This window comes from Alligator mississippiensis, chromosome 3 (genome assembly GCF_030867095.1).
Source record: "Alligator mississippiensis isolate rAllMis1 chromosome 3, rAllMis1, whole genome shotgun sequence".
NCBI lineage: Eukaryota > Metazoa > Chordata > Crocodylia > Alligatoridae > Alligator > Alligator mississippiensis.
In genome coordinates, this window is record NC_081826.1 from 124,971,579 (window position 1) to 125,259,936 (window position 288,358).

Sequence of the window (288,358 nt, forward strand, 5' to 3'; positions counted from 1 at the left end):
GCAAAATGCGGCTCGTGGGGTGGAATGCAGTTCACCAAGCCATTCTATCCAGTCCGTGGGACCCCTAAAAAATTTAGAGAATTAATATTAATCTGCCCTGGGCTGCCTGTCATGTGGCCCTCGATGGCTTGCCAAAATCAGTAAGTGGCCCTCTGCCCAAAATAATTGCCTGCCCCTGGGCAGGAATACTGTCTTTCTTTCTTTTGATGCATGGTTTCAGCATGAATTCATGCACATTAACTTTAGGAGTCATAAATTTTATACACAGAGATATCTGGTGTTTTTAAAAGAAGAGAACATATCAGTCCTTACCAGTATAAATATGAAGTATAAAACTTAATAGTAAGGATTTCATTTATGAGCAAAGTTCCTAGAACTAACCAATGCAAGATAACTATGATAGCTGGAAACCATATGGAGACGTACCTATTGAAAAGTGTTTTTTTAAAACAATGTAAGAAAAGTATTACAACAGATATTAGGCATACCAGTACTTTCATTAATACTGTACCTGCAGGGCTTCAATTATGCAAACAGAATTTTGTGTCTGGTCAACACGGTTCCAGTGTTCATTTGAAAATTGGATAAATGCCTACATTTTTTTTATTTACGTCTGCCATTAAAGGCCATTTTGAAAGATTTGGCCCAAACGCTACTTTTCTTATTCTTTGTGGTGAGTCTCCTTCTGACATACTCCTCATTTCCATAGATTGGAGCCACCGGAGTAAAGGCAGGTGTAACAACTTTCTACAAAATTGGCTTCAAAAGCCGAAGTGCAAGATACAACCTATAGCTTAGTCCCATGTGAATCCATACCAACTGACAACCCAATGAATAAAAAGAGCTTGTGAATTTTCAAGAGACCTTTTATTAAGCATAAATGGGATATAGTCTGAAGAACTGTTGGAGGAGTTAAGAAAGACAACTATTCTATATAACACAAATGATTAAAACCAACACATGATTAGACTTATCCTAGGGAAATGGGCAGCATTTCCCGAGACTGGGTACAAATATTGGTGGAGGTTAGATCTAGTTAAAAATGGCCACTTGATCTAAGGTAAGTTGGGAAGGGGAGAGGTAGAAGGGAGGTTGGGGGATGGGGCGCAAGCAGGCTTCAGGAGGATGGGAGGGTCTACAGGGGATGGAAGGGGCAGGAAGACCCTGCAGAGGGTTTGTTGGGACCAGGAGGGCTTGCAGAGTCCACAGGAGGGCTTGAGGGATGGGGTGCTCTCTCCTCCCTCCCCCCTCCCCCCCCACCAGGGGCTACCTTTAGCCCCCCAACCTCCCCTGGTGAACCTACTGCTCTCCCTCCCACCCCTCCCCACACTGGGATTTACTTCCTCACCTCCTGGCATTGGTGAACACTGATAAAACCAGCATAGGGAGCTGCTTGCAGGATGAGAGGTTTGTTGGAGAGGGGACTGGTCCATGGGGATGGGCATTGTCTGCCTGGGGGTGGGGTGAGGGGCTGGAGGGGCTAAAAATAGCCTGGTGCCAGGGAGGGGGTAGGAAAAGGACAACTCCAAGGCTGGGGCCAGAAGCTGGGCTTTCTCAGCCTTAGGGCTGCACTGGGAACTGTACAGAAGTTTGGGAAAGTTAGAGCGGTCTAAAAATGCCCATCCTGATCCAATTTAGACTACTTTGGAGGTAGGGTTACTTTAGATCAGGTTGGCCATTTTTAAACAGATCTAACCTTCCTGGAACTTCTGTACATTTAGATTAGCCTCACGAGGGACCTAAGTGTAAAGTCTGTACCTATGTGAACTAAGTTAGATCAGGTGGTCATTTTTTACGTGATCTAACCTCCTCAAACAGCTATATGCATCCATAAAAAAATGACTTGCCTGTTTATATTTGAAAGCATAGCCTGTTATGTCAAAGTACTATAGCTGGTGTATGGACCCTGTCTGTGGACTGTTACACCTTTTGTCTCTAAAAGATTCTGGTTGCCTCTGGAAGGCGGCTTCCTCTGGAGGGTGGCCCTTAATAGGCCCTAAATGAGATGTGATGCTCTGATGTTTGTATGTGTCCTGATTTGAAATTAAAAGAAATTCAAAATATTGACATTTTTCATGAATGTATAGGTCCATCCAAGCCTAACAGTCCATAGAAACAAGTAGTATCTGTAAGCCACCAACAGAGAAGCGATGGGGCTAGCAGTCATACCAGGCTGTCTTTGCTGCTTACAGATGTTAACCCCCCCCAAAAAACCCTATGCTTTACAGAGAGAAGCAGCACGTTAGTTTGACCTGGCTCCACAGCGTCTGTACAGATCTGATGCTTAATTGAGGCTTTCTGGTGCTTTTATCTAAAGCTCTTGAATAAAAACACCAAAAAGCCCCACTAAAGCATCTCAACTATACAAATGTTGGGCAAGCTGGGTCCAACTAATGCAATGCCTTTTCTGGTCATGCGCTGGGCTTGGCACAGGAGTGTGCCGAGTTTAAAGGAAAGCACTAGTTATCTTATTTTAATTTCTGTAAGTAGCCCAAGTGTCCATTTACAGTTGAATCAACTGGGAGCAGCTTTTGGCATAAATCCAGTTCAAGTCCTGAACTCATGATTCTAGAACCACAATAAAATACCTTTACCACTTAGGTGTGGATCCTCCCAAAATTATCCATGAAGCATACATTTCAATTACAGCTCTGCTTAACATATAGCACCCATTAAAATCTATTATCCCATGGTTTTATTTAATTAAAATGGGACTCTAGTCTCTGGGGCTGATAACGAAGGTCACCAGCCCACAAAGGAGTGTTGTAGTCTCCCCTTACCTTCTACTGGAGTCAGACTCTTCTCAGAATGTAAGACCACTTAGCACAATGTCTCCACTTATTTGTACCCATTTGATTATAATGAAAAAAAATCTCACTTAATAACTATTGGAACTGAGAGAATCATTTCACTCTGCCGTAGGGATTTATCTTTGATGTGAATATAATGACCCAAGCTGCTTAAACTCTGAGTGCTTATCTTAAGCTTCAGATACATGGCATTTGATCAAGCTCCTGCTAAAATATTTGTATACACTGTTTACTTATAAAATATCATGGTACGCTACACATGACATCAATATTTTGGTTTTAAATAGCCATTTTTTCTCATGCTGTCTCATTTCATACAGGACTGGAAGGACAGCTCGGGAGATGGAAATGTGGATCTCTGAGTTCAGGTGTATATACATTTATTCCAAAATAATAATAACTAAAACCTGTTCTCTTTGAGTGGCTTTCATAGGCTGAAACTACTGTTCATGTTATCTGTACCACTAATAATGTTGTGGTAATTAAGAAAATGAAGAACCCTTACCTTTAATCATTCTTTATGTAAGTCTTAAAGGCCAAAAACTCATTGGATGCAGAAGTGGAAGCGAAGTAGGGTCCTCTGAAATAAAGGCAGTATGAGGAACACTACAATGTTACTGCTTATGGGTTGCTTCTTCCCATCAGGAAAAAAAAGAAGAGAAGTTTCCTGTGTTTTCCATCAAGGATCTTTTCATAAGTTCTAAATTCATTTTTGAGGGCATAGAAAATGAAAGGATTGTTTGCACTATTCAGTTAAGTTTGTGTCGGCATTTCTATTATAAGCACCAACAAGCCATAAAATTTTAAATCTGGACTTAAAGTTGGCATAAAAGTTGCCTATAAACAAGCAGGAAGGCTGCTCTGATGCACTGTAATTATAGCGCATTGGAGCAGACTTGATTAATCATGGTAATTAACATGCTCCAGTAGCTTCCAGTGTCTCATGTATCAGTGTCCCCATCCTTAAAAATGGCGGTGGGGGTGCTTTATCTAAAGTTTGTCAAATGAGCTTTTAGATAAAGTGCCCCCGCCGCCATTTTTAAGCATGGGGATGCTGATGCACAAGATACTCCAGGCATTTTAATTAGAATAGCTCTCAAAGCTGCTCTAAATAAAGTGCCCTCTGCATCCCATTCCCGGAGCATATATATAAACTCCCAAAGGTTCTCAGCCCTGAAGTGTATTTCAAACTGTATTAAAAATATGTTAGGCCACTTATAAGTTAAAATATTCAAGGTTAAATAATAATAAAAACCCTATCATCTATATAAGGAATGTGAACAGGAAACAGTCTGCCAAATATTTTCTGGTACAAAAGCATATTCTTATGTAAGTGCGTCAAATGAGGAAGCTTTGACACGTCCTTCTGAGTAAGTCTGAGGACACTTGAGAGGTTCTTGTTTCTTGAACTGTTGCAAATATGCTATCAGCAGGTCCTAGAGACAGACCAGAGAGAGCTTTAAAAATGTGAATGATAATGTCTTGAAATCACTGCAGAACTATACTGCCATGAAGGAAAAATATGTAGATTTGGCTTACTCCCAATAGGAAGATGAGCCGCTTAGCTGTGTGCAGTTTGAAGACATTAAATTTGCCTAGTGGGAAGACCAGTTAAAGTAGAATTACAGCAGTTTAAGTATGAAAAATAAGAGTATATTTAATATCAGCACTCTCAATTCTCAAGCACATATTTTGAGACTTTACACTTGCTGTACTTTTCAGATGAAAAACATGGGCTTTTTTCGAAACATTATTTCAATTGATTTCAGGAATAAGTAATTATTTTAATTTGAGCAGAATAAAGGCACAGCATTATTGTCTTTTTAGTTGTTTACCTTCTCCTTAAGGACATAATTAGATGAAAGGAGGAGTGGACCTTTTCTCCATAAAATTTATCAGATAAAAAGGTCTGTACCTAGGATTTTAAGGACCTGATCCAAAACATCACTAAAGTCAATTGGAATCTGGCCTGAAATAGTTTTGAATCAGATGCCTCAGGAAATATTAGGCTACTGAGAATCCTGTATATTCTTCATATACTGCAAATTTGTATATTAAGCAAGAAAATAATTCTCATCTGTAGATCTGAGAAGAATAAGAAAAAATGCTAGAAAATGTACTTCAGGAAGTAATACTGTATTTGCGGGAAAATGGACTGGACTATCTAATATATCTTTTCAGCTCTAAATTCAATGCAACTAAATTGCAGATAAAGACAATTCCAGGAATATGGGCTATTGATAAAAGAGTTAATGTTAAATGCAGGAGTTCCATTTACAGTTTCCAAAGATCATAAGATCTTGAGTAACAATTGATATTCCTGAGTAAAAGGTCCAAATTAAATGGTTGTGTTGGATGAAATAATCCTCAGAGGAGGCCCTTGGTAGTAGGCAAAATATAGAAAGGGACTTCATCAGGTTTTGGCTTCTGTCAGCACTTAATTCTTTCAGCAGCCTTCCTTAACACCCTGTCTCCCCCTCCCTGGCTCACTATAGTATGCATTTGTTCATATATTAGTGGAGAATGTCCCAAACTGAAGGGAATTATGCCATTTCATACTAGCCAAGAGTTTGGCCCACAAATGAATATAGTCTCAGAATGGGAAAAAATTATTTCTATATTGCCTTTATTTCTATAAAGAAATATTATTTCCCAATTTCAGGAGGTTATTCTTATTTCCTGAAGCTCACAGAAGTAAATTTATTGCCACATGGGCAACTGGTGCCTCCTGGCACTGGAGGGGCACCAGCGGCAAATCACTTACGGGGGTGTCCCCCAGCACCGGAAGTATCGCCAGAAAAACTCCCCACTCCCCAGCCAGTGAGGGCCAATTTTAGGGGACTCATCGCCTATGTATTGCCATAACATCTAGGAGGCCCAGTCACAGATGAAGACCTGATTGCAGTAAGCACTTCCCTCACAGATCATTAAAAGGTGATTACTGTCTCAGAGCTTAGTTTAGTATAAGTCTTGCAGCAAGAGGTGGATGCTGATGAGAAGCACAAGAAGACAATGACTAGGTACAGTCATTCAGAAAGTTTGAGACAGAATTGATCTAAGTTAGGAAGTTTTCAATAAGTGATATAGTTTAAGAGATAATAAGTAAATACAATAGGAACAGTAGGCAGTGATCTCAGCAGACCAGCAACCTAACCATGGTCAAGTTTAAGATAAACTGCATCCAGGCAAAAGGGAGTCTGAAGGGGGAAAACGAGGCAACTTTGAAAGTGTTTACAGGGAGCTCCTTTTCCCAAGCATGGGAGTCAGCATGCAGAAAGCATAAAAGTATGTGTTTGCTTATTTAACAAGTGGGGCATCACAAGAGGCAAGAGTCAACTTCTCAGTGCTGAGTGAGAGATGTAGGTACAATGATATGCTTCCTTCCCCACATTGGAACATCTATGCTAATATTTTATATAGGCTGTGTCTCCTGCATAGTGGGTTGCAGAAAGACCCCTGGTTATGTCATACCCTTTGGCTGGCATGTAAGTCTCTTGACAAAATGTAAACCTTATGTAGAAATATTTAAGTAACCCTTTTAAATAAGATGCTAAAATTTAACACCCACGACCTTCTTGGTCTGCAGAGACACACATATATATATCACCCCTGGGACTCCTATGTTTTTAATGAGGTGGGGGTAAAGCATAATAATCCACAGTCTTGTTGATTTAAGATAATGAAGAGCACAATAGTGTTAGAGTGTATTTGAGTTTTAGTGCTCCCTGCCATGGAATTCAAAACCCTTAGGATCTCTCCCTGTTCAAGGGCAATCTGACTTTCCAGAAAGCCAGTTCTCTCACTTAGGGCTCAGACAGAAATGACAATGTTTGCCATATGTGGCCACAGAAAGCGGTGTGCATATAGCTGTGACCAAACACAAGTGCTTAGCAGCAGACTGCTTCAAAAATGACTGATCGGGTGAAGATGTTTCAAAATGTACCACCTTCTATGACTTGCATCTGAGCTGCCTGCCAGCCTGTCATTGTTTGCCCAATGGGAGGGCAGAAAGGGAGCAGAAGGAGTTTGGTCTGGGTTCTTTCAGCCCCTGCTGAAGGGTGGGGCAGATGTACTGGAGCCCCCCTGGGGTGGGGATGCTCCAATTCATCCACCCCACCCTCCAGCACTGGCTGGGGAGCCCCTAGAACAAGCTCCATCTGCTCCCTTCTCTCCCTCCCCTTTCTGAAAATAGTCCAGGCTCACAGGAGGAAGAGGCTATTGCCAGGGAAAATCAGCAACAGGCGGCCAGCAGCTGGATTTGCTTTCCTTCTGGAATCAACAGTGAACTTCTGTTTGGTCCAGAGGATTGTTGCAACTCAGAATGCTTCCTGTAAAGCGTTCTGAGTTACAGAGGGGAACTGACCTTCTATCTGCACCCTTAATCTAACTAATGTTAAGGTAGAGATATTCTTAGTATGCAGTGAGATACAAGGCCTGGCTCCTTCCCTATATGCTCCATGGTTTGCAGTCTTCATGTTTGTGAAGATCTTATTGTTCATAAGAATCTGAATTAGTCACTTCTAGCTCAAGTACCCTGGCATGGGCAGCTCATCACTTAATAGTGTGTTCATAGTGGCCTGATTCAGCATGGATGTTGGCCACATCAGTAGGATTTCACCAGCATCCAAAGTAACATTTGCTTTATACAAGACTGGGAAAAAAGAGAGGAGGAGTCCAACAAAGAAACTGGCTATTTCCCTTCAGGTGGGCTAGAGAAAATGTTCCTTTATATTAGGGGTGTCAAACTCACTTTGGGCCCCAGGCAAGATCTGGACTGCAGAAGCTTCACAGGGTGACAGCGATGAGGCAAGTGACTGCAGGCCTGGCAGCTGTTTGCCATGGTACTAGCACCCAAGTGGTGGGCCAAGGGGCTGCAGAGCCCTTGCTCATCCCTCCCTGCCACTGAGGGCCATGCCCACTCACTGCTGCCCACACTCCCAAACTCTGTGGCTCACGGGTTATCCAATGGGCTGGATGGAGTAGCTCCATGGACTAGAGCCACTGGTCATGCTTGACACCCCTGCTTTAAATGAGTGCATGCTTTGGAGCATGGAGTATTTCCATAGTTCACCCTGCTGGGGATTGTGTGGAGGCAGTATGTCCTTCTCTCACTTGAGAGAGGTAGATTTTTGTGTGGCTGCATGATTGCTAGGGTTGACAGTGCTGTGGCAGAGACAGACTAGAGAGGGCATAGTTAAAATGTAGCTGGCCAGATGGTAAGACAAAGACTCCTGGGGATGTTTCCTTTATACTGCCTCTTATCTGTTTTAAGAAACTGAAGGAAGGAATCCTGGCCACAAGAGGATTGTGGGATAGGGAGGAGACAGTTGCCTGCTTCTCCTACAGTGCTTACTAGAAGGCTGCCATTATGGTGGATGCACCAGAGATTAGGCTTGGGAGCCTTCAAATCTTGAACTAAAAAGTAAAGGCACCCTAGCGATGGCTGTAACAGACTTGTGTCCTCTGTGGATTAGGCATGAAGGGAAGAGAAGAACCTTTAAAATTCAGTCGCCACAGGATTTCACTGCAAAGGACTACCCTTCTGTGGGGCTGTGATGTCCAGGGCTAAGCTTCAGACAGAGAGTTTGGCAGGATGCTATGAAGTTCTTGTTTTGATGCATGGCCAGTTAGAACCAGAAACAGAATAAAGCTAATCCCCTTGCAAGCCCTAAACAGTCACTGAGTACCTTACAATACCAGGAATCACAAGAAATTTTAAAATTACCCTGAGTGGGCAGTTAAGTGCCTCAGCACAGCTGGAGTTCTCTGGAAGCATGGAATAAAACTAGAAGAAATTCAAACAGCACTTGACTCCCAGCTCAACCTTTGCAGCCAGAGTAAAAAAGAAGACATTGAGAAGGTAGCCTTATTTTTGACAGTGGCTGGTTTTCAGGCATGACATTTTGTTCTGAAATGTCTGAAAAACTGAAAACAAGAATACCTGAACTGTTAGAAACTAATGTAAAAGTTACCGGGGATTTGCAGAAGTATGAAGAGACAGATAATGCAAAGCAAAAACAAACAAACAAAAACAACAACAACAACAACAAAACAACAAAAAAGAAAAAGAAATCAATATGATTTGGGGTCCCAGAAGCCATCACCATTTCATGAGAGTGACACTGGACATATCAACAGTGATGGCAGATAGCTATGGTATCACAAGAGCTAGGCCTACAAGCCATATGAGAATGTCATCGTAGACAGACATACATTACAGAGGAATAAGCAGCACCTTCTCCAAATCCCAAAGGGAAGGAGGAGTGGGGGGGCAATGAGTCAGCCATTTGACCTGAGAAGGTTTCAGTCCCCAGGACCTAAAACACATGGACGTACTGCCTCCTGAAAGAAGTGGTGCTGACAGTCCAGGCGAACACTGCAGGTTTGAGCAGTAGTTCAGAGTAACTCAAAGACTGAAAGACTGTAACTTTAGCTGTGAGGTTGGTTATGAGTTTTTAACTGTGTGTTATATTAATAGTTTTTTTAATAAAAATATTTTGGCTAGAAAAATATGGTATCAGGGACTGTGCTTTTAAAGGACTAAGCTTCCCAGACAGTGCATGTGTGATATAACTCTTCTTGTTATGCACAGAGCAGGCTGGAGCAGGACACAGAGTACACAGGCTTCTGGGAAGAACCTTATGTACTGAATTGATCACTGAGCCTCACACCTGTTTCAGTGTGGCAAAGCCAGAGCATTCTGTACCTACAGGAGAGGAGAGAGGAAGCAGATGCTGGGACACCAACATGACTGATTTATTTTGATGTACATGCATTTATTTTTAAATAGGCAGTATTCAAAATAGGTGGTTATGGAGGCTATACAGAGATTTCAGACAGCATAAAATCTGCTTTCTGAGACTGAAAAAAATAAAATCAGTACATATGTATCCCATAGACTTTAAGGAGAATAGACATTAATCAAAAATCAAGAGAAGATTAGCTGCCTTGATTGAGACTACATGCAGAATTCACAAGTGGCAAAGACCAAGGAGCACGACTTCAGTTTAGCAAGAGCTAATTCAGAGGGCATGTTATTTAAGACACCGTCTCTCATACACAGATCACACATACTCTGCGAGGTCACCGTTACATCAGCGGATAATACAGGCAAAGATGAGGAATTTACTCTGGGTTCTCTAACTTAATCTGTCAGCAGGTGGAAAAAGAAGTCAAATGTACAGATAGATCTATCTGACTACAATACCAAATTCCAGGTTCAGTGATGGAAAGATCAGGATGAAGACCTATGTATTTGCAAGGTGATAAGAGAAAATTAATAATGGGGAAGTGATGATCCAAGAGTGCAAATTATGTGAAACGAGATGATGAAGAATGTGACCCTTTCACCCATCCAGCTGTGGTGAGATTCAGTCAGGGGAGGAAAAGGAACCTGGGTTTTCTGACATGTGAAATACATGGTTATAAGATGAAGCTCTGGGGGACAACAAATCCTTTCAGAGTTACGTTCTCTAACACATTGCCCTCAGGTACCTGGTTTGCCTGGGGAGCTGTAGTTCTTCTACAATCCTTTTTTTTGCAAAACACAGGGTCAGCTATTCCTCATTTAAGGTGATATAAATCTGAAGTAACCCTGCTGACTTTTGTGATTTAACCTAGAGTCATACCAACGTAACTAATAGCAACATACAGCCCTTTTGTTCCATTTTGTTTTATTTTTGCTTGTAGGAGTTTGTAGGAACAGGAGCAAGTAGAAACAGTTTCTGTACTGAACAATTCCTAATATCTTCAGAAGGCCCCAACTGAAAGCATTAAAGGTGCAGATCCCAATTGTAGTCTATTCTAATTTACTTCTTATACCAGACCCATTACCATGGTATCTGCAACTTTCAGAAGTACATTAGGTGAGGTGACCCACCTCTGTAGCTGCTGACTCTCTCCCTTTCTCTTACCAGACGGAGTATTTTCTTTAATTGTTATGTGCTATTTTTATGTTGTATCTCTTGTGCTATGCTTTTATAACAGCATTACAATTGAAGTAGCATTATCTAGATTTGGGAGGGAAAGTGATGAAGTTAGACCCTGAAAGAGCTTGTCTGTGACCAAAGGCCATTGAAGTTAATGGAAGGACTTGTCTTTGGATCAGCCCTTTGGGCTGCTGGTTCACTTAAAGTACCAATAGAGCTCCTTAAGAGAACTGGAAGATAGGACTCACACAGATCTCCATCTTGGACAAATTTAGGGAGTATGATCTAAAGCAGTGGTTCTCAATTTTTTTTTTCACGGACCACTTGAGAATTCCTGAGGATCTCATCAGACCACTTAATACACTTTTTTTGTTGTTCTATAAATCAAATCACACAACTCATATTTTAATATCAGTAGTCTTACTTTACAAGTACAGATATTCTCAATTGTTCCATAACCTTTCTGCGGACCACCTGAATGCAGCTCGCGGACCAGTGATGGTCCACGGACCACAGTTGGAAAACTCTGATCTAAAGCAAAGCTAAGCATTTGGGTGTGAAATGTCACATGCAACTGACTGCAGAAAAATAAATGGGATCTTGGATGGAAAACTCTGAACACCAAATTGGGTTGTTCTGCTAGGTTCTAAATAAACATGGGTGACATTCTGACAAGCTCAGAGGAAACACTTGTTAAGTGTATAGCATCAGTGAAAAAAACAAGTGTAAAAGTCAATATGGCTGCATTAAGAAAAGGATAGAGAATAAACATGAGAATATAATAATGCCATTGCATAAAGTGATGATATGTCTTCATTTTGAGTATTTGACTGATACTCATTTTGACTATAAGATTCTAGTAACCTCCAGCTCAGAAAGAATTTAATCAAATGTGTCAATTCTTGTGTTCCTAGAAAAGCTATATATTTTATTACACCTTTTAAACTTTATGCCTGAAGTGCAATCAAAGCATTAGTTCACCTCTCCTGATGTATTTTTATGTTGGCTTTGAGTCAGGTGATCCTCCTAGTCAATAGCAAATAGCAGAGGAGATCTTGTCTAAAATGTAAATGGACATTTGTATTTAATTTGTACAATTTCTGTCCCTTGCATTCTGCTTAAAATGTTGTCTTTACTTAGTATGTTGTTTAAACACTTGCTGGTACCCCAGGGAATGCCTAAAAGCATTTTTATTTACTTCTATTTTTGTGCTACATTTTCCATCTTTTTTATTTCCTGCAGTTTGTCTAAAAATCAGCAAAAATTCAATAAATGGTCCTCTAAACACTTTGCTCACTGGAATACATGTACATACCTCAACTTTCAAAAGGCCATCTAAATGACTCAGATTTAGTCAGGGCTCAAATCCTACCTTTTCTTATGCCATGTGCAACCCTGGAAAAGTCGGTGTTGTTTTACAAGGTGGGGTGTAAGATTGCCACAGTTTGACCTGATTATATTTACCCTAATTGAACTTAACTTTAAAAGTTAATTTTGCTCTGATGCTCCTTCTGTTTTAGTTCACACAGCTGTGTGTTTATCTCTTAGCCAATGAGAGTCAGTTAATACTTCTTGGTACTACAAATAACCAATTCAAGTCCCGTATACTTTCCCACTAAAATCAATGGGAGCTCTTATGATTCCAGTGGGACTAGAATTCATCTCCAAAAGGGTTTTAATGCAAAAGTATTCTAGTTCACATTGAACAATCTTAGTCAATTGGATTGTATCTGGGAACTGGAGGGCATAATAAAATAGCATGATAAATGCCTTAGATTTGATTCTTTCCATTGAGAAACAAACTAGGGGATAGAAGCAATTGTGACAACTAAAACTAAAATTGTCATTCTCACCAAGCTCCCTGATCAGGGCCAACCTAATGGGGTTCAGGGCCTGGGGCAAATCAGCCTGTGTGAGGCTCCCTTAATACTGCATGGGGCCCATGGGACCCCCGCAAAGGCAGGGCACTGGCTGGGGTCTCCCCGGGGGCGGGGGGCGGGTTCCACAGCATGGGGCAGAGCCACCAGCACCAGGTGAGCCCTGCAGGAGAGGCCATAGCCACTCTGACTGGGGCAAATTAGCCGGGCTCCTTAACACAGGCTAGGGTCTCCCCTGCACCTCAGGGGAGTTCTTTGCACTTCTTCCGCTGCACGGGGTGGAGCCGCCAGCACCAGGTGGACCTCATGGGAGGGGCTGCAGCTGCTCCACCTGGCTCTGCAGGGCCCCCCAAAGCACGGGGTCAGGGGTGGTTGCCCCAATTTGCTGTACCCTAGGGATGGCCCTGTTCCTAGGTTGCAATCTCTAGATGAAAGAATCTATTCTGAAAGTCAGTGCGGTTTTCACTCAGGATGCCCCACCATTGATATGATATTTTTGGTCAAGCAACTGAAATAGAAGCATAGAGAAAAACGAATACCACTGTACATAGCCTTACCAATCTGACAAAGACCTTTATTACAGTCAACCAACAAGACCTTTTTACTGTTGTAAAGAAACTGGGTTGTCCCCCCAAGTTGTTGAACATCATTTGATCATTACACCAACATATGAAGGCAAGTGTAGTGTATGAAAATAAAGAATCAAATGCCTTTGACATCAACAACAGGGTGAAACAGGGGCATGTCTTAGCCCCCATGCTTGTTAACATCTACTTTTCATTCCTGATTCTACATGCATTCAAAAACAGCATTGATGACATTTATCTTTGAACCAGGCTAGATGGAGGCTTGTTAGACATCTCAAGGTTTAGAGTGAAAACCAGGGAGAAGAACTGTTCTAAAAGAGTTCCTGTTTGTTAATGACATGGTCTTGGTTGTCCACAGTGGATCTTCCCTTGAAAATCTCTTGGGCAGATTTTTTGAATCATGCAACAGCTTTGTGATGGCAATTAGTCTCAAGAAGACTGTGATCCTTAGGGCTGTGCAAAACTTTCACCAGCTGCTTGTATTCGACACTGTTTCAACTCATTTTGAGCTTGAAACAGCAAAATCAAATCAAAATGAAGACCTTCGAAACAGCCTCGAAACAAGATGAGGTGAGTCAAAACGTTTCAGAAGTTTTGAAATGTTTCCAGTTTCAAAGCAACCAGCAGTGAGATAGCAAAACCAAACAGCTGCTTCAAATTGAAATGAAATTTGAAACAATGCTGTTCTGTTGAAACCTCGAAACTCACGTCGAAATGGAATGGTGCCATTTCACACAGCCCTAGTGATCATGTACTAAGGGGTGGAAGAACAAATGCCTGACATCACTCTGGAGGATAAATCTCTTGGTGTCATTGACATTTTTTGCTGCTTGGGTTCTACGATGAGCAGAAATCTTGACCTTCAGACTAAAGTGACTCAACAGAATTGGAAAAGCAGCTAAGAAGAATTTTGAGCCATTACAGAAACATGCATGAAATAACAGCAAACTATCAGCTAAAGTGGAGATGCGAATGTACAAGACTTGTCTGCTGTCATCCCTGCATTATGGTTCAGAAACATGGACTACATATGCTAGGCACATCAAACAGCTTCCACATGAGGTGTTTGCATAAGATCCTGAAAATAAAGTGGGAAGACAGAATACCAAACACAGAGGTACTGGAGTGCATAGGACAGACACACTTAGAAACCACTGTCAAAAAGAGGAAGCTGTGATGGATTGGCTTAGTCAGGAGAATGGGAGAAGACTGTATCCCCAATAATATTTTCTATAGTGAGATTTGAGATGGCTTTAGAAGGCAGAGTTGCCCTCTATGTTGGTAGCACGATGTGTGCAAAAATTATATGAAGTTGTTCTACATCTACGTAGAAAGCTGGGAGGAACACACAGAATCCTGTCTGATCTGGAGGGAACATCTGGCACTAGGTGCAGCTCAGCATGAAGTGGCTTTGGTCCAGGGGCAAAGCAAGAAAGAAGAAAGCAGCATGCTGTAAACTTGGACTCCAACTCAAACAACATATGGATCTCTGAAACTTGTAACAAGTTCTGTCGCTCTTGAATTGGCCTTGTCAGCCACAAATGGATTCATCTAGCATCTGACTAGAGCTCTTCATTGTACACCATGATCCAGAGGCTCAACAGTTTCCTATATATATATGCATCAAGAATTTATCTATGCTTTTGAGGCTAGGTGGCACACTGGGCAAGTGTAAGATACACCAGCTTCCATAGCCAACAATGTGCAATTGTATATATTCTATTCCAGCCCCTGATAATTTTCCCTGTATTTATTTTATAATTTTATACAGTTAATGGATTATTTCATATAAACTTGAGAAAAGTAAGAGCATAAATAGTGTCATACGAGGTCAGAGAACGGTCCTTCTAGCCTAGAATCCTTTCGTTGACAATGGCAAGTATGATAATAAATACTTTAGAGGGAGAGTGCATGAATGGGCCAGGTCTAGTATAATCCATCCCCTGTCATACCCTCCCTGGCATCAGTTATCAACCATCCCTGACTGTGCTGTTTAATAGCTATCAATGAATTAATCTAATTCCTTTTTATCCTGATTTACTATCTGCTTCTACAACCTCCTGTGGCAACGAGTTTCACAAGTTAAAATAAAACCTGATTACATTATTTTGGTAATTTTAGAAAACTTTTTTTTTTTTGTTATGTAAAAATGGAAACGGATTAAGTCCTCACAGAAAAGCCATGGTCATTGAAACATAGCCTCCTCAAATGCCAGGGTCTGTGTCCTGAACCCTTGACCTTCAGCACACATGGGCCTCTAATTGCATTTAATTTCATGTGTTTCTTCTAAATCCTACTACTAGAATTGAGCCATAATAGTTCTGCTTGCAACCAGAACAGTGTTTGAAATTAAGCCAACTATCAATAATCTGCTTTGTTATAGATTTTATCTAAAAGATATTGTCAATATGATGATATATTTGAAGTATTAAGTATACTGATTGTGTATGCTTTCCTTAAAAAGGAAAGAAAGGTCTGATTTGCAAAAGCAAATATATATTGAGGTAATCTGTGACTTCAAATGAAAAAAGGAACCTTTAGAAGGCCCTTGAAGCAATACTGTCCCTAGTGGCCAAACTAGAATAAAATCTTGATATTTTATCTGACTTCTCACTAAGCTTGAATGGCAAAGTAGGATCCCTTCTTTCAGCCCATGCATCCTAGGAAACTCTTACCTTTTCTCCCAGAAATATTTGGCCATACTGATTCAGGCCAAACATTTATCAATTCTATCAGGGAACGCTATCCTTCCCTTTATCTGAAGTGATGCCTTAGGCTCCAGTGGGGACAAAATGCCTCCCAAGTTTGATTACTTCTAGTAAATACGGCAATATCTTCCTCTCTAATAAAGCTTTTCCTTTATACCAAGAACAGCAGCATTGACTAATCCCTTCTTTCTGTTCCCCACTTTTTTTCCAAGAAAGAAATATACAGTATTCCCAAAGAGAAATGTCTAACATTTGGACATGGAAAGGAGTCAGTAGCTCCATAAATTCCTCAGAGACTTATCAGTCTATTTTACCAGATGCCAGTAAGATTACCTTAGCAATGAATGACATTAAAAACACTAAGGTTAGTAGGTAGTATATACATTTTAAAGGTGGGGTAAACTCTTCAGACCACGTACTGTTCCATCTATTAGGCATCTAAGTGGACATGCCTAATTTTATAACACACCACCACATTCGCCTTAAGACCAAGACACAAAAAGCAGCAAGTAGGAGGAGGACCCATCCAACTTTAGTGTAAACTGTCTTTCAGGGACTTGACCACGGTGGAAAAGGCTAAAAATTACCCAAGTTCACTTAGACACCCAATAGCGGAACAGAATCAGGCCTTTTGATAAAAATTTTGAATTTTCTGAATTTGGTGTTATGTATCAGATTTGGATCTAACAGCAGCTCTGGATCAGATTTTACAAAGTGTGCACTCATTTCCTGCAAACTCCGCTTACATATGCACAAGATCTAATGAACATTTTTAACCCTGGACCAGCATATTCATATAGCATACATGCAAGTTTTGCACAGTATGTCAATTAGCCATTTTTGCTTAATAATATCTAAATGTGCTGGTCACAGAATTTATATTCTGTAAAAAACAATATCTTTAAAGATAAATGAAAGATGGGCTTTTTGTTGACGTTGCTTTTATTGCTTTTATGCCAGGAGCACTAAGAACATATTTCATTTATGAACAAGGTACTTCAGCTACCTTAACAATCAAGTCAGAGCTACTTCAGTAGAAGCATATTGCCTTCACAATTTTTTATACATTTCTATATTGTATGTGCTGCCCTGTCATGCTGCTTTTCTTGAAGAGGTTGTCTTTTGAATGACTGAAAGCTTAACAGGCTGTCACAAAAAAAAAACACTTTAGAACTTTCATGAAGATAATTTTATTGTAAATATTCATTGCAGTGAAGTTGTCGCAGTTCAAGGGCTTAAGAGATAATGTAATGAAGGTCCCTAGCTACAGAGCTCTGTAGTTGTGAAGGTTTTATTAGTATAATGTTCAGTTACAGCTGGCAATTTTTAGTCAGGATTAATAACCTTTTAAGTATGTTGATATGCAATATTATTTTATCCTGTTTGCTTCTGCTGTGTGCTCAAAACATCTTTGAAATTCTAAAGCTTTATCAGTGGCTGTTTGTAAAACATACTCAGGAGGCAAAAGTGGCTTTCTCTTACTTTTTGTATGTCAGGATCTCAGCATGCTTGAGACTAAAATAACAATAAATATTTTCCTCTTTTTCTCATCCCCATTTCTAAAGACAGTAATAGTAAGACAGAATAACTATAAAGTTATCACTGTTCATATCATGCCCATGATCTTGAGTACCAATTCCAGGCATGTCAATAAAAGCTGTGCATGCTAAGAACTGACTCTCTGGCAGCAAAGTGGTTCAAGCTATTACCCGTATTTCATTGACCAGCAAAACAGCTCCAGGGACCAAACCAGGAATGGTTAATCAGTTGGTACAACATACAAAGCAGTTGATTAGAGGTGAGTGTGAAAACCGAAGCACGGACGGTAACCATTGGCTTTCTCTATTTTCAGAGTCTTCTGTTCATTGCATTTGAGATTGTGGCTGCAATTTATTAGTCAGAGAAAAAGGATGAAAAATTGAAATGATAAAGCTGTATTGGTAACTTGTTGCTGAGGTAATTGAAGTGTCTTGTTATGTTGTTTTGTGATGGGTTCAAATAAAATATGGCCAGAATTTGTCTAGATCATGCTTTTGAACAATGACATTCTATAAAATAGATTCCTTTATTCTGGTGTTAAGGACATGTTCAATTTTTTCCTGTCAGTGTGGATTGAGAAGGAGTGAAATGAAAATAAAACCTCTTCTCATAGTGTCCTAGCATGCAGTCTGTATATGCAAGGATTCTTTAGGTACTTTGAATGCCCAGAAGGATTTCTCCAGAAAAATCATAACCATCATGTGAACCAACCCATGGGATTCTCAGATTTGTGCCCCCCTCTCCCACTAACCTCCTCACCTCTGCCAGTAGCAGAAGCTTTACCAGCCTGGATTTGGAGCTTTGATCTCAATGCAACTGTTAAGATGATAAATTAAATGAAACATATTCAGGTATTTAACCACACTCTATCCAAAATCGTGGGGAGTGCAAACCTGATCTGGAAGTTCCTGGGAATAAGTATGTTCAGGAGATTCCAAGGTACTGCTGGAATCTGGAAGTCTGAAGATACAGAAAAATTAAAAGGGAAGAAAAAGAACAGCAGAGAAGACCTTTCCAGACCTCAGAAATGTCCCATTTGAGTTTTGGATGTAGTTTTGGATTCAGAGAGAGAAGGTATCCTATTTTTAACAAAAGTGATGCCAATTCCTAAAGCCCTGACTCAAGCCAAACACCTGATGAAAATGTGTGAGAGTGTTGCCTGAGATAGGACAGTAGCAGGATGAATCTGGTTTGCTCATGCCTGAATGATTCCTCACTCACAAATCCTGAAGTCCACTCAAGGAGTTTGTATCTCTGCATGCTGTAGAGCAAGGGTAGGCAACCCCCAGCACAGCTGCCAGAGCAGGCATTTTGCTAGGCACGCACACCTCAGAGTGGACAGTGGGGAATGGACCAGGACTGCACTGCCACAGCAAAGATCAGGCTCCTTGCAGCTCCCCTGCCATCCAACCCTGGCCCGCCAACATCTTACAAGTTGCGGTTGCAGGTGTTTTTGGCACTCCACCCAAAAACATTGCCAACCCCTTCTGTACACTGATCTATTAGTTGTTCCCACTTTCAGAGCTGGGGTGTAGGAGCCATGGGACCTACTGCACATTCAAGGGATGCAACTGCTTGGCAGCTTTGGGGCAAAGGTTTCTTCCAACAGATTCTCCCAACCCATGCTGTGTGTAGACTTATTACTTTGTCTGTGTACCTGGGGAAGGATTTGTTGGCTAAATATTTCCATAATCCACCAGCAGATATGGTTGAAATGAGGAAGTAAGGTGAAGAATTTGAAAATATACTTCTATACATAGAAGTCTAGAAACTTAGGACTGGAAGGGACGTCAAGAGGTCATCCAGCCCAACCCCCTACTTAAAGCAGGACCATCCCCATTTAGATCATCCCAACCAAAGTTTTGCCTAGCTGGGTCTTGAAAACCTCCAAGGATGGAGATTCCACCACCTCTCTGGGTAGACATATGACATGCATAACTATATGGAGCAGACTTTTTGTTCTTGATGACAAGATTATAATTTTCCTTGGTAAGGAGTTAATGGAGGCCGTGAAATGCAATTTATACCACAGCTGTCTTTAAATATAAATAGTATTGCATATATTTTTTATACTTTGTGTCTAAAAGTAGGTGGGAGGGGCTTTATTGCTATTTGTGGATTTTGTGATGAACTTGTGCAATGGGTTTCATTCTTTTACTAGCTCTATACTTTTGCTTTCTCTCTCTCTCTCTCTCTCTCTCTCTCTGATGTCCTTCATTCTTTGCTTTGTGTTAAGGATATATATTGACTCTGTAGAATCACTGCAGCAAGCTGTAAATGATGTTTTCAAAGAAAAAATCACTGCTCAATTCTCAGAGAGAGAACACAAACAGTGTTGGGCAATCATTGCTAAGCTGTGTGGTGTGTTGTAGTATTCAGCTTCAGCAGAATCAGGAAAAGCAGTCCAAACACAAACATTTCTGAGAAGAAAAAAAAAGAACAATAGAAAAGTATCCCTTTCCCCCCTTAATGTTGGCAGTTAGAGGAGTACTTGGTATTTTTCCCTAGCCTATTTTATGCCTTTTTCTTTCACTGCCCCCATTCAAATTACACATGGTTTCAGCCTCTGGAAAAAGAGAATCCTTTCTCACAGTACCTTCCTACAAACAAGGATATAGCTAGCAATTTGAAATGTTTTGTCTTTTAGCCAATCTGGTGCCTGTGTGCTACCTGCAGTATACTCATCATTTCCTGTGGTAAGTATGTCATGGCATATAATATGATCCCTTGCACAGCAGGTGAAGGTAGAGATATCCAGAAGTAGTTTACTAAAAGGTGTGACAAACTGAAAACCTGGCAGTCAGTGTCCCATAAGAAATGTTGTCAGATTGAAATTATGTATGGTATGTATGCAGGTGTCTGCGCATTTAAGAGAAAGTATCCAAACATTTTTAATACAACTGTTTCCCAACAAGATTCTTACAAAGATTTTTATGTAGCATTTTTAAAATACCATTTGTGTTGTTATTTGTTTCTGTTTTTTCCTCAGAGGACTAAATGAGCATCTCTATCATCTCTAGTATGTTACAGTAATAACAGTTAATAACTTAGATGTGGGTGTGAAGTGTAGTCTGGCCAAGATGTGGGTGTGAAGTGTACTCTGTCCAAGTTTGTAGATGATAATAAATTGTGGGGCAAAGTGCACACTCTGGAGGGTAGGGAACGATTGCAGGCAGACCTGGACAGGTTAGAAAAGTGGTCAGTACACAATAGGATTCAGTACAACAAGAACAAGCACAGAGTGCTGCACCTAGGGCGCAAAAATATCCAGCACACCTACCGGCTGGGAAGTGACCCTCTCTGCAGCACAGAAGTGGAAAGGGATCTCAGAGCCATAGTGGACTCCAAGATGAACATGAGTTGTCAGTGTGATGAAATCATCAGCAAAGCTAACCGCACTTTATCATGCATCAGCAGATGTATGACAAATAGAACCAAAGAGGGATACTTTCCCTCTATGCGGCATTGGTCAGACCACAGTTGGAGCACTGAGTCCAGTTTTGGGCACCATACTTCAAGAAGGATGTTGATAGACTCAAGAGGGTCCAGAGGAAGGCCGCTGGTATGGTTAGGGGCTTACAGGACAAGCCCTATGAGGAGAAACTGAGGGACATGGATCTCTTCAGCCTCTGTAAGAGAAGGATGAGAGGTGATCTTGTGGCTGCCTACAAATTAATTAGGGGGATACAGCAAGGGATCGGAGATGTTCTGTTCACCAGGGCGCCTCTTGGGGTAACAAGGAACAATGGTCACAAACTGACAGAGAGCAGATTTAGGTTAGATATCAGGAAAAACTTCTTCATGGTAAGGGTGTCCAAAATTTGGAATGGGCTTCCAAGGGAGGTGGTGCTCTCCCCTACCTTGGGGGTCTTTAAGAGAAAGCTGGATAGGCATCTGGCTGGGGTCATCTGACCCCAGCTCTCTTTCCTGCCTAGGCAGGAGGTCAGACTCAATGATCTGTTGAAGTCCCTTCCAACCCTAGCATCTGTGAATCTATGAACTTATGGTAAATAACAAAGATAAGCAATCAGATCCTTTTTCACCTATTAGGCAGATAAGTGGATTTAGGAACCTAAGTAAGATTGTATCCCACCTTGTTCAAGTCCCTGAAATTCCATATTGCATCTGCTTTTATAATACAGTATTATTTGATCCTTGAAACTGAGTGAGAAGGAGGAGGAGGACCCACCCATCCTTTGCATTAATAATTGTCAGGGATTTGAACAGGGTGAAATAGGATCAGATTAAGGCACCTAAATTCACTTAAATGCCTAATAAGTGCAATAAAATCTGGCCCAAGGTGTGTACATAGCAATTTCAAAATTCAGGAACATCTGTCATAAATATATGCAAAGAGGAAATATGTATGGCCGTCACAGAGGATGAAATACAATCTGCACAGGAAACCAGCGCAAGGCTTATTTGTCACTGAAGTCCTATATCAGCCATATTTTGTGAACTTCTGTAGGACTTTGATGGCACATACATTTTGTGTTTTTGCCCTGCAGAGGCTTAAATTATGCCAACACAGATTGTATAACATAAGTTTGTTTCTAAATAGGTCAGTGTGAATATGTTCTTACAAACTTGAAAATGTACCCTGATTTTTTTTTAAGTTCTCAGCAAGGCCCAGACTTATGTTAGACTTAGTTCTCATTGGCCATGTCTACACATGCATTTGTTCTGGCTTAAATTCACTGTGCAGTAAATTGTCAGGCAGTAAGTGGGAATTGGCCAGTGTCTACATGTGCAGGCGTTAAAGTGCATTAATTCTGTGTGTGGACTACCTTGGGACTAAAGTTAGTCACAAGGCAGTCCACACACACAGTGTTACTGCACAGTAAGGTGTCTACATATTAATTACTGTGCAGTAACTAATTGGGCATAAATTTGATACCTGAATAATGCAGGTATTAAATTTACGCTCAAGTCAGCGTAAGTTGCCATATTTACTATGCAGTACAAGCATACACGTGTAGGTGCGTACCTGTACTGCACAGTAATTTTGGTTACAGTAAATGGGCGCATGTAGATGTGCCCATTCTGGAGTATTCTTAGTGCCGCTGTGCATTTTGGGTTCTTCAGGCTACGGAGTGAAGGAAAGATCATTGCTTCTGTTGGCAGGACAAATGACAGGGTTTAGAGGGTACCATCTCTCAAATGGGGCTAGCAGGTCACTCTCCTAAAGATATTTCTCAACTGTAGGATAAGGACTGCTTTTGTAGGTGCTCCAAAAACAGAAAATGAAGGTAATGTGCAGCCAGCTACCCTACCTTCCTCCAGACATCAAGAAGGGAGGGAGAAATTGCATTTCACTCAATCCCTCCAAAGAAGTCGACATATTTAAAAGTAAAAGTGTCCATCTGTTAGGGAAGAGACTTCTGCTGGAGAATTAGAAGAGACATCCTGGTTTAAGGTTTTTGATGAGATTAAGATATTTCATTGTGTGTTTTCATTTTCAAACCAGGTACAAGTAGGTGTTTTTGACTGTGTTTGCCTGTGAGGAGTGGTTGATTTATTCACACCAGAAATGCACAGTGAAACTCAGTGAGTGACAGCCATATACAACTCAATTAAAAAAAAGTTTTCTGATGCTCATTGCAAGCCAAAACCACTATAGTCAGTCCAGTCCTACTTGTGAAGCAAGGGAAAGCCTTCATAAAGATATGCCCATTTTAATCCACCAAGACTGCTTCCGATTGGTTTAGGCAACTGGCACATCTGTATTAGTGGTAAATTTATTACCCAGATTCAGTTTGAGAATGTCCATAGGTAACCACATTTCTCAAAAGATTGATATCACTTTTTACCCCCATGCATCATCATAGTCCACATAATGTGGAAGCACAACACACAGGTGAAGTATAATCCCATAGGTAAGTGTGGGTTAGCACTTTCTGCAGAAGATATGGGTTGGCAGAGTTAGGGAGAGTCAGATCTTTAACAGTTGCCAGTGTGTCACCCATTACACAGGAAATCTCAGATTAAGTCTTATTATTCTTTGTATTTATTTTGTTTGTATTCAAGGCTGTGTTGTATTAGGCACAGTGTGAAAATGTCTACTATTTCAAAAACTTCCCTTTCTGGACTGGAATGAGTCTGAGACTGTTTAAAGCTTTTTGCCAAAAATATTTGCAAACAGAGAGAGATGCAGAGCACCCACCCAAAATTCTTCTGGGGTGTGGGAGACCAGCTTCAGTTCTCTGTTCTGCTTGACTGATTCATGCTGGGACTTGAGAAGGCATGGTAAACCTACAACTGCATACTATACCAGAAACACTCTAGTCACAGTAGCAGGGAGTGCGTACCCCACAGCTGAACTATTTCCAATACCTAAATCATCTCAGGGATCTCTACCCTGCACAGGAAACTCTTCCATTCCAAGAGTCCTAAAGCTCTAATCGCCAGCCTATAGGGTAAACTGAGGTGAAACTCTTCTACTTTGCATAAATACTTCAGTATTTATTGGAGCAGGGGCTTGAATCTCAGATAAGTGGCCCTGACCGTGGCACGGGCTTGAATCTCAGATAAGTGGCCCTGACCATGAGACTCTGTAGCCAGTGGGTGAAGGAAATATAGTAGATATAGCATACCTGGACTTAGTAAAGCTTTTGACATAGTCCGACAGGACCGTCTCATGAAAAAATTGGAGAAATATGAGCTTTCTATAGCGGGGGCCCAAAAACTCCTTTGAAGTGGATAACTGTCTCAATAGTCACAAGGAAAGGGTAATTGTAAATGGATGCATGATAGAATGGCAGGACATTTTGAGTGGATTGCCACAGGGGCCTGTCTTTGGGCTGGTGCTAATCAGTGTGTTTATTAATTATTTGGAGCTGGAACAGAGAGTTGCTCGAGCACATTTGCTGACAACACAGAACTGGGAAGAACTGAAAACACACTGGAAGACAGGTGTACAATTCAGAAGGGGTCTTGATAGATTGGAATGCTGGCCTATGGCCAACCGGATGAATGACAAACGCAAGGTGCTACACCTCAGGAAGAATACTTAAAAATAAAAATACAAAATGGCTGGATGGCAGCAGTATGGAGAAGGATCTAGGAGTCTTAGTGAATCACTGACTCAATATGAGTCTAGTGTAACACAGCTGCACAAAAGGCGAATGTAGTTTCTGGTGGAATCAGTAGAAGCATTACATGTATGACATGGGAAGTGACAATGTCTTTTTACTTTTTACTGGTTAGGCCTCCTCTTGAGTCCTGTGTGGAGTTTTAGGCTCTACTTTTTGAAAAAAGCTGTGAAAAATGCATAGAGGGTCCAGACAAGGGTGACAAAAATGATAAATAAAAAGCTTGGAAGGCAAGCCATATGAGGAGAGGTTGAAGGAAATAGGTATGTGCAGCTTGCAGAAAAGGTGATTAAGAGGAGATATACCAGTCTTCAAATATCTAAAGGGCTGGCATAAAGAAGAACATTCCTCCATTGTTGCAAAGAACAGTATGTTCACCAATGGCTTTAAGTTGCAGCAATGTAGGTTTAGAAAGGATGTCAGGAAAAATGTGTTCACTACTAGAACAGTGAGGCAACAGTATAGACTGCCTAGGGAAACTGTAAAATCAGTAGAGGTTTTCAAGAACAGGTTGGGGCATTTGTTAGGGATGCCTGGAGTACTTGGTAAAAAGCAACAGGTAGAAGTCCAGGAGCCCCCGTACCCATGAAATGTTGGGAGATAACAAGAACTCCGCAGCTTACAGCAGGTGGGTGTCAGAGACCACTATGCTCACCAGCAAGAGAATGAAGCCCCACAATTGGCTTATTTATGAAAGAAGATTAAAGGAGCTGGGATAAATTTGTGGAAGGGATACAGAAAGAAGAGTTCTGGCTGTCCAGGCAGAGAGTGTGATGTGTGAATTATGCTTGCTGTCCTCAGACTGCAGAGAAGAATGGGGGGTGCTTGGTTTTTCTCAGGCTTCTGGGCTTTGCTGGTTGCCACATGGGGCCAGAAAGGAATGTGTCCTCCTGCTGTTGCTACAGGTTTTATTCACTTTCCTCGGGCACATGGGGTGGGCTGTAGCCAAGGCTCGGCATTTTGACTGGGTGTGCTAATTGTCCTGTTGGGACTAAAACCCAGGTTAGTGGGTCTTGCTTCTCTGCTCAGACTGATTGTTACATTCGAGGTCAGAGAGGAATTTTACCCCATGGTCAGACTGGTATGGTTTGGGGGGTGGGGGGCTGCCTTCTTCTGTAGCAGGGGATGTGGTTGCCTTCCTCAAACTTCTCAAGTGCATTTTTAGAACCACTGCAACAGCAAGAAATTGACTGCTGTTGTCCTCCTGCTTTACCTGTGGCAGGTTAAAGTGCTTCTGGTATTGGAGTAATATACATTGTAGCTGCACAACAGAGTTGATTGCGTAGTTTTAGGAATAGATTAAACAAGGACTTATATGGAATGGTTTGGATAGAGGTGATCCTGCCTTGAGTGGGCAACTAGATGACCCCTGAAAGTCCCTGGCAACCCTACTTTTCTATGATTCTATGAATACCAGATTAGTTATAGAAACTGAAATGGCTACAGCAGAGTAGCCAAAAGCCTTGAAGTTAGAAATGTGACTCTGTCTGTGGGAAACTGAACTTCAAGCCCTTGGTTTAAATCAGGCTGAGTAGAAACTTAAAGCTCTTTCTTCCATATCCCCAATTAGCTTTCTACAGTGGTGCTGTTGGCTATTCTAGGGTAGATCCATGTCTAGCATCGATGAGAAACTCTGTCTTGAAGCTTAGAATCCTTCCCTCACAAAGGTTTAATCAAACTCACACTTTCTCATGAAAAGTTCTGGTTTGGATGATTCAGCATTTTCCAACAAAAAAACTGTTTCATTGGAAAATTCCCAACCAACTCTATTAGACACTGTAGACATATATAACCTAATGATGGCCCCTGCCACAATGAGTTTAACATGTATGTATAAACCAAAATGCAGATACAACAAACTGAGGTAGAAGCACAAGGTAACAACGGAAGAGAGTTGTGATTAAGGCAATAGCAGGTATCATAGAATCCGGGAAGTAGGATTGGAAGGGACCTCAGGAGGTCATCTAGCCCAACCCCCTGCTCAAAGTAGAACTATTCCCAACTAGATCATTGCAGCCAGTGCTGTGTCAAGCTGGTCCTTAAAAACCTCCAAGGATGGAGATTTTACAGCCTCTCCAGGTAACCTGTTCCAGAGTTTCGCCACCCTCCTAGTAGAAAGTTTTTCCTAATATCCAACTTAAACCTCTCTTGCTGCAACTTGAGACCATTGCCCCTTGTTCTGCCATCTGCCACCACTGAGAACAGTTTAGCTCCATCCTCTTTTAACTACCCTTCAGGTAGTTAAAGGCTGCTATCAAATCTCCTCTCAGTCTTCTCTTCTGCAGACTACATAAACCCAGTTCCCTCAGCCTTTCCTCATAAAACATGTTCTCCAGCCCATGAACCATTTTCATTGTTCTCTGCTGGACTTTCTCTGACTTGTCCACATCCTTTCTATAGTGGGGGCCCAAAACTGGACAGAGTACTCCAGATGTGGCCTCACCAGTGCAGAATAGAGTGCAATAATTACTTCCCTCAATCTGTTGTCAATGCTTCTACTAATGCAGCCCAGTATGCCGTTAGCCTTCTTGGCAACAAGGGCATACTGCTGACTCATATACATCTTATACTCCACTCTAACCCCCAGGTCCTTTTCTAAAGAGCTGCTGCTAAGCTGTTCAGTCCCCAGGCTGTAGTGGTACATGGAATTCTTCTATCCTAAGCGTAGGACTTGGCACTTGTCCTTGTTGAACCTCATAAGATTTCTTTTGGGACAATCCTCCAATTTTTCTAGGTCACAGAATCCTAGCCCTACCCTACAGTGTATCTACTACAGCCTCCAGCTTGGTGTCATCCACGAACTTGCTGAGGGTGCAACCCATCCCAAATTCCAGATCGTTATGAAGATATTGAACAAAACCATTCCCAGGACCAACCCTGGGGCACTCCACTTGATACTGGCTGCCAGCTAGACATTGAGCCCTTGATTATCACCCATTGAGCCTGACACTCCAGTCAGCTTTCTATCCAACTTACAGTACATTCATCCAACCCATATTTCCTCAGCTTGCTTGCAAGAGTGCTGTGGGAGATGGTATCAAAAGCCTTACTAAAGTCAACGTATATCACATACACTGCTTTCCCAGCATCCACAGTTATCTTATAATAGAAGGCAGTCAAGTTGGTCGGGCATGACTTGCCCTTGGTGAATCCATGCTGACTGTTCCTAACCACCTTCTTCTTCTCCAAGTGCTTAGAAATGTATTCTTTGAGGACATGCTCCATGATTTTTCTGGGGACTGAGGTGAGGCTGACTGGTCTTTAGTTCCCTGCATTCTCCTTCTTCCCTTTCTTAAAGATGAACACTATATTTGCCCTTTTCCAAGCATCTGGTACCTCCCTCAATCACCATATGAGTTTTCAAAGATAATGACCAGTGGCTCTGCAATCACATCAGCCAATGCCCTCAGCACCCTTGGATGCATTGCATCCACCCCCATGGACTTGTACATGTCCATCTTTTCTAAATAGTCCCCGAACATGTTCTTTCACCACTGAGGGCTGCTCACCTTCTCCTGAAACTGTGCTGCCCAGTGCAATCATCTGGTAGCTGACCTTGCCTGTGAAGACCAAAGTAAAAAAGGCATTGAGTACTTCAGCCTTTTCCTCATCATCTGTCACTAGGTTACCTCCTCCCCATTCAGTAAGGGACCCAAACTTTCTCTGACCTTCCTCTTGGTGCTAACATACTTGTAGAAACCCTTCTTGTTACCCTTTACATCCCTTGCTAGCTGCAACTGCAATTGCGCTTTGGCCTTTTTGACTGTGTCCCTGCATGCCCAAGAATATTCTTATATTCCTCCCAAGTTGTTTGTCCAAGCTTCTGTTTCTTGTAAGCTTCCTTTTTGTGTTTTAGCACATGGAAGAGTTCTCTACTAAGCCAAACTGGTCACTTGACACATTTGCTGTTCTTCCTGCACATTGGGATGGTTTGGTCCTGTGCCCTCAGTAAGGTTTCTTTAAAATACAACAAGCTCTCCTGAACCCCTTTCCTGCTCAGACTAGCCTCACAGGGGACCCGTCCCATTGGTTCCCTGAGGAAATCAAAGTCTGATTTTCTGAAGCCCATGGTCCATACCCTGCTGCTCTCCTTTCTTCCTTTTGTTAGGATCCTGAACTCAATCATTTCATGGTCACTACTGCTCAACTTGTCATCCACTTCTATATCCGTTTTATTCACCAAGGCGCCCCCGGGGGTTACAAGAAACAATGGCCACAAGCTAGCAGAGAGCAGATTTAGATTGGACATTAGGAAGAACTTCTTCACAGTTCGAGTGGCCAAGGTCTGGAACGGGCTCCCAAGGGAGGTGGTGCTCTCCCCTACCTTGGGGGTCTTCAAGAGGAGGTTAGATGAGTATCTAGCTGGGGTCATCTAGACCCAGCACTAGTTTCCTGCTTATGCAGGGGGTTGGACTCGATGATCTATTGAGGTCCCTTCCGACCCTAACATCTATGAATCTATGAATCCCTGACCAATTCTTTCCTGTTTGTGAGCAGTAAGTAGGTAAAAAAGAGCATGGCTCCTAGTTGGTCTCTCCGACACTTGCACCAGGATGTTGTCTCCATTGCTCTCCAAAAACTTCCAGGATTGCCTGTGCACTGCTGTATTGCCCTCCCAGGAAATGTCAGGGTGCTTGAAGTCCCCATGAGAACCAAGACCTGTAATCTCGAAACTACCGCTTGTTGTCTGAAGAAAGCTTTATCAACCTCATCCTCCTGGTCTGGTGGTCTATAAAAGACAGTCACCACAACATCACCCTTGTTATTCTCCCCTCTAACCTTAACCCAGAGACTTTCAGCAGGCTTATCACCATGTTCATAATGGAGCTCTGAGCAATCTTTACATAAAGTGCAACTCCTCCTCCTCTTCTCCCTTGTCTGTCCTTCCTGACCAGTTTGTACCCATCCATGACAATGCTCCAGTCATGCGAGCTATCCGGCCAAGTCTCTGTTATTCCAATCACGCCATAGTTCCTTGGCTGTGCAAGGACTTCCAATTGTTCCTGCTTATTTCCCAGTCTCTGTGCATTCGTGTACAGACACCTGAGGTGACTAGCTGATTGCCCGACTTTCTCAGGAAGAATGAGGCTTCCCCTGCTGCCTCCTCCTGCTTCCTCCAGATCCCCTGCTTCCCCACTTACCTTTGTTCTCCATCCCCCAGGGAACCTCATTTAAAGCCCTCATTAGGTTAGTGAGCCTGTCTGCAAAGAAGATGCTCTTCCCTCTCTTCGTCAGGTGGATCCCATCTCTTCCTATCATATTATTCCTGCGACCTAAGCATGTTCAAGTGCTTTGTAGATGTCATATCATAAAAAAGCTTCAGAGGTTAAAAGAAGGATAATATAGTGTCCTTGTCAATTTTTACAGCTAGATTCTCCCAGGAAGGGGGAAAACATGAAGGTACTGGGAAATCTGACAACTGGATAATCAAGAGATGGAATCATTTGAAGAGCAGAAGTTGTGTACGTGGCTCAGTAACTAAAAGAACATGAAAAAGAGAGAAGGGATTAATCATAAAGGGCCTTAAAAGTGGAGACAAAAGACAAATTCCATTGTTCATAATGCAGGGGAAAAGGAGGAGACGATGGAAGGGCATGCTCAAATTGATAACCCAAGAAGATTGTTTTTTGCAGGAATATTTTGAATGACTTTAAAGAATGGCATTTCTCAAGACAGGAGGATGAGAATGAGCATTTCAGCTGTAGGAAAATGAAAGAAGGCTGATCTTAGAGGTGTTGCTCAGGAAGAAGTGGCAAGATTTAGACATGGCCTCAATGCAAGCCCCTAGCGATGAAGGAAGGAAGAGTGAGAACTTGGTGGTGGGTGGGAAAAATTGACAGTTCAGTTCTGACTGCATAAATGTTGTTCTGGACAAAAGGAGACATATGAAAGGAATACAGAAATTCTGTTTCAAACAACTGGTGTAGACCGGTGTTGCCAACATAAACCCATAGTTTTTTTTAATGAGATTGGCCAGAGATAGTTTAAGAGAAGAAGTGGTGATTGAGGGGGGAAAAAAGCTTTATAGGACCCCCTTCCTTCCCCACTCAAAGCTGCAGAAACTTGGAAGAGTATTTTCCAAGTTAAACGGCAAAGCAATAAGGATTTAAGAGAACTAAGAAAGGAGAACATCACAGCACATAGAGGAAAGATGTTTTAAGAGAGAAGCAAAGCAGGGGGGTGAAAATGGAGTACTTGTTCTGAGCTTTTACCAGGAAGAGGCCATTAGTGACCTTGGGAACAGTGGTTTCTACAGTGTAGCAGGCAGAAGACAGACTGGGGGTGGGTCCTATGCGGGAAATGAAACAAAAGAACTCCAGGCCACCTTGTGTTTAGAGATGAAGCAGTAAATGGAGAGACAAGTGGGGTCAAAAGGAGGAAATGATTTTTTCTTTCAAGATGGGAGGAAGTGAATTATGCTCATATTGTTAAAGGAATAAACTAAGAGAGACAGATGAGCATGTGGAACTGCCAAGGTAATTGAAGGGGTCACATTAAGAGATATATGCCTATCTCAATGGGGTACCCTCTTTCTTTAATAGAATGCCATGCCATTTTATTAAATGTTCTCCTCTTTCATTGAACTTGTTTTGCATATGTCTAGGGATTTTTTTAATAGGGACTTAATAAAATTCACGCACTTTAGTATTCACTGATATATGGAACTCCATGCTTTCTTGGATTCAGGTGATACTGGGATTCTTGCCTGTAGACATGGTACCTTGACAGCTGGTTCTCTATTACTGATTTTAGTGACATCTTGCAAAAGTAAATATTATTTTATGACATTATAAATTCCTTTCATTCTCAGAGCTTGTTATATGCATTACCTTTGTATCCCTTTTTGGAAGCTGTGTGCAAGTTTTGCTTTATAGTTTTAGAAGCTGCTTTCTTTTGAGTTACAGTCTGTTTTTTCTGTTTGGGTGAAGAAATTGTATTCCAATGAATTTAAAAAAAAACAAAAAAAGATATGTCAACTGCTTTTTCTGTGTAAAAAAATGTTGTAGCATTGACTGTGATATGTTCCATAATACAAACTGACCTTCGAAAATGCAATTAGAACTGAATGAAACTTTAGGTGTTTGTCTATGTTTCCAAAGAATGAACACTTCTTATCGGCCACCTCTGAACTAAAACTGTAGTAGTTTATCACCTGTAGAATACATCAACTCCTGCACTGGAGGAATAATGAAGAGAGGTGGCTAAAGTGGGCTAGAGGTAAAAAGATGCAGAATAAGTTAGACAGTCACAAACACCAATGATGTTGCATGACATGAAACAACAACACAAAAGTTTAAGCTAGTTGTTTTTGAGCTTTCTCCTCTATTGTTTCTTTTGCTCTGTCATTTAGATAACCTGTAACTCATTCTTCATTTCAATCCTGGAAGACAGACAAGTGTACAAGCAGATAAGCAATATCCATATATAATGCTGTTTCTCCCAAATTTTATTGTATGAGAATGTATAAATAGCTTGCGGCATATACAGTTCTCTTGTTCAAACAGTGATAGCAAAATAATGTTTCTTTCATCTCCCCTAAAGCCTCTAAATTTTAAAACTATTTTTTTTCCAATTTCTCATGGATTTAGTATTATATATATTTTCTTGGCAGAGGAAGCATCAAGTATTGGAAAGATTATTTCCAGGCCTTTCATATAAAAACATTTAGACATAGTTTTGCCTAATAAAACCCTGGTTTTCAAGTATTGATTTTTATGGTTCATGTTGGTTTTGAGAGTCAAGGTAATTTTTTTAAGTCGTTTTTTAGAGATTGTTTTTGAAGACATATGTGGGACTCCCAAAGATATCCACCTTCACTTATGCTGTACATTATGGGTATCTTATGCATGTGAATGTATTTGCAATTTTATTTTCCTCTTTGTAGATCATTCCTGAAAAGGCATAATGGTTGAAATTTCACTGTTAATTTTAAGGCAGATTAAGTGAGTGGATAACTACCTTCAGTGGACTGCTGTGCGCTCTCAACTCAAGTGAACTACAGTGGGAAAGGAGGGCACTCAGCACCATGAACAACTCGGTTCTTTATTTTAAAGTCTTTTCCAGTGGAAATGTAAGAGCATCTTTTTGTTCCATGGTATATCACACAACAGTTCTTAAGACAGAGTCACAGTCACATTACTCAAATACATTTCTGTGAAAGAGGATGACAAACAAATGTTGAATTGTGCAAATTACAATATGCAAGCAGCATTTGTTTTAATAAAACACAATTTTTGGATACTTATAATGTACTGCAAACCTGAAATTGAGAACCTTGTATACTGTATGCATGTTATTTTTTCTCCAGTACTCAAGACAGTATATTATAGAATTCTCTTGGGTTTTCTGTGTCATATATATGAGGACAGCCTTATGTACTATATATTAATCCTAAATTATAACCTTAAGCCATAGACAGTATCTGCATTTTATTTTCATGATGCCATGGCATACAGCATAATCAAAGTACATTTGCTGCAGCCTCCACTCCATTAAAGCTGTCATATATATTTTATTCTGACTTTTTTTCCTTGCTGCAGTCCAACTTAAAAAAAAATGAGAGAGAGTACATTCAGACCAAGATTCAAACACATTACTGGAATGGTATGCATTTACACTTTAAAAAAAAATCTGATCATCTATATTCTTAATATGTTATCTAAAAATAAATCTATGTGTCCTTTGCAAATATAGCATTATGCAATGCAATGTGTACTATATTGCAAATTTTAAAATGTCAGTAAGAAATATAAACATAATAATTTTTTTAAAAAGCTTGATGAGCCTAGCTATAGATCTTTGGGATTTCTGTTAAAAAGTGCAGCTGTGGATACTGTGCTGGTAACTTTCTGGAAAAGTAGTACTCATACTTAGTAAATGATTCTCCCCAATGGGACTGAGGTGTCTACTTTGTCGTATTAGAATCAGTAAAGGTACTGAGACACTTAATCTTTGACAGACAATAGCAACCACAGAACTAATTCAGCCTCTCGGGAATGTTTCACTAAAAGTCATTGATTAACCTGAGGACTTGCAGAGGTGGCATACAAAAAAGGAAATCTGGAAAAAATAATAGTGTGTATCAACATATCAGTGTTTTATTACATCAGTAATTTAGCAGTTGTATTGAGCATTATGTCCAGAAACTCCAGGCTTCCAAACAGGTAATGTAAGAGCTTTATTTTATTCTATTTTGTTTCAGTTTTTTATCTTGAAACAACTACCTTGTGATGAATATTTTTGGGGAATTCGTGGCCATCCTAGGCAGTGTAACCTTACTTCTGTGAGTACTTATCAATGCAAATCAAAGACTCTTGAAAATATCATCTGATTTCATTCGAAACTAGATGCCACAGGAAACGGAGTAGGAACTTCAGAATCTTCCACCAGGATAGATACTACAGTGGTCTGGTTTTGAAACTAGTGCAGTTTACCCCCATCCATCTGAGAGCTGAACTGGGCGCTGTGCTGGCAGGGACCAGAAGTTACTACCAGAGGAAAGAGCTGTTTGGACCTATCTGAAACGAGTTACCCTCTAGTTCCCACTGGTCTTCCTCTCTCTCCTATACGCATCACCAAAGTTGGGTCTAATTTGTGGCTTTAATCCAGCACCTGCAGAAGGTGAGAATGGGAAGGGAGTAGGAACCTCAAGGTGCCGACTGCTGGTCAGGATTAAAGCAAGTTGGTAGGCAGTGTGGCAGGCTGGCTTGCTGCAGCTGCTGCTTCCTCTCCTGTGGTTGTGCGGCTAAACAGCTCCTTTCCATTGTCAGAGCTGTCAGTCGCAGGGGGAGCATTCATGGGCACTCCAGTCCTCTTCAACTGGCTTGTGATAGAATGATTTTGCTAACATTGCCCTGCCACCTCACCCGCCAGCCAGCATAACCTTTACACTGCTATCCCTGCCTGCAGGCTGAGCCTGCCAGCGATTAGGAGCCTTCTCAGAGAAATCAGCTGGGGTTTTTGATTCTGGTCTTTCCATTAGCTTCCCTCCCCACCCCCCCCTCCCACCAGGTGTATTTTCAGGCTAGCATTTTAGCAGCTCGGCCGTCTGGAGGGGGCATCTCCTGAAGCTCTTGTTGAAAAGGATTTCTAGATTTCTAGTGTGATAGGGATCATCCTATCCCACAGCATTTCACATCACAGGTTTCTAGTATGATAAGGATCCTCAGGAGGTCATGTCATCCCAGCCCCTGCTCTAGGCAGGGCCAGCCCCAGGTAGATGGCCCAACCCGTACCCCCAGCTGCTTCTCCCCTGGCCAGAGCGAGCTGGTGCGGGCAAGCCCCGGCCCGGGGCATGGCTTGGGGGTGCCCTCTGCCACTCAGGGCTTTCCTGGGGTGGCTTTGCAGCCGGCTCCTGAGGAAGAAGGCAAGGAGCGCCCATGCCCGGCACCAATCGGCTAATTCCATTGACTTCCCTCTGTGTCAGAATATTCATGAGCAGGGGAAGGAGGACCAGTGGCACAGGCAGGCGGCAGCCACTTGCACTAGGGAAGGAGCGAGGGAGGAGGAGGAGGACGGTCCCTGCAACAAACTAGAGAGGAGCCGGAGCTGGAGCAGCTCCCACCCGGCGCCGGCGGAGCCTGCCCGAGGGCAGAGGGGCCCGGCGGGGAGGGCGAGGGCGAGGGCGAGGGCTGCGGGCGGGGAAGGGGCGAGGCGCTGCCCCTCTCGGCGGGGCGGGCTCCGGAGGCGGCCCGGAGCGGGCACATCCCAGCGCGGAGGACGGGCAGCCGCCGCCGGGGAGCTCCGGCCACCCTGCAAGGTAAGGGCGGGCACGGCCGGGGCCGCACTTGGGACGGGGCGGCGGCCGGGGAGCTGCCCTGCCCTGCCCTGCCCTGCCCTGTGCCCTGCCCTGGCCGCGGGGCTGCGCCGGGGCCGCGCGCGCGCAAGGAAGTGCCCCGGGCACACGGGCACACAGCTGCGTCCGCCAGCATGGGCACGCACATACACGCACACCCGCGCGTACACACACACACCCGGACACAGGCGTGCGTACACACATACGCGGGTGCACGCGCATATATGCACGTCTGTGCGCACATACAGAGATTTATAGGCACACGGGTGCACACACACACCCGTCCATATGCGTGCCGACACACGTGCGCACATCTATGCACGTCTATGCACATGTACACAGACATATGTAAACACACACATGCACACACCTGCGCACATACATACACACACATCCGTACATATGCATGCATGTGCACGTGTGCACACGTATATGCACGCCTATGCACACATACACAGGCATGTATAAACACACACCTACATACATGCACACACACACATCTGTACATATGCATGCGTCCACACAGCCGCACATACATGTATATAGATGCATGTCCCTGCACACATATGCATGCATATACACATGCACATACACACACGCACATGCATACACATACACATACCCACATACATACACACGCATATACACATATGCATGTACACACACATCCATATGTATGCATACATACACACATACATACACACTTACATGTACACACACATACACACGCACACACATACACACACATATGCATACCCACGCAATACATATACATATGCACATATATACATGTTTATATGCATACATACACTCATACATACACACATGCACATGCACATACCCACATACATACACATACATATATACACACACATACATACATATGCATACATACACATACATATGCACAGACATACACATACATATACACATGCACACATATGCATTGCATACACACGTACATACACATACATATATATACATACACATATTGCCCCCCTCGTTCCTCCCCCATTTGTTTTCACTTTGTCTTGGCTTCTTGTGAAAGAAGTTTTGCCTTCTTTCTTGTGTATCTGATCTGTAGCAGCCTTCCCATCCAGCAGAGTTGCTTGGGGCTTTCATTGGGCTCTGCTTGGTGTTGGTAAAGGAGGTGAGGAGGGAAGGGGGTGGGGGTGGGGGTGGGGGGGCAGGGACTGAGGTAACAGAAAATAAATGTTTAAAAGATACGGAAGGAAGAGACCCAGTGGTTGGAACATAAATCAGCCAGACTATATGGGGAGTTGATGAGAATAGGTCTTTTCACCCTTAAAAAAAATAGCCACTTTGGACGAAAAAAAAAAAGAAAAAAGAAGGCTGATTATTGGCACCCAGTGCTGAAACCAAGGCAGCTGATGCTGAGAGGAGCCAAAGGGTGCAGTTCTTCTTAGTTTAAAAACAGCAAGACAGTCTCTGCCAAAGATTGCTGTAAACACTGAATAAAGATTTCATTGTGGGTTGGTGTGACTGGAATAATTAGGCAGTTAATTGTTCATTCTGATCTTAAAGTGCAGTAATCACTATTGCACAGTCCTCCCCCCCTCCCGCCCCCCGTCTCCCCCCCCCTCAAAAAAAGAGAGAGAAAACAGCAACAGGCAAAATGTATCACTTTTCCCACTTCTCCAGTACTTTCAAGGGAAAGCACATGGGTCCTTAGCTTTCCAAAAGAGAACATCGCTGTAAAATTGCAGTCTGGGTATGCTTTTGTTGTCATTGTCCTTGGTTTTGTGCTGGATGCAATCAAGTGATGAGATTTTTTTTTTTAATTCCCTTTTTATGAAAACAAAATCTGAAAATGCGTGGAGAATGAGCATCTTAACTAGATTGACTAATACCAATTAATGCATTTTTCTTATGTGTACACTTTATTGCCAGCTCAGCAGGGATGAAAGCTAATGGTGCCAGCTTTTGTGCTGCTCTAACACTTTTCAAAAAGGCATGCAAGATTTTTAACAGTAAACTGCTTTGAGTTTCTAGCATTGTAATTATGCCCTGGTTCAAAATAAGTTGCTCACAGTGATGACTTTCATGGAAATCTGATGAAATTAACCTCTTATTATATACTGTGTTAGCTATTTCTTAGGACATAACGGGAAACCCCATGTTTAGCTAATGCTAAAGGTAGTCATGATAACTTACTGGTATTTACTAAAAGATGGCACTGTAGGTGAAAACTGATTATAAATTCTTATCAAAATGTAATGTATAACAAGAAATATAATACTGAGGAACCATAGTAGTGATCTATTTAAGAATTCAGTGTTAAAGAAAGCTCTTGAAGAAGTCCATAATCATTTGAGCAAGGAACAGGATGATTTGAAGTGTGAGGTTGTAAAGGAAAGTAATTAATCCTTGGTATCACTCTGCTATCTTCAAAGAAATTACATCAGGGATAAATTTGGCGCATAGAGTTTGTATGGTATCCATTGTACATTACTAAATTAAAAAAGAAGATTTGGACTTGGACAGTATTTAAACAGAACCACAGTCAGTATAAACTTCATCATAAAGCATATGGGAATCGGAGAGCAGCCAGGAAGGCAAGATGAGAGAGATTTCTTAGCTTTTGAAAGTATACTATTATATTTTCTGAGTTTGCCTAAGTTTTTGAGTTATTCTTTGTGAGATTTTGCAAGTGGGAGAAAACAGGATATTTGCTAGCTCTAGGACTGTATAAAATTTGGCAGTTTTTATTTCTTTGAGGAAGGACTGAATGAGGAGTGCAAAATTTGCCCCAGAGAAATAATTGGATCTGAAAGAACCAGAGTTAAAATGTACTTCATAGATGTTCTAATTAAGTTGTCAAAGATGCATTGCCACACTACAATGATACATACTGTACTACAGAAAAAAAAAATTACTTATTTTTGCTTTAACTGCAGTCCATGTTGAGAGAAAAATCTTCAAGGCAAACTGCTCATCTGGATGGCAACATTGCTAGTTCTGTCTGGATCAGTCCAGTTTGAGAAACCCAAGAGCATTCCACTCAATTAGTCCCTATCATCAGGTCAAAAAGCACAGTGAAAAATATCAAAGGCACTGCTAACCTCACAACTTTTAATATTTCATCAGAGAATGTTTTATAAACACACCTCTCGTCCATCCTTCAGATGAGTGCTGTGTTCAGTTCCAGAATCATTTTTGGAGACAGGAGTGAATATCACTAATAATCTAGCACATTTTGGGAAGAGGTATAATATGTTCTTCCTATGTGTAATAAATACAAAGTCGTAGAGAATGAATGCTTATTTATGTAATAAAAGATGTGGGAGGCATGCCTTCGAGAGTTACGGAACATCATTCTAGTTTAGTTAGTTATATGTATTCCAATACATGTAGAAGTTTAAACAGTTTTGTGTAGGGAAAACATTAGTCATTTAGTTGTAGATAGAGGCTGAATAGTCTTGTACATAAGAGTTGTTTGAAATGCACAGTACATCTTCATAATAAAATTGCATTGTCACAGACATAATTGTTATTCATAACAAGTAGTCTCACAAACAGATTCCATCCCTGTAAGTATTCAGTCTAAGTCAGGCCAATTATGACTAAATTACTGCATGTTCTCTGCTGTATCAACTAATTAAAGGGTAATTAATAAAATGATAATTTCATTCTGTGGCAATGTCTACATCTGGTTGTCATAGCAAAGTTTGTTTGACATATGGTTAAACGGTCAGATACTACATTGTATGATTGCAACATTTGCACAGAACACCTGGCAAGACAGCAGAATTTTAACCCTTAAGGCTTTAATTTGAAGAATCTGTGCCAATGTACTATGGAATTTGTGTTTGCTTGTAATCTTCATCTAGCCTTTTAAAATCAAATACGAGTAACGTAGTCCTTTGGACTAACTCAAATGAGGGAATCTCTGGAGGGACTTGGTCTTAGGTAGTAACTAAAAGATAAAATAAGTATAGATTTATCCACTAAAGGAAATGAATCGGATGGTCTTAATTCATTTCCTAGAGGACAGTCTACGTAAGTATTGTTCACTTGCAATAACTGGGAGCTTTTTCTCAAAGGAAAACAAAGAATTAACATGAAGACTGAAATGTCTTTTTTTTCTTAGACAAAATTGTATGCCAGAATAAGGCTCAGGTTGTGGTCACAATAGCATGGAGAAATCTGCATTGCAGCCTTCCCACAGTGAACCTGGCATTTGTAGATAGAACAAAACTTCAGCTCTCAAATCTCCTACTGTCTCTACAAATAAAAAACACATGATTAAGAAATGTACTTTTATTTTTGCTAGGTTAACAGCATAAAAAATACATATGCGTAAACGCACACACACACACACACACACACACACACACACAATAATGTATACCCATACTCTTTTAAGATAAGCAGTTTAAATTTTCCAAGCAGTCTTTGTAGTTTTGATACAGATCTTTCACTGTTCATAATGGGATATATGTGTCTAAATCCCTTAGACTAGTTTGAAAGACTTAAATGATCTTTCAAAATAGGGAAGTGCTTTTGTTTCTCCCTGTTCAAAGTTTAAACCATAAATAGCAGCACTTTACTGTGGATTGAATTACAGGCACCCATTTGTACTGGCTCAGACTGAATCTATCATCCAATCAGAGAGAATGCAGAAATAAAGCAAAAAATACAAATACATGAAATAGAATGGCTTAGGGTTTTTTTCTTTTTCTTCAAATAAAGCTAAACTGAGAGTATATATTAATTTGAATGATTACACGAATGTCTGTTTTTTCCCATGCAATCCATCCTGAATGAACAGTTCCTCTACTGAATAGTCAGGGTTGCTCATCACCTCATAAGGTCAGGTGCAGAGTTTGGCTGGTGATGTACATAAAGCACTGCTTGTCTATTTCTCTGAGAGTCAGAGTTCTGTTTCTTGAGAATTTCCAGTTCCCCAGATATATCTCATTTCCATTCTAACCATGCAACTCATTAACACCTGGAAAATCTTTTATAGCATTTAACTGCATCAGATGCATTGTCCAGTGCATGTGTTCTTAATAGGCCTTTCACTATGGCATTGTCAAAGAGCCCTTATGTCACAGCTGGGAACACGAATCTGTCATGTCAGCACTGTACCTTGTTATAGACAGTAATAGCGCATGAATGTGTTTTATGAAGAGAAGTTGAACATGCACATACACAGAGCATTAGCAAGCAAGAATGTGATGCTTGTTCTTGTAGACAAAGATTCGAACTGGTGGTAGTAGAATGCTTTGTACCATTTAGACACTACTGCCTCTAAGGCAATGACTGTAGTTAAGGAAAGCCAAATTGGAGGGAAGCAAAACATATCTCTGTATTTTAATGGTGTAAGGCCGCTAGTTAATGATATGTCATCATTTACATTTCTTGAAAAAGAAAATTGCCAGAGGTTTGTAATACTGCTGTGACAACTTATTTGAGGCTAAAAGTTGATATGAAATTCCCTTGGCTGCATATATTTATTTTAAGATAAATGTCATTTAAATATATTTGGCAATTTTAAAAGAAGAGGAATAGAAGCATATATTTTCTAATTGTGTATGCTTTTTGCGCCCACATTGCAGAAGCAGTTTTAAAAATAATATTTTGTAGGTCACTAGTCATCGTGCCTTAGGTATCTTAAGAAAAAGTAACAGAAATGTAAAAATGTCTAGAATACATGCACAACACCTGCTTGTACAAAAGGATTTTAAATACATATACAGTCATTTTCATCTGTGATTAATACATTTTTTAAATTATCCATTTCTTACTGATACAACAGAGCATTTCAGTATGCTGGCAGAGACCCCTAAGGCTGGAACCATAAAGGTAGATACTAAACTCTTATTTAGGCACCTAAATTCCTATTGAAATCTCTCTCTTTCTTCTGTGAGAGTTTAGGTGCCTTCATATCTTTCTGGATCTGGCCCTTAACATAATAAGCCTTGATTACTCTGAAGGAAAAAACACAGGTTTTCATGTTATAGCTTTATGGGTGAGAAGATCATTTCATACACATGCAATAAGATGTATTTTAACTGGGATTTTTTGTTTTTAAAGAACATAAATACAGTTCAGAGACTAAGAAATACATTGAAATACATCAAATGTTAAAGATAAATGTACTTTGTATAATACATGTCTATGGGTTTAACTCTTTTTTTTCCTTCCTTTGTTTTCAATAGTTTCTCATAAACTTAAAAAAAAAATAGGCCCTAGTCTTGCAGCTCTTAGCTGGTCAAAGTTACAGTGGATACCAGTGGCCTAAGGGCTACAAGATTAGATTCTGAATTTCATTCTCCCTTCTGATCTCTCCTTGTGTTATTATTTTAGCGAGTTTCTTGTTTTTCTAATAGTGCTCATCCAGGTATCTTTGGTTGATTTCCTTGTTAACACACAATTAATCCTTGCTGTCACCAGAGGTTTGGAAAGAAGGCTGCTGAATTAATTGCTGCTATGGGGCCAGCAGAGGGCACACATTGTTTTTGAAGAGGGTCTTTGTGTAGATTATGTTTTCCTCTGCTGTCAAGGGCATCATAATTTATATTAAAGATCTTATTTATGTTCATTAGATCCTGTATAGCTAATCCATGGGATTAATATAGTGCGTGCTCAACAACATAAGAAGGTTTGCACACATAAATCTTAAGAATCCTGAGGGTAGCCCAAAAGATTCTAAAAGTTTTAAAGCTGATATAACACTAGGGGATCAAATTGTTGAGTGTGGTTCCTTTAAACTTGCTATAGCAACTTTTCAAAGGTAAAAAATAACATATATAATTAACCTTTCCTGTATACCTAGGTATTTTAGCATTTAATGGTATATACTTTAGATCTTTGTACTATGTAACCTAGATACAGTTGGGCAAGTTAAAGACTTTGAGTGAAAGGCTTAACTATAAATTTCCTTGCCCGGGTGGGTTTAATTCAGAATTGCTATCATAATGTAATATAAATTAAAACAATAGTAGATCACTGCTTGGCAAATTTCAAAAGTAAGTAAAATAAGAGTATAGACATCTCATTAAGTTCTTATTTATTGAGTGTCCTCTGTATGTGTAGTGCTGTTCTATAGGAAAGGTATGTTTTTCATCCCATTTTTAAAGATGCTTTAGGAACCTATAGTCCACTGAAAGAATAAGACCCCTAAGCACGTAAACTCACTTTTCAATGTGGATGGTTCCTATCTCACTTTAATGCCTTTGAAAATGTTACCCATAATATTCACCTGAGAATGTTTACAGTTTAATTAAAATCTTAACACCCTTCACCATTCTTTTAATACTTGTGGTTGACTTGGTGAGCTAATATTTTCATGTTTTATAAAAGGAATCGAATGAATGAATAAATGAGACAAAAATACATGCATGGGAAGGAAATGTGAGTGGGCATGATGATGGGGTGAATACTTTGGACTTAACAAGTCCTAGAAAGGAAGCTTGAGAAAAAGTATAGGCAATGCAAAAGATGAGATAGAAGGAAATAGAAACAGATATATAGGCAATTTAGTGTGATGAAAGGCTTTATCTTGGTAGAGGACAAGAAGAAACCTGTCATCTCAGAGAGAAGAAAGAAAGTGGCAAGAGAAAACCATGATTTTGGCAACCTTATTTTGTATAGATTGGATCAACACAAGGATGCCAGAGAAAGGCCAGGAAATAGGGGCTTGAGAGGCAGGGAGAGAGGATTACAAGTGCTTTAGTAGTAAGGGTGTGGGTAGGAAAAGGACAGATTGCTAAAATGAAAACAATAGAGTTTAGAGAGAACGTGGACATGAGGGGTGAGAGCTGCATTGTGAAACATACTTGAAGGAAGGCTGAGCAATTTAGAGTTGGGGCAGAGTTTAAGGCTAGGGACAGAAGTTACACATAAATCGGTATATCTGATTGGAAACCAGTTCATATCTGTACCACAACAAAAATTCAATGCACATAAACTGCTTTGAAAATGTCTGAAACTGGTTTAAACCTGGATTGATGTAGTATTGGACTGAGGTTAAACTGATTTATTGAACTTCTGTCCCAGATCCCCTCCAGATTCAAGTTAACTCATAGTCCCCCAGCACCCCCTTTGCACCTCTCCTGCAAACCCTCCCCTCATCACAGGGTGGGCGGGCTAGGCTTGGCCCAAGCTGTCTGCTCTAGCCAAGCAGGGAATTATGCTCTAGCACCCCTCATCTTTTGGCCTGAACCACTGCAGGCATGTGGTTGCATTTCTGGAATGAAAATGAATGTCTGTTCACTTGCTTATCAGTTCAATCTACGCATCTTAGGCTAACCTGCGAAGATAGAATCAATTCAGCTTCGGGCTTTTTAACTGTCTGTACTTACAGTAAGTGGTATAAATGGCACAGTATGCAGCTTGTGTGAGTTCTCTGGGACAAGTCAAGTCTTAGAATTTAAAGGAATTTAAAAGAAAGCTAAATTTAATATTTGCATTGTTGAGTTTGAGATAACAGTTCAAGTGTGGAAAAGGCATCTAGAGACATGATACTGTAATATATTATCTAAATTTATCAGGAAAGTCAAATTTGGAGTCAAAACACTAAGATGCTAGTTTGAACCATGGGTACATCTCTCACATACACCCCATTTATAGGCATTACTCTGGACTTAACAGAACTGCACCAGATTTAAACAACTGTAAGTGGACATGTCTACATGAGACGCTTTACTGCACAGCAGGCTGGTTTGCTGCAAGTAAAACATTATTGTCTACACATGCGCAGCAATTAGGGCACAGTAGACTAATTTACTGCACTGCCGGAGAGTCCCATCAGATACAAGCAGTGCAGTAAATTAGTCTACTGTGCACTGGAACATGTGTAGACAGTAACATTGGGATTAGTTTACTCTGGCTTAGATTGAGCCAGAGTATATTCAGTCACATTAATTGCACATGTAGACATGCCCCCTGAGTGCAAAGTTTGACACAAAATAGCCAGCACTAATGAAGAGTAGTTATGTGAACACTTATACAAGCTATAGTATATTATTGAATAAGAAACCAGGCACTAGATTCCAAAAGATCGGAGAGGGTGATGGCATATCAAAATTTCAAAGAAAAACCTCGCTAGATGCTATGCAGTTGATTTGTGAACTCTTGATTCTGCTCTTCCTATCCAGTGAACTTTTGTTGCTTCTTAATCCATTTTCCCCTCATGTGGTTTCCAGCTTTCTGCCATATGTCCCATCCCTATAAACCAGAGGACCTCCTGCTAACAGTTATCTCATGGTAATGCTTACAAAAAGCCTGACAGTAGTTAGGCAATGGATGCACAATGGTTTAAATGAGAGTTGATGATACCAAATATAATTTCTCTCCCTTTTCTACCTCACTCATTTATCCCTCATAAGATGCCAAGATTGTAAACCTTTTGGGAGAAGGACTGTCTGTAACAAATATGTAGGCAGATGTAAGATTTGGAAAAGGGAGGTGAGAGTGATGTGACTGGTGCCACAGTATTGGCAGCAGTTTTCCCTCCCCCCTTGACCTCATGGGCAGATTGTGCTGTGGCACCATCTGCTGGGAACTTTTTGAGTTCTTGTAGCAGGTATGACAACCAAGGCCACCCATTACCACGGAGCCCAGAAACCTGTGCACCTACCCCCAGCAGCCACTAGCTGGAGCTGGGGACAAGTGGTCTGTGGTTTCCCCCATCCCTGGTCAGCTGGGGACAGCTGTTTCTTCACTCACTTCCCATTTGGTACCCTGGATATTCCCTGCCATTCCCAGGTTCCACCCATAGCTTGGACTCTTCAGGGAGCCCAAGCATTTGTGGCTGTGGGGAACTAGAGCCACCAGTACATGAGCTCCACTGTTGAAAGGGTGTGCAACCGTGCCGCTGTACTGTTCCCCACTGGATCTGCCTCTCTTTAGAGCACCTTATAAAATGGAGCCTTGATCCCTGACTGGGGTTTCTGCATCCTATTGCAATATAAATCAAATATAATGATGTATAATAGATGGGTATTTATTTTAACTAAAAATCTATAACCGTATTAAAATCTGTTGGTGTTCTTCCAGCGATTATGTCTTTCAGTTTACTTGAAACATCAGTAATTATAATATCAAAAGCAACTAAAATATAAGTGTTTATTTGTTTCTTCATGTGTCAACTTAATGAATACTACTAAAATTTGTTTTAGATCACCAATTTATTTTTTTTTTCTTGCGGCACTAGTTTCTTTTATAAGATATTAATCCTTCAGTTCTAATATCTTGGCAGTAGCCAACTTTTAAAACTAATATGATTGCCCCAAGGGCACATGGCCGAGATTTTCAGAGCTGTCTATTGGATCTGGACGCTCAGTTCCCATTCATTTTAATGACCACTGGGTATTCAAACCCCTTCTGTAGCCTCAAAAGTCTCTGTTTTAAGTGGTGCGCAGGATTGTCCTCAAAGAGTTGATGGACCAAAACTATTTTTATTCTGAAAGACCTTGTTTTTTTCTGTCTCAAGCAATTTATTTATGTGAACTAAGCATATTTCAAATGTCAAGGACTGTTTGACTTCCATCAACCATTATGCTTCTGTGCACATTAGAAGTTTGTCGTAGCCCAGAATTCTGCATTTAGCATCCTCAGAAATGATAAGGGCTACCACAGGAAGGAAGAACCAAACCATTCATCCTCTAACTTAAAACATCAACTTAGGCAGGGTACTTGCTGGATAATGGCTTTGCTAAAAGACCTCCTGCATTGCAAGGCTCCAGGAAACCTAAGAGAATTGTCCCCTGCCCCTCTCCTCCCCCATCCCACATGTCAAGAATTAGCATCATCCCTGACTAGAGAAAGGGTCTGGGGGCTCTGTGTGTTTACAGCCTGCCTGGACATGTTGGAAATCTTTGATAAACTTGTTACCATAAAAATTTACTTATCAGGGCACCATTTTACACCATCAGATTGTTACTTGAAGAACATCTCAATATTAGCGCTGTAGGAAGAACACTGAAGATTGGGTGAAACAGAATATAGATTAGAGCAATAGTATCTTATTCAAAAGGTTCCCTGCCCCCCTTCTCCCCCCCATTTTGCTTTATTGCATACAAAGACACCATTTGAAAAGAACCTCCTTTTTCATAGCTCCATAGCTTGTATTAACTGTAGTAGTTATAATAATTAAGTTCAGGCCATGTCTTGTAATGCTCCTAGGTTGAGCATCTAAACATCTAATTGAGGCAAAGAAATATAGGCTAATTATCAAGCTGTTTATTTAGAATGTTCAGAATTGGAAAATATCTTCCAAGTTTATCAAATAAAGAAGTAGTTTCTTTTTTTTTCCATGAAGACTCAAATAATCTGAAATAAGCCCTTAGGGCAAAGATGACATCAGAAAATTGGAAAGTTCCAGCCATATTGACCAATAAACAATTTATAGAGGGAACACAAGCAAACTGTTAAAAAAATTAAGACTGTAGTTTGTAACAAGTATACTCTATTTATAACCACACTGTATAATGTTTTCCAGTAACACTTAAAATGTATAAAACCAAGTGGAGGAGTCACACACCAAACCTTTCCAATGTTAGGAAGTCTCATCCTCTAACATGTATAGGGTAGCTTCAAATTTCAAGGGATGGCTTCAGTATTCTTGTCTTACAAAATGATGGGCCTAGGAAAATCATGGAAGTAAAACTGGTATATAAATATATCAAGAGATTCAGGAAAGATTCCTGTTACACTATATTATTCTTTGTGATATACTGGGTATGTCTACACATGCATTTGATCCAAGATCAGTTTACTTTCAAGTACATACTTGCAAGTAAATGCTCCCAGGCAGGAATCTACACATACAGGGACATGGGAGCAGATTTGCTTCCACTTCATGCTTCCAAATCTGTTCTCACTTCCTGTGACCCTGAAATGGGCCCCTGCCACCACCAGGCGGAGCTCAAGGCTCCCCCTGGGTGCTAGCTCAGAAGCTGGCAGAAGGCACTGGGCCTGGAGACAGCTGACCCCTAGCCAGGACTGGGACATTGTTCCCTGCCCCAGGGGGCTTGCCTGCTGCTGAGGCAGGGACAATGTCCCCCTGCCCTAGCAGCAGGGAGCCCCGGCTCCCTGATCGAGGGAGGGGACTTGGCAAGAGCTGTAGGTAAGTGGCAAGTCCCAGCCCCCTACCCCAATCTGCCTGTGGGGCAGCTAGCAGTGAGCCCCCAGCTGGGCAGTGATTCCCCACCTAGCCAGGAGCTCGCTACTAGCTGCCCCACAGGAAGATGGGGCAGGTGGCTGGGACATGCCACACCCTGCAGCTCTTTCCAAGCTCCATACCTCGGTTGCCCAACTGGGGCGTGGGGCTGGGACCATGCTTTTGCATGAAATTGGTCAGAATTTTGATTCAGCTCTCTGTGGTTCAGAAGTTTCCAGGAGGGAGGTCAGAGTTGAAACCTTACTTTTGGAAACTTCCATGGTAATTGATCTGTCTCCCAAAAGCATATTAAATAGCATACTTCATCCCCAACAAGAAAAACCCAGTCCAAAAGGTTGTAAAAGTTTTGATTGGTTCTACTAACTACACAAGATGGACTAAGGTAGGAGAGGAAACAAAGGCACATCATACAGCAAAGCCAAATACAGAATTCAGCTTCTTGATTCCCAGTTCATTGCCATATATGCAAACCTGAATGTATTCCATGGTCTAACCTATATTAGTGTATTTTTAAAGAGCTAAAAAGTACATTTTAAAACTTTAAATATATTTAAAATGATTGAAAAGAGGATCCTGCTTTAATGGAAACATTTGAAAATACGTTAGAAAGCTGACAGTTAACTATGTCAAGCATGCCGCTGATGGTCCCTTATATATGTGCTATATATGAGAATTGGCCTCATGGCTTTTTGATTTTAGGAGTAGAAAAAGATCACACTTCAAATATGGCCCTTGCATCAAGCAAAATGAATGCAGTTTTCAGAAATGTTGCATGAGTATTCAGAAGTTGAGTGTTTACACTAAGAATGGAAAAAAACTAGTCCTGCTAAGCTTGAAAAATGAGAAGTTTGTTTTTTACTATTTAGTGTGCTGTCAAATCTTATTTCAAATAACATTTTTAAGTTTTAAGACATTCTACAAAGCAGGGGATATAATTTCAGGCATGAAGGAATAGTGTAAAATAATCTAGACAAAACTGATTGTATTACGGTACAATTTTATATGACTTTTATAAAATATTGCTTTTTTAATGATGATATCTCAGCAGTAGAAAAGAAATACTGCAGCCAAATTCTCTCTTGGACGCATACATGAAAATCCATTTATTGCAGCACTGCAGTGAAAATTGCAAGATTTAAAGGGGGCCAGATCTGACCTTATAGGCCTTATTCCTTTTTTAATAATACCACTTCTGTTTTCAAGCTTTATGATTTGCTGATTCAGAAGACAACACCGTTATATTCAGTCCAGTGACTTGTTTGTGAAAATAAACAGTTTCTGATGTCTGAAAGGAAGATAGAAAAATCGGTAATGCAGAACAGTTTGTTATACTATTCTGCTTTCTAGGCTAGGGACACAAGTTACACATAAACTAATTTAAGTGATCAGAAACTGGTTAAAACCTGTTCAGTGCACATAAATCAGTTTCAAAATGGCTGAAACTCGTTTAAGATAAACTTGGTTGAATGTAGCATCACACTTAACTGATTTGTGTCAAACTGGTTTATGGAACTTCTGTCCCAGACCCCTTCCTGGTGTAGGTTAAATCAGAGTTGCCCAGCATCCCAGATACTTTGCAGCCCTGGGCTGGGCTGAGCTGTCTGCTCCAGAGAGCAGGGCTGGCCCCACTTCTCTCTTCCCTAGCTAGAGCAGTGAGGGCTGGCTGAGAAATAGATGGAGACTGCAGGCACAGCAGCATATGTCTGGCTTCCCCCTGCCCTCCTCTCCACTCGCTGCTCAAGCAGGGATTCCCTCCCTTCCCTCCCTCCCCTCTCTCACAGCACAGACCCTAGCTGGCATATGGTCATGGTCACACTACCCCCATGCTAACTAATGCTAAGAAATGTCTCTGTGTATGTGTCTCCAATTTCACTGGGAAAAAGGCAGATAGGATAGTGTCTGCTTAGGGCTTTTTGGGGCTAATCAACAGGTCAGCTGGTAATGTCCCTCATTCCTTCCTTGGAAAAAGCTTTTTAAGAAGAGCTTGAACTAACGAGAGAGGCTTTTTTCTTGACAGGCTGATAAACTGTGTTATCAGCCCCCTTACTTGTCAGGGTTGCTGCAGACAGTATGAAGAAGTAGGGAGTGCCTCAGAGTGCTAGCCTGGGGGCTGGTAATACTCCCACCCCTTGGGCAGCGACCTGGGAAAAGCCTGGGACTGTGCACACCCCTCGCTAATCAAAGCATCCTGCCAGGGCCTGGCCATACCCCTCCCCCCCCCGACCTCAGCTCAGTACTGCAGAAGGGAAGCTCTAGCACCCCCCAGCTTCTAGCCTAGCCTGAGAAATGCATGTCCCTGCATTTCTTGATTTTAAAGTGAAAGTCTATCCACCTCCAAATCAGTTCAAGCTCTCCAGGTTAGACTAACCTGCAAAGATTAAATCAATTTAGGCTCAGGCTTTTTGAATGTCTGTCCTTAGCCTAATGCACTAGTGCAGCCTTATTAATTATATGCCAGTGGGTGCATCTACACATTCATTAATGCACCCTAGTTACTGCACATTAAGTTTAGTACTTGGTTAACCAAGGACTAATTCAATGCACAGTAATTTTCACTAATGTGCAGTAGTGCTGGTGAATGTTTTTTTAGTGATGCTTACTGTGCAATAGCCTAGTAACACTGTGTAGTAGTGTATTAGCACATTTTTTGACCGGCACACTACTGTGCAGTGTAATTAGGCTACTGCACAGTAAGTGTCTTGTGTAGACGCATCAGTGTAAATAAATACACAATTTGACTCGAAGGAGGTAAGTACAGTTCTTAAGATGGGGCTGTTTGTGCTACATTGTTTCTAGAGCTATTGTTCTTTTTACATTTTTTTTTCTTTGCAGTAGTGTAACAAAGGTGGGGGGGGGGAGCAACTGCCCCACCAGTGCCAACTGTAGGGGAGTGAGGGAACAAAACAAGCAACTGTTGCGCTGCTGGCATTGCTGCTGCTGTACCAGTAGCAGTACAGCCACTGATGCTGCTCCATGAGTGGCTGTGACCTAGACCACTCAAAGCACCCAGAACCAGGCTTGTTTATTTCTATTGCACTTGCACTGACAGCCCCATTGGAATTGGGGCTCCCCTACAGTAGGTTCTACAGAAATAGCTGTGCTGTTATTTTAATAAGATGAGCATGCATTTTCCAACTGTTTCTTGTTCCCAAAATTAAAAAGATGCATCATTAGAAATCACATTAAAAAAAAGATTACTTCAAAACCTACTTTTTAAATTTCACTGTGAAAAGTTAGCATCAGAAATGGTTTTCTTCAGTATATCTTTGCCCAAAGTTCAGTGAAATTATTGAGGCCTGCTCTGTGGCTGGGGTTCCTTACTCATCCTCCACCTCACTTGTTGTCATTCACGGGGCATCAAAAGCATACTGTAATAAAAGGTTCTGGGGCTGGTCACAGAACATTAAATGAAATATTTTTCTGTTGGAAATTGAAACGTCATACAATTTAAAATGTTTGTGGCAGGTGTTCCATTCAGAAAATTGAAAAGAAATGGGAATTTTGTATATGAGAGAGGATTTTGGACTTCCTGGAGTTAGTGAAACAACTCAGCTACAGAAACAGACCATCGTACAGGATCATAGGAAACCAGGGCATAAAGGAACCTCACAAGGTCATCTAGTCCAGCTCCCTGTTCAAAATAGGATCATCCCTGACTAAACCAACCCAGCCAGCATCTGTCTCACCTGCTCTTGAAAACTTCCAGGGATGGAAATTCCACAATTTCTCTAAGCAGCCAGTTCCAATGCTTGTCTACCCTCATCATACCCTCACAAAGTTCCTCCTAATTTCCAACCTAAATTTACCTTGCTGCAGATTGAGGCCATTGCTCCTAGTCCTGTCCCCTATGGCCACATATATCATGGGACATGTAGTCTGAATAGGAAGTAGGAACCTATGGGGTAAGTATGGCCATGAGGGACCCAGAATTACAACTCCCATGAAAAGCACTATGGCGGCTGAGCAGTCACAGAGATTTAGGTCACTAACTCACAGTGGTCTAATTTAGGACCTTCAAGGTGTTCATTTTACTTTCAAAATATCTAAATGAACATTTTGGCATTTCTAAGTGGACTTTTATAGAAAATCATTTGAAGAATTTCAATTTTCAGTCTGATTGAAAACAAAAACAAATATAAAAATTTCACAGTTACTTGCAAGATGGAAATTCCGTTGTTAAATCTCCACTAAAAATGCATTGTTTAAAAAGACACTGAAAGACTCTAACAATAACATGTACTGTTAAATTGGTCTTAAAATGACCCTGAAGGTATTCAAATGCCATAGCTTGAGATAAGTTATAGACAAAGGTGGTGTGTGTGTGAGAAAGAGGTGGATATTTTTGGGGGGGGGGGGCGGGGGAGGTGGAGAGAGAGAGAGAGAGAGAGAGAAGGGTGGCAGAATAACCAGGCATTTGAAATTATTCCCACAAATCACTTCCTGTGTACCAAATGGGCACTGGCTCAAGGCAATGCATAGATAAACTTGGGGAGGCTGGGTAATTTGTGACATGATGGAAAAGAGGGAGACTAACTCCTAAAAGAAAATAAATGCTAAGTAAGAAATAACTGAATCCCTCTCCTGAATGGGCATTTTTCTCTGAATGAAGTCATCATTCATTGGTAGTATAACTCGTTCCCCTGGAGTTCAGGGATTCTAGAACATTGTAATACCTGGGACAATGGAGCTAGGAACTCCAGATTTTGGGATACATGGCACATCTTTTCTCCACACAGATTCATTTGGATAAGGGTGTTAGTATTTACAATTATACCTTACGGCTGCTTAGCTCTCCTAAGGTTAAGATAGGTCTTTGCACTGCAATTCTTGGGTTTTGCCAAATACTCAGTTTCTTTTCATAGTCCTCCCACCATGATATAAGTAATTGTTTCCTACCGTTTCTTGGTAATGAACCTTAATGGTCCTACTGTTATGGAAGTTTTCAGCCTGGGAAGCTTGTCCAGAATATTAAACTATAAAAGTGCTATTCTGTGCAGACTGCAGGAGGACAAGGGTACGTGTGTTATAAAATGGAATTGCATTGTACTTTATTTACCACTTTTTACTGAGTGCATACAGTGTGGTTTAAATACTGCCCAAGGGATTATGCACCTTGAAATACATATGTCCACGTCTCTGGGCCATTAACAAATGTCTACTTGGTGTCTGGAGAAAATGTCAAGCTAACAAGACATTTTTCAAACAGTGGCCAGGCTAAACTTCTCCCTCCCGGTTTTACTATTTATTGTTCTAATATAACAAATTCAGTAATAATGGGCACTTTAAAACATTCCTAAATTTAATAGATCCCCAAAGTTGTCTTTTGTCTATTGCTGCGTGCTGAATAGATGCTCTGTGTGCACTGAAATTATCTAGTGTACCTTACTATTATACTTGGTAAAGTGATTTTGGGTATCTCAGTCACAGCAGGAGATAGTTTTCTGAAAGGTTAGTATGAGATCCCTCAGGAATTAATGACCTGAACAAACCTTACCACCTTCCACTTCAAGCATAAGGTGCATTTCTTCAATCTGCCTTCTGTAACCTAGACATATGGCAACATGTACATTTAAAACAACAAAAACAAAACCCTGCCAAAACAAAACAGTACACTGAACTCACAGCTCTCCCTTGGGAGGAGGATGAGAAAGAACGAACCACAGATGACAGATGCTAGTTGTTTAATGCTCTACTGGAAAGCACTAAGATACTACAGCAAAGAGGGTGATATAAGAACCGATGAGGGAAAGAGAATAGCTTCTCTGTCACCTCTTTTACCTGCTTCAGGAAAGAGGTCCATGCACAAGAGGAAGCAGCTTCTACCATACTACTTCACAGAATATAGCACATACATCTTGTGCACAGCCAAGCTATCTGGGGAAGACTGGTGCAGGTTTTTGAGACTTTGAGAAATTCATGCTAGAGCCACTGTCTGTGCTCATCCTCGTTTCAGTGTTGAATTTCAACCTGCCTGTGTAACTAATACAATCTAATATGGCAAGTGCAGATTTCAAGGGTTTAAAGCACTTAGATCCTCCTTCCTTGCTTTTTTTAGGGCCAATCTCTGATCTTCGCCCTTCATCACTGGATTTATTTTGAACCATTTCTCCCTTGTTTCTACATAAGACAGGTTGCGTACAAATTCATTCCTCTGGCATGTAATGACCATCCATGCTGCTTTATATATAGTACACATCTTCACAAACCATAATGAAACCGAGATTTGAAGAAATAACTGGATAAGCAGGTCTCTCTCTCCAGCTGTCATGTCTAGTTGTGGTAGCAAACTGGTGTTTCATTGTAAAAGATGTTAATTTCAATCTGAGCTGTGGCTGTGTGGAGAGAAGCATAAAAGGAATTCTTGATTATCTATATCAGTACTGCTGTCCCTGGGGAAAGGATCTGAATCTTCAGATCACATATGGCAAGAGTGCTCTGATAAAATATGCATCAATAAAACTTTGCAATTTATGATAATAACGGAGTGGAAAGTTTTATACACTGAGATAATTATTCCTGACTGGCATTTCTTCCTTTCTTTTGTCCTTCTGTAATCCTTTATTTTTAAACTCTTTCAGCTTGTTATACTAATGATTACATCATCGTGATTATGGGCTACAAACCCATTTCTTCAGGGCAACTGTCAAAGCTCTCCCTGTTTATTGCTCCCCAAGGCCTCACAAAGATTCCCAGTTATTCAGTCTATATCTTGAGACAGTTGGGATTTTCCCTAGTAGGAGGTTTCCATATTATTTAGCAGTATTAACTGTCCCTCCTCTGTGTAGATATAAACTATAGCCAACATGCACTGTGGAGTGCGTTCCCTACAGCACAGAATTTTATCCTCCAATCTGCTCTTGCATGAAGGGTCATAATAATCAAGAGAGATGCATACATGTGTTCAAAGTCAGAATTTATCCCATATTGCACATCACATATCAGTAATGCATTAACCAGCATTATTTCATCTGCACATTGTTTAAATATGAGTGATACTTAATTGTTTTTTAAAGAAGGAATAGAATAACATAACATTTTCCCAGTGCCTGGGAGTATAAAATGGAGCGTTAAGTGTAACAAACTAGTACATATATTGCCAACAACCCAGTTCCACTGCAATCACCACCCCACAAAGTCCTAAATTACTTTCATAGTCTTTGTAATAGAGAGCTCATGTCACTTTTCTTCCATCTCAAGATGCTTGGTAGAATTTAATAATAATGCTTAGTATTTAAGAGCCGAACCTTCAAACTCTTTGACTATGTACAGATATTCAAAAAGCCCAAGGCAGAATCGATCCAAGTTATGCAGTTTTCCGTAAGCGGCATAGTTTAGATTGGTGGCAAACAGAACACATATTCGCCTTTTGGTGGAGGGGGTGCAAATCTTAGACTTTTAAAATCCATCTGTGTGCACCCAACTTCTGTTCTGTTACAGATATAGACCAGTTTCTGATCACTGGTACCAGTAAAAGTGTAAGGTCTGTACCTAGTCTTTGTGTGATAAACTTCAGCTGACCTCAAATGGCTGTCTAAATGAAGTTTTAGAGAAGTGATTTTTCACATAACATTCTCCATTGGTAAGTTTCCATCATGCCTAACACAGGGGGTCATTATTCTTACTGGGATATCTGAGCATAATCAAAATGATTCAAAATGAATCATAATGAGTATTTATATATAATGATTACTACTACATAACTTATGTTCTGCTGTTCCTTTTTTAAATGTTATACTTTGGTAACATAACAGAAATAAATCTATCGTTTTTTGTGGCAGAGAATATTCACACATAATTCAGCAAACAATTTAGCTGATTAAGTTATTCTAATAACTTGTTCTTTATTCATAGGTGTTTGATTAACAGTTTGTTCCAGTGCAATGTTAGCATATCTTTAAATGTGTTCATCTGTCTCTGTAATTGTTTATCTAGTTATTCCTTCAAATCTCAGTTTTATTATGGTTTGTGAAGATATGCACCATGTATAAAACATGGTGGATGGTCATTTAATACCATAAAATCAAATCTGCGTGCAACCTCGACTAATATAGAAATGAGGGGAAATGGTTCAAAATAAATCTGGTGATGAAAAGCAAAGAGACTGAAGCATCTGCTTTAAGTTAAGCACATGCTTAAGGATTTTGCTGAATTAGTGCCCTAAGGGGTGGTACAGCAATCCACCTCCACACAGTCTAGCAAATTAGCACATGCCCAAATTTAAGTATGTACTTAAAACCCTTTGGATTTAGGAAAGCATTAAAATATATTTGTAAGTCAGTGCCTAAGTGAGTAAACAAGGCCTAAATATTTAGTGAAGGGAATGGATTAGCTTTATCTAGAAGACCATTCACAAGTACTTCCTTATTCCTTTTTTTACAGCTCCAGCTGAAAAGACCAAAAATTAATGCTATTAATTTAATTAAAGCATGATGATAGATTTAGGTTACAAAAATAATGATATCCAATTATACCAATGTAAGAAGGAGTGGACTTTAAGATAAGTAGTGAAAATAGTCTCTGGGTTAGTTTCCTACATCTTTGCATTTACCTGAATTAATCAGAATTCACAGACTATTGGAATGTTGATTGAATTTTGTTTCTTAACTCTTCTGTTTTTCATTAGGATGTTCCTAAAGGAAGGTAGCTTTCAATTAGTTTTGCTGACAGCTCTGGCTAATGTTGTAATGATCTTGAGGAGAGAAAGGAAAAAGAAAAAGGGGAGTTACTTTGGTAGAGATAAGCTAGGCCAGGCAGAGAGACAGCGTACATAACCACTAATTAACTTGTGTAGTCGTTAAAAAACAAACAAAAATGCAACTTGAGAAGAGATAGCAAAGTATGTTTGTGCTACAGATCAGGCCATTTTGCTTTTTGTTACACTGTCCATATCATACTAGATGGTAAGTTAATGCCAACAGGATATAAATCATGTTCTCCTACTCTTGCAGGTCCTTGTCACAGAGCATATTTAATTTAACGTTGTAATATTTATTTTCTGAAATTGTAAGGAAGCCAAAATAGATTTAGTAAAATGGACATTTTGTAACAGCAGAGTGCCCGACCTACACTCAAGTAGCAAATTAACCCTAATTCATCTTTACAATGACCCTACGCCAAATAACCATTTTTTAGCTGCTCTCTTCCTGTCCTTCACTGACTTTGTAAAATGTAACCATAGCAATTTTGCTTAATTCAGTTTGGATTTTTAATTACATCTATCCCCTTTATTATTCCTGTTTTAATTCTTCCTGTTGTGCTTGGGTGGCTTATAAACAAGCTTCGCTTGGTCTTAGTATTCTTTAGGGATTGGCTCAAGCCAAAACATGCATATGTTCCTTGAAACCATGTCAGATGGGAGCCAGAATCTGATTCTAACCATCTAGAAGCCTTTGTTTTCTGACACAAAGGACCAATCCCTGTCCTCAGTTATATCCATTATACCCTAGAGGATGATTTTGGCCTTAGATTATGAATTTTTTGTCTGCTACTCATGGTAGGGGGTGGGGGGAGGAACTCTGGGATTCTATTATTGTTCAGGATTCCTTTGAAAAATGAATTCCTTAGAAACCCTCTCATATCCATCTTGACAATTCTAGCATCACATAAGAAATAAACCAATTCTGCTTTCAGGTTTTATATGTAAAACCTGTGACTTTTTAAATCCAATCATTTTTTTTACTTGTGATTTATTCATGATGAAAATTAATTGGAAAAGGGAATGATCTTAGTATATGCTTTTTCTTATTATGTTATTTTTGCCATTAGTAATCTATTTTGCAACATTCTGCACAATGACTTATGTTTCCTTCCTTCCAATGATTTGCATAGACTGTACCTGAAGACTGTAAAGTTTTCTTCTATGGTACTTCTGGGCATATTTATACTTCTGGAGAAAAAGGAGAAAAAGAAAACCAGAAGGCTGACCACAGGGCATTCTAATTGCAATTTGTATGTTCTTCTAACTTCCCATCATCCAGAGATGTGGTTGTTTCAAAACCAATTCAGTCTACCTTGTTTTGTCTTGTCACTGCAAATAATTCCTGAAATGTTGCATTATAAGGGAATAAGAGGATTTATTTTTTTAAATCAGAGCCCTAAATTTCTTTGGGTGATTTAACATCTGGTTTGGAAGAGACAGGTTCAAAAGCAAAAGCTAGTTGCTAGTTTCAAGCCTTGGGACAATCCTGCTTAAGAAAACAATTGAACCATATGGGATAATATGGGAAAAAGAAACAAAATTTTAACACCTGATAAAAAGTTCTTGCTACCATGGGCACTATAATTAACTTCCTATGTCTCTGTTATGCTCTGTAGTGTTGTGTATCTATGTGTACTTTACATATCCTATATTAACATAGTTCTAGTGATTGGCTTGGACAACTTGTGACAGCTAGCAGTTCTGTGACATAAGCTAGGGACAGAAGTTACACATAAACCAGTGTAAGTGATCAGAAACTGGTTCAAAATTGTAACACAACAGAAGTTCAGTGCAAAAACTACTTTTAAAATGGCTGAAACTGATTTAAGATAACCCTGGATAAATGTAGTATCAGATTTAACTGATTTAGTTTAAGTCGGTTTATTGCGCTTCCATCCCAGATCCTCTCTGGATACTTTGCACCTCTCCCGCAAGCCCCCCCTTGCAGGGTGGGTGAGCTAGCCTTGGCCTTAGCTGTCTAAGGGAGCCATGATGTAGCACCCCACAGCTTCTGGCTTGGGCCACTGCAGGCATGTGGCTGCATTTCTGGAATCAAAAGTGAATGTCTGTTCACTTGCTTATCGTTCCAATCTACACAGCTTAAACTAACCTGTGAAGACTGAATTGATTCAGCCTCAGGATTTTTGACTGTCTGTACTTAGCCATAATGAAAATGACCTCCGTTTGTAGGTATAGGCACATGGACAAGATAGCAGCATGCAATGGGACTGCAAGCTTAAACTTCATTAGTTACTTTATGGTAACTCTCCATTTTGACCTGTGGTAAGTATGAAGCAACTTACCCTTCTTTCATTAAGAATCCATGCAGGCAGTTATAGCAGAGTATTGTAAGCTTTGCAATAAGTTGTTTGTGTAGCCCTGCTTTAAAGGCAGTTTTTAAAGGGAAGGTAGGTGCCTCGATCCTATAATTTGCAGTGGGAATCTGATGCCTTCGTAGGCCTTAGTATTGAAAATAACCACTGCTGTGGTCAACTGCTGGACATTATTTACAAGCCCCACTCATAGCTTCACAACTGAGAGGTTGTGGTGATATGTTTTAGGGAGTTCAGTAATAGAGAAGTAAGTAGAGCAACATGAGGAGGAGGTACTCACTCACAAAACTATTTACCAATGCCACAAAGAATTATTTCAGGGGGAAGGACTAGAAAATATAAGTAATCAAATAAATGCATCTTGCTTAATCTGTGCAAGATATACAAGTAAAACCATAGTTCCTTTTAAAAATACTTGAAACTTTCACATAGCTTTAGTAAATACAATTTGCAGAAACAATGCAGTGTTTTAAAACAAATGATGCTTGTAGAGTCACAAGCTATGATTTATCTCCAAGCATTTTCAAGCAGCACGAATTATTAAATTTCAGCCTGGGCTCTTTCTACTGTTCACTTAATGCGGATAATTAATTTGATTATCACTCAGACTATTTTCTGACTGACTGAAACACCCTGTATTGGGGCTACAAATATTTCAATTAGGTTGTACAAGCAAATCCAGCTACCTTTTTTTTTTTTCTTTCTTTTTTTTTATAATGGTTATCTTTCTTTCTGGCAGCAAGTAATACTAAAGTTCATAGTGTGGAATTACTAATGCCTGCACTAATGAAAGGGAATTGAATGCATTTCTTTGGGTATAAAATATGCATTCATTCTTAACTATGGGCACATCTTCTATGGACACTAAGCAATCTATTTGTTCAAATATGAAATATAAGGAACAAAAAAATGCTAGAAATCCTATCTATACTGCAGTTCTAATGGCAATACATTTATTACATCACTTTTAAAAATGCAGCAGGATTCAGTTCAAAAATATTTCTGGCTGCAGTACTTAAGGTTAGAAAAGTATAATATATCAGTGCATTAGTGTTGGTTTCTGTTACTGAATACAAAAACTATATTTCTGAACAAATAAGTAAAAATTACAGCTCAAACGTAAAACAAGGGTCTGATCGCATTTGTTTCTCACATCTGGAAGATGTGGAGTGCCTCCTTCGCACAAGAAGAATCAAAATTTCCAACAACCTGTTGACATCCTGGTATCCATATGGTGTGTTGCTTTGTCTAATGGACCACAAAGTCCATTAGGTCTGAGTGGGCAAAGGCCAAGGGCACTGCAAAGACAGCGTTGTCAACTGATTAGTAAAGATTGCAGGTTGCATCTTTCTTACCGTGCAGTGCACTCTTCTGACCAGTTCATCAAATACCAATGAAATCCCCCAGTGGAAAGCCATTCAGGACCAAGCTTTTATTAGGCTGGAAAGGAAAGAAGAAGGACAAGCATGCAAAAAATAAAATAGGAAAAAAAGAAAGTCCCCTTTTTTCCTTAAACTTGCAGTTGCAGTTTTAACTTGTATCCTATTTATCAAACATAAGTTGCAAATGTTAGATCTTAAGATACTCGTTCTTTTCTAATGTCTTAAAGTACTCTTTCTTTTCCAGTGTCAATGCTGCATCTTACATTTTAGAATAATGGCCTGATGTGGATTGTTGATTTCATTTATGAGAAAGGTCTATAAATTTTTATTCGGTCTTGCTTTAAGCATGCTGGAGTATTTCTTCCCAAGGCATGGAATACATTCCACTGGATGACAGTAAAAATCTTTTATTACTTAAGAGAGCTTGGTATCATATAAGATAAAGGTTTGGCCTTTCCATTTTGTCTAACTGCATGTCCTAAATTAAATGAGATAGTCTGTTTGGATTCTACCGGTATTAGAAAAAAATATTAATATAGCTAGCCCAATTAACAGTATCTGCCAGACAATGACAACTTGAAGTCTGTAAAAAATTCATACTATCATCCTGGATTGAGAGCATATTAGGAAGGTCACTGAAAAGGACTGTTTATAAAGGAATATAGAGAAGTATATTCTGACAGTACATTTCAGTCAATGACATTGCTGGTCACTGAACAGAAATATTTGCTAAAGATGGTATGGGAATTTTAAAAGACCATGCATCTTTTAAATAGTTTGCCTGAATCTGCTTTCACAGAGTCAGGAAGCTTCTGGTTACTGGTATGTGGTAGTAACATTTTACCTAAGCAGGGCCTTTTATGTTTTCTATAATACAAAATTAAAGTGGAGTATCTTGGGCGGGGAGGCAGGGAGCTCAGCATGCTACAAAAACATGGAATGAATTCATTTGGGACAGCACAAATAAAATCAATTCCTAATTCTCAGATGCTGAGGACTATGCTTTTCTGTGATACGAAAGGCTCTTCTGAGATCTATTTCAAATAATTTTCAGGTGAGAGGTGTGGAGAGAAAATAGGAAAAATTATATTCTGTCTTTTTAGGCCATGTCATGCCTGTTGGAGACCTCTATAGCTTTATCAGAAGGGAAGTATCACCTCAGATGGGTGAGAGAACAAAAAGTAATGGGGGAGGAGGGGAATGACAAGGAGCAGAAGAGTGCTGATAGAAGTGCAGATGAACACATGGCTTACATTTTTCTCTTACAAAAATGAATGAAGTTAACAAGTTCTGGATAAATCAGTTAACAAGTACCACTATATATTTTGAACCAGTGCAGCAATACTTCTGCCTTGGTACTTCACTGATGCCCTATCTTGAGACAGCACGTAAATACAAGCTTAACCAAAGACGCTCAGGGCATATCTACATGAGACATTTACTGTGGAGTTGGCTAATTAGCTCTGCAGTGGGCACATCTACATGAGATGCTAACTCCACTTTAGCCTAATAACACTGTGCAGTAGCGTGTCAGGCAAAAACCATGCTAATATGCTACTGTGCAGTAGCATTAGGCTACTACGCAGTAAGCATCACTAATAACCTGTGTGCCAGCGCTACTGCACAGGACAGCGAGTTACTGTGCATTGATGTACTCGGTTAACCAGGTACTAAACTTAATGCAAAGTAAGTAGGGTGCATTAATGAGCATATAGACATACCCAGTAAAGTGTCACCATTTACATGTGCAATGCTATTAGGATGGAGTAAATTAACTCCAGTGTAGGATGGTACTGCCAGACACAAGTACTGTCCTTTGGCAGAGTTTTTTACGCCACCGCAATGCACATATAGATACTGACAGGGCTGGCTGGGGCATGAGGGTACTTCAGTGCGGGGGTTGCCTGCTGGCTAGCCCCACACTGAAGCACCTTCATGCCCTAGCCAGCCCCTCCACAGCACATTGAGCCAGGTCACAGCAGCCCCAGGCTGGAAGGCTAACCCCCGGGGCCCCCTGCCAGCCGAGGCTGCTCTGCCTCAGCTAAACATGGTGCTTGGGAACAATAAACTCTGGGGCAAACTGCACCAGAGTTTATTCAGTCACATTAATTCCATGTATAGATGTGCCCTCAGAGACTTTAATGGGACTTAAGTTCATGTCTGTTCAGGACAGCACTGTAGTATGTTTAGCTTTTAGCATGTTAATCATGCTTTCCTAAGTCATGAACCTCAGTCCTATATCAAGTGCAAATATACATCCTTGCAATTCAACATATGTTGATATTATTTGCAATATTGTAACTTATTTTAATTGTTTTACAGTTATCAGGATATGCCGTAGTACTAAAAAAATATAATGAATGCATACATATAATCATTCCATCCAGGAATAGCACACACCAACTGCTGAAACTTCCTTAGCCTGACGAAGGGTTTTTGAACCCAAAAGCTTGCTTAATAACTATTCTCCAACTATTTGGGTTGGTCTAATAAAAGATATCAGATTCACCCAAGGAACCTTGTCTAGATATAATCAGGGTATCTGATTGTACTATGCAAATCAATACATCACTGCAAGTAGAAAAATTGCTATATTGCCAGACTACAACAATCCAATAGTCCATTATCCTTTTCCAACAATGGGCAAAAGTCTAAACAGGAAAGCAAAAATACCTTATTGGTCTGGGCAGTGATAAAATAATATGGGGAGAAGTATGTAGAACTGGTCAAGTAAGGGAAGTTTTTCACCAGCTCAAGCTGATGTTTTCCACATTTGACCCAGATTATGAAACCCTGGGCATGTCTACATATGCCCCTATGGAAGCACGTTGCTACAATGATGTAGCTGTGGTGTCACGGTTTTTGCCTGGCAATACTACATTACCATAGCAGATTGCTACAGCGATGTAGCATCACCTGTAGATGCACCCCCTGAGTAATAACTCATGGGCATCCCCATGGACCACAAATTGGGAGCAAGCAGTTCAAAATCTAACCCATATCTTGGATTTAACTCCTTGTATAAATAAATGGAGATTGATTTGGTCTCCTGCGTATAAAGCAATCCAAATAGCACCATTCACTTCTGACAGCACCTCCCTTTTTAGTGACTGCCACTGCCCATCATTTTGGAAGTCACTTTAATCCCTCATGCCTCAGATAGAAAACCTTCCTCTACAAAATGCAGTGACTATAGGGCTGAATCATCCTGCTATTATAGTCAGTGATTAAATTCCCACTGATAGACTTCAATGGAATCAGGTTTAGGCTCACAATGAACAGATGCAAATAGCTTCTCCATGTATGTTATGCAAGTCCAGTCATATGCCTCACTCAGTTAATCTACTTAGCTGTTAAAACGTGCCAAATAAAGAAAAGAAAAAAGACTGTGGATCATTTTCTGAGTTCAGGTGTCGTAGTGTAAATCTGGAGTATCTCCATTGTGGTCTGTAAGGTTACTCCTAATTGCTACTTGTGCAGAGTGGTTTAGAATTGATTCTGCGTCCATTTATAGCATGATGCCAAGCCTTAAAATCTGACTGAAATCAGCAACCTGCAATTAACTCTCTGTGTTTGTACCTTTCTCATTAATCATAATGCATCATATTATTATCAGTGGAAGAGAGTTACTGTAAAGCATTATTTCATTAGTTTCATCTGGTTGGCTCTTTGTTTTTCTCTTTCCTCCTGGAAAAAAATAGCCAGAAATAATAAAATTGTAAATGTTTTAAATCAATTGTATTCTAGTCCTTCAGGTGTTCCCTCATCTCCTCTAAATTTTTATCGGAGACTTCCAACTGAACTAAAGCTTTTTGAAGCACAGTAGTGCATGAACGGCACATGTCCCCAGTGGCTGGGGGGACACAGCTGCGCTGGCAGTGGTGGGAGCCCGGCGGTGGCAGCAGGAGCTTGGCAGCAGTAAGTGCGGAGAACCCGCAGACATCACCAGCACTGTCGGCAGCAGGTGGGGAGGGGTGGTGAGCACCAACCAGGGGTCGGCAACCACCCGCAGGCACCACTGGCAGCGTTGGCAGTGGCCAGGGGCAATCGTGGACTGCCTGTAGATACCACCAGCAATGTCGGCGATGGGGTAGCAAGCGGTGACCACCCGCAGGTGCCGCTCACAGTGTCAGCAGTGCCTTTTTGCAGGGGGTGAACTGCCACGCTCAGGGGGTGCACATGTACCTGCATGCACGCCCTATGCACCCCCTACGCTTCGCCCCTGCAATAGTGGGAACTGCCCACTATTTCTGTGAGAATACACTCTGCATTTCAATAGCCGCAATGCAATCCAAAGCCATAAACTTCCATTATAGGTGAGTGAGATGTTTGTGTATGGATTACAGGCACCATTACTGGCCAGCTCCAAACATGATCTGCATCCTGCATCAGTAAAACCAATAGAGCGGTCTATTGCAAGGCCTGTGGAACATTTTTAAGTTTAGAGGGAAGTCTCTTTCCCACTCAAACTGGATCAAATTTGATTATTTTGCCTTGTATTTTTTTTTTAATTTCTATAGATTCCTGTTGCCTGATTTTCCTTATAGTCAAGAATTAGTCCTTTCTCTGCAGGCAAGACATGCAATTCCAAAAGGGCAGCTGTGCCCCATGAGAGACTGCATATTTGTGTGAAAGAAGAGGTCAGATACTTTTAACAAAGAATTTTATTAACAAAATGAAATGATTTAGGACCTCACTGATGAGAAAAGGAGTACATCATGTCCCTGTCACATTGGTAGACGGAGGGGTTATTAATGTTGATGACATATGAGACCAGGAAGCTGTACCTGGAACCTTATTGCAGCCTGTCTATTAAAAAGGAGATACTTAGGAGGTATTGCCAGTGGGCAGAGCTAATAGTGAGTGATAACATTTTCAGTAAAGAAAAATTACTCCCCCGTGATACCCAAATATGACAGTGACTTGGCACTCCTGTGTCTGGTGCAGGGATGGTGCAAAGAGCAGAGAAGCATGTACAGTTTTCACATTGGTAAACTAAACAGTTTACTAGTGATAACGTGGAAGATAAAAAGCATTGTCTTTGGGTGTAGGGACATATACAGCATTAACTCTGTAGTGCCTTTCAGTTGGATTTTTCAATATTAATAAGCCATCTTCCTTTAGCTTCAGCAAGACTTATTAATATTGAAACATCCAACACAGCCCTGACTGTAGACTCTGGAGGAAGACAAGAAAGCTCTCTGATGATAATCCTGCTTCCATATTCATCTAGCTCTCTATCTGTATACAGACCTGCCTTTTCCAACTCTTTATTCCCTTTAGGCCACAAACAGGGTTACATGTAAAGCACTAAATGTCCCCTAGCAGTGCTACAAGAAGTGAGTGTACAGCTGTTAAAGCTGTTTGCAGCACTACAAACATGCTGAAAATGCTGCAAAACATTAGTACTTTCAAAGAAGACCAGAACCTTCCCTGGAGCAGGAGCTGCGGCTGTCAAGTACAGCCCTGGTTGGTCCAGGGAGATTGCTGGGGCAGGGATCATGCACCCTCCCCCAGTGTACCTGGGGACTGATTGTCACTGCTGCTGCCCCAGGATTGGCCCTGGTCTGTAGCAACAACCAGGGCTGTCAAGCACAGCCTGTTTTACCAACAAGGGTGGCAGGGCTAAGAAAACTATACCTTTCACCCCCTGCAGGCAATTGAGAGCTGCCTCTCCCCTGCAGCTGCCTGCAGCTGGAGACAGCTTCAGTGCTACTAGCCTTTGAGGCAACCTCATAGCACTACAAATGAAGGCTTGTCCATGTCCTTAGGCTTGCTCTTCCGTTTGCTTGTAGGCTTAGCCTTCTCCTCCTCCTCTTCTCCTCCTCCTCCTCTTTGACTTAAGGCCTGTTGCTCTTTCTCCCTTTTCGCTTTATGCTTGGTCCTTCTTTAATTTGGCTTCAGGCTTGTCCATTTCCTGATTTATGATCTCCTCAGACTGGAGATCTGTTTTCCAGGAACTCGAGGGAGCTGGCAGGTATTTAGTCTATTTACATTCTCAGATTTCCACCCCCGAAGGACCTGCATTGGAGCTGCTTACCTTTACTGTATTCCTTTTTTACTTCTTCTTTTTTTATCTTTTCTACTGCACTTTATTTCATCAAAATGTGTAGTTGGTTCTCCTGTTTCCCTTTTTTAAGTCTGTGATGGTTGGTCCATTTTTTTCAACAGAATGGCCACCAAACTCTTTACTGTTTCATACACGTTTTTCTTCTTGTAGGCCTGACATCAGTTGTTGCCTGCCCTGTGATATAGGCAAGGGAACTCACTTGCCTGACATGGTTGTTATTTGCCATCCATGATGCAGCATGACACTACTTCAGAACATCCTCTCCACTTTGGCTAAGCTAAATTATTAGCAAAGTTAAAGCATTCTGGAGGGATTACAAGACCCATTAGCTCCACTGCCTATGAAAAATAACTTCTGTTCCTTCTGTACTTTGCTTGATTTTATATCTTTTCCTCCTGCAACATTAGCAGTTTGTTTTAACTCTCTCAGCTCTAACAAAGTCCCCAGTCCCATTGTGTCTCTGTTGACCCTGCACCTCCATGTTGTAGTTGAAGCTTTGTGGGGGTTTTTGGCTTGTAGCCCAGGTTCTCTGTAGAAGACGCTTGTAAAATTGAGTTTAATTTTTACCTTCGTCCTTTTCACTTTTCTTTTTCTCCCCTCTGTCTGTGCTGGGACTATCCTTGCACTTACAGCACTTACTTCTCATAGCATTTTGCTTATTCCTTGTACTTATTCTCACAGCATTTTGCTGCTTGTTCTTTCTTTCACACACATAAGACAGCACAGGTGTTCTGGGACTAGACACTGGCCTGGTTGAGGTGGAGCTGGTGAAAAAAAACATTTAATATTAGAATCTTTTTGAAGAAAAAAAAGGGGTTCTTGTGTTATTTTCCCCCATCTATGTCTTTCTAGAGCAGCTCTAAGTGAAGGAAATTCTTCCCTCATAGCCCCCAAAAGAGGAGATGTGCTTACTCTCTTTCTTCCTTTCCCTTGTTTTGGGTGTGGAATATGGTTAGTTCCAACTCCATGTCCTAATGAGGTGCAGACAAGAACCAGAAGCACAGAGAGGTGGTGTAGTTAGAAAACTCATGCAGACTTAGTAGTGTAACCAGAAGTGTAACTGGGAGAGGGATTGGGCACCTGTTTCAGGCATCAACTTAGAGGGGGTGCCAGAATGGTGCCCACCGCCACAGTCTTTGCTGTAACAGAAACAGTCCCACACTGCCTGGCCACATGAGCTGGGCTGGAGCAGTCCTTTACTGCCCAGTCAGAGGAGCTAGGTATGGGAACACCCAGGGCAGGTAAGACCACCTTCCTTCCCTCCCACCTCTCCCCATCTTCTACTCTCCAGTGCTCAGCACACCTACTCCCCCAGGACATAGAGGAGTTTTGTTGAAGACACAAAACTCATTAGGCATCTGGGGTACAGACAGAAGTGCAACTCCCAGCTGTAACTCAAAACAGTTTTTGCAGAGCGTCCTGAGTTTCAAATTTACTCCAAACCAAACAAAAGTTCACTGTTGGTTCCAAGGAGGAGGGGAATCTAGCTGCCCACTGCCAGTGCTTGCTGTTTTCAATGAATGGAAGGTGGGGAAGGCAGTGGAGAAGGCTCATTCTTGGGGCTCCGTAGCTGGTGCTAAAGGGTGGTATGGGTGAATTGGAGTCCCCCCACTTTGAGGTGGGGCTCCAGTACACCTACCCCATACACTGGGGGGGAGGGGGAGGGGGGGCTGAAAAACCCCAGACTGAACTCCCTCTGCTCCCTTTCCCCCCTCCTATTCTGAAAACAGCAACACACTGGGAGCTCCACAGACACAAGTTACAAAAAATGCTACATTTTGAAACATCTTTACCTGATACCTCATGCAATGAAGGGTCAGTTTTTCACCCAATCGACTATTTTTTAAGCTGCCTACAGTCATGCAGTTGTGTTTGGTCACAGCTATAAACTGGTTTCTGTGGCCAGATCAAGCAAAAATTGTCACTTCTGTCTGCACCCCTGGTTATAACCTGAAAGCAACACCGAAAAGTAGTACTGCCTGTGATGAATAGCTTGTTCCTCCAATGCCCAGCACCTCTCTGTGGCCATTTACCCCATGCAAAAAAAAATCCACCCTTCTCACTTAGTAGCAGTGGTTATACTACCTCTGCACTAGTGTAAATGGCTATGCAAATTGCTGAGCAGTAGAGAATTAAGCCCTCATTCTTTCAGTTCCTGTTAGCACAGGTGTCCTGTGGCAGCTCTTCCCATTCCTTTCACACTTTCAATGTTCCTTCCCCAATGTGGTCCTAAGTACCAAGGTACCTCCATACCCTAGGCCTTCCCTGTCCTTATGGCAGAAAATCTAGGCTAGTCCTGTTGCCAACAAATTTCTGGGACAAATAAACATAAAAATGTCCCATTTTCTTCCATTCTGCACTGAATATCATAGCAAAAACTTAGTCCTTACTTCCCTAGTTCTCCCTCTGATTTATGTAGAATACCAAGACTGTCTTATTTTTGCATTTTTGTAAATTAGGGGTGCTCTTTATTATGAGCCGCAATATAATTCCTCTAGCAAACCCACTTTGCTAATTTCAGGAGTCTGCTGGAGCTCTTTTATTCTTGTCGTGTCAGATGCAGTAATCCAGTTTGCATTCGATATTAGATTAGGGACAACGTGAAATACCTGCATTTGCAAAATTAGTGAGGATATTTACCAGTTGGCAATTTTTTTCTGGTACTTGCTCCACGTCTCACCACTGGAAGCCTTTAATCCACTATGTATACAAGCTGAAGCCATGAATCAAGAAAATGTCTTTCTGTATTGTTAATTTCCATGATATAATGTTACAATTCAACTCATGTTGTCTTCACTCATATGTGGCACAGTACAGTATGATGAGACTGACAATGTGATCTTATAACCAGGGGGTCAGAGAGTTGGCACCAAATCCCAGCAACTCTAATGGGAATAGAATTTAAAAGGCAAAAAGAACATGAAGGTTACAGGTTCTCAAAAAGCCTGAGGCTGAATCGATTCAGTCTTCACAGGTTAGTCTAGGTTGCACAGATTGAACTGATAAGCAAGTCAAAAGACATTCACTTTTGATTCCAGAAATGCAGCCACATGCCTACAGTGGTCTGGGCCAGAAGCCAGGGTATGCTAAAGCACACCTTACTGCTCAGCTGGAGCACACAGCTTGGCCCAAAGCTAGCCCTCCACTCTGCAAGGGAGGGTTTGCAGGAGAGGTGCAAAGCATCCTGGGATGCTGGGGAACTGTGAGTTAATTTGAATCTGGAGGGGATCTGAGATACAAGTTTACTAAACCAATTTAACCTAAATCAGGTAAATGTGATACTACATCCATCCAGGTTTATCTTAAACCAGTTTTGGCCATTTTGAAACACTGAGAAGTGTAAAGTACTGCATCTGAGGAGGAAAAATCTGCAACAAACTTACAGGCTTGATGGTGCTTTGCTAGCTAGCATGAGTGACTGGTGCCTCCTGAATCTGGGAGGGTACCCGCAGAAACCACCAACCCTACCGGCAGCATCAGTGTCAGCCATTGGGGAGGCACCAGCCCTGTCAGGGGGGCATATGCACCCCTGTGTACCCCCTACCAGTTGCCTGTGCTAGCTAGCACCATGTCCAAAAGGTACCTGGGGGTCATAATTGACCATAAAATGAATGTGAGTCACCAGTGTGATGCTACAGTTAGCTGAGCAAACAATACGCTGGCATGCATCAACTGATGCATCTCAAGCAAATCCCGGGACGTCATTCTCCCCCTGTACTCGGCCTTACTGAGGCCGCAGCTGGAGTACTGCGTCCAGTTTTGGGCTCCACAATTCAAAAAGGATGTGGAGAAGCTTGAGAGAGTCCAGAGAAGAGCCACGCGCATGATCAGAGGTCAGGGAAGCAGACCCTACGATGACAGGCTGAGAGCCCTGGGGCTCGTTAGCCTGGAAAAGCGCAGGCTCAGGGGTGATCTGATGGCCACCTACAAGTTTATCAGGGGTGACCACCAGTATCTGGGGGAAAGTTTGTTCACCAGAGCGCCCCAAGGGATGACGAGGTCGAATGGTCACAAACTACTACAAGATCGTTTCAGGCCGGACATAAGGAAGAATTTCTTTACTGTCCGAGCCCCCAAGGTCTGGAACAGCCTGCCACCGGAGGTTGTTCAAGCACCTTCGTTGAACACCTTCAAGATGAAACTGGATGCTTATCTTGCTGGGATCCTATGACCCCAGCTGACGTCCTGCCCTTTGGGCGGGGGGCTGGACTCGATGATCTTCCGAGGTCCCTTCCAGCCCTAATGTCTATGAAATCTATGAAAGCAAAACTAAGGAAGGTATTTTCCCACTCTACTCAGCATTTGTGAGGTCACAGTTGGAGTACTGTGTCCAGTTCTGGGTGCCACACTTCAGGAAGGATGTGGAGAAGCTTGACAGAGTCCAAAGAAGAGCCACTCATATAATTAGAGGCCTGAAGAGTAAACCATATGAGGAAAGGCTGACAGATATGGGACGGTTCAGCCTAGAAAAGAGAAGACTTTGGAGGGATTTCGTGGCAGCTTACAAATATGTCAGGGGTGAGTATCAGGGGTTAGGCAAACAACTATTCACCAAAGCGCCTCTGGGGAAAACCAGGAGCAACAGTCATAAACACCTAAAATAAACTTTTAGACTGGATATAAGGAAAAACTTCTTCAAAGTTCATGTGACCAAACTCTGGAATAGACTCCCAGCAGGGGTGGTGCAGGCATCTACCCTGGAGAGCTTCAAAAGGAGACTGGACACACACCTTGCTGGGGTTATTTGACCCCAGCAGTCTTTCCTGCCCAGAGCAGGGGGGGCTGGACCCGATGATCTCATGAGGCCCCTTCCAGCCCTAAACTTCTGTGAAAAAATCTGTGAAAGCAGTTTATGTGCATTGAACTTCTCTTGGGTTACAGATTTGAACCTGTTTCCAATCACTTATACCAGCTTATGTGTAATTTCTCTCCCTCGCTATAGGGGTCTGGCGCCATTGAAAGTGACACACAACCAGGACCACCTCATTAGAGGCATGATGCCGCATATGGCAGCTCCTTTTCAAAAACCATTTGTTCTTTTGAAAAATCTCCTTCAATTTGTCCTCAGTCAGTGTAGCCCAGTAATGGGGAAAGAACAAAGGGCATTATCTAAGAGTGGCCCACTACTGTAGCTCATCAGTTGTCTTCTTCCTTATCTGTGAATGTTGGTTGAATACTCCAAAACCAGGTTGGAAATTCCTACACTCCTTAAAATCAGAGGGTTGAATGCCACCTGAGTTAAATCAGTTCCTCATCCTTCTAGATCAGCAGAATTCTCTGAAGTATATTGTGTGTGAATCTCTTAGCCAAAACCTGAACAAGTAATATCCTTTCAACATTCTTAAAATATGCCCATCCAGAACTGTGTATGAATGCCTGCAATAGTAATACATATTCAAGTATAGTAACAGCTATTTTAACTGGCATTCTACTATCTGGAATACTCTATTAACCGGAATTTCTGGCCTGCCAGCCGGACACAATGGAGGGGGAAGGAGAAAGCTCACACTTGGCAGCCGCTGCCACCCACCACCCTACGCTGCTGCTGCTCCACATGCAGCGGCCACTACACACCCCCCTCCGCATTCTGCAGGGGTTTTCAAAAAGGTTGAAAACCCCTGCCTCAGATAACCAGAATTTTTAGATACCCGGCACCCCGCCTTATCCCACTCATGCTGGTTAACACAGCTTTTATTGTATATTAAACCACACTTTGGATAATGAGCTGCCCACATCACACACACACAAAAATCCTTTTTCCCAGATTTAAAAATCTTCCCTCACACACTCTCATGATTGGAGCCATGTCCAAAAGCAAGACTAGGAGATATTCTAAAGCTTTCACATTCAAATCCTTCCATCCATGGCAGGAAAAGACATAGTAAAAAGATAGGCTTCGCAGCATGAGCCCCCATTTTGTGTCTTCAAGACCAGCCAGAGGCATGCAACGCTCCGTTGGCAAAGTGGGGAGATGTCAGTATGAGGACCTGGTATGACTGCAGTTGTATTGTCTCAGGGTCATCAACATGTAAAGGGTTTTACCAAGAACAATGTTCGAAGTCAAATGGAGGGCCAGTGAACTGTGGTGAATGCTACATTATTTACTTCTTACTACATTATTTTCTTCTTAGAACAAGGTGGGGCTCGGGAGGGGGCAAGAGAGAAAAAAAATAAGCCCAGATTCACTGGAAATCGCACAAAATCCTAGAGCAGGTCCCTGACTTAGATAAGTCATTATGGTGTGGAGGAGTGGAAGGTGGGTGGGCTTTACCTTGTTCTGTATCCCCCTCCTTGACTGTTCCCCTTCCTTCCACAGTGCTGCCCCTTTCTCACATGCCCAAACATTCCTGCTGTTTTGTGTCGCTCTGCTTCAACCATGATAGCCTCACTCCCACCAGCCTGCTCTCACCTTAGCTTTTGTCCACATGCAGAGTGCTGTTTTCTTAGATGCTGAAGTTACCTCTTTCTTAACTACTGGGCTGGCTTCTAGATCTTTACCCCCTTGCATCTGCTTCTATTCCTGTATTGAGCTCATCCTGGGGGCAGAACTCAGAGCTGCCTGCCTGCAGATGTAGATGAGAAGAAGCAGCCAAAATGAGTAGGCAGCCTGCCACATTATTTCAATTCATTGGTAAGGACAGCAGCATTTCCCTGCAGCAAATTTTCTAAACCTGGATTAATGTGGCAAAGCCAGGACTATGGACAGGTAATTCTTTGTGGGCAGAAAATGAGGGTGCCAATACACGAGCTGGAAGGCTGCTCTGATGCACTGTAATTGCAGTGCATCAAAGCAGACTCAATTGATCAAATCTTCTGGATTGTGGTAATTTCCGTGCTCCAGCCAGCTTCCGTATCTCATGACAGCATCTCTGCACTTCAGAATGGTGGAGGGGGTGCTTTAACTAAAGCTTGTTCGAAAAGTTTCAGATAAAGCCCCCCAGCTGCTATTTTGAAGTGCGGGGCCACTGATACACAAGGCGCTCTGGGCACTTTAATTAGAGCGGCTCTTGGAGCTCTTGGAGCCACTCTAATTAAAGTGCTCTCCCCCATAATCCTGTCCCCACACAGAGCACATGTAAAAACGTCCTTAGTGCCTTCAGGTGCTAGGAGCTAAAACATAACAACGTGTCTATGATGCTGTCCTTGCAATATCTGTTGTGTAGGTAGACAAGGATCTGCTCACAGTCTCAGCCCACCTATCTATGGCAGAAGTACAAAAGGAAATTTGGGTGGGTCCCCAGTTATAGTGAATCAAAAATGACTAAAAGTCTTGCATCACTGTAATTCATTATATTACCATGATTTAAAATAGGCTCAGACTTGGGTGCGCTTGTGTGTTGATTTAGTGGGACATGCATTACCCAGGTCCTGTATCCCTTGGCTATACCCCTGCCACACAAGCAGTTCCCTTCTGTAGAATTCCTGTGTAATCAGAGAGAAAAAGGCTGACTTCTATTAGGAGACTGCATGCAAAAGTGAATTCTCCCCTTATCTATCAATGGACATAATTTCTCTTAGAATTTTTAAAAGCATCAGGAGTTCCTTCACAATCAAACACATTGTACAAATATATAGTCCTGCTGCTTTCCAAGCAAGTAATTTGGCATAGGCTGCTCTGGAGGTCAGTGGCTGGAACATGACATTTCTTTCCTAAATTAGTAGAGTTATTGATGATGGTATTGTCATAACAAAAATAAAAGCCTCACAATTTAACCATGTCCTTTGTTGACATAGTTAAAGTTTGGCAACCGTTTTTTTTAAGTGACTTTTTCTTATCTTTTGAATTGCAAAAGACTCGGTCCTTTGATGTTTATAAACAGATCATATTAGCTATTCTTAAGAATTTTGTAATATTTAGCTTCAAAAATGAAGTGGTAAAGCCATTTCCTTATGTTGAATATTGGGCTGTAAGTAAAATAAAAATCAGGCAAATATTGTATTTTGGTAACTTAATTCTAATTAATTATATTATTTTGACAACTATGATGCTAACAATTGTAATATATACAACCATGATAAATACAGTTCAGTAAGTATTGCCTACATTGCCTTCTCTCCCCATGGTACCATCTTCTCTTGCCCATGGTACCGCACAGCAAAACCATGCAGCCTGTTGACTAGAAGGTGTTTTAAGATTTAAACACAGAGCAAGGTGGAAGTATCGTGTCAAACTGAAAGCTAAATTTGTGTGTGGTAGATTTAGTCATGTTCCCTCTCTGCAAGCTGAAACTGCAGGTGTTAAAAACAAGATGTTTAAAGCTCATCGGGATGATTTCTCAGAAGATGCTGTATAAATGTGATAACCATCACCAGTGTGGATAGAGCAAACAACAGGAAAGAAGTAAGTAGCCTGGTCTTTGGTGAATTCACTTAGAGTCTTATGTGTCAGGAACCATTGTACTTATCATTTGAAATCAGACTCCCAGCTTTATCTGTACTCTCTATCAGCCGTTAGGCCTTGGCAATGAGCAAACTGCTTCTGAAGGATTGTCAGTTTGTAGCCTGTGCAGGCAAAGCGTCCCTGTCAGGAACAGTAATGCATGTCGACAAGTGCACATTAATTTTAGATTATTCATTCTGACAAGGCTGTTGATTTGGAGGTTTGCTGCAACTGTTGGTTTAGGCAAGCACAGAAGGAGGCTGGAGGCATGAGCAAAACCCAAAAGGGGACTTTTGAGGAGGGTAGTTAATATCCTGATGAAAAGTCTTCCTAAATTTGTCTACTGTTCAGCTTTGAGCTTGGAAAGCTTAAGTGAAATAGAGATGTGTTTTAAGGTCTAGAGGCATAGAGGAGGTAACCATGGCAATTTAACCAATTCAAGCTGAGGCAGCAAGACTCAGGATAGAGCTCCTTTTTATACAGAAGATACTTTTTTTGTAGGATGAACAAGAGGAAAGAATTGTCAGAAAATTAATGAAGTAAATAAAATAAAGTCTAGGGGATGGGAGGATTTACTGGATTCTGTGATGTGCATAGAGGCTTCCAAGTCACTGGATCCTAGCAGTTAGGAATAGAAAACACTCCTGGTGAAATTCTGGCTTCACTGCAATCAGTGATAAAGTTCATATTGGTTTTAATAGAGATGAAATCATGCATCTTGTTGCAAGGGCAAGACTAAGCATAGTATAGTAAGCAAGTGATGCAACCCCTTAAGAGGGCTTATGGTGTAAAAATGGCCATCTAGTCAGACCTCATCAATAGACCAACCAGTCCATCTTGGAAAAAGTATATATTAATATAAGATCAATTTCAGTTTAAAAAAGCAATGGCTATCCAAAACAAGTGCAGCTTCATTTACCACCCATGCCATTTAGCCCTTTTAAATATTTAGTATCACTTTCACTAAGGCAGTGGCTTCCAAACTGTATTCCACAGGCTCCGGGGGTTTCATGACAGGTTATCATAGGTTTCACAAACAGATCAGGGGTAATGGCGGAGCGGGCTGGGAAGTAATGCCCTGTCATTGCCAGGCTGGGTTGCCTGGCTCCATGTCAGCTCACATGGCCAATGGAGGCACGGGTAGGGGTTTTGGAGCAGAAGAAGTCATATGAAAGCTTTCCATGACTTTAGGAAGTTTGAAAACCATTGAACTAAGGCATCCATGAGACTGGGGACTACTTTATGATAATCAGCAGTGGTGATGCGTAGGGGGTCACGGGCACCCCCTGAGAGTGCTGGTGCACCCCCTGTCAGCCAGTGTTCCTGGGTGGGGGGCAGACAAGAATGCTAGTGCTCCCCCTGAGAGCACCGGCCAGGGAGTGTGCCAGGAGATGCAGCCCTCCCACAACCTCTCCCACTGACCCGGACGTGCCAGTAGCACCCCATTGCCAGTTGCGGGTCGGCAGGATCGGCCGCCACGGGGGGACCCTCCCCACCAGTCGGCAGGATCGACCATGGGGGGACCTCCCCCAGTCACTGGCTGTCCAGTCAGGGGGGCAAGTGACCCCCATGACTCAAGGGGCACCAGTTGCCCATGATAAGAAGTTTTATTTTACTTAGAAATTATTCTTTAAAAAAATTATTGACCACCCATTGAAGTCAGAACATTATTATTGGTCCAACTCTTGAGCTGTCATTTGCACTCCTAAGCACTTGCTCTCACAAGTTGTCCACTGAAATGAGTGGGGCTATTTGTGTAAGCTGTCACCAGTAGGAGCAAGGGGTGGGCTTTTTGGCTTAGAATACATTTCCCCACCATCTTTATGGGACAAAAGAAGTACTCAGAAAATGTCATTGTCAGAACCACATTATTGTAGAGATCATCAAGACCGATAACTGGAGCATAGAAGGACAAGTTGGAGTGTACATGCACATACTTTTTCACCCTGGTGATGACTTTCTCTAATGTTCTGGAAAATAAAAAAACTGCATCAAAATAGGAGAATGAGATTGTGATGAGTCAAGGGCTTTATTCTGCTTCCACTAACATCGGGCTTCAGAGGCATCACTGATCCAGTGGCATTTGATTTCTTCTGAAGGCAACATTTTTTTTAATGAATCTTGTATTACAGTAAGCAACATTAAATAATAATCTCATCTTGCTTGTCTTCAGATTCACATAGTGAGAGAATATATATATCTCGCCATGCATAAGCTTCCATTCTTAAAATAACATTTCAAGTTAAAATGCCATTTTGAGATTCGTACTGTGAGAGGACAAAGCTAAAACTTGTCATCGTTTTTGAAAGTTTAACAGCAAAAACATTTGGCTTTAGAGAGCTGAAACTGGTTGACATTCTCTTTTAATAATACTTTAACCAGAGAAACAAAGAGAGACAGTTGTTGATAGTTAAAGAACATTTTGGGCAAAGATGGACCTGAACCAAAAACTCTAGGTATTCTCAGGGATGCGTATGCAGGGCCAGAACTCCACACCCAGTTTCTGTAGGCTCTCCCAAGGTTCCTACCATTTTAGTAGAAGAATTTAAAGTTGGAGCTGGATTACTGCTGAAGATCAGATATAAATGGGAACTCTGAAGATTGACTTTGGTGGCATCTAGATCCAGATTCCTGCAGATTGTTCTTTCTATAACGTTGGATGCAAATTTCTCTGCTCACAACAATTGCAATATAATACTATTGGCTAATGACTTCTATGTTACAGTATCAGTCATATTTTCCCATGTTCTATTTTGTAGCTTACCATAGCCCTTAATTGCAGCCCCCTACTTCTCCAGTCCTAACTCTCTCTCTCTCTATGGCAGTCATAGCCAGTAACATTAAATAGTGTAGTGGAACACAGGGGCATTTTCTCAGGTTTTAAATGGCTAGGTAATAAAACTCTCCCTCTGATTATCAAATCAGTACCAACCCAGGATGGAAACTTGTTTATGAATTTTGAAAGTTGGCCAGCATATTGCCAGTGTCACAACTGAGATCTGATATTTCAGGAGATCATCTACTGCCATGGGAAGAACCTATCACTTAGGGCCAATTTGGTGTCCCTTATTGGGCATCAAAGTGGACTTAGGCACTTAACTGTGATTTTCTTCCATCATGTTCAAGTTCCTGGAAACCTATTAATGGATCTTTCTGAGGAGAGGAAATGTGCCACCCTTCTTTCCTTATCACTTAATTTTTTTTGGAGTAGAGCAGTGGTTCTCAACTTTAGCCTCGAGAGACCCCTTGTTGGACTCAAGGCACCCCTCGGATGATGTCAGCTCTTAATTTTCACTAATTTTTTACTACAGAAAAATATAAGAGCAATTCTTTTGTTGCTAAGAACTCAGAAAGACCACAATAGTCTCTTTAATACTACAGATTCTTATTTTAAATCTCTGGATTTATCTTGTGAATCAGGTTTTCACATGTAACAATGTTAATATTGTGTGGCACTGCATGGTACCTTGACAAAATTTCATGGCATCCTGGTTGAGAATCATTGAGATAGAAGAGTAGGACTCTTCTTTCCTTTATTCTTTTTTGACAAGAAAGCAGTGTCAAAGCAACTCTCTGTGCCTTCCTGGGAAGGAAATAGGAAAAAATCACCAGCATCCCTCTTCCCTAGTCCAGCTTGGGAGAGGCAATAAAGACCGTCTGTAGCATCTTTCTTCCCAGCCTCAGCCAAAAAAGGCATCTGAAGACTTCACACATCCTGTTATTCTCTCCTTGAAGGGATATGGGAAGAGATTACCCCCACTTTTCCTGATCTCCATTAAGAGCAGAGGAATGAGATTCCTATCACTGGAAAGTCTGGAACCCCCAAGGATTCCAAGCAAGAGGCAGCACCATACCAAGATTTATCCTCCTCTCTTATGGCTGTTTTGTGGAAGACACCTGGTTTTCTACTCCTTCCTCTGTTCCCACCACTTGCATCCACACATGACATCAGGGGGTATCCAGCTGTCTTGCTGCACCCCAGAGTCTTACTCTTTTTTAGTAAAGGACAGCTGGTAGACTTGCTCCACTATCAAATTGCAGTATCTTCTGGGGAGGATAAGCAACTCCCCTGCAAACACCTAGAAAAACCCCATAGCTCAGATCCAGTTCCACCAATTAGGCTCAAAAACAGTTAATGCAAAAAATAGATGTATCCTCTTCCTGCTCACTATTTTTTTACTTGATTTCAAAGCTAAAATGATGACATATTACAATAGTAGATACCTTAACATTTTTTCAGAGACTCAAACAGGATGGATTAGGATCATACTTAAGTACATAAGTCCACTTCAGCACTTAACAGGTGGAATAAGCAGGACACCATGAGCCAGATTTTTTGCCCCTTCAGTTATCCATTTAATTCTTTGAACAGGAGTGTACTTGGAAGGCATTTAGCCATTAGACATGGTTAACTCTTTTTATGAAATTGATGGATTTTGGGTGGGATAGAGGACATACATGTGCTGGAAGAAACAATTGACTTCTCCTATGTTTCCACAAAAAAAAAGAGAAAGATAAAAGTCAGAAGCCCTGGGGCTCCTAGGAAAAGAGGCTCCTATAAGCTAGTCTTTGGAAGTAGATGATGATCAGAGTGATGAACCATACCTGAACAAAAGATAATATACCCATCACCATGCTGTGCTATCAAGCACTTTATTCTCCTTTATACATAATGATGTTTACAGGGCTTTTATTTTCTTTTAGTGGTGGCTGGCTCACTAAGATTAAATAACAAACTGTGGGATTTTCTAGCATTTGCATGTGTTGTAATTTTGGTGGTCATCGTTAATCTTTTTCCTAGCACAGCTCTTTCTTCATCAGCTTAATATTTAAAATAGATTCATTTTTAATGCCTTAATATGCAAACACATTTATGTCAAAATTGATTCAATATTTAAACTTGTTCAGTTTCAAACACATTTTATGCTTCAGCTGTTTCAACTTGTAGATTATTTCAAACGTGGAATTGATTCCAAAATTAAACAGGTTTAAATGTTCAGTCAATTTATTTTAAACAGTGTGTGTATCTTAGAGGCTTGTATTGAGAAATGATAACTTTCTTTGTGGATGGTTTTAGACATGGTATGTCAGCATTTTTAAAAGAAAATCACATTGCTGCTGCTCATAACTTGGGTACAGAAATTAAAGCAATTTAAGAGAATTGGACTTGTAAATGGAACCCAGACCCACAGTTATAGATAGGACCTAGAGCCACCCAAAGGTCCCATGCCCCCGCCTGACATTTCCATTACTTTGCCTTTAGTTAAAGAAGTCTGAAATGTAATTGAGATATTTTGTGTGGGCCAAATGAAAGTCTTTGGAAAAAAAATCATGAGAAAAGACATAACATTAAAAAATAATTTCAATTTGGATCAAACCTCGTTAATCAACCCTCACCATGTGCACCCAGCTCCTCTCTCCCTGGCTGTGTGCAGAGCACAACAGCACAAACCCCTTCCCCCCCCTGCCCCCCCCCCCCGCTAGAAGCAGGGCAGGAAGCAGAAGCTGGAAGAGGAATGGGAGGCTGGAGTCCCCCAGCAGGAGCAATGGAAGGATCAGTAGCCAGAAGCAAGTCCATGGACTGCATATTCATGTGCTCCATGGGCATCCAGTTGGACAGCCCTGAAATAGGAAGAGGACCGAATGGTCATGTAGACCTCTGCAACTTGAGGCCAAAATTTATTTGCAAGGCAGAGTGGAGAACTTAGTCCCCTTGTTGTTCATGTCATACTTTTTGTGTGATCCTTTGTTTCCAGCTCTAGTACTTTTCACAAGATCCAAACTCCCTTTAAAAAAGAAAATTGTTTCAGAAATTAAGAAGTTCCAGGTTATTTTTCATTAGTTCAGGAACTTAAAAATACTTTGTTCTGTACAATTAGATGTTGCATGTTATTAGTTAATGAGGCGGATGAGCTGTTTTTTTAATTTTCAGCAAAAATGACTGGGTTGTTAATGTCTGAATGTTGGCCAGCATGCACGTGTTAGCTGCTTTTATTTTAGAACCATTTAACACACTTAACTCTATTATCACTGTAATGACTTCACATTATGAATTGTTAGGCTAGATATACCTGCCAACAACCTCTTTAAAAATAAGCAATAGGTTGAAAAATTGCCCAATTTTCATATATTTACATAAAACCAGACCTAATGCATCAGACACATTTTTCTTCTTGTTTTAAAGTTATACTCTAAGAAAACTCCACATTATGCAAAATAATTGCATACATTTAGGGAAAACTTAGCCTGCTTTATATGGGTTCTGTATATTGAATGTTTAAATTTACATACCATGTTTACAGCCTTGTACCTATTTCTTTCATGGTGAGGTATCCTAAAACAGTGGTATTCTGTGAGGGGGAAGCTGATAACAGTCTTCAAATACCTGAATGGCAATTATAGAGAAGATGGAGATGGGCTTTTCTCTGTGGCCATAGGGGACAGAACTAGAAGCAATGATTGTAAGCTGAAGCAGAGGAAATTTGGCTGGAGATTAAGATGAACTTTCTGACTATGAGGATGGGAAAGCATTGAAACACTGCTTAGGAAACAGCGGAATCTGTATCCTTGAAAATTTTCAAGATCAACCTTGACAGACACTTGGCTAGGATGGTTTAGTCAGGAACAATCCTGCCTTGAACTGGGGCTGGATAAGATGACCTTTCAACCCTACTTTCCTATGATCCTGTGATCATAAATAGTAATTAGGGCTACTCCTAATTTATGGATTGATTGTGCCACTGTTGATTAATACTTTATTATGAGAGGTAATAGGAGTACTCACAAAAAGAATACTCCTCCATGTGTGCAAGAGTCGCAGAAGCAGGAGGAAGGGTAGATAGTCTGTACAAATTGGATGTGGATTATCTAAAGTTTATGGATATGAGCATGATAGAAGGGTCCCCAGGCAACCAAAGATATCATTAAATGTGGATCTTCCTGTCTCTCTGTTAAAGAACAAAGGGCAGTCATCTCTGCAGCAGTGGAGGAAGACCATAAAGAACCACATGAGGAAGGGGACAAGCAGAGGCTGGACTATGGAAAGAGTGAATGAGCAGGACTGGACTGAAGGGAAATATACCCCCTGCAGCGGGAAGCTCCATTTCTAAGGGTACATCTACCCTGATATTTTAGAGTCAACCTCCACTAGCCGAGCCATGTACATTAACCTCCTTGAGGCCTGTACTAACTGTCCTTAGCATACTTCTTATTTCTGAAGGCAAGCCCTTGCTGCTGGTACATTTCTCGTGCTTGAGGTCTCTGATGCAAGGTAAATGCACAATACACTGCAGAAAGGTGCAAGGAGGAGGCAAATCGTTGTGGTTCCGCTGCTGTATCTGTGGCAGGTTAGGGTGTTATGCCTTGTGTTGTGTGAGGATTGACAGTAGTTTTATGAAGAGTTTAGATTATGGATTGGGTAGGGATGATCCTGCCTCAGGCAGGGGGTTGGACTAAATGATCTGTGGAGGACCCTTCCAACCCTCCTTCTCTATGATTCTGTGACTTTATACCCCCAAATTCAGCAGAGGGTAGCCTTAAGGTCAGCCCTAACTATCAAAGTACACATGGTTTAGGGGAAGATAAGACAGAGGAAGCTCAGAGGCAGCCCCATGCTTGGAATCCACCTGGTTTTGGTTCCAGACCTTAAGTGCCTTCTATAAGAGAGAAGCATAGCAGAACCAGTTACCCAGTGGGAGAAAAAAGGAAATGGAATCAAGCAAAGTTTCCTATGTCTGTGCAGAAACTGCTTTCAGAGTTGCAATAAAGTCCTGAGAGAAGTTAGAGAAACACCAAATTGCTCCAAGACCACACAAACCACTCTCTTGATTACATCAGATTTCCTCTGTGCTGAGCTGAGGTCCTGCCATGAAAAAAGTGTGTGTGTGTGTGTGTGTGTGTGTGTGTGTGTGTGTAGTGTAATGTTAATTTTCAGTCCATTTTGATGGACCAAATAGGCCCAGAGAGTCAAAGGTTTTAATGTTATCCTGCATCTCTACACCACTTTTAAGCAAAGAACATTTAAGCAAAATTCAGGGTTCTAAGCACAGAAAACTCAGCCTGCTTAAACCCATGGCAAACAAATGCATTTAAATATCTTTAATCTTTTATTAAAGATAAAGAAAGAGACTGGGGGAAAAGTTGAACCATTTGAAGTGTAAAGTGTTAAGTAAAACTTTCATTTTAACAATAACCCTTATTTCCTTGCCCTTTAGCTAGAGAGAATTCTTATAGGGAAAAATCAATTTGACAGGTTTTTTATTATGTTAAAGGTGGCAATAACTATTGTTTTTGGGGGGAAAGTGAAAAAGTTACGTCTTGTCTATATTTCAGAGGCTCTATCTAGAATGATAGCTATGCTGAAATACCTATGACAGCAGATCCCCTATAGCACTAATATGCCACATTCTGCCAGAAAGATTTTTTCAAAAAGTGGCTATAACACTTTCTATGCATTGAGAAGATAGTAGTACTCTCCAGTTAACAGAGCTGTATCCATACCCATGTTGGCTCAGGGATGTGATCTTTTCACAATCCTTAGCCCACATTGCTGTATAAGCAATTTTTTTTTTGTATAGCTCTGGCCTTACCTAAGAGAGTTGGAGTTGCTGTTGTCTGATCCTAATTCCAAGACAAACCCATAAGAAGGAGAAAGGACAACTAAGGTAGAAAAATGCATCTTTTGTTTTGAGGGCTGTTACATGCAGCTCTCACAGGAAAATCATGTAGAAGCACTTAGTTTTATCAACCTCTCCAACCCCTGACAAACTTGTACAAGCCCGGGGCTGATTTAGATATTGTTTTCTGCAACTTTTTGGTCACAACTTCAGAACAATATTGCAAAAAATGCAGCTTTGGTTTATTGTACAAGATGCAGTTTGGCTATCACTATGCCAGATTTCTATTCAGCAGAAAGCCTAAGGAAAGGTTGGGAAGAGATGAGGGAGGAAAGGAAAAGACACACAGTGGAGGAGTGAGAGCAGGAAGCGACTAAAATCTCACATTCTAGGCATCAGTCAAAGCTTAGCCCAAGCCATTACAGGCCTTAATATAGTCTGGATGTGTGCCTCTAGCTTGTTCTGGTCAGGCCACCCTTCAGGGCATAGTTGACATGCAGGAGTACCCTAGTGGGGTCCAAGACCCCAGGGGATGGGAGGTGGAGGCCATAATGGTTTTGTCTCTCTTCCTGGCCTCAGCATGAAATTTCAAGGACCCTTAAAAGGGTGATGATGAAATAGTCCATCCTCTCATCATTTTGTTCACCAGTTAGGTGTAATTTCCAGATCACTAATTGTGGTCCATTGATTTTTGCTATTATGCTTCTCTTGTTTACTGGTCATGTTCTCAATACAGTCTTTGTGTGGTATCTGAAGGTATTTATGTTCTAGTTGCTTCAGTTTTACTAACATTAACTTCTGCTGACTTTTATGAATAATTTTATGTAATAGGCTGAGTTAAACTTTTGTTACCTTTGACAAATAATAGGGCTTAACAGAACAGTAAGCCTGTAGAGAAGGCAACCACAGCATATTCTGCTACAAGAAGACATAAAGTTTTCGGGCCTGGTTAAGTTACAAGGTATGCTGCTGAATATTCACATAGGTCACAGTAAACCGCTACAGTATATGCTTCAAACATTGATTTTTTACTTGTTAATTAAACATGTACTTCACTGTATCAGAGCTATAGTGATTTTGAATGATTGGTCATATACAATCTATTCTAAAACTGTAGTTTATTGGTATGTATTTCAGGTAAATAAAACATACCTGAAACTCAAAAGGTTTGGAGATTTTTATTACATGGCCTCTTCTGAAATGGTACTCACATTAACTGATACATGAGGTCCAAACACAAATCAGCTGAAAAATCAGGTTTGTATCTCTCACAGAAAAAAAAGTTGCAACAGAAGAGCTATTAAAGGTAGGGGGAAAATGCAGGTGTTAAAAATTGTCCAGAACTGAAATACAGATTTGTGAAGAACAAGATATAGGGGGATTGCTATTTCAATGCCTGTTCACTCCGATAATACATTTTCTTTAAGTAGTACTTCAAAAATAAGGATTATAATTATACCAGATATTCATACAGCACACAGGATATGACATTAACTTACAAATGCAAGGGCATACATAGATAAGATTGGAATTCTGCCCTTCACTATACTAGTGTGTATATCTATGTGATGTAATCCCTGCCCAAAGGAGCTGAAAGCAGAAAAAAAATGTCTGTACAGTTGCTTATTTTTCACAATTGGTAACCCTGTCAAAGTATTTTGAAATTCTTTTAAAAATGTCATGATTTGTTATACCATAAAATAGTGTTCCCATGCCCCTTGTAGACACAACTTTGCTTTGGGGAACATATCGGGCCACTTTGACTTAGAGAGAGCAATGAAACATGTTCTGCATGCAAGGTCTGTAAAGACCTTCCTGACTTCCTGGGTATACAAATCCATACTTCCACTCAGAGCCAGCCTTAGGGGTGGATGACCACTCAGGGCACCATGGTTAGAGGGACACCACACATGAGCACACACATACACACATAGCAGTGCTCTACTCCCACCCCATCCTGCCCTGGATGATCTCCACCCCTCCACTTCCAGCCACTGCTCAGGAGAAGCTGTACCAGGCAGTGCAGGTAGCTGCAAGAGCATATTCCCTGCCCCCCACGATGCAGGCAGGAAGATGCCCACGACACTGGGGACCAAGCTGGGGATGAGGCTACCTGCCTGGGCAGCTGCGCTCCCCCCGCCCCTTCCCCCACTCCACCGCACCTGGCCATGAGCTGGGGTGTCGCAATCATTCCTGGCGTCAGTAGCAACTGCACATGGGTGCTCAGACAGCAGCAAGCTGGGTTGACAGCTGCTATGTGGCTGCAGTGCAGGGGCCAGGGATGGGGACAAGCCAGAGATGGGGCCACCTGCCTGGACATCTTTTCCCCACACCCCTTCTCCCCCTCTGAGTTCCTTGCCTGCCTTTCCCTGCAGCAGTGCCACTGACTTGTGCATGTGGGGAGGGGCACTGGGGTGGGGAGGTGCCAAAATATATATTTACCCAGGGCGTCATTTTCCGTAAGGCCAACTCTGCTCTTACTCTTACATCTCTTTATGGGATATAGCTTCCCATTCTATTACATTAGCAACCATTTGTACTGGACAGTATTTAGGAAGAGGTGATGAGTTTCAAGCCATGGGCAAGTCTTTTCCTGTTCTGGCCATATCAGGCACCCAAAAGCAAGTAGGTATCAGAATTGTTTCTGACCTTTGAATAGGCTAAGCAAGTGAAAAATTTTACCACCATTGACTTTATGCATAGTGGTTATGCAGAAACTTCCCTAAAATGGTTTGATTTTGCTTGGAGGGGGAGAAGGGGTGCAGAGCAAAGATGTCCAAGCAGCTGGCTGCATCTCTGGCTTGTCCCCATCCCTGGCCCCTGCACTGCAGCCACACAACAGCTGTCAGTCCAGCCCACTGCTGTCTGAGCACCCATGTGGAGTTTCCACAGAGGCCAGGAATGATCGTGACACCCCAACACGTGAAATCATACGTGCTGAACATATTGGGGGTCTATACATGTGCTCCAGGGTTTGGGGTATGTTTTAATTAGAGTGGCTTTCGGGAGCTGAAAGGTATCTCCAGTCACAACTGTAGTTTGTCTATGGCAGCAATACATTTCAATAGCTGTGAGAGCTCTCCCTTTTGCAACTAAAATTCCCTAAGGGAAATAGAATTAAAAGTCTGCAAACATTTATATTTACTTTTGTGAATGCAGTCAGAAAGAAGAGGTTTGCATATGCTGTTTTTTTCAGCAGACAGGATCCAGGAACAGGTTATGAAAATAATTACAGGCATGAAAAGGCTTTCATATGAAGCGAGATTGAAAATATTCAAGCTGTTTAGAATCCTAGAAAATTGTGTTGGAAGGGACTTCAGGAGGTCATCTAGTCCAACCCCCTGCTCAAAGCAGGACCACCCCCAACTATGTCATCCCAGGCAAGGCTTTGTCTAGCTGGGTCTTAAAAACCTCCAAATATGGAGATTCTACAACCTCTCTGGGTAACCTGCTCCAGTGTTTTACTACCCTCCTCATGAGAGTTTTTCCTAATATCTAACCTAACCTTCCCTTGCTGCAACTTGAGACCACTGCTCCTTGTTCTGTCATTTGCCACCACTGAGAACAGTCTAGGTCCATCCTCTTTGGAACCACCATTCAGGTAGTTGAAGGTTGCCAATAAATCCCCCCTCAGTCTTTTCTTCTCCAGACTAAATAGGCCCAGTTTTCTCAGCCTCTCCTTAGGTCCTAAAATCATGTGCCCCAGCCCCCTAACCATTTTCAGTGCCCTCTGCTGGACTTTCTCCAATTTGTCTACAGACTTTCTGTAGTGGGGGACCCAGAACTGGACACAGTACTCCAGATGTGGCTTCACCAGTACCAAACAGACGGGAAGAATCATTTCCTCTCGTTCTTCTGGCAGTGCTTGTACTAACTCAGCCCAGTATGCTGTTAGCCTTCTTAGTAACAAGAGTGTGCACATGATTTTAGGACCTAAGGAGAGGCTGAGGAAACTGGGCTTATTTAGTCTGGAGAAGAAAAGATGGAGGGGGAATTTAATGGCAACCTTCAACTACCTGGGAGGTGGTTCCAAAGAGGATGGAGATTGACTGTTCTCAGTGGTGGCAGATGAAAGAACAAGAAGCAATGGTCTCAAGTTGCAGCAAGGGAAGGTTAGGTTAAATATTAGGAAAAATCACCTCCAAGCACCCATTGGCAAAAAAAAAAGTCAGTGCCTAAGTTTCCTCATGTTCACGTTGTTATATAATTGTCCCTCATAGAATTTCTAATTCAGTCTTCTGTTGCAGCTGATCTGGGCAAAGCCAAGATACTGCACTATATGGACCATTGTTCTTATCTGGCTTGGTAATGCTTACATGCCTAAACAGATGAAAAGCTTATTAACTTATGTGAAAACGTGGGAGATCCACTGCAATTATGGAGATAGCAATTCAGTCCTGGATGAGTAGGGTTAAGTACAGGCAAGGTGGAATTGATCTAAGTTACGTGGTTTTCTGTAGGTGGCTTAGTTTAGATTGGTGGCAAACAGAATACACATTCACCCTTTGGTTGAGGGGGTGGTGGGGAGTGGCAAATCTTAGACCAGGTGACACCATTTTTTAAACCAGTCTGTGTGTCCTGAACTTCTGTTTGCGTATAGACTAGTTTTAAGTGCCAAACTTCTGTTCTGCTATGGGTATAGACCAGTTTACAATCACTTATACCAATAAAAGTGTAATGTCTGTACCTGGCCTAAGTGGTATGTGGTGGAGTCTTAATAATAGGCAGCTTTACAACAACATTGCCTTCCTCCTATATCTTTGTTTAGATGTGAAGAGAAACGCTCTTTTTGTGAGTGACATTAGATGTTTATAGGTTTTCAAAGTATACATGTATAAAAGATTCTACTTTTACAATTTTCACAGAAATCAGAAGAAGAAATCACCCCGAAGGTCACTGGTGAGATGAGATTTATGGCTGAGATTTGCAGAGCAAGTTAGGCAGATACACATAGTCTACACTTAAACTTGGGCCATGGTTAAACTTTAACTGAAATAACATAATTACCTGAATCCAAAATTGTTATAATTTTCCATAAATTGAATTATTGGAGGGATGTCTTAAATTTAGTACCCTACCACCATTGCAGTGGAGAAAGCAGTGCAGGGAGGGCCAATGGTAGCGGGGGCAGGCAAAGGATAGGTGGCAGAAGGGCAGGCAATGGGGATGCAATGGAGAGGCCTCAGGAGGGCTGGCAGTGTGAGAGGCCAATGGTGGTGGGGTCAAGTAGCTTGACCCCTGCTCTTTGCCCCCCCCCGCCCCCACATACCTTGCTCCTGCTGCTTGTCCTTCCCACCACTTTTCCTGCCTATGGAAACATGACTCAGGGATCCTGGGGGCACATCTCTATAAGAGGGAGAAGCCAGGCAGGCACTTCAAGGCCTTGGGGGGCCCAATCTTGTGTGGGAATTCCCAGGCTGCACACGATTGGGTCCCTCGAGCCTCTGGAGCACCCGTCTGAGGTGACTGTAGAGCATGGGCAGCTCCAGGCTGGTGGTACTCATGTGCCATAAAGTAAACAGATGCCCACCACTAATTAGCAGCCCAAATTGATACCACCTTGGTTGCAGCAACAAATTTTGGGCATTTGTAGTGTGACAAGGGGATAGGCATCAATTTGTTTGGCCTTTGTGCCACCAGAAAAATGTTTATGATGGCACAAAGGCCACTAAAGGTGACATCTGTTTCCTCCCTCAGAGTCACAATAGGTTCTCTCAGCAGCTCCTTTGGCATCATAACTTTCTCTCAGTTCTAAGCAGACTGCTTAGTTATAATCGAGGCTAATGTTCAGGGAAACTCAATCCCAGGTCCTAATTTTGAGCCCACTTTTAGCATGTCCTGATGATGCCAGTATTGGCTCTGGTACTGGAGGAGTTTTGGTAAAAATAGGCAAAAGTGTTCTTTCTTTCCCTCTTATACATGGGATTTCAATTGAGTGGGATTGAACTCTGACTTTTAAAAAACTCAGTTGTTTATCTCACTCATTGACACATGCATACTATTAGTGCAAACGCAACATTTCTTTATTTCACGTGAAAAAAGTTCAGTGTCAATATGCCCAAACACAAATGAAGGCTAGTAACATATTACAACTCTGATCATAATCAAGCTCTTGTAACTTGATTTTATTTAATAGGTCCTCTTGTGAGCACAGGAAAGTAATATTTTATATGCAAGGTAAATCTAGCCTTTTGCTTCAGACATAAAGGGGCTCTCATTTTTTTGCAGTTTACTCTGTTTATAAGAAAGAAAAATCAAAAGGAGAACAAAAACCTCACATTCTTCTGCATTTAAAGCAATACAGTCTACACCACAACCAAAAAATGCTATATTTAAAATTTTTTAAACATTAGGTCTCTGTTCAGCAGAAAATACCTGTGACCTTTTGAACTGTGCAAGCCCTTAGCAGCAGTGGAAAGATTGCCCCCTTCCAATCACTAATTAGGAACAGAGACCAAACAGCATTGCAGCTGAACAATGAGAGCAACTAAATGGTGAGGACTTAATATTCATGATATTTTTTCCTCTTATGGTGCAAACAGTCTTGTTCTTTTTACTTGGCAAATTCCCATCTATTCTGTTTGGTGCAACTACAAATATAGAGCAACAGTCTATGACCCCATCACCATAATATCTATCCCCCTCACATTTTTTAATATAGTGATCCTGACAACAACCCTGTGGGTATTATCACCCATGGGGAAACTAAGGCCAGGAAGGCTAAGTGATTCATTCAAAGTCACAAATTAGGAAATCCAAGTTGCCTGAATCTTGCATCTGTGCTCTGATCACTGGAACTTCCTACCCCTGGCTGCTGGGACTTTTGAGACAATTGGGTCAAAAGGTCTGTTATTTTTCTATGGGATCAGGTCACTGTCTCATATTTTCATCTTCAGGCTGTATGTGATCCACATGCTGGGGGGTGAAAATGAAGTTTGAAATTAGATGTTCACAAATCACTCTCCTTAGCTATTCTGAGAAACAGACCCATTGGTCAAGAGAAGAACTAAGTAATAAGTATCAATCTATAGCCTCTCTGAAATTCTTCCCTTTGTTATGGCATCCAATCAGCTGAGAAAAAGTTTCTGTTAGGACACTTGAGGAATAGGTCCCTCAGTGTGGCAAAGGGAGGCTGCTGATGATAATCCTAAAAGGCTGATGATTTTCTATCAAGAATTTCACTCTAAAGAGGGAGAAAAAATGCTTAATGAGATATTCAGCAGCCCCCACAAAAAAAAATCCCATTCATACATGATTCACCTCTGCAAAATTATAATTAAACAGATCCTTAGGTGTGTTCAGAGACACTTTTGCCAAGTGAGACAAAATAAAACTGATGCTTTCCTTTCCTGTTCACCCTGCAGAGTCAATACATAAAGAGCATGCCAAGGTTTCATTCCAGCTTGTGGAACATCAACAGGATTGTTTATTCATAGCTAATCAGTTACGCCCTATGTAATCCAAGTGAAGACATTGGAGTTGTGCAGGTTTCATCAACAATATAATTTGGCCTCACTTAGTATAAAACAGATTGCTATCCAGAGCCTGAGCAGAGTTTGCAAAGCTGGCAGTCAGGAACCAAATGTATATTTTACTTGGGTGCTGAACACAGTTTAAACTTTATACAGAAATTAGTCTGAAACAATCAACATGCACCCTTGCAACGTGATTTTTGTTCCTTCTAGAGGTACTTTTCAGAAACCACATTTTAAAAGTCATGATTAGGTTGCTGGACAAAAAGTCCTAGCATAACCTCTCTGGGTCAGCAGCTGAAGATGTTTTGGGTGCTTTTTCTTTCTCTCTTTTTTTTGGGGGGGGGAGGGAGTAGGAGAAAGAAGTGCTTGATTTAATCCATAGAATTCTGTCTAGTTCAGTGTTTTATATAATTAATTAAGGAAGCCTAGATATTCTTCACAGAACCCAGGAGAAGGAGGCAGGCTATCAACACATCCATCCAGACCCCACTTCATAGCTTTAATTAAGGGAGAATAATACTGATCTGACTTCTTTACGCTGTCAGCTGGTGAAGTCACTGCTGAGCAGGCCTGAGCTTCCCTTTTTAGCTAATCAGCATAATATCAGACTTCCCAATCACCGCCAATTACAGATAGTCACATGAGATAACTCCCTAGAACAGAAGATTTGGATGTGATAGTAACACTCCAGAGTAATTCTGTACAAGTGTAGCCCAGGTAACTCGGGTATATACTCCCCTTCTCCAATTGAAGGGAACTGTTAGCTGGCCGGTGTGCTGTGGGGGAACTGCAGACTGCTCAGTTTCCCTCCATCCCTATAGAATGAGGCCAGGACAGTCAGGGGAATTATATATATATATATATATATATATATATATATTTTTTTATTATTATTTATTTATTTATAAGATAGCTAAACAAATAACATAACCAATACCCTCTGGGTAAATGCTATAAAACCTTACACCAGTGCTCCAGACACAGGTAAGTATCTGATCTAAAACAGATAAACCCCAAAGATAAACTTAATCCCAAGGGAAAAACCCCAATATCCTTGGGATTTTCCCAAGCCCTACAAGGAAGCTGGTAACTTGAGGGGGGCCCCTCTCAGTGGGACCTCCACTTTCAGGAGCTCTTAACTAACCAGGGGGGACTCCCCCTCGCCTATGGGAATCCTCTTTTCCCTGCAACTCACGGCTCCCAGGCCTGCAGGGTGGCCCTCATCCTCTGTGCCAAGCTGCTTTCTCGCCTGCAGTGTGTGGGGGGCGGGGGGGTCACTGTTTCCCGGAACAGGATCCTCTATGCAGGGCTTCTGGGGCCTTTGGCTCGGCCCTATTTGCTGGCTCAGTAGCCCAATCACCATCTGGATTCCTGGACTCAACCTTTTGCTATGCGTCAGAGGCCTGGGCTGCGTTGTGCAGCACCAGGCTCAGTCCGCTCCTGAACCCTCCATGCAGCGCCTCCTGCACCGAGCTCCCAGCCTCATTCTGGGGGTTGAGGACCTGAGCCGCCCAAGCGCTCCAAAGTTCCTACTCCATGCACTGGCCTGTGCACTGTGTCTCTGGCCTTATGCCAGAGGTTGCAGACCCGAGCCGCCTCATGCAGCTCCCAGGGTCTTGACGCCGTGTGCCATGCTGCACACCGAGAGCCTAGTTGCTGGAGCCATCTGCTGTTCCCCGCTGATGGAAGTCTTCAGAGGCACTTCTGGGCTACTGCTTCGCCCTGCTTCGCAGCCCTCCTCAGTTCTTCTAAACCCTGCACTTCTCTCTTCTCTGTCCCGGATGTGCCCCCCTCATGCTGGGCACGCAGCTCCTTTTATATGCTCCAGGGCTCCGCCCCTGCAGTCTTCTGGATCTGAGTGTTGCAGTCTTCAACCAGGTCCGGGAGGCAGAGGAGCTCCTCTCCCCCTCCCCTCAGGAAAGGAGCATGAGTTAACTGCTCTTGCTGCTTTCTGATTGGTGGATGGGCTCCACCAATCAAAGCATCAAAATTTCAAGCCTGAGACTTAACCCAAGCTCCAAAAGGCAAGCCTGCTATGCAAGAAAATTTGACTTTAGTGTCAGCTAGTAGTTCATGCATGGTGTGGGGGAGAACATCAAATGCATTCTGACCATGTAGAGTCAGACCCAGCTGAAGAGCACAGGTAGCACTTGGGGCCCTGTCCAACTAGGATAGTTGAAGGTGGGGATCTGGGAGGTACCAGCCATTCCCTGGTCTTGCTTTTGAGTGGTACACCAAGTATGCAGATGTTGGAGCCAACATAAAATGATAGCACCAACATGCCCATCACAAACAAAACAATGGTCTGAATCTGCTGTTAATGTAAAGAGAAAACTGTTTAAAAAATAGTTGTGAAGAAAGAGAAGGCATGTGCAGATGAAACAGGCCCTAAATTGAAGCGGTGGGTTTTAAAAAACACTGCTTCAATTTAGGGCTGTTTAAACCCCCATGTCGTGCACACACCCTGCTGACTTACCTGCCTCTCTGGCGGGGATGGGAAGAGCAAGCTGCCCGTGGGTGGAACAGTCCCTGGGCTGTGAGGGAGGGCTGGTGCTTCCCTCCATGGCAGTGGCAGCCCTCCTGGGCAGCACCCGCCTGCAGGCACCTGGCTCGGGCGGTCCCAGTGGGTACCGCAGCCACAGAGGAAAGCACCGGGCCCCTGCACAGCTCAGGCAAGAAGGCAGGCCCCAGTGTGGGGGATATCAGGCTCGCCACTTTTCTTGGGCAGAGCCTACTTTCCTGGCCTGCTGCCAGCTTGCCTGGAGGCTTCCTGCATAGCCCCTGAGCTGCACAGAGCCTGGTGCTTCACTCCACAGCTGTAGGGGTTGGAGGAGGAGCTTTAGTTTGCTGTGACCCAAGTCATTTAAGGTACATTACACCACTGAATTTCCTACAGTGGCTGGAATTAATGCACAATACACCACCACGGTGTGCAAACACTGACACCATTAAAGCAGTGCAAAAACATTTAGCCCACTTTAAAGTGTTGTGCACACATGCCCCTCATTTCGTCTACACACAGCCAGAGTTTTTAGTGGAACTGGTCCTAAGTAGAGACCCTAAATCTTTTCTCAATTTGTCAAACCCCTCCCACATACATTTTTTTTTTTTGCTACTGCCTCTCCCCATGCATCATTTTATTAAAATCTTCCTACACAAATAGACTCTGGCTAATACTCTGATTCCGATGTCCCAGACACAGTACAGAACTGGGGGAAGAAAGAGGGCTGTAGTGCATAAAATAAAAACCAACAAAAAACATCAGTCCTGTGACAGTCATTTCCAAGCTATTTCCTTCTGGGTTTTTTCCTCACCCCTTTCCTTTTATCCTTGATCTGTATAAAACAATATACAGCATTTTTTCTGTTTTATATCATTGTTGGCTAAGAGCCCATAAAAAGGAAATGTAGCTGACACATATTGTTCATCCATTGCCAAGAGTAAGGCTTATTTTACTGAGGCAGACTAATCTAGCATGTAGTGTGTAATCCAAAAAATGTAAAAACTGAAACTGATCATTCCTAGGCTGAGATCACACGATATAATTTCTTAAAAAACACTTGGCTTTCTTTCCAGTCACTCAAGAGAAGGCATCTCTGATCTCATTCATCACCTTTTTCAGTCAAGAACACCACAGTTAAACAAGCTGGTATTTTGGACTGGAAAAAGATTGCTTTCATTACTCAGGATCAATTTATGATCATCTTAAATTAACTTATTTTAACTGATGCCATTGACACAAATGCATGCCTCAGTTTACAATGTAAGGAATATAATTAAACCAAGGCAAAACTGGTTGAATCATGTATAATGAAATGAAAAAAGTATCATCATTAAATGCCAAATAAAGCTATTGTTCTGTGTTTTATGCTGTCAGGCTTAATTGAATTGCATTTTTCCCCTTTCAGTTCTTAATTATGCAGCGCAGGCTGAATCTTTATTTTCATGCACAGAATGGGATAATGTTTTACCTCTTTACCTTACCATCTAAAATACAAGCCTACTGAGTCAGATATGTCTTTGTTTGACTTAATTAAAGCAAAATGCATTCAAGGCCCCAGGGTGAAAGCATGGATTTTTACACTCATACAAAAATACTGAGCAATGAGACAATGGCCCTGCTTCTTGCACAGTCTTTATTTCTCTTCACCCATTCCTGCCTGAATGGACCAAGTGTGTCTTCCACTAGTTTGCAAAAATAAGCAAAGCTGTAAACAAGCATCCTATGGGAAGAGAAGTGAAAGAGGGGAGGAATGAAAAGTGCCTGTAACAGACACTTAAAATAAATTTTAAAAAAATCTGTTTGCCATTTTGATATAACTGTTAGCTAAACAATGGGACAAGAGATAAATTGGGGGAAAAGTATGAGCCCTTCTTATCAATAAGTGGTAAGAAGTATATGGAAAATTATAAATGGGGACTTCATGCCCTCCTGCATATTGTATGTTGTGCCTGAGATGTGCTGATAGTTTGGGTCAGCACACTGTGTCCTCTCTGAATGACAAAGCTGTTCAAATGGCAGGGAAAATAGGGTTTAGATAAATTACTCAAAAGAAAGAACACTTATAGAACTCAGTTGAATAACAGTTTTAATGGATATTGTTCAGCCAGCTCCTTTCTCCCCTCAATGCCAGTTTCTAATACAGAGTCACGAGAAGCACTACTTTATTCTTGGAGTTGTCCCACTGTAATCCATGGAACAGTCCATGAAAAATAGTACTGTTTAATAGGAGGAAATTTGACACAATTTGGTCCCTGCTGAATAGATACTTTAAGCTATGGCCTTTTCTATTTTTCTGATTTTTCTAGCAAATATGCCCCATCACTAATGACAAGATTTTGATCCCATTGCTCGTGTTAAGTAGCCCTATACTCCAAGAGTAGTTCTGCTGACTTTCAGCTATTGCCTCATTGGCTTCAGTGGAATCTGTGGTAGACAAAGCCACTGTTTGGTACAAGTAAGGGTGTCAGAATCTAGCTCTTGATGATTTGTATTGATTGCTTGCAAGGGGCATGCATAAGTGATGCTCATGTTTTTCACCACATTGGATATCATAGGGGCATCCAACAGGGTTATGAAGGAGAATCAAGAAAGTCACCTTCAAGAGAATTTATTAAATAGTTTTCTCCTTTCCTTGAGACATCATAAAAGAGCATGAGTATAACAAATCCTTTGGCATAGATTCAAGCAAAGTGTACCTGCCAACATCTTAATTAAAGAGGAAAAGGTGGCATATCAAATATGATTGGGGAAATATTGACTTCAGGTGAAAACATCAAAAAGGAATAGTATGCTTAGGAATAGTAGGTTTCAGACTCAGAATTTCTAATATTCTTTGTAACTGTTATTTTTATCGTGGAAGAGTCCTAACCAACCTCCTTCTACCCCAATTCATTTGCTTTTTTCCAAGAATGCTTTGACATTAAATTTATGACCCAGATACCTTGTTCCAGGTGAACCCAAACTCTCAGACCAACCACAACCTCTCCATTTGATGATAGGCAAATGTTATTGATACACAGTGATAGCAGATAAGAACAATGCAAACAATTCTATATCTACCAGTCCCAGGATTCACAGTCAAGGTACATCTGGCCAGTATGCGAGCATTTAGATTCTCTCCTAAATGTCAGATATCAGCAGCCTGGAGGTTGGAGGCCAAGCATTTCCCCCTCCCCCCACCAAACGGGGTGGGTGCGATGGGCCAGTGATGTGCCCTCTGTCCATGGCAGCCTTGGGTTCCTCTCTTGGGAACCCTTTGCTGCTCTTAAATCCCTCCTTTCTCCCCATCTGATGACTCTCCATTCCTGGGCACCATTGATTGGTTTCCCTGTGGTTGACATACATGCCACGTTCAGTCCTGTCATCATATTCCTTTGTTTTACAAACCAATCACATGCACACATCCTAATTTGTGCTTTTACCGGTTTCTCCTAATTTGGTCCATCTACCAAAACCAGAAATCACAAGACCTCTGCAGCTGGTCACTATGACCTGGCCAACACAGCAGAGTCCCTTATCTCTGTTATGGAACAGCATGGTACATGTCTTCAATTTCCCAGCCTGTGTGTCTGCTTGCTGCTTGCCTGTGTCAGACATAGTGGGCCTTGAGGGAAACTTTGTCACAAACAGGCTTTTATAAATCAATTAACCCTTGCCATTACCTTGGACCATTGTTCTAATACAATATCTACTTTACCTACAAGCCAATTCCCAGAAGCAAACCTTTAAGTACCATTTTCTAGCCATCAAAAATATTAAAAGAAAACTGCTGTTTGAGTTCTGTTCAGCTGGGTGTCCTTAACAACCTGTGTGAATGAGTCAACTCTCAGAAAAGTTATGTTGACTGATATTTAGTTTAATTTAAATGGTATCTTCCACCATTGCACCTAAATGCACTGAAGTCAGTGGAGTTGCCCAGATTCAACAGAGTGCAAAATTTAGCTAATAAGGTAAAGTCAGGAGCAAATTACACAGAAAATTTAAGGTTGATCGAATCTCCTTCAATCTCCGGAAAATGATAAATTTGAATTTCATGGAATTTGGTTTTAGAGTCAGTTTTACAGTGATGTGGGGTTACTTTTACCTGAAAAGATGAATATTGATATCTGTTATCAATTGCAGCCATCATTGCTGTATTAGTTTCACTGACAGACTAAAAAAAATGCTAAGTACCAAAAAGCTTCTAAATTCCATTTTATATCATGTTCAGGTCTGTGTGGGCATTGTGAAGTGTGTTTCTTTTCTCTAACCACTTTTTTATTCTGTCTATCATGCTGAAAATATGGAAGTACAGGAAAGGAATATTGATTTAGTGTCTGTCTTCTGAATGAATGGGGTTTGGTTCCACCTAGGCTTGACCTTAATCTAGGATGGTAATATTGCAGACGAATTTCATGAAATTAATATAAGTGGTCCAGCACCCTGTACAAAAGCCTACAGATACACTTAAGCCTATATTTTATTTCTGTTTGGAAAGAATATTTTTTATCCCATAGAATACAGCCGTGTGCATCTGTGAAGGCAGAAAATGGTAATCAGCAGGAAAAATAACCCTATATTTTAAACTGATTTATAGCTTGAAGGTTTCTCCTTTTCTCTGTCATTCTGCCTCCTTTTCCCCGGTTTCTGTTCCTTCTATTTTTGCTTCTGGGGTCACAGTTTGGTGTCCGTTGAATTAAATTCAGTGTTTTGTAGTCACTAGAGAGCTGTTATTGCAAATGACAGAATAACAGAATTTAATAAGGGTTCTGGTAACAGTTGAATTTTCAGTCCATGCATCAGGCACTTCAGATAGCCATTCTACCATCTCTGTGAGAGGGGTTGCAATACAGTAGACAGGTCTCATGAGAAGTGGAGAACCCCCAATCGCAAATCATTCAATGACAGCCACTATCTTCAGTGGAAGCTCAGAATCACACGAAGTGGAGCTCTGGAGTACCTGCATCGAAAGTAGCAAAATGTTATTTTTTTTCGTTCTGATTCTCCAACTATTGTTAATATGGCTTAGAATGAAGAGACTACAAAAGAGCAGCTCACTCTGGGATGTCAGTAAAAAATATAACAGGATCTTTTTTTTTCCATGGGTAATTATTCAAACTGCTTCACATAGCTGTCATCATTAAAAGGTCACCAGCAGTTATCACACAGGGATATCCAGGATATTGTGGTTAGTCCTTATTCTAAAGAAAGGGAAAATACTTGTAACATTTCCTATACCCCTCTGTGATAACTCTTGTTTATTGTTCATTATTTATGGGTATTATGGTAGCACATAAAAGTTCCAGTCAGTATCATGGTCCTGTTGGCTCTATACAAGCACATAGTAAGTAACAATCCCTGTCCTGAAGAACTTACAGTTGGACTGTAGCAGACAAACAACATATGGTACTCTGTTGCCTTTTAAACAAGCTAAAGTGCTCTTACTATATTATATTACAGACCTTTGACCAACAGTATCCTCTGTCCTATTCACTAAGCAAGCAGCTTACAGCTTCTGTGCATCCCTATGCTCTCACATTGGCTATGGACTAGAGGTTGCTAAACACAAGCCGCTTTTGAGTACCCGGGAGCATCTTGTGCCACCCCACATATCCAGGCAGCCCGGTAAGTGAAGTAAACCCAGATAACTGTGAGAATAGAAGGGGGATACAGGAGGAAGAGGGGTAAGTAAACCCAAAGAATAGAAGAAGAGGCAAAGGAAGGCAACATTTACCTGTCTGAGAAAGGGTGACTGTAGTTCAGGGAGACCCAGAAACAACTGCTGGATCCTGACTTTGAGAGAGAGTTCCAGGTGTGAAGGCCTAGCACCTGCCTGGGGAGAGTGTTCAGAGTTAAGCCTCCTAGATGTGCATTGGTGAGGAGATGGTGAGGGAGGCAAAAGAGTCTCTCTGGAGTTGGAGGACCAAGTAACAAGGATGGAGCTTGTCTTGGGCAGAGAAGTCTCTGAATGGCTACCTATTCAGAACAACATCCATGCTATTTTCTGCATAATAGGGTGTGTCTACATGTGCATCTATGCCGGCTTAAATTTACTACGCAATAAGTGGGAATAGGTAGGTGTCTACACGTGCAGGCATTAAGGCACATTTACGCTATGTGTGGACTGATTTGGGACTAAAGTTAGTCTGAAGTTAGTCCACACACAATATGTTACTGCACAATAACTAATTGGGCATAAATTTAAGCCCAAGTCACCATATTTACTGCACAGTATGGGTGTGCACATGTAGATGTGCACCTTAACTGTGCAGTAATTTCAGTAACTGTGCAGTAAATGTGTAGATGCACTTATAGAGTAGGCCATCTGCAATGGTGGAGAGAGACCTCCAAAATCAGCAGCACTATAAAAACAAAGCCATATAGTGTTTGGGTTTCAGTTCTGTTGGGAAGTCACCTGAAAGTATTTGCCTCTGAATGTGTCATGATGAAAATTAATCCTCAAATTAATATTTCTGGCTGGGGGAAGACATGTGTTTCCCAATCACTTCAGCTTAAAGCAGTTAAAATGCCCTCTCTACATGGCTGCAAATGCGTTATCCTTATTTGGCTGTGTTATGTCCAGAGTTTATCATTGGCCGCACTATGGTTAGCTAATATGTCTTCAGATGTACTTAATCACCTCTTAACATAGCTTTTCAATTGTACTGAGCTGCCTTGACTGAGCTAAAACAATTGAAAAATATGCCCTTTCTTCCCCTCAAAACAGAATAGAAATGTCCAAAAAAATGCTGAGCTCCACTGTCTTTCTGACAGGGGTTTCACTTTATCCCAGTGAATAACAAACCACTCTTTCTACCAGCAATGTGCCATGGATATGGTCAACTCATCCTGTAGTGTAGCGAATTGGCACCCTCTAACTGGGTGTGTCCAGTATATACAATATTGGTTTTACTCATGGCAAGAATCCATTTGCCTTCATTCAGATCCTGTAATATATTTTAAAATAGTGAGCTAAAACTGCCTGATTTGGTTTTAAAGGTCTGCCTAAATAGTTTAAACTTGGGCATCTTAAAGTAAAATATATTCACATTTATTTTAAAATAGGCACATTTTTTCGGAGGTTCTGAAAAGCTCTGAAGCTCAGGTTACTTATTTAAATACATAAACATGAATTTAAATATTTAACCTAAGGCACTTATACTTGGAGGGTTTGATTTCTGTATTTGGCACTATCTGTTCTGCTACCTAAATTATCCTTAGTGTTTGCAGTAACACTGGAGATTCTTTTGTAGCAGTATAGCTTTGTAGTAACATAGTTTTGACTGGATAATTTAGAAATTAGCATGGTGTCTATGACTATATTTTCATCCTGAAGAAAAATTCAGTGCTGTGTTTGGTTGTCTGAATGGACTTCTCTGCTGTACCACTGATACCTGAATAATATACTAATGATATAATAATATGCACCAATATGCATATATATATAAGGGGTGTGCAAAATGGGCCATATTCGATTCGGATTCGGGTTAAGCCCAAATTGGGGGCAGTGATTTGATTCATTGATTCAGATCACTGACCCTGATTCGATTTGGCTGAATCCAAATCTGAAGATTCAATGCTGATTCGGAGAATCAGCAATTAGGCCATAGACACAGCTCTAAATGTTTTTTCTACATACCTCAGAGTACCAGGCGCAGCTCATAAATGCTACGATGCTGGGGTGGATGAAGCAGGGCCCTGCATGCTCGGTGACAAACCCGGAAGTTGACTGGAAGTACTTCCAGTACACTTCTGGGTCTGCCGGGGAGCATGCGGGGGCACCCCCTGCACCTCCCCAGCTCAGCAATCAGCTGCAGGATGACCCCAGGTGCCCCCCCAGACCCAGGAGGTACCAGTTGCCAAGCCATGGGGGCACAGGGGGGCCCGCCCTGAGTGCTCCCCTGTGGACCTGGAAGTGGACCGGAAGTGTCTCTGGTCTGCTTCTGGGTCTGCTAAGTGTGCTGGGGATCTGGGCCCCTCCCCCCCTGCACTCCTGTGGGATGCTTCATCCACCCTATCTTAGCATTCATGAGCCCCCTGGTACCTTGAGGTATGTAGAAAAAAAATTTAAACTATGTCTAAATCATCGAATCTTTCCAAATCAATTCAGAGGGTTCTGATTCAATTTGGAGATATTAAAGGGTCTCCTGATTCAATTTGGATTTGGAGATTTGGCCACCAAATCAGGCAAAATCTCCACTGAATTGAATCAGTGACTGAAGCTTCGCACAACCCTTATATATATATATATATATATATATATATATATATATATATATATATACATAGACACACATATATATATATATATATTTATAGAATATATATATGTGCTTGACACCAGGCCTAAGACACATCTTAGTGTCATTAGCAAATTTGAACAGGGTGCTTTTTACCCCCTCGTCCAAGTCACTGGTGAAGATGTCTAACAGTACGGGTCTGAGGACCGAGCCCTGCGGGACCCCACTGCCCACATCCCTCCAGGTCAAAAATGACCCATCCACCACCACTTTCTGGGTGCAACTCTCCGGCCAGTTAGCGACCCATTTGACGGTGTAGGTGTTGATGCCACAGTCCCCAAGTATTTTAATGAGAATGGGGTGAGAGACAATGTCTAAGGCCTTCCTGAAGTCCAGAAAGACTACGTCCACTACTAGCCCTGCATCTAAGGATTTTGTGACCTGGTCATAGAAGGCCACCAGGTTGGTCTGACAGGTCCTGCCTCCAATGAACCCATGTTGATTGCCCCTAAGCATAATCTCCCCTGCTGGCCCCTCGTGGACATACGCCAAGATAATTCTTTCAAGAAGCTTACCCAGGTTTGAGGTAAAACTAACTGGCTTATAGTTTCCTGGGTCCTCCTTCCTCCCTTTTTTGAAAATGGGGACCACATTGGCCCTTTTCCAGTCATCTGGCACCACACCAGGGCACCATGAGTGCTTGTAAAGCCAGAATATTTGAGATCCTTTGCTCTAGAAAGGTTACAGGTCAAATTGTACCCTCAGATCCTCTTGCTGACTTTAGAGGGGACTTGTATTTGCAAATGTGCATATGAGGACAGAATTTGGCCTGAATGTTCTAAAAGAGATCTCCTATCATTCCCTGTAGAATATATACTTCCCTGTTTCCCTCTTTACACTCTTCTTGCTCAGGAATAAGAATTTATTTTATGTATTTCTTTTATTTCATGAGCTGTTTAAGCAGTACCTATTCAAAGTTTGTGTATTCCAAAAATACTTATAAATATCCATTTGATAATAAAATTGCAAACTTGCATAGAGCAAACTTTCTTACCACACTAGCTCACTACCCTGTTTCAACCTAGGACTTGGTCAAAAACCAGATAAAATGAATTTAGCAAAGTTAAGAGGCCTTCTTCACCAAAAAACTGCTATTAGCTATCTCATATCTAAATCTGGGAGCTTTTAGCTGTTTTATTTATTGTGGTTGCCATTTTCATAAAATTCATTTTGGAAACTTAACCTTCTTTCCTATTAATAGCATCTGATAGCATTTACCAAAAAAACCTTATCCGTAACATTATAAGTGGGATTCTTATGCTTTTCTTCTATAGAATGATTGCCATTTGTATGAATTTACCTGAGATGTACAGCCAATTTCTAAGTTGCTTTGTGATTTTTTGAGTGCTTTTCCCTCAACAGCTTTATTGGTTAATGTTTTTCCCCTATAATTATACCATGATGACTCCTAAGTGTATAGTTACATTTAACAGAACCATTAAGCAAAGCATTATGCAGTTGTGCAAATATCTTTGTATTTAGAACCAACAAAGCCTTGTAAAGCTAAAACCACTTCACTGCAAGAACATGTCCAGCACTCCTTTTACTAGTATTAGTAATTAACCAAACTTGAAAGCCTATGGGTTGTGAGCACTTGAGCTTTCAAATTCCTTATTCTCCCAATTGTATTGTGACTTATCACTCAGTTGGGTTTGAATTCTGCTGCATCCCATGTGAGGACTTCCAGTGCACTGCCATGCATACTTTGCACTCTTTGTTCAGATCATCTCTAAGACTATCTCCAGGTGAGAAAGGCATTTTACATTCACAGACTCTGAGTCTACTCTATCTCTTTGGTGAAAGTTACTTACTGCTGTGGCAAATGTAAATGAAAAACAGCAGTTCTTTAATGTGCTTGCAGCTAAGTGAGCTGTGTTTTATAGTTGGAGAAAAACATTACTAGGTGCAATAATACTGATGATGAATAATTAACTTGTCTTTATATTTATCCATAAATTTATAACTTGCCTTTCATGTTCATAGATTATATATATATTTTCATACACAAGAGTCAATTCACTCATCACTGAAATCCAGTCACATCTGAACTAGACCACAGCAGCTATTGAAACATACACGCTCGCTTTCTAAAACAGTTTAAGACAGGAAGTGAAGAGGAATGCCATATACAACTGAACCTGCAGAATTTAGCTTGGCAGATACCATTATTAAATATCATGCCTCTAGTAGTGTAATTTTACTTAGAGCATTACAGATATAATTACCTGAGTTGGAATTTGGCAAGGATGCTAAGAACAATACTTTGCACTTTGAAAAGGGACCAACAAATCTTTTAATAAGCACATGTAATCAGAAACTCAATTAAACGTCTTATTCAAAAAGAAGAGCCTACCACCTATCAAACTAGCAAGATAGCACCTAGGGGGTAACATTTGGTTCTCCTCTGGTCATCAACAGACATTTTTAGCACTTATGCACCCAAAGGAATTGTATTTCTATGCAAGTTGGCTGATGGTTCAGGCACTCCTGAACTGTGAATTGACTGTAATGGATGCCACCATCAAGTCCATTCTCCAACACCCTAAAAGGGAATCCACCAACCCTCCTATTCTATAAGATGTCTCTTGTGCCTTCAAGGAAACAAAGAACAAGGCTATTGGACCAGACATCATATCTGCTGAAATCTCCGAGGCTGGCATGGAGGAACTGGTACTGAGACTCCATTAATTTATTATTTTAATTTGGAAAAATGAGGAGATCCCTGGGGACCTAAGGAACATCAACATCATGACTATTTTCAAGAAAGGCAAGAAGTCTGTGTGCTGGAATTATTGATGTGTCACTCTCCTTTCCATAGCAGGGAAAACCCTCACCATATCCTCCTGAACCATCTTCTACTTCTTGCTGAGGAAGTCCTGTGGGAATCTCAATGTGGTTTCAGAACTTCCTGTGGGGGAATTGACATGATCTTTATTGCCTGCCAGGTCCAAGAAAAGTATCAGGAACAACATCAGGATTTGTATATGACCTTCATTGACTTCACTGAGGCCTTTGACTACAACAATCACAAAGCCTTGTGGAAAATACTGGCTGGATCTGGATGCCCTGAAAAATATATCAAGGTTCTAAGGCTTCTCCACAACCATGTGACTGTGACCCATCTTTCTGAAGGATTGGAGACTGCTGCATTTGTCATCCGAACAGGAGTCAGGCAAAGAGGTCTCATCACCCCGATTCTGTTCTTCATTTTTTGACCATCATCCTGGTTCTCATTAAGGACAAGCTCCATTTTGGAATTGACATTGAAAACTGAAAGGGTAGCGGGCTTTTCAATCTAGGTTTTTGTTCAAAGACCAAAGTATTCAAAACAGCCATCTTTGACCTTCAAAACACTGACAACTGTGGCATCCTTGCACACACTGAGGAAAACCTCCAGACTATACTGGATTTCTTTATAGAAGCCTACTGAACTTTGGGCCTCTCACTCAACATCAAGAAGACTAAAGTGCTCTATCAGCCTGCTCTGGTCCATGAATGTGACTCCCCACCCTGAAATTACTATTGAGGGAAAGACCTTGCACATAGTCAAGCATTTTCTGAACCTTGGTAGCCACCTCACTCTGAAGGCAAACATTAATTAGAAGATCCAGCCAGAGATGACCCGAGCAGGGTGTGGGGCCCGGGGCAAACCATCCTATGCAGCGCCCTGCCCCCAGATGCGAGGAAGCTGGTGGAAGATTCAGTGGTGGAGGGGGTGGTGAGCGGCTGGACCCGTTGGATTGGGGGGGGGGGTGCCGAGCAGCCAGACGTAAAGCCAGCAGCAGCACCGAATCACCACACCATTCTGCCCAGCTCCGCAGAGCCCCCCAAAGCATGGGGCCCGGGGTAGTCACCCTGATTCTCCCCCTTACCCCTTGGGACAGCCCTGGATCCAGCACAGGATCTAGTACGCAAGCATGTTCTTCAGAAAATTGCTTCAGCATATTTTTATTAATCATGATTTCCAGAAAGACACCAAGATCCAGGTCTACAATGCAGTCATCATCCCCACTCTTCTCTATGGATATGAAATGTCAGTGACCTACCATATCATCTCAAGAGCTTCAAGAGGTATCACCAATGATGACTCTGGAAAATCCTTCACATCAAATGGGAAGATCACCACACAAACCCCAGCATCCTTGGTGAAGCTAGTGTTATCAGAATTGAGTCAGTGATCCTCAAACACCAATTTGCTGGACCAGACAAGTGCCCTACTCCTAGCTTAGCTCTTGCATCAGGTCTTGTGGCAGCCAATAGAAAATACTATAAGGACGTACTGAAGGCATACTACCTCAAGAAAACAGATGCTGACATCAAGAGCTGGGAGGAGCTGCCTGCTAATAAACTCTAGTGGAGCCCAACCTCAACCAAACACTAGCCCACTTTGAACTAAAGCATCTTTCCCTGAAGGCAGAGAAGAAAAAGTGGAGTAAAGAAAAGAAGAGAAATCCTAGCCTATGGCCTACTCTTCCTTTTGAAAAGACCTGCAACTTCTGAAGATGGATCTGTGGCTGAAGGATGGGACTCTTAAGTCACCTCAAGACCCTTCTCAAGCCATGGTAGGGATCATCTTCAAATTGAGGGATTACCAACAATGATGGTTTCTATTCTTGGGTGCTTAAATGTCTTCCCCAACCCCCAAGTCCATACACATTCACCTGGGAAGCCAAAGGACCCTTGCTTCTAGTCCCCCCTCCCCGAGTTTTGAATGTGGATTACTGTATTCCCAGTACAGCAATCAAACTATTACTCTAAATTTTAACTGTGGGTGAGGAGATTGATGACCAGTGAAACCATTCCAGTCACAACTCAAAAGCTTTATAGGTTATAAATGCAAAGACTTATTTATGTCAATAAAGACAATGCTTACATAGCCTTTGATTCTGGGAACAAACAGGTCTGCTTGCCAGGCTTCTCTGTTCCCCTGGGGACTTCAGTTGGTGTGCTGAGCTTCAGAGAAGTCCAATTTTTTTAACCTATTCCCAGTATTTATAATTGTCTGGTTTTCATATTCTAATAAATGGCCTCTGATTGGTTTTATTTAAATTTATTTGTTTCCTTGAAACTTTTAGAACTGGATTGAAACAGATCTTTTGTGGGCTCAGAAGGTTTCGGAAAGTAAGAGGGAGGATGTCTTACCTCCTTTTCTTCCCCCACTGCGAAATGCTGCTTAACGTTGGCCTGTTACTTCTTTACTTTATTTAATAGTCTTTTCTAACAAGGCTGCTTGGTTTCTACAAATCAGCTAAGCATTTTAACAAAAAATGCATCTACTGTAGCAATATAACATTTAATACATTTGGTCACACGCTACTTCTAATGTTTTAAGATAACACCATAATATAACATTTGGTTTCTTTTTATAATGTTTTCTTTCAGGCTTTGTTCTTTGTTTAATTGTTTTGTTAAAAATGTTGATGGCATTTGCTGGTTAAACTACCTGTTACATCTGAAAAGATTTACACTATGGTCACTCACACACAGGATTTGAGGTCTTCTCCTTACAGATTTAATAGATTTCATAGACATTAGGAGTTGGAATGGACCTCGTGTGATCATCAAGTCCAGCCCCCTGCCATAGGCAGGAAGTCTTCTGGGGTTAAATGATCCCACCAAGATAAGCATTTGGCCACACTGCTGCAGTTTACCATTGCTACATAGATTAAGCTTAGGTATGGCCTACAAAACCACCATGCCACAGATCAGCTATTACTCAAGCATTTCTCTGGAGCTCCGTTTGAAGCTGGCCTAAAGGAAGGACTGTGGGATCTACATAAGGCCAGGAAGAAGTAAGCAATCTGGAGGTGCATGGCTCAGTGAATTGGGAGCAGGACTGGAAGGGAAGAGTCCCTTGGTTTTAGCCTGGGCCCTTGTCCCCATTGAGGCAGAATCTTTCTTCCACACATACATGCTGCCCTCCACACCCCTTTTTTCCAATGACTATATTAGTGGCATAATTTCAAAACGAATGCTAGAGAAGGTCATGGTGTTGGACCTGTGGTGTGGTGGTTAGAGAGCTGTGCTGGCAAGTCAGAGAGACCCTAGGTAGGACCTCAGCTTCTCCAGTTCTAGTAACTGAGCTATGGGGGCAAAAGAGACCTCTGTGCACATCTACCCCTTTTCTGCTTCTCAGTCTGTACCTGATAGTCTTAGGTTTGGGCCAGTTCTGTTTTGAGGTATCTAAGGTCACTATGCATCCACAAGGGATGTGCATAGGTGCTATGGCCACTACCATGCATCCTGAGTCTGCACAACTACAGTTATGCAGTCATCCACCTATCCAGGAATAGAATTCCACTGGGCTTTTGGGTATTGAGCTTATTATCCAATCATATGAAAGTGGCAAAAGCACCTTGTGGATGCCCAAAAATAGCCACCTAAATTACCAGTATAAAACAGTGTCACCTTAAATGTTTTATTCCAAGTAGTGACCCAGCCTGACCTTTCCTATTTTTCAGAAGCTGATGGGAATCATTAGATAATATAGTACAAGATGACAATATATGCAAAAATATTTACCTGACTACTCTGGTTTGTTTAACCAGGAGGATAAATGTTAATCCCATAAAAAGGAAATGTTTAATACCTAAAGCATGATTTCAAGCTAGCAGAAACTTCAGCTAGCAGAAGTTTCCCAATCACAGGCCCTAGTTCTCATGGGAGACTTCAGTCACTCTGACATCTGCTGGGAGGGCAATACAGCAGTACACAGGCAATCCAGGAAGTTTTTGGAGAGTATTGGGGACAACTTCTTGGTGCAAGTGCTGGAGCAGCCAGCTAGGGACTATGCTCTTCATAGTTTCAGTTTCATAGTTGGTAGGGTCGGAAGGGACCTGAGCAAATCATCAAGTCCGACCCCCTGCAGGAAAAAGTACTGGGTTCAAACGACCCCAGCAAGGTGTTCGTCTAACCTCCTCTTAAAGACCCCCAGGGTAGGAGCCAGCACCACTTCACTTGGAAGTTGGGTCCAGGTCCTAGCCACCCTGACTGTGAAGTAGCTCCTCTTCTTGTCCTGCTGCTCACAAACAGGGAAGAATTGATGGGGAATGTAGTAGTGGATGAGAACTTGAGCAGCAGTGACCACAAGATGATTGAGTTCAGGATCCTGAGGAAGAACAGCAAAGTAAGGATCCTGGACTTCAGAAAAACAGACTTCAACTCACTCAGGATCCCCTGGGAAGCCAGTCTGAAGAGGAGAGGAGTCCAGGAGAGTTGGCTATACTTTAAAGAAGCCTTACTGAAAGTGCAGGAACAAAGCATCCCAATGTGCAGGAAGACAAGCAAGTATGGCAGAATACCAGCTTGGCTTAGCAAGGAACTCTACAGTAAAGTAAATCACAAAAAGGAATCTAATAAGCAACATTCCCTCTAAGCTGTGTGGTGTGCACGGCCACGCAGGCATGCCTGGCAGCACGGCATGAGCGTGCCTGCATGGCTACTCAAGCCACACAGCTTAGAGGGAATGCTGCTTATAAGAGGTAGAAACTTGGACAAATAACTAGGGAAGAATATAAGAGCATTGCTCGGGCATGCAGGGATGAAGTCAGGAAGGCCAAAGCACAACTGCAGTTGCAGCTAGCAAGGGATGTGAAGGGTACCAAGAAGGGTTTCTACAAGTATGTCAGTAGCAAGAGGAGGATCAGGGAAAGTGTGGGTCCCTTACTGAACGGGGGAGGCAATCTTGTTACAGAGGATGCAGAAAAGGCTGAAGTACTCAATGCCTTTTTTGCCTCTGTCTTCACAGGCAAAGTCAGTTCCCAGATAACTGTACCAGGCAGCACAGTTTGGGGAGGAGGTGAGCAGCCAACACTGGTGAAATTAGGGACTACTTAGAAAATCTGGATGTGAGCAAGTCCATGGGGAAGGATGGGATGCACCCAAGGGTGCTGAGGGAATTGGCTGATGTCACTGAAGAGCCAATGGCCATCATCTTTGAAAACTCACGGTGATCAGGAGAGGTCCCGGATGGTTGGAAAAGAGCAAACATACTTCCCATATTTAAGAAAGGGAAAAAGGTGGATCCAGGGAACTACAGACCAGTCAGTCTCACCTCAGTCCCTGGAAAAGTCATGGAGAAGATCCTCGAGGAATCCATTTCTAAGCACTTGGAGGAGAAAAAGGTGGTTAGGAACAGTTAGCATGGATTCAACATGAGAAAGTCATGCCTGATCAACCTGATTGCCTTTTATGATGAGATGACTGGTTCTGTGGATGCAGGGAGACTGGTGGATGTGGTGTACCTTGATTTTAGCAATGCTTTTGATACGGTTTCCCATGACATTCTCACAGGCAAGCTAAGGAAGTATGGGCTGGATGAATGAACTGTAAGGTGGATAGAAAACTGGGTGGAGCATTGGACTCAGAGGGTAGTAATAATGGCTCTATGTGTACTTGGCAGCCAGTATCAAGTGGAGTGCCTCAGGGGTCAGTCATGGGGCCAGTTTTGTTCAATGTCTTCATCAACAACCTGTAAGGTGGCATAGAGTAAAGGCTCAGCCGGTTTGCAGATGACACCAAGCTCAGGGGAATAGTAGATATGCTGGAGAGTAGGGCTAGGATTCAGACTGGCCTAGACCAGGGGTGGGCAAAACATGACCCGCAGGGCACCTACAAAGTTTAGGAAATTATTTATCTGCTCTGGGCTTCCTGTCAAAGATGACAGGAGACAAGGGCAGTAGGACCCAGGGGAATTCAGCAGAAGTTAGGAGGAAGCTCGCCTTCCCCCCCAGCCTCCACCTGCTCCCCAGCGCCCTCCACCTGGAAGTCTCTCCCTGTGGTAGCTTTCCTGCACATGGTGGCTCCAGTGCCACATTGCCCTAGCTGCATTACCCAAGCACAGGAACAGGGGCGTGCTGGTACTCCGGGGTCAGGAAAGGGGTGTGTGTGTGCAATGAAGGAGGGGGAGAGAGAGAGTAATGAGGCAAGCACACAGTGTATGTGTGTGTGTGTAGTGAGGCAAGCACACAGGGGTGTGTGTGTGTGTGTGTGTGTGTGTGTGTGTGTGTGTGTGTGTGTGGATTGGGCCAGAAGGAATCTCATGAGGTTCAACAAGTACAAGTGCAAAGTCCTGCACTTAAGACAGAACAGTTTCATACACCAGTACAGGCTGGGGGCTGACTGGCTGGACAACAGCTCTGCAGAAAAGGACCTGGGAATTACAGTGGACAATAAGCTGAATATGAGCCAGCAATGTGCCCTTGTCAAGAAGGCTAATGGCATCCTGTGCTGCATTGGTATGTGTGTTGCCAGTAGATCAAGAAAAGTGATTATTCCCCTCTGTTCAGCACTGGTGAGGCCACGTCAGGTCTAGCGTGTTTAGTTTTGGGTCTCAAGTTGCAGCAGGGGAAGTTTAGGTTAGGTATCTGGAAGAATTTTCTCACTAGGAAGGTAGTTAAACACTGGAACAGGTTACCCAGAGAGGTGATGCAGTCTCCATCTTTGGAGGTTTTCAAGACTGCGCTAGACAAAGCTTTGAGGTGGATGATCTAGGTAGAGATGGTCCTACTTTGAGCAGGAGGTTGGATTAGATGACTTCCTGGGTCCCTTCCAACCCTAACTTCCTATGATTCTATGATGTGGAACATGCTGCCACTCTTCTGTACCTTCAGCACATACAAAAATAAGCAGCTTTAAAGACCCTAGAGACCAGTATTTCCAGAAGTGTGTTTTCTGCCTACATATCAATGAACATGAAAATAAGAGGCCCTTGATAGCTTGAAGGATGAATTCAGAGGTTTGACCTACAGAAAGCCAAACCTATTTGGCATGTTGTTTAAAAGAAAAAGATGGGGCAGAGGCAAATTGGACCCAAATAAAACTAGTTATTTTGGATATTCTGAAGACTATTAGAAATATTTGTGCCTGCACTAATTAAGATCAACGCCCCCACGGTGAGGGAGCTGGCAGGGACAAGCACTGCCCAGGTGGGGTGGGAGGGGCTCATGGGGAGGGTGGCTCCCGCCACTGCTTGCACACCGGGAGGGAACAGTGGGGCATGTGTCCCCCGTATTGCACAGGGAGGGGCGGGCTGCAACTGGGGCTGCACGGGGCTCTTCTTGGAAAGGGCTAGGCTCAAAGCAGGTGCCAGCAGTGCTGGGATGATGCTGCATCCACCCTAAATTTTGCTGCTGCTCCGCTCTCGGCACCACCACCACCAGCCTCCTGGCACAGCCCTGGTTCAATGGCCCATCTCCACCCACATGTTGGGATCTGCCAGGGCTGTGCTGGGCAGCTAGCGGTGGCAGCAATGCTAGAAGCGGATCAGCAGCAAAATTTGGGGTGGATGCAGCATCCCTCCAGTACCTCCAGCACCCGCTCTGAGCCCAGCCCCCACCAAGAAGAGCCCAGTGCAGCCCTGGCTGCAGCCCACCCTCTGCAGATCCAGGAGGCACATGCCTCCCACCCCTCCGTGCCCTCCTGAGGTGCAAGCAACAGTGGGAGCCCCCACCATGAGCTGTGGCTCTGGGCCCCCCTCCCACTCCAGCTGGGCAACATCTGCCCCTGCTCCCTCCCTAACCATGGGGGGCATTGATCTGCCCCCCAACACACCCCTTCCCTATCCCCTCCCCTTCCTCCACACAGGACTTACCAGCTGGAGGCAGCTTTCCACACTGCCAGCTGTGCTTCTCACTGTCTAAGTGCTGCACTGCAGCTGTACACAGTACGGGCATTTATCATCCAAATTATCAGCCCCATTGGGCCAATATCTGATACAGCCAGTTTTCTTTATATTGGTACCAATCCGATATCAGTGCACCTCTAATTAGTACCGAAATGCAGTGGCCTAGCCAGACCCTGGATTACTCCACTAAGACCAGTCCTCTGTGGTCCTTAAGAGGTTTCTCCGTATGAGAAATAAGGTGTGCCAATTCTTCACATGGTCAGAGAGAGTCAGGACAGACAGGAATGCTGCAGGTTCTTCACTAAGAAAGATTCAAATTGTTTGCAGTCTCTTTAAGTTTCAACCTTAACTTCAAGTTCATGTAACAGAAATGCAACAATATTTTTGTAAAAGCCTATTTTTTCATCTGGGGTGTAAATATATATTGTCTCATATGTATACATAAAAGGCTTTGGGGTTGGGGTGGGGGGGGAGAATCATAGTAGAATTGTCACTAGAGCCCCAATCCTTTTTTTTTTATCTGCTACCCTGGAGATCTTCAAAAGGAGAGTGGATGCATACCTTGCTGAGGTTATTTGACCCCAGCAGTCTTTCCTGTCCAAAGCAGGGAGGTTGGACCCAATGATCGCATGAGGTCCCTTCGAGCCTAAACTTCTGTGAATCTGTGAGTGCAATTGTTATTGATGTTAGTGACATTTCTATATGGAAACTTGGAAACTGAGTCCTACTAGAATCTACAAAGGCCTGTCTTTAATGTAAGCATTTGCCCATTAGACTGTGACTAAGTCATAGGTTTCAATAGATGAGGTTGTAGATAAAATTAATAAAATAAACAGTGGCAAATCACCTAATGACATTCATCCTATGGTCCTGAAGGAGCTCACATCAGAAATTTCCAAATTCCTAACTGGACACAGATTATTGTGGGGGTCATCTTAAATTCAGTGTTGTCTTAGATTCAGGTAAGGTAACTTTGGTGCATCTAGACTTCTAAAAAGCCTGTGACAAGGTCCCACAGCAGAGGCTCTTAATGAGATTAGGTAAATCATAGGATTGTAAGGAAGGTCCACTCATGGGTTAGAAAACAAAGAGTGAGTATAAATTACCTGTTTTTCAGATGAAAATAAGTAAACTGTGTCCGTCCATCCATTTCCCTCCCCCCACAGGGAGCTGTGTTGGGTGCTATTTAACATAATTATAAATGATCTGGGAAAGGGAGGCAGTGGTGAGGTAGCCAAATTTTTGAATGACACAAAATTATTCAAAGTGGTAAAGTCTAAGGCAGACTGAGAAACCACAGAAGGATCTTGCATGATTGAGTGAATGGGCAACTAAATGGCAGATGAAATTCAATGTAGATAAGAGTGAAGTGATGCAAATGGGAAAAAATAACCCAAATTATACCTATGCTATGATGAGCTTTATATTAGCTGTTACCATACAGGAAAGAGATATGGGAGTCGTTGTTGACAGTTCATCAGAAACATCAGCGCAGTGCTCAGCAGCTGTCAAAAAAGCAAACAAAATGTGAAGGATTATTAAGAACAGAATTATAAGCAAAACAGAAAGTATCATTATGCCTCTCTATACATCCATAGTTTTCCACTCCTTGAATACTGTGCCCAGTTCTGATCCCCACACCTCAAAAAGGATATAGAAGAACTAGAAAAGGTGCAAAGCGAGACAACAAGGATGATTAGTAGTATGGAGTGGATTTCATGAGGGAAAGGCCTATTCAGTTTAGAAGAGACACTTGACAGAGGATATGATAAATACCAAATACGAAATGGTGAAGAAATAGTAAGTAGGGATTTATTATTTACTATCAATACAAGAACTAGAGGGTCACAGAATGAAACTAGTAGGTAGTAATTTTGAAACTAACAAAAGGAAAGTATTTTTCACTCTACATGTAATTAAAATGTGGAACTCATTGCCACCAGATGTGTAGAAGATGACAGTTTAACCAGATTAAAAAAGGGATTGGACAGATTATTGGAGTAAAGCTATGTAAATTATTGAACATGCGATTTAGAAATACAGCCTCAGAATCAGAACTTTCTGGACCTTAAATGCTGGAAGCTGCAAGTGGGAGAGAAACAGGGAAAAAACCCTGGATGTACCCTGTTCACTCTTCCTTTCAGAATCCGCCCTCAAAGGGTGGGGGGCACCAGCAAGGAGTGGGGGGAGGGTACTGCTGTTTGGGAGTATAGGGCACAGGCACTGCCAGGGCTGGGGTCAGCTGCCCCAGCCCAACTGCATGGTCAGGGAGGGGCAGGATACACCACCATGGAATGATGCCTGGGCCAGGTGGGACAGAGGGACCCGCCATGGGCTAGACAAAGCCCTTCCATGGGCCGGATCTGGCCAGTGGGCTGTATTTTGCCCACCCCTGCACTATAGCATATTCCCATCCAGAATATGGAATGGAACCTGAGAATTCTGAGCCATTTGCTTCATTCATTTGCTATCAGCAAATAGTTGTGCCTTCTTCTAGCAAAACATCACAATCCCCTCTGGTGCTGGTCCACACAGAGGATAGCAAGCAACCTGCAGACAACCTTCGACAGACATGGGTGTGTGTAGTTGACCTCAAAGTTACCATGCTGCCCACAAACAATGCATGTCAGGACAATGCCGTCTGTTCATTTTTTTCTGTTTTTGTTCATTTTTTCTTCTCTTTTTAAAGATCAAAACCTTTTTAAAGAATGCATACAAAACTATGTTATTGAGGTTGCACAGTCAATGGGTTTCAAAATAAGCCTGTGCAACCTTAATTACCCTACTCCCTTGAGTGTCTGCATGATGACCCAGGCTCGAATTATAGGAACACAAGTTATTATTTTCCACAAGTCCCTGCCTTATTCAGAGACCTGGACTTGCTACAGCTGCTGTGGTGAAGAATATAGGTTACTTAGTGAAGGAGGCCATTGCCAGTAGAAACTTGACTTCATTTATAACTTAATTTAGACTATGTGTAGTAAATGAGGCAGACAATACAGTAGTACGAATAGTAAACACAACTGTATGGTTAAATGAAGTGACCAGGCTTTGGGGCAATGGATTCTACCCCTGCTTCCGCAACAGAGCTCCTCTATGATAGAAGTGAGGTCACATAAACCAACTTTTCACAGCTGGTCAGTAATGACATGTTTATTCTTTTTGGGTGCCTGACTTCACACAGCGAGGTTTGAAGCACACAGCGTTCAGAGCTAGTAGGAGGTGACCTTTGAACATACACGTTACTATATGCTAAAACGTCAGGTACTAAGGGTTGAAATAGAGTGTGGAAATAGAGAGTACTAAGGGTGGAAACAGAGGTAGAGAGAATAGACCCATAAAATGCTTATGCTGGCTCAAAGCCCAAGAAAACTGACATCCTTACCTTTTGTCACATCATAACTGCCCAACATTTGTGGCTGCAACAAAGGTGACAATAGTTTCTGCTGCTGTATTATAGGATATATCTTTTTTGCTTTATGGAGTAAGAATATGGGCAGCCAGGAGCTGCTTGTGCTTTCCAGCTGCCCTGGGCATGCACGTTTGAGACTTGAGGGGCCCAATCCTGTGCAACCTGGAAATTTCTCTGCTAGGATCAAGCCTCTCAAGCCCTGGAGTTACTGCCCAGCTTCCTCCTCTTACAGAGGAGCACCCTAGGGCACTTCTCAGCACCTCAAGCCTTTGTCTACAATTAAAACTCCTTGTCAAAGCATTGTGAGAGTACATTCCTATATATCAGAGGTTGGTAATGTTTTGGGGCAGAGTGCCAAAAACACCTGCACCCTCGACTTGTAAAATCTTCGCATGCAGACAGCAGGGAAGAGCTCAGGGGAGTTGCAAGGGGCCTAATCCTTGTTGTGGCAGTGCATTCCTGGCCCCTTCCCTGCCATCCACCCCGAGTCATGCGTGCCAAGCAAAATTCCTTTGCATGCTATGTTCCGGCATGCATGTCAGGGGTCACCTACCCCTGCTACATATCTATTTGTAATGAAAAAATCTGGCACTAAGAATCACTAGTCATTTTGGAAAACTTAGGGGGAAATATGACTGTTTTGTTGTAACAGTGGCAAGTAGAGTTGGACTTGAAAAAAAAATGATGATGTGCTTTAATCCAAAAACTGAATGATATTTAGGAAAAAGAAAAAGAACCAAACAGTTCAGTTCTTTTAAGTGCTATTAAGTGGCTGGCATTTTGCCCCTATTTTATTTTGGCTCATTGGGCTCTGGGCAAAAACCATTTGTAACTGCAAATTACTACAGCACATAGAGAGTCATAGCACTGGCTTAAAGCCAAGTTAATAACAGCAAGATTCTTCAACTGTCTCTGCAGGACTGGATTTGATGTGGAACCCAGGGAATGGTTGCTTTGATGATCTCAAGCATTGGAACTTTTGCTTCTATTTTCATATAACCCTGCTCCCTCAAACATCACAAACAAAAAGCAGGTGTTTTATATAAAAACACACAAAAAATCAGCTGGATATATTTTGAAAATAAATAACAGTAAATGTGAAGCCACGCCTTAAACTTGTAATAGTAGCTCTTGAGAGAGGCCTTATGATCTCAAAAAGTATGTTGGAACTTGTGAATCTTAAATAAGGAATTGGGTTTCCTAAACTGTCTGTAACTAAACTAATTACCTAAAAAGAGGCCTATGGTTTTAGATCATTTTAAATGCCTCTGGAGGAAACTAAGCACAATTCACAATAGGTTCATTTTCCACAAGGTACATGAGAGATGAATTATGAAAAAAATTAAGTGTAAGCTTGATTCCAGGTTCTTAAAACCTTAGGAGTCAGCAAAACCACAAATGCAAATCCATGCTGAAAAGACTTTGTCAAAATTACAAATCTGCTCTCCCAAATTTTCTTACAGTCCACACTTCAGAGACTTAGGGAAGGGCTGTACAGCTGCCCTTGTAGTCGCCTCTCCCCCTGCTATGTAGATGGGAGAGGTCTGTGGGATGGGGGATGCTGTGCAACACTGGCACTGCCCACACAGTGGTGGGCAGTCGGGAGGGCAGACGGCAGCACATGCCATTGGCACACCCTGTACAGCAGGGGGACATGGGCACAGCCCATGTGGCACGACAGTGGATCCAGGCAGACCTGCTCCCACAGTGTGGCCCCATGGCCATGCTGAAGTTGGATTGCCATGATTAAGGGTATGTGTACATAGTGCAAAGCAGGATCTCTTGAGGAAGCTAGCACAGGTCTTGAAATCAATTTAGCTCCATTATTCAGTTGTGTTAATTAGTTCTGCTGAGAAGCAAGGTATATTAGTTCAGACAAAATACTATACTATGCAGCCACACTGCTTCCACTACTGGAGCTAGCTTGTGCAGAGCTACTTTGGGTGCCACTAGTTTGTGCTGTGTAAACATGTCCTTAGTAATATCATCTCTCCTTGCTCTCTGTTCCAAGTCATTCTCTTTGACTATCTTTGGTACAGATAGGAACATAAGAATAGCCATTTACTGGGTTAGATAGTAGGGCTGTGCAAAATTTCACCGGCTGTTTCATTTCGACAGTTTTGACTCCTTTCGCAGTCAAAACAGCAAAATCAAAATGAAATAAGGAACTGTGAAACAGCTTCAAAACAAAATGAGGCTAGTTGAAACATTTTGAAAGTAGAAATGTTTCGACCATAGCACTGGGGAAATGAACTCAGCCCAGCTGGGCTGGCTTCCCGTCCCTGGTGTGATCTAGTGCTGGGGATGGGAAGTCAGCGCAGCTGGGCTGACTTCCCATCCCCAGCAAAACGTCGAAACAGCATTGAAACAGCCTTTCTGTTTCCACATAATGGAATGGAATAGCTGTTTCGAATCAAAATGAAATTCAAAACTGAACGCTGTTCCGTTGAACCGTCAAAACTCAAGGCAAAATGAAACGGTGCCATTTTGCCTTGATATTTTAGATAGGGTTACCATATTTCCAGATCCAAAAAAGACGACACCTATTGTGGGTGTGGAGGGCAGGGGGAATATAATGGGGGGGCCAGTGGTGCCCTGCTCCTACCCCTGCCCATTCTGTTGCCCCTCACTGACAAGCCACATGCCCCCCACCCCGCACCCAGCTCTGCTGCTGCCCCTCACTCTGGACCCACTGGCTGCCCTGTCTGCCCCCGATGCCCCACAGAGCAGCCAGGAGGTGGCGGTGACAGCGCAAGGCACCTCAGTGAGGGAGCCATGCAGTTGCTGCAGGAAGCTCTGGGCAGTGCTGAGGATGGTTTGCTTTTTCCCCGCACCAAGCACACTTCTGCCCCACCAGCACTGCTGCTGCTGCAGCTGTTCAGCATGAGCAGGCAAGTCTGCAGCAGGCACGGAGTGGGGCGGGGCTTTGTGCGGGTCCCCACCAGTACTGTGGGGCTGGGGCCACCAGCTGCCAATGCCTGGACTGCCTAGGAAGACAGTCCAGTGCAGAGCTGCCCAACTGTGTGCTCAGGGAGTGGCAGCATGCACCACGGGCAAGCAGTGCAGAACAGATGTAGGGGCCAGGCCAGGGCTGTGCATGCATCTGGCTGACCCACTCCTGGTGGGGTCAGTCCGGAGCGGGTGCAGGATGCACTGGGGCTGTGCACTGCTGGCAGTGGCAAGGAGGCACCGTAGGGCATGCAGGCTCTGAGCTGTTGTGGGGTGGGAGTGGGTGCTGACCAGCTCAGGGGGGCACATATAGGGGGGCTCCCATGCACACCCCACTATACCCACAAACTCTCCCCCACAAACCCCACAACCACACCCTCCCTCACAGACCATTGCAACCTCCACAAACACCACACCCCTCCACACACACACTGCCCCACACACAACCATGGGTCTCTAGAGGGAGCCTAGCTCTCTACTACTCACACACCTCACCACATACATGCATCCATACCTCCCGCACACATCCAGCCACCCTGCCCCTCCACACACCTCATAAAACCCATACCCACCCACACATCCTCACAAAAATACCCCCACAAGCTGCCTATACACACCCACATCCACACATACCCCCACAGACCACATACATCCACAGCCCTCCACGATCCCATACCCATCCACCCATACCCCCCCCCCACACCCTTCCACACCCTCTGGAATATATACAAGGGTAATACTTCATTTTGAGTTATTATGCAACACCTCTATTTACACCACATGAACACACACAAACAGGACAAAAATCTTTTAAAAATAAAACTAAAATATGCTATTGTGGATGTTAGATTTTTAGTATATAATTTGGTTTTTTCCTGGTTCTAAGATGGCAAACCCCCTTCCCAAAAGAAGTACTTCCAGGGCAAGGGCAGGAACTAATGGTACCAAGATGGTGACAAGGGGGTTGGTTTACCTGTCAAGGGGTGGGGCTACCCTTGTGGCCCTTGACAGCTCACCAAAACTCATGAAGCAGCCCTCCAGCTGAAATAATTATCCACCCCTGCTATAGGGGTAATTTGCCCTTTCTACCCAAGTTGAATACATTCTGCTTCCCCCTCTGCACAAAGTCTCAGTCTTGTTTCTTCCCCAAGTCCCAATTTCCACACCTTTAGTTTCTCATCCCATAACCATCCTGTTTCCCCAGCAAATCTTAGTCCTTTCTGGACTCCCAAGCTAGGGACAGAAGATACACATAAACCAGTTTAAGTGATCAGAAACTGGTTTAAACCTGTAACAGAACATAAGTCCAGTGTACATAAACCCTTTTCAAAATGGCAAAAACCAGTTTAAGATAAACCTAGTTGACTAGGTATCAGACTTAACTGATTGAGCTCAAACTGGTTTATGAAACTTGTGTCCCAGACCCCTTCCTGGTTTAAGTTAAACCAGAGTCTCCCAGCATCCTCTGCAGCCATGGCCTGGGCTGCCTCTGCTCCAGTGGAGCAGGGCTGGTCTCACCCCTTTGCTCCCTAGGCAGAGCAGGAGCGGGCACGGGCAGAGGTGTGGCCAAACACCAGCTCCTCTAAGGCTAGCAGGGCAGGGAAGAGGTTTATTACCCCCCTCCCTCCCATGTCCCACCAGCACAGACCTCAGCCATCTGCCAGGCAAGGGCACAGCTGTCCCTGGCCAGGCATTTCTGCACTAGCTGCTCCAGTGGTGGGGGCGTGGCCAGCCCTGGCAGTAGCCTCAAGTGAACTGGCCAGGGTGGGAGTTTAATTGCCCAGGGAGGGCAAGTCCCGGAGGACTGGAAAAGGGCTAACGTGGTCCCCATTTTCAAAAAGGGGAGGAAGGAGGACCCGGGCAACTATAGGCCAGTCAGTCTCACCTCCATCCTTGGTAAAGTCTTTGAAAAAATTATCAAGGCTCACATTTGTGAGAGCCCGGCAGGGCAAATTATGCTGAGGGGAAACCAGCATGGGTTTGTGGCGGGCAGATCGTGCCTGACCAATCTAGTCTCTTTCTATGACCAGGTTACGAAATGCCTGGACACAGGAGGAGGGGTGGATGTCGTATACTTAGACTTCAGAAAGGCCTTCGATACGGTATCCCACCCCATACTGGTGAACAAGTTAAGAGGCTGTGATGTGGATGACTACACAGTCCGGTGGGTGGTGAATTGGCTAGAGGGTTGCACCCAAAGAGTCGTGGTGAATGGGTAGGTCTCGACCTGGAAGGGTGTGGGCAGTGGGGTCCCGCAGGGCTCGGTCCTTGGACCGATACTCTTTAATGTCTTCATCAGTGACTTGGACGAGGGAGTCAAATGTACTCTGTCCAAGTTTGCAGATGACACAAAGCTATGGAGAGAAGTGGACACGCCAGAGGGCAGGGAACAGCTGCAGGCAGACCTGGATAGGTTGGACAAGTGGGCAGAAAACAACAGGATGCAGTTCAACAAGGAGAAATGCAAAGTGCTGCACCTAGGGAGGAAAAATGTCCAGCACACGTACAGCTTAGGGAATGAACTGCTGGGTGGCACAGAGGTGGAAAGGGATCTTGGAGTCCTAGTGGACTCCAAGATGAACATGAGCTGGCAGTGTGACGAAGCCATCAGAAAAGCCAATGGCACTTTATTGTGCATCAGCAGATGCATGACGAATAGGTCCAAGGAGGTGATACTTCCCCTCTATAGGGTGCTGGTCAGACCGCAGTTGGAGTACTGCGTGCAATTCTGGGTGCCACACTTCAAGAAGGATGCGGATAACCTGGAGAGGGTCCAGAGAAGAGCAACTCGTATGGTTAAGGGCCTGCAGACCAAGCCCTACAAGGAGAGACTAGAGAAACTGGACCTTTTCAGCCTCCGCAAGAGAAGGTTGAGAGGCGACCTTGTGGCTGCCTATAAGTTCATCACGGGGGCACAGAAGGGAATTGGTGAGGTTTTATTCACCAAGGCGCCCCCGGGGGTTACAAGAAACAATGGCCACAAGCTAGCAGAGAGCAGATTTAGATTGGACATTAGGAAGAACTTCTTCACAGTTCGAGTGGCCAAGGTCTGGAACGGGCTCCCAAGGGAGGTGGTGCTCTCCCCTACCTACCCTGGGGGTCTTCAAGAGGAGGTTAGATGAGTATCTAGCTGGGGTCATCTAGACCCAGCACTCTTTCCTGCTTATGCAGGGGGTCGGACTCGATGATCTATTGAGGTCCCTTCCGACCCTAACATCTATGAATCTATGGAGGGGGTTTAAATGGACCCAGGCCAGGGTCTGCCTGATGCTCCCCCCTCACTGCTGCAGTGGCAGGTGTGGGGGCATGGCCAGACACCAGCTGACATGGCCTCCTGAGACAAAGGGGGCAGGGAGGGGGTTTATTCCCCCCTCCATCCCCTCTGCCCCCAGGGAATGCAGCCAGGGTCTGCCATCCCTGATCATTGCCTCTGCCACTGACTCCCTCTGTGGGGCAAGCAGCGGAATAAGCTCCCTCCCTGCCCCCTCAGCTAGACACTGGAGGGAGGGGGAATAAACCCTCCTCCTTGCCCCCTTGCCTCAGGGGGCCATGCCAGCCAGCCTCTGACCACATCCTCGCCCCTACCACTCAAGCAGCAATGGATGAGTGACCCTGACTGGGCAGCAGTCCCTCCCATGGCTTCCCAGGGAGTGCAAGCCTCTTCCCAGTGAGGGAGCTGCACTGTTGGTGGGAGTGGGAATGGGGCAGGCAGAGCTGCCATAGACTGCAGGAGGCGAGCAGTGGCATTGGGACTCAGAGGTGTGGCCATATGCCCCCCCCCCCCAAGCCCCAGTCCCTCCACTCACCCCACGCAGTTTGCAGCAGCTCTGCCTGCCCTGCTCCCACTCCCAGCTGCATTGTAGCCCCCCTGCCAGTAACAAGCTTGTGCTCCCTGAGAGGGCTGCTACCCTCATCAGGGTCTCTCCCCTGTCAATGATCCAGCACCAGGGGTGGGGGTGCAGCCAGAGGCCAACAGGCATGGCCCCCTGAGGCAAGGAGGCAGGGAGAGAGGTTTATTTCCCAATCCCTCTGGTGTCTGGTGGAGGGGTCAGGGACGGAGCTTATTCCATCACTTGCCCTAACTATGAAGTGAGCGATGGACACAGTGATTCAGGCTGGCAGACCCCAGCTGCGGTCCCCCAGGGACAGAGGGGAATAAACCCCCTCCCTGCCCCCTTTGCCTCAGGGGGCCATGCCAGGCTGTGTCTGGCCACAGCCCCACCCCTGCAGCAGTGAGTAGGGAGCACCAGGTGGACCCCAGCTCAGGTCCATTCCTGTGGGACAGGGAGGGGGAAGTTAAATCCTCTCCCTGGCCAATTCACTTGAGACTGCTGCCGAGGTTGGCCATGCATTTCCCCACCTCAGCTTCCCTGCAGCTGAGGGCACGCTCTAGCACCCCCCGGCTTCTGGCCTGAGCTGCTGCAGGCTTGTGCCTACATTTCCTGAGTTAAAAGTGAATGTCTATTCAATTGCAAATTGGTTCAATCTAGGCAGATTAGACTAACCTGCAAGGATTGAATCAACTCAAGCTCCGGCTTTTTTAATGTCGATCCCTAGCCCCATTCTTGGACTATTTGTTCAGACAATCTCAGCTTTCCTGGTCATGGGTTCTCATCCAGTCTGTATCCCCAACCCTGGCCTCAGAGTCATTCCTCTCTGACCAATGTTCCCTTTCTTCACTAACTATCAATCCCTATCATCCCCCTTTCCCTTCTTGCTCCCCCTCCCCTCCACACCCATCTCTTCATCTTCAACCTATGTATATTCTTTCTAGGGCAAAGGGGTTCCCTATCTAGAGGGTTCAGTCAAGACCCCCAGTAGAGTGAGGCTGTGGGACTATGGGTAGAGACCTGTGTTTTAAAGTGAAGCTGTATGGTAGTTCCCAGTAAGGTTTTAACCTAAGTAACTATGTGTGTGTTACAGTCTTTTGTGCAGGAGGTTGATCACAAGTAACTGTGGTCCCCTGAGACCTGTAATTCAGTCAGCGGCAGAGATTGATTCTTGGGTTTTTTGCACTACTGACTGAGAGGATGGTTGTTTGACCAGGTCAAGAAAACTACAGGGGTACAGGTATATTAGTGTACAGGAGAAGCAACTTTGAGGTAGACAGGTTCTCAACCTTATCTAGACTGCTTGAGGTCCATGATTTGGCAAAGGTATGGGCTGAAGTCTACTTACTTGGGTTAAGGAAGGAAAATCCCTATCATGGGTATTATGGGAAGCCAGGACCAGGGAAAATTGATCTCTCTGTGGAGAACTTTGTGAATGAGCAGGGAAAGGGTCCCTGGGACTCTGAAGCAATTGTAAGCAAGGGTGGATATGAAAAGCTGATGCAGCAGATGGTCACAGAGTGTCAGGATCAGTGTTGTGCGTGTGCTCCGAAGACTGTAAATTGGAAGGTACAGGTGCAGGCTATGGCAAGCCACAATGTTAACCAGGCAATGAAGCTTGAGTGAGCTCAGACACAGTTAAAGGAAGATATAGATGGACTGCCCACTGAGGAGCTTCTTTGCCAGCTTGCTCAGAGACAGATAAAGGAAGAACAGGAAGGATCCAGCCCCACCCCAATATCAGGGGTAGGGGACGTGAAACAGGGATGCCTTGTGACACCATTTACCCCTGTGAATAGATAGAACCATTAAAAGTTGTTTTTTTGGGGGTGGCTAATCATCCCTGTGTGTTAGGAGGACCAGGAGGGGACACAGAAGAAATAAATAATGTTATTAGACACCAGTGCATTCTTTTTGTTGTTTAGCAATGAAAAGTTAAGTTTGGAAAGATGTTGTTAGCTGGCTGTTGTGGCATTTTTGAGGTCATAGACCAAGGAAAAGTTAGAAGTTTGGGTTCATTGTGCTAATATGTGTTTGTGAATTGGAATGTGTCAGCAAGGCAAAGAGGCTGTTGTAATTGTAAATGTAACCATTCTCAGGTTTTTTTTGTAATGTTGGCAGAGCATATGTAGTTGTTGCATTAGTAATAGAGGTGAGGGAAGTCCTTGACCTTCTTTTTCCTCCTCCTCCTCCTCTCCCGCCCCCCAATCATATGGATATCCTAGAAAGTAAAGGAAAGCTTAGTAATGGCCATTAACAGATTGTTGGAGCAGGAAAGTGTTTACAGAAACTCAGTACAGCTGTGTAAACACAGGGTGATTTTTTCTTAGAAGTTATTTTAAGTGGAAGGAGAAGTCCCAACCAGGAAAAAAATGGGTCTTATCAGTAAGTTGCCTGCTCTTGCAGACACTGGGCATGTCTACACATGCACTTTAATGTGCACTAGCCTATTTTACCGTGCATTAAAGTGTCATGTCAAAAAACATGCTAATATGCTAATACACAGTAAAAATAGGCTACTGCGCATTAAACATCACTAAAAAAGAGTGTGCTTTCACTACTATGCAATAGGGCATTCTAAAGCATATTTATTTAGTACTTCACATTAGAGGGTGCCTGTCCCTGCACTTCAAAATGGTGGTGTGGTGCTTGAACTAAAGCTCGTTGAACAAGCTTTAGTTCAAGCACCCCCATCAGCATTTTTAGGCACAGGGATGCTGATACACAAGATGCTGCAGTGCTTTAATTAGAGCGGCTCTTGGAGCCACTCAAATTAAAGCACTGCCCCCGATCCCCGGGAACACATGTAAAAGTGCCCAAAAGGTACTAAATTTATTAGGAAAAACACATTAATGAATGTGTAGACGCACCACTGTGACTTTGTTCTTTTTAGGACTGACAGGGTTCCCAAAAGATTGTATGTGGTTTGTTAATGGATCTAGTTGTTATGAAACGGAAACCCCAAGAACAGGGTTCACTATGGTGAATGTAAAAACGGGCTGAAGAGACAGTACCTTTGCCATCAGAGAAAAGTCAGAGCTTTGCTGGATTGGTTGCTCATATGGAAAGGCAGACAAATGCAAACTGCTTACAGAAGTTAAAGTATGTGTGGGTAATAGTTAAGGTTCATATATACCTTGTTCTCCTTTATGAGTCAAGGCTCATAAAGAAGGGCCAAATGAAAGAGCCAAAAAAGTCAAATAAAAGCCAAAAGAGCACTGCTGGAGATGAGCATGGATTGGGAAGCCTGCAGCCCAGGAAGGACATGGTTAAGGCAGTGCCATCGAAGTTATAAAGCATCTGTTAAAGGGAAAGAAAGGCTGGAAGTTGAGAGAGACCCATAGGGTAAATGTTGAGGCCCAGAGAGGGGCCAGGAGAGAGTGGGACCAGATAGGTCCAGAGGCTCAGAGTGGAGCTGAGAGAGAAACCCAATGAGAAGATTTCAGACCAGCAGAGACTCCCTATGCCTGAAGAAGGGTGACTGCACCCAAAAGCTTGCTGAGAACTTTTTCCCAACTACTCAGTTGTTCTAATAAAAGATATCACATCTACTCTAAGACTCTTGCCTGCCCATGTCACATTGCAACGTGTATGACACATTACTGATAGCACTGATGCTCGTGATGAATAGAAGTCTCAGAAATTTCTCATTGGCATTCACCAGCTCTGAGAGGCCAGTTGGATAGTCCACATTTTTTTCTGTCAAGCCCCGTTAAGGAATTGATTACCATGCATCGAGGTGTCTCTAATTCTGTCTTTGCCTGGAGAAAGCACTTTGAATTGAGTTTATCTTTTCTTCAAAATAAGATGACAGCTCATCACAATGGAAAAAACTTAGCTGATAACCATATTATCTCTTAGAATGCAACCATATTATTTCTTAGAAAGCTGGAATTTTTCAGACCCAGACAACTGGATAGAGGATATACAGTGCGTACTGCTGCAGCCTATAGAGAGTTAAGTCTGTTTTTCATAACATTTATTGCTATTATGAGACACTACTCATTGTAAGCAACAGTACCAACACTTCATGACCTTCATTTCTTTTGCTTTACCAGAACAATTTGGTATGCCTACCCTGTGTTTCCTATGCAATCTGGTCTGGTCTGGTTTTCTGACATTACGTCAAATTCGGAATTATCCTATATTTCTAACTGTCTTTCCCAATTTTCAGTGCGCGCATTGTTCTTAACCGTCCCAGCATTTTTTTATTGAGTTCAAGTAGTGCAATACAACATCACCCATGAAAATAACATGTCCTGCCACTGTGGTCCACAACATGACTCCACCACTGGCTGTATCCAATCTATTTCTACGCTGTATTGTCACCAGTTAAAATTAGTCTTGTTCCTCAGTTCCCTCCATTTTCTAACAGAAAAGGGAAAAGAACAGATAAGCCCCAGTTTAATTTGTTCTGGCAATTATTGGAAAGCTCCTACTGAGAGGGAAGCCATTGCCTATCGGTGCGGAATGACATACAGCCATACAGGTCCCAAACAAAAGGAGACCCCGCTTTTCTACAAGTGTATTCAGGCATGTATAGACATATTGGCTGAGGTACCAGTCCATTCGAGTCTTAATGGGAAAAAAAGAGAGACAGGAACCTAAAAAAGAACAGAATAAAAACTATTAAGTGAGAACCAAGATTCAAGGAATGCACACAAATTGTGAATGGTGAGGACAGGAGAAAAACTACTTTGACTATCTAGTCCAGTAGATTACTATAGTGCTGTTATGTGTGTTTTAGAACTATCTGAATTATTCTGTTATTACAGATAAAGGTTACTATAAGATTGATTTGGCAATGTGAATGAAAGATAAGTCAGTTTTGGAGCTGGGGTACAAGTTAAGCTTCTTTCTTTCCTTTCTCTCTCTCCCTCTCTTTCAGCAAATCAGAGCTCCACATTAATTCAACCCAAATAAAATTGTGCAGATAGAATACCTCTGTGAAACATTTTTAAATATAATTCTTGCAAAATGAGTATGTAACTTTATTAAAAAACCAAAGTACGACTCAAATGGGGAAAGAAATATATTACATGATTATGAGGGAAGAAACAGGTTATTTAAGAAATAGCTGAAATGGCAGTTCTTTTTAAATTGTCATGCGGATGCTTCTTTTAAAATGCAATGCAGTGTAGCCCGTCTTTAATGTTATTCCCTTATAGTCTGCTCCTGAGCAGAGGGAAAAAATGTTTGTAGAGCAAGTCACTTTAAATTCTAGCCCAGATAGAGTTCCTTTTCTCTGCTGAATTTCCTTAACTTACCCTTTTAAAAATACTTAATGGCAATTGTTCTAGCTAAATGACTTTCTATCTTCTCTAAAAACAGTTGGCAGGAATAAATGTCAAAGTTAGGTTCACGATATACCAGAAATATTTTCCTATTACAACATATATTTCAAATCTAAAGCAAGAAGCTACACTTTAAAAAAAAAGCGCTTAGGCTTTATTTTTAGCCTGATGTAAAGTCCATTGAATTCAGTGGAAAGACTCCCATTGGCTTCACTGGCTTTGGATCAGAGGCATTGTTCATAAAGATTGTAACCTTTGTTGCTGTTCTTAGCAAACAAAACTTAATAACATACAAAGCTAAAAATACTGTTTTATTTGTGCTTTGAGGGACATCTATGGTAAATAATTAGGGAATAGTTCCTCTGCCCCCCGCTAGTGCTCTAGATATACAAGTGAAAAAAGGTAAGTTTAAACACATAAAACATGCTGTTGACTGTTTGAAAACAGATGCAGTAATCTCAGCAAAATTAGTTCTTAGTGCAGTTTGTGTCCAGTTTGTTCCAGCATTAATAGCCTAAGGCGAACTTAATAAACCAGTTCCAAAATGCTGGAAATGACAGATTTCTCAGGGACTATTACTTAATTAACAATAATTTGAAAGGGCAGTTCAGCAGAGAAGATGCATTTATTTATGTGATATCTAAACAATATCAAATTAAGGGGACTTGTATCCTGTTAATATGTTTGTTGGTCTTTTCATTTCAGTTATTATACGTGTGTGTGTGTCTAGACAGAAAATTTCTTTTATGCTTGAAGTATTTTGTGCTTTCTGGAATGTGAGTCCATATAATGGTAATTGGTTTCTATTAGGAACTTTGCATATTGCTTTATCATCATAATATGCCTCCTGGGCTCATATGTATTATGATTTTAATTGGAAATGCTAACTTGATCCAAAAAAATGCTCACCCTTTTCATCCTCTCCATACCAGAATGGGGTAACTGTTTTCCCAACACATGCATTATTCATTTCAAACCACCTCAACATAAAATGTTGTTCCCGCTGTCCACCCATACTATTGTTCCTACTGTCCACCCATGTAGCTTATGTTCTGTTGGCATCTCCCTTATGAATGGCATCTCTATACCTCACCTCTTGGATTATTGGATTCATTCAGATCCTAGTGCTTTAGTAGAGAGGGAGGGGGAAATTTTAGACTAAAGCTACTCTGATTGGTTTGTGATGATGTCTTCTGCCTGAAAGTTGCTGAACTCTAAAATACAAATGGAACTTTTTCTTTAGAGCCGGGTTATGCTAAAAAGAGGAAACAGCTGCTGTGTCTATGATACACATGGTGCAGAAGTGCACAAAAAGGACAGTGTCTAAACTGAGCTGCAGTAGCGAGTGACAAAAGCACTGAGAACAGGCAAATACAAGAAAAAGAAAGGTATGTGGTAATATTGTTTTTCATGTAGTACAGCTAGTGTCTTGTGTGTCTCTTCACACTAAAAGAAATGGATCATTTGATTTAAAAGAAAAAACAGGGGGAAATATTTTTTCTGCTGGTGAGAAACAAATCCATCAGCTGAGTTTGCTAAAATCAGGGTAAACTGCCTGATTTTGTCATGTTAAAATATATTAGTCATTTGTATATTTTAGTCACTGGAATCTGTAGAAGGCAAGTCAGAATAATTTTGCTATTTCTTATTGAAAGTTTATATGACCCCACTCTTAATTTTAAAATCTTGCATTACTTAAGCATGGCAGATACAGAAAAATGTTACTCTTAAATCATTTGTAAAATACTTGAAATTGAAAAGATGATTTGTAAAACCGGTTTTAAGTACCACAATATTCTATTTGTGCTTTCAAGAAATTCTTGTTCAAAAATTAATCTGCATGTCTCGACTGTCTAGCTAATGCTTATGTTGGGAAGTAGATTAGAATAGCATTGGTACAGGACACACTGATTTCTACAATGGATTAAAACTGATTGCAATGACATAGAATTTCTCTTATATTTCTTGAGAATTTTAAGATTTCCCTAGTTCACATAACATCAAAGGCATCCTTTTAAATAAATATCTGTGTAGTATTTTATCTGAAAGCATGCCTTATTATGTAGAATATAATCAGATTGATACAGTATTGCATCAGAAACAGCACATGTTGTTTTGAAATGTGCCTTGTAGCAAAACGAGTGTAGGATCTATAACAATATATGTATTTATTTGAAGAAAAAGAAGTGTTACAGTGAATGAAGCTCTCTTATGTTAATTAATAGTGTTGGACAGACACTACATCTATTCTTAAAATAGTGATAGAATGTTAAAACAGAAATCAAATGTTTTATTGTCCGTGGTATATATTTTTTCCAATACACAGCACTTTCTTTTTCCTGTTAAATTCAGTTCTTCTACTCTGTATCAAAATGTTTATAGACATTACATTGTCCACCCGCCAAAATTAATGATGTGTGTGGATTTTCAATACAGTAAACTTCTACTGTTTTGAAACAAAGATTGTAGGCATAGGTAAAAATGCATGAAAAATACTCTGAAATATTACGTGCCGGCTGTGAAATCACCAGTGGAAGTTCTAACTTTTCTCTGGCTGGAGGTGGCTCTGATGTTATACCCAGGGTACCTGCCATCTTGCAAGACAAAGAACAAGGAGGACTATGCCTTATTTACTGCTAGATTTGTACCTACCATGCTTTGGCCACACTTCCATCTTCCCAGTTTTTTCACTGTACACATTTCACAGTGGCTTCCAGAGAGGGGTTTTGATGGCTTGCCAAGCTTATAGCTGTAAACTGCCGGATTATGAGAACTTAGAACTGTCAAGGTGATTCCTGGAGTGGAAGGTGATTTTTACTGGAGTATTAGGATATGGACACACAGACATTTGCACCTATTTCAAAAGGAGAGTGTTTCAGAAGCGCAGCAAACTTATCTTCTAATTGTTATCCATAAACTAAGTGAGAACCGTACAAATGTAGCAAAAACACTCCAACTTTAACCCTGAATGAAGCAGTAACAATTTAGAGTAGGAAAAGACATTGCATGTATCCCTGAACAAGTTGTGCCTCTGTTTGTCTCAGAACTGAAATATCCCAGGATTGGTGCATACACATACTACCCATCTAATCAGGGTTTAGTCAGTAGCTGACTGTACCACTGCTTTTCTGCTATTAAATCAATGATGCTGTCCTGGAATAAACATTCAGATGTACTCAGCAATGTCGCAGGATAAATTATTAGTACTTCTGATTTCATGAAACTTTCTTAGGATTTATCACGGAACAATGGACATGGACATCTGAACAACTGCACTTCATCCTAGGACAAAATGGTTCATCCTGGGACAAATGTGATGTCTGTCAGTAGCCTTACTGCATAACATCTGCTCACATTTTGAAATGTTCTCTTTTACTGCAGTTCCACCCCACCTCCGTAACCCTCATATTTCATAATACTCCTCTGCCTTTGTCCTAGGACAGTCATGGAATCCTTGTCCTATGAGGGATATCAGATCCTAAATATTTTGCTGGTGCTGGAGCCTGGCTTTGCATTGATGGCTCAGCGACTGCTTCAAGCTCCTTCTCTACCAGCAGCGCATCCACCAAAAAGCAGGGACAACTCAATAGTGGGAAAGCAGGCTGGTACTGAGGGCTAAATCCAGGTTACAAGCGAGGGACTAATGTATTGTAGTCCCAGCTCTCACAAAACTGGCCTTCACCCCTTTTTACTTGGCTTTTTCCTTGTGTGGAACAGGATGCAAAGTGGAGCAGGCGTTCTACGCCCTACCCTAGCTTTGGAATACTCTCTCTGCTCTAATCTAGTAAGACACTACTTCCTTGATGTAAATCCTTCCTACACATCACCTTCTCTGTGATTATCTGAATCAGATGTATTCACTATCTTACTACTTTTTCTTCAGCCTTTCAATTGCAGCAAGCTTCTTTATGAAAAATATAATTTCCCAGGTTCATCCCTTAATCAATACAATCTGTACAATGCTGCTGCCTTGCACTTTCCCTGCAACAGGGCTATGAAAATATTTATGAATGTGTGAGCTGTCTGTCTTAATTCTGTCTTCCCAGTTGTCCTCTGGTAATGTATATACATGCCCATCATATTCAATAGGTAAAATGGACACCAGCTTTACCACATAATGCATACTGATTTTTTTTCTTAAACTTAACTGTAATGTTAGTTAAGGAAAGGAGCCCAGTACCCTTATATTTTAACAAGCTGAGATCATTTGGACATTTCAGAAAATAAATGGAGTTTTCCTTTCAATTGTATTTTGCTTGAAGTCCCAGATTGGCAGGGAAAGAAAAACTTTCTTTCAAATATTGCTAGAAAGGGCGTTGTTACACCTTTTACTGGGAGCATCACAAGTGTTGGTGGGTGTTAGCGCTAGCTCAAGTTTGGAGCAGTCACAAGTTCAGGCCAGCAGAAGCCTGGAGGACTGAAAGGAGATAATCCCCACCCCCTCCCCCCAATTCTGGGCTTTCCCCTTCTTCCTAATGACCCCCAAGGTTCCCCCTGTTTCCCCTGCCCATCAGCACCCCCCCCCCGCCCCTTACTTGTTGCTGCCATGTTGTCTATCCCAAGGAAGGAGGCAGAGAAGGGCTAACCTGCATGCCCAGCCACCATTGCTGGGCTGCTGCTCTCCTCCAGGCTGAGCCCACCCAGGCAGAAGTGGCAGCAGCAGCAACCATGAAGGCAGTTTAACGCTTCCTTTCCTGCTGCCCTGGGATTGACAGCACAGACAGCCACAAGTAAGCAGGAGAGGGGGGTAGGAGGGGCAGTAAGTAGGGATCTGGGAGAGGGGCAGGGGGGGATAATGGGCCCAATCCAAGCCAACATGGGAAGGGGTACAAATGGAGTGTTTACCCTACTTAGGTGTAGCCTAGAGTAGCTACACCTTAACATTACACAAGCTGGTTAATATGCATCAGAGATAATCCTGCCCTGGAGTGGCGTATCTTTAAGTCACCCAACAAGTGCTTCAAACTATCTTAAAATATAAATGTGCAGATAATCCAGGGGTTAAGAACTCCAGGAGCTACCCAAAATTTCCCAAAGAAAGAAGAGATTGCAGAGGTCTAAGTGAAGTAGGTAATTGACTTTTGATAGATGATACTGGCCACATCTACATGAGATGCTGATTGCACAGTCGTTACAAAGTTATGAACAAGTACTAAATAACTACACAGTAATCAGTGTTATTGTGCAGTCGCACTGAGGACGGCGCTTTCATGTCGCTGACTCTGCATTAGCTCATGACTACTGCACAGTAGCATCGCATTATGCTTCCTGCTACACGATGCTACTGAGCAGTAGTCACGGGCTATTGCGTAGTCAATGTCTCCTGTAGATGTGATCACTGTGCACTTATATTGTATCTTGCATTCCAAAGGACCTCAAATCACTTTAAGTAGTATACAGACTAAATTGTAGTGCTTGCAGGCCTATTTTGTGCCTGCTGTCATTTATTGGCACAATTTGCCAGTATTGTTAATTATGGGATCAAACAATGGAACTTTACTAGTTCACTTTTAAGTTTCAAGGTGCACACAACCCTTCTTCCTGAAAAACAAAGAGTACAATGTTTAATTTCTATCATTTGCTACCAGAAAGTTGCATTAACTGCTTGCCAGTAAAATCTTGATCATTTTCTTCATCTAAATATTCAAGTCAAAGTCATATGGACTAGATGAGTGAGTAAGGAAAGCAAGATTTTTGTCCCATGGGTACAAAATTAGAAGTCAGGATGAAGTTCTTATAGAAAAATTATTCTTATACATATACAATCATTTCAACATCACTAAAAAAAAGGTGTCTCTAGGGTTATTTTAAAGAGAAGAGTAATATCCATGGGCAGATCCAGAATTTCATAAAGAGGGGTCCAGGAGCAGTGGTGGCTGCACACCTGCCCCCACCCATCCCCCCATATGGTGGCAGGCAGACTAGCAGCAGGGGGCTTTTTTTAAGTCCCTCAAGCTCAGTGACAGGGCCCCTCTCCTCCCCTCCCATTCTCCCCCACCCCAGTCCAGGAATAACCAAAGACAGTGGCATCAGTGGGCAGCAGAGGGGAGGGGAAGGGATGTGTTTTTGAGCAAGAAAGGGAAGGAAAGGAGGATTCTTACTTGGTTCAGGGACTTAGAGAAAACATCCTTAGCTGCTGATGTCCTGGCATAGTGGACTGAAATGGGGGTGTATCCATGCCACTGAATTAATCTCTGGATCCACCCCTTATAACATTATATTCATGTATAGGCCTGGTACTACCATATCATAATCATTTGAACTAGCAGGTTAACAGACTGTAATTAACCAAAGTAGTGTATATTTCATAGGGGGTATCACTTGCATAAAGTTCCAGTGGATCTTCTATAAACCCAACTAACTAGGATGGCATTTTTACACTAGATCTGAATAATGCAAAGAAAAATTCCTCATTAAGTCCTATGATATTATAAAACAATTCAGTTGAGCCACCTGGGATCAAACTTGGTTTGTTTAATTGAAATAGGCTATATTTAAATGAAAGGGTCAGTGAATTCATCAACATGAACCTGTAGTCTGAGAGTCATTTTCAGGCAGCTGTGGGGAGTACTGCATGGCTAGTGACATTTTAATTCAGACATTAATAAGGTATCAGTTAGCCCATGCACAAATAGGAACCTTGTCAAAAGAAAATTCTACATCCTTGTGGTAAAGATTGCCATGTGTAGACAGTAGATTAATGTGGGGTGGATGAGCAGGACATGTGCCCTCGGTACCACCTAAGGGGAGGGGTTTCAGGACAGGAAGAGGGTGGATTACCTTCCCATCCCATGCTCTGTCTGCACTTTCTGGCCACACATTGCAGCAACGCAGGCCGTTTGTGTGTTATGGAGTTAAAGGTGTTATGGAAATCAGAGTTCTGTAGGGACACAGTGGTGTTCACTGTTGTTAGCAGGAAAAATTACCTCCATTTTTTTACTCTGAAATCAGCAATATTTTTCCTCCTCCCAACATGAGCTTAAGTGACAAAAATGGGGTAAAAGTTCCCTCTCACCACTAGGGAACTCCACTGCCATTCTAGAGAACATCAGTTCCCAAAATGTCTTGTGCTCCATGGCTAGGGACAGACATTACACATAAATTTCTTTAAGTGATCAGAAACTGGTTTAAACCTGTAACAAAAGAGATATTCAGTGCACATAAACCAGTTTCAAAATGACTGAAACCAGTTTGAGATAAATTTGGCTGAATGTTAGTATCAGGCAAATTTTCATACACACAGGTAACTAGTTAGGTAAACTATGTATTAAAACAACATCAACACATTTAGTAATCATAAAACATTGTTTTATCAGTTATGGTAGCCATATAAAACAATTGTAAATGGGGGGAAAAAAACAGTGTAAACCAGAGGTAGGCAACATTTTTGGCCGGAGTACCAAAAAAATCACAATGCGTACCCCGTAAGGTGCCGGAGTGCGAGCACACCAGAAAAACAAAACTCGAGCGGAGGGTACGCGACAGGACGCACTACGTATTAAGTTAATAATCATAAATGTTGCTTCTTGTTTTTTTTACAGTAAATACCAGGTTTTCTAAAAATTCTAAACCTGGTAACAATACACCTTCACATCCTACCTTTGTTCTTGTGTATTCTTTTTTGTTAAGCATGTTGTAATAAATGGCAGGGAAGAGAGAGGAGAAAGAAGAGAGACAGAAGAGAGGAGAGAGAGAAATAAGAGAGAGAGACAGAAAGCAAAGTTTATGATTATTAACTATATTAATATGCATTGCATCCTGCCATGTACCCTCTGTCCGAGTTTTGCTTTTCCAGTGTGCCCACACACCAGCACCTTGTGGGGTACACATTGCGGTTTTTTAATAGAGAAACAAGTATACCTCTTCAAGTGTGTGGGGGGATTCACCATTTGTGAATGCCACACATCACCTGATCATTGCAATTGTTTCATCTGTCTCATTTCTATCCTGTAAGGGAAAATAAACCACAATGACTTACCCCTGAATTAAACAGGCCATAAATTACTGCTGTTTAGCTTTCACTTACTGAGAGAGAGAACAAACAGGCAAAACAGTTACAACAGATTCAGTTGAACTGTTGTAAGTACCCCCTCTTACAAGCAATATCAGTATCTCATCTCATATTCATTCTTTATGTTAATACTGATTGGCCTATCCAAGTATTTGTACAGTTCAGGCATTTGAAAACATATACAGATCCAACATGCAAAATAACTGAAGAATTCTACACAAAATGAGCAATAAAGCAGGAAGGAATAATGAAGGAGAATGAAGATGGTAAAAATGAATAAAGTATAATGAGCGAATAAGGAATTTTCCATAGACTTTTTACATCCCAGAATCATGGAGCAGAAGGTGTCTTCAAGATGACATCTAGTCCACCTCCCTGCTTTTAGGCTAGCAAGCATACCCTAGACAGGCTTTAATAAAATGTTGTCTACCTCTTCTTAAAAACCTTACATAATGGTCATTCTCTAGGTAAGCTTGATCTAGTGCTTAACTACCTCTACAGTTACAGTGTTTCCTACTATCTAACTTAAATTTCCTTTCCCACAAATTAAGCAAATTAATTCTTGTCCTACCCTTGGTAGACTTGGAGAACAAGCGATCGTTGTCCTCTTTGTAGTCTCACCAGCTTTGAATAGTGTTAAATAATTACGTCCCTTACCTTACATACAACACTTTTGTTTCAATAAGATATCTGCCTTCTCTGTAATAGCATCATATAGTTGGCTCAGATTTAGTTTGTTGTCCATTATAATCCCTATCTCCTTTTTCGCAATGTAGCTGCCTAGCCAGTTATTCCCCATTTTGTATTAGCACATTATATTTTGTCCTTCTAATTATAGTACTTTAGGCTTGTCTTACTGATTTCATTTTAATTTTATTAGACCATTTCTCCAAATTATCAAGTTCATTTTGAATTATAACTGTCTTCCAAAATGCTTGCTGTTCCTCCCAGCTTCCTGTCATCCATATAGTTCATAATTTTACTTTTTACTGCATCACCCAGGTTATTAATGAAAATATTGACTAATACTGGGACTAAGGCAGACTTTTGCAGGCCCTGCTTGATGTGTCCTCCTGGTTCAACAGTGCACTGTTGTATTAGCAAGTACCAAATAAATGTGCAGTAACCAGAGTTACTGTGCAGTAGTGCCAGTGAACATCTTTTAGGTGATGCTACTATGCAGTAGTCTAATAATACTGCGTAGTGGTGTATTAGCACTGTCCGTGGTATGACGCACTACTGTGCAGTATTTTTTGGCTACTGCACAGTCAGCATCTCATGCCTTCTGAGGACAATTTTTCAACCATTTGTGCACATACCATACGAGAATTCCATCTAAACCATTTTCTTCTGGTTTGCTAATGGAAATATCTTGTGGATTTATGTCAAAATATTTACTAAAGTCAAGCTGTATCATATCTGCTGCTTGCCCCAACTCCATTAAGCCCGTTACCCTCCCTAAGAAAAGAAATTAGATGGGTTAATAATGATTTGTTCCTGGCATATCTTGTTTGGCTATCACGAATCACCTTTTTCTTCTCTAGGTACTTACAAACTGATTATTTAATAAGTTCTTCCAGTATCTTTCTTGGTATTGAAATTCAGCTGATTGGTCTATAATTCTTTGGCTCCTCCTTTTCTAGAGATAGGTATTTTGTTTACCTTTTTCCTTTTTTCTGTAGGACCTCTCTCATCTTCCATGAGTTCTCAAGGATAATCACTAATGGTTCAGAGATTGCTTTGGATACTTCCTTAAGTCCTCCAAGGCAGTGGTTTTCAACTTTTTTTCATTTGTGAACCCCTAAAAAATTTGAATGGAGTTGCAGACCCCTTTGAATTGTAAGTGCGGATATTCACATACTCTTGATTGATCATAGTCATCTTTCATGGACCCCTTAGAAAGAGTCTGTGGGCCCCCAAGGATCCATGGACCGCAGGTTGAAAACCACTGCTCTAGGGTAAATGCCATCAAGCTTCACTAACTTGATAAAAGATCTCAAAACACAGAGCTAGTCAGCTAGCAAATAAAAATGAAGTCATGAGCCCTAAAATACTTCCATTAATTTTCACTTAGGCACTGGATCTGGCTCTTAGCAGAGATCCAATTGAGGGGGGACAAAATTACAAATTATATAATACAATTGATATCAATCCTTTTTTTTACCTCCCTCAGCATATAAAGAAAGAAAAGACAGAACTAATGGCTAGTAATTTTGGAACAAATTTCAGGAAGCATTTCTATATAGCATCTTGTGAACCTGTTAATTAATTGCCCCAAGATTTCAGTGAGTCCATAAATGAGTTAGATTTTTAAAAGGGCCCAATCATTTTCAAGCAAAGGAGAAGGAATCTTAACTCATGCTTCAGTGTGCAAATTGATCACAGGGGTCAGCAATTAATTTTTGTTGCCCCTTAAAGCATTTTACAGCTGGATTGGCATGCTGGATGTTTTAAAATTATTATTTCTAAATTAGCTGATGTATTAAACAACATAATGAAAATAACCTCAAAGTCCATGACTAGTACTTAAAAGCACTATTACTTGTAATCCAAATTCCCCCTCTCCCAAAGAAACTTCCATTAAAATGTAGTTTTATTTCCTCTGAAAATAAAATATTTAGGTAACAAGCATACAGTCAGATCTAACTTTGCAAATACTAGTCTTTTAACTCTTATGTTAAACAGTATGCATGACGAATAGGTCCAAGGAGGTGATATGCATGACGAATAGGTCCAAGGAGGTGATACTTCCCCTCTATAGGGCGCTGGTCAGACCGCAGTTGGAGTACTGCATGCAATTCTGAGTGCCACACTTCAAGAAGGATGCGGATAACCTGGAGAGAGTCCAGAGAAGGGCCACGCGTATGGTTAAGGGCTTGCAGGCCAAGCCCTACGAGGAGAGACTAGAGAAACTGGACCTTTTCAGCCTCTGCAAGAGAAGGTTGAGAGGCGACCTTGTGGCTGCCTATAAGTTCATCACGGGGGCACAGAAGGGAACTGGTGAGTATTTGTTACAAGAAACAATGGCCACAAGCTAGCAGAGAGCAGATTTAGACTGGACATTAGGAAGAACTTCTTCACAGTTAGAGTGGCCAAGGTCTGGAACGGGCTCCCAAGGGAGGTGGTGCTCTCCCCTACCCTGGGGGTCTTCAAGAGGAGGTTAGATGAGTATCTAGCTGGGGTCATCTAGACCCAGCACTCTTTCCTGCTTATGCAGGGGGTCAGACTCGATGATCTATTGAGGTCCCTTCCAACCCTAACATCTATGAATCTATGAGTAGCAAATTGCTGATCAAGAATGACGGGGGAGGGGGGCAGGGACAGAGCCCTGCATCCAGCTCCGTGCCCCTACGCCGCTCCACATCAGGCCCCGCTACACCCCCTCTACAGCTCCGTGTCCAGCCCTGCACCACCCATCCCACCTCCCCCACCGCTCCACATCAGGCCCCACTCCCCCGCTGCTGCCACCACCCCGTGTCCAGTCCTGCTCCCCCCCAATTGCTTCCACTGCACATCACTCTGCACCACCCACCCACCCCTGCTTTGCATCCACCTGGCCTGCTCTGCCTGGCCCACATCCACCTGCCTCCCTTCCTGCCCACCACCTCCCCCTCCCTGCCAACTGTTCTGGTAGGCATCAGGACTGGGCAGCAGGGGTGTGCTGCTGTGATCCCCCCCTTCATCTTCAAGCAGGGAAATGGAGGGGGGAAGCCCCAGTGCTCGGGTGGCCGGGGCATGTTTGCTGCCACCACAAACTTCCCTGGCAGCAGTGCAAAGTTGGGGCCACAAGGCCTGGACATATGCAGCCAATCATCGCCCACCCTCTCAGCGGCACATGCACTGTTGGCCAAAAGCATTACGGACAGACAGACAAACAGACAGATACACAAACAAACAAACAGACTAAGCTCTTTATATATCTATAATTTTCCCCACAATCTCTAACCTTATGTCTATAAAGTAAGACCCCCCCTCTTTCCCTTTATACTATATAGCATCTTTTGGTAAGATGCCATCTGGAGTGAACTAGAAATCCATTCTACATTCACTTGGAGAGCACTCTTTCCAATTTTCTGGCATAAGCTTCTTTGATGCTATTAGTCTTCTTTTATCTGTAGCCAAGTTGCTTTTGTCAACATTTTGTTCACTTCTGAACTACCATTTACAATCAGCTAAGAGTGAGAGGGGACTTATTTAAATAGAAGAATCAGTCATTGACAGCTTTCAAAAGCAGGATACCAGACTTAATAAGTCAGTGATCACTCTGTTAGTATAACCCTTAAGTTCCTTAAAAGGTATAGATAGCACTTGTAGGTAGAAAATAAGGCAAAATTACAGGAAAGAAATTCTCAGGAGTTGGGGTAAGTCCAGTAACTATAAAAGAAGCATAATTTTAGTGCGGTGCACATGGAGAGGGGCTAACTAGGAAGATGGGTCCTTATTTACTACATACCTCTACAGTTAATTTTAGTTGTGTGCATCTTTAAGTCTTGGTTAATTTTGGACTATGGCTAATTTTGGCCAAGAATACTACAAACCTCAAAAAGTGCCCATTGCATCTTCAGCCACTTTTCAGATTAAGCAGGGTCTCTTGTTTTAAGTATTCATATATAAGAAACTGCCTGGTCATCCTCTTATCAAAATAGATGGGAACCTATGTCACCCTTTATCCCTTTATATAACAATAAATACAGAAGACCGTTTTGCCTTGAAGAAATCCAAATGAATGTAGTCGTCAGCTACAAGGATATATACCTTCCTGGGGGATTTTTGAAGGTGGGAAGGGAGTCCCAACACTAGATTATGAAAGAAAATGAAGATGAATAATGTAATTCTCCTTTTGAAGTGTTTTAATAGCATATGTCACATTCAGGGAGGCCAATTAGGTAAGATCTCTCACATGCTTCCTGTGGGGCGCACAATAATTGAGTTTGAGGACCAAAACCTAGAGGTTGACATGCAAAAAATACAAATTATTTTTACTGGATTAGAACAGTTTTGGGACAAATGACGTCAGCATGTCTTTATTCCTTATTGCTTTATTCTTTAAGCCTGAAAGCTGGCTGTGAAGGCCATGCACTCATATTTTGTATTCCCAGGAGCACTTTGAAGTTCACCAATAAGAATAAAGTAGATAGCACTATGGACCTTCAGAAAGATACATATACTGTAAAACTCTATTTTATGCGCTGGTTTGATTCCTTAGACAGCAACCTGAGGCTGGCTGAAAAGGTTCTTCATCCCATTGCTTAATGGTGGGCATATCTACACATGCCCCTATGGCGCCTTTTGGCAGTACTAAATGACGGTGTAGTAACAGCCCATACCGCATCGTGCCAGCGCCACATGGTTATTTTTAGCCCCTACGTCATTATAGCAATGCACTATAATGAGCACCACATTGCTACAGCAAAGTAGTGTCGCGTGTAGATGTGCCCGGTATTCCTTCAGGCATAGTGTTGGAGATGAGGCAATCAGTGAGGTCAGGGCCAGATACAGATGTCAGTATTGGCTCACAGCGCAAATGTCAGACCTGAGAGAGAAAACGTGGGATGAAGGTTTTAAAATCTTGCAAAAGACAGACATAACAGCAGCTACCTGCAGCTTGATATTTATACCTGCTCTACATATAAATGGCCATGTTTTAAACAAAAAATAAATGAAGGCATATGACTATATTTTAAATAAATATTTCTTGATAGATGGCTAAATATTTCTTCTGGACAGGGGGACAACTTATGGTAATCATCATCATCATCCTTACCCTGCATCTGCTGGAAGATGATTGCTTTGAGACACTTTTTATGGTGTTAAGTTCTTAGGCTGTGTTTTAGAAATGTTGGGTGCATCTACATGTGCACTTTAATGTTCATTAGCCTACTTTAATGTTCATTAAAGCATCACTTTAAAAATCATGTGCTTTTGCTAATGCAAATTAAAATAAGATAATACGCCTTAAGTAGCACTTAAAAACTGTGCTTTTTAGTTAATGAGCATTAAGGTAGGCTCATGTGCATTTTTGTTGTACCTGACAATGGAGGGCACTTTTACATGTGCTCCAGGGGCGTGGGGTGGCACTTTAATTAAAGCGGCTCCAAGAGCCACTCTAATTAAAGTGCAGCTGCATCTCGTGTATCAGTATCTCCATGCTTCAAAATAGCAATGGGGGTGCTTGAACTAAAGCTTGTTCAACAAGCTTTAGTTCAAATACCCCTGCTGCCATTTTGAAGTTCAGGGATACTGATACACAAGATGCAGGAGGCTGCTGGAGCAGGGCAATTGCCACTCTCCAGCAGACTCAATCGAGCCTGCTCCACAGTGCTGCAATTCTAGCACATTGGAGCAGCCTCCATGCTCATTTATAGGTGCCCAAAGGTACTAGATGTAACGCGCATTAACTAAAGTGTGTTGATGTATGTGTAAACGCACCTGTTAGGCAACTTCCTCCATCTTTTCAAATACATTTTAACAATCTTTGCAGTAGCAGGGTACTGATCACCATTGTCACCTTGCTTTGCCTGTAGTAGGTTAGGATCCTAGGGAATCCTAGACCGTGGAGCTGCACAACAGGGTTGTTTTTGTAGTTTTAAAAATAGGTTAGACAAGGACTTGTATGGGATGGTTTAGATAGGGATGATTGTGCCTGAGGCAGAGGGTTAGACTAGATCACCTGCAAAGGTCTCTACTAGGCCTACTTCTCTATCATTCTGTGATTCTCAGATTCTCCTAATATTTGGGGGGGCAGCCAGGCAGCTATTCTCCATATCTGCCCTAGTTAGATGACATGCATACCCCATAACCTGTCTACCCAATCTCTTTTGCGTAACAGCCAACCTGCTTATCCTTCCATTTAGCAGCACTGGGACAGGAAAAACTCTATTTCTCACCGCTGAATGGAGATTTACTTCACTCTGGAGCCTGAAGCACCCAGAATGCAGTTCATAATAACTAGCAAAAATTCTTTTGTTACCATAGTTACCATGCAATGTAGTCTAGGATGTCCCAAGCTCAAAATGAAATCTAATGGTGAAACAGGAGGGGCTGGATTTTATTCCACCTGCTGGCCATGTGAGTAAATGTAAGTGCCCAAGTGTGATTGTGTTCCTGTGTTCAAGTGCCTGAAAAATCTATTAATGCTTTTTATCCTATTTTAATTTGCATTTTGCAAATTTGATTTTAAGATCATTAGCAGGGATCTTAGTTTTTCATGGGGAAAAAACCAAAAAATCTCTGTTTAAAAAACACAAAAATCCACGTTTTTCCATGACCTACCAAAAGAGCTGTGGTGTCCTGCAGTGATTGGTGTCATTTCCGCTCTCTTTTATTTTCGCCACCATTTTTACCTATTAGCGAATCAGCAGTGGCCCCTCCCCCCCTCTCTGGCCGAGAGGGAAAAAATAAAATAAAATAAAAAAACCCTTAAAATAAACAGGAACAGAAATGGTGCCACTCATCACTCTGTTCTTTGGGTAGGTCGCAGAAAAATGTGGATACCGCCCTTTTCCACAGCCAACGGAAAACTTGGATCCCTGCTGATTACCAGCTGAAACCTGGTACTGGATTCCCTTTTCCTTTCCCCTTCCCTTTGCACAGCCTAGGCTCATGACAATAGAGATCTCTCTTACTGTATCAACTACTTCACTGCACTATGAATCCCCTGATCAAGCTCATCAAGTTGTACTCAGATATGTTGTTGAGGACATCTAGACTTAATTTCTTGGATGGCTTCAACATGCATGCCAAGGCTGGCTCTTCAGGGTTACAAAGGGACTTCAAGGCCTCCAAGCCTACCATGGGACAATTGGGCTGACATGTAAAGCAAGACACATATTGGACTTAATGTTTTTCATCTACTTGGAAACAGGGGTTCTGATCACTGGGGGTATCATTACGATGCCTCTGACTACCTTCTTAAAGGCATGAATCCCTATTCCCGGATGCCTCCATCAGGGTGGTGGACCAGTAAGGATGGTCTGGTCCCAGAGACTCTTGGAGCCAGTGGGATTCCTTTACTTTCTAGGGGACATTCCCACTGATCTTGGTGGCTACTCAGTTGGTAACAGTGGGATAGCATGCTGATCTCAACCATAGACATAGTAGCACCCAGGTATCCACTCCCACTGCTGTAGCAGCATAGGTTCCCCTATATGAGGCAGCTGAAGTGGGAGGATAGATGGTTAGAGCGTAAGGGGTTCTCAAACCATGCTGAAGCTGACTGATTGTGGCATAAACCCCTTTCTAATTAATATGCAATGGCAGTGATGGCAGCAATGAGGATTTTCTGCTCCAGTGTCAATGCATTTGCAGTGCCATCGAGCAGAACTGTTCACGGTGGCCATTTACCAGAATGGTCTGGTAAATCCAGGTTGTCTCCACAAGGAAACGGAATCATCCATAGTCTATTATGATGAGTTTGCCGCCTACATTGCAAACAAAGTTCCTCATATCCATCATAACTTGGGAACAGCAAATTTACCTGCAGTCTGAGTTTAGGGCTGGGGAAGCTTGGTCTTGTCTAGTTTATAAGGATAAATTTCAGTTTTTTTGATGATGTGTTTGGGGAGATGCAGAAGACACCCTGGCTTATAAAAGCTAGCCAAGGGAGATTAGGGCCATTGCTGGCAGGGCTTGCCATTGCCTTCCTTCAGGAGGACAAAGTGCCAGGCATTCTTAAGTCTATGATTGTCTTGGCCCAATTAAAAAATAACATCTTCATGCTGACTCCCAAGACAACTACTGCCCCATTTCTAACCTCCCTTTTTGGGGGAATATCATTAAATGGGTGGTTGCCCAACAACTCCAGGCACATCTGAACACTACTGGATTTCTTAACCTCTGTCAGTTTAGCTTTCATCCTGGGTATAGTATGGATCCTGTGGCCTTTGCTGATGGTTTCACTTGGAGATCAACAGGGGAATCTTGACTTTGTTGACCCTATTAGATGTTTCAGCGATCATTGATGCAGTTGACCATGAAACATTGATGCTGCATTTACATGACCTGAAAGGTATTTGCAGAACCACATTTAATTAGCTGCACTCTTTCCTAATAGGGAAGTCCCAGGGGTGGGGATGGGGAAGCGCTTGTCATCCCCTTGGACCTTTTCTGTGGGATTTCCCAGGCTTCCATCTTGTTGTCCCTACTTCCAGTATGTTTGAGGCCATTGGATAAGATTCTGCAGAGATCTGGAGTGAAGTCCTGTCAGCATGCTGATGACCTCCAGCTCTACCTCGCCTTTCCATCTGACCCAGGCCCTGCAGTTTCAATCCTTTCCTAGTGCCTGGTAAAAGTCGGGGATCAGATAGAGAAACTGGACCTTTTCAGCCTCCGCAAGAGAAGGTTGAGAGGCGACCTTGTGGCTGCCTTTAAGTTCATCACGGGGGCACAGAAGGGAATTGGTGAGTACTTATTCACCAAGGCGCCCCCGGGGGTTACAAGAAACAATGGCCACAAGCTAGCAGAGAGCAGATTTAGATTGGACATTAGGAAGACCTTCTTCACAGTTCGAGTGGCCAAGGTCTGGAACGGGCTCCCAAGGGAGGTGGTGCTCTCCCCTACCCTGAGGGTCTTCAAGAGGAGGTTGGATATCCATCTAGCTGGGGTCATCTAGACCCAGCACTCTTTCCTGCTTATGCAGGGGGTTGGACTTGATGATCTATTGAGGTCCCTTCCGACCCTAACATCTATGAATCTATGAATCTATGAACTAGCTAAACCTGAAGCCAGACAAAACAGAGCTGATGATACTGTTTGGCAGATCTTATGACCTGGGAGGGATGGGGATACCTATCATTCATGGGGTTCAGCCTCCACTTGTCACTCAGGTTTGCAGCCTTGGAGCAGTCCTGGATCCCTTGCTGCACATGGAATTTCAGATTGTGCCAGTAGCTAGCAGTGCCTTTTACCAGCTCTATCTGCTGAGAAAGTTATAGCCTTTTCTTCAGACTCAAATATGGCCACTGATCTCCATGCTTTTTTAACCACAAGGCTACACTGACTGGAAGGCTACGCTATTGCAATGACCTCTACATGGGGCTCCCCTTGAGCACCATCTGGAGACTGCTGCTGGTGCACAACATAGCAGTCTGCTTTCTGATGGAGTGGGACGCCAGAAACTCATTATTCTAGTGCCCAAGGTCTGCACTGGCTTCCAATTCCTGGCTCAAGTCAAGGTGCTGATTTTGATCTATAAAGCCCTAAATGGCCTGGGCCCTACCTAAGGAGCCACTTCCTCCCTTATGTTCCATCAGGATTCCTAAGGTCAGCTGAGAGCAACTCCCTGCCAGTTCAATCTGTGCAGCAAGTTCATACCATTAAAATATGTGGCAGGCTGTTCTTGGTAGTTACTCCTCAGCTTTGGAACTCTCTCCCCCTTGAGGCCCATCAGAGCTGGAGCCTAGACATCTTTTGTAAGCACTGTGGGCATTTATACACTTGCGCCGGGGGGGTGCAGGCACTTCAATTAAAGTGGCTCCAAGAGCCACTCTAATTAAAGCACCTGAGCATCTGGAGCATCTTGTGTATCAGCATCCCTGCACTTAAAAATGGTGGCTGACAGCCAGAGCATGGCTTTGGCTGGGCAGGCTCCAGTTTCAAGTGCTGTATGCTGCAACCACATGCACCCACCCCACTTTTTTTTCTGGCATGGTTTTTTTAGATACTGGGATTTCCCAGTACAGTATTTAATTTGGCTTCCATGCTGCAAATATGCACCATGGTGAACAGAATCATGAGTGCCGCATACATTCCATGGTGCCTCAAATGGCTTTGAAGCACCACAAACTGCACATTCCTGCTCATCTGGATGCACCCTATTGTTGCATTTTCATTACCCATCTTTTGCTAAAAATTTGGTAGCAGCTTCTCAGTTTATGGGCCTATAAGCATTCCACTGGGATTTATGTGATAGGACTCCCTCTGTCATTCTCTAGGATTTTTTAACTCTGCAGGCATTTCATGACTTTGAAAGACTTCAAATCTTGAGGAAAATGAGCTCGCTGATGTGTCCCAGGAGAGATTGTTGACTGGTCTATGGATATAATTTTGTGACATTGGACCATATTCTGAGTTAATGTTTATGCACCATATGGTGCATTGTCAACTTTCATTGTACTTATCCAAGATCTTAATAAAAAAGAAGTAAAAATAAAAATACATGTTCAGGGCATGTCTGTTTCTAGAGTAATACCAAATGCCTCCAGATTTATTTATTTTTTTGTAATGTAAACTTACTCAATGAGTAGCAATAACTTCCAATAATAGCATTAGAATAAACCAGGAATAAAACCCATATAGCTGTAATAACACACCAGCTTCTGTTTAGTAACAACAATCAAAAGATACAGTCATTTAGACCTGTGTTCATAAGGTGCTCCTGTAAGGCTATCATATTTTATGAAGGTGCTGTGAACAGCTAAGCATACAGAAATCCTGGGTAGTAATCTGGGAAAGCATAAAAGAATAATCCCTTTAATGGAAAAAGGGAGTTATCCCACCCTGTGTTTTAAATATCACAAGAAATGTAAAGAACAAAATAAATTGCTCACTTGGAGCATGCTTTGCACTGAAGTTTAATTTCTTCCTGCTGTGTTCATTACCAAGCTGTTCAGTTTCTTGAGGCAGGACAGATGAGGAAAAAAACTTTAAAAAGTCATTACACGTGGAAGTCAATTTCCACTAAGATTAGTCTTAGTACAGGAAAAATGATGATGAAAACCATTTATGTATGTATCTTAAAAAAGTGTGTGTGTGTGTGTGTGTGTGTGTGTGTGTGTGTGTGTGTGTGTGTGTAAAGACATACAGAGAGAGCAAATTAATGGGACAGAGTATATTCTATCCTTCTACCCTACCTTTTCTGAGTCAGTTGCCCTCTAAGGCCTCAGTTCTACAACTAAATTACTTGGGCATCCATGGAACCCCACAAAATCAGCACGGGGTAGAAATCTACTCTGCCAGATCTGCTGAAGCACCAGGCCTGCAAAGTTATTAACAGAGGATCAGTTTTCTGCATGTGAGTAATCTTGTTGTAGTCAATGAGATTACTCATCTGCATAAAGTTAAGCACATGTGTACAGCTGTTCTAGATTGGGGCCTTGGATGGTAAGATCTTTGCTGCAGAGACTAAATCATCAAGGGTTCATGTTTATACAGCATTGGCACAATGAATCCCCATCTCTGAGTGAATACTCTGGGTGCTGTATCATGTATATTCTCATAAAATCCCAAATCTTTAATTTTATTCTTTCTTTGGAGCTGTCATTCTCTGAAGAACTAACACAAGCAATGGGTCATTTGTGAGCACTGTGAAGAATTTGTTCCTGCCAATATGTCTTTTCCTTGTCTTCTTTTCCTGGAAATTTAATTTAATTGAAGTAATTTAATTAAAGCAAAAATGCTGCTTTTTGAAAGGATGGAAGCTTTTCATCAGCTCACTCTCAGAACATGTGTCAATTTTACATTAGGATGTCAATGTTAAGTGATAATGTTGTTTACACACAAGGAGGTGTTTGGACCCCGGGTTGCAAGGTACAATGAAGGCTTTACAGGTCCTTCTGACCAAAACTCACATTCTGTAACTGTGCCTTGAAAATAATATAAGCACTTTCCAGTAAGGTGGGCATGGGGAAAGAGGGTAGCCTAGAAAATTAATCAGGCAGTTGGATACCTACCACAAGGCACTGGCAAGAAAAAATAGTTCAGGCTGAGCACTTGGGCTAGGGACAGAAATTACAATAAACCAGTATAAGAGATTGGAAACTGGTTCAAATCTGTAACACAACAGAAGTTCAGCGCACATAAACTGCTTTCAAATTGGCCCAAACCGACTTAAAATAACCTTGGATGGATGTAGTATCAGACTTAACTGATATAGGTTAAATTGGTTTATTGAACTTCTGTCCCAGATTGCCTCCAGATTCAAGTTAACTCACAGGCCCCCAGCATCCCAAGATGCTTTGCACCTCCCCTAGGAACCCCCCCCCCCGCCCCCAACAGAGTAGGCAAGCTAGCCTTGGCCCAGTCTGTCTGCTCCAGCCAGTTTCTGGCCTGGGCCACTGCAGGCATGTGGCTGCATTTCTAGAGTCAAAAGTGAATGTCTTTTCACTTGTTTATTGGTTCAGTCTACACAGCTTAGATTAACCTGCAAAGATTGAACTGATTCAGCTTCGGGCTTTTTGACGGCTGCACTAATGCAGCCAAGCCAAAGACCATGGGGCAATCCGCAGTGAGTAACAAATCTGGTAGTTTTCCTAGGAGGTTGGACAATGGATTTGTATGGAATGGTTTGGATAGGGATGATCCTGCCTCAGGCAGGACATTAGACTAGATGACCTGCAAAGGTCCCTTCCAGCTGTGCTTCATTATGAGTCTATGACTTGTCTCCACTGACTCCATGGAAAGCCCAGCCACAAAGCTGAGAAGTATGCCCCACCCACTTTAGGGCCTACCAGAGATTAGTGATTGTAGGCAGGGTAGTGCAAACACATGCCCAGGGCTGCTTTCACACTCTTGGGCATGAGCAGGCATCTAGGCATACACTCAAGGCCACTCTAATCCAGCTGCATGGTCTGATTTCTGGACCTTGGTGCACATGGAGCAGGAGCATGCAGACAGGGCATGCTTCTCAATGGTGCTGTGATGTGGGCCACAGAAGTAGCATCAATACTTTTAAACTGTGCCCTTTATTATCTACTTGGAACATACCATACTGTCATGCCAGCAGTCTCATTGGCTTTAAAGGGGCTACTCGCATGTGCAAAGGGAGCAGGATTTCACCTCCTGTGGAACTTAAATCTTTGGAGCTTACCTTTGCTGAGCTCTGATAAGCTGCTTTCTTGTCCACGCTCCATGCAGCAAGCAGAGTAGCCATCACTTCCCTCCTTTCTGATGTTTAAGTCTCCTAAAAACCTGTACAGGATTTCATGAGAACATAAGTAAGGGCCTGATGTTACTATTCAGGTGGAGGTACAGCCTTCCTGTGTGAGGTGTTTCACTGATTTTTCCAGCTTGGGGCAGGCGGGCAGAATCTATTCCTAAAACGGTGGTGTTGAACACATTTAAAAGCACCTTGAGTGTGCTTCTGTAGGGCTCTGTGCTGTTCTGTACTATCCTGTTGATTCAAATAATCGGCCATGTAGGAGGGTAGCCAGGCACTCTGGGGCAAAGCAGAAGCAGCAACTTGCAGTTGCTTCTACAAATGAGTGGCTGTTGGTATCAGCTGCTTTATTATGTGTGCCCCGCCCCAAGTAGGCACCTAGGGCAGCTACCTCTTATTACCCTTATTACCTATTAGCAGTGGTAATTATGCCACTGCTAATCATGCTACCTGCAGCTCCATAGATCAGAAGTATCTGCACAAGCAGAATGAGATAGCCTGTGCAGCACCAGGTACGCCAGCAGCAGCAGCTAGCAATAGAGCGGAAGTCAATGTAGCTGTGCCATTTTACCTCCTGTGAGGATCTGTCCCAGTGCGTTCTGTCCATCTTCTTAGGCTCATAAGTAGCAACGTTGTTTTTATTCAGATAATAATATTAAAGAGACCTGACCTTCAGACAAGTCTACATTTTGAAAATTTCAGCCCAAATCTTGAAAGTTTTGGAAAGGTGTGGGCCAAGGCAACATCACAGAACCCGATTCCTTTCCACCTGTTAGGTGTCTAAGTAGACTTATGTGCCTCAGTGCCCTTCTATTCCACACTGTTTAAATCCCTGAAAGTCCATGAATGCATCTACTTTTGAACACATACAGTCATCTTATCCTTAAGACTGAGTCACAGAAAAGCCTCAAAGAGGGAGAGGACCCACCTACCTTTTGCATTAACTGCTTTTCAAGATCTGAGCAGGGTGGCGTATAATCATACTTGGACATATTCCATTTATCATGTGATGAGTAGGTGGAATAGACTCTGGCACCTGCTTTTTGTAAGAATGGCCAAGCTCCGTTAACCTTAACACTAGGGTTGCCAACCCTCCAGGATTGCCCTGGAGTCTCCAGGAATTAGATATATATCTACAGGAGACTGCGGAGAGTCACCTGGGACATAAATGACAGGGCATTCATTAAAATAAATATTAAATGTTGAATCTGATTTATACAGTAATCCAGTAGGTTTTTAAAATGTAATAGTAACGTGCATTTGCCTTCCTGACGCAAAGTCTATGCATCATAATCTGTAACTTATATATGCAAGCACACAGGCACATTCACATTGTGTGTCAAAAGCACTTTGGAGCTCCGAAAACCTCTCGGAATAAATTCAAACAGAGTTGGCCACCCTACTTAACAATGAAGTTTTCTTCTGTCCCCCAACAGTAGTTTATGCTGCCCACTGCACATGGGATATTTAGCAATGTGTCGCAGTTACTCTTAGCATTAGCTTCCATGCATCCTGAAGAGTTGGGAGGAGATTTCAGATGACAGTACTGTCTGTTATTGTTCTGAAAGAGGAATTCACTGAGTGCAGTACATGTTTTCTGCGCTATTGCCCTTGGGGTCATAGAAAATGCATGTTTTCAAGAGGGCTTAGTAATGGAAACTTGGGGGCAAAGCACAGTGACATTCAAACCAACAGCACCCCATAAGCACAGAGGGTTTGGCAGCATGCGATTCACTATGCCTGACCTCTGTTGCACTGCTTCCAGTTTCATTGCCCTTTAGAGTGTTGCTTTCTACTGGTACAGTGACACACACAGGCAAAAGCAGAGGAATCATTGTTCAGATAGACTCCCTTTATTAAATCCCTCATTGCTAATATTCTTTTAGCCATATGAGATTATCTGACTGTGCCTTGGTACTACCTTGGCTGACTGTAATCAACCCCTGCCAGGTGAAGTTAGAGCCAGAAAGAAACTGGCAGGGTTAGAAGAGAATTCATGGGTTTTGAATTCACCTGCACACAACATTCTTATTGCAATGGAAAGTGGCTCATTCCACCAGGGCAATGATATATTATTTATTCTCTTTGTGGCTATAAACATCACTGCCTTGTGCTCATGTGCAGCAAATGGGATTGTGTGCAGTAAAACTGCAGGCACAACTTCTATGGTTGCATACTTCTGCATATCTTGCTCATTTCTTACAGACCTGGATGAGCAATGTGCAACACAGACAAAGTAAGACTGGGAAAAAGGCAGGTGCCTGTTGTAAAGAATCATTCCCCTTCGATCTCAAAAGCATGCAAAGCAGTGGTGCTCAGCCTCTGGCCAGAGCACCATATCTGGCCCACAAGGCAATGTCATCCAGGCTGTGGGGAGAGCTTCACAGACAAAATGATATGGGCCCCCACACTGGATGAGTGATTCAGGGTCTCCCTGTGGCTGGATCCACCATGCAGGGTTGGGTCGGTGTCTAGGATCAGACTAGTGCACAGGGTTGGGCTGGCAAATGAAGAAATTCAAGAGACCAGCCCTGCGTGCTGAACCTATTTTAGATCTGGCCCATGGATGAAACCCACCTGTGGGATCAGACCTGTGGACTGACCCTGAATCACTCATCCAGCCCATGGGGCTGGAAGGCTGAACACCACTATTCCAAAGGATGTGCTCTATTTCAGGAGTCCTGATCAATCACAAAACCTGGATTATGAATAATATTTCCCTAATTTTGCCTAATTAAAGTCCCACTGATTACTTGCTAGCAGTCAACCAGGTATATCTAGCATGAAAGAAACTATAGTGTCCTGCCAGCCAGACCATAACTGAGCATTGCATGTTGTGATTTGAGGTTGTCATTAGCCACAGTGTGTTATTAAAGGTAAACAAAACTGAAGATAAAATATTGAATTTTCAAAACAACATCCTGACATCAGCCTGTACTTGGAGCTTCTCACATGATGTTCCCAGATTCATTATAAAGTACCAAGTATATTCTGACTAGTTTCGACCCTTTCACTGCATAGATGGCGCTCCATTCTGGTCTGAGTTACACAGGTGCCACTTCCATTAACTTCTCAGGAGGCAATGGAGCTCAGGAGCTTTTGGACACCAGCACCCTTCTATTAACAATTTACAATGACTTATCTCTTCTATAGATCATTCTGGCTATAATAGTGCACTATTCCATTAATAATTATAATGATTGGGAACACACTTATTTCAGAGTGAATTCAGCATAATCAACCTTGGAATTCAGTTTGGAATCACTATGTCGGTCAATTTCCAAGTCCAGAAAAGCCTTAGCTGTACAACCTTAAAGCATGTATATTCAAAGACTCCATTCTTCCAGATTTTTTATATTGGAAAAAAATACTACATTTTATCATTTGGCACTTCTAAAAAATCCATGCAGCTATGAATGATATTTTTAACTCTTTGAAAGGTTTCAATTATGATGATTTGATAGGCATCTCCTGCTAGTTTTTATTTCCCTAGGATAAAAACAATTAATTAAGCCTCAAGATCTTGATATAATAATAGTAGTAAAGTTAAGCATGTGGTAGCTGCTTAAGCTTCAGAGCCCAATAAACACTTGCTAATGAGTCCATTTGTCCTGAAAGGGAGCCAAGACAGAGTTCTCAAAAAAGAACAGCAAAATATTAAGCCCAGAGAGGATGTGCTGAGTGTTTTGACAGAGTAACTAGAGTGCAGTGCCACCTCATTAAGCCTAACAAAAACAGGGAAAGAAAAGATTGCTACAATCTATGGCCTGGAGTGAGGTCACCAGCTAATCTGACTTCATGACAAGAAAAAAAACCTAGACTGATGAGAAAGTGTCCTCTGATGGAGGTCGGCATTCCTCTGCCTAAACAAGTTTTTCAGGCTTAAGAAGGAAAAATTTGTTAGCTTGACTTGCTTAGACATAGACCACAATAGCATGTGACCATCAGCTTTCTGAAACCTTTTGTGGATTAAACAATGATTAACTGACCATTCAGATTCTAGAAATGTCACATTAGCAGCAGCAATCCGCTCCTCAGAGAGGAAGCAATGGAGTGTGAAACCTGAATTCAAGCAATGAAGGGTTGAAAGAATACTTAAAATCAGAAATATTTTGCAGCTTCTAGAAATGAAATTCAGGGTCTGTAATGTGTCAATAATACCCTTGTATATGTATGCACATGCCCAGGTGAGGTGGCAAAATGGTTTCTAAACAAGAAGAAAATAAAGTGCCATAGAAACATTAATTGTGTTTATAAATTTCTAAAATGGATTATCCACAAAATATTTTCAAAAGGCTTCTGGTCATAAATATTTCTAAAGAGTTGTCTGTTAACTCATGGAAATCAATAATATAGTAGAATCCTGAAGCTAAGTGAGCAAAGTCAAGAACTCTTACTTCCTAAATATATCTCACCGGTCCCTGTATCTGAGCATACAGTGCTCCAGCTAATGAAGTAACAGTCTGCTTTCTTCAGAACATGCATGTCCTATTTTCACATTTCTTATGCAGAACAGAACAGCTCTCTCTGGCACAAATAAAATATATGCTTGTTACAGAAGTTTTTCCTTAACTTTGCAGGTAACTCTTATCCTCAGAACCACAGTTTCTCTCGCAAGCTTCAGAAGCCTACATATTGGACATTTTTCCCTTCCTGAAGGAGCCAACCTGTGGTGTTTTCATTTTAACAACATCCCTCATAAATAGATGTGGACTTCAGGTAGAATGAGCAATGCAAAGAATTTTCTTGGACTTGGTGTGTCCTTGTACTTTTGGGGACTGATGGACCTTACTACAACTGTGCTATCTGGGAGTGCTAAGCCACTTACTAAAAGCCAAGAAGATAACCTATCTGACAAGCTGCTACTGCATCAGCGAATGAAGAGGAGCTGGGTGTGGAACCAGTTCTTTGTTTTGGAAGAGTACACAGGAACTGACCCTTTATACGTTGGCAAGGTAAGAACCACAAAATGGGAAGCGTAAGTGAAGAATGGAAGCATACATATATATACATATATATGTGTGTATGTATATATGTGTATATAAATATTAATATATTTATATTAATATATTGGCAGAGTTTCCCAGTGCCTGAAGAAAGGTGTTTGTGCCTGAAAGCTTGCAAAGAACTTTTTTCCAACTATTTAGTTGATCTAATCTACCAAAGAACCTTGCCTGAATACACACACACACACACACACACACACCTATACCCCCATATACCATATTTTCTTGCATGTAACACACATCTTTCTCCCAAAGCCAGCTGCTGGGAAGTGAAGTGTGCATTATATTTGAGAAATACGGTACAAGTGGGTTCTTCCTTTTATGGGTGAAACAAACCATAAAATCTGCAATGAACAGAACAATGAGCTCAATTCCCTAGCTGCTGTTGTTACTCAGTTACTTACTACAAGGAATGATCTTTTTTTTCATTCTGCCTTTCAAAATTAGGTGTGTATCATATTCCAGGGCATGTTGTATGTGAGAAAATATGGTATTACATGGCAAGAAAAAAAAGCCAGATTTCCCCAAAGTACCTTTTCTTATAGTCCTTCTGGCAGTGAATCTGTCCACATCCAATTTACTTTAGTTCTCCAGAGCTTTTTACTGGTCTGACCTTGAGTTGGGAAGAATTTCTGTTTCAAAAAGCTATCAATGTATTTGCCTGATTCAGAAAGATCTGTTGTAACAATTATCGGCTGTAATTGGGGTAGTTTTAGAAAATTTGTAAGAGTCTTTCCAGGGACCAATACAATGTCAAAGCAAAGCAAGGTTATATTGACACGTGAGGATTAAGGAAGAATGAAAGGGCTTGTAATAATGCTTCTGTCTGTGATCAAATCTGACGTTAAATCTGAAATTTACAGTCCAGTAAGACTAACCAGTGGCTTTTGAATAGTGTGGTTTCATATTAGGGTTTGCATTTCCTCCCACTTACACTGGTATGACTTCAGTGTTATTCTATTGACATCAGCAGACTACACAGCAGAGTAAGAATAAGTGTTTATATTAAAAACAGATTTCTAGGGTTGGAAGGGACCTATTAGATTAGATCATCGAGTTCGACCCCCTGCTCTGGGCAAGAAATAGTGCTGGGGTGAAGTAACCCCAACCAGGTGCTTGTCTAATCTCCTGACATGGGTCCCCACTATTTATCCCTTTGCACTGGGTGTAATCTGTGACATTAGTACAGAGGAAATGCAAAATTAGTGTAAAATGCTACCACATTCCTGTGGTAGAATTTCCTTTCCAGTAGTGTAAGTTATTACACAGAGTGCAAGGTAATGGAATTGCAGGCTCATGGGGCATGTCTACATGTGACACTATGTCGTGGTAGCAATGCGCTCCGCCAGTATAGCATACTGCTACAGCAAAGTAGGTGCTAAAAATAACCATGCACCACATGTATGGTGTAGTACAGGCTGTTACTGCACCGTAATTTAATACTTCCAAAAGGAAGTACTAAATCCCGGTGCTGAAAGTACTAAATCATGGCACAGTAACAACATTGCCATAGCAACATGTGTAGATGCACCCCATGATGTTTTAAACCTTGTTTTACTGATGGTCGCTCACTATTTTCCACCTTCTTTCTTTCCTTTTTCCACTGCATTTTAGTACTCTGGGATCATTGAAGTTATTTTGATCCTGCCACTTCAAAGCTCACAGGCAGGTCCATGTTTACCTCCAATTTACTCTGATTATAGGGATAATTAAAAGCAAGTGACAAACATTGAGCTGATGCACTGGGGGAAACGCTAATGTGTTTAATTGTTTGAAGAGTATGCTTATGGTTTAACATGTTGAGGTGATCAGATGCTATGGTGATGAGTATAGCATACATATATAGATGTATAGATTCAGAGATGCTAGGATATATCAAGAGGATTAGATGAGACTGGATAAAGGCTGGTGAAAATCACATATTTGGGGTTCCTTCTTTTCTTCTAAACTTCATATCTTAGAAAAATGGTCACAAATCCAAGGATCTGTTTAGCAGTTGTTTTTATCACAGATATAATTCTGAAGGGCTACAAAGGGCTCTCAGTTACAGTGGGGTAAGTCAAAAAATGACTTTGGCTTCAATCAAGTTAATTCAGGGTGAATGCAGGATTTGGCAAAATGGGGGGTGGGAATAATCACCTACACTGCAGGGAGGGCTGCACCCCTGTTCCCAGCCTCCTTCCCTCAGCCCACTGGTGTGAGCAGACGCCACTGTGGGAGCCATAGGGGACTTTTTCAGTTGTCAAAGGAGGTAAGAATCCCTGCCTTCCCCTCCATCCTCAGAGGCATGTCCCTTCCCCTCTCCTTCTGTCCCCTCCTCTTCCAGACACTGCTTTCATTGCTGTGCCAGAGGTGGGGAAGTTTCAAAGCTGCTTCTGCCCACTCCACCCAGGCTGCATAGAGGCTGGGCTCACCTGGGACAGTCATGACAGCAGCAGCAATGGACAGTGGCTGGGTTCCCCCACACTGCCTGGTCCCTCCAGGAGTAGTCACAGGGTGTCGCTGCTGCTGCCCTAAGTGAGCTATCAGACCAGTCCCAAAGAATGTCCCTCCATCTGGTGAAAGGCACTTTGATATAATATATCAATTATAGCCCCTGTGCAGCCCAGCTGGAGTGGGCAGGAGCAGCTATAAAGATACCCCACCCATGGAACAGCAGGGAAAGCAACAGCAGCAGGTGAGGGATGGAGGGGAAAAGGGAGGATGTGCCAAGCATGGAGGGGAATGGGGGGTTCTCTTCTATTTTGGGAAAAAATTTTAAGTCCCCAGAGGCTTCATCAGCATGGTCCTGTCCAAAAGAGGGGTGAATTAATGCCAATGTACCCCCTCTGGATCCTCCTCTGGCATTATTCTTGATTTACCCCTGCAGAACTAACAGCAATGTGTTTTCTGCTGACTTGAGTGGAGTTACTACTGACAGACCCTGTTTTAAGTGAGATGTCAAGCATCTCACCATCCTTGATTCATCACCAGGCCCAACTTCTCCCGGTTTCCTTTGTGCTTTAAGGAATTAATATTTATTTCCCCCAAAGGCCTTTGCTTAAAAACTAGGGCCAGATTTATCAGCTCAATTACACGAGGATAAATCTGAAATTATTTTCAGGCACTGAGAGCACAACCAAGGTATAGATAAATGTATAAAATGGTTCATCATTAGCGGGGCCTGGATGTGTAATCAAGCATGCAAATACATGGGCATAAAACACTGCAAGCACAGTCCTTAGGTGGTCTGAGTGTACAGTCAGCATAACTGAGGAAAGAGAAGCCAAGATGACTCCTAGGGCAAGCCTCAATGCAAGTTAGAGCATGGGCCCCCATGGAATGTTTCTGGTGGCCAGAAATTACTCTAGCCATATCTGCTGTCAGGCTCCAGTGCCCCTTGCAGGGTAGAAGAGGGTAAAGTGAATAGCATACAGGCAGTTTATTTGCTTTTCAGCACAAAGGATTCCCCTCTGAGAGGGAAGTTTCACCCTGCTTCAGAGAAGCTTTCAATTAACTTTATACCACTGGGGCAACACCAAGGAGTCTTTAACCTCATCCACAAATTAAGCCTTGCTGCTGCAGTTTTAATGGCCTCTATGAAAAATACCCTATGGTTAATGGAGAGACATAAAGGAAAAGTATTTTTGGACAGGGAGAAGGAAAGATCCTCCTGACACACAGCACAATGTTTTCCTTTCTCCAGTGCCTGAAGATGTCATTTAGAGGTTAGTTTCAAAGCACTGCATGGTGTTTTAGCTACATGACTCCCATTAAAGTTAAATACTAGGCTTCAACCTTTTCAGTGGTAGAGGTGATTGGACAATGTGATAAGTTAGGGAAACAAAAAATGCTCACGGTCGGTCTCAGGCATTTCCTGAGTTCATCCAGCAGCTTAGAATATGCCAGCACCAGAGCTCTGGTACCAAAGGAAGGAGGGCTTATCCCTTTGCCACCTCCTCACCCCATCTCTGTCTTGAAGGCCAACCAGTATTGTGAGTTTGGCAGTTGAACAGGTGTGCAAGGAGATGGGACAGGCGTAAGTTGCTCTCCGGTTTGTATTCCTTGGGCTGCAACTGAACTCTTCACACTACTCTTGTATTGCAGGTGCCACCCTCCCTGAAGGATTGGGACAAATAGGGTGTGGGGAGGGGGGGGTCATTTCCTTTTTAGTGAAGTTTACCAAATGCAAAACGTAGTGTACGCTACAGTTTCCCCTCTGAGCTACTGGGGCTTGCGGTGTGCAGACAACTCTATTATGTACAGGATCTTATAGAAAGAACTGGAGAAGTGACAGTTGTACTACTACACTGGAGAAGTCATAGTTGTACTACTGCACTTGCAAGGTCTGGTGGTTAGCTTCTTTTTGTTCTGCCACAACAGGAAGTTCCTGCTGGCCCCATCCAGACTCTCTCTTGGGGTACTACAGTTCCTAGACACGCTAGGCGTGTCCCCATGAGCTTGCACATGCAGGGGTGCACGTTTCCCGTGGGACAAATAGCAGTGGCACATATTTGTGCCGCTGCTATTTGTTCTTGGGCACACCCCTGCACTCACAATCTAATGCATGGCTCATGGCAAAGGGACCTAGGTGGGGCAGGGGAGGCTCCAGCAGCCTTACCTGGGATTGTGGTGGCCTCCCGGGGCAGCGGCAGTGCCTATCCAGCCGGCAGCCAAAGTGTGGCTCTGGCCGGCCAGTCTCCAGCTCATGTACTGTCACCATGTGCACTGGACTGCTTTTTTTACCAGTAGTTTTTTTTTTGTTTTTGTTTTTTGCAGGGGGGGGGGGGGGGGGGAGAGTTGATAGTGAGATCTCCTGGTGTCAAAAAAACCACTGTGCTACAAATTAGCAGCCTGGTTCATGGGTGTACATGCACCACATGTGGTTTGTAGTACCTCAAACAGCTTTGAGGTGCCACAAACTGCATGTGCACACTCATGGGGACACGCCTGCATTTCCAGGGGGAAGTACTCTGTGACACTGCTTTTTGGACACTGCAGGAAGAGGCATAACTAGGAATTTTAGTTATGTCTGCAGGAAGAGGCATTAACTAGGACAAAGGTGCCCAAAAGCCTGCAGATAAATACAATAATTTGTTTGCAAATATCTAGTTGGTCTAATAAAAGATATCATCTCTTCCATGAATTTTGATTCCTTTTGCCTCTAGACCAATACAGCTAAAACCTGGATACCTGACAAATAAATGCACAGTAACTCGAGTTACTGCAGAGTAGTGCCAGCAAATGCCTTTTTTGTGATGCTACTGTGTAGTAGCCTAATACTACTGTGCAGTAGTATTGCATCACAGTTTTTGCCACACAACCTACTGTGCAGTAATATCAAGCTATTGAGAAGTCAGCGTCTCACATAGACATAACCACTGACATAATCGGTGGTTTCTCAAGGGCTATATGCATCACTGCTCACCTAGCTCCTCATTTACTATGGAAGGGGAAAATCTGAGTGGATTCTTTCCAGCTCCAAGCTTGCCACATGGAAGCGCAATGCACCACAGCTGCCCAAGCATTGACCCAACTTGCAAGTGGATTTCCTTTCCAGTCCAGTGACTGCTACACAACACATCCCTTACTTAAAGAGCTTTGGTGTCGGACATTCTGATTTGTCACTACAGCGACAGGAGCTTCATTCTGTGTTAAGATTTATTATAGCCTGGAATGATAAAACCTTTGCATACAAGGTGCAAAACAAATTGCAAAAGAAATCCTATTATTAATCTGGCATACATTCTCCTTCTCTCCTTCTCTCTCTCTCTCTTACACACACACACACACACACACACACACACACACACAGATGCACACATTTATGCTCTAGACATGTTTTCTGTACAAATAATAGGGTAGGTTCTTTTTCAAGCATTACTTTCTAGAACTTGTATTAGTTTTAATTACCAGCCAGCCTGCTTGAGACACAGTGGATGAAAACAGACATCACCTGACATCATTTGTCAAGTCATAATCTTTTTATGGCAGCACAAATGCTGAGCAAATAGACATCAATACCCTTTGTTACACCGCATGAAAGGAAAATCTGTGGCGCGACAAAAGGTGGTAATAGATTCTGCCGCTTTATTGCAGCGGATGTCTAGTACCTCTGAGGCACTTTCTCTCCTCAGCCAGAACCATGCCCTGGAACAAGGGGCAACATGCGTTTTGCCCAGTGAAGCAGATCAGCTGTGCCGCAACACATCACAGCACGGCTGATCCGCGTCATTCAGTGATGTCCATTTCTAGCCAGTGTTCCTAACACACTATTATACAGTAAAGAGATCTTTATTCATTGTAAGAGTGTTATTAATAGCCAAAATACTCTCCTCATTTACACCCTGAGTGATTGCATTGATTTCAAATACAGCTGTAGACAGAGAATGTAGTTTAGCAATGAATTGGGCTCAGTATCTTTCTCTCAAGTCCCTTGAACAGTTCAGTTTCGCTGCTCATTTTAAAATATGCCTTTATTTCTATTTCACCACTTTACCAGCTAAGAAGGGCTTTTTTATTAACATACCACAAGCATTTCTCCTTCTTTCTTCCTTCCTTCCTTTCCTTCTTTCCCCAGTTCGGTGTATCAGCTGGACCTACTCAAGTGGCCATACTCACGGAACCAAATGTCCCTCAAGACACAGTGTATAGGTTTTGGATCAATCCACCCTGCTAAAATGCTCTCTTTCTGGAAAAGTCCTGGTTACTAGCTCCTACAATGCTGTTCTCTCAGAGCAAATAGTGTTTCCTGAAGATACACCAGTTTGTAGTCGAGTGCTTGCGTATGACTTGATATATATAGCAGTCATTTTGGTTTAACTGCTTTCCTGCTGCCAAATATTACTGGTCTCCTACTTACTTTAAACTGATGCATCTGTGAAGAAATACCAGCCTTCCACTGAAAGGTCAAGACTCCAAAGAATACTGCCTAAGTTCACAGTAGCCAAAGCAGAGACCTGCAGCAAAGTGATTAAGTGAAATATCAATTACCTGACAAGTTAATTGTCACAATCTGTACCTTTGCTTCTTACAGCCATTTTGGAGTCTCATAAAAAGAGGTCTCAGCTGTAACTTTTAAATACAGAGTAAGATATAAAGTCTAAATGGGAGTGAACCTAAAATGTGCTTTTAACACTTTTTAAAAGTAACAGAAAGTACATGATTTTAATATATGTTTTTCACAGTGTGATGCAAGGTTGATTATAGAATAAAGCTAGTGGCTCAGTAGTGTAATTTCAACATCCTTTAAGGAAATGCTTGTGCTTGCTTAGAACAATGTAAGTTAGCTGAATACAGATGTCACTGTTGTGTAAAGTATTCCACTTCAGTTGCTGGTAGAAGCAGTGCTAATTCAGAGCCCCATTGTGGTTCTTATCCAGATTAATGTGAAACTTCCATTGGAGTCAATTAGGCTCGACTCAAAGCTGGTGTAGGTCATATATTGTGCTTTGTTGGGATTGTGAACAAAAAAAGAATCAGAAGGCCAGATTTGCAGCAGTGTTTCATAGTTGAAGGTGAAGGATCTCACTGACTTTCACCTAAGGATGTGGCCCAAAGGAGTTAGATCAGATAAGGTAATTAGATAATTAATCTTTCTTCCTAAAATTACTGTTTGGACTGTCATGAAAGCCAAGGTTGTTCCATATGGTATGTCTCTATTGTATTGTCTAGACTACTCTTAAATGCCTGCAGATGGGGATTCCACCATTCTTGTAGTGAGAATTCTCCATGAGCGAACAGATGACACCATCAGGATTGTGTTGTGCTTTTCCACCTATGCCTGCCTGCCTTCCTTTTTAATTTAATCTCTTCGACTATAAAAAGCATAGCATTTCCCTCAGGAGAAAGCCTTCTGTCCTGGGATCCTACAGTCTATTATCCTGCTTTATCCCGGGAGCTATGCAATGCCGTGTTGTGCCTCCAGCTGCTGGACGAGCACAGGATGAGTGGTCAGCATGTGGCTCCCAAGGCAAAGACAGCAGGGCACAGAGCCCCAGCCCACAGCAGGCAGCCCACCTCTGTCCCTTGCACAAATCCAGGGGACCACATGCCCGCCATAAGGGTGTGTGCCCGTGGATGAGCCTCCTGCAGCTCTGTCCCATGACCCTCCCTGGCCCCAGCCCCAGGGTCCCATTCACCCCTGCCCCTACCCCAGTCTCTCCCTCACCATGGGGGTCTTGATCTGCCCCACAACCCCTTCCCTCTCCCCCAACTTATCTGCTGGGTGTTGCTCTACATGCCACTGAGCTACATTGCTGTAGGGTTGTTACCATATTTCCAGTTTCTAAAAAGAGGACACCTGTGGGGGGGGGGGCGGGGGGGGAGCAGAAATATGATTGGGGGAGGCAGTGACATGCCTGTGCCCTGCTCTTCACTCCCAAGCCACAGCTCTCCCAGCCTTGATGCTGTCCCTCATTTCTGACCCACAGTACTCCACATCCTGCTAAGGCATGTAGGGGTCCTCCCTCCTTGGTCTCCAGACCCCCTGCGGCAACCCCCCACTCCCCAGGCTCCAAACCTCCCTCCCACATACACACACACATCCCTCCACACCTTCACAAATTCCCCCCCCCCAAAACACACACACACACCACACTGACCCCCCCAAAACATACAAAGTACTTGCATAATTTTGCATACAGTAATTTTGAGTTTTTCTGCACATAATTTTGAGTTTTTAGCTATGTGAGTAAAATTGTGATTAATTGTGACTAATTTTTTTATCTTGCAACTAATCACGATCAAATTTTTTAATCATTTGACAACCCTATTATAAACCCATTCTGATGATTACTGTATATAACTTTTTTTTTACTTTTAAGCGTTTGAGGTTTGATCTTGTGCCACCTCAGTGGGCAGTAAGGCCCCATTCCAGACAAGCATTTAAACATGAGCTTAGCTTTAAATGTATCTGAAGTCCCATTAAAATGATGTGATTTGTTTGATTCTTAACATTCATTCCAGTATTGCTCATGCTTAGCACATGCTTAGTTACCAGAATAATTCTCCTTCCTGTTGTAAAAAAAAAAAAAAAGATTTAGTACTACATCTATTTTTCTTCTTTATTCTGTTACATCCCCAGTTACCCTCGGCTTCCTAAAATTAATTATCTATTAGTCATACAATAAGTTCATTTGTTAATTCCCTTTAAAATGTGGGGTGCATATCTTTTGTGCATGGTGGTTTGTGTATGTATTCCGCTGTTTAGCTTACATACTATTTTCAAAATAGCAATTTCATACCACCTTCTTTATTTTTAATTGTCCAACAGCTTTTCTTCTATTTCCTTATCAGAAATTATTTTTAAGGGAGTTTTGCAACACAGCAGTTATTGAGTTCTGTTGTTTCTTTGCTCCCTAGTGTCCTTATTTTATTTTCTCTTTAGTCCGTTTTCTTTGGTCTATGATATACATAGACATATTTTATGAGCAGCAGCCTTACCCATCTTGAGTCACTTCGGCAAGTATAAAGTCATTATGCAGTCAATAGAAAGACTCCCGTAGACTTCAAGGAGCTTTGAATCAGGCCAAGTAAGTGTTCTTTGGTTGTCTGAATCTGCTCCTTTTAGCAGAGTGCAGTTTTGGGGGATGATTGATGGAGCGTTTAACTTCAACATTGCATCTTGGTTACATGAACTTTTACTGAATATTTGCATAAGTTTCTAGAACCAGATAACTTTTACTGAGTATTTGTATCTGTCAATGAAAAAGAAATGCTTTTACAGCCAGCTATTGAATCTTAATAGTGGGACCAAAGTGTTCTGAAAAGTAATTGGCAATATGTTTTTCACTGCAGGCACTCCATGCTCATCATCTAATTGGTTCCCATTAATTTTTGCAGCTTCATTCTGATATGGACAGAGGGGATGGATCAATCAAATACATCCTTTCGGGAGAAGGAGCTGGCATTGTATTTACAATTGATGATACGACTGGGGACATTCATGCCATTCAGAGACTGGACCGAGAAGAAAGATCCCAGTATACACTGAGGGCCCAGGCCCTGGACAGACGGACAGGCAGGCCAATGGAACCAGAGTCAGAGTTCATTATCAAAATCCAAGATATCAATGACAATGAACCTAAATTTCTGGATGGACCTTATGTAGCTTCTGTTCCAGAAATGTCACCAGTGGGTAAGGTGGATTTAAGAACATAATCTTCCAAATGATCTAATTATACCAAAACCAGCCCAGTGCCTCACAGGCTCTACCTTGGCCTTTCAGTGTTGCAGGAGAGCAATGCAACAATGTTGGAGAGCTTCCCTAAAACAGCCTTGGCTACTATAAAGCAAGTGTATTGGCCCCGCTCAGGCAAGAGGTCATGTTATTATGAAGGGGGGGGGGGGAGGCACAGGGAAAAGAGCGCACAGGAAGTAAGAAAGGGCTTGAATGCCCTGTGGTCTGACAACATGCAGCTGTGTAATGGCCTCTTTGGTATCCCTTACTATCAAGCAAAAATTATAGCTGCTCTGAGTGCCTGAAAAACAGCATCTAGCTGCCCCTAGATTTTTTGGGGGGGAGGAAGCTTTAAGCCACCTTTGATACTGCGCCCCAGCTCTAACCCTATCTGGGTTTCTGCTGAACATAGTTCAGGTAGATCTGTAAGTATTTTGTGATATATACATAAGTTGAAAATTAGAAGATACTGAGGCTTTTTTGCAGTGCAGCAGAATGCAAATAACTGCCTTCCTAGGATCTGAGGGATTCAGAAAACTACTCTCCCTAGAAATTGTCTACTAAATGAACAATACTATCTTTTTTTCTTGTTCTGGTTTTCTACTATTGCATTTCCATTTCTTTGGAGATAATAATTGCTTTCTGGTGACATATTGATAAAGATATAGTGCTACTTAAATCATATAGAATGAATATACAGCCAAGTTTCCACTTTACATTAGTAACTTCGACATAAAGCTAGAGGTGAACTTGAACCATAAAAGTTAAGGTCTAAAGTTTTCTGGATTTCATGTGTGGTTAGGTCTAGGATTAGTTTTCCAACCTTTATAAAATAACATGAGAGAAGTTGTTTTTCATCATGGGATATTAGATAGAAGGATAGATGGATTCATAAGGTACTATCTCTAAATAAAAGGGGAGACACCGGAAAAAATATATTGGAAGTAATTATATTCCACCATATCAAAGTTCTTAGAAGATTATATAGCCTACAGAGCTACAGTTAACTTGAGAGATAAGGTCCCTTGAAAATCAATGAATAGAAAAGACATCTCTATTTATTTAGGCACCAACAAATGCTTCAGAAGGACAATCTCTAGGCATTGACAATTCTCTAAATGCATGAACAAAACCATATTGAAATCCTTTTTTTACTGAGTAGGTCATTCCTTAGCCATGCAGGCGTAGTGTAGTTTTAATTTCATGTGAGTTTATATTTTATTTAGCAGGCCAGAGTTATCAGATATCTTCATAGTCTAAGCCCTAGTTTACCAGAGAGATCACCTCATAGACACCCGGGGGCAGATCTAGCAGTGTGCAGCAATGAGGCCACAGTCAGCTTTGGTTGTGTGGCATATACGCAGTGAGCTCTCTGAGCAAAACAATGTGTCAGCACAGCTCCTACCAGAGCTGTACAAGTGCCCCGAGATCTCAGATCACCAGCTGACTGGCACGTGCTCATGGATCTCCAGCTTTCACATAGCTCCAGAGTCCAGGAGACGAGTGCGACTGCCACTCGTCCCCCTCTTTTGCCCTGCTGCTGAATTCAGCTCAACTCAGTGCACATCCGACACAGTTGAAGGGGATCTGGCTGCATTCCTCCTTGCCGCAATCTGGATTTGCCCATGTAAACACAGTAGCATGACTGAAGGAAGGGGAGGAGGGGAGACCAACAAAGGCAACAGCCCCAGGTGCCACCTTTGTGGGAAGGGATGCAAAAATAGCTGCTACTGCAGCTGGTGCCTAGCTCTGCCACTGCTGTGCTGTGCCATCAACAGCACAGAAGCTGGCATTGCCTCACTGCCCAGGGCACAGAGCTGCCCTGTTGTGCCTCTCCATAGATACATTTCACTCACAGGTTATGAGCACTATTTTTTTTTTTATATAGAGAAGTCATAATAGTATACTACAGAGTGCTTTTTTTGCTTGTTTTAATATTACTTAGTAGCCAGAAATAAGGAAGAGAAGTGAGCACCCTAAACCAGCCAGTTCTCTGCAAACCACCAGCTCCAAAGGTCACAGTTACAGAATTGCTAATTTAAGGGTTTTCTATCTTTTCAGTGATAAATGGTGGATTTATATGTATTAACTCTCATCAGTACTGATGAGGTATGCATACTAGTCTCATGCACATGAAAAAATATTCCTAGATGAAGTCCAGTATGATAGAACGTTTCTTAAGCATTAAACCTGGATAGAACCATAGCTTTTTCCCCCCTACCTATACATTTAACTGGGTTCTCCCTTTTTTTCCTCAGGTACCTCTGTTATTCAGGTGACAGCAACAGATGCTGATGATCCAACATATGGGAATAGTGCCAGAGTAGTCTACAGTATTCTCCAGGGACAACCATATTTCTCTGTGGACTCCAGGACAGGTATTTGATTTCAATAGGAAATCAGCCAGAAAATTTGATTTATCTCGCCTACTTTCATTCACTGTTCACTATTGGCCACATTCTTCCTTAAAAGCACATGCAGGGTGGCATAAAGCAACACTTCGGGCCCTGCTACATGTTTAAATTAAAGCTGGATAGAAATGAGCTATGGAGTTGTCACACATTTTTAAGCATAAACTGGTTGGCTCTTTTTATGGCTGGATAGTCATTTGTATCATGTGATAATTTCTTTGCATGCGTAGCTGGTCTAAATTTATTACATGATTAACCAGTTAATTGTGTAATATATGTAATATCTAGCAGGGACCTTAGCCATATAAGAGCAAAACTGCTGAGGCCCAAGAAGTTTAAAAGAATAAAAGTGACAATAGGGTTCTCAAGTCTTGTTTTTGTATAAAAAAGCCATGCTACAATAGCTTTAGGAGAGATTTCAGGCCATGTTACAGTCGGGCCCTACAGAGCAAAAATAAATTCTTAACAGTAACATGCATCTGAATTCATCTGGAGCTGAGTGTTTTCGGTACCATTAATATTTCTTTTAGCCTGTCTCATTTCAATGAAGTCTTCCACAGGTCTAGTTGCTCATGTCTGAGTAAGAAAAACCTATAAGCCAAGTGGGGTAGAAGACTACAAGCAAAAATACAAAGCCTAGTCTTTTGAAAAGCATATTTATTAGTAGTCCTACGTTTTCCACAAGACTCTCTCTCTCTGAATGCATGCATATTTATATTTATATAATTTTTCTCTCTCTCATCTCTATTCATACACACATAAGACATTCTGGGTGGATGCATTTTCCATCCCTCCTGTGGTAGCTGTACCTCTGTGAAGAGAGGAATTAGACATTCATTATATCAGTATGCATCTGGTAACTAGTGATTAGGGCCCTGAGAAGGTAATCTTGGGTCCTGAGCCCCACTTACTAGACATTTTCTGGTAGTGTTGAGGTGATGTTATGGCTGTGATGGTCCAGGAGATATGCAAGAGGCAAGAATTCTTGTGGGTGATATCTTTTATTGAACCAACTGTATAGTTGGTATAGACATAGGCAAGCTTTGGGGTATCACAGTATCCTTCCTCAGGCCTTGCTGTATTTTAAGCAATGATTATATCATGTAAAATGCAAGAAGTCCAGTGAGCAGGGGCCAACCTCAAAGCCTACTGTCTCTCTCTGCTCACTGTCCTAACCCATAACCTACAGAGTTCTGCTCCCTAATTTGTTCCTTCTGGCCTAATTAATCTCTCATTCCTTTCTGCACAGTGGCATGACTTCCAAGGTGAGATTGAGAGTGCCTCCCCCATCAGAATAGTCTGTTGCCTAGGCATGAGAGCACTCTTGTGGGAGATGAATGATGTAGGCTTGAATCTCCTTAGGCAGAAAAAGGACTTGAGTTCCTGGATAAGTGGGTTAACCATTAAGCTAATGTATAAAGGAGGAAAAGGGTTTCATAGTTTCATAGTGCTTAGGGTTAGAAGGGACCTAAACAGATCATCAGGTCCGACCTCCTGCCCTGGGCAGGAACTGGTGCCGGGGTCATAACACCCCACGCAAATATCTGTCCAGCCACCTCTTGAAGACCCACCAAGGTAGGAGAGAGTACCATCTCGCTTGGGAGTCCATTCCAGAGCCTGGCAGCCCTAACCATGAAGTAATGTCTCCTGATGTCTGGTTTAAGCCTTCTCTCTAACAATTTGTGGCCGTTATTCCTGGTAACCCTGGGTGGTGCCCAGGCGAACAGAGCCTCCCCCAATTCCCGCTGGTCCTCCCTGGTGAGTTTGTAAATGGCCACCAGATCCCTTCTCAGCCTTCTCTTGTGGAGGCTGAATAGGTTCAAGCCCTTTAGCCTCTCTTCATAGGGCCTGCCCCGCTGCCCTTTGACCATGTGAGTGGCCCTCCTCTGGACCCTCTCAGTGCTAGCCACATCCCTCTTGAAGTGCGGTGCTCAGAACTGGCCGCAGTACTCCAACTGTGGCCTGACCAACGCTGCATGGAGGGGAAGGATCACCTCCCTGGACCTGCTTGTGATGCATCTGTAGATGCACAACAAGGTGCCGTTAGCCTTCCTGACAGCTTCCTCACCTTGGCAGCTCATGTTCATCCTGGAGTCAACAGTGACTCCAAGATCCTTTTCTGCTGCTATGTTGACAAGAAGGGAGTTCCCCAGCCTATAGGTGTGTTTCTGGTTCCTTATCCCTAGATGCAGCACCTTGCACTTGTCTGGGGTGACACATCTTCTCTTGGCTCTGTTTTAAAATAAAACAAAAAACTATGCTCAAGTCCTTTGAAAGAAAGGGTATAGGCATGTACCTCAGGGGAGAGTGCAATCCTGTTGATCCTGAGCAGAAGGAGATGCCTTTCTACAGACCTGAGAGAAATTTCTGGTAGATGGGATTCAAAACTTCTGTCCTCAGCCTTTCCTTGTTTACTAGCCTTAGATAGCTCCAGTATCAGCCTGCTGACTTCTGTCACATCTCCTCACAAAATGTTGGGTGTTTTGGATCCCCCTCTAAGGTTCACAACCATCTCCATGCAGTGCATCAGGAGCCTAGGTGCCTAACACAGGGCCGTGGATACCAGCAAGGAAGCCAAGGACCTACAAGTTAGATATTTCATTACTTAATTTAATTCTTTATTGGATGTTGCCTTTAGTTTATTAAGGACAGATAAAGAAGAGAGGCAACCTATAAACCATTCACACACAGTGGGCCCCATCTTGCAAAGATGCTAAGCACTTTCACATCCCATTTAAATTTATGGGAGCTGTGGATCCAAAGCACTTAACTGGAGATGCTCAACATCTTGCATATCTTGCTCAACATCTTGCACATCTTGAATCAGCCTCATAACAACTACAAGTGGCAAGATTAAAATAGTGTGTGTGCCATGAGTTGCTCTGCATTGGTCACTATTTCTTTCTTGTTCTATACGGTGATAATTGCCACTGCAATATCATTTTATTGCTGTTTTATTAAACTCATATATCATGTGACTGCTGAAAATAAGCTCTAAGTGTATGTATGCCTTTTGTTTCTCTGCCCTTGTGAACACATCATGTAGAATGGCAGAATTCTGCAAAGGCAGCCAAGTGTATTAAAATAAAAGACAAGAAAAAAGATTTCCTGATAAACCCTCAAACCAAATAAAAAGAGAAAAAAATGGAAGAAAGTTAGGAGGAGTGTATGAGTATATGTGTGTGCGTGTGGGCATGTACTGACTTGCATGAGAAGAGCTTAAATAAAGAAGAGGTCAGTTATGCTACCAGGATCCTTGAGGCAGGAGACTGAAAGAGAGATAAGGAAGTATTTTCTAAACATCCATAGAGCCTGCTCTTATAACCAAAAGTAGCAATCTCCTTTAATCAGTCAGCAGTGGCAGTAATTGCTTTGGATGGCTCTTTCTAGGCTCTATAAGAGAAGTGTTGCTGCCACCTCATGTTCTTTTCCAGTAATGTTACCAGAGAAGAAAATGGCTTGCTGTGGACGTTAGCAGTATTGCTAGTAGTACTCACCGCCCCTCTTGCCGAGTTGCAAATAATAAACCACCTTTTTTCCATTTAAAGAAAATGGAGATGAGAGGGCCTACAAATTCTGTTCTCATGCTGAACAATTTGTCTACGTGAGAACCCTCAGAAAGTTGAATATGAATTAAATTTTAAATTGGATTAGTTAAGCTGCATTAAACCCCTGTGCAGATAGTCTTATTCAGACTTAAAATAGCTATAATTCACTTTTCCTTGCTTCATCTCCAAAGTAGTTTTCTACTTTGGAAGTGAAATAAGCTAACTAGAAAAAGTGACCACAAAAGGCATAATGCAGTTAAAATAATCCACTTTGACTTGAAAACTTTGGTAACCTAAGATAAATTTTCCAGAATGATTTTGGCCTTGTTTACACAGAGAGAATATGAAATAATTCCACTGACTTTGGTTGAGTCATTGTAGCTTCTGTGATTATAATTTAAATGGAATTTTTTTTTGCTTCCTAAGACTTCCTTTCCTCTCAATCTCACAGGCCTAATTAGGACAGCTCTAATGAACATGGACAGAGAAGCAAAAGAATATTATGAAGTGATTATCCAGGCCAAAGACATGGGTGGACAGCTGGGAGGATTGGCTGGGACAACCACAGTCAACATCACCCTCTCTGATGTCAATGACAATCCGCCCAGATTCCTACAGAGTAAGTATCTGCTGCATTAGGATGCTACAGTTGGAGGAAAGAGAGATGATGTATATTTACTCTATTATCTTTCCAAATTGAATTTATCCATAACTAGTGGTAAGCAGAAAGTAAAAAGAATTCCATAGTCAATGAGACTTTAACATTTTTTCCTATCTCAAACAGTGGAAGAAAAGCCAAAATTCCAGCAGTTTGTTGGGATCCCATCACACTGGAAAATAAATTCAGATCTGGTTAATCAAAATGTTCATTTTAATTGTGATCTTTATACACACACACACACGTATACATACATACATACATACATACATACATACATACATATATTTTTTTTTAATATAAATAAACTAAAATATGAAATGGAAAGTCATTTTGAATTGAAAAAAATTAAAGTTGTATCCAGAAAATATGAAAATGTGACATGTCAATCAGTTTGAAACTTTTCTTTAAATTTTTTTTCACATAAGATTTACCCAAATCAGCCCTTTACAACAAACAATGTGGTTTTGACAAGTCAGTATTTTCCTATAAAAAATACTGTCAGGAAATTCTTAACCAGGTATATCCATAATTGGGAGGACATTTATCCCACCAGGCAGGAGGGAAAATAAAAGGTGTTGAGGTTGGCAAACTCTTTGTGCTCCATTTTATCTTTTTTGATGAAGAAAGTCTGTTATTTGTGTTGAGTAGTGCAGGATGGATTTGTATGCAGAATGTGCTCCAGCAGAAGTTTAACAGAAATCACCTAAATATATTTAAATTCTAACACAAATTCTTCTCACAGTTACTGCAAGGTACACCCAGAATAGCACTGTTGGTTTCAGAAAAGTTACTTTGCTTTTACACCAGTGTAACTGAAAGCAAGATTTGGCCCACCTTGTCTACCTCTCCCTTTGTTTTTCCTAATGACCTGACTAAAGACTTAAACTGACCAAAATTAATAGAAAAATTCCCATTGACTTCAGTGGTTTTTAAATAATCCCCATGGTTCCTCAGATCAGGGCTGTCCAACTTCTGAGTAATCAAGGGCTGCAAGCCAGGGGTTGTACACCTCCAGGCTACACACTGTATGGGCCACATGCCCTGCACACTAATTGCCGTGGCGTTCCACAGGCACCACCCCGAATTGTACCATAGGTTGCCCCACTCACCATGCTAGCATCCCTGTGTCCTGCGTGTCATGCCACCTGTCCCACCTCCTGCTGCACTGCATGGCAGTTGCCCCCTTGCTGTCCCATGCTAGTGCACTGCACTACATCACATGGGTTTCCTGGGTCTCACCAAGCCTCCTGGCCATGGATTCCTTTAGCCAGTGCCCTGCCCAACCTCCAGGGCCAGAGGCAGACAGGAAAAGTAGGAGGAAGGAGATGAAGCCCAGCACCTGAACCAGTAGCTCCAGAGACACAGGATGCATCCTGTGGGCCACCAGTTGAACAGCTGTTGCCTTAGGCAAATGGACTGAAAACCCAGTTATTTTTAGTGCTGTTAAAAGAATTGGGTGAAAATTATCAGGTGTTTTCATACAGTTCAGTCACCAAGAATTGTAGAGGTCCAAATTCATGCCAAATTCTGCAAGTAGTTTTATCTGAAAGAAAAATGAAAAACAAAGATGTTGACTGGTTTGTTTTATTGAGAAAACTGCAGATATTTGGTTTGAGTCAATCTGAAACAAAATATTTTGCAATATAATGGTTCATCCAACAAACTGAAAAAGGAATTATACCCACACCGCTTGTTAACCTCTTTATGTGTTCATTTTTTTTCACTTCCTAACTCCTCTCCCTTTGCCAGCCAAACCCTTCTGTAAAACCACCACTGCACGTAGTTTCCATGTTCCTTCTTCTCTTTTCCCTTTTAATCATGTCTGACTTAATGCATGGTTTTGATGCTGTTCCTACATTTAAAGCAACATCAGCTGCAGAGGCCCGTCCCGTAGATTAGAAAAAATGGTACTGGAGAAAACCAGGCCTCAGCAGAGATTCAGAATGAAACTAAATGTTTTAGTTAGCTGGGATTGTTCAACTGTAAAACTGTTCTTTAATATAGTTGTTCTTTCTTTCTTCAAGCCCACTGTTAGAGCAAATAAGTTTTCCACTAATTATATTTTCATTTTATTCTGAGTGACCAGTATCCTACTTATTGACAAACCCTAATGCTCTTTGGGTGCCTAAATGGAGATGCCCTTTGGTTTTCCAGCCAGAAAAAAAAAAGGACTTTTAACTGGAGCCCCCAGAAGACCATTTGATTTGACAGCTGTGGTCTGCCCTTTGAATTAATGCAGGTTTTGGTTTACTCATGATTCTTTTCCCTCCTTCCCCCTCCACTTGTCATGCCAGAACATTATCAGATGAATGTGCTGGAGTCTGCTCCGGTCAGCTCCACTGTGGGCCGTGTCATTGCTAAGGACCTGGATGAAGGCATTAATGCTGAAATGAAATACAGCCTAGTGGATGGAGATGGACTAGATGTCTTTGACATTAACACTGATCCTAATTACCAAGTTGGCATCATAACTGTGAGAAAGGTAGTAAAATTTTCTTTTTATAGTAATTTATACAACTAACAGTTCTGGTTATATTTTATGTGCAGAATGTCCTGTTATAGCTAATGTAACTCGGATCCCATTACATGACAATACCTTCTTTCCTGCTATAAAACACCATTTCTTTTAACACTCATTGCTAAAATATGAAAAAGGCTGTTTTCTAAAAAACAACATTAAAAAGGGTCATGATATCACCTAGACATGTCTGTTCCCACCAAAGAAATGTTCCAATTCACTATTTATTCATTTAAATAACCTTTGTAGCTTAATTACCCTACAACGCAAGTGATTAGATCAATATTTGAATTTGAACTGTATGCATTTTTCAGTGTGATGTCCTACAAACAATAATAAAGCAAGCCTTAGAATTATTTATAAACCAATAAAAACCAGGCAGTTTTTTTAACTGCTGCTTGAAGATCCATAAATGCTAATTAGGCTAGAAGAAGCTGTCTTTAAAATGGCAGCTGTGAAACTGCTTCTATTTTTTTTACTGCAGGCTACATAGAAAAGAATGGAGTATTTGCTCAGACTATCTGCTATAGAATTATTCTTAAATATTACATAAATGATGGAAAGTTAAACTTTCTTTCTATGCTATGAAACTGTTATCTCACCTTTTTCTAGGCATATCTACTGTCAAAGATGAAGTCAATGGCTTTCCTGACCCTAGCAGGCCATTGGGCTAGTGTGGTTAAAGCACACTTGTTTCTGTAACCAAAAGAGTGCAAGAGATCATCATATCCAGCTGTCTTTAACTCCCCAGCTAGATAGAGCAGGGTTTCATTTTAGGTCCTGTGTAATTTAGCATGGACCAGAGAAGCTTCCAGACCTATGTTTCTTTGTAAGTTTATTCATCTCTGTCCAGCCAAGTGCTTGCAAATGTGCATACATTTCCTATAGATTAAGCATGTGCCAAAATGCTTTGCTGAAAAGGATATTCAGTTAAGACTTCATTGCATGTCTCTTGCTCTTTCTTTAAATAAAAGGGAAAGTTTTCATTGGATTTAATATTTGGGAGGCTTGCCTCTGGATATTTGAAATATGTTTTTATTAGATTATAGCATATGTGAGTTTGCAGTACTTAAAAATGATTAAAGTGGAGCATACCAGCAGAGTATGTTACAGCAAATTTTCGGTCACCATGAGTTTATGTTTGTATAATTCTGTGTATGCCTATGGCACTTTCTAAGATGATTTTTATTATTCTTTTCCTTCTACCACCTGGGATCTTAGAAGGAACACAGTCATTAAGGGCCAGCAAGTTTAGAATGTTTTCACCTGCACAGATATTTTAGAAGTGCCCCTCAATCGTTGCTTTCTGAAAGACCCATATCCTTACCAGATTCCAATAAAGGTAGTAGAATATAATACTTGCATAATACCCACAGTTGGTATTAAACTTATGCTTCCAGTGTCCCAGATTTTCTTCAGTTCTTGCCCTGATAGTATTTGCCATCCTTTTATTGCATTTTCAAATTAAGAGTATCCTAAAGTAACAAAGATGAATACACAATGAAGCACTGTTTACTCTTTTCCCACCTCCAAATCTGGCCTTCTATCGTATACTAGGGGTGTGCAAATTGGGCCATATTCAATTCAGATTCAGATTTGGCCTGAATTGGGGACAGTGATTTGATTCGTTGATTCAGATCACTGTCCCAGTTCGATTTGGCCAAATCTGAATCTGAAGATTCGATGCTGATTTGGAGAATCAGCAATTTGGCCATAGACACAGCTTTAAGTGTTTTTTCTATATGCCTCGAGGTACCAGGCATGACTCATGAAAGCTGTAATGGTGGGCTGGATGGAGGATCCCACAGGAGCATGGGGGGGGGGGCCCCATGTGCTTGGCGGCAAACCCAGAAGTGGACCAGAAGTAGCTCCCCCCCAGTTTGGCAATTGGCCATGGGGAGACCCTGGGTGCCCCCTCAGACCCAGGAGGCACCAGTTGCCAAGCCAAGGGGGTGCAGGGGGGGGCCCCACGCACTCCCTGGCAGACCCAGAAGTGGACTGGAAGTACTTCTGGTCCACTTCTGGGTCTGCTACTGAGTAAGCTGGGGACCCCCCCCCCCCACCGCAGTCCTGTGGGACGCTCCATCCGCCCCACCATTTCAGCATTCATGAGCACCTGGTATCTTTGTTGCCCTGTGGGGTCAGGTCAACTCTCAGGATCTCAATATTGTGCTGTTAGACAGGAGGGTGTGACACAATTGCACATATACAAACACACAAATCAGTTAGGTGCATACACATGCACATCCAAACCAGCCTAGGCACATGGATACCTATTACCAATTCAAGCACATACACTATATACCCAAAAAGTTAAACACAGATCACTAATTTATATATCATGCACACAATGCCATATATATATACACATACACACACATACATACACACACACACACTCACACTAGCAACTCAGATACACACACGTTCAAAATAACTAGTCTAGGTTCATGTACACCTATCACCAGTTTAAGCCCATACACGCTACACACACCAAATTTAGACAGAATCAGTTACCAGTTACCAACACCTGCACATTCAATACACATACATGGATTACTAATTTTTATACCACAGACACACACAATGATATCTATATATGTATATATATATGTGTATTCACTTATTTACACACATACCACCCACCTACACATACACACAAGTGAGTTCCTAAGTTGGGTGTTGTGATGTGTATGTATGTATGTGCTTGGTGTACTTGGGATGCCTGGGGAAAGGTTAAGGTAAGAAAGTAGAAGTGTAAGGGGTGAAAGTTACCAGGACCGGGATTAGAACCGGTAGACTACAGGGGCCTGGGCTGAAGAACTGAGGCTCAGGGGTAACTTTAGGTTAACTGATCTTAATTGATTAAAAGACAATGCCCAAAGCCTACAGAACAGGGGAGCGATGCTGGCACAGAGGGTGGGACTGAAGCCAGAGCTACAGGGGAGTTGAAAAGGTAGGTGGGGAGAGGGAAAATGGGACTAAGGGGTAGTGTGGGTGTTAAAGAGGGGCTCTGGATGTGGGGACCCAGAGGATGGCTCTGGGGCACCTAGAGAAGTTGCAGGGAGTGGCAGTAGGTGCTGGGAGCTGGAGAAAGGCTCCAGCTGCTGGAGAAAACTACAAGACATCCACGAGGAGCTGGGAAGCTGCAGGGGGGCGGGAAATGACTACAGAAGGTGTGGAGGAAGCCTGCAAACAGAGAGACGGACAGCAGAAAATCACAGGAAAAGCAGCAGGAGAGACTAAAAGGCGGCAGGGCAGTGGGAAAGCAAAGAAAGGCAGCAGAAAGTCACAGGGAAAAGGCAGTAGGAATTGAGATACCGGGAAACTAGTGGAGAGGGGTGGGGGCTGGAGCTGGAGCTGAGAGAGAATGAGGCTGGAATTTAAGATAAGGAAGGGACTGGGATTCAGTAAAACATGACCCAAGTCGGAGTTGCAAATGACAGTGGTTTTATTGAACAGGGTGACACAATGTCTTATTGGTTCCCTTGCACCCACACACACACACACACACCCCCACCCACACCCACACAATGTCAGCAGGGGTTAGAGAGGCTTGGTGCAGGGGCTGAAGTCCACTGAAGTCCAGTAGGAGAGAGATAGAGAGAGAGAGTCCAAATTGTAGGAGGAGGTGTGCAGGTAATATCTACCTATCCAGGCTAGAAAGGGGTCCTTGTCCAATAGGTGTTGTCCAGAGGGGGGTCACCGGCAGGGCCTCTGGGTGGATAGGTGGTGTGGCATAGTGCTCGTCCAGATGGAAGAGAGAGTCCCACTGGGTCTGTTTTCACTGCCTCTTTTTATAGGGGCAGACCTTGTGTGACCCTAGTGACAGAAGGCATGCCCAGGCAAGGGTCAACCCCTGGAGTACTGAGCATGTGTGCTCCAAGCAGGGATGTGCAGTTTCGGGTGTCTGTAATGGTGAGAGTTGCTGGTTCTGCAGGGTCTTTTGTCTTTCAAATGCTGGTCTTGTCTCTGTTCCTGGGTAAGGTCTGTGGTTCCTGGATGAATCAATGCGAGGTGATAGCCCAGTCATTACAGGCCATTTAGTAGAGGCCTGTTACCATTGTATTTCAGTCATTCCCAATCATTCGCATTCATTGGGGAACCAATTTACATGGGCGGGGTACAATGAATCATATTGTTGCAACATGAGATGCCCAGGCAGAGGACACAAGATGGAGGCTTGACATATAAAATGGAAACTTGACGTGACTTTGGTTCACTTACAAACACAGGCCTAAACCATACAATATCTATATGAAACAATAAAAATCAATACGACAATGATAATAATACAATATACAACAGTAAGAATCAATACAAACCTAATAATAATACAATATACAACAGTGGATATCCAAAACTAAAAACTTGCTACCAAAATAAAAATGTTTAAAGCTTATCCTTAGCTCATTTATACTTATCTATAGGGAATAGAGAGGGAGAGAAAAAGTCAGAAATGGTTGGGGAAGGAGAGGGAATGCATTTTAAAATAAATAAATAAAAGAAAAACTGGGGGTTTTGCTACACCTTAAGGTATGTAAAAAAAAACATTTAAAGCTGTGTCTATGTCCAAATCATCAAGCCTTTCCGAATCTCTCCAAATCGATTCAGAGGGTTCCAATTCAATTCAGAGAGATTAAAGGGTCTCCTGATTAGATTCGGATTTGGCCACTGAATTGAGCCGAATCTCCGCTGAATCGAATCAGCAACTGAAGCTTCACACAGCCCTATCATATACTTCAGAAACAGCACTTGAGGGAAAAACAACGTATTTTATTCTGTTATTTTCCACACATATTAACACATACTATATGATAATTTTTATAGCCTGTGGTTTCAGCCCCTTTTTCCTACCTGAAGCCCACACTTTTTTGCAGATAATCCAGGGCACAATACTGGACTTTAAATTATGCCATATCTTATAACAAAAGAACCGAGCAGTCAAGGTTGACAACTGACCATAAATTTATGGACAGTTTTTATAAAAGAGGGCTTAAAATGCTTGTCAACAAAGTCTATTAAAATGGAGTTGACTGTAAAAAGCTAAGAAATAGTGAGCTTGATTGAGGCTACATTGACAGAATGATGCTTGATGCAACTGTTAGAGCAGAGAAGTAACACCTTTTATTTGAGCAGGAATACAGCCTAGCACACTACAGAGAGCTCTCTACTAGGGCTTTGCAGTTCATAGGAGCCTCCTTAGCTCTGCTTCCCCTGCTGCCACTGTGTCTCATCACCTGCCTGCAATGGACAGAGCTATGGGGCTGGGACTGGGGAGAGGGGATGGGTGGGTGTCCATGCCTGAAAAAAGGGAGCAGGGCCATCAGAGGTAACGTTGGGGGGTGGACTGAGATGGGGGCAGCACCATGTGGGGTGCTGTCACAGGTATCAAGATTTGGGGGTGAGTAAGGGACCCCTGGGATGGAGGTAGCATGGTGTAAAGCCATCACTGAAGTCAAGTGGCACTGTGTTAAATGTCGGTGATAAACTCCTAAATTTGAATCTAACCATTACTGACCTCCAAGGTTACATTTATGTCATGTGAAACATGTCAGTAAAAAAGCTTAGTTTTCAGTAAAAAGTTTGCAGATTGTCAGTTAAAAAAAAAATCTTAGGTTGGCAACCCCGCTAGCAGCCTGTAAGACCAGTATGGTTAAAACACCACAGATTCATCTGCCAATGGCACATAAGAGTGATGTGGCTACCAGCATATCTAGCTGCCTGAATAACTAGATATTCATTTATAGCTGAGCTGAGTGGTAGCACTGCCTGCCACAAATCTGAAGTAGAGTTCAAACTAATCCCTTTGGAGATATAGTGAGATGCCTTAACTGTTTATCTACTGCACTTCTGGCCGGATTGGCATATCTGCTTATAATATGACTGACTGATATTCACTGAAGCCTGGACATCCTGCATTTTGGACTTTCATCTTCCTTGTCATCTGTATTGGCTTTAACACAGATTGTGTAAGAAGCTTTTCCCTTGGTGACCATTGTTGTGCTCCCAGTTTTTCTTTTTAATCCTCCTTTTGAGAAGCCATTTATAATTTGACACTTTCGTTTCATGTGGTTTCTTATAAGACTCCCCATGGAGACCCCGGCGCAGCCGCACTGTGATAGTGCAAGGCTGGGGTTGCCATGGAGACCAGCCTCAGCTGTGCTGCCAGGGCACTGATAGGGCAGTACAGCGGGCTGCTCCGGGTACCTCTGGGATCTTGCAGTGGGAGCAGCTTGGTTGGGGCCAGGACAGAGCTGTGATCTGCAGCCTGCACACCCTAGGCAAGGGAGCAGATCGTGGCTCTGCCCTGGCTCAGGACCATGCTGTCACCGCTGCAAAGAGTCAGAGAAGAGCTGTGATCTGGTCCCAGATGTGGGCAGGGGCTGCTGGAAAATGGAGTCCACTGCTGGCCGGATCCAGCCCATGGGCCAGACTTTGCCTGCCCCTGCTCTAGTGGCAAGTCACAGCTGTGCAGGTCAGGGCCAGTCAGAGAAGTTTTCTTAGCTTTACGTGTGACTGTTCCACTAAACTGAACAACACTAAGCTGATTATCATTTGTTCTGCTTACAATGTCAGGTCTGACAAGGCCCTAAGCCACTTAAAAGATGTTAATGTGCAACCTGTCCTGAGGTTAAGAGCTCCAGAAGCCACCTAAACTTACCATGTAATAAGGCTATATGTCTGTACAATATTGGGATAAAGTGCTATGACAGTTCATAGCATCTGTTTGCCCAGTGTACTATTGTAGCAGAATACCATATCATATGTATTGTTTTTGTTTACAATCTTTAGTCTCTCCGCTCCAGATAGTGAAACTGTTCTCATAGAGATCAGAATTCCAGAAGTGTTAAACCCTTTGGGTTTTGCTTCTGCCCAGGGTAAAGCTAGGAAATTTGCATCCAGAATGAAATGTGCACTTTTGTTTTAGATCCACCCTACAAAAAAGGATGTATACAATCTCTACTAAGAAAGAAATGCTTAGGTGTGAAAATGAAACCCCCCCATTCTGAAAACACGACCAAGTCTTTTTTAAATTTTAAACTTCTGCCTTTTTCTGTTTTCTCCAGAAGATAGATTTCTGAAAGAAAATCTTGATTGATAATGCTGCTCAGATAGCTGAAAGCAAAACCAAGCCTAGAAAATTGGAGTTATCAATTATAGCTGAAGCTAAAACCAGCATTTTTAGAGTTTGCTTATCTCCAGATCCAACCCTGCAAGAATTATGATCACCTTCTTCAGGGTGCCTTTCAAAACCCAGTGTCAGTCGCTGTAAGTAGAGCCCCACTCTTGCCCCTGCTTTTGCTTTGCTACTTATACAGAGGGCTACAATTTCTCCATTCAGAAAGTAGGGACTGTTCTTGCATTTGCTGAAGAGGTAGTGAAGTGTTCCTGGTTCTCTCTTCATCACAGCAGCTCCTGATGATTCATCCCCACTATACCTCTCTGTGGTGCACAGTAGGCAGCTGGAAGGAGGATGAAGGCTACAGTCATAATTTGCTGCCTCAGAAATTTCTCACTAGCATATTTCACATCAAAGAGAAGACCGAGGGCACATCAAAGAGGCAATGCATTTTATAGCTAGAAGAGCATATCCTGATTGAGTGTTGAGAAGAGGTTTAAATTGAGTGGATGGGAAATGTGAGGAAAGGGGGAGGTGCCGCAGATTTGTAGAAGAAAGGAGTGAGAAGGAGTGAAGTCACAGGAAATATTAAGGGAATCCAGCCATAAGCTCAGAGCAAAATCCAGATATATGACTTCATGAGACAAAACTGTTGAGTTTGCACAATTCTGGTATTTATGGAGAAAGAAGATAAATTAATTCAAATTGACTTATTTTGTTTTTGCTTTTGTTTTTTTTTTTGTTTGTTTTTTGTTTTTTACCTTGAGCACTTTAAATGTTTGGCCTTTCTGGATATATTTGTTTTTATAGCTATTAAGTATTTCCATGTGTTTTACTGTTCTTTTTTGTTATAACTTGGCTTTTTAGGATAAGTGCAGTGTGTTTAACTCAAGATTATTTACATAAGTTTCTAAGAGATGTAACGGTGTCTTTCCTCCCTATGTATTTAGATGGCTTCAGGTTAAGCACTCTTTACCAGATGTATAATAATTGTTGTTTGCTCATGTGAATACATTTACCTGCTTTTTTTACAATGAATGGCAAGTAACTGCTAGAGAGATAGTTAGTCATGTTTGTCTGAAATCAGGCAGAAGGCAGGGTAATTTTGCACCTTATAGATTAACTAAATAAGGGTGTATCTACACAAGACATTTACTGTTCAGTTGGCTAATTAACTGTGCAGTAAACATCTTAGTGTCTACACATGTGCCCCTATTAGGGGACACAAAACTAATAAATTCCACAGCAGGGTAACATTTGTCAATACAAGAAGTATCCAGCTGCAGAGTTTTTTCTTGCACACCAGTGCATGTGTAGATGCTGATCAAGGGTACTTCACTGTGGGGCTTCCTGCCAGATACCCCACACTGAAAAACGCTTATGCCCCAGCCAGCCCTTCCGCAGCACATCAACCCTGGTTGAAGCAGCCATGGGCTGACCCCCCCTGAGTCCCCTGCCAGCCAGGGCTGCTCCAGTCTGGCTCAATGTGCTGCAGTCTGGGTGCACATGTAACCAGCACACCCAGGAGCTTCCCAGGACCACATTAGTAAGGGAGAAAACCAAATGGGTTACGATTGACTAAGGTGGACTGCATTTCAGTAGGAAGGAAATGAAGCATGGTAGCAGTAATAGAGACAGTAGGCTAGAGCTGGCTTAGGTGTGTTTAAAAATAGTATTTGTTAGCGCAAGCACAATAGGTTTTCAACACTTCTGGAGCCAAGTCCACAACCTTTTAATCCAAAAGTCATCTAGAGAAAAACTTTGCCCCAAGAACACTCAACCTACACTTTTGATCAATTATTGCCCTGTACTCCCTCTGACTACCTTGCTAGTACATAGCTGGAAGCAGCAAATGTATAGCACTTCATATCTCTTCCACCTGAAGTCCTCCAAGCACTTAAAAACTTCACCATGTCTAAATTTAAAGCTCTTACTCCTCCTTACCTGGAAGGTGGAGCCCTACCTCCAACTTCACTTGTTGGCCAAGCAGCTACCCCATGCTGGCTCAGGGTGTCCTGCCATCCAAACCCAATAAGCATCTAATATCATCTTTTTATTATTACTCCTCCAAACAGAAAAGAATAACAAAGATTGAGGGGAAATAGCACACAAAGAACAGGAAAATTACTATGACACTGTACAAGGTTGAGGCTATGATCTTACACTGTACTCTGTATTCCATGATGACTGCCCCATGTGTGTTCCTACCCCACAATGTGGGGTAACTTACCCTACATTCATTAGGGAGTTGTAGGACTCTGCAGAGCTTCGGTTTCTGATTCGATTTGGCGGAGATTCAGCCCGATTCGGTGGCTGAATCTCCAAATCTGAATCAAATCACCGAACCCTTTAATCTCTCTGAATCAAATTGGAACCCTCCAAATCGATTCAGAGAGATTTGGAAAGATGCGGCGATTCGGACATAGAGACAGCGTTAAATGTTTTTTCTACATATCTCTAGGTAGCAGGCGGCTCGTGAATGCTGAGATGCTGGGACTCATGGAGTGTCCACAGGAGTGTGGGGGGCTCTCCAGCAAGCTTGGCAGCAGACCCAGAAGTGAACCAGAAGCATTTCTGGTCCACTTCCGGGTCTGCTAGGGAGCATGCTGGGGGCACCATCCCCCCCCCACACTCCCCTGGAATGGTGACTCGTGCCTCTTGGGTCGGGGGGGGCACCCAGAGTCCCCCCATGGCCAATTGCCAAGCCAGGATGGGTGCAGGGGAGGCCCCCAGCACACTCCCTGGAGGACCCAGAAATGGACCAGAAGTACTTCCAGTCCACTTCTGGGTTTGCAGCCAAGCATGTAGGGGCCCCCTGTGCTCCTGTGGGATGCTCCATCTACCCCAGCACTGCAGCGTTCACAAGTCATACCTGTTATCTCAAGGTATCTCAAGGTATGTAGAAAAAACATTTCAAACTGCATCTATGTCCAAATCACTGATTCTTCAGATTTGGCCGAACAGTGATCCAAATCGTATAGGCCCCATTTTGTGCACCCCTAGGAGTTAGGTATCTCACATTTCCCACAGAGTAAGAACATGTACTTAGGCATTTTACCATAAAGTAGCTGATATGTTATAACTGTCGCTGCCAAGAGCCGCAGCACAGGGTTCGGGGCTTTAGGAGCCCTAGTCGGCGGGCGGGTACTTGTGACGCTTGGAGTGGAATCAGGTATTCAAGTGTATTGATTTAACAAATAGATTGCTTTACTTACACTGTTCGTACAGTGCAGGTCAGGAGCTTGCTTCGGTTACAGTTGCAAAACAGTACAGGGGTCGGGCAGAAATTACAGAATTCGTTTGGTCAGTCTGCAAATGTGTCGGGTTGTTTGGGGTGTTCGAGCCGGCAGCCGTCTTATGTCTCAGGTGGGGGTGTGCTAGGCACCCTTGGGTCGGTGACGGGGAGTCCTTAGTGGTTGATCAGGCCGCTAAGTTTGCTCTAAGACACACGCGTGGAGTTTGTTAGGCTCCACAGTGTACTCAGAGTTCTCCACGAGGTGTGTGTGGAGCTCTCCAACTTGGGCGGAAACTGCTTCAACCTCTTATACGGCTAGCAAGCCAATCGCTGGCCGCCACGTGTGAATAATTTAGAACTGGCCAATAGTGGGGTACAAATTATAATACGAATGGCGGGAACTCTTTGCAACGAGCACCTCTCCTCTGCAGCAGAGAAATGCACCCTGCAAAGAAAGCTACAAATTTGGCGGGAATTCTCCTTTGCACCGGGGTTCTCCTCTGCAGCAGAAAACTCCACCGTGCAAAGAAGCTGCAATTTGGCGGGAACTTTTTCTAGGTACAGACTATGCCTTCTGTATTAAAGTATAGAATTCTCCGCTGTACTATAGGCATATGAACAATGGGTTCTGACATGCCCCCTTGCCTATAGTGCAGTTGGAACTATTCTGATTACGACATTTGCAGATCATTTACATTTTCAAAACTAGAATCAATATACAAAAGTTGATAACGAAACAAGTTTGTTTTAACAACTAACACATACATATGTAAATATAAACAAGAAATATTAACAGGATAACAACACAATATATTAAGAACTTGGGTTATAGACTATCTTCGTCCAGGTGGTCGTCGTTATCAGGCAGCAAGTGAGTATATACATAAGCAGATAGCTTAGTAAATCGCTCCTTAATAAACTGTAAGACACAATAACCCAAACATAGAACAATGAGTATTGGTAAACACAAGGTAATCAAAGACGTCGACAACCGAATCAACCCAAACGCAGCAAATTGTTACCCTTAATTTTATGTTCTTTTCTCTAATTTGATTTTTTAAGGTAACTGAGAGTGGGGTATTAGATTAATGCCCCCTATACGGAGGGTTCCTATAATTGTGGAGTAACCTCATTATGCTCTTATTATACTTGAAACTGTAGCTCTTAGAACACTGAGTTTCTGTGCCGTCATTAGCGGCCTTTCTTCATTCCCTTCAAACACCCTTCTATTTCTTCTACTGTCACCTCTCTTTTCAGATCGTTCCTTTTCCTCTTCTTTTAATGTACAGGTTCCTATAAGACCTCACCTTTTGTTCCTTTACTACTTGCCCCCTTCCGTCATCATGTCCCTCATCTCTTTCCTCACGTTCCTTAAATCAATGCTTCTGTCTATACCCGACCTTTTTGCGACATCCCCCAAACCTTCAGATTACCAATGCTGTTCTCTTCTAGTAATTCAGAGTTGGCATAAGCTGGTTACAGTCAGCATGTCAAACAACTTGGACCGCTCAAAACATTATAGCTTGGCTTCACTATGTAAAGTTTTGAACAGGCTTTTAAACAAAACAAAACAAGTATGTACAAGATCATTAACAGGAAAAGAGGAACCATAAAATGAGCCGATATTATGGCTTTGGCCTAAAATGACAGAAGGTTCAGGACCAAGTTAGAGGTTTTGAAGTCAGCTCCGTTCACCAAGGAACCTGTTGGTAACAGCAGGAATAGAGCGACAACCCTGCTTGCGACATATGAGTAGGCGGCCATTGTGGCGTCGACCCGGATGTGCTGCAGGTTGGTGCTCAGTAATTCTCGCGATCGGGCAGTCACAGATTGCTGCTTCGTCACTGCTGGGCCTGTAAGGGGACAAAACAAATGAACAGACAAACAAACAAAGAAAAGGGTGGCCATAATCGGTGAACAGCAGGGTGGCGAGTTAGCCAGTTGTGATGAGTTATGGTGAGCAACTGGGTTTGATCGTCTTCTAGGAGCAGATGACTTCCTTGTGCACTCGTGGATGTGGTTGACGATGGTGTGGAATGGTGACTCAGACTAATTTGTCTAGGGGTGAGCTTCGGCTTCCATGGTTGGGGCTTTTGAAGGGCTGGTTCATTCCGGGGGGCTTGTCTTTATATGAGGCGTTGTGTTGGTAACAGCGTTGACTTGGGTATGCCGTAGGTCGTGGTTCCATCCCACTGGAGGCTTTTACCGTGGGATCCATCAGGGCCTGTGGCCGTGGCATCTGGCTTAGCAAGTTTTCAGCCGGCTGACTGGCCAGTGTCCCGAGGAGAAGCCTGAAAGTCACGGCCTCTCTTCCCCCGTAAACCTCTATACATGCTTCACCAGGTTTCACTTTTGATCCTCTGCACCACTCCTGCATTTCTTCCTGGGTGCAGGTGCAGTATGTGGTGGTGGCATGAGTTGTGCCCTGTGCATCAGTAACTTGCTTGGTTATCGCTACAGGATGAGCAGCTGCTGAAATAGTTACTGTATCTGGTGGGAGGGTTGGATACAATTCTCTGCTCGTTGCCCCCTCCCCGTGGTGCAGAGGTGGGGCCGTTGGGAGTGACGTCACCTCCTGGGGCAGGGTTGTTGGGTGGAGTCCCGCCTGTTCTTCTGTGGCTCCGCCCTTCTATTCCGGGTCCCCCGGGCAGCTCATTTTTTTCTCGGCGCCATTTTCTGGCAGCGCCATGCGGCCGGCGCCATTTTTGAGAGTTGGCTCGGAGCTCCCCGCTGCCTGCTCCAGTGACTCCACACTCGCAGTTTGTAATTGCATTTCTTCTGGGTTGGAGTTTTCTCTCAATAACCCTACTACCATTTGAAATAACACGCTTATTGTGGTGTGGCCCTCCGCTTCTAAGCTTTCATAAAGCTGAGCGAGCAGTTCTTGGCTGCGCGACTGGGGTGTCATGGTTGGGCAGTTGAACTTGTCGGGAGGTGTTCCTTCCCCGCCCTCTCGTACGTGGTGGATGCAGTGGGCAAACTCCTGGGCAGGGGTCGGGTCCGCTACACTCGCCGCTTTTACCCGATGTAGGGACAGGGTTCCCGCTTCATCCCAGGGTCTATACACGACCCCTTTTCTGCCTACAACACAGCCCAGGGCCCTCACATCAAGCTTAGCGCTCCACTCTTTTTCCTCTCTCGCTTCACCCTTCAGAGAGAAATGACCGGTAACTGCGTTCGGTCCTGTTCCCCTGGCATGATGGTAGGCAATGTGTGCCCCTAGATCATCCGAATCGGACGTCAGGCGCTTCCCACTGTGCCATGGGCAGTTCTTAACTAATTCCATCTCCCTTGCGTCTTCCCCGGATCCCATCCTCGTCACCACGTCACTGCCGAGAGCCGTGGCACGGGGTTCGGGGCTTTAGGAGCCCTAGTCGGCGGGCAGGTACTTGTGACGCTTGGAGTGGAATCAGGTACTCAAGCGTATTGATTTAACAAATAGATTGCTTTACTTACACTGTTCGTACAGTGCAGGTCAGAAGCTTGCTTCGGTTACAGTTGCAAAACGGTACAGGGGTCGGGCAGAAATTACAGAATTCATTTGGTCGGTCTGCAAATGTGTCGGGGTGTTCGAGGTGTTTGAGCCGGCAGTCATCTTACGTCTCGGGTGGGGGTGTGCTAGGCACCCTTGGGTCGGTGACGGGGAGTCCTTAGTGGTTGATCAGGCCGCTAAGTTTGCTCTAAGACACACGCGTGGAGTTTGTTAGGCTCCACAGTGTACTCAGAGTTCTCCACGAGGTGTGTGTGGAGCTCTCCAACTTGGGCGGAAACTGCTTCAACCTCTTATACGGCTAGCAAGCCAATCGCTGGCCGCCACGTGTGAATAATTTAGAACTGGCCAATAGTGGGGTACGAATTATAATACGAATGGCAGGAACTCTTTGCAATGAGCACCTCTCCTCTGCAGCAGAGAAATGCACCCTGCAAAGAAAGCTACAAATTTGGCGGGAATTCTCCTTTGCACCGGGGTTCTCCTCTGCAGCAGAAAACTCCACCGTGCAAAGAAGCTGCAATTTGGCGGGAACTTTTTCTAGGTACAGACTATGCCTTCTGTATCAAAGTATAGAATTCTCCACTGTACTATAGGCATATGAACAATAGGTTCTGACAATAACATTCCAAAGGCAAGGTAGATATGCACTTTTATAAACAAGCTAAATAATATAAATATATAGAGAGAAAAAGATCACAAGCTTTTATAGGCTGAAGCTTATTTCATCAGATACTGTAAAAGGACCTGCAGAAAGCAGAGTATAAGAAGGACAGAGAAATTAGAATACAAAGACATGGTGGGGAGGAGAGAGGTATAGGGGAGAAAGGGGTGGGGGCATTACTAAGAGACAAGCAAACAAGCATTAAAACCATAGGAACAAAAGAGTCACAAAAACAAACCCAGGTAATGAAGAATCCGTAGTCCATGTTTAAACCATACTTTAACCATATTTAACACAATGCAGTTTGTGGATGATTTTTTTGTTCCGCAATTTCCCATTCAAGCTGGTTTAAAATTATTTTGCCTAAGAACAGTAGTCCCAACATCACACAGTAGCTTTTCTTGAAGCACAAGTGACTGGTGCCTCCTGAATCTGTGGGGGGGTACCCCCAGAAGCTGCCAATGGCGGCAGCCCTGCCAGGGGAGGCACCAGCCCTACCGACAGCATCAGTGTTGGCCGTCGGGGGGGGGGGGCACCCCCGTGCACCCCCTCCCAGTAGCCTATGTCTTGAAGCAATTTGATCATGTGCTTGTATCCTGAATAAATTCAACACCTACACAAGATAGCTTCCTAGATCTAAGGCATACGAAAAACATAAGCACAGGAAAATCCATAAGTTTTTTTAAAGCATTTCTTATAACAAAAGGGAATATGCCTAGCGTGTTATACGGGTCTGAGAATGGAGCACTTTCTGATTTCACATAAAAGCTGTTTGGTTCAGGATCTGTGCCGCTTAAGGGGATTCTACTGTACTGATTTTCACCATGGAAACTCCCCAGATTTTAAAAGTAAAGAGCTTGTGAATGTTTAGGTATTGCAACTGTAAGACATAAAATGTTCAGAAGGATATCCATCCTCATATAACCTTGCAATCACCACTGCATCCACTGTATTTGTGAATAGAACCTGATTTAGTGAAATATTTTTAACTGCTTCATTGGAACATATGACTGGAAATCTGTCAAGTCCAGTTCCCTAAATTCGCAATCAATAATTTTCCAAGGAATCTCAATAATTGCTATGTCAAACCCTCTCATGCAATTACTATGCACGATACCAAAAACACTAAGAACTCGCTATACCATGCAGTAGGTGAAGCAGGGGAGATAAGGGCACTGCCATTGCCTTGCCAGTGTGATGCCATGACAGTTCTCTCCTGTTGTCATTTAAGTTGCTGGGGAGAGGGGGGTTAGCTATCTTTTATGTTTTATTTGTAAAATGCAGTTCCAGCCACCTCCAATCTGTTTGTGGGTTGATCCATATTCATTAAATATTTTCATCTGAAAAAAACCCAACAAGAAAACAGCTGTGGGACTCAGTTCACAAAAACTTCTGGAGAAAGACGAGATGCTCTCCTCTTTGCCTGGTCACCTATATGTGGAATACCAATGTTCAATTCTTGTTTCTGAATTGAGCCCAGATCTTCTCACCGGCCAAGAGAGTGCTCTATCCACAGGGGTTGGCAATGTTTTTTGGCCAGAGTGCCGAAAAAAACCACAATGTCTACCTTAAAGGTGCCGGAGTGCCAACATGCTGGAGCCCAGAGCAGCTGCTTGCAGCCTCCCAGCTGCAGCCGGCCCATGGAGCCCAGTCTGCTTGCAACAGGGTTTGCAGCCTCCCAGCCGCCTGCTGGGAACAGCCTGGGCTCTGTGGCTGGCAGCAGCTGCTTACAGCCTGGGCTGGTGGTGGTGTGCTGAGCAAAATGGCCTTGTGTGCCATGCTTGGCATGCGTGCCGGGGGTTGCTGACCCTTGCACTAGGCTATATGGTGTTCTGGGCTAGGTTGTTTCAATCTCTCTTGCTGATGCCATTTTACTTGGATAAATAAACATTTATTGGGGCAGGGCCTAGGACCCAAGCAAGTACCCTAAACATCAGGCTGGAGAGGCCTTTCTCTCTCTCTCTCTCTGTCTCAATGAATATTTCAGTAATGTATACAAAATGGAATAGCTTTAACACATTGGACTGAAAGAGATTCACCTCAGAATGCCCTGGAGTTGAGCCATGATCCTGATAGGTGAGAGACCCAAGTTCACAGCCACTTCTGGCCTAGAAGAAGGATTTTAATCAATAGTTTGGTGGGGCAGCTGGGTTCCAGTCCTTGCTCCAGTGAATGTTTAGTTCTTTATACAACGTGAAACAACATCAACAGGATAGGCTGACATTGGCACAGGAGCCACTCAGGGAGAGAAGGAGATAGAATCTCATTCTCCTATATCCCAGGTAAGAAACCTCAGCCACTCTGGCACCTCATTTCATTTGCTTTTTCTCACAAGTACATAACAAAATTTTGCATTTGGGGTCAAACTAAATATTTTGTGTTTAATGATTTCACTGTAATCCAAAAATGAATTCTCAACCCATTTTTCCATTTAGCTGCCTAACCAGAAAATCCATTATTCAAAGAACCTTCCTCCTAATACAGCTGCTATTTTAGTTCTTGTCTCCATCTAAAAATAATTGTCCCCGATATCTGACATAAAACCTCAGAATGTGATGGAGCACTGAAAAAAGGAGATTGCATAATGATTTATTTTATAGGGAGAAATACTTTATTTCAGAGAAGCAGAGGGAGGTGTTCTAATGAAGTGTGTTCAACCTGTCTTACTTTCTTCCTTTAGCCCTTAAGTTTTGAGAGCAAGAAAAGCTATACTTTAAAAGTTGAAGGTGCCAACCCCCACCTGGAAATGCGTTTCCTGAATCTGGGTCCTTTCCGGGACACTACAACTGTGCACATCAGTGTGGAGGATGTGGATGAGCCGCCTGTGTTTGAACCCAGCTTTTATTTTGTGGAAGTGCCTGAGGATGTAGAGATTGGAACCACCATACAAATCATTTCTGCCAAGGACCCTGATGTGACCAACAACTCAATCAGGTTTTTCCATAAGTTTTTGTCCTTTTCGTGTAATTCAGAGGTCTTTCCACTGTGCTTAGTAGGGGAAATCCTCAGCTAAAGGAAACTGAAGACCCTGGTAATTCCACTGAGAATCTGCTGCAGTATTGTGCTGTGGATAATTACCTCTCTCCTCTTTTCTTTCTTCTGTTCTGTTTCAATGCACATCCTAAGCTGCTGCAGGTTACCTTGAAACCATTCTAAATCTGTGGAATGCTAGGCAGTGTTAAAGTCAGAGTAGTTTCAGAGCAGTCATTGGGTAAGGCTTAATGCCATTGCTGACCTGCACAACTGTGACTTGCCACTAGAGCACCTGCAAGCAGGGGTGTGGGGCCAGAAGACAGAACTTTACTCCTCCTTTGGGAGTGGAGTCTTGGGGGTTAAGTGCAAAGCGAGCATGGACCCCAGGGAAGCATCCCTCCCTGGTCTCCATGCTCTTACCATGTGCAGGCAGCCGTTTCCCTGCCCCCCACCTCCCACAATCCCATGAAGTGGGAGGCTGGGGAGGGAAGCCACATACTCCCCCTAAAATTCTCCTGGCTAGCAGTGCAGATATGGAGCAAAGGCATAGCCCTCTAAGGGGAGGGCCACATGTCTGGCCCCTGGTGCCCAAAGGGCCCAGGTCAGGTCTCCTAGGGTCCTTAGAGTTGCCAGGATGGTGCCATGTGGGCTGGGATAGTACCCATTGGTGGAGGTGTTGGCTTGGGGCCAGTTCCACCCCCTTGGCAGTAGATCTTGGGAGGGTGGAAAGTTTGTCAGGAGTAGAGGAACTAGAAGCTATAAATCCTGGGGTGCTGAATGACTACAAATTGATTGTTTTATCTCTGTGGAGCAAACTAACCATACCCTAGCTCTAGCTCAGTACAATGGCTCATAGATAACCCTTACCCAATGGGGCATAACTTTAATATGCTTAGTGGGTACTTAGTACTATTTAACACTCTTTAATGCATAAATGCTCCCATTTTAAGTGCCTTTAGAATTGTTTTAAGGTAATCTATAACACCACCCTTACTTGCAACCCCCTCTTTGTCAATGACTCATATACACAAATAAGCTTGGAACAGCTAGAATGGAAACTAATAACATATGCATGAACCACTAAATTATATATTGTGACATTCCTGTTCATGAGCTGAATATTGCCATGAGAAAAGTAAATTACATTTGATGCATGGGCGTCTCATGTCTAGAACACAGCAAGGAGCCCCAGGATTCTCCATTGTGGTGCCTAAGTCTGACTTATCAGAAAAGGCTGGAGTGGTGCTGTAGCCATAGTGAAAGGGCCATTTTTCTTTGAGGCTATTTTGTGTGTGCATTTTTGAGAATACTGTAAGTTCACTGCATGTTAATATGACAGCATTTAACACATTAAAAAAAATTCTCTACCCTAGGAAACACTGTTTATTCCTGTGCTCCTTACCTCTTGGGAAAGCTCAGCTGTTTGGATCGAGGATCTGTGCTAAGAAATACAGTTGTCATTCAAGAAACTTAGTTACTATAATTTTAAATCCTGTAGGTGTATTTCTACAGGCTTCAAGCAGGGAACCTGAATAGACAGAAAACCCATTCTTCTTAGTATACTATTCTCCCATATAAGTGCTCTCTCTAAAATGTATTCTTTCTTTCTTATGTTATTATATTTCTAACTCCTGCCTATGTTACTAGATTTATCTTGCTGCTCTGAACTTCTCATAGCACAGCCTAACATCAGTTGTTCAGTATCTATAAAGACATTAGACTCAATCTGCCTCACTCTGGCAATCCTAAACTCAGAAAGTCTTGCCATTCTCATCTACTTCTGGGGTAGTCCAGAACCTGCAGTTGCAAAAATGTATGTATATATTTTCTTAAAATTATATGTGCAGACACTCAGAAAGTAGACATATTTGTTCATATATACACTATGGTCTTGAGTTTTCCCCAGGGACTTTCAGATAACTCCCATGAGGAAAAAACATTTTAAAAGAGAAATACAAAAACATCGCCAAAGGCAAAACCAAATATATTTCCATTTGGAAGCTCTTAAAATACATATTATATTCTTTCTTTTTCTTTCTCTTACACACACATTTCTTTCTTTCTTTCTTTCTTTCTTCTCATCCTGGACCACATTGTAAATACAAATAGGAATGGTTAGGGCAAAGAAATCCAGAAAAGAGAGTAAATGAAAATTTGCTGTAATAAATGAAATGCAACAATTACGTCTTGTTTCTCTATTGCTGGATATGCTGTGAGGTCATTTTCATCCAGGCAAAGTGAGTGCAGGAGCATCATCATAACAGACTGCACAGGTATAAGTGACTTTGCAATGTACAGGACAAGGGAGGAGGAAAAAAAGTATTTAGTGACACTGTTCAGTAACTGCCTCACCACTTCTTGAGATAAGTGTTAAGAATCAGGGCACATTTAAGAAGTCCTCGCTAAAGACATGGGAAGTCACAAATCCACTTATATTCCCAGCTACTAGCACCTGGACTCCCACAGTTTACGGTTCTGATTGCTGGAAATATAGCATGCTGCAGAGTGACTAAGGAAGATGATCTAAACAGTACAATAGGAGTCAGTATGGAGGGAGGACCAGTTATTATTAATGGAGAAAGTGTGCATGGTACTCCACACAAAGCCTCCACCTGTGCCTCATGACATCAGTGATTAATGTGGCACCACTAATCACAGGGCCATAGTACATTTCAGATACTAGTTGGCCTTAAACTGTCATAGAAATATTCTTTTTATAGCCCTCATACTAGAATGATTATTATAGCAAAATGTAGCGACACTCCAGCATATGTCCTTAATAAATCTAATAACTCAGAAATATCTCTATTCAAGAAGGAGAGAGGAAAAAAAGTCTGTTTTTCTTTCTTCTGTTCTCATTTTTCTTGGGAAAAAAAGTGTGTTTCAAAGGCACATACTTGTACAATGTTTTCTATCCCCTGCACTGTACATCATATTGCTGTCTCAGTATCAGGCTTACAGCAAGTGTACTGTGTTGATTGTCTTAATCTCACAAAGAAGAACATTTAGAATAATGGACCTGATTCAGCATTTTTTGCTGTTAGTGGCTGAAATCCATATTGAATCCAAAGAGAGCATTATGGATTACAGCAGTAATAGTGTGAAAGAATCTGAATTATAATATGCAATACTGCTCCATTTTCTGTTTCAATAACTTTAGATATAGTTCTTATCTTTACAGTAGAGTACAGCTAGCTATAGTAGTTAGCTATAGCTACTATAATTTACATTACAGACGAGCTGGCTGCTACATCATTTTAGCCATGTGTATTTCTATCTCCATCCTGGAACACAAGAAAATCCTTCTATAGTTGACATGAGGTGACATTTTTGTCAGAAATTTCACAGGAACTTACACTACTGCATTGGACAAGACCAGAGGCCCAACATTTTCAATCTGCAAAAAATTAGGTCAGCAACCTGAACAAGAAAGAAAGAAAGAAATCAAAAAACAAATGTGGTTTCATCTACTGTTTATTTCAGTGTGAAAAGTAAAGCTTCATTGCACTACAGAGAAAGCTCTTGATTTCACATGGCAAAAAAGTTCTCCTTTTTATACAATGTATAATGTATCTGGGGAAATGCAGGTTATTATGGGTGTAAACAGGAGTAAGAAAAGGATATGTTCTGAGCTCAGTTGATGGTCACAGCACTGGGAATGAATTGAGAGGAAACTACGTTGTTGGGGTTGGCTAGATTCATGAAATGAGTGAAGGGCCAGGAGTCTTTTGCTGTAGCTTGAAACAGCCTAAGCACAAGTCTCCTCATACTTTGCTTGTGCACTATGTTCAAACAGCAATGGCCTGCTACCAGTTTAAGTACAGGCAGTCAAAAAGCCCAAGACTGAATTGATTCAGTCTTCACAGGTTAGTCTAAGTTGCATAGACTGAACCGACAAGCAAGTGAACAGACATTCACTTTGCTTCTGGAAATGCAGCCACATGCCTGCAGTGGCCCAGGCCAGAAGCTGGGGGATGCTAGAGCGTGCCTCCCTGCTTGGCTACAGCTTGGGCCAAACCTAGCCTGCCCACCCTGCAAGGCGGGGAGGGTGTAAGGGGGTTCAAAGCATCCTGGAATGCTGGAGGACTGCGAGTTAACTTGAAATTAGAGTGGATCTGGGACAGAAGTTCAATAAACTGATTTAACCTAAATCAGTTAAGTGATACTACATCCATCCAGGTTTATCTTAAACTGCTTTTGGCCACTTTGAAAGTAGCTTATATGCACTGAACTTCTGATGTGTTACAGATTTGAACCAGTTTCTGATCACTTATACCGGTTTATATGTAACTTCTGTCTCTAGCCCGGGAGTGTTTAGCACTGTAGCCAACTTAGGTCTGCAGCCCCATATTTGCATGAAGCAGTGTTTGTAGTAGTCTGCCTGCCTCCTGCAGAGGTCCTCTGAGGAGGAGGAGGATCTTACTTTACTAGAAATATAAGATTAGTTTTGCATATCACAGCAAAAAATTGGAACCAGTAATGAATTCCTTCCTTACCCAAAATTCTCACAAAATTGTACAATTTTGGGATGTACATGGAAGGTGGAATCAGACCCTTTTTAGCATTATATCAAAAAAAGATACTGATCCTTGTACATCAGTCTGAGCATCCAGTGTCAGGAATAAATGGCTCCCTATGGTACTCTTACCATAGGTAGCTTAATCTAGCTTCACAATGAGGGGAGTAGGGTAGCTTATAAAATATTTGAAGTAGGGCACTCCTGAAAGGAGGATGCTGGACCACTGGTCTTTTCCAATACCATAGTCTAAGTGCCTATGAAATATCTCTGCTAAAAAAGGAAACCTATCACCCTATAATAGTTGCAGAAGAATTTTCTTGTTTTCCAGCATGGAGATAGTAACACTTGTGGATCAAATGTACAAATAGCTGGGTTTAAAAAAAAAACCAACCTAAAATATGTAGTATCATGCACATCTGCTAAGGCTAACTTCAAGATTGCCTTGATTACCTTTTTTAGTAGTTGAGCTTTGTCTCCACAAGCAAGTTGTAATGCAGCATAAAGGGATTTTATACACTTAATTAGGTAATGCTGTTACAAGTGATTCTTGGTCATGTGATTTATAATGTGCTGATGGTCCTGGGAATTAAATTGAATTCATTATGTATGTGATAATAAATTATACAGTCAAAATGCTTAAGTTGTTTTGGAGAATGTAGTTAAAATATATTGTTTTTTAAGTAAAATAATTCCCCAGTCTCATGCAATAGGGGATATCAAACATCCAATTACATAATTTTTCTGTAAAGTAAAATTATTTCCTATTCTAGTGAATGAAGGAAGCAGGAAGTAGAAGGTTACATGAGCATCTGTGAAAGAATAGACAAGAGATGACTAGGTTGGAAATGGCTGCTCAAAAGGGGAAAGGGGGAAATGTTAACTGGTGGCTGGAAAGAGGTTATGTAAAAAGTGATGTGCAATACATACATAGGGTAAAACAGAGCACCATTGGAGCAACATGGGGCCTATGAAGAAGCAGGGCCTGGATAACAAGTACTGGCCTAATATTTTTTTTCCAAATAAAACCTGCTTTGTCCATTAAATGTAGCCCACATCCTTCACTCAACAGCCTCTTCCTCCTGTCTGACCTGCTCCCACCCCCCTGCTCCCGCTACTTACCCTTGCTTTACAATGGCTCCATCAGGCTCCATCCCTGCTGCATAAAGGAGAAGCACACAGCATGTGTTTATTCCAGCCCCATAGCAGCAATGGCTTTGGGCCTGGCCCAAGCTTCTGCTGTCACGACTACTACAAGACTGGGTGGGAGAAAAACAAAACACACGCTCCATGTCCCAGGCTGTGGTGAGGATGAAGCCTGAAGGAGCCATTGTGAACCAAGGGTGAACAGTGACAGGCTGGGAAGGGGCAGACAGGAGGCAGAGGCTGCAGGGTAGGGGGAGACAGGGGGCCCAAAGCTGCGGGGGGCAGAAATGGGAGTAGAGGCTGCAGTCAGGGGAGACTGGGAGAATGGGGACCCAAGGCTACAGAGAGAGGCATGTATGGGGGGAGGGGGGGCAGATAGGCAGCAGAGGGCAAGGTGTGGAGGACAATTATCATGGGTCCAGCTCCACTGCCTGCCCCCTACCACCTGCCCTCTCCACTGCCTGCCCCCCTACTGCCTGCCCCACTTTCTGCTTCCCTACTGCCCCTCTTCCATCTGCCCCCCTGCCACTGCTTTCTCCACTGTAGCAGGGACAGGGAACAAATTTAAGACAATGCTCCAATAATTAGATTCTATAGATTCTGAAAATTATAACAAATGTATACTCTAACTATGGGGGGGCTCGTCTTATATTCAGAGACATCTTGGATTTGGGTAAATGCTGTAAGTAGGTTGCGAACTCCCCAAATATGAATGATCCAGGTTCTACTGCTACTATAGAAGTCAGTGGGAGCATGAATGGGTTCTAGATGAATACAAATATACTCTATATGACAGTCTGCCTGCTATAGTTGGCAAGTTACTTTGTTGACTATAACATAGTGTTTCTACAAAGTCTGAATAATATTTTTAATATGTACTTTTGCAGATACTCAATTGATAGAAGCAGTGATCCTGGAAGGTTTTTTTATGTCGACATTACAACAGGAGCACTGATGACTGCAAGACCTCTTGACCGAGAAGACATTTCTTGGCACAATATCACTGTGATGGCTGTGGAGCTGAGTAAGGAAATGGAGAGCTTAAACGGATTTAGAGAGATCTGATAGGCAAAGTGGACAGTTTGATTTCAGTTCAGTGTTTTTTATGCGCTGCTTTGGAAGCCACTTTAACTGCCTGAAGAAGAACTTCTGATGTTAGAGAGTGAATATCACATTTCATTTTCTATATTTGTTTCACAGAGTGACATGTGCAGGGTTTGGCCATTGAATGCTCAGTGGTTTTCTCTCAGATCACTAGTATTCAAGACATTTGTGTGAAGTTTTTTTGAAATACCAGTCTATGAAAAAACTCACATTTTCCAGGAGAACCAGTTCACAAAAGCAGATGCTGCGAAGGCAGCAGTTTTCTAAGCATTTCCATAATTTGTTTCTTGGTTTCAATCCAGTCTGGGTCAGTACTGAGTAGATGTCATTATCATTTGCCTGCTATTCAGTCAGCCTTGATTATAATGTTTTGTGAACCTCTGGTAACCAAATGCCAAAGGAGCTGAAACTTGTCAGGCTTTCAGGTTTTGATGGGTACCAAAACTCAGCTCAGATTCCCCTTTACCTAAGCCATGAATTTAGCAAAGCTCTGGAAGCAAAGAATCTGATAATTTTAAGGAGGACCTAAGCTAAATTTTGAGTAAAAGGTCATATGAACATCAATGCTCAGGGCATGAAATAAATAAAGTAAAAGGCTCACTAAGCCACAAAGTGAAAGCTGTGCATCTTGCACAACTTTTGTTGGTCTTTTCATTCATTTCCCAGTGGCTATAATAAAAACTGCCACTGCTCAACATTCACTAGGACCTTTGTTGGCAGTCTTTCAGCTGGCCAAGCACTGACTGGTTTCTTAGCTTCAGGAGGTGATCCTTGTAGAGGGAAATAGTTAACCATGTTTAGTCTGGAGTCAGGAAGAAGGCGAAGTACAGATGCACCATATAGCCTAACTAAATCAGAGATGCATAAGCTTTCATGAGCCCAAACTCACTTCATCAGATACTGTGAAAGGACATGCACAGAGCAGTCTATCAAATAGACTGCTGTTCTTAAACATCAAAACTTTAAAAACCAACTTAAAAGTGAAATTGTAGAACAGGACACTTGGAAGATATTACACTTCAAAAGCAACTTGTCTGTTAATCAAATCTTAAATAGAAGCCAGTCACATGTTCAGGTTCACAGATTCATAGATTGCTAGGGGCTGGAAGGGACCGTGTAGATCATCAGCTCCAGTCCCCCTGTACTAGTATGGAAAAGACAACTGCACTAGTCAGGAAAAGCAAGGTGATTGTCCCATCTCCTTTTGAAGACTTCCAGAGTAGGTGACTGCACCACCACTGGAGGGAGTTTATTCCACAGTCTGGACACCCTGACTGTGAAGGAGTTTTTCCTGGAATTGAGTCTGAAATGGCCTTCCAGGAGTTTTTATCCATTGCTCCTGGTCTTCCCCAGGGGTGCCCTGGTGAACAGCCGTTCCCTGAGTTCTTGATGTATTCCCCTGATGTAGCGGTAAGCTGCTACTGAATCCCCTCTAAGTCTCCTCATCTGTACGCTGAAGAGGCCCAAGTCCCTCAGCCTCTCCTCATATGGCTTGTCTTGCAAGTCCCTGATCATATGGGCTTCTCTGGGCCCTCTCAAGTTTTTCCACATCCTTGTTGAAATATGGCACCCAGAACGGGATGCAGTACTCCAGCTGCAGTCTCACCAGGGCAGAGTACAGTGGGAGTATCACTTCATTAGTTTTACATGAGATGCAACGGTTAATGCATGCCAACATGTTGTTTGCCCTGCTGGCCGCTGCATTGCACCGCTGGCTCATGTTCATGCGATGATCGATTGCTACACCTGGGTCCCTTTCATCCATGGTGCAAGTCAAATTGTCACCACCAAGCCTGTAGGTATGTTGGGGATTGTTTGCCCCCAAATGGAGCACCTTACACTTCTGAGTGTTGAACTTCATCTGGTTCTGGTCTACCCAACTCTCCAGCCTGTCCAGGTCCACCTGTATCTGCAACCTATCTTCTGACATGAGCACGCCCCCTCATAACTTGGTGTTGTCCACAAACTTGGCAAGCAACCTTTTCACCCCCACATCCAAATCATTGATAAAGATGTTGAAAAGCACCAGTCCAAGAATGAAGCCCTGAGGGACACCACTGGCCACTTCTTGCCAGAATGACACAGATCCATTCATGAGAACTCTCTGGGTCCTAATATGCAGCCAATTTTCCACCCACTAAACTGTTGAGCAGTTAAGCCCACAATCTTCCAATTTTTCCACAAGCATATCATGGGATACTAGACCAAAAGCCTTTTGAAAATCTAGGAATATAATGTCAACCTTCTCTCCCGTGTCCAGGTGGTGAAAGACCTGTTCGTAGAAGGAGATGAGATTGGTAAGACAAGACCTACCCATGACGAAGCCATGCTGGCTGTCGTTCAGAATCTTACCCTCAACGAGCATATTGCACATAGATTCTTTAATGAGTTTTTCCAGGATTGTCCCTAGGATGGAGGTTAAGCTGATTGGCCTATAGTTGCCTGGGTCCTTCCTCTTCCCCTTCTTGAAGATGGGCACAATGTTGGCTCTCTTCCAATCCTTAGAGATGTCCCCTGTGTGCCACGATTTCTGAAAGAGTTTTGCCAGGGGGGTTGTGGTAATTAACTGAGCCACAAAAAGGGAAACTATCCCTAAAAAGATTGTTAAAAAATGTGCAGTATTTTTGGGACTGGTTTCCATCATGCTCTAAATTGAACATGTGGCAGGGTGTGTCCTGGAGCCAGCAAATAATCAGCTAATTGTCAGGCACCTGGCTTTCAACTTACCAATGCAGAGGGAGCCTGGGATCATGAACTGGCAAGTAAGGTGTGATTGAACGTTGTTCCCCAATCCCAAAATTACATGTCCTGCCATGTACATGCAGCATGGCAGGAGGCACAATTGTTGGGATCAGATCGCATCATGCCTTTAAATGAACATCTGTCAACAACCCAAGAAATCATCAACAAACTAAATTGTGTTAAGTATGGTCTAAGAAAGGACTACATATTCTTATTCCATTGCCTGGATTAGCTTTTAAGGGCCCCTGGGCTTCTGCCAGGGGGGCTGCTCTGCCCCAGCTCAACATGCTGTGCATGAATAAACTGTGGAGGTTATTGCTCCCAGGTGCATATTCAAACAACACACCCAGGAGCAATAAACTGTGGAGCAGTAAGCTCCCCAGTTTATTCATGCACCATAGCTGCACATGTAGAAACGCCCTCTATTTGATAGACTGCTCTGTGTATATCTTCTCATAGCATTGGTGAAGTGAAGTCATGGAAGCTTATGCATATGAATGTAAGAAATGCCATACTGAGTCAGAACGCTGATCTATCTAGCCCAGTATCCTGTGTCCAACAGAGGCAGAAATGGATGGTATACAAGGAGAGCATAGAACCAGATATCTCTAGAATGCTCTTCAATACACTCCCTGGCACCTAGCATTTATTGGGTTAGAGATGCCAGAGGAAACATCTCCAGTTATTCTGTTCAGTAGCCATTAATAGATCTGTCATCCCTGAATGTATCTAGTCCCTTTTTAAACCTGGTTATACTGCATGCCTTCACCATCTCCTTTAGTAATGAATTCCACAAGTTAACTGCACGTTGTATAAAAAAGTACTTTCTCTTATTTTAACTTTGTTAGCTACTAATTTCAGTGGGTGGCCCACCCCTAGTTCTAATATTCTGGAACTTGGTGCACAACAGTTCTCTGTTCACTTGGTCCAGAACCTTCATGGTTTGATAGAACTCCACTTCACCCAGCCCATCCTCCAGCGCTGGCTGGGGAACCCCTAGAATGAGCTCCCTTTCCCCCTCCCATGCTGAAAACAGTGCAGGCTGGGAGGGAGGAGGGACCATTGCTAGGGGAAACCAGTTGCAGGCTCATAGCCAGCAGCTAGATTCCCCTTCCCCTAGAACAAGCAGTGAACTTCTGTTTGATCCAGGGGCTCATTGTAACTCAGGACGCTTCCTGCAAAGCGGCTTCAGTTACAGCGGGGAGCTGCACTTCTGTCTGCACCCTTTTGTTTCCCTTCTTTCTATTTTTTCTAACTCTGCTGCACCTTTTTTTGAGATGTGGGGACCAGAACTGCACACAGTATGCATCTCTGATCTTTGCAGATGTCAGGATTGAAGGAGAGTGGCTGGGCAGTTTGAGGAAGCTTAAAGTACTGCTGCTTACATTGTGCCTGGGGTATTTATATCTGGGGGACTGTTTAATCTTTTACCTTTTGCAGTCAGCAAATTGACCTGACATCCCATGCTGCTACTCTTACATTGAGTAAACTCCAGGATGACAATGCAGGGGGACCATTTGCAGAATAAAGTTATATCTATACAGTAGAGGAACTGAGGACCCTAATGTGCATACAAAATAAAGATAAATGCATAAAGTTGGAGACTACATTCCCATTCATTTCTGGCAGCTTTTAAAATCTCAGATCAAATGCATTATCAAACAAATATTATTTCTGGTGACTGTAGGAATGAATATTGACAGTTAAGTTTACAATATTTCTTGCATTTTAACATCTTCTTGTCACTCGGTTATACAGTTCTCAGTCTTATTTCTCTAGCGCTGAAACTTTGTGTGCACACTTAGGAGGCAGGTCAATATTTAATAAAAGTTTGTGCCAAACTCATCCAGCCTGAGTTAGTAGGTGAAAGCAAAGCAGAGGTTTTCAGCTTTCAAATAAATGTTGACTACTTTTATTTTTGTGAATGGACCACCCATACAGAACTTTGCACCAACAGCTGCAAAGTTCTGCCTGTGTTTAGTCCCCAATGGGTACATCTACACGAGAAACTAAACGTGCAGTACTAATTCTACTGCATATTAGCACATCACACCAAAAGTCATGCTAGTGCACTAATGTGCAGTAGAATTAGTCTGCTATGCATTAACATCACAAAAAAACCCATGCACTGGTGCTACTGCATAGTAGCACCACTTATGGCACATTAAGTTAGTACCTGTTATTACAGCCCATAATTACAGCATGTTAATGAACGTGTAGATACCCCCAATGAGGAGGAATGGCTTGTTTTGCTCCCAGGGGTTTGCTTAAGAGAGATATAGGGGCCTGATCATCTTGTGCATCTGCTTTGCTCTGAAACTGGCACTTTACTCAGGCCAGAGGTATAGGTGGGCATTTCTGAGCCCTGGGTGGCAGCAGACAGAAGCATGGGAGCTGCTCTCCCTGGACATTTTTATCATGTGTATACATTTTCATCATGTATATGCATGATGAAAATGTCATTTGTGTAGCTTAATGGCATCACACATTACACATATGCCAGTTTTGGGGTTTTTAGATGAGTTTGCATCGTTGCAAATCAAACTACATCCAGATGTAGTTTGGTTTGCAATGATGCATAGCAGCTGTCAGCTCGACCCATGAGCACAGGAGAGGTTTGCAGGCTACACAGAAAAAAAGGATCAGGCCCCTCACCGCTTCAGCCTTCAGCAGGTGCCTGCTGAAAGCAGAAGTGGCGAGGGACCTGATCTTTTCTTTTTTTTTTGGCAGAGCCTGCCTGCTTCTACCACAGCCAAGGGGTGAGCCGCCAGTGGGCCGAGCAGCCCCTGATCTGTGGGGGTCCTGGTCCTTCTCTCCATGGTGGTGGTGTCCCCTAGGGCTGCACAAGCAAGCTGCTAGTGGAGGTGCTGCCCCAGCTTGGAGGCAGCACCCAGCCCAATCCAACAGTTCCCTTCCCTCCGTTGAAGGATGGACCATGGACCCTGGAGCTCAGGGACCGTTCGGCTCTCTGGCAGCTCAGCCCCCAGTTGTGGGCAGGCTCTGACTCCAACAACAAAAAAAATGGATCGGACCCCTTGCCATAACATGAAACTGTGGGTTTCAATCAAAAACCCACCATTTCAGTTTAGGGGACATAAAATTGAAACCCTGAGGACTAAACCCCCATCACATGTACAAGTGCTTCCAGTACCCTTGCTACGTCAGCAGCCAGGGCTGGTGCCCTGGTTGCATTCCTTATAGTTACATACTGACTCAGTCCAGGAGGATCACTCAAAAATAAGGATGACCCACTCCACTTGTGTACAACCAATGTAAGGGCTCTTATATTGCACACACACCCTTCACGCACATATCTGAAGTGACCTTACACCAACACTACCAGTCCTTAGTTTTATTTTCAAATCCCTGCAGGCCTGTGAACCCACAGGTTCAATTGCAGCTATGCAGAGAGCAGTGCTAAGATCAGAACAATGCAATGGTCAATATCCTTTTCACAACATCCCCTGGCTCATTCCCTGAGGAGTTTGTCTTCAGACAAAAATTAGGTTCCATAATGTTTGTGAGACAATGGAATTTTCCTTTTCCACATAAAGCAGAACAGTATTTTCTTTAAACATCTAGTTTTTAAATTGCCAGTGTCAGTATGCACCCATGAATAAGGCTTCTAGTTGCAAATTAATTGAGTATAAGCAATTCTATAAATGAGACATTCATATGTCAGTGACAGATGCAGCAAAGGAACATATATGGATAGATGGCAAGTCAGAGGGTTCATCTACACATGTAATTAGCACATAGCAATAAACTCCGGTGCAAACCGCAAACTGCACCGGAGTTTATTGCCCTCGGGCACAGTGTTTATACATGTGCCTGGGACCACAGTACATAGAGCCAGGGCAGAGCAAGCCCAGACGCCAGGGAGTTCAGAGGTCAGCCTGTCATCCCAGGGCTGTTCCATCCCAGCTCAGCATGCTGGCAGGCAGCTCCCACACTGTATACCCTCATGCCCCAGCCAGCCCTGGTCACCATCTACATGTACATTTCAACACATTACTCTGCTGTAGGATAGTACTTATCCGAGAAAGTAGGGGTGTGTGAAACAGGCTGTATTCAATTTGGATTCAGATTCAGACCGAATTGGGGACATTGATTCAATTACTTGATTCGATCACTGCTCCCGATTCAATTCGGCCGAATCCAAATCTGAAGATTCGATGCTGATTTGGAGAATCAGTGATTCGGTCACAGACACAGATTTACATTTTTTTTTACATACCTCGAGGTACCAGGCACGGCTCATGAGTGCTGTGATGCTGGGGTGGATGAAGTGTGGCACAGGAACACAGGGGAGCCCCTACATGCTCAGCGGTGAACCTGAAAGTGGACTGGAAGTACTCCAGCTCAGCGATCAGCCATGAGAGGACCCCAAGCACCTCCGCAGACTCAGGAGGCACCAGTTGCCGAGCCGGGGGGGCAGAGGGGGGCCCCCCACGTGCTCCCCGGTGGACCCGGAAGTGGACCAGAAGTGCTTCTGGTCCACTTCCGGGACGGCTGCTGAGTGCACTGGGGAGCCCCCATGCTCCTGTGGGACGCTCCATCTGCCCTGCCATCTCAGCATTCATGAGCCACCTGGTACCTTGAGGTACGTAGAAAAAACGTTTAAAGCTGTGTCTATGTCCAAATCACTGAATCTTTCCAAATCGCTCCGAACTGATTTGGAGGGTTCTGATTCAATTTGGAGAGACTAAAGGGTCTCCTGATTTGATTCTGATTCAGAGATTCAGCCACTGAATCAGGTCAAATCGAAACAGGGACCACAATTTCACACAGCCCTACCAGACAGTACTATCCTACAGCAGTGTTAATTAATTCACTGTGCTGTAATACGGGTGCATGTGTACACAGTAACGCTTTACTGCAGAGCTAATTAGTCAGCTCTGCAGTTGAGCGAATGAGTAAATGCACCCAGAGATTTAAATTATAACCTAGTGAAAAGTAAAATCATTTAACAATATTAGCTCTGTAATGTATCATGTCACCTGCAATAGAGCTACTGTAGATAAAGCATTAAAAAAATTCCAGACTGTATATGAACCTATTTACTGGACTGATAAATGCTGATAACATTTGGCTTTATGCTTCTGAACTCAGCTCTTCTGAAGTTTTCAAGCCATGGAACTAATTAATAAATGCACCACAATTTTCACAAATGATACAATCAGAATTTGAACCTTTTTATTGAAAATTGACATTTCAGTGAAAAAACTTTGGTTAATTTTTTTTCAACTTTATATTTCTTCTTTATCCCAATTTACATTGGTTCTCAAATATGAACAAAAATATTCGTTGGACACAATTGTCAAAAATATCAAAAGTTTTTATAGCAGAAATTCTTAATTGTAAGGGACAAAAATTATCAGCATTATAAAATTGCAACAACAAAAAAAAGGAATGCTCTGTGGAACAAAAATGCTTTTAAATAAAGGCTTCTTGATCCCAGTGCTTTCAGAACCAAGACTAGACCAGGTAATCCAAAGGAAGGACCTTGAAGGTTATCTTGTCCAAACCCCTGCAGAAATTCAGGATTCTCTGATCCTAAACAAAATGAAACCAATCGTTGCACCCCTATCTTAACTCTTGAGGAACTTCTCAAATGTTCTAAACATTTTACTTGGGACTGAGACCAGGATGAAGATTTTTCACCCCAAAAGAGTTTTGTTTCAAAAAGCCGTGATCCATGGAGTTTAGAATTCAGTCTGGGACTTGGTATTACTACTGATCTAACCTAAGCTGCTTACAGAAAACCACATAACTTAAATTGATTCTTCCTCAGGTTTTTGCATGCCTGTTCCTAGTCTCGGTGTCCACAACCTACACACATTATAATTAAAATAATTTCACTTATTGCAATTAAGCTAATCTAAGTCTCCTTTTCTTTTGGTAGTGCAAGGCGCTGCTTTTGTCCAGTGACTACAAATTCCCTGTATTTATTTTTTTCCTTCCTTCTTTTAGACAACCCCTCACAAGTTGGCAGTGTATCAGTCACAGTCAAGGTCCTGGATGTGAATGACAATGCTCCTGAATTTGCCAGGTTCTATGAAGCTTTTGTGTGTGAAAATGCAAAAGCTGGCCAGGTGAGGAGTCCTGACAATGTCTGTGTATGAGAGATGAGCATTATTTTACATGAGCTACTGCATTCAAAAGGACATATTAGCAGCTAAGAAAGGAAGGAGAAGACGTGAGGAGACTTGTAATACAAAATATTAGTGTTTTACCGGAGCTCTGTTCAGCAGCAGACAGTACTGTTCTTCAATGTATATCCTCTACTGGTTTCATTGTTTTCCAAAAGTACATCATATTAACAATAATAACACAGGTAGCACCTTTTATCCCCATCATTAGATCAAAGGTATTTTGCAAACTATGGGCATGATTCACTGCATTGCTAAAATGAGCCATCTTTGGGGATGGTGCCAGGAAACTGCATGTAGCACAACAGCAACAAGGAGAGGAAAGTGTCATGGAATCACTAGTGTTCTCATGGAATTGTTAGTGTTCAGACATGGCAGATAGAGTTTGTTTCCTAAAAAGTGGTGTACAGGAGACTCCCCCACACAGGGAGATGCTTAGTATATCCACCTCCAAAGAATGAAGTTATAAGGCAAATCTACAAGAATTCAAGCCTGAGTTTCTAACATGGGACACCAGATTCCATTCATTTACTTGTTTGTAAATTAAGGATCACCCCTCTGAAGTAAGCCACAATAACTCCACAATCCGATTTCTTTCTTTCTCCACCATGTCCTTGGAACATGAGCTGCTCCAGCAGGATACCCATATTCCACACCAAACTTCCATTAAGGTCATGTCTACATTTAGGAGTGTGCAAAATGGACTGTATTTGATTCAGATTCAGCCCAAATCGGGGACAGTGATTCGATTCGTTGATTCAGATCCCTGTCCCAATTCGATTCGGCCAAATCCAAATCTGAAGATTCAATGCTGATTCAGAGAATCAGCAATTCAGCTATAGACACAGCTTTAAATGTTTTTTCTACATACCTCGAGGTACTAGGCATGGCTTATGAATGCTGCAATGGTGGGGCAGATAGAGCGTCCCACAGGAGCATGGGGGGGGGGGAGGGCAGCATGCTTAGTAGCAAACCCAAAAGTGGACCGGAAGTAATTCCAGTCCACTTCTGGGTCTGCTGCCAAGTGCACTGGGGGCCCCCCCTAGCCCTGTCCCCGGCTCAGCAATCAGCCATGGGGGGACCCCAGGTGCCCACCTAGACCCAGGAGGCAACAGTCATTGAGCCAGGCGGGGGGCCCAGCATGCTCCCTGGCAGACCCAGAAGTGGACCAGAAGTGCTTCTGGTCCATTTCTAGGTCTGCTGCCGAGTGCACTGGGGACCCCCTCCCCGCCCCAGTCCTGTTGGATGCTCCATCCGCCCCACCATCTCAGCATTCAAGAGCCACCTGGTACCTTGAGGTAGGTAGAAAAAACATTTAAAGCTGTGTCTATTAGCGCTGTGCAAAACTTTGGTCGCTGATTCGATTCAGCTGCGATTCGGCCCAATTCAGCAGCCAAATCGCCAAATCTGAATCAAATCAGGAGACCCTTTAATCTCTCTGAATTGAATCAGAACCCTCTGAATCAATTCAGGAGATTCAGAAAGATTCAATGATTCAGACATAGTTTCATAGTAGCTAGGGTCAGGAGGGACCTGAACAGATCATCTAGCCTGACCCCCTGCCACAGGCAGGAATGAATGCTGGGTTCACAAGACCCCAGACAGATGATCATCCAACCTCCTCTTGAATTTGCCTAAGGTAGGGGCGAGGACCACTTCCCTGGGAAGCTGGTTCCAGATTTTGGCCAACCTAACTGAAAAATATTGCCTTCTGATCTCCAACCTAAACCTATTCTCTATCAGCTTATTACCATTGTTCCTTGTCACCCCAGGTGGTGCTGGGGAGAAAAGGGCTCTACCTAGTTGCTGTTCATCTCCCCTGATGAGTTTGTAGACAGCCACCACATCCCCCCTCAGCCTCCTCTTGCTGAGGCTGAACAGGTTCAGGTCCCTCAGTCTTTCCTCGTAGGCCCTGTCCTGCTGCCCTCTCACCAAGCACGTGGCCCTCCTCTGAACCCTCTCCAGGCTGGCCACATCCCTTTTGAAGTGCGGCGCCCAGTACTGGACGCAGTACTCCAACTGTGGCCTGACCAAAGTCACATAGAGGGGGAGTATCACCTCTCTGGACACTTGAGATTCACCTTTGGATGCATGACAAGGTATGGCTGGCCTTGATGGCTGTGGTCTGGCGTTGGCAGCTCATGTTCATCTTGGAGTCAATAATGACTTCAAGATCCCTTTCCGCCTCTGTGCTTTCAAGAGGGGAACTCCCCAGCCTGTATGTATGCTGTGGATTCCTTCTCCCAAGGTGCAGCACCCTGCATTTGTCTATGTTGAACCCCATCCTAGTCTCATCTGCCCACTTTTGTAGTCTGTCTAAATCTATTTGCAGCCTCTCTCTCCCTTCAAGTGTGTTCACCTCGCCCCACATCTTAGTGTCATCAGCAAAATCTTCCCTAAGTAAATCTTTTGCTTTATTAGTGAAGTTTTCAGGTTCTTTTTACCTGGAGAAAAATAGATACTGTGGAACAGTCATAGCTTTTCACTCTGTCACAGCTTTAAATCTTTTTTCTACATACCTCTAGGTACCAGGCAGCTCATGAATGCTGAGATGCTGGGGTGGATGGAGCATCCCACAGGATGCAGAAGGCTCCCCAGTGCGCTCAGCAGTAGACCCAGAAGTGGACCAGGAGCACTTCCGGTCCACTTTTGGGTCCACCGGGGAGTGTGCTGCACCCCTCCCACCCCAGCTCAGCAACTGATGCCTCCTGGATCTGGGGGTCCCCCCACAGCTGATTGCCAAACTGGGGGTGCTGCAGGGGGGCACGGTGGTGGACCTGAAAGTGGACCAGAAGTACTTCCAGTCCACTTCCGAGTTCACCACCGGCCATTCAGGGTCCTCACCCACGCTCCTGTGGGATGCTCCATCTGCCCCACCATCTCATCATTCACAAGCCACGCCTGGTGCCTCAAGGTATGTACAAAAAACATTTAAAACTGTGTCTATGGCCGAATTGCTGATTCTCCATATCAGCATTGAATCGGCCAAATCAAATTGGGACAGTGATCTGAATCAACGAATTGGGACAGTGATCCGAATCAGCCCGTTTCACACACCCCAGTGTCTATGTCGAATCTTTCTGAATCAAATCGTCGAATCATTCTGAATCTCTCCAAATCGATTCAGGGTGGTCTGATTTGATTCAAAGAGATTAAAGGGTCTCCTGATTCAATTTGGATTCGGATATTCAGCCACCAAATTGGGCTGAATCTCCTCCAAATCAGATTAGTGACCAAAGCTTCACACAGCCCTAGTCTACATCATCTCCAGGTCATACATGAGAGTGCTGCTATGAAGTACACCCTGACTGTTCACTCTTCAATGAGGCAATGCTACCCATGAGAATAACCCTAAATGTTACCCTCATGAATTCTTTATCAAGCATGCTCACTGATGCCCACATACGGCCTCCTTTAAGGGGCCTATAATTGTCTCCTTTCTGGGATTGGGTTCACAAAGAACAGGAGTCAGTGAGCGGGGTTTGCAAGCCTGTGGTGCAGCACAGCGTCAGCATAGAGGTGACCTTTCACTTACTGCAGTCAGTGGGAGTTCAGCCAGTGATCTCAGGAGCAGCTGAACTTGAAACTGGGACATCACCCCAAGGCAAAGTAGATTACCTAGTTTTAAAAGTGGGATGACCAACTTTCAGTTCTGAAAGAAAAAAATTATCCATACAACATTTATGACCCACTCTTGGCTTCATTAAAATTTCTTAAGCTTACTCACCACTGTAGACTGTACTGAAATGACTGTGCCATACTCATAGCTGTGGTGACTTCCCTGAAGTGAGTCCCTTTGTATCAAGAGTAACTTTGGCCCCTATGTTTAAAAAGTCCTCTAATTAGGCAGCAAAGAAAAATTGCTACTTAGTTTTTGGAGAAGAAAGTTTCACTAAAGGGCAGACTTTCCAAATAGCGTGTGAGAAGTTAAACATGCAATTCTAGTAGAGATTAACTGAAATCATGTAGTTAAATCCCTTTGTGCCATTTTGAAAAGTTAGAAGCATCAGATTTGATGTGTTATTTAAGGCTGCCCAAGATCATCATTTATTTTTCATCAGGAAATAAAATACAATAGTATAAAATGAAGCAGAGAAGTATTCCTTGCCTAAAAGCTAAACAAAATAGATTTTGCTACAGTTGTTCATGCTGCGAAGTAGCTTACTCTGCTCTTATCCCCAGTAAACTCATCAGTCTACTTGACAGAGTCGGTATGAATAAGGATAGTAGAACTTGGCTGTGAATCAGCTTCTGTTTTAGTTTCTTTCCAAACTTTATTATTATATTTCTAGCTTAAGGGAATTTTTGTTTGCTTTTGTTTCACTGTTGACTCTATATGAATAACCTAATGAATTAAAAATTAAGGATTATCTCTTTGCTCCACTGAAGTTAATCGAAATAGTTTCATTGATTTTGGTGAGCCAGGATTTCATCCAAGGTATTTTAAACAGTAGATCACCTAGAGCATCACCATCACTAATTCTTCTGAACCCTGAATGTTGTTTCATTGAAGGTAGAATATAAAGGCAGAGGAGGAAGGTTTATACTCTATTCAAAAACAGATTAAGGTCATGGTAGTAAAAGTTACACAGTTAAATATTGTTTCAACATATGGAACAATCATCATTTAGAAATAGAGTTGCACCAATACATCAGTCCATATTGTATCAGCACCAATAAAAGGAAAATTGACATTATCAGCAATCGGCTTTTTTTGGCTGATGTGGCCGATAACATTGCTGATAAATGCCACATATATGTGTGCAGCCACAGCATGCACACTGCCAGGAGTGCAGCCTAGAAATTTGGAGATTTGCATCTGGCCAGTAAGTCTGTGGGAGGGAAGGGGCATGGGGGGACAGATCAAGAACCTCACAGTGAGGGAGGGAGTAGGGTTGGGGCAGGGGCAGGCCGTGCCCAGCTGGGGGTGTGCGGAGGGCTGTGGGGGGGCATGTGCCCCCCAGATCTGTGCATGGTGTGGAGGCAGGCTGCTAAAGCGCACTTGGGGCTGGGGCTTTGCCTGCCTCTTCCCAGAAGCTGCACTTGAGCTGGGTGGAGTGGTGCAGGGAGGATGGCACTAGGAGGGGGGCTACACCAAATTTTGAGGTGGCTGTAGCCCCACCCCATACCAGCCCTCCTAGCACCACTGCTGCCCACCTCTCACTACCCTACCCAGCCCAACCACAGCCGCTAGGAAGAGGTAGGCACAGCCCCAGCCCCAAACACATAGCGGCAGCCTGCCTCTACCCCACACACAGATCTGGAGGGGTACATGTCCCTTTGCCTCCTCTGGGGATGTGCACAGTGGCAGGAGCCGCCCCACCCCTCCCCCCACCCCAGCCCGCCAGATGAGCCACTGGCTCCATCCTGCACTCTGCCTCACCCCAGCTGGGCATTGCCTGCTCCTACCCCATTCCTCCCTCACCGCAGGGACCTCAATCTGCCCCCCACACTCACCTTCCCTCCTCCACATCCCTTCTCCTCCCAGTAGACTTACTGGCTGAATGCTGTTATCCAAGCTGCTGGGCTACATATCAGCAATCAGATCAGTATCGACCAGTATGGCTGGTCAATAATTGGCCATTGGTATTGGCCCAAAAAATCTTATCTCTGTACCCCTACTTAGAAATGAGATGCAATGAATCTCTATATATAAAATATATATAAAACACTGCAGATTATCTTTTTTGTTTCTTTGAAAGCCAAGTAAAACATTTTCGCTGTGAAACATACCTTAAAGGCTGGGGACTGAAGTTACACATAAACCAGTATAAGTGATCGGAAACCAGTTCTAATCTGTAATGCAACAGAAGTTCAGTGCACATAAACTGCTTTCAAAGTGGCTAAAACCAGTTTAAGATAAACCTGGATGGATGTAATATCTGACTTAACTAATTTAAGTTAAATTGGTTTATTGAACTTCTGTCCCAGATCCCCTCTAGATTCAAGTTAACCCACAGTCCCTCAGCATCCCAGGATGCTTTGCACTTCCCCCACAAATGCCCTCTCACAGGGTGGGTAGGCTAGCCTTGGTCAAAACTGTCTGCTCCAGTGGAGCAGGGAGACATGCTCAAGCATACTCTGGCTTTTGGCCTGGGCCACTACAGGCATGTGGCTGCATTTCCAGAATCAAAAGTCTGTTCACTGGCTTATCAGTTCAATCTAGACATCTTAGAATAACCTACAAAGACTGAATCAATTCATTCTTGGGCTTTTTGACTATTTGTACTTAGCCAAAATGTTTTCAGTTGTGGTCAAAATATTCATTAGCAGTCTGGTAAGGTTAAACGTCTGAAAGCTTTCATTTTAAATCTTAGCACTAGAAAATGAGCCTGGACATCTCATGACAATAGGCTCTTCTTTTCTGAGCATCTCTGAACTTCAATAAAAAACAAGTTATATTTGAGATGGGGAGTGGGAGGCTGTCCACTATTTTAGGCAAATCGAATCATCCTTTGTTTTCATATGACTTGTCCAATTGCAGTGCAATAAAATGGAGTCCACCAAGCTATGGCTGTTCCTTTTGTTTCTCTCTGAGCCCTCAGCAAGATGGTCTTATCCAAATACTGCAATCATTTGTTTTGAAATTGTAATTTTGAAGCAGCGTCTCCCTGTCAGAACTGTTACCAATCTGTTTCTGTTTTGTTCTTGCACCATACAGCTCATTCAGACAGTGAGTGCAGTAGACCAGGATGACCCGCAGGAGGGTCAGCACTTCTACTACAGCTTGGCTCCTGAGGCAGCTAACAACCCCAACTTTACTCTAAGGGACAATCAAGGTAATCAGAGTGGACACAGTCAGTTAGTTACAGTAATCTCTCCTGCACAAGTTGGACTTGAGAGGTTTTGACTTGCATTGCTTGGTGAGACTGCCACTGCATATAATGCCAGCCGACACCTGCTCCTTAAAGGCAGTGATAAAATGACAGATTAATTCATACAGTTGAGGGTTACACAGTATTTACCACTATACGAATATTTCCCACCTATAGGCTTTTGTCTTTGAGGAAATTAGTTGGTGTAAGCAAATTCCTATCTTGCAGTAACACTGTGGGCATCTACAGTTACAAGAGTGGGACTTGGTTTTCATTCAGAAAGAGATTCTTAGAGGTAAAATAGAAATTTGGAATTAGGAGGCAAATCCAAATAGAATTATATCACTGTTTTTATACCTTCACATTTTCTTCTAGACAATGAAAGTGAGCAGAGGTATTGTTCCAAACATCTCCTCTCTTTTCTCAAAGCTCATCCCATTTCTCCTTTATACTTGTCTATTTATTGCTTATGAAAAAAAGAACAGGCTTTGAGAGCTTTTGGGAGAAACTTGGCAGGAAGGTAAGATGCTGTCTAAGATTAACTGAGCAGAAATAGAAAAGCCACAAAGGAATACCCAGAAAAGGAAACAGTAGTAAGTGAAAAAACACATGGCCAGAGATAATCAATCCTTTATTCAAATAAAAGCTGCTCAGTGCAAAGGGGTGAATCAAAGTGGAAAACCATTTTGACTGGGACTGATCTTGTTCACAACTAGGGATATAAATAAGGCTCACAGAAAAATGGGGATTTTTTTTAAATCAGAGACAACCAGGATCCCTGGTTATCAGGTGGTGTAAATGACCGTTAACTCCAGTGCAGTCAATGGGACTTGTGCAAGCTCATACCAGCTGTGGCTCCATCCTCAGTTGTACACAGGTCTGTCCCGGGGGGTGGAGGGGCGCAAATCGGGGCAACTACCCCAGGCCCTGCACATTGGAGGGCCCCACTGGGCAGAGTGGCTGTGGCAACTCCACACCACTGCCACTTGCTTTGCGTCCAGCCACTCGCTACCCCTCCCATCCCACTGCCGATCACAGCAGTAGCTACTTTGGGTCCAGGGCACATGGGATCGGAGCAGTGACGTGGCCCCTCATGGGCTGATTTGCCCCAGGCCCTACACCCTGCTCGGGTCAGCTCTGGTTTACACTCTCACTATTTGTACCAAGAGCCATTTACAATGTTGGTTACAGTCTTCAAGATCCTCAAACATCTGGATTGACCAAGCTGGTAATGAGAGCCAGCCCCATTGCAGCAGTTAGATGCTGCAGTTTTTGGAAAAGAACTTCCCAGGACTTGTGGCAGAACACTGGTATTTAGAACACCCTAATCTGTGGAATTTGCTTTCTGTTAGGGTACACCACTGTTTGCTTTAGGATTGGTGGTCAAAACATGGAAGACACCACAGTTGTAGACTACAATGAGGATCTCTCAGCAGACAAATAATGGAGTGAAGTCAGACCCTATCAGGTTTCAATGGGAAACAGAGAAGGCCTTTAAAGAGCTACCATGCTCATATGCAACTGCTCTACAAATGGGAATTTAGCCTATGTTGCCCTGGATTTGTATGGGATTTTTTTTTTTTGTATAATATGTAAGGTGCCACAAATGAGCAAGGGTAAATTCGAGACTGTTAAAATAAGTAAGGGTAAAGACACCTGCAATATTTTTAACCAATGTCCAGCTATGTGACATGTATGCATAAGGGAGCTTCTGTCATCTTTAACAAATGGGCAATATGTGAAGATTGCAAGGTAGCCTTTCCTGGCAGAAAGCCATTGCTCTCTCCACCCCTAATGTTTATTTGCACATGGCCCCTAAAGTTAATCTATTCAATATTCTTTGACCTTGTCTTTCTTTCTTTGAGGGCATAATTTGCCAATAAAATTGACAGCAACCATCACTGTAACGTTTGGTAAACTAGGCTCATTTCATCCTCACAGCATTGTTCTAAAAAAAAGGAAACGTATGAAAATTCTCAACATCAGATGTACTGTTTCTGTCTAAGGCCATTCTTTGTATAATGTATAGTGACAGCAGCGATGGGATAGCTCTGCCTTCTGTGCTCTGTCATGTACCAGGTTTTCAGATCCATGCATGTAAGTAAACTTAGTGATATTACTTGTTACAAATTCATAGTGTACATATTAAATACCAAACCACAAAAATTTGCTTTTACCACAATATGGAGTTCAGTGGCAACTTTAAATGAAAGAGTTCATATTTTTGTCTGGGGACCTCAAAGGCATTTACAGATTATGAGGATGAAAAATAGCATACATCTCTCCAAAGTCACAATGTGGCAAAACTAGGATCAGAACCCAGAACTCCTGAGTGACATTGATGTGTTCTAGCCAATAGACTAATACCGCACAATTTGGAGGAAGAGAATAACCTAGTCAAATTAGCTGTGGGTCTGATTACATTGGTAGCCAATGCAAGGATTAAGAGTAATTAGAGCTGCAGAACTCTAGCAACAATTACAACTGGTTTATTACATAGCTCTTCAGACTGCAGACCCCAGGCATCTATACATATGCTCTGGGGTGGGGAAAGTGGGGAACTTTAATTAGAGAGGCTCTGAGAACCACTCAATTAAAGTGCTTGCTGCATCACATGTATTCAGCATCCTGCACTGCAAAATGGCGGTGGGGGCACTTTAACTAAAGCTTATCAAATGAGCTTTAGTTAAAGCACCCCCACCATCATTTTGAAATGTGGGGACACTGAATACACGAGGTGGAGGCTGCTGGAGTGTGTTAATTAGCATACTCCAGCAGACTCACAGCAGACTCTATTAATTGAATCTGCTCCAGGACATGCTAATTAGCACATGTTGGAACACAGCTCCATCACGTGTATAGGACCCCTCCCCTTTCTGTCTAGCATGCTGAAATGGACCCATCACTACTTCTACAGGAGAGAAAAGACATTAATTATTTTTTTTGCCATCAGGACAGGAGGAACTGCAGCCTAATAGATAGTTTCCTGAATCAACAAGGCAGTTTTGAATATGGTCTTCTCCTGACTCTATGCTGTTTGAATTCCAGCTTTTAGTTATTAAAACTAAGAAACAAACATAAATAGGTACAAGTACCAATTTCATACCAGTATGTGGATTTTCATCACCAGTTATAAAAAAAGATCCCTCTATATTTTAAGGTGCCTCCATGACTGGCAGGTTGTTAAAGATCCCTTTTCTTAAATCAGAGCTTATCTCTGTTTGATGTGACAGAGATTAAAGCTGAAAAAAATGTCTTCCCCAAAATTGACTGTCTCTTTCTTTCTCAACTCTGGCCACCTCCTTGTGCTTTCTCTCCCCATTTCTGGTAAGTTTAGTTTTTGTATTACTTAGAATAATTGTAGTTGTAAAAAAGCCAACACAAATTCTGCGATAAAGTATCCCTTGTCATGAGTAAGAAGCACAGTGGGGCAAAAGTAGCTTTTGCCACCCCAGGAGCTACTGGTGCTTCTGTTCTGTGACTGTGGGAGTACAGCATGACTGTTCTGTCCCACTGCCCTCACGGGAGTAAATCTCTTTTCATTGTACACAAAGGAGCAGGAAGAAACCAACACATGTAGCTCTTTCTCTCACATGCACTTGCACAAAGACACAAACGCATGCAGTTTGATCCTTCGTGCCACGTCGAGTGAGATGCGTCTCAAAGGATGATACATCTTCTGTGCTCCTTCTGATCATTCACAGACTGGCAATAAATGTACAATCTCATACCCTGCATTGCAACAGACTTGTTTCCACTTGGTGCTGTATATAAATACTGCAGGCTAGACCTCTGTGATGTAAAGAAACTGCATTTGATTCTTGCAAGGTTGTGATGTAAATCCTAGCTGTGTTTTCTTACCATCCATTTTTATGGGACCTTGGTAGACTCAACAGCTCAATACTTTTAGGGACTAGGGTTTAACAGGTGTCAACTCAGGAAAAATGAGGTATTCACATTTCTGACAAACCCTCTTGCAAGCTACCATGTGCTTGTGACAGGGCATAGCATCAAAATCTCATTGGTATTTGGTAAGGCACATCACAACAGCATTTGGCACAAACACACTGCACTTACAATGCAACTAATCCAGCAGCTTTTAAGGAAGAACTGGATTCCTGCCCAATGTAAAACAAAACCAAACCAAAGGGGCAGCTGAAGCATGATGCCAAGAAGAACCCAATAGAACTACATCTCCATGGATGGTTAAGAGAGGTCTAAGTGAAAAAGCTCCAGTCAACAAAAAAAATCTCCTTTAATGTATCATTATAGAAATCTTGATTTTCAGACTGGAAAGGAACCCAGGTTACCTATGCTTGCAGTTGGTCACTTACTAATATTAGCAAATTTTGTACAAAAACACTCATTTTATTCTTCTTTTACAAATAGGGTACAATTCCGCCCCCCCCCCCCCCCCTTCAACTAACTGAGTCTTATTCTCTGTACAGAACAACTTTGCATGAGGTTAAGGTCCAACTGAATTGCAGTTGGGATTCCTGCTCCCTTTCACTTAGACAGAAGTGTGTCTGTGTTCTCAGGAACAGCCTGTAGCACTTGTATGCAGCCAAACCACGGCACAATTTACCCTTTTAAGCCAAGATGCTTCAGAAATATCTGTTGGTATAGCATAAATCCAGACAGAAGGCTGGTCCTTGCCATTCCTCCAGTTTCTCCACCTGCTATCATAGGACCACTGCACAAAGGCATTGTGTCAGTAGCTGGGGAAGAGATAAGACAGGGCTGGTAGGCAGCCTGAGTGTATACACAGGGAGAGACTTGGAGCAGAAACACCCTGCAGCCTCTAACCTTCTTTCAAGATCCAGAGCTCCTAAGAAATACAGGGCTGGAATTCTACAATAGGTGTGCATATGAGTGCTAGCTGACAGCCACCTACTTCTGCTGACTGCATCTGTCCCCCATGATAAAAGCTGTGCTTTATCAAATAGAAGCAAGTGTAGTCAGTAAGCAGTGCAACGTCGTAAGTGTTGCCACCTCTCAGGATTTTATGGTGGTACACGGTGTTCTCTCCTCAAAGCCCCAGTTCCTAGACATCCATATGATTAAACAAGAATCTCAGTTTTCAGGGGGGAAAAGTGAGCTTCTAGCCTTCGTACATACAAAGGAAAAGCCTGAAAGTGTAACTGTTCAGGCTCAAAAGCTAGAAAGCTAATTAAAAAAAACCAACACATTTCCTTTTCTTTACAAACTCATGATTTCTAAACCAGTTTAATGATTTGTGGGAACCCAATATTAACAGCTCCTTGGTATTAAAGGGCTTAGTTTTGGCCATCCAGCATAATGCTACAAATTTTGCTGCACGAAGGATGGTGCTTATCACATAATTGTAGCTGAATCTGTGGCAAGCTACAGGTAGACTTGACTTTGTTTCTAAACTCTGTTTTGATTGTGTTGAGACACTGAAGAACAGTTCACTCCTATAGGCACCAGTTACTGTGCATTGATTTAGTACTTGGTTATGCCTAATGCTACTGCACAGTAGCGTATTAGCACAGGTTTTGCCCAGCATGCTACTGCACAGTGTTATTAGGCTACTGCGCAGTTAGCATCTTGTGTAGACACACCCACTGGTACTGACAGGAAAATGTGAGTAATAGAGCAGTTCCTTCCCCTGCTTCTCTCCCAGCCCCTATACCACCACCCTCTTTGTCAGACTTTTTCTGAATCAAAGTTGTATTACCAGATCTAACTGACAATGCTCACTGTACTTAGCAAAAATGCACAGCAACCTTTCATTTTAAGGATATCTGGGCATGTCTACATGTGCATTAAGTTGCTTTTTGTAAGGTGCATTAAAGTTAGTACCTCCCATGTGATGTACTAAGGAAATGCACATTATACTTCCTTAATGCACAGTAAAGAATGCACATGGTTTTTTAGTGACAGTTAATGCACAGTAGCCTATTTTACTGTGCTTTAGCATAATAGCACAGTTTTCTATGTGATGCTTTAATGCACAGTAAAATAGCCCACTGTGCATTAAAGTGCATGTGTAAATGCGCCCTCTGTGACACAGACCAAAAGCATGGATAATCAGTTTATTACTTCCTTTAAGTTAATTATGGATGGAGGGAGCAAAATTAGGTAGAAAATTGCATGAGCTGCAACCCACTGCATCATTCTATCAGAAGGATCCTGTCATGAAATTTGGAGGTCCAAAGAGAAAAGGAGCTATGGTTTTGTCCATACATTGGTATCTCAATGTTTGTATAGAGGGCCAAGCCTCCTGTCATACCACATCAGGTTCTTTTTCACTTCTAGTAACACAGGCTGTTTAGGAATAATGCTGCCCTGACTTACTATTCAGTGATGGGCCTTCAGAAAAATTTACATGCCACAGATTTTGTCTCAATAGCACCTAGTGCTGTTTTCAACAGGAGTTTCCTTTGCCTGAAACTAGAACTAAGAATTGCCACATGCATCTCACTTCTTCTGACCAACTCCTCTTCCTCTCTAAGTAGGAAACCCTGATTGTGAGGAGTTTACAAGGGTTGGTGGGGTGAGACAGAGAGGGCTTCATGTTCTGAGTGGAGCTAGTTAGGGACTAGAATCTCCATTCTGCAGGAAATTCTGATATTTAAAAAAATTATGACAAATTGTTATAAAATGGAACAAAAAAGCCAAGTAGAAGTTTTCTGTTGGGGAAAAAAAAAAGTCCTAAAATATTTCCATTTGGCCCTGCCAAAGCATTTGGTTTCACCTTTACTATTTTATTTATTTTGTTACACTTGTATAATGTGTTCAAATACAATATAATAACACATAGTCTCACCTAAAGGGATAGAAACAGAAAAAAAATCAGAACACTGTTTTTTTGAAGTTCTTCTTGTGAAACATGTTAAATTTTTCCTAGCAAAAATTCTATCAGAACGGACACAGCCTGAATAACCTGAACTTCTTGACAGAGAAGTGTTCAGTGATTTTTTTTTGACCAACAATAGTTTTGAACCATCAAAGCAGGGAATCTTGTTTCTTTCATCTTATGTGAATTCTATGCCTTAGAATTTTCTGGCCAGGTTATCTGAGAAGCCTTGAAGAAGAAGAGAAAAAAAAGCAAGCTCTACATTAAAAATAAGAGTATGCTGCATGTCCACAAGGGTTAAACAGAAGTCTCCACAGCATTTATACTGGAGGCACAAAGCAGTGAAGCCTAGAAAAGCTGCTAAGCAGGAACAAACAGAGACAACAAGTTGCTCTCAATTGTTCATTTCTGTCTTGCTTTCTGAAAGGTATTGTAGCAAGATCTGAAGGCTGAGTATTTGCTCTGGGCTCTTTTTGTCACAGAGGGTGAGAGAGGTCCATGAGGTGTGCCTTGCAGGCCTATATGCTCTCGCGTGAAAAGTTGGTGGAATCAGGATGGGAGGCTGAGACAAAATACTGATTAGTGACAAAATGATGAAAGACAAAGGAGAAGAGAGGGCAGCAGAGATGCTGCTACTTTTTTTTCTAATCTGCATCTCCAGTTGAAAATGTTAACACCATATGCAAGTATTTAACTATGTTAATTTCTTGCCCTAGACAATACTGCCTGGATTTTAACCAGACGATCTGGCTTCAGACAACATGAGCAGAGCACCTTTTACCTCCCTATCCTCATCACTGACAATGGGCGCCCCAGGCTGAGCAGCACCAGTACATTGACTGTCCATGTGTGCAGCTGTGATGATGATGGTGTGGTGATCTCCTGCAATGCAGAGGCCTACATTCTCCCCGTCAGCCTAAGTAGAGGCGCGCTTATTGCAATCCTGGCCTGCATCTTTGTCTTGTTAGGTAAAGCCTTCATTCCCTTTCAACACTCACCTTGACTATTTGAGATACAAGGGTAACACTTAGCCCCATGGGGGGGCAAAGGAATAAAAAAAGAATGCTGGTAAAAATGGCACATAGTAATGTAAAGGAAAAATCTCCTGCCTTCTTTTTATGGAAGCTTCTTCTCTATCAAACTTAGCCTTTCCCCTGACAGTATGTCAGGGAAGAGGGATTGTAGGAGCAGAGAGGTCCAGCCATCACACAGTAAAATAGTCAAAGTTTGACACATATCCACAATTAAGTGGGAGGAAATAAAAATGAACTTAGGGAATTACAAAATGTGGTTACTTTGGACCTGAATCTGCAGGTTTCCAAGGTTCTTTTGCAAGATGTTGAATACCTGCCTCCTTTAAAAAAAAAAAAATCTGTGCTATATACTTAGTGGATGCATCTACATGTGTACCTGATTATGCAGTAACCGCTGGTACTGCACAGTCCCAGCACCACATGGGTTGTTTCTGACCCTGCTGCGCACTACCAATGAGCTACTGCATAGTAGCACATTGCTACTGCACACTAGCGGTCGCATCATGGTTCATGCCTGCCGATGCTACGTCACTGTAGTGATGAGCTATGTCACTATAGCTCATCACTACAGCAATACAGCATCTCATGTAAATGTGCCCACTCACACAGTCCCCTCACTCTTGTTTCTAAGTTCAACAGTGGAGCTAATGTGCTGAGGATCTCTCAGGGCATGGCTAGTAGGCAACACTGCATCAGAAAGCACCATATAGCATTGCCAGCAAAACACACCCTGACAATTCATTCCTGGCACCATGCAAGCTATATACTGGAAAAATGTCATGTAGCCACTTTTCAGTGCATGCTCAGTGCTGCTGTTTGTCTTAGGCATGCTCACAGATGTGGTGACTACATGATATTTGTGTGGGGGGGACAAGCAGGAGGTTATGTGTTACAGCAGCAGTTCCTAATGCTGTCCAAAGCAATGCAAACATACACCGAGCCTTCTCTCCACGTATCCCATCCTTCCCCCTGCCCATACAGTACCTGGTGCAGAATGGAGGAGGTAACCAACAGGAGTCAAGGTCCAATTGTTCCTCCATTTGCTACATGTGCTTTTGGATAATAGCCACCTTCTCAGGCATTTCAGAGAGGTAGAGTTTGAGCAGCTATAGACTAAAGGGTAAAACATTTCAAAAGTATCAAAGAGACGCATGTGCAAAGAGGCTGCAGCACCTAAGTCCAACTTCTAGACCCTCCAAACCCCCACTCAGTTGCCACCAGCACTGTAGGTGCTTAAAGCCTATAGATCCCTAAATTTCCAACACTGAAGTTTCCCACGTGTCAAAAATCCTGCTTTTCGCCATGCTGTGATGCTCAAAGATACCCACAATAGCTCTGAATGAACAAGCTCTAGTACAGGAAGCAATGTAGCCACATCTGCATGGCTTTCTGTTCAAGCTAATAATACACCATACTTCTAAGTGAGTCTAATTAAATAGTTCCTAATCCTAGTCAGAATATATCAATTATGCTTTTCTCCATTTAATTTCACCTGTAAATGCCAATCCAGTTAGCATTGTTGGAGCAGGCTGCAAAACCCATCTAAGAAGCAAAGTCAGTTGCCTGTGCTGTGCCATATACTGCCACAGCTAGATTTCTACAAGTATCTGAGTTAATTTAAACTGAACACAGGAATCACTACATTATACTGCTGTGGCTATCATATAGATGTACCCATAAGCAGTAGCATAACTAGGGAGGTGTCAGTGGGGCACCAACCCCAGGCGCTGACTTAGAGGGACCACCAGTGTGGTCCTCTTCACTCCAGAAAGCTCTACCATGGCAGGCACAGCCCTGCGAGGGGATGGGGAGTGAATGGGGAACCAGGAACAGCACCCCAGGGGGCCATGCTACTGCCTGTGCTTCAGCTCCAACAGCTTGAACCCATGCTGCTACAGCAGCAGCCATAGCAGAAGTAACTGCTGCCCAAATGAGGAGAGCCCCAACAGGTAAGACTCCACTCCTACTTCATTCTCCCTCCCCCTTCTACTCTCCAATGGCCAGCATAATCCTCCCCAGCTCCACTCCCCCTGCCACCTCTCTGCCACAGGTGCTGAAAGAGCTTACCTCTGCCCAAAGTATCACTGAAAACCAAGGAGACTTAATGTCAGAAAGGAATTAGATTAGGGAGACCCAAACTACCACATTTACTTATGGGTCTAGCTGTCAGCAACCCTCCCCTTCGGAAGTCTGCACAGTTTAAATCTAGGACCTCAATTTGCCTTGTTATTCATACTTAGGGTCCAAATTTCTTTCCTTGGCTCCCATCTATAGCCACTTCCGCAAAGCTCAGAAGTTTCTGCCTTCTGGGCTCTCACATCTCTACCATAAATAAGAAGATGAGCATTTGAGTGACAGCCATTACAAAATTGACGTATTGACCATGTCAGCGTTTTAACCACCCATTTCATTGGCAGGGCAGCATGGCAGGGTCTTTGCACTCGCACTGCCTTCTTTCTGCATCCCTTTCATCAGAAATGTACATTTGTTTCTTTTCTCAGTGAAACTGCTCTAACATGGATATGTTTTGGTTGATCCTTGCAGTGCTAGTGCTGCTCATCTTATCTATGAGGCGGCACAGGAAACAGCCGTACATCATCAATGAAGAAGAGAACATCCATGAAAATATTGTCAGGTACGATGACGAAGGAGGCGGTGAGGAAGACACAGAGGCCTTTGATATTGCTGCTATGTGGAACCCTAGGGAGGCCCAGGTGGTGGTGAAAAGCAGGCAGGACATGATGCCTGAAATAGAGAGCCTCTCCAGATATGTGCCTCAGACATGTGTGATGGATAGCAACGTCCACAATTATGTGCTGGCCAAGCTGTATGAAGCTGACATGGACCTTTGGGCTCCTCCCTTCGACTCCCTTCAGACGTACATGTTTGAAGGGAATGGCTCAGTAGCAGAGTCACTTAGCTCATTACAGTCCGTCACAACAGACTCAGACCAGAGCTACGACTACCTGACAGACTGGGGACCTCGCTTTAAAAAGCTGGCCGAGATGTACGGTGTCACAGATGGCAGTGGGGCTCTGTGGTAACAAAAGAGAATCTCAGAGCATTTTCTACACAACACAAACATCCGAATCTAGGTCCATTCTCATCAGATGCTTCCATGGACATGGGTGAGGCCTCCTAAAATAGCAATACGGTGCTTGAATGAGAATGGGGGAGAGGGCTGTAAACAAATCTCTCTCTGGATCAGCTTTACTCAGTTAAATTAAGTTAAATTTTTACACAATGAAGAGCAGAAGGAAGAAAATGTTTTTCTTGGTTTTAGGGCTATGTTTGAAAGCTTCACTCCTGGACTATAAAGACGCTTTTCTCTCTCCTAATTTTTTAAATGGCAGCTTACTGAGTTCTCTGCATCTGGGTACAAAGATCCTTAGACTCTAATAGTAATCTTCCCCTCACAGGGACTTTGCCAGCAAAATATATATATACACATCTCCCAATGGTTAATTTTTTTTTTCTTTCCCATTTAAAAATAACATTTGCTATTAAAAAATACAGAAAACACAAAGCAGAAAATTGAAATTTGAATCCTATCCTGACATGTTCTTCATAATAAATAAACCTCCTTACTCTGTGGCTGACAGAGTCCTTTTAATCTTTCAGAAACAAGGCTGACTTTTTCTGTTTTCCATCTTGCCCTTGAATTTGAGCTCCCATTTAATGGCTGTTCTGTAAGTCATTGACATTGATACTAATCCATCTCCTATCAAATTAGTGTAAATTTACTCTCCTCCCAGCTGTTTAAAATTGTGGCACTGCTAAACTGCTCAGAATGAAACCAGAAAAATCTGCCTCTTTTGCACTGTAGATGTCTCTTCCACGTGCCAAATGTGAAGATTAGATGCTACCAATGAAAGCCAAATAAAAAAGAAAATATATTTGGTAAATACATGGGTTAGATGGGCTTTCCTAATCTGTGTGAGGTCAATCCAAGGGATGTTTACATACTGTAGATAACCTACTTGAACAAATGCAGTATTATAGACAAATAAATGGATGTAAGAAAATCACATGTATAAGTTTTGTATATTTGTTAATTTTGGTAATAAATATGATGTACTGAATACAGTACAGTACCTTAGCACCTCTTTTAATAAAAGTTAAATGGAAGGGAAAGTCTGATGTCAATTTATTGATTGCTAAATTTACAACAGTTTGGTAGTGTTGGAGTGATGTTATAGCTTTAATGATCCAGGAAATCTGCAAGGGGCAAGCATTTTTGTGAGTGATGTCTTTTCTTGGAGCAACTGCATGGTTGGGATAGATTTTGACCAGCCTTCAAATGGAATGCATTGCATTCAAAAGCTTGTTTTAGTTTATCTCTGTCCTGCAGTTGGGCCAAGAAAACATGTCACCCACAAAAATCCTTGTCTCTGTACAACAGATAGTGGTTTATCTTCACTTGCCATGGGTAGCAGGCAGAAAGTGATTAATCGGAGCTGCATTCTGGAAGCAAACTGTCAATCTGCATCGAATCATTTGGCCACCCCACAAACCTGTTAACGTTAATTAGAGTATTTCCTCTCTTTACAAAATACTTAAGGGCAGTTTCAATACTCTCTAAAATGCACATCTTTATGCTTGGGCAAACATGGCCACAACCCTTGTGTACTACCATTACTTCAGATGGATGATGGAACCTACAAACACAAAACCCATTTCTGTGCAATGTGTCATTCAGACAAAATTTGGGCACAGGGAGTCTCATGGTAACATGAACAAGAAGTGTGCACACAAGAAATTGCACGAACAATGGAGGTTGGCTTCTGAAAGTTGTATCTAAAGTTGCACATCTGCCCATCTTTAACATCTAAAGAGGTGCTCACAAGGGTGTGTGGAAAACATAGGGCATTTCTTAATCACATGTCTTTATATCCCTGTCTTCATTCTTCTCTGTCATGCACAGACACATCACCTTTGTCTTTATTTATCTTAATGTTACACTGTAAGCTCTTGAGAGCAAAGCATGTATTCTCTCATACACCCCAACTGTTTACATGATCTCATGGGAAGCTAAGGAAGTGCTTCAGTGGATTTTTGACTCTTTGCTCATATCCCGTGACCAATAGGTAGAAGTTGCAACAAAGTAGGTTTAGATGTGATATGCAGAAAAGTTTCTTCACTGTTAGAACTGTGAGACTGTAAACCAGACTGCCTAGGCAAGTTGCAGGCTCTCCATCAGTGGAAATGTTCGAGAGATGGTTGTACAGCTACTGGTTAGCAATGAAGTAAGTGTAGTTATGCCTATTATTTTATTATAGGTTTTTTGCATTGAGAGGATTGAGAGTGATGTGTTTTTCCCTTTCTGCTGCCAGATGTGTCAGGGCTTCTTTAAAGCCTTCCTTAGAGGCATCGGGTGTTGGCTGAAGCCAAAGCTGGGGGTTTTGACTGAGGTGTGCCAATGCTCCTTCTGGGACATTAACCTGGAGACTCCTGGTTAAGGGTCTCACCTCTCTGCTCAGGCTCAGATTACCATATTGAGGGTCAGGAAATAATTTTACCCCATGGTCAGATTGTTATGGACCGGGAAGGGGGAGTGGGGGGGGGGGGGGCTTGCCTTCCTCTGTAGCTGGTGGACATGAGATTTCTCGAGCTTATTTTAACAACCCTTTCAACAGCCAGATGTTGGCCACTGTGGTCCCTCTGCTTTATGTTTGGCAGGTTAGGGTATTATGTCTTGTGTTGTGTCAGGTTAGACTGTATAGTTTTTTCCTAAGAGGTTTACAATGAGTTTATATAAGATGGTTTGAATAGGGATGATCCTGCCTCAGGCACAGGGTTGGAATAGATGGCCTCTGGCAGTCCTTTCCAGCTTTGCTTCTCTGTGACTCTGTAACATGCAAGACTCTTGGTCATAATGAATGGACACCTATTCTGCTCCCTAATATTCAACCTGAATAAATTTATTGCAATCCTAACAATATGTCAAGGTCAAAAGTCATCCTGAGTTTAGCAGCCCATTGTGCTGGAACAGTTAAGACTTACAGATTTCCTGCAGCATCACCAGGGAACAATTCTGCTAGCAACACGAATGATGAGGGACTGATTTAAAGCTGACTTACAGAGAACCTTAGGACTGAAAGGAGTTTCCTAGGCCATCATGCGCAGTCCTCTATATTTGCAGTAAGCCACTCACCCCAAATCCCTAAAAATCAGCTTCTCTAAACACCACAAATAAAAGGCACAGTACTAGCAATAGCAAGACCACCCTACCACAGAGGGAATTAACCTCCACCCCGTGGGGCTCCCCACAGATCAGGAAATTTGACAGCAGGGGAGTAGTGGCAATATGGCCACCCTCCCCTTCTGTCAAATTCCTAAACTCCAAGCCCTGTGCAGCAGGTTGGGGGACCAGGTCATATCCCCTCCCCCCACCACCATGGTTGGATGAAGTCAGGCCATATCTCTCCACCCAGGCTGGATTGGGCTGAGCCACTTTCCCTTTCCCCATGGGGCCAGCTCAAGCTCCCTGTCCTCCCCCATAGGGCCAGGCCATGCCTGCTTCTGCCCCGCAGGGCCAGGGTGGGGCTGGGCCATGCCTCCTCCCCACCCTCGTAGGGCCAGGTTGGAGCCAGGATGCTCCCTGTCCCCCTCCACATAGTAGGATGGGGCCCTGCTGCAACCACCCCATGCTGGATCAGAATCATCATTTGGATCCAGCCTGCGGACAGCATTGCTCATCTGGCCTGGTGACCAAAAATGTTGAGCACCACTGCCCTACCACATGCCACAGGTACAGAGTAGGCAGAACAAGGGCACTGCCAAAGCTGGGGGCATCTTTTAGCATAAGTCTAGATTGCAACTTCAAACATGTGCCTTCTGGAGCCAACACTGGAGACCTAAGCTACTCTGTTATCTGTGTGCTTCCCTCTGGTATTTCTCCTGCTTCTTGAGATGAATTGCTCTTCTGTTGCACTTCAGCCTCTTCCTGTTACATGAGATCTTTCTTCCCATTAAATACTGGATAGAGGGCTGGCTAATGGTCCATGTTTACAAGTGCACCAAATTATGTGTAAATACCGAAGATGCTGATTGAGGAGAAGTGTTGAACTGAGATTGCAGAACTGGTCCCAATCCTAACAAGAATCATTTGGCCAGATTTGAATTGAATAAACCTTTGAAAGTAATCTTTCTGGGCGGCCTACACTTAGTATCATCAATTCTATCTCATTCTATAAAGACAAAAAAATCCCTTTAATGCTCAAAAAGGGTTCGATTTCTAAAACAGGTAAATTATAAAATGGCCTAATATCTGAATTCTTTTCTTCCCCAATTAAGATGTTCCAATCCTGATTCTCTTTGCTGTTAAATGAGTTTTAGGCAAGTGCACCTCCACTCACTGCAAGGAAGTTAGGGCACAGACAGAAGTGCAGATGCCAACTGTAACTGAGAAGGCTTTGCAGGAAATGTTCTGAGTTACAACAATTCCCTTGAACAAACAGAAGTTCACTGTTGGCTACAGGGCAGATGGGAATCTAGCTTCTGGCTCTAGCCTGCAGCCAGTTTCCCCTACAAATGGCCCCTCCTCCCTGTGACCCTGTGCTGTTATCAGAATGGGAGTAGGGAAAGGAAGTAGAGGGAGCTCTTCTAGGGGTTCCCCAAACTTCACTAGAGGGTGGGGTGGGTTAACTGGATGGGTTAACCTTGCAGGGGCTCCTGTGCACCCACCCCACCCTTCAGTGGGGGCTGAAAACCTCCCAGACTGAACTCCCTCCGCTCCCTCTCTCCTTTCCTGTTCTGAAAACAGCTACAGACTGGCAAGAAGCATAGACACAAGTTACAGAAGACACTATGTTTTGAAACATCTTCATTTGAACCCTCATGCAATGGCCCACGGATGCAACCCAACAGCCCTACTCTAGACAATTAGGCTTGTACCTAAAGGCTGGGTACAGACAGTCAAAAAGCCTGAGGCTGAATCAATTCAGTCTTTCCAGGTTAGTCTATACTGCACAGATTAAACCGAAACAGAAGTGAACAGACATTTACCTTTGATTCAGGAAGTGCAGCCACATGCCTGTGGTGGCTCAGGCAAGAAGCCAGGAGGTACTAGACCACAGCTCTCTGACTGTGCTCACTTTCTCTTCCTGCTGCCTCTGAGGTCCCTGTGATTTGCAGTTCAGAATTACAATAGCAGGACTCTGCAGGGTTTCTCATCACTTCCTTTTCCTGTTTCCAGGTGCCTCTGGGATTTTTAGTCCACAGTGACAGCCAGTAGTAAGTTTGAGCAGGGGAACAGGTACAGTCATGTAGAGTGACCATCACAGAGGACAGTCTGGTTTTCTTCTGTCTTCTATTGATACAAAACCCAACGCCTTTATGTCTCCTAAAAGAGAAAAATAGAGGACATAAGGAGTCGGGTTTCGTATCAATAGAGAACAGAGTAGCAGAAAACTGGAATGTCCTCTATGATGGCCACCCTAAGTCCATGGGCTGCAAGCATCTCACAGGGGTTAAGTTGTGTGTGTTCCCCCCCGCCCTTTTTTTTTTTTTTGCCTGCTGCTATTTTAGCCTCTGGGCTCCTCTCTCTCCTCTGGCATTCACTTTCTGCAGTGGCTCCTGGGGGCAGGGTATTGCAATGTAGCATGGCACAAGTTGAGGATGAGCCTGAGGCTGCACAGGTACATGGTGCAGCCGTTCAGCAAGAGCTAGTCATAGGCATGCGGTGCTGCCATTTGGGAGTGTCCACTCGAGTGCATGGTGCAACAGGGTCCATGTGGCATGCAGCCCAAGGCCCCATATCCTTCTCTGCTATGGCCCACATAGTATGTGGCTCTCACTGATGTGACTCGGGGGTGGGGGGGGAGGGGCATGCAGTACCTGGACACTTAGAAGTGGGACAGCCCTGGTTGAAAGAGTAACACTTAATTTATTCATTGCCATATTGCTTTATCCTGGCCATACTACTGTATAAAAGTACAAAAATATCAAATTCCATAATTCATACATATAAAAAAGTGATAAGATTAAGCAGAGCTTCATATTAGTTAGCAATAGAGGCTCAACACTATACAGCAAACCCAACCAGCTTAACATAGCTACAAAAAGAGATCATACCTATATCAGTAAACCACTTCAAGAAACCATCTATGCTTGATATTCCATGAATGTCCCAAAATATTGCTACTTTGGGGGTAAGTTCATGACAATCTAATGAGTTTAGAAAAGGAGCTCTTATTGTAGGCTTGATGGTTGCAAAAATTATGTTTGAAAATATGCCAAGAGTATATTCAACTATTCGGTGATGGCTGCTTGAGCCTTCAGATAGCCTGAAAAAATAGCTCTGAGCAGGTGTGCACAGGTGTGCTCATCTCAATAGGAAGTTACCATCAGGACTCAATTCTTTGGGGGATCTTGCCATCACTATCCTGTATATGTGCATGTATCCATACCCAAGTAAGCAAACCCAGGTTGCATGTAGCAGCTAGAAAGCCTTCCTGCTGCCAGCCTTGCCTCTCAAATGAAATGGAGAGAAGAAACCAATAGCAGAAGAAAATCTGCTGCCATGCTTGTTGCTCGAAGAGGAGCCTACTGCACCTCTTGAGGCATTTCAGACCCAGGCCATTGCTCTGACCTCTTCAGGGTGGAAAGTAGATTCATCAGTCATGACTAATATGAGTAGAGAGGAGGCTCAAAAGTTGCCCCCAAGTCTATGATGTCAGATTTATTTATTTCTATTCTGGGTGATTTTGGAAGGAAGGCAAATTCTCTTGCAATTTGTATTGGCATCTGTACCTGTGTAACACTGGTGTAAATCAGAGTAGTGGACTTCATATACCCTTTTTGCACTGGTATAAATGGATCTTCCAGTAACACGGAAGGGGAAAGCAGGCTCTTGATGTATGCTTCCTCCTCCCATGAACAGCCATTCACCTACAGAAAAGGCAGCTCCTAGAATCATGAAGTTGAAAGAGACTCAAGGGGCATCACCAGGTCCTGTCATGAATGCAGGATGTGCTTTTCCTGAAACATCCCAGATAGGTGCCTATCCAGCCTCTTCTTGAAAACTGCTGATGAAAGATTTTACAGCTTCCCTGGACACTGTCCTTCTTGCACATTAGGGCAGAGTCCAAAGAAGACAAGCTGCTCCTCTCCATGGGTCAGTAAGTTGCCATATAAGGGGTACCTTCCCTATGGACACTTCTGACACCCCACAGGAAGGATGTAGCTGCAATGAGAACGTGCCTGCATTCCAGGACTACCCCTTTTCTGAGGATCTCACACACACTATTCTGTAAGTAACTATTATGCATCTCTTATAATAAGGGAAATGGAGGGAGGCACAACATGAGCAGACAACTTGCTTAAAATCAGTGGCAACAAGTAGGAGATCAGGTAGAGCCAAATTACAAGTACCCTGTTTTAACCCCTGGATCTCGTTCCACCTGAGAAAATATGTGCATCATTTTTGACATGCTAAGATTCTCAAATGATATTTAGGGACCCACCTTCCATTTGTGTGGGTATCAAAACTCCTTGGAGAATCTGGACCCTGCATCTACTAAAAACGGAGAGAAGCTCTAGATGGGTTTTGCTAAGATCTCCCAGTCCAATGGAAGAAAAGCAATTAGGTAAAAACAATCAAGTTGTTTGTACTGGACCATATAAAATATGCAGAGATATCAACAAGGAATGGGTAAGGAAATACTTCGTATTTTGTATTTATTTTATACTTGTTATCCTGGAATCCCAAAGTATTTTATAGACATTCATTAAGTAAGCCCCCAATATCCCTGAGGTAAATATTACTCATCCATTTTTAGAGGATGAAACAGGCACCACACAATTGCAGTCAGTTGCCTAAAGTCTCAAAGCAAGTCAGTACAGAACTGGCCACAGACCCTGAGAGCAATGGACTGGAAGTCAAGACTCAGAGTACTTAGAGCATAGTTAATTTTCTTATTTAGCAGCTTCTACTTACAGTGTAAATAAAAGACAATAGAAGTTTGATCTACAGTTGAAATGCATAAGTATTTATCTTCTGAGAAAATAAATGTGTCTAGGAGTAAGATGATTTCATTCTCATTGGAAAAAATAACTGTGCTATTGATCCATAGAACCTTCACTCCAGGGACTCCTGTGTATTTGAAAAACCCTTAACTAATATTCAGCTGGCTCTCAAATCACTGATGAAATCAAAACTCAATACTGCATTTCAAAACTCAAACAGATGGGCGGGCTAAAAATGTGTGGCAGTTCTTATTAAATCTTGTCATTCAGAGTGAATATAAAAATGTTTTCCTAAATCAAAAGTGGTACTGAACAACCCCAACAGAAATTATTTGTAATTCTGAAAAACTAGTGTTGGTATAAGCCTTCTAGATAGTCATTCACAGTTAAGTCTTTGCACTCATTTAAACTACGTGTTCATTTGAGACTGAGTTTCACTCAAAATCCCACCTCCCCTTAAACATTTCAGGTATTTTATGGATTTATTTTATAAACAACTAGCACACTCATCATTGTGATAAATAAGCCACGTGTCCTACATAATGAAAAAGCAGAATCCTTCAAAGCTTTCTGATAAGGACTACAGATTACATTCAGTGCTCCATCAGCTTTGGCTTTATCTGAAATTTGGAATTAAAAGTGACAAAAACTTGGCCCGACTACACTGAGTTTAAGACATTCTGGGTCTAGCAGTTAATCCCTCTAAATAGTTCTGCTGGTTGGTACTTTGATAAAAGGAGGAAAATATTTTAACTTCTGCACTAACCTCAATACAAAAATATATTAATTTATTCTACTGCTATTACGTTATCCAGGGTGTTTTTTTCTATCAGGATCCTGCCCACCACCTACAGCCCCTGTTTGAGCTGCTCCCATGCTGATCTACAAGAAGTCATGCTGGTCCAGATGGTCAGGGCCTAAGGTGACCTTTGCAAATTCACTTAGCTTCTCTGTGCCTTGGTTTCCCCACCTGTGTTATGTAATGATAATAATGTTTGCTGCCCACTATAAAGCTGTATCACAAATGTGAAGTGTTGTATTATTTGCAACTGGGCAAAACATTTTAGGACAGTAGCAGCTTGAAAGTTATTAACTAGAGCTGTAAGAATGATGTTGTAGCCATGAATGTCCAGAAATTATGTGAGGAGCAAACATTTCTTAGGGTGATATCTTTTATTGGACTAAATGGACGCATCTACATAAGACGCTAAAAGCACAGTAGATTAATTATACTGTGCATTATCGTGTCATGGCAAAAGCTGTGCTAATGCACTAAAGTGCAGTAGAATTAGCCTACTACACATTAGCATCACCTAAAACACATGCGCCAGCACTACTGCGCAGCAGTGCCAATTATGGCGCATTAAGTCAATACCTGTTGTTATTACAGGAACTAAACAATGCACGGTAATAATGGTGCACTAATGCATGTGTAGATGTGCCCTCTATATAGGTGAAATAAAGTTAGATACGCTTTTTAATGCAAGATATTCTTCCTCAGATCTGATCATAAGGAGCCAGGCACACCATAGTAAAAAAACAGCAGTGGGGAGAGAGTGAGAGAAATTCCCTGGAGTAGCAGACAAATAATGAGCAGAAGAAAAGAAGCTGAATACTGGGAGATCAAGGCCTATCAAAAGGAAGGAGGATCATTCTCATCTTTCCTTTGAAGAAAGAATTCAGGAGTTAGATAAAATGTAATGTGCCATAACACTAGTATCAATGTTTAGTCCTTGGTGCTTAGGGTGCCTGTACATTTGCAGGGAGATGGCTCCAATGCACTGTAATTACAGTGCGTTGGAGCAGACTTGCTTAATTTAGCCTGCTGGAGCATGCTCCAGTCTGCCTCTGCATCTTGTGTATCAGCATCCCCACAATTCAAAATGGTGGTGGGGGCACTTTAGCTAAAGCTCATTGAACGAGCTTTAGTTAAAGCACCCCTACCACCGTTTTGAAGGGTGGAGATTCTGATACATGAGACCCTGTGGGTGCTTTAAATAAAGCAGCTCTCAGAACTGCTCTAATTAAAGCACCAGACCTCAGGTAAAGGGGAAAAAGGGCCAACCCCCCCTCCAGGGAGGGATCCGAGGGCCAGGGGAATCCCCCAGCTGCTCAGGAAGCCAGGGGATCTCCCTGCAGGCAGCTACTCCAACCTGCCTGCCAAGCTGCAGCACCACCAGCAGCAGAGCAGCTGGTAAGGACCACATGGGGGTCCCACTTGGTCTCCTACTTAGACAAGCACCTAGGGAGCCATGTGACCGGGTTTCACCCTACATTATGGTAATAGGTATGCACCACATCCCTAGGCTTCTGGATCTGGATGGATCTCCCCTCCTTGGTACCTTGGAGCCTCTACCCAGACAAAGGCTATGGTCCCAGCCTCCATGCAGACACAGCCCTTGACTCCAGGCTGCAGGGGCTGCCTGGCATGTCTGCTTGATACTGGGACCAGGGGCACAAGCACTGCCCCTTGTGGAATGTGCTTACTGGTGGAGACTTTGGCCAGGTGAGGGAGCTCCAGAAGGAGGTGGACAGGCTGCAAATCATCAGGGAACATGAGGCAGAGATTGATGCTTACTGCCAGGCCCTGCATCTGAAAAGGGATGCCATGGAGACTGGGCAGGTGAGTGGGCTCGAACAAGATGCCCCAACCGATAGTGGGTGGAAATTGGTCATGTCAGGCCTGAAGCCATGATGTACTTCAGTTGCTCCACCAATAATGAAGCCCTCACACCATCAACAGAAGACGCATCTGAGCCCGCTGCACTGAAGACAGGATGGGATCAAACGACCCCAGCAAGGAAACAATGAAGGGTGATAGTCATGGGAGACTCCCTGATGTGGGGCTTGGAAGGAGCCATCTGCCATTCAGACCCCTTTGCTCAAAAGGGCTGCTGCCTTCTAGGAGCCAGGATTAAAGATGTTATGATGAGGATCCCTAAACTGGTCTACTCTACTGACCACTACCACATGCTCCTTGTCCACATGGGCACCAATGACATGGTGAGAAGTTGCCTCAGGAGAATCATTAGAGACTACAAGACCATGGGGGTGAAGCTCAAGGAACCAGGAGTACAAGTGGTCTTCTCCTCAATCCTCCCAGCCAGAAGCCATGGCCACTAAAGAGAGGAATGCATCAAGGAAGTCAACCACAGGCTTAGGAGATGGTGTCACCAGGTGGGATTTTGATACCTCGACCTTGGTATACAGTTTAAATTCAGTGGTCTACATGCCAGGGATGGTATTCATCTCACAACCAGAGGAAAGAAGCTCTTCTCTATAAGAATTGCCAACTTACTGAGGAGGGCTTTAAACTAGGCACCTCTGGGGGCAGAGGAGAAGGTCCCTTTAACAGGGGGCCTTCTCGGGGCCGATTTCCCTATGGCCCACCCACCTGTTTTTGAGTTAACTGCCCACCTTCTTGCCCACCACATCTTGTTGTTAATTAATTAATTGATGTTAATTAAGAGGGAGGCTGCCCATTTCTTGCCCCAATGCCAGGGGGCACTATCTGCAGCTCTGTTCCTCCCCTACACTGCAGTCCAAGCCTCCCAGATGGCATCCAGCTGTTATCAATATCACCAGCCCTGCACTGGGCCCCAGAATCCTACTAGTTGAACCCCACTTAGATCCCTCTATTCAGGCAGCCTATTCTGCCTTCATTCCCAGCTGCATAGCTCCCTGAGCTGCTACCCCTTATGGGTGTGGTTTCCCTCCCACCCCGGGACCTTTGGCTCCACTTGCCCTGGCCCACCTCCAGGCCAGTCGGAACCCCAGGCCCTCAGCTTTTGGGCGTTCCTTGCGGTGGGCCCCTGGCCCTTTGACCCTTCCAGTCCTGGCCCCAGCTTGGACCAGTCAGGGGATGTCAAGATAGGTTGAGTCTATGGCCCAACTCTCTCTCTCTGGGGTCTACCTTCCAGGCCCTGCAAAAGGGGTAACCCACTCAGTTGTGGGGGCTAGGGATTAAGGCAGCCTGACCTGCCTTTCACCAGGGTGGTCACTGGCCTGGCATTTCTTGAGGGCTCCCGCATCACTGACAGCCCCACCAGGCCACCCACTCATAGAAAGCTGACTGCCAGCAGGGTGCAGTTTTAGGCCAGGACCAGGACCAAGACCAGGAGCCATCCCCTACATCTCCTCCCTTACCTCCAGAGGATACCAGCAGCCCTCCAACCAGGCGATGTTGTTGCCTGGCCTTCCAGCAGCAAAATGCCCTGTTTATATGGGCAGCCCTGAATCCAAAATGGCTGCCCTCATCAGGCACCTGCCAGCTGCTGTCTTCAGGCCCTTAAAGTGGCAGGCACCAACAGTGCCCTGCCACAGTCCCACTGCTGTACACAAATCCTCTAGCCACAATGACACACAAGAGGGTACTCAAGCAATGGGTAGCCAGATAAGTACTGGCACCTTAAGACACTGGCAGCATGACACAAAACCTGAGGCAATGGGGGAGAACTCAGGTGTCTTTACGGGAATGCCAGAAGCATGGGAAATAGATAGGAGGAACTGGCACTCCTTCTGGGAGGTAAAGCAAATCTGGATTTAATGCTGAAAGGGGAGGACAAAATAGGCAACCTGAGGATTGGTGGTACTCTGGACAACAGCAATCACAATCCAGTTAGGTTCACCATCCACCATAAGACTAGGAAATCAATCAGCAGTCCTAGATTTTAGAAAGGCAGACTTTGGCAAACTCAGGAGGCTAGTTGGAGAGGCCCTCTGAGACCAGCAACTGGACAATTTGGGAGTTCAGGAATGGTGCTTCCTTAAGGAGACAATTCTCACTGCCCCAAAACAGGCCATTCCCACATAGACAAAAAGCAGAAAAGGAGCTAAGAGACCTGCTTGGCTCAACAGGGATGTTACGGAACTGTGGAAAAAGAAAGAAGAAGAATACAAGCAATGGAAAAATGGTTCAGCAACCAGAGAGGAATACACCCATATCACCAGGCCCTACAGATGCGAGACATGAAAAGCCAAGGCAGGCATAGTGATAAAGCTGACAACTGGAATAAAGGACAACAAAAAGTCGTTCTATAGATATATATGGAGCAAGAAAAAAAATCAGACTCCACTATGGGACCCCTACTGAATATGCAGAGGCAGCCCACAGTCAATCCTTGTGAAAAGACAGAACTAAATACCTACTTCACATAAGTATTCCTTAAATCACATGGGCCTGACCATCGCCTGGTCACCTGACCAGAGAATATGAGGAAGACATCAGAATACATTTAATCAGTCCTGAACAGGTGAAGGATCTCCTACACCACTTGGATGTTTTCACGTCTGCTGGGCCAGATAACCTGCATCTGAGAGTCCTGAAAGAACTGGCTGAGTTTATAGCAGCACCACTGGCAAAATTGTGTGAAGAGTCGTGGAACTCAGGAGTGGTCCCTGACGATTGAAGGAGGGCCAATGTGATGCCCATCTTCAAAGAAGGGAAGAGGGATGACCCTGCAAACTACAGACCGGTCAGTCTGATTTCAGTCCTGGATAACATTTTGAAAAATGTGTTAAGGAGACCATCAATTACAAGCTGGTGTTAAGAAACAACCAGCCTGACTTTGTCAAGGGTAGCTCAGGCCTGACAAACCTGGTGTCCTTCTACGACCAGGTAACTAAACATCTCAACGAGGGACACAAGGTTGATGTCATTTACTTAGACTTCAGTAAAGCCTTTGATTCTGTTTCCCATGGGATTCTCTCAACCAAACTGGGGGGTACTGGGCTGAACCAATCTACAGTGAAGTGGGTGGACAACTGGCTTAGAGGCAGATCTCAGAGATTTGTAATGGATGGACTGGCCACATCCTGGAGGGCCATCTCCAGTGGTGTCCCCCAAGGATCAGTGTTTGGACCTGTGCTCTTTAAGATATTTATTAATGACTTTGATGATGGGGTGGAAAGCTCAGTGATTAAGCTTGCAGATGATACCATGCTGTGGGAAAACATGGGCACATCAGAGGATAGGGCAAAGATCCAGGATGACCTTGACAGACTGGATTTATGGGCTGAACAGAATCAGATGAGATTTAACAGGGACAAATTCAGGGTTCTTCAGCTGGGTAGGAAGAACCATCACCACCACTACAAAATGGGGATGGGGGAGGGTCCACTGGCTGGCACAGCATCTGAATGGGACCTGGGGGTCACGATAGACCAGAAGATGAACATGAGCCAGCAGTGCAATGTGGTTGCCAGCAAGACAAATAGAACTCTGGTATCCATCAGCTGATGTGTTTCCAGTAGATCCAGGGAGATGCTCCTCCCTCTCTATTCAATGTTGGTGAGGCCACAGCTGGGATACTGTGTCCAGTTCCGGGTACTGCACGTCAAAAAGGATGTGGATAAGCTTGAGAGGGTACAAAGAAGGGCCACCCATATGATTAGAGGCATGGAGGATAGGCCTGATGAGGAAAGACTCCAGGAACTAGGCCTATTCAGTCTGAGTAAGAGAAGGCTGAGAGGTGACTTGACAGTCACCTACAAGTACGCCGGGGTGACCATCAAGATCTAGGGGAGCAACTCTTCAGGAAGGCACCTCAAGGGAGGATGAGGACCAATGGGCATAAGATAATATAAGGTAAATTCAGGCTGGACATAAGAAAAATCTTTTTCTCTGAAGGGGTTACCAGAATCTGGAATACACTCTGAGCAGAAGTGGTGCAGTCAACATCTTTGGAGGTGTTCAAGATGAGACTGGAACAAGCACCTTCTTGAAGTGGGTGGACAACTGGCTTAGAGGCAGATCTCAGAGATTTGTAATCGATGGACTGGCCACATCCTGGAGGGCCATCTCCAGTGGTGTCCCCAAAGGATCAGTGTTTGGACCTGTGCTCTTTAAGATATTTATTAATGACTTTGATGATGGGGTGGAAAGCTCAATGATTAAGCTTGTCTGAGTCCAATAACTTCCTGCCCATGGCAGGGGACTGGACTTGATCTTGCAAGTCCTTCCTGGTGTTATGATTCTATGATTCACCCACTTCTCCCCCATCCCCAGAGCATGTGTAAAAATGCCTTTAGTGTCCAGCCAGTTTATGCATTTTTGTTCCCAAGGCATTAGGTAGATCTCTCTTGAGCAAGAGGATAATGAGGTCAGAGAGATAGTGATTGTTGTGTGAGAAATGTGCTCCTAATGGTATGTGTCTCCATTCTCTATATTTTTGTCTGAGAGTTCATTCTGGCACATAGTTGCTATTTAATTTCACCCATATAGCTTCTGTGAAAGCACTTGGTACATTGGATCAGATATATGATACTTGGGGAAGGGCATGGATAGGAACCGTAGGTTCTGCATTTTTTTTCTTTTATGAGGAGCATTAACAGCAGTAGCAGTGGAGGTGTGCTGACAGGTGAAGCATTTCTTGCCAAAGCAAAGCCATGTCCTACTTGATGTCTGTTGAGCAGTGGAGAGGTTGCTTTTGACAATGAGGTGGGCAAGCTTGGGGGACTGTTTGAAAACCAGGAGTGGAGGGGCTGGGACTATTTCTCTCAAGGTCTGATCTTTGTCAAATATTGGTTGTAGCTGTTTATCCAAAGCTGTACATTTAAAAAGAAACATGGAAGAAAAAGAGACCTACATGTGACATGTTGGTTATATTAATGCATTACCTGAAGGGACACACAGATTGCAGAAATGGGAATAGCATAGGGACCCTAGGGTAGACTAACTAGGAGAACAGAATAGAAAGCATTCTAAATCACTTCTATTCTTCTTCTTCATTGCAACATTTTGCTCTTCTGTAGTACCTCCCACCTACATATCTCAAAGCACACAGTAAATATGAATTAGTAAAGCAGCACAAAATCGCTGTAATATGTACAGGAATGCTTATCGGTAACCTGCATAGTACCTTCATGTGAACTAGGGCTGTCCAGCTGGTGGCCCACAGGGAATGTGAGGGGTTAACTCACAACCCCCAGGCTCCCAGTCTTGGCACTGCTCCCCTCATCACTCTCCTGCTGCTGCCAACAGGCTCCCCCTCCTCCTCCAGTTTCTGCTACCTTCCCCCACAGGGAAGCTGTGGCTGACTCAGGTAGCTCAGAGGGAACTGGAGAGCACAGCAGGGTGGGGACAAAGGCAGGGATGGCCTGCTGCATGAGGGTGAAGCCTGCTATGTGCAACCTGGGGTGTGAGCAGTCCCCTGTTGCTCAGAAGTTGGACAGCCTTGATGTAAACCAACAGGCTTTAATACTCACCAGACATCAGTTTGATTTAGTGTCATATTGGCAGTGAAGTCTCAAGAGGATGTTAAGAAATCTGGGACTTTCCATTGTCCAGCTCTTGCAAGAATGAAGAAAATCCTTCAGCGACAGACTATCTGGGAAGGACAAAGAAGCAGCATATACATTGGTTTGAGAAAAAGACATTGGTCCTTAGAAGACAATGGGTCCTGTTTGCAGCCCTGTCAAGGACAATCTGTGGACTCTGAACCTTACACTCTTTTTGTACATTTGGCCTTATGATCATGAATTCACATGTATGTCTCTCTCGCTGTGTATGGAGAAACAATGCCCAGTAAAACACAGTCCTAGCCACAGTTGAGGCACCTATATCAGAAAATCTCATGCAATTTAGCATTTATTTTTGTAACACTTCCACTGACAGACTCACTGCCTACCCTGAGACAATTTACCCTGCTTATCCAAGTAAATTCTGTAATGGTGTCTAAAGCTGTAGTAAAATGCATGATCAATTTAAATCCATTAAACCACAGAATGATTCATTGTTTAAAGATATCATTATTGGACCTATACAGTCTTTCTGCCTTTTATGCTTCAGTGATTGCATTATTCTCTTGAACCTGACCTAGTTTGGGATGGAAAGCTTAGCTGAGTGATAACAGGGATAGAATTGCCACATACATATTTTCTGGGCTAATCAATACACTATTGAAGGCAGAAACACATTCCACTGCCAAAACAGCTAATGGATCATGACACTGAAGCATCAACATGACTAGGTTCTGATTCATCCACTTCTAGCATGAAGAAACCCCACGGACTTCACTTGGGCTGTATGTAGGCAAAGGACTCAACCATAGGGTCTGTGACCATAGGTTCTGTGACCATGAAATGATGGCTGAAGTGACATCACCCTGAAAATGGAAGTGCACTTTTCCTTATGGTAAATAATTAGAATTGACATGCTGGGTCAACATTTGTGGAGTTCATCAGTATTTATAAGGTATTTTGACAGGCAAAATCTTCAACTGAAGTATTTCATGGCTATAGGCAAATGTCCTTTTCCAAGGCTTGGCTTGTTTGTTTGAACCGAGATCAGGGTTTTCTTCAGCGCTGACCTCTTTATAGTACTGCTCATATAAGGGGTCACGTTGGCAGGGGTCCTCAAGCTACACAGGGTTCCTTGTGAATAACAATCAGTTAATTTCCATAATAGCTCTAGCAAGGCCTAATTAATTTCCTGGGATTTCACCAGACTCGGGCTATCATTAGAAACACTGATGTAGCAGGAGTTCAAAAGGTGAGAGAGTGCTAATCGAAATGCTGCTGTGGCTGTGCACAGAGAGTTGTCAGGGAGCACACATACATCTGCTATATGAATGAAAGTCCTGTCCCCCTAGGCAGAACTGGCTAAACTACAATCTTGGCAAATAAGCTCCATTATAACAAAAAGGGAGGAGGATGGGAGGAAAAGATATCTTTGGCCAGAATGATGTTTCTCAGTTGCAAGACTAAAATATAATTTTAAAATTCAATACTCAGCTGAGCACAGCTCAATGTGCAATTAATGTGACTGAACAAACTCCACCACAATTTGAGCCAGAGTAAACTAATTCTGATGTCATTGTCTACACGTGTCTGAAAGGACTATCTGATGGTACTGTAAATAAGTCTATACCAGCCCCCAGCCCAATTGCTGTACATGTGTAGATGGTGACACTTTACTGAACAATAAATTAGTCTACTGCTCAGTAAAGCACATGTGTAGACGTGCACAGCTTATGGGGAAGGAGCATCAATAATAGAAAAGCAGCTCTCTCAACCCACACCGGTTTCCTGGAAGGATGGAAAGCAATGTACTATGTGGGAAATGATCCTAGTCTAGATCCAGCTAAACTCACAGTAAAGCATTAATTACCTTAATGAATTGTGACCAAAGCCTATTTATAAAACCAAATTGTTTGATTAAAGAAACATGTATCAAATGAATGTACTCCAATAATCTAAGAGGATGGTTAGTAACAGATTCACCTTTTTTCTCATTTGGTGATCATTTTGAATTTTTCCCCTCAGTCATTTAAACAGTTCTCTTCCATTTAGTTGCCACTGGTCCCAATTACCACCAACCTGCATGTTGTGTGATATATGTCCCACATTCAGATAACTGTTGCTGTGTTTAACTGTAGTGTGTTCAGATACTTGATGCCCTCTCATATTCAAAGCTGATGAATTAACCTTCTCTACCACACAATCACATGACAAGAAAAACATAGGATTGGCCTCTTTTGTTGCCTCCAGAGGGTAAAACATTTGAGCTTCAGATTTTCAGGCTTTTTCTGCAGTTCAGAAATAATAAAAAGTGATTGCTATAAACAACTGAAAAACTGAGATTCCAGTTTCGCTAGTCAGGGCTTTCATAGGAGGATCAGCTATCTCAAGAATTGCCAAAAAATCCCTAGAGCAGGCAACGTGGCTTTTCCCAGCACTCCTGCATGTCAGACAGGAAAGTTTCATGGATGTTTACAGCTGGAGAATGGATTATTTAGGGAAAGGGCAATTTTACTAGTTCCTCTCCCCTGGATACCACAGGAGGGGCAAGAAAAAAACAAAAAAACCACAAAAATCCACCCACCCAATGCATAACCCTGCAGTCCTCCTGCATGTTTACAGCTCACTGATTTCAATGGTGTGTTTTGCCTGAAAAAGGATTTCAGGAAGAGGCCTGAAACAAATCAACATCTAATTACAACAATTAAGGGCATAGGTGCCCTTAGCACTTTACAAGCAGTAACTTCCTACCAGGAAGCAGTGTTGCTGCATCAGTGCAGTGAAGTTATAAAGGCAGCATGCACTGAACCAATATTCTGACCTTAAGCCTCAGTGACATCAGTGCCAAGGCGTAATGTTGTATATGTCCCCATTTTATGATGACATGCTTTTTCAGCTGAGACTTAATTGTTCTGCAGGCACATGGGACTCAAGACAGACCTGTGGATAACCTCCTGAGTGACACTTCAGTTACCACCCTATCCAGAACTATAAGTCTCCTACTCTGTCCCAATTGCCTCCTCTCTTGTTTTTATGCAGCTTAATAGGTTGCATAAAAACATTTATGGGCTGCTCATAGCCCATTAGCTGAGCATCCCCAAGCTGTGCTATATTATAGTGGAGGAAATGATGGGACTCACTCAATTCTGACCTGCTTAAGATGTAACTCTTCTTTCCTTCCCATTTCCAAAATCTATGCAATTCTTCTATCTTATGTGCTTATATGCAACTCTTTCCCCCCCCCGCCCCAACCCCATATACCAGGGGCAGGCAAAATATGGCCCGCGGGCCAGATCCAGCATGCCAAGCACTCTGATCCAGCCCATGGGGGCCCCCAACAGATTGTGACCCACCTAGCCCTTCCACCCATGAGGATTGGAGCAAGGTGCCCACATGCACATGCAGCCCCAAAAACATACCCTATTGCCTTGCTCCCACCCTCATGGGCAGAAGCACCTGGCCAGCCAGTGTGCCACTTCTGTGTAGGGATGCTGCTGCCACAGCCCCTGAAACCTGCTCACTTCTCTGATGTCCTGTTGGCTCCAGGCAGCAGGTAGGGAAGCAGCGAGGGCAAGGCAGCACCTGGGAGGGAGCCCAGAAGGCTGGGGCTGGTGTCAGCACAGAGCCCGCACCCAGGGGGGTAGGGGAAAATGGCAGTGCAGAGCTGGGATGGGCAGCATGTGGGTGTGAGGGAGAGTGGGGGGTGTGGGGACCCTCCACATGCCCCCCATTGCACTCAGCCCCAGCAGGTGGTGGCAGCAGCAGCAGGTGGGGCACTCAGGGTGCAGGTGCCCAGCAGGACGCAGCTCTGGCCAGCACTGCACATTGCAGCTAGGGGGGCAGCTTCCACGCAGCAGCCTGTATCTCCGGCGCTCCCTGCCACTCACACCCTGCCCCTGCACTCGCACAGCAGGGGGGGAAGCCCCACACTCTGGAGCCAGGTGCCTTCCCTGCCGGGACTGTACAGCATCGGAGAGAAGCTTCAGGCTCTGGAGCTAGCTGCCTTCCCTGCCTTGCAGGGGAAGGTGCCTGGGGCTTCCTTCCCTTGCAGCACAGCCCCAGTGGGGAAAGCAATGGGCTCCAGCACCTGAAACTTCTCTCTGGGGCTGTACAGCCCCAGCAGGGAAGGCGCCTGGCTCCAGCATGTGTGGCTTCCCTCCCTGCTGTGCTAGTGCAGGGGCTGTGCATGAGGGGCAGGGAGTGCCGGCAATACAGGCAGATGTGCAGAGGCTACGACCCTCGCTGTGATGTATAGTGCTGCCTGGAGCCGTGCCCTACCGGGTGCCTGTTCCCTGAGTACCCCATCTGCTGCTGTGCCATGGGGGAAGTGCAGGAGTCCCCACACCTCCCCAACCTCCTTCACACCCACACCCTGCTCCCACAACCCCCCCACATATATACAACCTCCAACATACACTATGTCCCCCACACACAGCCACACCCCCTCACAAACTCTCCACATCCACATCCACATCCTACCACACCCCCATTTCCCACCACACACCCCCTATATATCCCCATACACACATGTACACACCCCATACACACATACACCACATGCACATACCACATGCACCCACCCTACCGTACACACCCTCCCCCCACAATATACAAAACTAAGAATTTATCTTTGAGTTATTATGCAATTACCTCTCTATACACCACACAGACATAAATCATGACAAAATATTTTTGTAATAAAATTAAAATATGTTCTAGAAGGTGTTTGACTTTTAGTGTATGATTTGTTTTTTTTCTGGTACTAAGATGGCAACTCCCCCTCCCAAAAGGAGCATTTCCAGGGGGCAAGGGGAAGGACTTCTGGTGGCAAAGATAAGGATTAGGGGTAGGACTTCTAATCTCAACATGGCAACAAGGGGGTGGGGCAACTGTCAAGGGGCGGGGCTACCCATGCAGCCCTCAACAGCTCACAAAAACTCATTAAGCGGCCCTCCACCCAAAATAATTGCCAATCCCTGCCATATACACACCCCAAAACAGTTCTTTGAATGAACAACAAACTGTCTAAAACCTAAATGTGCAAGAAATAGAGTGGATACAATCAGAGAAAGAAACAATTTGGTTTCAGGTTTCCAAATGTTAGTATATGGGAAAAGGGAAATAGTTTAAAATTTCATAAAAGAAAAAGGAAAAGGATCATAATGCTGTAATTTCAACAGCAATGATCAGGCTAGGTGGCACGTCAGTAGCTGGATCAGACAAATCCTTGAGCAAGTTTGAATTGTTACCATCTACTCAAAACTGTGAAACTACCTGCACTCGCAGCTAAACTGCCTTTTTCAGGATATTTTTGAAATGCCAGGTAAGTGTGTTATTAATTCCAATTTTGTTGAACCGCAGTGGCACCTAGTGGCCAGAGAGTTTGTTTTCTCAATGCATGTTCCCAAGCTCAGGATAGGGGGAGCTAGCGCAACAGAACTCCTCAACAGAGGCTCACAAAAATGCTTCTGGTTGCGTTGTAAATAAAAAGGAACTGAGACAAGTACTCCCAGCACTGTTCTTTCAAATGCCCAAGTCATTTCTCATGCTTATGCCACTGTGGTTTATTTTTGATGGCACTGATAAAGTGCTGAATAATTGATACATGGCTAGTGGAATTTTTTGGTATAAATAAAATCTTTCCATTTTTAAATATGAGTGGTGCAACATCTAAGAGTTTAACAGCATGCAGTGTGTAGGCACATGGGCTAAGGGTGCTGGTCTCCTCAGCTGTTCTTTTGCAGAGACACGAAATTATAAAAGGCTGCACTCTTCTAGCTTGAATTTCTAAGCGTGGATGCAGAGCTAATCTTGGCTATGATCAGGAAGAGATGACTAGTTAGTAAGGCAGCTGCTGACATTGACCAAATCATTCTTCTATGCTCCAGATAAGCATTAGTTAAGGCAATTTGGAGTGGCTGAAATCTTTAATCTTCATCATTGTTCAAGATGTGACTTCTCTTTTACAGGTCAAATTTCAGCTAATTAAGTACTAATTCACATGCACAGTATCTAGTTCTGCAGACTGCAGTTAAAGATCATGACCAGACAAAGAGCCTACATCAGATTCTTTGCCCACCAATGGCTCCCCAAGTCATGCAAAGGGTCTATAATGCAATATTTTCAGCCTCAGGACCTGATCGAGCCAATGGAACTTTTAGATCTAATCCAGAGCCAGGGACCTTCAGTGGCATTTGACAGTGGGGAGCTCCACTCCCATTGCAGCTAAGCAGTGAGGAGCTTAGCCCATGCCACGGCCAGACGCTTTCTTTGTGCTGGCTCATGAATGCCAGCCTGCTGGCTCTGGCTTCACTGGTGTCAGTCCACCTCAGACCCGAGCTGGGTCATTCTGCAAAAATGTTGCAGACCACAGCTGCAGAGTGCTGTTGTTCCTCATGTTCTAGCTTGGTCCAGTGTTCTCCATGTATGAGCGCTCTGTCCTGGTGCTGTCTGCGCTGCTGCTGTAACGAGCGTGTGATCTTTTGCAGATCTCAGATACTACACACACAAGAAAAATGATCACAGAGGCTGGTTCATTGGAAAAGCCTGACCTGGTTTACTGCCTATAAATCACCCAATCACTAACATGCTTCTCAAGAGGTCTACAAGATGTTAGTTCTGAGTGCTTCTGGGCATAACTCACAGTTCCCTAAACCTAAAGCAGATTCCAAAGATTTCCAGTCCTTCTCTTATACATGGATCAAGCAATTCTCTTTACATTTGGCATTTACATAACAAACATCAACACCTCTAGCAACTTCCCCTAAGCCACAGGCCATTATCAGGTGTGCTTTTCTTTATCATCAACTTTAACACTTTGCTTTCACAGGCATCTTGGAGGTGTCAAGTGAGCCTTTGGTGAGGCCTGCTTATAGTAAGTGCTCTTAGCAAAGCCTACATATGCATTGATCAGTGCCTATATTAATCAATACTTCAGGAGGCCTACAAAGAGTTTCCCAGTAGCAAGGGAACTTCCTGGCTGGCGTAAATCTAATGTACAGTACTGCTGCTTTTAGCCAACTTTCTAGGACAGGAAAGCATACATTATGCCAGCCTCCCTCACTAACTTCCTAACTCTGCAATAAAATACTAGAACAGTGGTTTTCAAACTTTTTTTTTTCACAGACCACTTGAAAATTGCTGAGGGTCTCGGTGGACCACTTAAACTTTTTTTTGTTCTACAAATAAAAGTACACAACGCATATTTTAATATCGGTAGTCTTACAAGTATAGATATTCTCGATTGTTCCGTAACCTTTCTGTGGACCACCTGAATGGAGCTCGTGGACCAGTGGTGGTCCACGGACCACAGTTTGAGAACCTCTGTATTAGAAGATTAGATTTATCACTTTAGTTTATCAAAGATAAAGCCAATATTAAACAAGGTGAAGAAATTCAAAACCAGAGCACACAACCAGTCCTTTAAGGCCTTCTTTCAACAAAAGTTTAAACCAGAAGCAAGCATCTTCAGTAACTCTCAGTAAAAAAGTTTTTCCTGCTTTAATCTGTGCTAACACATGGATGCTGGCTTTCAGTTCTATATTCTCCACAATTTTGCTTTCCACTGAAATTAAAGCAACACCCACAAACCAAGACTAAGCCATTATAGAATCCACATATCTCTTTATAAGCTTTTGAAGAACTGCATTTTCTTGTGACAGATACAGGCAAGGGTGATGGAATCCTGAATGAAAAAGATATATTTAGAAAGAAGGTTGACAAAAGCTTATTCTTGCACAGGAATTTCATTGTAGTTTTTGGGCACGTTTTCCAGGCCTCAGCCATCTGCCAAGAGCTTGAAATTTTGTTACAAAAATCTAGGACCTGTATGCAGAGGATGTCTTGTTGCTGGGCTGTCCATCTTGTAGTGCTTTGCTTAAAACACTGAATAACTGTTGCAATTCTCTGTGGGGCATGCTTGATATTTTAGATAAACCATACAAAATGTTGGTGGTCCTCACATTTTAAAAAGGTTTCAAGTGACAGCATGGCATTGCCCAAACCATAACAGGAAAGACTGACTTGACGTATCTTTTCTGGATTAGCTCATAAATCATCTCTGGCCTTGAAATCAAACTTTCTCATCTGGGCTTGTACTTTAAAGATGCTTTTCAATTTTCAGCTCAGCATCAATCAGGACACTTGCAAATCTCTTGTCAGCATGTGAGTTAACAAAGAAATCCTTTAAGGCTTTTAGCTGATGCATGCTTTGCTTGACATGTAATTCAATTTCTTCCAGCATTTTATTTGCAATGCTGACATTATAAAGTATATCATGCCAAATACCACACTACTCATGAATTTATAGTTGCAGGTTTTGTGAGCCAGCAATCTGACACTGCTTTGAGTTTTCATTCTGGCAGGTCCCTTCATATTTGAATTATTAGTAACTAAAATCAAAGTACTGCAGATTTCTGGGACTTGGTAACCAAAACACACAGATTGCACCAAAACAATTCAGCTCCCCCACCATAAGATTTTACTTGAAGGTTTTGGTTACATATTTGCACATCACATTTCAAAGCTATCGCAAGTCTGGTGTGGTGAGTAGAACTACAGTACTTAAAGATTAAAAATACCATGGCTTCAGCGCAACAATACATGACATCACCTAGTTACAAAATTCAAAGTATGTTGCATGAGACAAAAATATGGTTTTGTTAAAAGGTCCCAAACTCTTGTCTGAACTTTACTGTTCCTGTCTTTCACATTTGCTCCACTGTCATAGCCATGACCTCACACATCAAGGGAGATTCTCATTTTGCTTCTTCAAAGAGACCCTCTGTCATCCAGCATTAGTGAAAATACATCGAGTGCAAAAAATCTAGAAAAATGTTCTTAAATGGCAACACTGCCTTTCCTGGCATTCATTCCTTCTTCTTGAGAAACAAATCTTGATCGTTGTCATCTACTCTTGCTAACTAATGCCTTACGTGTAGACAAGCATACTAAAATAACACTTAGCAACTTTCAGGGCAGAAATAAAATTTCCATCCTGAATGTGTTCCCAAGAATTTGAATTTCCCGCCCCCCGCCCCCCCCCCCCCCCCAGGTAATGTTGATAAAATGGTAGCAATTTGGAGTTGTTCTTTCATTAGGTTTTTCCAATAAATTCTATAAATTGCAAATATTATTTCCTGCTGTGAGATCCACTGAACTTAGTAAGGAAATGCTTTCCATCCTATGTAGCCTGATTGAGTCAAGAAGCTTTTCCAAAGCTGCCTGCTTTCAGATAATTAATGTTTCACTCTTTCTCCCTTTTTTTTAATCAGTCCTATGATCTTGCTTCAGTTTGATTTCTAAGTCTCTCCACATGACTGTTTTTACAATCTACTGATTTCTCATGTTTTGTTAAGATACTTGATATATTTTTCCAGGCTTGAACACATTTTCTGGCTAAAATAAAATGTCTGGAGTTAAACAACTTAACAGGAAAAGCAACAAACAAATCAGCTGAAGTGGAATAGACAAGTCAATGTTGCTTTACATATTCTCCATTTGAAAAATGGAAGACTGAAAATTTACCCTATTATCAAAAGGTAAATCTTGACCATTTATTTGCATGGGTTCAGTTTTGCAAACAAAAAGGAAATTCTGTCATTGATTTGGCAGGATAGTTCATCCATGCTCAGTGGTTTCTTCCCTGTAGATTCCTCCATACCCTTTAAATATTATGATTGCAGTGAATAGTTATTGATCAAAGGCATCTATCTCCACATCCACAGATGGTGCTGCCTCCTTGGTGACAGCATTTTCTTCTTCTTTTATTCCTTCATACCCCCTAGAAGTGGCAAAACCTTCTTAATGGAGAAAGTTACCTACATGAGTAGGAATAGAGATAATTCAGTTGGAAGAACTTTCTCCACTAGAAGATTCTGATGCAGGAGTTGGAAACAAAACATGGTTTATCTCAGAAATATTAGGAAGCATGGCTTTGCTGTGCATTGCTAGCTTTTCTTTTAGCTTTTGCTAAGTAATAGTCTTCTCCAAAACAGAAGGAAGACCACTAGCTATCTACACATGTACTTAAATACCAACTAATCTTGGAACTTCTGAATCACTAAGTATGAACCTACTCATTCAAACAGAAAGCACCATCTCTCATCTGCTGCTGGCCAACATCAAGGTCTACAGTGCCAATTCTAACAGGAAACAATTACTGCTGCTAATTTATAAACATTTCGCATTTGCTTTCTCCCTTGGGTGAGTGACCACCAACTTGGCTCCCTCTTAAAGCTTCCAGCCTCCCAACTTCAACCAGATTATTATTGTTGTTGTTGTTGCTTGTTCCTGCAAGAACGATAGTCAGAGCACCTTTCCACTTCATTGACTCCACCTGAAATGGCCATTTGAAGCCATTTTCACCTAGGCACAACTATGAACAACTACGAACAACCTGTTCTTATTTAACACAAGGTTAAAATCAATCTCCAGCCATAATGAAGAGAGGTTACACCGAGCTACCTTTTTGCCAAAAAATTATTAGGACAAAATTAACTTAGTACATGCATTTCAAATTACACTGCAGCAAAAAAGCAGCCCATGAATATGATCTAATCAGTTGCAATGGATACAATATATTTAACTGGAAAAGATACCATGTAGTATCATAAAGAAACAGTGGATGTCACAAGATAAGACAACAAAGAAAGAACAAAGAAAAGAAAAGAAAAAATACAGAAAGCTATAGAAAGAAAGAAATATAGAAAGCCATTTCTATTTAATTTTACTGCTGTTTTTAGAATACTCTGACGTACTATGGTATAGGTAAAATGTTGCTTTTAATATATATGATATAATGGCTTTATATCAAAGTCCACATTTATAGCTTGCAAAAGGTTAAAAAATGATGGCCATCAAAAAAGAACAATTTATCAGAGTGTTTTATTAGCCGTGTACTAAAAATATCTGTCAGTAATTTATATCCTACAACTCTATTCCTAAATGTACATTTACTATAGCTTGAGTCCCTTATACAAATAACAAAATCTTGCTAGCTCATGCAGCCCACTAAAACTATCAATCTCCAAACTCTCAACCCACTTAAACCATACTTTCCTCAAGTGCCAAGGTTAATAGATAAACCTGGCAGCATACTGCTGAAGGTCAACAGACTCATGTTCTTTTGGGCCAACAGGGAACTTAAGTCTCCTGTCTCATTATCTGGATTGGTGTGTGTGCATGAACTTTCCTGACATGGCTTTCTATCATGTGCAGTGTGGCTCTAGGGAGATGTATTGCCCCTGTTTGCTCTTTTAATGTTACAGCTTATCTCTATGTAAGACTATCTGGATGCATTTACCATAGGCTTTAAAACCAATGAGGTAACGCTCCTTTTTTCTCACATTTAGTGATGGTATCTGTACTGTATTCCCTGTATAGTTTAAACAAAGTCCCTAGCCTCATTCTTAAAGATATGCAGCAGATAGAACACCAGTACCAGAGTACACTAGCAAACAGAACTCACATTTGCCTTTTGGGGGCAGGGGGGGTGCAAATCTTAGATCAGGTTCTGCCATTTTTAAATCAATCTGTGTGTGCCGAACTTCTGTCCTGTTACAAGTACAGACCAGTTTTGTGTGCCAAACTTCTGTTCTCTTCCAGGTATAGACTGGTTTCTGATCACTGATACCAGTAAAAGTGCAATGTCTATGCCTGGCCATTGAGAATACTCTCCCTAAAGAGAACAGCCTGAGCTCTAGCCCAGTCCTCAGCAGTGATATTTCTAAATCCACATTATGTGCAAGGGAAGACACTGGATACAAATGTGTATTCCATTTGCTTTGCTTATCGAAAACACTCAACCCTATTCACAACTGTATGAAACATCTGCAATAAAGGCCAAATTCTGCAACACACTTGGTTTATCATTGCTTGAAGCCTCCTAGATGCTTATTTCAGACTCAAAGCAGGTTTGAGAAAAAAGTGCAAATGAACCTTGGTCCAGTTTTCAGCAGAAATAAGACAAAACTGGAATCTGGAATAGGGTTGGTGAGCAGGGAGAATATTTAGAATTGTTACACCTCAGCTCTGTATTCTTGGGCAACCCTGGCACAGGATGCAGTCTGTCTGACTCACAAAGGACTCCCCCCCACCCCCTCCCTCCCCTCCTCTACATAAACAAAACTGATTAAGATGCAGTGAGAGACGCACCTAAAACTCTCCAGATAAGGGTGATAAGAGTGAAACAACTGCCCTAGGTCTCATTTACATCCGAGATGGAACCAGATGTCCATTCATTTACATGAGAGATGGAAAACAGAAAGCCTGAAGCAGAGACTGCAGTGAATTCTGGGACCAGAGAAGCAGGAGAGCGCTGCATGATGGGGAATCTGTGCTTCCAATGTTAATTAACCCATGTTCACACACACCCAGCTCAGCATTTATCAGACCAGTTCTAATCTGGATTTGCTAAGGACTTCCCCCCCAGACACACACACACAGATCTAAGTTTAATAGGCATCTCGGGCCGTACATTCCCCGGTCCCAGTATGGGAGGCCTATTTAAACTTGATTGACTAAAACTCGGTTGCCGGGTTAGGGAATGCTGAGGCAAGAGACCGAGTCAGAGGGGGTATGGGCAACATTTCAACAATGGTTAAGGGTTCATCACAGCATCCAGCCTGCTGGAGCCCTAATCCCAGGTGTTGTCGTATCTTTCCCGAGACGACTGGTGGGAGTCCTCTCCACAAAAGGTTATGAGCACCCCAATAATTGCTTTAAGTCTGTTAAAAGACTATAGTAAAATCTGGAAAAGTCATGCTAAGCTGAGGCTTGTTCACAACAAGTAAAAATCCAAAATCCTGATACTGCAAGCTATCTATTGTTCCTGAAGAAACCATGAGATATCCCATCAGGATATCTGCCATCCATAGGAATCTCAAGCTGGCTCCCAAGTATTTGGGTTACTCCCTAATCTTAAGTGTTTCCTGATTATCAATCAGTTTCCTGAGATGGTCCAAACCAGATAACCCCTTGTCAATAGAAAAGACAATGATTTACACTACTGAGGGTGCTTCAAAGCAGCTGAACTGAGGGTATAAAAATCTGTAAGTGTGTGTGCTTAAAAAGAAGGAGAAAGAGAAAGAAGAAGAAGAAGCAGGAGGAAGGAGAAAGAAAGAAGAAGAAGAAAACTCCTGTGCTGACACCATCCCCTGTCGTTCTTGGGACGCTGGAAGAACAGATCGTCTCTCTCTTCAAGGATTGTGCTACGGACTGTGCCTGTCAGCTTTGCAGCCTGGGTACCGTGGACTCGGTGAGATTCCCAGCATTCTCTCTCTTCTTTCTAGGCATAAACTTCTGAACCTGAACTGTATCAGTTAAGCTTGAGCTAAGTTTCCCCAAATACTTAGTGAAACCAGGGTAGTATTGTCATTGTTTGTGTTTGTTTTTCTTTTGCATGTCTAGTACTATTATACATTTCATATGCTTAGCAATAAATAACTTTTATAGGCAAACTGGAAGTAATTGGGTATATTTTTCCTTCTCTGCTTCTTTTTCCTCCTGTGCTCTGCAGCAACGCTTCTTTTACCTATGCTAAAGATCCTGTGAAGCCTAAATTATTGTGGGGTCTGCTCATCAAGAGGCCAAAGATTGGGACGTGCTGAGTTTGAAACACATAAGGGGATCAGCTTGTACAGGCTGATTGACCCAGTTTGACTCAGACGTGACCTTATGAACTGAATGCTGGCCCATGAGGGTGTCAGCTGGACACCCAGCCGGATTCAGAGGGATTCTGTTTACCTGTGTGCTTGTGTCTGACTGCATTTTATTGTTGCTCTTATGAACTGATTCTTGGCATATGAGGGTGTCAGCCTGTCCATGCTGATCAGCCCGGCCAGATCAGGCGTGTCATGTTAATTTGTGTGTGTTTGTGTGTATGACTGATTTGGTGACTGGAGGAACCCAGTCCCATTGAGATTGAGTCCTGCAAGATAGCTCCACTGGGGGTGAGGGCTTGCAGAAGGGAGAAATACAGCTCCATATAGTAACACAAGCAGTACATTGACAGAATCACCAAGACCCTAGAAACTATCCCTAATAAATGAGCACACCCCAAAGTAATGGGCAAATTTGGTAACAGAATATTATTAGAGTCTACAAGACTGGTTTCCGTATGATTTTACTGGAGCAGGCTCTTCTCACTCAGGCACCTTCAAGTATTGTCTAGCTTCAGGGTTTTTTAAAAGTATTACAAAATTCAAAGTGACGTGTACAGGTTTCCCTCGCTTTATGCAGGTTCTATATGAGCTAATACATTCTTATGCGATAACCCTTTTTATACCAAAAATTTGTTATATGCAAAGTAAAATCTGATCACTCTTACGTGATCAGTGTGGTGGAAGCCCACACTCAGCTGCTTTGTGCAGTGCATTGTGGGAGTGACATGCACCAAAATATAGTCTCCTGTGTGGATCTGTGTTCCTTGCTCGTTGTCTGCAACATGTGTTTCCATGGGTGCCATCCCCATTATGATAGTGCCCTGTGCTTGTGTGTACTGTCTGCTGTTGGTGAGTACCAAACTTGTCTTGTAAAAGTGGTAGAAATGGGCCTGGGGGTCAGTACAGTTGAGATCTTGGAATGTACACCTATTTGTTACATTGTAAAGTGGGTTTCCTTTATGTGAATTTGAGTTATGCGCCGTTTTCCAGGAACACATGTACAGCATAAAGCAAGGAAAACCTGTAGGAATAATGATATTTCAGTTGGAAAAGTTTTCTCCACTAGAAGATTCTGATGCGGGAGTTGAAAACAAAACATGGTTAATCTCAGAAATATTAGGAAGCATGGCTTTGCTGTGCATTGCTAGCTTTTCTTTCAGCTTTTTTTTAAGTAATAATCATTTCCAAAACAGAAGGAAGACCACTAGCCTGGGAACTTCTGAATCACTAAGTATGAACCTACTCATCCAAATACAAAGCACCAACATCAAGTTCTACAGTGCCAATTCTAACAGGAAACAGTAGTTTATCCTTCTTTCCATGAGGGATAAGCGAACATACATCACCTTTCATTTACCAGGAGGTAAAAGATTGAGTATGGTCAGTTACCATGGAGGGGGTGACATGCTCTATTTCCCTTCCCTTGTCTTCCTTGCAGTAACTTGTTCATGTGGCCATACTGTAAGATCTGACTCATATAAGTACCTCTGATGAAACAAAGACTCTAGAAGTAGAACAAAATTATAAAATATTTGAGAAAGCATCGGGAAATGTAGAGAGGCATTTTTCTTCAGTTGTAGCATACCATAAAGTTCTCCAGAAACTCAGGTTCACAATTTAGCATTTCTGATGCAAGTCATTTACAGTAAATAAAGTAGAAGCATGAAGATAAATCAGCATGAGGGGTTCAAGCAAATCTGGGTCTAAAGGAAAAGGCATCTTCGATATCTAGGGGACAGTGGAGAGCCAGTCCAAAGGGCTACGAGAGAGAGAGAGAGAGAGAGAGAGAGACTTTTCATAATTATAACTGTAAGAATGCATGCAAGTATTTATTCAGGTTTCCAAACAATGGCATCTATTATCCAAACAACCCTAACTTCCCAAAGCTGAACTGTTTGGATAAACTGGGGCCTGAGTCCAAAATATTTCTGCCACTGTTTCTATAAAACCAAAGCCTAAAACACAAGACTTCACATTCCTTTCTCATTTTGTCCCTTTGATGCTAGTATTCCTCCACATGTGTTCCTTGAGACATACTTTCTTGGTTCTTACACTGGGCATTTGTTCCAAGTAGCTGTCTCAAGTGTTTGGGCTGAACGCAGTGCTGCTACCGCCATGCCCTTAATTACTACCTCCTTTTCCTCAGATACATGAATTGAGGCATGATCTCTGCAAATGTGACTTAACCTGCAGTTTTCCTGCTTGCTTGGGCACTGCAAATAAAAACTAATTGCATTTGTAATTAACTGAGGACCAGCAATATAACCTGCCTTTTGGCCCGTGACGGGTAAAAGTTCAATTGAACAGTAAGGTAAATAAGTATTAAGGTGAGCCAGATCCAGACACAAGTCAGCCATAAAGGAAAGCCAGAAGTAGGTAAGAAATAAACTTTAACCACACAACCAAGGAAATGGAACAGTAAATGAAAACTTGTTTGCTGAAAATCAAGTATTAGAAGAAGCAACAATTCATACATACATGTATATATATATGCAAAAAATTCATATATATATATTTGAAATATAAATATATATAAGCAAATTATATATAATACATAATGTTTTGTCATATATATATTTAGAAGGAGCAACTATATATGTATATATAGATAACTATATATAGATATATACAGTTGCTTCTTCTAAATATATAGACGAAAATCTCATATGTTTCATCATAATATTATGTATTATATATAATTTGCTTATATATTATACATACTATATATAATATGCAGAATACTATATCATATTTTATTATTGCATATATTTATTGCTACACATACATGGAACCACTTAAAACACGCTAATGCTGCCAGGTTAATACCCCATAATTCTCATCAGTTATAATTACATCTGTAGATCATAGTGGATGAGAAGGCTACTTCATATTTAAAAGTTAAATTAGTTCCACTCCTGTTAATACTGGACTTCCACTAAAAGCTCATGGTCATTTTCCATATTAATTTCATTTATAAATTAATTCCTTCTCCTTTTCTAAAGCATGACATCACCAGTGAATTATGCAGATCATCCCAAGTCTGTGACAGTAAAATCTTTAGACAGTAACGTGGGCTGACTTCCCATCACCAGCCCTAACTAGTGTAGGGGATCAGAACTGAAGCACTGAATCTCGCTAACCTCATCACCATAAGCCAACTTCCTACAGCCCAAAACACACCAAATGGATCCAGGCCATGCCATAACAAGGCACGCAAAACCTGCCAACAATATCTCCAGTATGGAGATATCTTCACAATACAGTACCAAACCTGAGGGAAAATACATGGAGACACCAAGCAACAACTGTATACCAGAATGAGTGCACACCAAAATCTATCAAAGACAACAACAGAACATCACCTGTCTCCAATCTCTCAGGCCTGATTCTCAAAGGGAATTTACAGTCCACTTTTCAAACTGCTTCTTTACCATTCCTTCCATCCAGGAACAGCACACACACCAGCTGCAGGTGCTTCCTCAGCCTGACAAAGGGTTTTACAACCTGAAAGCTGGCATCCGAGGCAACAAAGCTGAGCTCATCTGGAGCCTCACAAGTCCACTGCAACCAGCAAGCCTCAGGCCTGTCAAAGACATGATGGGTCTGGCCTTTCCCCAGCCAAGACTATGTGTGTGCATGTGGTAGCTGGAGGTTATGACATCTCCTACCCACCTTTCACCAGGGGGATCCTCGGTCCTGGCATTTCCTGGGGCTGCCGCTCCACCAGCAGTACCGCCAGGCCTCCTGACCCTGGCAGAGTGCAGTTTTAGTTGTCATGCCCAAGACCTGGGGCCTCTTCCTTCCCCATAGCCCCAGCCCATACCTCCAAGTTCATCCTGGCATGGGAGCTCAGCAGGGACATGTTCTTCCCCTGCTGTCAAGTGATGCAGTGAGTGCTCTCTCCAGCTTTGAGAGTGGGGCATTAAATGGTTTTTAAAAAATGAAAAAAGAAAATAGCTGTGGACAGAGTGAGGAGGGTGACATTCACTCTGTCTGCACCTGGAGCTTGGGGAACCCCAGCAGCAGGAGGTTCACCTTCAGGAACACCAGCTGCTCCACCAAACCAGGATCCAAGGAGCTGCGGTAGGGTGTCACTACATCACCAACCACGCTGAACACCCTCTCAGTTGGAACACTGGTCGGTAGGGCTGTGCAAAGTTTTGGTCCCTGATTCAATTTGGTGGAGATTCAGCCTGATTGGGTGGCTGAATCTCTTAATCTGAATCGAATCAGAGGACCCTTTAATCTCTCCAAATTGGATCAGGACCCTCCGAATCAATTTGGAGAGATTCAGAAAGATTTGGCAATTCAGACATAGACACAGCTTTAAATGTTTTTTCTACATACCTCTAGGTAGCAGGCGGCTCGTGAATGCTGTGATGCTGGGGCGCATGGAGCATCCCACAGGAGTGCTGGGGGCAGGTCCCTAGTGCACTCAGCGGCAGACCTGGAAGTGGTCCAGAAGCACTTCCAGTCCACTTCCCGGTCTGCCAGGGAGCACACCGGGGGAGGGGGGGGGTACCTCCGCACCCTCCCAGCTCAGAAACTGGTGCCTCCTGGGTCTGGGAGGGGCACCAGTGGTCCCCCTGCAGCCAATCGCTAAGCCAGTGGGGCTCAGGGAGACCCCCTCCAAAGTGCTCCCTGGTGGACTTGGAAGTGGACCAGCAGTGCTTCCATTTTACTTTCAGGTTTGCTGCCAAGCACATGGAGGGGCCCCCCGCACTCCTGTGGGATGCTCTGCTAGGGTAGCTTGTCATACTTTATGCTTTAAAGTTGCACCTGTTTATAGAGTGGTGAATTATAGCATTGTTTAAAATTTTCTTTTATATTCAGCCTAAAGTTCTGCATAGCCTCATTGTTATCTGAACTTTTCATTTTGCTGGTGTTTGCAATATCAACTGACTTTGTTTCTTGCAAGCAGCTTATGGCCTTGGGTTTGCTCGCAAAATGTTTCTTTCCTTTTTCCATCACTGTGAGACAGTGTTCTAACACAACATAGTAATAATTTTGTTAGTAGCCCAAATTAACTGAACTTGGACTAATCAGCTGAATTAGAGGAATAAAATGATTGGATATGTTAATGAAAGGTGATAAAGGAGACCAATGGACAATGCTTAAAATAAGACACCAGAAAAAAAGCCAAGTTAAAAGGTATGCTCGTAATGCAGATGTTGAACAAAGGAATATGCTGACAGGATAAAATATGAACAATACACTGACTGCAGATAGGCCAATCCAAAAGCAAGGAGTCATCAAAGAAGTCAAGTTAAAGAAAAGCATAAAAGTGGGAAGCAAGAAAGTCAGTCATCGTCATCATCATTTACATCATGAATCCAGCTTTCAACACCTGTCTGGATCATCCCAGCCAATGATGCACCCTTTGCTTCAGGAACTGAGTGTCCGTCTTTTCTGTGAGGCAAAGTAACATCTGGGATTGGGTGAGACCATTGTACTAAGTATTTTTTTTCTCTCTGAATATAAAAAATGCTGAGATAGTACTTGTTGTATTAATAAAGTTAGACTTTGATTTTAGGACACTGAGTTGTCTGTGTTTGTATTTCACATTCCATTTAAAGGTTAATTGTGCTTTAATGATCCCTAAGCACTATCTGCTGGTCAGTGGTGCAAACAGCTCCATCCACCCCAGCACTGCAGTGTTCACAAGTCATGCTGGTACCTTGAGGTATGTAGAAAAAACTTTAAAACTGTGTTTATGTCCAAATTGCTGATTCTCTGAATCAGCATCAAATCTTCAGATGAGATTTGGCCAAATCAAATCAGGGACCGTGATCCAAATCAACAAGTTGCATCACTGTCCCTGATTTGGGCCAAATCTGAATCGAACAGGGCCTGCTTTGCACACCCCTACTGGTCAGTGGACAGGACAGGTGTTCCCAGGCAACCATGGCCAGATCCTGCCACATCTGGCTGTGGCTTACCCAGTAGGCCAAGGGCTCACACAGGAATGGGTCCATGTTCTCGGTGAGCTAGGCAGCCACCAAGGCCTGAGCACTACCTGCCTGATGGTGGGGTCTGGTGCCTCTGGACCCCCACCATGGAAGCCATGCCCTTGGCCCACACTGGCAGCGACTGTGGTGAAGGAGGAGACTGGCCGGTGGATGGTGTGCTAGCATGGGACAGTGGATCCCCCTCTTCCGTGTCTCCCCACCTCTGCCATTCTGCCTCCCTGACTCTCTTCACTAGCACTTCTGTCCACTGATTCAGGGTTTGGCTGCTGCATATGCTGCCCTTCACCCTCAGGTCACACATAGCGGCCAGCACATGGACCATACTGGACCACAAGGAATCAAGCCACTTCCTGATGCCCTCCTTCAGCAGCCTCACCAGTGCCTGCATGTCTAGTGACAGCGGCTTGCCCCAGCCAGAAACATTGATCCCCTGGAAGCTCTCCATTTGGCTCTGAAGTTCCCTCACTACAAGGATCACCTGGGTAAGGAGGGCATCACCAGTGCTGAGTGTCTCAGTGGCCTCAAAAAAGGGCTTGAGGACCACTAAGATCTGGGAGATGGTATCCCACTCAGCTCTGTTAAGGGGACCACTGATCCCAATCTCCTCAAGCAAGGCCATCTCATGGATGGTCTTCTGTTGCTCCACAAGCCTTTCCAACATCAGGTATGTGGAGTTCCACCGTGTCTCTACATCCTGCATCATTTTGTGCTGTGGGATGCTCATCTCTGCCCATTTCTCCAGCAGCATTTTGCCCCCCTTGATGCTCCAGTGGAAGTAGCCTGCCACCTTCCTGCATTTGGAAATGAGCTTGCTGGTGGTTCTGGCACCATCACTAGCAGCCCTGTCCCCCTCCAAGGCATCCCTGATGACAAGGTGCAATTTGTGTGCTACACAGTGGATGCCAATAGAGTTGGCATCATGGACCACCTTGACCATATTGGCGCCATTGTCGGTGACCATGAACCCACGGGTGAGCTTGCCCTGCCCAGTGAGCCACCCCTGCACCAAGCAGTTCATGGCCCCCACGATCTCTGTTGCCATGTGAGACTCATCCATCATCTTGGCTTGAAGGACAGCCCGTTCACAGCCTGACTGGTCACACCAGTGCCCTGTGAGGGAAAAGTAGGCATGATCTCCACCCTGGCTACTCCAGATATCTGAAGTAAAGTGTAAGGCCACCTGCAGACCTGCCTTGTGCAGCTCATCCCTCAAGTACTCTCTGCATGCGTCATACAGGGAGGGAACCACTATCTGCTAAAGGTGGTGCGTGTGGGTGCTTGGTATGATGGGGCCACGAGCTCCATAAGCCGCCTGAACTCTGGCCATTCAACTAAGGAGAAGGGCTGGCCATCCACAGCAAGCATCTCCCCAATGCTCTGGGTGAACTTGCTTGCCCTTGCAATGCACCCCCCTTTCTGTCTGCCTTTCCCCCACTGTCCCAGGGTGGCCTGCCTCTGCTTTGGGGGGTCAGGGGCTTTGGAGCAAGAGGGGGACTTCCCTTTGGGCATGCTCCCACTGGTGCCAGGCTGAGGAGGAGCAAGGGCAAAGGGGTGGTGCCTGCGGAGATGCATCAGCATCCCCGTGGTGCTCATGTGTTTTGTTCCCTTGCCCCGGCTGGTTTTGCCTCAGCAGTGCAGGCAGATAGCGTATGTTGGATTATCTGCCAGCTCAAAATGATCCCAGAGCACACTACCCACTTGCTTCTGGGGTGTGTGTGCATGTGTGGATGCTGCAATTTCCCCCTCCTCAGCAGGCAGAGGCACAGCAACAGGAGGAGTGGACTCAGCTGAGTTGCTTGCCTCTGCAACTTCTACCTCAGCATCCTCTGAAGTACCTTCTAGGAAAGGAGACCTGGCTCTAGGGTAAACTTGAGGGGTGTGGAGCACAAACTCAGATGATTCCCCCTTCTTCCCTAGAATTTCCCTTGCTATGGTACTCAGATCCAGCTCCAGCTCCAGCTCTTCATCTGGCACTGGAAGGCTCAGCATGGGAAGTGAAATGGGGGTGGAGGAGACTGTCATGCTGGTGCTGCTGCTTGTTGTCATGGTGGTAGTGTGGGGGGTGGTTATGGCTGGTGCTTTTGGAGGGGATACAGACTCAGGCACAGGCAGTCGCACTGGCACTGCTCCCCTCTCCTTGCTGCCTGTATTAGTGGAAGCCTCATGCCTGCTTGTTGTAGCAAAGAGGCTGCGTCTCAGTTTGTGGGGGGTGAACTTACAGCTCTCCCTCTACCCGTTCTTCCACCCTTCCCTGAAGGCTTGCCAGCTGCCTTTCCAGCACACTTCATGGTGTGTTTCCTAGTGTCTTGTCTTTGCATTGGTGTGCTGGAAAATCTCTCTCTTCTTCTTCTGTTATCTATCTGATTTATGTAATATATGGAGATATTAAGATAATTGTATGTATTTGTATTTATGTCATGCATGCATGCATGTTTGTATGTATGTATTTATGTAATAAATAAAATAAAAATATATATTTGTATGTATGTGTTTTCCTATATAAATTCTATATTATAATATGCAATAAAATTCTGCTGTGCTTCCCTGCACCGTGAATGGAAAGCACACCATGAGAGAAAGCAGAGATTTGAAAAGAATCAAAATAGATTAACCAAAAAGAGGGGGAGGAATAAATTGAAAGGAATCAATCAGTGAATATAAGAATAAAATACAAGGGTATAGAAAGAAAGCAAAATGTATTGCTGAATCCCAGTTGCTAGGCTAGCAAGTCAGAAATAAATGGTAGTAGCCTTTGTTGTCTAATGCCGCTGAGCTTCTGGAGGACAGCTCAGTAACTAACCCCAAGGCAGAAAACAGCCCAGTTCAAACAATGCTTCTTTGTATGCAGTTTTTCCATCTCTCCCCCAGAGCACTGGGATTGGAAGGGACCTCAGGGAAGGATCACAATCACTGTCCAGCTACACAGTCAATATGAGAGAAGTCCTTCTCCCTTCTTCCCCCTCCCTCTCCTTACTTTCTGTTTCCCTGCAGGCAAGCCCAGCTTCAGCTTCAAAACTTGAACCGTTTTGGAATGTTTTGACTGCCCTTATTTCATTTTGAGGCTATTTCAGAGCCCTTCATTTCATTTTTTATTTTGCTGTTTCAAGCTCTAAATGACTCAAAACCACATTGAAATGAAACAGCCAGCAAAATTTTGCGCAGCTCTACTAAGCTCTACTAAGACTACATAAAGGAAACCTGATAACTACGCATTCTTATGCACAGATGCAGACACAGTGCAGTGGAGGCTGTGGCAAATCATGAAAGAACCTCATTTGTCTACTACAAAATAGCCACACAAGTGAATTAAAATTAAATAAAAACACAATCAAATTTTAATTGTCTGCACTGTCACACCTGGGATACTTGCCAACCTCCCAAGAGCTACAATATTTACCAGAGAGGTAAAACAATAGAGCAAATATCTACATGTAAGATTAGTTCAGAAATTGTTAAGACCATCATAAATAGAGCAATGAAGTATTTCAGGAGCATGGTATTGCAAACTGTGCTGTTTAAGACCTCCTAGGATATGTTGAACAAGGATATGCTGAACAAATCTTTTCTATTATGTATTCCATTTCAATAAGAGATACAGGAACACAGATGTAGGACTCCCAGCCAGGAGTCACCAGTGTTTTTAGGGTGGACTCTGTCACTGTTGTTATCAGACTCCATTAGTGCCATTAAGGGGTTTGGTCATACCAGTTACATCAGGCTTCCTCGGTTTGGATGGACTCTGCATGTGCTGCCAGGAGATGCCATGCCCCTAATAGCCTTGTTGTTAGAAGAAAGAGACTGCAGTTTTCAATGCTTAACAAGAAAGACCTAAGCTGAGTTTATTTCTATAAACAAGCCTGGACACTAACATCCATGACCAGGTGGTATATACATGAACACTGCGTGTCCCCAGAGGCTGGGGGAGGGGCATGGTGACTGTCTGCAGGCACTGGTGATGGTGTTGGCAGCCAGGGCATGGCAGCAGCAAGTGGGGAGCTCCTGCAGGCAGCTGTGGCAGTGTCAGCGGCAGGGGCAGGCCAAGTGGGGAGCTCCCACAGGTGGCCGCAGTGCCGTTGGCAGTGGTGGGGGGTGCTGATGAGCACCAACCAGCAGTTGGAGACCACCCACAGACACAGCCGGCAGCATTGGCAATGGCTAGCGGTGATCAGGGACTGCCTGCAGACGCCGCTGGCGGTATCAACAGTGAGAGGGGTGGGGAATGAGTGCCAATCGCCCGCAGTCGCCACCATCAGCATCAGTGGTGCTTTATGCAGGGGGTGCACCACCAAGCTCAGGGGGTGCACATGCACCTGCATGCACCCCCTACACATCGCCAATGGGTATATGGAGTTAGCCAAGTTATTTGCAAGCATAGTAAAGGCATAAAGTAAAGATAAAAGTCACCTAGGTAAAAGTGTCCCCTTTACACAATGTTATAGGCATAATACACAATAAATGTACCCCCTAAACCCAATACAAAGTATTAAAGGTACCCAGACCCCTTTCTATACAGTGATCAAAACTCCTTTCATGTTTACAGAAGACACATCCTAGTCCCCACCCATTCTTAAAACATCTGTAGATTACATAATTCACATCCTAATTTTTACCAATTAGGGCAAACTTCCTACCAGATACAGAAGCCTATTTGCCTGGTCACTCTGATCTTTGTTTCAGTGTCTTTTATTGGTTTTATCAATTTACCCTCTGAAGATAAGAGTCCATACTAGATTTAGACCATAATAAGTCTATGGAATATGAAGCAGTGTTAAAGTTAAGGTTAGAAGGTGCTGTGAGCAGTCACATGCTAAGAGTTAATAATTTCTTGCCTGCAGAGCTCTGACTTGTCACTAGAGGGCTGGTGAGTATGGACACATGTAGGAGCTAGGACACCAGTGCTCTATCCCTGCACTGGGTGTGGGGGGGTACTGTGAGTGATGTTTCTTGGGATGCTGGAGGACTGCAGATTGCTTGTTTTATCTCAGTGGAGCAGACAGAAGTTACCCTAACATAAACTAGACAGCATGGTCCAGAGTTAAAGTGGCATAACTTTGAGACACTCAGAGCACACTTAGCACAAGTTAATGAGCTTTAATGTGCAGACACTTACATTTTACGTGCCCTTAATATAATCTACATGTAATGTGTAACTTCACCCTTACTGTTGACCTTACAAAACTCCTGTAAAAAACTTAATAACCTACTTTCGCAGATTTCCATCTAAGCTATATAGGTAGTTCCCACTTTTATATTCATTGAGGCCTACTTCAGTTCATGCCGCTAGCAGGGTCTTTGTGTGATTTGTATATGCATTGATCAATGGTTGAATTAATCCATACCCCAGTCAGCCCTACAGGAGCTAACACTTGATGGATGAACATTGGTACAGTTTTTCAAACCACCACAATATCAGAAGAACTAAGCATTAGACCGTCTCTTCTGCTCACAAGAAAGGCTCATGCTTCAAGATCAAGTCACTTGCCAAGTATGCACAGGACTTTGTATAATAATAAAGCCAGAAAGAGCAATTGACTCAAGCCTGGAGAGAAATCTCTTAGTCGCCAAGAAAGTTATTAGGCTGGGAACTTTTCAAAGAAAAAAAAATGGAAGATGTCAGTTTGTTGAAACTCAGATTGTTAATGGGAAAAGGTAGATTTCAAAGAATCACCTGATCTGAAAAAAAAATTAAATTTTTTTACAACTCACTCAGGATCACATAGAAACTTGAGGCCATAAGTAGAAAGTCCTAAGAAATAATAAGAGATTATTTTTTGAGAAACCATTCACTTCTCTTTCAGAGTCCTAAGAATATTCCTGCCTTTCTTGGCCTATAGCCACCCACATAAGGCTCTATATAAATATGGCTTTCCTTACTGAACAAAGGGGAATGGGATAAGGACCCCATCAACAATGCAACATATTTAGCAAAAGAAATTGCTGAAGTGCATCTCTCTCCTCATCAAAGGGCTGTTAAAGCGCAGGGAGAGTTCAATGCAGGTTTCTCACATACTAGCACAGAGCATGGTACACAGGAATACAGATTCTGTGCAGTCACACTGATCTATTCCCTAGTCACTAAGGTCTAATGGAGAACATGGGCTTTTCTAAGATTAGTCTTGAATTTCACTTTAACACTGAATACATATTCACTGAAATAAATAAAACAGTGAAAAAAGGGATATTTTCCATGGCCTAAGCCCAGCTTTCCTTCATAAGTGTACTGGAGCATGTGCCACTGTTATATGCATATCATTTCACACACACACACACACACACACAAATCCTTGTGGGGCTACACATTATACAGGGATAGAATTATTCTTCTATCACAGAAGTGAAACATTCAGAGACTGGCAGCTCCTAGCAATCATGATAAAGTAGTCCCCTGTCCCCCATTCCTATGTCCCCTTTCCAAAAGAGAAAGAGAGAGATTAGTATGTGTAGCAGAAAGGAATTTCATAGCAGAAATAAAAGAAAGCCATGCAGTAATTATCAGATGAAAACATCCAAGTGTAATTAGAAACACTTGGCTCTGGCACAGACAAAAATGTCATTGCTGAAATACCCTACAGATTTTATTAAAAGTCCTAGAGGTAAAGTTGTACATCTTTTTTAATGGGAGAAAACTAGTCAGAGTGCCCTGGATACCATAAACCTAGACATGAAGTCAGACTGAAATCAGCTCTTTGGAAACTCCAAATAGTACAGAACAGTGCAGCAAGTTCCCTCAGTCACAAATGCTAACATGCGTTTATCAATCTCCTCTTCTGATCTCCATGTAGAATATCCTGCCAAATTCAAGGTCTCAGGCCTCATCTGCCAGATGCTCCATATCTGGGCCCCACATACATAAAAGGCTACCAACACAAATCCAACATGGAGCGCACATTCCAGCAGCCTCACAGGCCCAACAAAACTTTTGACCACAGAATTAAAGCTGGTCAGTGCCAGTGTTAGAACTTCCTAGGCCTGGCCTGAGACTATGGGCAACACCCACAGAAACTAAAGACCACCACCACTTCCTGTCCAAATGTAAGGCTCGCTTTTTCAGTCTGTTTTCCCTAACACACTGATATCAGGTGCTGGGATGTGGGTGGCCAACCTGTGGGCGGGAGGCAATCAGGAATGGGGGATAGCCAGGGGGGAAGGCCATAGCTTTAGAGTGGTAGCTACAAAGCCATGAAGCTGAAGGCAAGGTCAGAGGTTGGTGAGCAGAGTCCAGAAGCAAGCTAGGCCTGGAGACAAGGAACTTGCAGGAACACAATTGAGGATCAAGAAGAGCCATGGGGAAGCCTGGCCAGTGCCTGTTCTTTCCCTGCCTTTCAATAAGGGAAGTGGTTGGTGAGGTCTTGTTGGCATGCCAACTGGGTCCCAGGGAGAGTATGGAGCCCTGCTTGCTAAGAGGGGCAGTACCTGCCCATTTCTTGGCAGCTGCAGCATGGGTGGGAAGCCTAGGTAAGATGAAGATGAACATGCTCCAGAAGACTGAGATCCTGGTTCAAGGCTGTAGTCCTCACAATTGGTGGAAGATGTTTAGCTGTTACAGGAATCAGGAAGTCATAAGAGCCAATAGAAAAGAGGACTGGGTGCTTTACGACCTGCCTGTATGCTCTACCAGAAAGTTCAGGTGTAATGCACATCCCGCTGTGCCTGTGCCAAATCCTGGAAAGCAAGGCAATATATCTTCCTTAAAGCAGCTTGGTGCATACCAGTAAGAAAGCCCATGATAGACAGCCTAAAAGTAAGGCTGGGAACATACTCAAAACCAGCCCCCATGGAGCTAAATCACTTCATTTGTGAAACAAGTGGGCAGAGAGGCTTCACAACAGGGTATCACGGTTGGCACTGTGGTGGTGAAGACATGCTCTCACAGAAATATAAAGAGAACAAGATTCCCTGCCTCAGTCTAGGCTTTTGTAAACCCTGGAATTGGGCACTCTTCAAATATGGATATATTCCTCCCAAGCATGCTCGCTAATTTTAAATGGAAATGTGTAATCTAGGGGCAACAAGGGAAGCCTCAATTCAAAGCACCAAAGGGGTTTTTGTTGTGTTTTTTTCTGCACAGAAATTAAGAAAGCCATTCCCTTTGAGAAGTGTTTTAGAGATTCAGCTTTACCTTCAATGATGAGCAAGGACTTGCAAAACCAGCCACTGCTGTGTGTTGTCAGTAGCCAAATACATAACTGCTGCTTAAGTAATACAAGACAAATTTAAAAAAAAAATGCAACACTTGATCTGACAAGATGTTTGTGAAGGAATCTCTTAACTCTGGACTCTTATTAGTTTATCATAGCATGATTCTGGCCCCTGCTGAAAACAGTCTCACAAAGATGCGAAAGGATCTGGACATCCACACATAAGAACATGCACAATGGGGTTGATTCAACTTACCCTTCCAGAAAGCAAGCCTTACTCTAATAGAGATGCGGTTAGTGTGAGAGATGTAGCTGTGATGGTCCAGAAATGATGTGAGAGGTAAGGATATCTTAGAGTGGTATCTGTTATTGGACCAACTGTGTAGTAGGGATAGTTAGACAAGCTTTTGAATGAAAGACATCCTTCATCACATCCCTGCTCACAAGTAATCAGGTACTTATAATACTGGATGACTCAGGGCATTACTTATGAGCTAAAAGGCCTTTGTCCTTAAGTTTGACCTCACTGACCACTTAATCTGAACCCTGCTGAGCTCAGGAGAGATTACAAGCTGCTTTCCTCAAATGAATATTTGAGAGGCCTATCGGAAATAACTGACATAGGAGTTAGACGTAGGCCTTCCCAAATTCACACTAGACTGGAAGAACTCCAAAGCAGGGACTTCTTCATAGCGTGTTTGTACGGTGTTTTGCACAATGGTGCCTTTCTCAGGTACTTTAGCAAAAACTCTCCCAGTGGTGACTTCTCTCAGTGTGTTTATGACACATGCACTGGGTGGAAGTGAACAAAGAAGTAAAAAGGCAGACTCAGAAACATGGTTCTTGCTCTCTCTCTCTCTCTTTTAATATCCTGATGATTTTGTGTGGGTGCACAAATGCAGGCTCATCTAACTCATGACTTTTAACTCAGGGGGGTGGGGGAGATAGTGTTGTACATGTCTGATGCAGGGCCAGATTCCAGGTTGCAGGCTCATGCAGGTGTGTAAAAGGAAAAGATTCCCACCCAGTTCTACTTCAGCATACTTGCACAGGGAGTCACAAGAATCCTAGTATTTTATTTTCTCAAGCAAAAATGCAAGGGAAGCGTTTGAACTACCAAAGTGCCAGGGTTGTCAGGGGTCAAGTATCTTCCCACACAGATGGGATTTAGCAAAAGGAAGAAAACATATGCAACTTAAGTATAAGAACCACTTCTTCCTCCAAATGCTTACAGTAGGGCCCTACAGATGATAGGAGTCCAGAATTGCCCCTCAGCAGGATACATTTGGAAACTTGTAAGGTGTTTAGTCTACTGATCATATCACCCTCTGAGTCTTGCACTGCTTCAAGCACACCAATTCACTCAATAAATACTTAATAAGCACCTGAGCATTTGTATGCTTAGCTGAACTATACTCTTTGCAAGTCATCCGTCAATGGTGCTTATTTTCATTAAATGTCATTGTTAAGCCAAAAATACGCTTACTCTAAAGAGACATGATCGATATTAGAAAGGAAATTCAGAGTTCAGACTTCTACTTTGTCTTTAACTTGCCTTGGGACATTACAGCTTATTCTGTGTGATACAGAAAGCACCATCATTCATTGGTCTGAGAGCTTTGATATATCTAGACTCAAGAGAACTAGAAAAACCACAAACCTAAGTTATGTTATGTTAACATAACATCTCCTTCCTACTTGCCATTATTTCTGCTCTGATTTTCAACAGGGAAGGTTGTGATACATTAAACACAATGGACTTTCAAAGTAAGGACTACTTTGAAAATACAAACTAAATGATAGTTAAAGTGACCTTGCTGGATCTAACAATCTCAATGAGTTCTGTTACAGATTAGCTCAGCTGACTGAGTTCTTCAAGGAAGAGTTTATTGATATTTTAAAATGGCTTGCTTGTTAATCAGGGAGTATGCAGCAGTCTAGCTGTGCACTGCAACAGAGCCATGTCTGCAAATAAAAAGCCAGTAAAAAAGGGAGAAGAAAGGAAATCTCAATGATTCTTTTTTTATGTAAAGTGGTGGAAGTTAGGGAGGCAACATGACACAGACATGAACCTCAAACTTAGATGAAAGGGGTATGTACAAGTGTTACATTTAGATCACCCTAAGGTTATAGGGCAATTGAAATGCCCCACTATGCAAGGGTTTGCCATGCTTCAGCATGGAGGGTTTTTTAACACCAGAAGATCCTTGTATTTTTTTTTTTAAAAAAACACTGCTGAAAAAAGGGGCTCACCACACGTGGCAGCTGCCAGAAAGGGAACCTGGCCAGCCAGAGTCACACTCTGGCTTCCAGCCAGACTCTGAACAGCTGGCTCAGCACTGCTGCTGCCCTGGGAGGCCCCCAGGACCCTACCCCACCTGGGTCACTTTGTCACGTGCCAGAGCGGGCATGCAGGAGTGTGCCTGGGGACAAATAGCAGGAAACATGTGCCCCTGCACGTGTGCACTTGTGGGTATGCACCCTACATTATTCAATTTAAGATCAAAGGAAAAAAAAATATAACTCTTGGAATGTGTGCTGATTTGCTAGAGTACATATCCATTTTTCAAAAAACAATAACAAATTAGGCAAAAAATTATCAAAGGCTATCGCATCATTAGTCCTGTCATGGCTATAGTTAAATGTACACCTCTTATTCAGATTCATAAAACAAAATCTAACTTTCTTGAGTGTTTTGATGGTGCCTCAAATACTTCACTGTCAGTCATTTCTATGCCTGAGTGATAATTACCACACCTGAGTTAAGGTTTTAGCTAGAGCTAAAAACAGCCTGCAGGGCTCTAAAATAGAGGAGAGACATTCCCAAGAATGGCTAGCAGACAGCAGAATTTCAGACAAAAGGATAGTTTGAATAGTGGAACAAGGAGACCATTAACAAGGAGAGAGAGTCATTAGCACCTGTGGAGCAGAGAGAGATTAACAGGAATCGGGAAGATGATAATGAGCCATGAAGTCAATTGACTCTCTCACTACTGCCTGATTAGAAATGCTGCTGCCCTTCCCAAATAGTTGGTTTTAAAGTTTGGGTGGACCAAGAATCAAAAAAGGGGTGCAAATGCACCACTGCACTTTCACCCCCAGAACCACTCTTGCAAAGGTTCACAGGACTTAGGTTGCCCTAAAAATTACATGCTCGATCTGAAGTTAGTTCATCTCGTAGGTGAACTGTAGATTAACCTGGGATTAACTCAATCTAGCAATGGTTAATCTGGCCCAGTGAACTCCTGCACCCATTCACAGCACAGCCCTAGGGCTGGGAAAGGCCAGCCACTCACCACAGCTGTGGGTCTGTACTGTTTTATTCTCCCCCACCCAACCCTGACTGGCCTATTTTTCTCCCCACCCCCAACTACTCACCCAAGACCAAGCAGCACTCCCACAGACCTGCCAGCTGCCATCCTGAGCCACCAGCTCCCTCCCACAGGCCTGCCAACTCCCCCCAAGATCTGCCAGCCCCTTTCCCCCCAGATTACTTACCTCCAGCTGCCCATACCTTCTCTCAGCAAGCTGCAAATTCTTACACATGTAGGACCTGGGTCAGATTTAGGTAGCTTAAACAAAGCAACCTAAACCTGAGCCAGGTCCCACAAATGCTTCTTCACACCCTAAGTAAAAACAGACAATATCTTTATTTCTTAAATCTGAGTTGACACCTTTATTACTTCAGAAACATTTTTATTGGAGTTTCTAAAGATAATCTCCTATTGCTTGAATAGGTCAATCAGAAGTTGGAAACAAAGTTGCTTTTTCTCCTAAAAGTTCAGCTACAGTTAATAGTTGCAACTTTAAAGTATTGCCAGTAGGCCTGTGTGAAGCAGCTAGTATATTCCCTTTGGACTGGGATTCAGCCAATTTGGGGGGTGGTGACTCACTTCAGTGATTTGAATCACTGTCTCGAATCGATTCAGCTGAATCTGATTCGGAGATTTGGTCGCTGCAAAATTAGCTGAATCTCCAAATTGGACAGGCCCCATCCCCCGCCTGCTCTCCAAGCCCCTCCATGGCTACCCTGCCCAGCCCCAGCTCCTGGCTCTTAAAAAAAGAAAAAGCTCTAGGCTCCCTGGCTCCTACCAGGCAGAGAGGCCATCCGCATTGCCACTCACTGGCCCACTCTGCATGGGGGGCTCTGTCATGAGCCCCCAGAAGCCCCAACAGCTGCTGCACCAGCCGATGAGTGCGGGGTTTTTTTGTTTGTTTTTTAAAGAACCAGGAGCTGGGGCGGGCACAGCAATCATAGGGGGTGCTGGGAGAGCAGGCAGGGGTCAGGAGGCTCATGGCAGAGCCCCCCCATGCAGCAGTGGGGGGCAGTGGGGATTGCCACCCACTTAGCAGCAGCCAGTGATTGCGGGGCTTTTTTTTTTTTTTTTTTTTTTTAAAGAGCTGGGGCCATGCAGGGCAGCTGGGGGGCTGGGAGAGTGGGCAGGGTTAGGGGTGCTCAGGGGAGCTGGGGGAGCAGGCAGGGAATGGGGCCTGGTAGGGTTCCCCCCATGGTCCCCTCCCCCCTCCTCCAGGCCCCCCTCCGCCACCCCCTACTTACCAGCATGGAGTCCAGGTCCAGCTCCCTGCGGCAGCGAGTGGAGACTGCCCAAATCTCCAAAGCTCTCCAAATCTTTTCTGAATCAATTCAGAGAGCTTTGAATTAATTCAGACCTTTTTATTAGTCTTCTGATTCAATTCAGATTTGGAGATTCAGGCACTGAATCAGGCCGAATCTCCTCTGAATCAAATCAGCACCCAAAGTTTTGCACAGCCCTAATTTCCAGGATTTCATATACCTCCAGAGTAGCCTCTAATACAAACAGCAGGGAAGTCACCTATAGTCATTTAAACTGAAGTGTGTCTTAAATGGAAATGACTGGTGAGCTTTTTGGTGCTAAAATGTGCTACCCAGCTTGAATTAATAAGATAAATTCAGGCTGTTCACCTGAGATAAAATCACCAATTCATGGTCCTTTACTCCCCTTCTCCATGAATCATCCCCTCCACCCCTGAATGCCCCACCACCACCTGCTACCAGGATCACCATCCCAATCACCTCCTCCACACCTACCAGCCACCATATCTTCCCCTCTACCCCCAGATTACACCTCTGCCACCTGATCTCCCTCTGTGGCCCAGATCACTCCCCCACCACCCTCATCACCTCCTTCACCCTCTCCAATCATCTCTTTGACCTCCAAATCATTCCCTTAATCACCCCTTCTACCTCCCATTGGCCCTTCCACCCCCACTTCATCACCCTGCTGCCCCAATCAGCTCAAAAGCAGTGGTGGCATCAGCAGCAGTAGGGGAAGCCCTCCCTCCCTCTCTGCTCCCAGGCTCCCTGCAGCATGCACTGCCCCTGTTTACCTGAAGCCAGGCCTTGCTGGACCCCACAGCTGCCTAGAAAATCCTCAGCTCACTGCTCTCTTCAGTTGTGGAGTCCAGAAGAGATGAGATCCTGGCCACTGGGGGCAGCACAAGCTACAAGGAGCCTGGGAGTGGGCAGAAAGGGGGAACTCTGCCCTCCCCTGCTCTTGCTGTCCCCACCACTCTCAGACTGATTGGGGAAGCAAAGCAATGATCCAGGGATAGAGAGGCTGATGTGGGGTGGATGGGGCAATATAAGTGATACAGTGGGCAGAGTGGGGTAGATGGATGGTAGGGAAGAAAGCTACATGGCGGGAAGGTGGTTCAGAGATGGAGGTAGTGGTTGCAGGGGCAATCTGGGAGCTGATGGAGGGTGGGAGGAGGGCAGAGAGGGTGCTTCAAGTGGCATGGCAGCCCCTTCCCCTCTTCCCTCTGGTCTATATTGCAGCTAGAGAGCTGGTGAACAAGGCAGGCACAGAAGAGATTGCAGCTCCCATCCAGGCCCCTGCTCACCAGCCCCTGAGCCAGAGGCAGAGCAGTGCACTTTAGAGAGGGTATTAACCCTTAAGGTGCAAGTGCTCTCACCTAACGTGCTAACTTTAACAGTCTAACATTCCTTATAGTTAGTACGTGCTACTTGTAACATGTAATCTCATCCAAAGGTGGGAAGAGTCCAACGCTTGTATTAATAGACTGATTTGTCAGAGGTGCTAATCACCTTAAATGCCATCTACTTCCATGCAATCTGCAGGGGCAAGAAACCATCTGAAAATCAGGCCATAAATTATTTACTGAGACAGTATCAATTAAGTAACAGAAACACAACAAGATCTCCCTTCCCCTGCCCCCAGCACCAAAAGCAAAAGAAGAAAATGTTGCTCTTTAACCTGCTACACTCAGGCAGCATGATTCTGTTCATCAGCCTCAGGGAACCTAATCTGTATTTAGAGAGTGATATTTATAATGCAGTGCTGTACTCCATGTCAGTTCCCAGAGGACAGCCTGTGCTGCTTCTGTTGCTCTAGTGGAAGCAAACAGCTGCTTTATACATTTCCCAAAGCCCCAGTGTGAACTGAATTCTTTTATTGCCACTTATTTTGAAAGAGCAAGTACTGTAGGGCAGATAATGTGTGAGGGGCAAAGAAATGGGGAAGGGAGAGTTCTATTCAGGTTTGCTTCCGTGTTTTCTTCAAGGGTATTATTTAAACTATAAAACTACCAAAATAAAATGTCATCAGTAGCACAATAGAGAACCGGCCACACAATAGAAATGTTACCTTATTTCTTATCCCCTTTCCCATGCCAAAGCTCACTTTTCCCCCATAACATGAAACCTTTACTATAATAACTAGAAAGAGAGGGAGCGGTGGTAGGAGGGAAATAATTTCCGTAAAAATAAATTTGTTTGAAAGGAAAGAAAGAAACTGAAAGCAAATTATATATACACATCCAGATTTAACTCCATTCCTGTAGCGTGGCATTCATAGTGCTAAGGTCAAGACTGAGTCGGTGTTCCCATTATAACTCTCACTCTCTAAGGCTTTATATAATTTTGCTGACTTAATACACTCCTGGCTGAAGTGTATTAAGTCAAACCAAGGAGGGGTAATTTTTAACACCCGAAAGGTCAAGAAAATAGTTTAGAAGGGTCACCCAAGTTTTTGTTGTTGTTGTTCATTTTTTCGCTCTGTTTCTGACTGCCTCTAAGTTTTTTGTAAAAGTTCTGCTATTAAAAGATGACAGCCAATTTTGGGGTTCTTTCATAGAGACGGCTGTGGGTGGCAGCTTCTGGATTATTTATCCCCTGCCCTCTCACCTATCTCTTATCTTTCTCTTGGATTTGTTTTAAACATCACTAGCATGGCTAGAGTAGATGAGGGAAGATGGTATCATGGTGGAGGTACATCGGCAGGATGGCACGAAGAAATATATGTTCTCTGTATCTCTGATATTCGGTTACATGAGCAGGGGACATCCATCTTTAGAAGTGTCAATAGGTCACCTTTCACCAGCAGTAAATTTCCTCAGATGTTCTTTGAAACATATCTTAGCACATTTCTAAGATCCAATGATCTTAGATCTACCACCCCAAATATGACATTAACTCTTCATGGGCTACATATTCAAGGTTCTGTCCTTTTAAACTGTGTCAGTTTTACCCACAGAAGCACAGATGAGAAACTGTTGAAGTGTTGCACAAATTTAACTTGTTAGATTTGCAGCTCACTGTTGAATATACAAATACTATCAAGGATTAACACAGCCACATCAAATCTATAATTTCTTAGTAGAAAACATATATACATATATGTATTAATGCATGCGGTTATACATACTTCTCTCTCTCTGTCTTACACACACACACACACACACACACACACACACACACAGGCCACCTGAACTGCATATTAGATGCACACACATATTAGTTTAATGTCACCTCTTCTCTTAATCCATTATCCATGATAATCCATTGTATCCCCTAGGTACTCAATCATCAAAGCAACTTTAAACCTCTTCTTGAAGATCAAATGCCTCTTTAATACAGTTATTTACAGCTTACTGAATTATAGAACTCAGTAAGCTTCTGAACTGTCTCCACAAATTAATCAGAAGCATAAGGTAGTGACTGCAGGGAGGTTCTTCTGAAGCCTGAAACAGATAACAGAAATTCTAAAAGCACCAAAGAAAAGGAGAAGTATCTTGATGGCCACTCCTGCCATCATGTTCTCCCAACAACTGCTTCTCTGTGCTCTTGGCCTGGTCAGTCCTTAGCTTCATCAAATCCAATTAGATGAATTAGCATTTAGTGAGGCTAATGAGTCTTAACCTTCATAATGAGTGTGTCATTCAACGCCTTCCAATTTCTGCTGTGCCAAGTTAGCAAGGTTTTTAGAGGCCATTTAGGAATAACATAGGGGCTTGGTAAGGAAGAACTACACAAGAGAGACTGAATTCCTTTGTAAACATTCCACTGTAATATTCCATGTGTTCACAGAAATTTTCTCTTCCTCCTCCAACATCTCTATACTGAGCAGCATGATGATGCATGCTTAACAGCCAATGTGGTGAATTTCAGAAATATTAAACCACTATTATCACTGTACGATGAAGCAAGTAACCTCTGACTTCTTTATAACTCTTTCTGGCAGTGCAGTGACTGTAAACCAAATAATTACCATTACATTCTCAACATAGGTCGCACATATCCTAGACACCTGCTTCTCCATGCATGGAGCAAATCCAGACTCAGTAAGACTGCCATAGTAGGAGCAAGAAATAGATTCTTTTTTTATATAACATTTTTTCCATTTCAAATCCTTTGTCAATATTGATTTTCTACATACACACACTCACACACACACAGAGGAATCACTACCTCAGCTACTGAAATATTGACTCTGTTGCAAAACAGAGAATTCAGACACAGCACAAGTAATCATTAGATAGCACTGTAAGTCAAGAATACCACCAGGACTGGATCTACTGGCAAGTGTAAGCCACCATGTCTTTATACTCAATAGAATCTGGCCAAACTTTGTGGGGTTAGCTTCCCACACGAAGAAAAATCCACAACAGAACCCAGTGGCACAAACTAGTCAGTGCTTAGATTTTATTCCTTATCCAAAAGACAGTACTTGACATGTATTTTCAAAACTGACTCTAATTTGCAGTAGTGTGTTGACATTGCACTTTAGTGTTTAATGCTTTGCTAGCAGTTTACAAAAGAGAACACCAAATAAAAGCATTCAGTGCTGCAACAGATTTAGACACAGTGTCATCCACTGAGAAATATTTGTGATATTTTTTTCTACACAGTGCCTGAAAACTAAACAGTTTTATAAATACCTAATTCGCTTTCAATCACTCAGACATTTGAGAGATAATGTCATTGGATTAGAAGGCTGTCAGCGGGTAATGGTCTCCTGCTGCTAAATAATGTCCAGTGACTATTTCTATTGTAGCAAATGATTAATAGGGTAGATGCTGTCATTTTTTCTGTCAAACGTCAATATGTACATGACAGTTGCCTGCTGTGCCATTATTGGAAAGCTAGGTTTGTTTCTACACAAAAGTCAATCTCTTTTCAAAGCCAATGAGATGCCAGTCTACTCATAGTACACTGTGGGGTTTTTTAATTCCACCGGGATAGAAATAGGCTGGATTCTGACTGACTGAAATTGCAAGTTTTTTAATTTATTTTGATAAGAATCCTTTAATCAGATGACTTAGTACTGATCTATTAGAAGAGCTGAACAAAAGCAGCAGGAAGAGAATATTAAAATGGGTCACTCCTTTGTCACAATTACTTCTGGCTGCTCAACAGGCAACTTATACCACCTCGGCTTCCCGTACACTAACACATCCATAATTTTCTGCAAAAAAGTTTGCGCGCCCGGGGGGGCGCGGCGGTTCTGAATCAGTTTAAAGCTCCCCACCACCATTTTTTCAGTGCAGGACTCTGATACATGTGATGCTGGAGGCTGCTGGAGCATGGTAATTTCCACGCTCCAGCAGACTCTATTAATTGAGTCTGCTCCAACACACTGTAATTACAGCACATCGAAGCAGACTCCCTGCACATGTATAGAAGCCCATTGTGTGACACATCCATTATGCCGAGGCAAGGGTATTTGCTTCTTCAGGTAGGAATAGGTGTGAATCACTTCTACCAGCCTTGGTCTGACGTAATCCCATTGACTTCAGTGGAGCAACACATCATGGTTTACATGAGCATAAGTGAGAAGGGACCTGAATCCAACAAGTCTAGCTGGGAACAAAGGAACCTAGCTCAAGTTGACCTTGACTCACTCTTAGTGATATGGGTGCAACTGTCATAGAAAAGGGTTGCACCTGTGTAAAAAACAGTGTAAGTCAGAGCAGTGTCAAGCCAGGGAATACAAACTTGCCTCAGCTGACTTTTTTCTGATCACTGTACCTTTTGACAATCACAATACTCACATCAGACAGCAAATTAGAGGTTTATACTGGTTATGTTCCCAGTACTGTTCTCTCATTAAAAGGTATATGGTTAAGTCCCCACTGGTGGTCTGGCTCTACTCTATAGGGGGAAGAGAGTCCCTACACCTCTCACAGCGCTTGTGCACCTGCTTTGATCCCTTCAATTGGAGAGGGGGTACCTCTTGGAGTACCGCCCAGGTTACACACAAAAAAGAGATCTTGAACTGATTAGACTACCATCGCCTCTGCTACTATCGCTAAACTGCCCAAAAGCTCTCCAGTCCTCTTAAATCAAGCACTTACTCAAGGAACATGTCTGACGTGACAGGTCTCCATTCTTACCGTTTTTGGGACTCACTTGCCAGATCTCTAGTTATCCTGACTAAACCCAAAGATGCCAGTCTGCCAGAGTCCTTGGTATTAAAAATGCTTCAAGTCTTATGGCTCTTTGTAACTGTAAAACAAATATGCACATGTGGGGAAAGCTGAGAGATTAATGGATTTGGAAGCTTCAAAGAGAGAATTAGAAAAGGCATTTTTATGGCAATTATGTATATTATATACCATAATATTTGGAGCTCAATTATCTAAGCAGTAAATGCCAAAAGATCTAAGTAAATCTGTCTGTCCTACAGAGGGCCTTATACCACCCTCATCCTTGTGGGATTTCAGCACCTTCCAGCACTGCACTCAGCAACATGAGTGACTCATTTTGTCTCTTACCCTCTCCACTAAGTAGACTTGTGTATAAACTAGCTCCACTAGGAAGAGAATGGAAAATAAGGAATCTTTACTAAATATCCAAATAAATAGTTAAATATGGGGTGTCAGTTTCTGAACACCCCATTGTCACAACCACCTACGAAAGTCACATAAAAAAGTTACAAACATTTCATATAATGCATCTCCAAGCTACCAAAAGATGGCAGTATTTCAGAACATTACACTTGCATCTATTCATGACAAGGCAGCTGCTTATATTATTCTTGGCTGATATTATATATTGTTGTATCCATGAGGATTAAGTGTCAGCTAGGATGCTGTTCTGTAACCTGTTGACTAGGGAAATGAATGACATGGTTCCACAACACTGGCCGCATCTACACAAGTGGAGGACTGAGCAATTGTTACTGTGCAATCAATTAGTATTTGTTTAACCAAGTACTAAAAGACTGCGGTAACCAGTATTACAGTGCAGGCCTGTCATCTCACAGTTATTTTTAGATGCTACTGCGCAGTAGCTTGTTACTACTATGCAGTAGCATCACCATCACGGTTCATGCCTAGCGATGCTACAGCACCATAGCAATGAGCTACGGCACAGCAGCTTGTTGCTACTGCACCGTAGTGTCTCATGTAGACGTGCCCACTGTGTATCACGTTCTACTGTTCAATCAAAAGGTGAACTTCAAAAGTTGCAGTAACTTTAATAACATATTTTCTTGCAAACAATATGCATCTTTCCTCCAAAAAAATCAGCTGCTTAAAATTGGGGTGCATATTATAAGCAAGGAAATACAGTAATAGCAGTTTCTATAGAATAAACCTCTGCCTGAGCAAAGCAAAAGTAACACTGCCCATCCTGCACAGGAAGCAGCACAATGAACATGCAGGGCTCCCTAACAGCTGCTACTTACCGGGACATTCAATGAAAGATTTTTTTGTTGTTGTTCATTCTTCCGGTCTAAAACAAGGCCTGTCTCTCTTCAAGGGGGAGGAGGTGGTGATATGCAAGAAAAAAATGGTAAAAAATGAAGACAAATTTCAATTCTTCTTGAATGGAGAGAGAGCCTGGAAAAGACGCCACAATTTGAGAAACCAGAAAGCAAATTGAAAGAATGTAAAACGTGAATTTAAAGAAAAAGCATTACTGGTTGAAGCAAATCCAGTGAAAGATTTAGGGCCCAGCTCATGGGCTTTGAATGCCTGGGGTTGGTATCTTGGAGATAATCATGCAAGACTCAAAGAACCAGATTATGACTGAGGGCCTGGTGCCTCACTCTGCCTCAGTATGATTAGTTCTTGTAAGGATAAATTACTCCTTTGCTATAGTGGTCATACAGGTCTGAAAAAGGCTAGGAAATCTCCATTTCTACTGCCTTACTCTGAGATCTGAGTTAGCTACATCCCCTTGAGGAGTCTTCTCCAGGGGTATTCATGCCATAAGTGCAGCTAGGCAAGATCATATACCACCTTATGACATCACAGGTGGTAGGAGTGTGACACAAGGACCATCATATTCTAACAGTGATGACAGCATTGCCTGGTGACCTTCCAGAGACATTAGATGCTCTCAAGTTGACCAATGTCAGGTGAATGGTAGCAGAAACAGTTGTACTTTCTATTCCACAAACCTGGCTAAATGGATTTATCTTTCTTAGATCTCAACTTTGACTCCTGCCTTGCCATTGTCACAGTTGCAATGCTATTTCTGGTCGTCCACATCTGGATAAAGCCTGAGCAGCCACAGGTAGGTAAAAATCTGAGACAGAGGGATAACTGGATAGTTGGCATCTGAAAGTAGGTGCCAGGAAAGAAGCTTTTTAAAGTAATCGGGCTCAGATCACTTAGACCTATGAATCCAAAAAGTATTGGCAGGGAAGGCTTCAGGATCACAGCTGTCCACATTTTATCAATCTCAGATTCCTGAAGGAATTGCTGGGAGACTGGCCTAATGTTTATGCAGTGCTCATCCACTCTGCAGGCTCCAGGTCTCAAAAATCCCTAGATACTCCACATGTCCCCAATCCTGCTGGTTTGCATGGCTGAGGCTAGCTTCCATCACAACCACCTCTCACACAGAATAGTCATGTCCCCAGGGGAGGGATGCCCCTGTGGTGATTGGGGGGCATGAGAGAATTGGTTCTTCTGCTACACGGGATCCTGGCAAAACTGAAGAACTCCCCGCTAACCTTCCACTTTCTGGGTGTATAGCAGGCTCCACAGAGGACTAGGAGGGCCAGGCAGAGTCTGGAGTGCAAAAAGGCCCAGCCAAAAGGTAAGCAGTCTCTGGGCTTTGCATCGTACCATGTGAAAAGCAGAGATAATGAATCTATACTTCTTCCCACCCCTGCCTGTTCATGATCCCAGTGGAAGCTGTGCAAGGTGAGTGGCTAAGGTCTCTGGGATGGGAGGTGCCAAAGTCCCCTCCCCACCAGGCCAATGCCATCTCCTTTCCCTCTCCCTTCTAGCAGTTTTTGGACTCCAGAAGGAGGCCCCTGTATCCCTGGACACATGGTAAGCACTGCTCCCCATAAACCCTGCAACCCCCTCCTGTAGCATCACAGGGATTCATGCCCACCCAACCCCATTAGTCCCTCCTGCCCTTCCCAGCCCTCACACTTGTGCCAGAATACCACTGACTACCTTTCAATAGAAAGGGCCACCTCTAATCTGGACCAACTCCCACACCCTATTCATTCTCTTCTTCTGACAGCTTATTTAACCCAGCAGAATGGATTGCATGAACTAGACTTCCCCATCCTGCAACTGGGAGAAAAAGTTGCATAGTGCCAGCCCAGTGCCCAGCCTGAGGGCTATGGTCAGCTCAGTGAGGAGGGAAGTCCCTTGGAGTTCGGGGGAACAGGTCTATGGCTATGCAGCCAGCCTGTGCAGTGACCCTCATCCACAGCCTACCTCCTCCCAACATAGGTCCCTAGCGAGATTCGGGTCCTGGAGCTTCAGCACTGCAGCCTAGGGCTCCCATTGGCAGCAAAGCAGCTTCTTAGTTCAGATGGGTTGCAGGAGTAGGGCCATAGCACAGGCTGGGCCTGCTAGAGGCACTCTCCCTTTGCCAGCCCTCAACAGGGACCACCTCAATTCCCAGCTGATTGAGAGGCAGGACTTGGGATGGGAGTCAATAATTAGGAAGACTGGGGCTGGCTCAGGGGAGCACAGTGTCTCCAGGGAAAAGAGGGCATGAGGGGAGGTATGAGCACAGTGGTCTGACCTCCCTTCCTTTCTGTCATGCAGCTCCCCAGTGTCCTGGGACAATCTGCCCTTTGCCAATAAGCTCTGCCTGGTGGAAAGGAGGCTGCAGCATGTTGCCCAGCAACTGGACGCAACCCTGATATCATAAGATCTGAAGGGGGAGGTGGGGGGCAGGGAGAGGAGTGTGGAATGGAGAGGCTGTAGGGGAACACAGAGCAGGAAAATATTATAGATTCAGACTCATAAAAAAGTAGGGTTGGAAGGGCCTGTCAAAGGTCACATCTAGTCTAACCCCCTGCTCGAGATAGGATCATCCCTATCCAGATCACAGTAATTGTGTAAACTGTGTGCACTTTGAGTATCTCTGGGCAATATGCTTTATAGGTGTGTGACAGGTTTGATTATGTCATTTTAGGAATAGGTTAGACGAGCACTTTTACAGGAGGTTTTGGATAAGACTGATCCTGCCTTGAGCAGGAGGTTGGACTAGACAACCTCCAGAGGTCCATGCCACACCTTCTTTTCTCCGATTCACAAACACACAGACACATTCCTTCCCTCTCCAGCTTACTCTTTTCCTGACTTTTGCTGGAACGCGGCTCCACCAAGGCAGAACCCCAGTGTACTCAGACCTGCCCTGCACCCACTGTCAAAAGCAGGGCTTGGCCCATTCTCCCATCAATCCCCCATGAGCCAGCCCAATCTTTACTGGCCCTTCAGACAGATGTGCAGGTGGATGGGCCATTCCTAAGGTGCTATCCACATGTACAGCCCACAGAGCCTCTAAAACTGCTCTGCTCAGCAGGGCCACATCCTGCCTCTCTCTGCCTCCTCTCTCTCAGGCCCAGTTTGACCTCTCTTGGGACCTCCCAGCTCTCCTGCTCCTCCAGGAAATCCAGCACCATGTCCCTCTGGCCTCCCTCCACTATGAGGAATTCTACCTCAGCTCCATCACTTGTCTCCCAGGTGAAGGAGATCCTCTCTGTCATGATGGAGAAAGACTCTGCTCTCTCTGGCAGAGCTCAGCATCTTCCCAAACCCCTGATGGAAAGGATGAGGGATCGTCAGAGGCAAAGCATGTCAATGCCAACTCTACAGCCAACAGCTGCCCATCTCCTGGACTTCAACATCAGGCAAAAGAACTTCCAGAGCCAGCTGGGCATCTCCACCCTGTACTCAGAGTCACTGGCCCAGATGATCCCCCAGGTGCCTCCTCAGTGCCCCAACACAGAGAGCTGGGTCCTGTTCAGCACAGGCAGGGCCCCTTTCCTGACTTATGAAGCCAGGAAGACACTAGACTAGCACAAACACAGTAAGACTCCAGCATGAGATAAATGTCCCTCTGACCCCTCAGAGACCCTTCCCACTTGGCCTTTCTGCTCCTGTGCACAGCCCAGAGAATGGATATAGAGCCATTCACACACAGACACACTAAATAGGTTTTCAAAATTAAAATATTGATAGTACATATTTTAAGGCACATTTCTACTAGCTACTTCCATACATCCAGCAAGATTCCTTGGTAGCTATAAGGTTGCACTGAGCTTTAAAATGGCCGTGTCTCATACAAACAAGAGACAACCGGACAGCTAGTTTTGACAGAGATGGGTGGACATATCTAAAATAAAGCACTTCATAATTAATGAGCTGAATAGTTTTCTTATCCCTAGGGATGAAGTGGTGAGGCAATCAGCATATATTGATAAATTGCTGCTGTCCTGTAGTTTTGCAAGTCATCTAAAAATCTAGCAGTTGCCTCTTTAGTCAATCATCAGATTCTCCATCGCAACAGAGTAAAGTAGATGAGTTGTCATCAAAGCAATTCACCACCATCTTTCTTACCTGAACCTGGAAAACTGTTAGCTCCATGGTCTTAGCAAGTGAGCTTCTTCCACATTTACAGTACTTCATTGCTTGCATTACTCAAATGAAGGCAGAGAGTCAAAAGAATACTACTGGGTAAGCTTGGAAATATTTGTGTTCCTTGGTTCTGATGCAAAAAGTATTTCTACACCCTTCTCTCCCAGTGATCTTGCACACTGCTAAATCATAGTGTGAGCACTAAGGATTTATAGAAGGTGACTAGGAAAGCCTTGCAGGTATGCATACCTTGCTTTCTCAAAGAATAGGTTTGTCCAGGTTTCAGTGTAAGCAGGAACAGACCTTGTCCATGATAGTGTAATTTACACTGGTTGCTTGATCCTGGGAAGTGATGAGGCCTTCAAGTCCTCATGAAAACAGCAGGGGAAGCATGGGATGTATTCCACCATTTCTCATAGCCATTTATTTAATATGCTGCAGAGTTTACCTACTACTACTTATTTCAGTAATACATTCAGGTTTCAAATCCATTGTCCAAGCAAATAACCCAAAAGTTAGCCTCTGGACTTCACGATCATGCCACAGTATCTTGTTCCAGAATAAAAAGGATTCTTATACAAACAAAATTATGAATTTAGAATTGACAAATGCAAAGAAAAGCCTTTTGTATCTGTATGCAGTAGAAACCAACATTGTGTTATCTTCCTGCAATTATTATGCCAATTCTTCTAGCATCATTGTTTTAACATCAGCCCAGAACAATGGTTTTAACAAAGAACTAAATTCATCTCATCATCTATTCTGGCTTGTTAACTATGAAACCCAGCAACAAATATGGCAATGCTGTTAAACATTTGTGTATGTATTTATTTAAGTGGAAGCATTCAAGTAATGTACCTATCCCATAAATGAAACCTGGCCAATAGGACCTAAGGGCATTCACAATTGCTGCTATGGTCCCTAAATGATGTGAAATCTGCACCATCCTCTTAACTTAGGGAGAGAAAAATCTTCTTTCAAAACCAATTACCTCGAAAATATGACTCTAAGGGGTTTTTTTCCTCCCACATGCATCATCATAATAATGACAATAGGACTGAATGAGCAAGAATGGAGAAAGAAAAGCTGGGGCAAACAAAGGCAGAAGTCTGCAAGCCTGGAAGCTGAAACTGAACTGATTATGGCCTCAGTCTCAGTGTTCCTTTTTTGTGTATATATAGGTACAAAATAGCTGTGAGACCTACCTACCAAGTATATCTCTCTAATGGATGGTCCCCCTAGTGGATAACAACCTACTACTGATACTACTATTGCTGCTGCTGCTACTACAGCCTATTACTGTAACTATAAAACTATGTTTGGGATTTAGAGATCCCAACCCTGCTGATGACTCATGTGACAAGTCAGTAGGGTTCCACATGACTGAATGTTTTCTCCAATCATCATGTTTAGGAAAAATAAGGAGAAAACTAGTAAATTATGTGAGATAAACACTGTTAAAAGGTGGCTAAGGTTGCAAATCTAGTTAAGGAATGCCAGAATTAAAGTTCCTGGGCAACAAAAATGATTAGGGGGCTGAGGCACATGACTCCTGAGGAGAGGCTGAGGGAGCTGGGCTTATTTAGTCTGCAGAAGAGAAGACTGAGAGGGGATTTAATAACAGCCTTTAACTACCTGAAAGTGGTTCCAAAGAGGATGGAGCTAGACTGCTCTCAGTGGTGACAGATGACAGAACAAGAAGCAGTGGTTTCAAGTTTCAGCAAGGGAGGTTTTTGTGGATATTAGGAAAACTTTCTTATTAAGAGAATGGTGAAGCACTAGAGTGGGTTACTTAGACAGGTTGTAGACTTTCCATCCTTGGAGGTTTTTAAGGCCCAGCTCAACAAAGCCCTGGCTGGAATCATGTAGTTGGGGATGATCCTGCTTTGAGCAGGGAGCTGGATTAGATGACCTCCTGAGGTCCCTTCCAATCCTAATTTTCCATGATTCTATGATTAGCCTTAACCACGTATGGCTCTGTGTTATAACAGAGCTTTCAGCTTCATGATCACACGCTACCTTCTCCTCCCCCCCCCAGGGATTGATTCCTGCTTCATTCAGTGCACAAGTGGGATGCACTCTGGAGATTAATCAGAACTGTAGTGAAGACGGCTGCTGGCTACAGGATTCCATGCTTCCCTTGTTGCGGAAGTTGGAAGATGTATATCAAATATGGCAGGAGACTGCAAGAAAAACAATGATGGATATGTAAAACAGGTGAATACTGACCGAGAGAATTTCCTCTGCCAGAGTTCCTTCTGGCACTTTTGCTTTGAACATTTACATCCTAGTCCAGTTCCCAATAATTATAATTTTATATAATTTATATAAATATTTCATATAATTTATATAAATATTATAATTATAATTATAATAGGAATTACACCATATTTTCTCATATACCACACAGCCCTAAATAAAACAAACACTTTGCTTGTGAGAAGGCAGAATGAAGATTTTTTTCCCCCCAGAAGTATGGCTACATAGAGCTGGGGTATAGCCTAATCTTTAGCTCATTCCTGCCCATTTGAAAGCAGCTAATTCAGCTGTGGGATGATTAAAATTGTAGATTTTTCCTGAGCAGGAAAGAGAGAGTACATGTGCTGAAGATTAGGCCATGTCCCTGCTCCAATTCAGCTGTGAAAGGGTTAAAACTGTAGCTGCTCCTGAGGACTAGACTCCATTCCTTTCAGTATACAGCCAATGGTGGGAAGAGAAGGAAAAGAAGTAGGAGGTATTTTACAGCATCTCCATGCCTTATTTTCCAGGCAGAACACCAGATTTCCCACTTGAGACATGCACTCTAAGTTTGGAGGGCTAATTTTGCGGGGAAAGGCATGTGCGGTATGCAAGTGAATATAGTAATACCCCTTTGTTTCACAAGTCTGTTGAGAAGATGGATTTGCTATTATTTGTGAAGTAGTAAGGTAGTCTACTCAAAGTGCCCTAGAGCAGCCATGAGCAAATTAAAACTTCTGTGTTCAGATGAGGTTTTAAATAGTGTGCGGTTAATAAAACATAGGGAACAAATATTAAACAATGAGGGTAAAACAAACCATCTCACAGCTGCTCATTCAGAGCTTATCCCTCCTGTGCACTGAATAAGGCAGGGTCCCATGAGAAGGAAAAGTACATGATCACATAGTTATTGATTGTATGGAGATATGTATGCCTAGCAAGTTGGATTTACTCAGGAAAGTTTGATTCTAGCAGCTCCTAGCTTTCACATGCTTGACTTTGAAGTCCATAAAATGATGTTAAAAGAATATTTTATGGAAGTTGCCATGCTACACAGTTCTATGAGATTATGAAACCTTTTATTCCAGATCTGAGTCTCTTTGCATGTTACCTGACACTTGAAGGCAAAATAAAGTATATTATCAAAATAAAGATAAGTAACAATAACATAACACTAATGGCTTTTTGACAGCAAAAAAAAGTCAGTATAGAATATTCTACTACATTCGTTCAAACTAAAGGTCTTTAAGCTAAAAGAATGGTGGAAAAATTCTGGCTACAAGTGGAACATCTGTGGGAGAGGTTTAAATTTTTTTGGAGGACAACACAGTTACAGCCTACTTTAAAATTTGTAAAGCTGTGCTCCACAGCTTTAAATTGAATTATCTGCATTCCTTAATCCCCAGGGACCTCTGAAGCCTTGCCCCCTGGCTGTGATGTTACAAGAGGATTATAAAGCATTCTCCCTGGTGTGAGCAATGGGATTCATGTCATTAGCATTCATTAGAAAAAAGTTAGCATTAATTTTATTGCTATTTCACGGTTTCTACACAGGGGATGTGTCTACACGTGCTATTAATGTGCAGCAATAAACTTTAAAGCTTATTGCTCTGGACCTCAGCACATTGCTCTGGGCCACAGCTAGCCCCACATTGAAGCATCCTCAGGGGCTGCCTTGTGCCCCAGCCAGCCT

The 288,358-nt window shown here is 42.9% G+C and overlaps 1 protein-coding gene across 4 annotated transcripts; it reads left to right on the plus strand.

The window, feature by feature from the left end:
• Positions 1–33,603: 33,603 nt before the first annotated feature.
• On the plus strand, positions 33,604–225,459 carry CDH20 (cadherin 20). Of its 4 annotated transcripts, none has more exons than XM_019490608.2 (13): positions 33,604–33,704; positions 128,574–128,718; positions 153,795–154,169; positions 164,043–164,337; positions 166,638–166,757; positions 170,790–170,957; positions 173,294–173,481; positions 190,710–190,963; positions 197,552–197,688; positions 206,484–206,605; positions 213,324–213,441; positions 221,014–221,265; positions 223,876–225,459. In XM_019490608.2, exons 3-13 carry the CDS (start codon positions 153,921–153,923, stop codon positions 224,373–224,375), a joined length of 2,403 nt encoding a protein of 800 aa, XP_019346153.1. In that variant the 5' UTR covers positions 33,604–33,704; positions 128,574–128,718; positions 153,795–153,920; the 3' UTR covers positions 224,376–225,459. The 4 variants fall into 4 exon arrangements, with proteins under 4 accessions (XP_019346153.1, XP_019346151.1, XP_006258478.1 ...); XM_019490606.2 differs by lacking the exon at positions 33,604–33,704 and adding an exon at positions 35,210–35,299; XM_059724373.1 differs by lacking the exon at positions 33,604–33,704 and adding an exon at positions 98,370–98,546.
• The last annotated feature ends 62,899 nt before the right edge of the window (positions 225,460–288,358 follow it).

Excerpts from the sequence above, each read along its gene's own strand:
- CDH20 (XM_019490608.2), top strand. The coding sequence starts at position 153,921 with ATGTGGACTTCAGGTAGAATGAGCAATGCAAAGAATTTTCTTGGACTT. Across the intron at positions 154,170-164,042 it reads ACCCTTTATACGTTGGCAAG|CTTCATTCTGATATGGACAG; the intron begins GTAAGAACCACA and ends TAATTTTTGCAG. Across the intron at positions 164,338-166,637 it reads TCCAGAAATGTCACCAGTGG|GTACCTCTGTTATTCAGGTG; the intron begins GTAAGGTGGATT and ends TTTTTTCCTCAG.